The sequence below is a fragment of the Microcaecilia unicolor genome, chromosome 6, assembly GCF_901765095.1.
Source record: "Microcaecilia unicolor chromosome 6, aMicUni1.1, whole genome shotgun sequence".
Lineage (NCBI taxonomy): Eukaryota > Metazoa > Chordata > Amphibia > Gymnophiona > Siphonopidae > Microcaecilia > Microcaecilia unicolor.
The window spans coordinates 298,325,115-298,613,472 of record NC_044036.1 but is presented as its reverse complement, the minus strand read 5'-3'; the positions used below and the strand labels follow the sequence as shown (position 1 = coordinate 298,613,472).

Below are 288,358 nucleotides of genomic sequence, written 5' to 3'. Positions count from 1 at the left end.
AACTTTGTTTTGGAGCTCTTACTCCTGTGTTTTGGCTGGTCACTTGGACTTGTTTTCATCCACCCTGTGTTTGATTTTGCTTGCGTTACTATGGAAGGAGTGGACCCCCTTTCTCCTTTGTTTCCATGGGAAAAGGACTTTGACATTGTGGCCATTACGGAGACGTATTTCAATGAATCATGAATGGCACATTGTCATTCTTACCCAGAATCTATTTAGGGAAGAATAAAGATGGCAGAAAAGGGAGGTAATAATGCTCTATGTCATAAGTAATATTAACAAGAAAATAAAATCATAGAGAAGCAAAAACTGTACAAATAGAAATTCTAGCCATGCACTTTCAAAAATGTGGAAACCTCTGAAATTGCAGCAAAACACTATAATCACACTGTAAACTAAATCAACTGCATAAATCAATCATCAGTCACAAATAAAACAGTATTTCCCTGACTGCCAAGGGATCCCACATGGTCTCCATGTTATGTTGAAGAATTGTCTCAAGGGTTCAGAGCTGGCGCATCAGAACAAAAGGTTCTTGTCATTTCGTCAGCTGCAGGATGCTGCAATTTTTGAAAGCACATGGCCATAGTTTCTTTGTGTATAAAAATAAATTTAAAGCAGCTGAAATGCAGGGGGTGTGGGAAAAAGTGGAAACAATGAAGATTGTCTTAAAAAAGAGGAAATGGCACTTTCATCCCCACTGGTATAATCTGCAGACCTCACTCAAACAGATGAACTGGAGCGAGATCTCATAAAAGATATTGAAAGGATGAGAATGAAGGGAGATGTGGTGCTATTGTGAGACCTTAAATTGCAGGATGCAGAACTGGAAAGAATTAAAGAGCTTGTGGCTGCCTCATAAGAGGCTCTGCTCGGACAAATGGTGATGCAACTCACCAGGAAAGGGATAACGCCAGATCTGATATTCACAAATGAAGATAATAATTCTATAGCAATGCAGCTATATTATGGTGCCTGGAAGTACCTATGTGACACCTATGCTATCAAGAAAAATAGGTGACTATTTTTATAATACTAGCATAAGACTATGGAAGACTCTGGTGAGTTGGTCCAGAGGGCAACTATTAAAACGGTCAGTGGTCTTCATCATAAAGCGTATGGGGACAGACTTAAAGATCTCAATATGTATACTTTGGAAGAAAAGTGGGAGAGGGGAGATATGATAGAGACATTTAAATACCTACAGAGGTGAGTCTCTTTCAATTGAAAGGAAGAAAATGATGAAAAAGGATTGCAGATGGCCAGCAGATGTACGCAATGCAGTGGAGTTCATACCTCTCCATTCACAAATGCGACTTTTATGAACAACTTGAGTAAAGTGGTGTGGTCAGTGCCGTAGCGAGGGCGGCTGACACCCAGGGCGGGTCGCCGCTGCGCACCCCCCCCTCGGCGCGCATCCTCCCCCCCCGGAGCGCATTCTTACTTACTTTAGAAGCGAGGGGCGGGCAGGAGGGCTGATCCGCCCCCGAGTCCATGTCGCTGGGAGCTGCATCGGCTCCATTGGTTCCTTGCTTTCCCTGCCCCGGAACAGGAAGTAACCTGTTCCGGGGCAGAGGGAGCAAGGAACCAACGGAGACGACAACCCCCCCAGTGGCGTGCACCCGGGGCGGCCCCACCTTCCTACGCCACTGGGTGTGGTAGCCATGTTAACCCACTTTTAAAGGTAATAAATAGAAATAAATGAAATCATAGAACAACTTGCAAAACTGAAAGTGAAATTTGCCAGGGGATGAGACAGGATATTTCCCAAAATATCAAATGAGCTCAGAAAAGCTCTGGCTAATCCACTGAAGGATATATGTAACAAATCCTTAGCGAAGGTAGTGATTCCATGAGATTAGAGAAAGGCGGTTGTGGTCCCTCTTCATAGAAATGCTAATGAAACAAGAAGTGGGAATACTATAGGGCTAATAAGAATCTCTAAAAGGTAAAAGGGTGGAAACCAAGCACTGAGTGTGTCAGCTCAAAATACACTTAAGAAGGCAAAGGAGGGAAGGGGGTGAAGGTGGATGCAGCAGCAGTTAAAACACTAACCACCTTAATAGGCAGACTGGATGGGTCATTTTAGCCATCATCTGCTATGTTAAGGACGTCTGATTCAAAGTGTGCTTCTCCTTGTGTTCTTGGACAAGTCTTAGGAGTCCTTTTACTAAGCTACGGGAAAAAGGGCCCTGCGGTAGTGGCAGGGACCATTTTTCCCACACACCAGGGCCCTTTGTACCATGGCAGGTAAAAAGCCCCCCCCCCCCAAAAAAAAAATGGCCATGTGACAAGATAACTGTTACCCATTGATGTGGCGGTAAGGGTTCCTGCAGTAACCCGCAGTGATGCCTGATTACCGCTGAGTTAGTGCCGTGCTAGAGAAATATTTTGGCTGGCTTCCTGGAACTGCCACTGACAGCCAGATTGGGTCAGAGGTAGTTCAAATTTAGATTGTAGTAAGCCCACGTTGGGCTTACTGATGCTTTGTAAAAGGGTTCCCTTAACCTTTTGTCTCAGGTACAAACTTAGGAGCTCTTTTAGTAAACGATGCTAAGGCCTTAATGCGGAGTTAGTGTGTGAGAAACAGGGGCGTAGCTAGGTGGGGCCGGGGGGCATGGGCCCCCACAGATTTAGTCCTGGACCCCTCTACTTTCGACCCCCCCCCCCCGCTGACCCTCCCCTGCCACTTCTGATCTGCCGCCACCGCAAGGTACCTATGCTGGAGGGGGTCCCCAACCCCCTCCAGCCTTAGTCTTCTTCGGCGCCAGTCTCCGGCACATTCGCTGATCTGTGCTGTGAGTCCTGACATCCAGGACATCAGGACTCACAGCACAGATCAGCAAAAGTGCCAGAGGCTGGCGCTGAAGAAGACTAAGGTTGGCGGGGGTTAGGGACCCCCGCCGTTGAAGGAACCTTGCAGTGGCGGTGGCAGGGGGGTGTCGAAGGTGGCGAGGGAGGGTCAGGGTTGGCAGCGGAGGGGAGAGTCGGTGGCTGGGGAAGGTGGGCTAAATGTGCCCCCCACCTTAGGCTCTAGACCCCCCTCCCGCCGAGGTCTGGCTACGCCCCCGATGAGAACAGGCTAGTGTAAAATGCATGAAAGTATTCTGCAGTGTTTTGCCTGTTAGCGCATGGTAACCTGTGCGTTACTATTTTTAAAAAATATTTTGGTGAGGGGTGTGTCATGGACAGAGAGTGGGCGTTCTTGCATTATCCAGCTAGTGCATTATGATTATGTTTATTAAAAACTTGATCTGTTTTTCAATATGAAATCAAAGCGGTTTACAATTTTTAAAAGCAAAATGGAAAAAAAAAAGGAAAGGAACTACAAATCCAACAGGATTAGTGTGTACTATTTGGATAAAGCAGAGTTAAGATGAGATCAGCTAACACCTCCTTTAATACAAAGCAGTAAGTGCTCTCATGTTAATTTTTTGCAGGTCTTGCACACTGATGGGGCCATTAGCACATGACCTGAAAATATATTTTTTTAAACCTCTAAAAAAAAGTGTGTTAAATCTGGGCTTAATCTGCATTACAAGATGTTAAACCCAGATTTCACAGCACTGTAGTTCAAGAGCCTTCCAATGAAAGTGAAATAATTAGTGAATGTGAATGTAAACTAACCTTGAGTTACAACTGAAAAAGATGTGAGCTTAATCCAAATAAATATAATGCTCCCATCTAGTGTTGCATGCTTTATACTGAAATGCTGTATTGCCTTGGAAATCCCCATTCTACAGTGTGCACTGCAATTATACCCCTATAGATTAATACTGTAAGGTAATTCTTTATCTTGCTATATTTCTCTGCTTTTACTGGAACTGTTCTCTAATCTAACAGAGTAACTATTGTGAAAGCCACTCCATGCTTTACTGTGCTGCAGCTCTGCGGGCTCACAGGGTAATTCTGTATTTCAGCTCTCTAATGTCCAATTCAAAGGCATTAATTCTGCACCATAGCTCCCTATTTTGACTGTTAACTCTGCTTTACATGTGCATTTCATCCATGTCTTCTTCCTATGATATCTGCGTCATAAACAAGTGAGGCTCGTGTTCTGAGGTAATGTTTGTTCGGACCCAAACACCAGACATATTCTGAATAAAAGATTATTTTTTTCATTTTACCAGTCAATAGGTAGAGTATCTGATGCTTTCCATTTCTAGGCATTGTAAAACAAGGAGCCTGAAGAGAGAAAACACAGCTTATCCAGTGAAAAACCTGACAGAGACACAGAGAGAAAGAAAGAGGGGGGGTGGGGGGAGGGATTTGATATACTGTCTTTCTGTAGTTACAATCAAAGCGGTTTACATATTATATACAGGTTCTTATTTTGTACCTGGTGCAATGATGGGTTAAGTGACTTGCCCAGAGTCACAAGGAGCTGCAATGGGAATCAAATTCAGGTCTCCTGGTTCTCAAGCTGCTGCACTAACCATTAGGGAGGGAGGGACAGGAGGGGTAATACATTTTCCCAAATGGCATAGCACATCCTTCCTGTAGTTCTTCATTCTTCGCATACTGCATATCTGCTTAAGATTCTGCTAGTTCTATTTGGTCTCGCTTGATATTACACTTGCTGATGTTCTCTATCTATATTTTTGCAGGTTTTGGCAGTAGTCATTCCATCACTGTATTCCTAGCAGGATTGAGTAGCAGAGCATTAAGCTCCCTCACTCGCCCTTATTGTATGGGTAAATACATAGTAACATAGTAGATGACGGCAGAAAAAGACCCGCACGGTCCATCCAGTCTGCCCAACAAGATGAACTCATGTGTATACCTTACCTTGATTTGTACCTGTCTTTTTCAGGGCACAGACCATATAAGTCTCCCCAGCACTATCTCCTCCTCCCAACCACCAGCCCCGCCTCACACCACCGGCTCTGGCACAGACTGTATAAGTCTGCCCACCACTATCTTTGCATCCCCACCACCAACCCCTCTTCCCCCCACCGGCTCCACTACCCAATTTCGGCTAAGCTTCTGAGGATCCATTCCTTCTGCACAGGATTCCTTTATGTATATCCCACGCATGTTTGAATTCCGTTACCGTTTTCTTCTCCACCACCTCCCGCAGGAGGCATATGTAAATGCAAACTTGCAAACTTGTAAAATGGTCAAGAAGGCGTCATTCTCAACTGAAAACTCAGTCCCCATACTTGGATCCTGGCTAAAAAGAAGCCAAGAGCGATGCTCTAGTTTACTCACAATCTGAACAGAGAAAGCAGATCACCACACTGTGCTTTTTTTTAAGTGGTAGGTGCCATTACTGAGTACCATTACTATTCCTCTGCACTGCTGGGTGTAGGGACACTAGAGAACATCTTTGATAATGGATGCTTTTCCCTGAAACTCTAGGGGGAAGGGGGAGTGTAAATTCAGGGACTGGAACAAAAGATTACTTTTTATGCTGATGACATATGCTGGTATTTAAAGTGATAACCAATAAAATTTCTCCTGTGATTTCAGCAAGTTTGCATTTACATCTGCCTTCTCGATCCTTGAGGTCAGCATCTTCTAACCTGCTTGATGTTCCTTCTTTTAAAACTGTCTTTTTGGATAAATATAGCAACTTGATTTTCTATAATACAGGACCTAGACTGTGGAACTCCTTACCTACTCAGCTCTAAGCCTTACAAAATGTGGACAAATTCAAAAAGGTTTTAAAACTGTTTTGTCCTAGCAAGCGTTTGATATCCCCTGTCTGAATACAATTGACCCTGTTGTTTTATATTATAATTATGTGTGTGTTGTTCCCCGCTCAGGGTTGTAGATGTGCGGATTAAACTTTTTCTAAATAAATAAATAAATAAAATAAAAGTGCTCTTAGATCTATCATAGTTTGCTGTATCCCAGAGTTACTGAAGGTGCTGGCTAATTTTGGTTCTTTTTCAAACTACAGAGTAGTTAAGATAAGTCTGAGGTAAGTGGAAATCTTCCAATTTGCAAAGAGGCTACTGAGTGGACCAGTAAATGCCTTTGTACCTGAATATAACTCACCTGCAGAGGAATTCTGTGTAGGTCATCCAAAGGCGGACACTTAATTTTGCGTGTGGATCCATGAGCAAAGTAATTGGCTTAATTGATGATAACAATCAATAACTGGCATTAGCAAGCACTTAATTGGCGGTAATTAGGAGTTACACACTGATCTGCCTTATGCCCTATTCTACGACATGTGTGCCCAAAGGGGTTGTGGCCATGGCAGGGGCATGGGTGGGTCAGGGATGTAGCTAGAATTTAGACATGGTGTAATAGAATTTTATTGTGTTATAGAATACTTGCATTTGCACATCTAACTTTATTTATTTATTTGTTGCATTTGTATCCCACATTTTCCCACCTATTTGCAGGCTCAATGTGGCTTACAATGTTCCATCATGGCATTTGCCATTCCAGAGTAAAAGATACAATTGGTATTACATAAAGAACATGGATGTCATAATAGAATTAAGCAATCAGGTATAGAGAGACAACATTCTGAATATCAGGTAAGTGGTGGCACATTACAGTTCCTATTATAGATCATTGTGGTAAACTTTGTTGAAGAGATAAGTCTTCAGTGATTTACGAAAGTTGATTAGGTCGTAAATTGTTTTCAGGTTAAGTGGCAGTGCATTCCACATCTTCATGCTCATGTAGGAAAAGCTGGACGCATGTGTAAATCTATATTTTAGTCCTTTACAGCTGGGAAAGTGAAGATTCAGGAATGTGTGTGCTGATCTTTTAGCATTCCTGGGTGGCAAGTCAATAAGGTCTGACATGTAGGCCGGGGCATCTCCGTGAATGATTTTATGAACCAGAGTAAAATGTTCTTTAAGTGGAAGTCAGTGTAGCGTTTCTCTTAGGGGTTTGGCACTTTCGTATTTTGTTTTTCCAAATATGAGTCTGACTGCAGTATTTTGGGCTGTTTGAAGTTTCTTAATGAGTTGCTCTTTACAGCCAGCATAAAGTGCATTGCAGTAGTCTAGATGACTTAGCACCATTGATTGTACCAGGTTGCAAAAATATCCCTTGGGAAGAAAGGGAAACTAACTTCTGTTAGTTACATGTGAAAATTTACACCGGCCTTTGGCAGGCGTAAATGCTTGCATCCAAAGTTAGGCACGAAGGGGGAGATTCCATATAGGGCACCTAAAAAAATCAGCGCAGAAATCAAAGCCATCTAAGTGTATTCTATAAGCGGTGCCTACAGTTAGGCACGGTATATAGAATGTGCTCAGTTGGCATCCTAGTGCCTAAAACTATGTGCATCCATTTATACCAACGAAATCATGGTGTAATTCCATGTGCATAAATTTAGGCACACTGGGCAATATTCTATAACTATGCATGTAAATTTCAGAATGCCCCCCCAAAATGCCCATTTCCCCACCTATAACCACACCCCTCTTTGCCTGCACGTGTTAGAAGTTAGGTGCACTGCATTACAGAATGCACTTAATGAGTTGTGACCGTAAATTCTAATTAGTGCCAATTAGTGCTCATTATTGTTTGTTAAGAGCTGTTACCAACACCAATTACCTTGTTAAGCCAATTAAGTTATGTGTGTTGTTATAGAATATGCTTGGATTTTGGCGCAGATCTCTAGGCACACGATATAGAATCCAGGGGGAAATGCATGCTAAGCTAGTATTCTATAAAGGTCATTCCATGTCGAATTGCCTTTATATAATAACAGATTAGCACCAATCAAACTGGCACCTAACACTGGGCCATCTATACAGAATTCTCCCCATGAATCTACCACTGAAAATAAATAATAATTTGCCAAATTTTCAGCTTTACTATACGGCATCATTGTTTAAGCTTTGATTTCAAGAGGTGTTAGTATTAGCTACACCAGTTTTAAAAGGACCAGCCCTGATGCAGATCGCTCTGCTGCTGCCTGCAGCGCTTCCACATGGAGGTGAGAGGCGCTGTCAGGTCAGTGCAGGGGGCCCGATACAGAGGAGGGCGGGAACGGCAGCGGGGAGGGGGGAGGTTGGTGCGCGCGATGTTCGTTTCCAGGTGGCAGCGTCCGACAGTGACTCCGACTCCGTTTCCCTCTCTGTTCCGCCCTCTGACGTCATCACGTCTTGACGCGAGGGCGGGACAGAGAGGGAAGTCTCTACTGCGCATTTGCAGGTGAGTCGGTCACTTGTCATTTATATGTTTGATGTGTACACATACATGTGAATGATTATTCTAATAATTTACATGCATAATTGGTATGTAAATATAGTAGTGTCCACTTTGTAGAATTACACCCAGTACTCGAGGTGTGGTTGCGTCATGAAGCAATAAAGAAGCAGCGTGAAGTATATTTTATTCTGTATTCCTTTCCTAGTAATTCCTAACAATCTGTTTGCTTTTTTGGCTGTTGCTACACACAGAGCAGAATATTTTGATGTATGTCTACGAAGACTCCCAGATACTTTTCCTGAGTGCGACTCAATGTAGAACCTTATACCCTGTAGCTATAATTCGGCAGGAATAGATCTGAGGTGCTGAATGACTGCGAATGTGTAAGAAAGAATGTATGGACTTATCAGACATCATCAACTATATGGTTTACTGCAGCAATCATGTAGTTGGTGGTGGAATAATAGGTCAGTTATTTAATGGATATTCTCTGAGCTTTTGGGGGTGTTTATGCATATAATTGTACTTCATTTGGGTTGAGCTAAATTTTGTTCTAATAGCAGCTTTTAAATGCATGCACTGTTCTTTTATTGATAGAACAGCCAATCAGTTTCTTTCAACTCCAGGCAAGAGATTGGTCTCTTACATGGCTGGCAATGGAAGGAGAACTCCCAAACCTCTAACAATCTCTTCAAGAATAAAGGCTAATAAAAGCTTATTGGGTTAATAAACACTTCCAAGAGACTTGAAACACACTAAATTACAGTTTTTCTCAAGTGTTGTAAAAAGGATAATGCCTCAGTTTCGAAGCATAAAACTAGGGCTCACAATTTGCTTTAAAGTTAAACCTAAACGTTGTGGCACATAGATTTAGTGGAACACTCTGTCTCAGCGCTGATGACATCACAATGTTCCCTTCAGCTTTGTTTTTTCTTCTGTGGAAACAAACAATGACATTATCATCAAGTTACTGTTTGTTCTTCTTTTTGACTCTTTATAAAAGGAATGTCAAAACATTTTGCAGCAAGTGACATTTACAGATAACATGGCACGTGCCATGGCCACAAGCCAAGACAAAGCCAAGAGAAAAGGAAAAAGGTCAAATAAACCCTAGACCTCTCGACAACTCCGATAAGGACTCCAGACGGGTATATTTAATGTCTATTGCAATTTCTTTCCAGTCACAATAACTTTAAACTAGGACAGCTAGACTGATATTTTCATTATCAAAACATGAAAGAGCTATGCCCCTGCCTCCCTGTAGAGGCTAGATCCATCTTTAAGTTATCTACTTTAATCTTTCTTTTAGTATATGGTGAAGCACCAGACTATGGGGTCCTTTTACTAAGCTGCAGCAAAAGAATGGCCATGTGGCAAGTGAAGCACTTGCCTTGCACCCATTTCAGGGAGCAGCACTTACTGCCACCCATTGAGGTAGCAGTAAGGGCTCCCGTGCTAACCTGGCGGTAACCAGGCAGCACATGGCACTGCCGGAAATGGCATGTGCTGGGGATGGGAACTACCGCTGGGTTGCTGTGGTAGCCCGGTGTTACTTCTGGTTTAGCAAGCCGTAAGCCCACATTGGTCTTACCGCTGTTTAGTAAAAGACCTTCTTTATGAATAAATTGATTCTGTTACCTGATTGTAATAGACAAACAGCTAGATGCTTTCTAGAACTCCAATTTCCCAGACCTAAACATATCCCCCCCCCCCCCACCGATATTCAAAGCTATTTAGCCAACCAGACATGGCCGCTGACTGGTTAAATAGCATATTGGTGCTTAACCACTAAATTTCAGTGGGAGATAACCGGTTATCTCAACTGAATATTGCTAGTTAGGGCCTATCACTTAACCGGCTATATCACGCAACCTATCTGGTTAGGCTTTGATATTCAGCTCCTAATCGGATAAGTTTAGCAGTCAAATAGGACTGCATAAATAACTGTCCTATCATTAACCGCTAAAAATGTTAACTGGTTAGCGCTGAACATTGGCATAACCAGTTAAATTCTTACCGTTAAAAAACCCCTGGATAGTCAATGCCGATCACTAGAAATGGCTCGGCATTGAATATCCAGGTTTAACACTGGCTGCGGACAGCAAAAGCGCTGCTGGCAGAGCATCAGGCTAATAATACTTAAATCTGTGTTTTCGTAGATATTTCGATCCCAAGTAGCTAAATGGTGGAATGCGTTACTGGTGAAACTTAGAATGAGTTCTCATTATGGTTCTTTCCATAAATCTCCTAAAGCTTTTTTATTGTCGAGATATGTATTATCTATTGATTGAATATTTTTGATGGATTGTAATTCCTGATATTTGCAATTCCTGGGTATGCCCAGCTCTTAGACTGTAAACTGCATAGAGCTCGGTTAAGGATATTTATGGGATATAAGAAATGAGAAATGAATGAATGCATGAATGACTGCAGAACAAGTTCTAAATAACAAGCTTACCTCTCCTCCTATAAGTGGCAAAACGTCCATTAACCTCAATTTGGATTTTCAAGGAAAATATGAACATGCTCAAAACATCACCTAGTAAAGGCATGATAGAATTTCCTCGCAGGAAAGACTTATCAGAATAGGCTGAGAAGGGAAGTAAATACACTGTGTAGGTGCACTGGGAGTCCTAGCATGCATTCTGTTAAACATTTTAGTGGTACTTTTAAAAGGCTAAGGTACCACTGACACATGTAAATTGCAAGCTTACATATCTAAAGCACCATATATGTCTAGGTGGCGATTTCAGAGGTGGTGCTACTTAAACAAAAAAACGGTGTGATATGTTAGAGGTTCAGGAAAGGGGCATGTTCGGGGTATTCCTTGTGTTTGTACAATGTTCAGATATTTTACAATGCCGTACTTATACAAGGCATCAGATTTTAACTCTGGCATTTACACCTGCTCAAATTCACTCACAGTCCCCCAGAAACTTGTATTTTATGACCTGCCGCTTGGTGAGGTGTTTATTGAAGGAGATTTGCTTGCACTTGCTGTTCCCTGATTGTTACTCCCTCATATCCTTTGCCTCATCTATCCTTTTATTCTTTTCAGTCCTTTAAATCCCTTCTTCCCCTCCTCTCTCTTGCCGTCCTCGGTATCCCTCCTCTCCCCTTTCTCTGCCTGCTCTCACTCTAGCCCCGATGCTGAAAAGTAAACGCAGGCGCTAAAGTCCATTAGAGCCATACTAGCGCCCACATTTTTCTGCAGAATGTTCAGAGGGGTCTAGCGCGAGAAACAATGAGCACGCCAAGCACTAGCATAGATAGCATGCAAATGTAGACAAGCTCATGTAAATGAGGTCATTTTGTATTCCTCCCCAATTCTCAGAAAACAGCGCCCGAAACAAAACTGCCTTACCGCTGCAAAAAATAACGTCAGGTCGGAGCAGGCATTAGGGTGTTGGAAGAAAAGATTTCTCATGATTGTCATGCTTCTCTCATGATTCTTTCTGCAAAATCTGCCAGTTTTGATTGCTTTTGGAAGCAGAAGGAAACCCGTGCAAGCCCTTAAGCGCTGGTCATTAGAAACAGCAGACCCACGCAAAAACACACATTGTGTCTGTTTCCTGTGTCTAAATTTAAAATATTCATGCTAAAAAAAAAACTAAAATTGCCCAGTGAAAGCACACATTGGCAACTGTTTCCTATGTCTAAATATAAGTGTCCAAGCTAAAAACAAAATTATAAATGCTTATGTTTAGGCCGCAGAAACAGATGCCAGTGTGCGCTCCATGGTTTGGTTTTGATTTCCCAGCCTTTCCCAGCACTAGTTTTACATGTTTTTAATACATTCACTCACTTTTAATACATTTACTAGTTTTCCATACATACCCTATATATGTTTTTAATATATTTATGTATTTATTGTTACATTTGTATCCCACATTTTCCCATCTATTTGTTGGCTCAATGTGGCTTACATATTACCGGAGAGGCCTTTGCAGGCTCCGGTGTGAACAAATACAGGGTGATGTTGTGGTAAGATCAAGTTCATGTGGCACAGCCACATTAGGGAATCGGAGAATGGAAGAGTTGTGTTATGTCCATTACGTGCTTTAGTTTGGTTGTGTTGCAGAGATTAGGCATTTAAGTTGGATCGGTAGGGTATGCCTTTTTAAACAGGTTGGTTTTTAGCGATTTCCGGAAGTTTAGGTGGTCGTACGTCATTTTCAAGGCTTTTGGTAATGCGTTCCACAGTTGTGTGCTTATGTAGGAAAAACTAGATGCGTACGTTGTTTTGTATTTAAGTCCTTTGCAGCTTGGGTAGTGCAGATTTAGATAAGATCGTATTTTATATACTGTTTTCTCTTACAACATCTGTACCAATTATGCATTAATTGTTTGTTTAGGTTTTCAGTTGTATCACCCAATATTATTTAGTTATTTAATATAGTTTTATCTTAACTGTCGCTTTTACATGTGATTTATGTTTCTAGATGTTTTATTTGTTTTATACTTTTTTTAGATTTGTTTTTGACCCCTGATGTAGGCGTTGTGATATGCCGAAACACGGACCGTGTCGGGTCACTGAACATTTGCATCAATAAAAGTAGGTTTTTATTACATCTCCAGTACTGGAGTCATCCTTTTGATCAGCCTCTACTTTCTCCTGCTGGATTCTTTTGGCGTAGAGGTTTGTTTCCCTGTTTGTGTTCTGAGTTTTACCAGGCGCATGCGCACAAGAGCAGAGCTTACTATGGAACTCTTCTGTGCAAGCACCTAGCACAATCCTCCCAAGTCAAACCACAATGCTTCCGCCGAACTCCCTAATGCTCAATGCTATGAGCTCGCCTTTATTTGCATCTCATTAGTATTGGACATTAGGGCATTGTTCTTCTGCGCTGTTCTTGCTGTATTTTTATGGTGCTATTTGAATGGCATTGGAGTTTTCAGCATTGGGCCTCAGTGTTTGTCTATCTGCTCATATATCTGGACATAACAATTGACATAATGGGCTAAATCAAAAGTCCATCATGCCCGCTATACTGTTTCCAACAGCGGTCAATCCAGGTCAAAATGCCTGGTAGGATCCAAAAAATTAGATTGATTCCATGATGCTTATTTCCAGAGATAAACAGTGGTGTTTTTCAAGTCTACCTGGTTACTAACAGCTTATGGACTTTTCCTCCAGGAACTTGTCCAACCCTTTGTTAAACCCAGCTATAACAACTGCTTTTACCAATTTTCCAGCAATTAATTCTAGAGCTTAATTTCACATTAAGTGAAGAGGTGTGGTAGCCGTGTTAGTCCACTCTTAAAGGTATCAATAGAAATCAAACAAAATAAAACATGGAAAAGAAAATAAGATGATACCTTTTTTATTGGACATAACTTAATACATTTCTTGATTAGCTTTCGAAGGTTGCCCTTCTTCATCAGATCGGAAATAAGCAAATGTGTTAGTTGATAGTATATATAAGTGAAGCTTCAAAGCATTTCAATGACAGTCTAGCAAGGTGGGGGTGGGTAGCAGGTATGTATGGGTACATCAAAGCATTTCATTTCATTGATAGTCTAACATGGGTGTGGGTAGTTGAGAGGAGAGTGATAAACAGAGCAATACAACTTTATGGTTTATAATGGGCTAGAAAACCCAGATCCTTGTTAAGTCCTGTCTGTTGGGTGTCAAAATATTCAATCATTCTGACTTCAAAGGTCTTACGTTCCTGTATTGTTTTAAAGTTACCTTTCAGGATTCTTACTGTGAAATCACTGGTGCAGTGTTCTGGTCTTGTAAAGTGTTGGCCCACATTAAGAGACAAAATATTTTCCCTGATTTGTCCCCTGGTCTTTCTACTTTTTGAAAGAATAAACTACCAATTCAAATTTACCCATCCCATTCCACTCAGGATTTTATTGATCTCTATCACATCTTACCTCAGTCATCTCTTCTCCACACTGAGGAGCCCTAGACTCTTACTGTCCCCATATGATAGTCGTTCTATCCCCTTAATCATTTCGGTCACCCCTTTCTATACGTTTTCTAATTCTGCTGTGTCTTTTTTTGAGGGGCAATAACTAGAATTGCAGACAGTACTCAAGGTGTTGTCATACCATGGAAAGATACAGAGCCATTGAAATATTCTTTGCTTTGTTCTCTATTCCTTTCTTAATAATTAGTTTCTAACATTTGGTTTGCTTTTATGTCTGCCACTGCATACTGAGCAGAGGATTTCAATGTGTTGTCCTTGAAGATGCATAGATCCTTTTCTTGGATGGCGACTCCTAATGGGGAAACTGGTATCATACAGCTACAGTTTGAATCATTCTTTACTATGTGCATCACTTTGCACTTGTCCATCTTAAATTTTACCTGCCATGAGGATGCCCAGTTTCCAATCACGGTCCTTTCGCAATTTTTCACAACATCTTTTTCATTTAGCAACATCAAATACTATGTTGTCTGCAAATATGAATACCTCACTGCTTCCCAGGTCATTTAAAAATATGTTGTAAAGCCCAGCATCTTCAATAAATATTATTTGCCTTACCTGCCACTGCTTTGTGGTCTGTCTTACCTGGGTTCCGGGCACGCCCTCGCTCACGGTACTGCACCCCTCTTGAAACTACCCAGATTTGCCTCGTGCCTCAATTCACCCCATGATGCCTAATTCAAGAAAAATCTATCTCAATGATAAACCTTTTGCATAGAATGTAGACTCAGGTCACACAATTTGCCTGCCCCCCTGTGAACTCAGTATTCTACCTGAGACATAGCAAGCCAACCAGTCTGCCAGATAACTCTGCATAAGACCATGCAGTGCCCTGAATACCAATATAATAACTTTATACTGAACAGTAAATGTAATAGCCAGTGTAACTGGATCGGAGCTGGTGAAACAGGGTCAAATGTCCTCAATCCCTTAGCATATTTGGCTGCTATATTCTGCACCATTTGCAACTGATGTGCATCCCTGTGTGGCACCCCAAGAAAGCAGCATTACAATAAACAAGCCACGGTATTACTAGCACTCTGGTTCCCAATATGGGGTTCTGCTCAGAGAGATACAGCTATAACGGTGGATATGACAAAGAACCAAAAAAAGACCCCCTTACCATTCTGAAAATATTATCCTTCAGCTGAAAATTAAATCCAACCGAATCCCGACAGGGACCCTTAAAAGCCAAATCAGACCCATTTCCCACACAGAAGGGAAATTCTCTCATCTGATAGGATATCCACAACAACTCAGCAACATTCAGTTTCAGAAACTGTTTGCCAATTGGATGAGGCACAGCAATGGAAAGATTCCTTGATGATTTTAACTCAACAAATTTAGGATGCTTTTGTTACAGTAAGAAATTCTTTCCGCTCCTTCCTCTGTTTTAAAGGCTATGATTAAAGATTTGATTGGTCCCATGTCAGCATTAGTGAACAAGTCTCTTACAGAAGTTTTCCCTGATTCTTTAAGAAACGCTGCCATGAGGTCTTTGCTTATAAACGTCAGGCCACTTTCTTCTCTTCCTCTTTCAGCTAAGGTGTTTTGACAATTATAAGACTTTGTTAATCAAACATGAGATCTTGGATAACCATTAGTTTGGACTTCATCTACAGCATAATGCAGAGATCTTACAGATTTCTCTATTGGATTTCATTAGGATAGGCTTTAATAGAAGTCCTCAATATCTTTGGTGACATTCAATATTTTAGCTGCATTTGATTCTGTGAATCATGAGATTTTAATCAGAAGCATAAAAGTCACAGGTGTATCTAGTATTGTCTTTGCCTGGTTCAGTTCTTTCTTTGGCATTAAGGAAATTTTCAGTTGTGTATGAACTGGATTCGTTTTTCTTGGTATGATGCCCCTTTTGGGATGCTTCAGGGAATGCTATTCAATATTTTTTTGTGTATTTCCTCTGTAAATTATAGTCTTGTTTAAGACTTCAATACAGAATTTACCAAGGTGATATACAATTATCCTTCCTAATTGATAAATCTGTGATTGAATTTTTGATTCTTTGAGAACCATCAGTTCATGGATGAAGGCAAATAATCTACTGTTAAATATGGCTAAAACAAAGGTGTTATAAAATATTCAATTTAAAAAAAAAAAACACAGGTGTTAGCTTTATCTGGCTTTCCTTCTAATGATTCTCCCTTTCATTTTTCGATTGATGGTGTCAGTATTTCTATTTTACAAGAATTATGGAATTTGAGTGTTTTACTACCGCGGCTTAGTAAAAGTTCCTCTAAGTGCCACGTGACCTTTAGGTGTAAAATAGGATGTGCAGCATTTAGCATGTGCTGATATCCGTAAGTGCATGCTAGGCTTTAATAAAAGGCCCTCTTGGATTGGTGATTCAGAGTTTGGTTTAAAATGCTTCTTCCTGCTCGATTCTTAAAGCATTACAAGTTGCACAAAATGCAGCTGCTTGCCTAATTGTTGGCTGTTCTAAATATGATCATATTTCCCTAGTTTTAATTCAACTTAATCGATTTCCAGTAGAACAGAGAATTAAATACAAAATTCTCTTTCTTATATGTAAAGTTTCGAACAACAATGTTCCTGATGTCATTGCTGTAAGTTTGCATGTCTACCAACCACCTAGGCGCCTGAGGTCAGCTGCTAAAGATCTTTTTAGACATGCCATCTTTTCACTCCGTTAGATTTGATAGAGGTCCTCAATTTTCTACATAGCAAGACTGAAACTGTGGAATGCATGGCCATCAGATGTGAGAGCAATTCGGAGTCCTAACTTATTTAAAAAGTCTTTTTAAAATCATCTGTTTAAGCAGGCTTTTGGAAGCAATTGAGTTTGAGTACTATCTGGTGTGGCTTACTGATCACAGATTGTTTTCATGATGCTTTCAGGCTCAGACTGAGCAATATTTATTTTGGCAATTGCAGTGCCGTGGCGAGGGTGGCTGACACCCGGGGCGGGTCGCCGCTGCGCACCCCCCCCACCCCGGGTGCAGCACGGCTTCCCCCCCCCCCCCCCGGAGCACATTCTTACTTGATTTAGAAGCGAGGGGCGGGCGAGAGGGCCGATCCGCCCCCAAGTGCACGTCGCTGGGAGCTGCGTCGGCTCCGTTGGTTCCTTGCTCTCTCTGTTCCAGGGCAGAGAGAGCAGGGAACCGGCTGAGCCGACACCCACCCCAGCGGCGTGCACCCGGGGCGGACCGCCCCACCGTCCCCCCTTCCTACGCCACTGGGCAACTGTATGTTTCTTTTAATGTATGTTATTTTTTTGTTTATGTTCATGATTATGTACTTTCTATTGTGTTTGATTTGTTGAATGCCGCCAAGAATCATAGACTGTGTAGCCTATAAGTTTTTTAAATAAATAAATTTAAAAAAATAAAAAGCAAAACAAATGACATAATATATCCATGTTCTCTTCAAAACCAAGTCCACCTAAACCTGATCAAGGTGCATGGAGAGTGGAGGAGTGGCCTAATGGTTAGTTCAGTGGGCTTTGATCCTAGCAACTTGGGTTCTAGTCCCACTACATCTCCTTGTGATCTTGGGTAAGTCACTTAACCCTCCATTGCCCCAGGCACAAAAACTTAGATTATGAGCCCTCTAGGGACAGAGAACATATCTGTATACACTGCTGTGTACGTGTCAGGTTCTCAGGTTCAGAGCCCGCGGGGCTGGGCTCTGGAGCAAATGTGAGCCCTTGGGCTGCTGACGAGGAGCGACAGCAGCAGGCAAAACCCACCAACCAACACTGGGTAAGCACACCGGCAGGGACTGTAGGCACTGCCCAGCGAACCAGAACACATGGACTGGAATCCCCCGGACTGGAGGACACAGGACTGGAACACTGGACTGCAATCCCCAGGACTGGAACACACACCGGACCAGAACACACTGGACTGGAGCACACTGGACTGGTCCCCCGGACTGGAGGACACAGGACTGGAACACTGGACTGGAGCACACTGGACCGGTCCACACAGCTTCACCTGCACTTAGCTACTAAGCCCCCCAGGAGTTGAGCTCATGGGTTCGAGTAGCCGGCAGGACTTACTGGACGACACAGGGACCAGGACTAGAACAGGCTGTAACTGAAGTGCACCTAACTCCTAAAGTGGCCAAAAGTGTTCCTAAGCCCAGCACCAACAGAAAAGCTCCCAAGCCCTCCACTAACAGCAGTGCTCCCAACAGAAACTAACAGGGGTGCCCCCCACGCCCTACACTAACAGAAGTGCAGGGAAACCACAAGGGAAAAGGAAGGGAAGACAAATGCCAGACCTAACACTGGTACTTCCTAAGCACCAAGCTGCAGCAGCTAAACATGGGTTCTCACCCTGGTGCTTCCTAAGCACCCAGCTACAGCAGCTAAACACAGGTCACAAGGAAAGCGGGGAAAGCACAAGGAAACAAGCAGGAAAGCCAAATACCCAAACAACAAAGGGTGCTTCCTAAACACTTACTAACAAGGGTGCTCCCAGCACCAAACTCCAGCACTGCACTAACAGCAGTGCTACCCACTGTAACAAAAGGGAAAAACAGGGAAGACAAACACACAAGTCTCAAGTGCACACTGCACTAAACTAACCTGGACCTACAGCAAGTAGCCAGAAGCAAACGTTGCGAAGGCCCTGAAAGAAAGAACCCACTTCCTTATCAAGGCCCTCCCCGATGATGTCACACTCCCTAGACCCAGGCAACAGCACACTAACCCAGAGAACACACTGAAAACCATAGAGGCCCAACCCACACCAATGCAACACCGTAAAACACTTGAAGCCAGTACACCTAAAGAGAGTTAGAGCAACTCAGACTACCCACACAGGTGCAGTATAGTGAAACAATTAGAGCCCTGCTGCTGGAAGCTGCCAGCACAGAGAGACAGAGCCAGCTCAGAAAGGACAGACAAAGAAACAGAAGCCAGCTAAGAAGCTGACCCCCAGGAAAGAGGTAAGTTTGAGAGGGGTTCAAACCCCAATCATAACAGTACGTCTAGTAGTGCTATAGAAATGAGTAGTAGTTAGGGCATTCCATTATTTAGGCATAGCGTTATATAATGCTGGGGTTACGCACTCAATTTGCACAACCAGGTTTCAGCAGACATTAAGTCCTTATGCCCAAAGTTGGGTGCAGGAATCCATTTTAAACCCAATTCTACTAAGTGTTGAGCCCAGACTGCCCTTTATAAAATGGTGCTTATCGCCGTTTTTACCCAGTACCTAAATTTGAGCACCATTTATAGAATTACCCCCATATGGTATCTTATAAAATAGCAGATAGTGCATTTATGTGTGTAAGTGTCAGTTTTCTGTTCACTTATGTGCATAAGCCTTCTGTTGATCCCTCTCTCCCTCTTCATTACCGTCCTGTCTCAAACCTTTGTTTTACATCAAAAATAGTTGTGAAAGTGGTTTATTTGCAACTTAATCAGTTCATTGAAAAGGTACTTGCTCTACATCCTTGCCAATCAGGTTTGAGGGAAGCTTGTAGTACTGAAACTATCCTGGCCTCTTGTTCTCAGTGATATATACTCCTTTCTAGATAATTATGTCACTCTGGCTGTTTCTCTGGACTTATCTGCTGCATTTGATCTACTCAGTTATGCATTGCTCTTGGCTCAGTAACAAACCTTAGGAATTTCTCAGACAGTGCTAAACTGGTTTAAATCTTTTTTGTCAAACTGTTCTTTTCATGTTTGTCTGGATCATCAGCCTTCCTCAACTAGATCTCTGACATGCGGAGTGCCTCAAGGCTCTGTCCTCTCTCCTCTCCTGCTTAACGTTTTTATTATCCACTAGCCACAATCATTCAGAGTTATAGCATTCCTTTCCACACCTATGCAGATGATATATTATTAATTTAATGAACTGATCTTCTATTTTTAAACATGTCCTCTCTTCAGTGTTGTCTAGAAGCCATTTCTCAATAGCAGTCAGACCATCAGCTGGTATTGAATAGAGAGAAAACTGAGGCATGTTGGCTAACAGGTCATTTGCCACTGCCTTCTGCACCTCTTTCTTTGTTAGGAACATTAATTTTTTTTTGTACCCCGCGCTTTCCCATTCATGGCAGGCTCAATGCGGCTTACATGGGGCAATGGAGGGTTAAGTGACTTGCCCAGAGTCCCACTAGCAACATTCCATGTAGAAGTCGGCCCTTGCAGATCACCAATGTGGCCGCGCAGGCTTCTGCTTCTGTGAGTCTGACGTCCTGCACGTACGTGCAGGACGTCAGACTCACAGAAACAGAAGCCTGCGCAACCTTCTACATGGAATGTTGCTAGTGGAATAGCAACATTCCATGTAGAATCTCCAATAGTATCTATTTTATTTTTGTTACATTTGTACCCTGCACTTTCCCACTCATGGCAGGCTCAATGCGGCTTACATGGGGCAATGGAGGGTTAAGTGACTTGCCCAGAGTCCCACTAGCAACATTCCATGTAGAAGTCGGCCCTTGCAGATCACCAATGTGGCCGCGCAGGCTTCTGCTTCTGTGAGTCTGACGTCCTGCACGTACGTGCAGGACGTCAGACTCACAGAAACAGAAGCCTGCGCAGCCTTCTACATGGAATGTTGCTAGTGGAATAGCAACATTCCATGTAGAATCTCCAATAGTAGCAACATTCCATGTAGAATCTCCAATAGTATCTATTTTATTTTTGTTACATTTGTACCCTGCACTTTCCCACTCATGGCAGGCTCAATGCGGCTTACATGGGGCAATGGAGGGTTAAGTGACTTGCCCAGAGTCCCACTAGCAACATTCCATGTAGAAGTCGGCCCTTGCAGATCACCAATGTGGCCGCGCAGGCTTCTGCTTCTGTGAGTCTGACGTCCTGCACGTACGTGCAGGACGTCAGACTCACAGAAACAGAAGCCTGCGCAACCTTCTACATGGAATGTTGCTAGTGGAATAGCAACATTCCATGTAGAATCTCCAATAGTATCTATTTTATTTTTGTTACATTTGTACCCTGCACTTTCCCACTCATGGCAGGCTCAATGCGGCTTACATGGGGCAATGGAGGGTTAAGTGACTTGCCCAGAGTCCCACTAGCAACATTCCATGTAGAAGTCGGCCCTTGCAGATCACCAATGTGGCCGCGCAGGCTTCTGCTTCTGTGAGTCTGACGTCCTGCACGTACGTGCAGGACGTCAGACTCACAGAAACAGAAGCCTGCGCAGCCTTCTACATGGAATGTTGCTAGTGGAATAGCAACATTCCATGTAGAATCTCCAATAGTAGCAACATTCCATGTAGAATCTCCAATAGTATCTATTTTATTTTTGTTACATTTGTACCCTGCACTTTCCCACTCATGGCAGGCTCAATGCGGCTTACATGGGGCAATGGAGGGTTAAGTGACTTGCCCAGAGTCCCACTAGCAACATTCCATGTAGAAGTCGGCCCTTGCAGATCACCAATGTGGCCGCGCAGGCTTCTGCTTCTGTGAGTCTGACGTCCTGCACGTACGTGCAGGACGTCAGACTCACAGAAACAGAAGCCTGCGCAACCTTCTACATGGAATGTTGCTAGTGGAATAGCAACATTCCATGTAGAATCTCCAATAGTATCTATTTTATTTTTGTTACATTTGTACCCTGCACTTTCCCACTCATGGCAGGCTCAATGCGGCTTACATGGGGCAATGGAGGGTTAAGTGACTTGCCCAGAGTCCCACTAGCAACATTCCATGTAGAAGTCGGCCCTTGCAGATCACCAATGTGGCCGCGCAGGCTTCTGCTTCTGTGAGTCTGACGTCCTGCACGTACGTGCAGGACGTCAGACTCACAGAAACAGAAGCCTGCGCAGCCTTCTACATGGAATGTTGCTAGTGGAATAGCAACATTCCATGTAGAATCTCCAATAGTAGCAACATTCCATGTAGAATCTCCAATAGTATCTATTTTATTTTTGTTACATTTGTACCCTGCACTTTCCCACTCATGGCAGGCTCAATGCAGCTTACATGGGGCAATGGAGGGTTAAGTGACTTGCCCAGAGTCACAAGGAGCTGCCTGTGCCTGCAGTGGGAATCAAACCCAGTTTCCTAGGACCAAAGGCCACCACTCTAACCACTAGGCCACACTTGTCCCTAGTTTTCATTACCTGGACATTATTTTAGATTCTCACCTTTTCTTTGGAACCCCAGGTTTTGTCGTTATGTAAGACTGGACTTTTTCTTTTAAGACAAATTACGTGCAGTATGGCCTTTCTTTACCCACAATGCTTTTCTCTCATTGATTTTCGCTCTTTTCATAACTAGACTTGATTATTGTAACTGTATTTATCAAGTGATTTCAAAATCTGTGCTCACGCAACTTCAAACTCTTCAAAATATGGTTATTCATATTTTCTAGTCCACAAAAGCAGAATAAACATTTTCTAATATTTAAAAAGGCTTTTATTCTTGCCACTTTAAAACACAACCCAGCGTTGCCACGTTTTGCCTCTCTAGAGGCTGCATCAAGGATTATCAACTGTGTGGCGAAACATAGAAATATACATTTATTAAAAATTAATAATAACTAAACCATAAAATAAAATACTATCTCAAAATGGATATATACTGTATTAAAGATGAAATGTGGCCATGTGTATTCTGCTTTTGTGGGCTGTACTGTTCTTTCTACAGAACTTTTGTTTTCCTCTTCTGGATTTCGTCTTTTATGTCATCTTTCTAAGACAGATCATGTCACAGCATATTTAAAGGATCATCACTGGCTTCCAGTTAAGTTTCATGTTCAATTCAAATTGTATTTGTCTAGTCTAACTACCAAAGTAGCACAAACTTATGGGAATCACTCCGCTGGATTATAGATCATAACAACCAAAACACAGCGGGTATTATACATCAGTTGTGAAACAGTGGATTAATCACGGAGGGGGAGAGGACCTCAGACCAGTGACACCTTTTAAATCAATAAGATTATATCAGTGTAGTCACAAATATATAATCACTGGGGGAGGTTGGTAGAGGACCAGTGATTATATGTTTGTGACTACACTGATATAATCTTATTGGTCTAGTCTAACTACCCCATATTCTCCTGTACGAGTTTCGAGGTCATTAAGAGGACCTTTTACAAAGGCACACTGAAAAATGGCCTGCGGTAGTGTAGACACATGTTTTGGGCTCGCACAGAATCACTTTTTCAGCACACTTGTAAAAAATACCTTTTTTATTTTTGCCGAAAATGGACGTGCGGCAAAATGAAATTTGCCGCATGTCCATTTTTGGTCTGAGACTTTACCGCCAGTCATTGACCTAGTGGTAAGGTCTCACACGGTAACCGGGCAGTAATGGTCTACACGCATAAAATGCCGATTACCACCCGTGCGCCAGAAAATAAAAAATATTTTACGGCATGCATATCGGATGCGTGTTAAAAATGAAATTACCGCAAGGGCCACGCGGTAACCAAGCAGTAACTCAAAACTGACACACGTTGGGCGCATATAGGTGCCTACATAGCTTAGTAAAAGGGACCCTAAATGACCATTGCCTGGTGCTACCAAGAATCTGGTCAGCTCAGATGGACAGCACTCATAGTGCTTTTTTCTATGTTGCCTCATTACTATGGAATTCTAAGCGTTTGTCCCTGCAAAGTGAGATCTGTTTGAAAAAGTTTAAATCACTACTGAACACTTGGTTATTTGAACAAGCTTATTCAATCACAAACTCCTGAGTGCTGGAATGACTGGTTTTAGCTCCATTTTTATTGAACGTATATGTTTATTTTTGTTTAACCTTATTATGAATAATTTGTGTTTTTTCCTTTCATATATTGTAATTCTTTTCTTTTTCTATTTTATTGTTTGTGATTTTTAGAAGTGTAAACCGCTTTCCTTGCTTGCCAGTTAAAGCGGTATAGTAAGTTTCGAATAAATAACTGCATGCACCAGTGATAGAATTACCTTGTTTCCACAGGATAGGAGAAAGGCTCTGAAAGCATACATGACTAATTTGTCGAGATTAATAAGGACAAAAAGATCAAAGCATTTATTTATTGACTTTAAACATTTAAAAATTACTAGACAAATTCTTAGCTGCTAGTGGCAATATAGAATCATGGAGCGCACACTGGCATCTGTTTCTGCGGCCTAAACATAAGCATTCATAGTGCACTGGTCCCCCTGACATGCCAGGACACCAACCGGGCACCCTAGGGGGCACTGCAGTGGACTTCAGAAATGAGGCTGGCATAAAGGCTGGAAAAAATATTTTTAAAAACTTTTTGAGGGTGGGAGGGGGTTAGTGACCACTGGGGGAGTAAGGGGAGGTCATCCCTGATTCCCTCTGGTGGTCATCTGGTCATTTAGGGCATATTTTTGTGGCTTGGTCGTAAGAAAAAAAGGACCAGGTAAAGTTGCCCAAGTGTTCATCAGGGACACCCTTCTTTTTTCCATTATCAGTCGAGGACGCCCATGTGTTAGGCATGCCCCAGTCCCGCCTTCGCTTCACTCCCGTGAACTTTGGTCATCCCTGTGACGGAAAGAAGTTGAGGACACCCAAAATTGGCTTTCGATTATGCCAATTTGGGCGATCCTGTGAGAAGGATGCCCATCTTGCGATTTGTGTCGAAAGATGGGCATCCTTCTCTTTCGAAAATAAGCCTGTAATTGTATTCTGTAATACTCTGTGCCTAAATTTTAATACATACAGGCAAAAAGGGGTGTGGTTATGGGCAGGTAAATGGGTTTTCCATGGGTGTTCCAAAATTTACATGCAATTATAGAATAAGCCCCTCTGCTCCAGGATTTACTTGACATTTTCATTGGTGTAAATGGAGATGTGTAGTTTTAAGTGCTAGGATATCAACTAAGCATATTCTATACACTGTGCCTAAATCTAGGTGCAACTTACAGTGGTGGAAATATTTGATCCCTTGCTGATTTTGTAAGTTTGCCCACTGACTAAGACATGAGCAGCCCATAATTGAAGGGTAGGTTATTGGTAACAGTGAGAGATAGCACATCACAAATTAAATCCGGAAAATCACATTGTGGAAAGTATATGAATTTATTTGCATTCTGCAGATGGAAATAAGTATTTAATCCCTCTGGCAAACAAGACCTAATACTTGGTGGCAAAACCCTTGTTGGCAAGCACAGCGGTCAGACGTCTTCTGTAGTTGATGATGAGGTTTGCACACATGTCAGGAGGAATTTTGGTCCACTCCTCTTTGCAGATCATCTCTAAATCATTAAGAGTTCTGGGCTGTCGCTTGGCAACTCGCAGCTTCAGCTCCCTCCATAAGTTTTCAATGGGATTAAGGTCTGGTGACTGGCTAGGCCACTCCATGACCCTAATGTGCTTCTTCCTGAGCCACTCCTTTGTTGCCTTGGCTGTATGTTTTGGGTCATTGTCGTGCTGGAAGACCCAGCCACGACCCATTTTTAAGGCCCTGGCGGAGGGAAGGAGGTTGTCACTCAGAATTGTACGGTACATGGCCCCATCCATTCTCCCATTGATGCTGTGAAGTAGTCCTGTGCCCTTAGCAGAGAAACACCCCCAAAACATAACATTTCCACCTCCATGCTTGACAGTGGGGACGGTGTTCTTTGGGTCATAGGCAGCATTTCTCTTCCTCCAAACACGGCGAGTTGAGTTCATGCCAAAGAGCTCAATTTTTGTCTCATCTGACCACAGCACCTTCTCCCAATCACTCTCGGCATCATCCAGGTGTTCACTGGCAAACTTCAGACGGGCCGTCACATGTGCCTTCCGGAGCAGGGGGACCTTGCGGGCACTGCAGGATTGCAATCCGTTATGTCGTAATGTGTTACCAATGGTTTTCGTGGTGACAGTGGTCCCAGCTGCCTTGAGATCATTGACAAGTTCCCCCCTTGTAGTTGTAGGCTGATTTCTAACCTTCCTCATGATCAAGGATACCCCACGAGGTGAGATTTTGCGTGGAGCCCCAGATCTTTGTCGATTGACAGTCATTTTGTACTTCTTCCATTTTCTTACTATGGCACCAACAGTTGTTTCCTTCTCGCCCAGCGTCTTACTGATGGTTTTGTAGCCCATTCCAGCCTTGTGCAGGTGTATGATCTTGTCCCTGACATCCTTAGACAGCTCCTTGCTCTTGGCCATTTTGTAGAGGTTAGAGTCTGACTGATTCACTGAGTCTGTGGACAGGTGTCTTTCATACAGGTGACCATTGCCGACAGCTGTCTGTCATGCAGGTAACGAGTTGATTTGGAGCATCTACCTGGTCTGTAGGGGCCAGATCTCTTACTGGTTGGTGGGGGATCAAATACTTATTTCCCTCTGCAGAATGCAAATAAATTCATATACTTTCCACAATGTGATTTTCCGGATTTAATTTGTGATGTGCTATCTCTCACTGTTACCAATAACCTACCCTTCAATTATGGGCTGCTCATGTCTTTGTCAGTGGGCAAACTTACAAAATCAGCAAGGGATCAAATACTTATTTCCACCACTGTATAGAATATACTTAGGTGGAAAGGGAATTGGGACTTGATATACCACCTTTCTGAGGTTTTTGCAACTACAATCAAAGCAGTTTCCATATATTCAGGTACTTATTTTGTACCAGGGGCAATGGAGGGTTAAGTGACTTGCCCAGAGTCACAAGGAGCTGCAGTGGGAATTGAACTCAGTTCCCCAGGATCAAAGTCCACTGCACTAACCACTAGGCTACTCCTCCACTCATCATTTTCATGTGCCATATATAGAATCTGACCCTATGTGCTATTTGATAAAGAGCACTCAGCCTGGAATGAAAATGATCCCCAGCGGCTAACTCTCAGCACCATGTACTGAATCCAGCCCAAGGCGTGTACATTCAGGAGAGGGTATATTCAAGGGTAGAGCATGGGCAGCGTGGGTTGGATCCCAGTGACGCATGTAGCTTACAGAATACTGTCAGTTACGTGTATCCCTGTCACGTTTATGCCACCACTGTTATGCCAGGTCCATGGCTGGTGTATCTATAGGTGCATTAATATTTGGCATGCCGATACCAGATTATGCCAGTATTTTATAATGGCATCTGGTGCCTAGTGTAGAGGTTCAGTTGTATTGAATTGTCTCCTTTCTGTGTATTTTCACTTATATAAGAGATATATGAGTTTAAACTCAGCCCAGAAATAGGTCACCCATCTAGTTATTTATTTATTTCAGAACATTTATACCCCGCCTTTTGCCACAGTGTTGGAGCCCCAAAGCGGCTTACAATGAACTAATTAAAATAAAATAAATACATTAAGTTACATTCCAGTAAATAGAGCGGGAGAACAGGTAAGAAGGGGAAGGTAAAGGAGGCAAAGATGAACAGTGAAAGTCCCAGTGGGCCAAGGGAATGATGAAAATCCAGGATGACTCGAATAGATCCAGCAAGATGACAGGTAACAGGTGAAAAGAGTTTAAAAGTGGCCCGCAGAGATGTCACTAGGATGGACTTCGGTGAGGTGTTGAAGTTGTGGAAAAGGATGAGACTCTGTGGCTGCTGCAAATCCGACGCTGAAAAGGGTGAAAAGCAGGAAGCGATGAGAGCTGCCGAAACGGCTCAGTGGAAACAGCAGGCAGCAGTAGTAGGAGGTGAGAGCAGCTCCACAACTGACCACACCAGCGCCAAAGACGAAGGCAGCAGCATCCAGGCGTCACGGCTCTGCATGGCTCAACGGCCCAACTGCCACAATCAACGGTCGAAGGCAAACCGCCGCACAGCTGATCGCATCTAAAGAAAGCGGGCCCAGGATGCCAACGGGCCCGGCAGCAACATCGGCAAGAAATAGTGGCGCCAGGTCGCCTGAAGCAGAGGCCGCCACCGCCCCACAGCAACCGGAGCCGGCAAGGCAAGCCGAGACGCCCACCACACGAACGGCCCGAGCAGGCGGCCACAGCAACAGAGACACGGAAACAACAACAACCCGCCATCACGAGCAGCCAGACGCAGGAGGCTCCCAACAGGCTCTCCACGACACCCTCGACCAAGAGGGGCACAGGACCAGCGATGCCCTGCTGATCTGTGGCCAAACAACCACGGAAAACCCGGTGGCCCTGGGAGCCAACGAGAACACGTCCCTCTATGCGGCGGCAATCTTGTAGTTAAGCAGCCTGGGCTGAATTACCTTGAATTTTCCAGTCTTCTTTTACGTGCAATGTATTCTTTTCCATGTAGTGCTCCCCTCCCCTCCCCTCCCCCTGTACTTACACTGATTTACTAAAGTCTTGGCTGCCTTTCCAAAAGAAATGAAACAGGAGCAGCTTCCAGAGGCAGTTTCTTAGGAAGACATACCATTTGGAGATTGCAATATTGCATGTCAGCTAGCACATTTGCTTATTTCCGATCTGACGAAGAAGGGCAACCTTCGAAAGCTAATCAAGAAATGTATTAAGTTATGTCCAATAAAAAAGGTATCATCTTATTTTCTTTTCCATGTTTTATTTTGTTTGATTTCTATTGATAGCATTTCAAGGGGAAATTAGTCAATTGCATTTTGCCAAAAGTAATGTAACATGATTTTACCCAGTCTGGTGGTAGATGCCTTACTCTGTCCTTCCCCTACAACTCTTCAATCAAGAATTAACGTTAAAGCTATTGTTATTAGCTTAATCGGTGCCCAATGGAAAGGAGCTATTCTGAACTGCTGGTGGACTGCTAATTACAGGCACAGTGTAGACTGTTTCTTTTTGAATGACTGCACTGTTAGTACTTCAGTAAAATGTTGATGTTACCATGATGTTATTTCTAGAAATGTTTGTGCAGATAGTTATACAATTCAACATGCTCTGTATTAGCTCCTTGGAGCTCAGCTACTGCACTTTACATACAACAGGAGCGCTCAGGAGCACAGCCCGGCATGGGAACGGTTAAATAAAGATGAACTTAAATCTAAAGAGGAGAAACTGATCATTACAGCGCAGGACAGTGAACTTACGGACAAGATGGATCACAGCACAGATTTAAAATGATGAAATAGACAAATGTCTATTCTGTGTCATAGAACTGGAAACAGTTAAACTTCTCATAGTTGAGTCTGTCGTGCTGATGCCAGAAGGCTTGTAGATGGAAATGCACAATAAAATTGCATGTCTCATCCACTGGAAATCATGTGCACACTGGGGGGGAAGGTAGTATCTGTGATATGCCTAGTTTATAAAAGTACTTGAAACTATTTTTGTATTAATCATGTAAAAGTATTATAACCTAGTCAAATACAAAACTTTTAAAACTGTTCAATAATAAATCTGTCATATGGAAGCGGTTATACATACACTAGTAAAAGAGGCCCGTTTCTGGAGCAAATGAAACGGGCGCTAGCAAGGTTTTCCTCCCCAACACCCCCCCCCCCTTCTCCCTCCCTCCCTACAGACCCCTTCGTCATTCTGACGCCATTGCTCCACACCTCCTGAACGTACCGTACGCCATTGCTCTGCCCTCGGTGTGTGATGCCATTGCTCCGCCCTCAACATCATCTCATTTGACGCGAGGGCGGGGCCCCGAGACGGCAATTTCGGTGGCTTCACCACCACGAACCCTTCGAACCCGTTTTGATGACTGAAGTGACGTCAGTGTCCTCAGAACGTTGAGGGTGAGTTTTATTATATAAGATATACAGGGTCTCATAAAACTATACACCAGGGGCGTATCTGCGTGGGGCCACGGGGGCCTGGGCCCCTGCAGATTTTGCCCTGGACCTCCCTGCCGCCCTCACCTACCTTTGCTGGCGGGGACCCCAACCCCCGCCAGCCGAGGTCCGCTTCCTCCTGCCGCTGCCTTTAAAAATATTCCTTTGGCTGGCGGGGGATCCCAACCCCCCAACCCCCGCCAGCCGAGCCGAGGTCTTTTAAAGTTCTTTTTCGTCCTCCAGAGTCCGTGCTGTTCAAAGCTGCTCCTTTCGGAGTCTGACGTCTCTGCACGTTGTACGTGCAGGACGTCTCCTGCCACCTTGGGCTCTGCCCCCCCCCCCCCTCCTACTGAGGTCTGGCTACGCCCCTGCCTTTAACTAAGGCGTGATGAAAAATGGCCTGCACTGGTGTAGGCGTGTGTTTTGAACGTGCACAGGTCCATTTTTTAGCCCACCTGCAAAAAAGACCTCTTTTTGTGGCCGAAAATGGACGTGCGGCAAAATTAAAACCAGCGTACGTTCATTTTCAGCATGAGACCTTACCGCCACCCATTGACTTAGCGGTAAGGTCTCATGCATTAACTGGGCGGTAATTGTCAGAACACGTACACTGCCGATTACCGCCAGGTAAGTGCCATGCAGTTGGAAATTTCTACCGTGTATTTTGGACGCGAGTCAAAAATGGAATTACTGCCCGGGGCATGCGGTAGCCAGGCAGTAATTCCAATTTGACGCGCATTGTACACGCATAGGAGCCTATCCTGCTTATAATCGAACGAGAAAAACGCCCAAGTTCCGACCTAAATCGGGAGATGGACGTTTATCTCACAAAAACGAATAAAGCGGTATAATCGAAAGCCGATTTTTGGACGTTTTCAACTGCTCTCCGTCGCGGATGCGGACAAAGTTGATGGGGGCGTGTCAGAGGTGTGGCGAAGGCGGAACTGGGGCGTGGTTATCTGCCGAACAAAGATGGGCGCATTTCACCGATAATGGGAAAAAAGTATGCGTTTTTAGCTAGAATTTAGGACACTTTTCCTGGACCCTGTTTTTTCACAAATAAGGCCCCAAAAAGTGCCCTAAATGACCAGATGACCACTGGAGGGAATCGGGGATGACCTCCCCTGACTCCCCCAGTGGTCACTAACCCCCTCCCACCACAAAAAAATGATGTTTCACAAATTTTTATTTTCACCCTCAAATGTCATACCCAGCTCCCTGGCAGCAGTATGCAGGTCACTGGAGGAGTTGTTAGGGGGTGCAGTGGACTTCAGGCAGGTGGACCCAGGCCCATCCCCCCTACCTGTTACAATTGTGCTGCTTAATGCTTATTAGTCGTCCAACCCCCCCAAACCCACTGTACCCACATGTAGGTGCCCCCCTTCACCCCTTAGGGCTATAGTAATGGTGTAGACTTGTGGGCAGTGGGTTTTGAGGGGGATTTGGGGGGCTCAACACACAAGGGAAGGGTGCTATGCACCTGGGAGCTCTTTTACCTGTTTTTTTGGTTTTGTAAAAGTGCCCCCTAGGGTGCCCGGTTGATGTCCTGGCATGTGAGGGGGACCAGTGCACTACGAATCCTGGCCCCTCCCACGAATAAATGTCTTGGATTTATTCGTTTTTGAGCTGGGCGCTTTCATTTTCCATTATCGCTGAAAAACAAAAACGCCCAGCTCACACATTGTTGAATAAAACATGGGCGTCTATTTTTTCCCAAAATACGGTTTGGTCCGCCCCTTCACGGACCCGTTCTCGGAGATAAACGACCATGGAGATAGGCGTTTTCGTTCAATTATGCCCCTCTCTGCGCCTTAGTAAAAGGGCCCCTTATACCTATATTTATTCTAGATAGATGGGTGTGTGTATGACTGTGCAAAATAGAAAGGGCAGCTGCATTTCCTATTTGAGGACTACATATGTAGAACAATTTACCTGGATAGTTATATCTTGCTAGGAATTTAGTTCAGTTATGAGACTGCTGAAGACTTATTTGTTTCTTTTGGCATATCCGCTGGTCAGAAGTATAGCGTAGACATACTACCCCGGATATTCAGCTGGTGTCAGGCTGCACAGAGTCTGCCCAACAAGGCTACTGAGAGGGGGGGCAGGGGGGGAAAATTCCTTAGGGCCCGGCATCCAAGGGGAGCCTGTCCACGTTAACATTACTCTCCTGTTCCTGTGCGCGGCAGCGCCACAGATCAGAGTACTTCCTTCCTGCCACATCCAAACAGCCTCTATGGATGCAGCAGGAAGGAAGGAAGGACTCTACTCTGTGGCGCTGCTGCACACAGGAACAGGAGAGCAGTGATAGCGCCAGGCCCTGGGGAAGTTTGCTGTGCACAGGAGCAGGACAAGTAAGCAGGGCAGTGGCGGGGCGGACAGACCCGGAGAGGAGAGTGAGCCCGGGGTGGAGGTGATTGCCCCAGGCCCAGCTTTGTCTCTCGGTGGCCCTGCTGCCCAATGCCAGCGGTCAGACTGGATATTCAAAGCCAGGCGGTATCCAGTCAGCGGCATTGAATATTCAGCTTCACTTTTGACCATGGCAACTTAACCGGTTAAGTCTATATTCAGCGCTAACCGGTTAAATGCTTAGTAGTTTAAGATAGGCCTACTACTTATGTGGCCTGTTTTAACTGCTAAACATAGCTGGTTTGACCCTGTATATCTGCACTTAACTGGCTAACCAGCTCATTTTCGAAAGTGATCGCCGGCCATCTTCTGACACAGATCGGGAGATAGCCAGCGATCTCCTGAACCCGGCCAAATTGGTATAATCGAAGGCCGATTTTGGCCGGGTTCAACTGCTTTCTGTTGCGGAGCTGGCGAAACATCAAGGGGGTGTGTCAGTAGGGTAGTGAGGGTGGGACGGGGGCGTGCTCACGAGATGGCGGGCTTCGCCTGATAATGGAAAAAAAAGCCAGGCTTGACGAGCATTTCACCGGCTTTACTTGGTCCCTTTTTTTCATGACCAAGCTTCAAAAAGGGGCCCAACTGACCAAATGACCACTGGAGGGAATCGGGGATGACCTCCCCTTACTTCCCCAGTGGTCACCAACCCCCTCCCACCCAAAAAATACCTTTTTTTTGCCAGCCTCTATGCCAGCCTCAAATGTCATACCCAGCTCCCTTATAGCAGTATGCAAGTCCCTAGAGCAGTTTTTAGTGGGTGTAGTGCACTTCAGACAGGTGGACCCGGGCCCATCCCCCCCTACCTTTTACACTTGTGGTGGTAAATGGGAGCCCTTCAAAACCCACCCAAAACCCATTGTACCCACATGTAGGTGCCCCCCTTCACCCCTTAGGTCTATGGTAATGGTGTAGAGTTATGGGGAGTGGGTTTGGGGGGGGGGGATTTGGGGGGCTAAACAACCAAGGGAGGAGAGCTATGCACCTGGGAGCTATTTTTATTATTTTTTTAAATTTGTAGAAGTGCCCCCTAAGGTGCCTGGTTGGTGTCCTGGCATGTGAGGGGGGCCAGTGCACTACAAATACTGCTCCTCCCATGACCAAATGCCTTGGATTTCGCCGGGTTTGGCTGAAAACCGATGCCGGCCATCTCAAACCCGGCGAACTCTGACATTTGGCCAGGCCCAACCGTATTAGCAAAGAAAAAGATGGCCAGCCATCTTTTTCGAAAATACGGTTGGCTCCGCCCGCTTACGATGCCGTCCCTGAAGATGGCCGGCCAGTTATTTGGCCGGCGCCATTTGATTATGCCCCTCCACGTAGCACAATATAGTCAGTTGGAGGGGGGGGGGGGGAATCCTATATACAGTACCTAAAAAATCTGTGCATAAAACATTTTTGCCTAAGCGTATTCTATAAGTGGCACCTAGATTTAGGTGCATTATATAGAATTACACTTAGTTGATGTCCAGTGTCTAAAACTATGCACATCCATTTACACTAATGAAAACATGGTGTAAATCCCGGCATGTAGATTTAGGTGCACTGGGCCATATTCTATAAGTACATGCGTAAATTTCAGAACGCCTATGAAACACCCATTTCCCTGCCCATAACCATGCCCCTTTTTGGCTGCATGTGTTAGAAGTAGGGCACACTGTGTTACAGAATACGCTTAGCGAGTTGTGTGTGTGTAAATTCTAATTATTGCCGATTAGTGCTCATTATTGTTTGTTTAAGTGCTGTTATCAATGCTAATTGGCTTGTTAAGCCTATTAAGTTACATGTGCTATTACAGAATATGCTTGGATTTTGGCGCAGATCTTTAGGTGCGCTCTATAGAATTCAGGGGGTTAGCAATTATTCAGAGAGAGATAACCAGTTATCTCCCGCAGATGTGTTTCTTCTGGTGCTGCTGTCTAGGTCTCCTCTTTCTCTCTTTCTTTTTCAACAGAAGCTCTCAATTGTTTGAAAATGTTATTAGATATTTCTTTTCTTTGATCTGTGAAATTAGGGATCATAAATTTTCATCAGTCACTTTTCGAAGCCTTTCTTCTAGTTTTTGGTAGACTCGTGGTGAGTACCCTCTCAATTTAAATATAGGGTTTGTAGCATAAAGATAACAGTATATTGTCTGCTTTTTATCTGCAGAAGTCCACTTAATTGTAATTAATTTTCTTCATTTTTTCAGTAACTTCTGTGGTTTATCTCCTGCTTCAGTGGGTCCATGAACAAGTTCACCGGGTTCTTTATTTGCAGTATCTGAACTATCACTGCCACAGTCTCTAGCCCTAGAGTATGAACAACCTGTAGGGCTTGGGGGTGATTTATTATCTAGGGAAGCCCTACATCTCTCTCTTCAGGCTTCAGTTGTTATCTAGCAACAGTGGCGTACCAAAGGGGGGGGGGCGGTGGGGGCGGTCCGCCCTGGGTGCACGCCGCTGGGGAGGGTGCTGCGTGCCTGCTGGCTGAGTCCACTCGTTCTCTCCCTGCTGCTCCCTCTGCACGGAACAGGTTACTTCCTGTTCCAGGGCAGAGGGAGCAGCAGGGAACGAGCGGACTCGGAGCCGACATGTGCGCGGTAACCCCCCCAGCAGGTAAAAATGCACCGGGGGGGGGGGGGGGGGGTCGTGCTGCACCTGGGAGGGGGTGTAATTTCCCTGGGGGGGCCGCGCTGCCCCCCCCCGGGGGGGGCGCATTGGCGATCCGCCCCGGGTGTCAGCCAGCCTAGGAACGCCATTGTCTAGGAATGAAAGCACTGAGGTATTCCTTTATCTTAGTGTTTTCTTTTTTAGAAAAATGTGGCTTGCTTGAACTAATACAGAAACCATTTTACTAAATTGTAGTAAGTTGTTGCACTAACCACACCTTAAGTGTAAAATATAAGGACAATATAAGGAGTAGTCTAATGGTTAGTGCAGCGGGCTTTGATCCTGGTGACCTGGGTTTGATTCCCACTGCAGCTCCTTGTGACCTTGGGTAAGTCACTAACCCTCCATTGCCCCATGTACAAAAACTTAGATTGTGAGCCCTCTAGGGGCAGAGAAAGTACCTGCATATAATGTGTACAGTGCTGCATATGTCTAGTAGTGCTAAAGAAATTAGTAGTAGTAGCAATAAGTGCAAAAGCCTTTGTGGTAAATACAGGGGCATGTCCAGTATTTGCCACATGGGCCTCCATTCCATGCCACAACAGATAACGAAGGTGCTAAGAGATAGAACACAGGTCCCTGTGCAAAACCTTTTAAAAAGCTGCATTTACAATGGTACAACCTGACCCCCCCCCCCAGCACATAACCCTTCCCATCCAATCCCCCATCACTCCAATTTTTTAGGGGGGATTGTCTTTGAGGTTGGGGGGGGGGAATGTCTGCAGGGATTTATTGTCTAGGGGGGTACTCTTGGGACCATGGGCATTATCAGGGTGGGAGGGGTGCTGTCAGGCAGGAGGTCTTATTGGGGCAGGAGGAATCTTAGCCACAATATTACTTCTACAGCATCTTTAACAAGTAGCCGTGCTACTGGTAGCTTGGCTGCACTGAATGCCACCTCTTGAGGCAGCATTAAATGCAGCCACACTATCGGCAGTCATGACAGAAACCATGCGATAATGGTCATTTTCAGTCACACTTAAGCTTTGCCCCAGTCGTGACACCTCGCATTATAGAGCCTGACCAAACCCAGGGTCTTCAGTTTCTACCGAAATTGGCCACACGGTTTCAGCAGAAACTGAATCTGTACATAAATTTAAGAAAATACTGTATCAAAATACGAGGTCTAGAATGTTTTAATGAAAAGTCTTTATTGATTGAGCATATTAGAGAGTAGAACCTTGGGGATAATCTTATCCCTTCAGGTCACCTTGAGATGTGTGGACACAGGTTGCCCCCTGTGAGTAGTAGAGTGGAGGAGGGGCTCAATCTCTTAGCAGAGAAGGTATATGGCAGCCTTATCAAAGCAACATCTAGAGAAGCACTGTTCATCAGTAAGGTCTAGAAATTGTTTCCTGGGCCTGTATATCCTGTGTTAGGAATTTTCTGGTGACACTCTTCCTTGTGTGCCTCATGTAGTATGGCCTCCACAGCTCATATATTGTGGAAGCTCATAGCTCATGATTACCACCGCCAGTACTCAGTGTTCCCAACACCAATATCTAAACTCACACACAGAGCAGCACAGCACAGGTCAGTGAGGGGGGCACAAGAGGGTTGGGAGAGGGTGCACAGAGAGGCTTTGCAGGGAGCTAAGAGTCAGATTCTAGAAGAGATGGTACATAATGGGGATAATAAGGGTTAGACACTGACAGAAAAAGCCATCAGGTTCACAGACTCTCAAAACAGCTATCATCCAGTTAGCACCAACACAAGCAGTCATAAAGACACCATCACCAGTCAGTGGCGTACCGAGGGCAGGGAGGTGGGGACGGTCCGCCCCGGGTGCAAGCTGCTGGAGGGGTGCAGGGAGCAGCCGCATGGCTGGCGGCTCCACTTGTTCCCTGCTCTCTCTGCCCCGGAACAGGTTACTTCCTGTTCCAGGGCAGAGGGAGCAGGGAACCAGCGGAGCCGACAGTCGTGCGGCTGCTCCTAGCAGGTAAGAATGCACCCGGGGGAGGGCTTGGGTGTTATGCCGGGGGGGGGGGGGTGTCATGCTGCACCCAGGGGGATGCCACTACACCTGATGGAGGGGGGGGGGGGGTACGCAGCGGCGATCTGCCCCAGGTGGCAGCCAACCAAGCATCGTCACTGGGTGTCACCAGTATTTATTCATGTTTTATGGTAGGTGTAAATTATGATGTTTTCCTTTTATAGGCTGTATATCAACTTGCTACCTGGAATCATTGATGCTTGTTGATGATGCTACCCTGCCGCTACCATGTCCCTAGAATGCTACCACCTCACCTACAGCAATAAATGAAGATATTTCAACATCTTTGCTGCATACACGTCTTTTTCACAGCTGTTCTAAAATGGTGCTATGCATAACACTTTGATATGGATGTATCATTTACATTTGAAATTTGAATAACACTTCTAAAATGATTGCTTTAGCCATGACAGCTGTAGATGAAGAGACTGTTAATCATTTCATTGTAATAACTGAAAAATAAATAAAGTTGAACTAAAAAAAATTTAATACGTTTGTAAGACAAGATTTGCCTTTGCTGCGTTAACAGATTCTCACGCTTTCCTCCACTAACCCCTGGATTCTATACAGCGCGACTTAAGTTGCACACGCAAATCCAGTGGTATTCTGGATTTGCACGTGCAACTTAATTAGTTAACAAGTCAATCAGTGCTGATAATCGGTGCTTAACAAGCAACTATTGTCACAAGTTGGCATTAATTAGAATGTACACACAGAACTGTCTAAGCATGCTCTGTAACGTGATGCAAGTACATTCTAAGTCGCATAGTTGAAAAAGGGGCGTGGAATGTGCGGGTCATGGGCATTTCTAAAATCTATGTGCATTGTTATAAAATACACCTGGCCTACATCTAAATTAGGCGTTGGCATTTACACCAAGTTAGATTTGGCATAACTGCCGGTGACTAAATTTAGTTGCGCGGTCGAATGCTTGGCATAATTTAGGATTATTCTATAAAGTATGCCTAAATTTAGTATCGTTAGTGTCTCTTGCACTCAGATTCCTGCACTCTAGCCACCAGCACTCTCTTCCAGTAAGTCAGAGCATTGGATTGGAGGATGTTACTACATTTCATTCAGGGGTCACACAGGATTATCAAAATATAAGAATCCAGCTGGGTGAGGGGGTCTAAGTCAGTTTTGTATTTACAGCTACCAGCATTCCTGTACTGTGTTGATGACTGATACATGTAAACATCTCCAGTGTCATTCCCAGCTTCTGCCTGAAAGAGAAGGGGGAAGGGATTTTGGACTATCCTTTTGGCTTTTTCAGTGAATTATATGTAGGTACAGTATATATTTTCCTGTTCTCTGAAGGCTACAAGCTAAGCTTCAACCTGAGGCAATGGAGGTTGTGACTTGCCCAAGATTACAAAGAGTGCAATGGTTTTCCTGGTTTTCAGCCCACTACTCTAACCAATAGGCTACTATTCTACTCAGACCCTCTAATTTCTCCAGCAAGTTGACTTCAGGGATGACCTCACCCAGAGTGACTATGGCTGAACATGGGACCTGCATAACATCCATGAAAGGCTTCAGGATGTGACTCAGCTGCTTCATGTGTAACCAGTCCTGACATCCAGGAGATGATGCAAACCTATATTGGCTGCACAGACAACTCATGAAGGGGTATTTACTGTTCCCACAAGACAGCATTTATGTCTTAGAGACAAGCAGAAGTACTATCCTTTCCTTTCTTGCAATGTTCCCCTTCCCCGATAACTGGTGACTTCCACTATCCAGGGAATTATCCCTCCTGGTTTTATGATGTGATGACCTTTTCCTCTCTTGCCACTGGAGGCCTGGGAAATTGCATTTCTTGAGAAAGCAAGTCACATAATAAAGCATAAAGCCTTGGCTCTCAAACAACAAATCCTAGACTGAACTGCACAGGTGTGCATGCACTGACTGACTGGCCAGCCTTTCGCTGGTCAAATGATGTTTATTCTGCTTTTGATTGGCAATGGTAAATTTCACAGCTTGGACATTGCATAGGCAATATATGCCCATTTCTACTTGCACAGTTCCTTCTGTAGGTTGCTGTGTCCTTTCTGGTATTCTATGATATTAAAGCCATCAGCTCCTCAAAACTGTGCAAGCCTGGGCACTTGCAAGCTCTTTATACCTTTGCCTGAAACATAAATTTGACCCTGACTTGTCTAACCACTAAATCTTCACTGGAGGACTTTGCCAGTTTTTGGCTTTGTTAAGAGAACTCTAGTCAATGTTGTTCTCTACCTTTAATGTTGTTTGGTTTTCCTTGGGAGAGGAAGATCAGGAGAGGTGTTGAAAGATTTTTGTAAAGTGTTTTTATCATTTTAATAAAAACACTGGCAAAGCAAAGCCCAGTCACTCCCATCCATGTTCTTTCAGTTAATATATTAGACAAAACATCTGAGTGTAAAAATCTCAAAGGCTCCAGGTGGTAAATTGCCTGGACTGTGATTTTCAGGTCCTGAATAACAGCAGGATGGATCCTGTCTTGAAGCCTCTTGCTTTCTACTACTTTAAACAATCTGCCTGGCACAAACAAGAACATTGAAATACAGCATGCCACTGGGCACAGAACACAGAGCAGCGGTCCATGTATCTAACATTTTATGAAGCAGAGAATGGAAAGTTTCATAAACAGTTCTGGGGACTGGAATGCCTTGTGTTTTAGCATTGTTACATTCAATTTCTGAGGAGTGGTGAGTGCTCAGGGATTGGCACAAGAATACAGAGGCTTTTACCTCAAGAACTAATTTACTTATGGGCTTGCCAAGGGGATATAGAACCTTTTATCTCAGAGAGTGGATGGTTGGGGATTGACACACTGGGATGAAGAACATGTCATCTATAGAACTGAATGTATTGGGCATGGACAATATGATTTATGGTACTAGATCTTATGTAGTTTTTATTAGGAAAAGTTAATCATCTTTTTTTTTAAACTTTGAGACAACTTTCATTAGTGTATGAAATCATCCGGTAGATATTCAAAGCAATTTAAGCGGGCAAGAGAGGCTCCTGCCCACTTAAATCATGCTCTGTGGGCCTGCCACTGACATTCAGTGGCACTCATCTGGGATAGTGCTGGAGAATATTGGCTGTGACCAGCCATTTTTAAAGTGGGCCAGAGCAGGGCATTCCGAGGGCAGAGTCAGGAAAGAGCTGGCAGCTATGCAGATTCCAGCAATATTCTGTGCCTCCATATATTGAAGGCTGACCTCTACTGGTAGTACCTTGAGACTACTGCTAGAGCTTATGGCAGCCATTTTTGTACATGGAACCATTAAGGTCAGAAGCGAGTGGGGATCTAATCTGCCCAGACACTCCCAGTAGACCACCAGGAACTACCAAGGGTGGAGAGGAGCTGAACTGGTAAAGGGGGGTTTCAGGGGGATGATAACGAAACTGACAGAGGTGCTTATGCAGTTTCTAGCTGATATTCTCAGGCAGGACCCATATAAGTATCTTATTTGGGTCCTGACTAGGGTTACCATATGTCCAGATTTACCCAGACATGTCCTCTTTTTGAGGGCATGTCCGGGCAACTGGACGGGTTTTGCCAATCTGCCCGTTTGTCCAGAAATCCAGACAAACGGGCAGATTGTTAGCCTCCCCTCCCCTTACTTACTAGTGCCCTGGTGGTCTAGTGACCTCTTTTGCCTTCGGGACAAGAAAGAGCCCCTACTTTCCTGCCCGGAGTGCTGCCCTGCATGCATCCTTCCTGTTGCTGATCCTCGGAGCCAATTCAAAATGGCCGCCGAGAGTTGACATGACCTTGCGAGACTTCAACTCTCGGCAGCCATTTTGACTTGGCGCCGAGGATCAGCAACAGGAAGGATACATGCAGGGTAGCGCTCCGGGCAGGAAAGAGGAGGCTCTTTCCTGCCCCGAAGAGGTCACTAGACCATCAGGGCAGTAGTAAGGGAAGGGAAGGGGGGTGACAAGGAGGGGGGGCAACGTGGTATGCGACAGGTGGGAGGGGAAAATGTGACAGGGGGCGGGACAGGGTGTGAAAGGGGACGGGCAGGGTGTATGGGGGGTGGAGCATGTGTCCTCCTTTTTGGGGGACAAAATATGGTAACCCTAGTCCTGACTGAAAATCAGCCACAACCCGCATAAATGCAAGTGGCCAGCAGCAGTCCAGTCAGACCCAGATGTTCAGTGTTGGCATTGAATAATTGTGTCTAACTTAGTCAGCAATGGTCATTATTTAAAAACATGTTGACTGCCATTGACTGAACATTTTATTCTGTCAAAAAATGCTGTAAAAGAACATTGTCCATACAGTAGATTAACGGTTCAGTGAAAAAATTGTCTTCCCTTTTGTCTTTCACAAAAAAGGGGGAAGACACGGTGGGGCAGCTAGGGCAACTAGTGCCAGGTAAGTCAGCTGAAGTATGTAGATTAGGATATCCCCAAAACTTTAGTCAGCCAGCTGATTTTTTTTTATTTTATAAAATTTAGGTATTACACCAAGAAACACACTTAGTACAGAAGACAGGGTGAAATAAGAAATAATACACTCTGAAAAGAAGGAAATCAGAAAAAGAAAAGAAAAAAGTCAATACAAGAAAAATATAGAGAAAGTCACCCATAACAGTCCACAAAGAATGGGAGATCCAAGGCACAATTCCAAGAAATGACAAAATAACCATTACAGTATGCATGCACTGTTGAAAGCGCGAAATTCCTTCACATCAAGGTGTAGATGTTGCAGTAGGCAATCCAATGGTCCCTGAAGAGCTACTGCTCTTAGACAATAAAAAAGTAATTTAGATAAGCTGGCTCATAAAAAAATGTATCTGACTAACTTGATAACACATTTATATTGGAAACTCAACCAAAAAAGACCACCAAGTTGTAATACCCTGGATCTCATTTCAAAAAATAATTTTCGTCTTTTCTGAGTTGTATAGGCTATGCCTGGAAATACTCGAACTAAACAATTCGGAAGTGTTTCCTCTCTTTTTCTAAAGAATAGACACAACACCCAATCTCTATGAGGTGCAAGTACAAAGTTTATTATCAGTGTTGGTGGAACTGCATCTTGGTCTTCTCTTGTAATAATCTGAGTCACATTAAGTTCATCAAAGGAAACATCCATCCCTGGAGCAATATCTTGATCAGTAGATTTTTTAACCACTAATGGTGAATGAGACCCTTTTATGAAGTGGTGGTAGCTGTACCTCCGCATCAACATGCGCCAAATAGGCCCTACCGCTGGTCTCGCTCAGGAGCCCAGCAGTGGTTCCAGCTTCCGGCACGTGGTGATTAGAGTGCTAGAAAACACTTTTATATTTTCTAGCGCAGGGGGTGTGCCTAGCAGTAATCGGGCAGCAGTTACCACCAGGCTCCCCCAGGAAATGGTCATGCAGCAAGTGTTTAACTTACCGTACCCGCATGGCCATTTCCTTTTTTTTTTTTAAGCCTTTTTCTGGCGGCAGTAAAAGAGGGCCTTGATGTGTGACAAGTCCATGTGCCAATGCCACTGCAGGGCCCCAATATGGAGGATATGACTGCTCCGGTATTTTCATGATTTCAAAGAAAGAACGTTTAAGAGTTAACAGTGGAGCAACAGAAGAAACGTTAGGAATGTTCATGAACCATAAGGTTTTTCTACATAGTGAAATTTCCAAATTTTCAAGTCTACGATGAATCACCAAATTATCTTTAACTAATGCACCATGTGAATCAGAAGCAGTTTTAACCTCAAGTTTCACAGAACTTAAATCCTTTTTCATAATAGAAAATGACCCTTGATCCGCTGACAATTGAGACACCAAAAGTTCCAGCTTATGCGTAAAAGAGGTATCCAGTTTAGTCAAAGCCTCCCATATAACATCGAGTAATCAGTTTTGGTTCACCAGACAATGCCGGTTTATGCAGCTCCTCTAATAACTGTGCCCTATTCACTGATTTTCTTTGCTGCTCTTCAGGGGCCTCAGGTCCTTCTTTCCAGTGGAAACAGCTGACCCCATCATCAGCACTACTGCCATGGCTCTATCCTCTGCCGGTGCTATCGGGCAAGCAAACTCCATGGGGGGAAGTGTCACCGCTTCTGCTCCTTGCTCCACCACCAGCATAGCCGGGTTTTATGGCGAGTCCCTTGATTCCCGACTCACTGAGGTATTTGAGTTAAACAGGGGAGGCGGTTCTCCTTCCCCCATCTCTCCCTGTAATACCTTTGATCCGTATCCTCCACCGCTCACTGCAAAGTGATCCATTGAGCCCACAACTTAACTGCCTTTGCTGGGTAAGTATGAGTCTGACCCCTTCTCTTTCTCATTAGAAGAGAAAAGAATTTAAGAAAAATCTTCTTCCAATAAGCAGGTGTGGGTTAGAGCAGAGCATGTTACAGACATGCATCCACCATCTTGGATCATCTTGTTGGGAGTTTCCCTTTGAAAATCAGCTTGGTGGCCCTGCACTCTGTAAGGAGCCATTTTACTAAGCTGCAGTACCCATATACTAAAAAATAGATCTTATTTTTTAGCTCTGCGGATGGAGAGTAGGCGTGTTCCCTTATCTCTTATTTGTCCTGTTTGTCTGTCCTAATTAGATTGTAAGCTCTGTTGAGCAGGGACTGTCTCTTCATATTCAAGTGTACAGCACTGCATACATTTAGTAGCGCTATAGAAATGATAAGTAGTAAGTAGTAGTTCTGTACTAATCTGTTAGCACAGATACATTGCCGTGCCCCAATCAATTAGCACATGGTTAGCTCATGAGCCTTTAACACCTAAAAAACAATTATAGTCGAGGACTCATGCACCAATGGTCACTCTAATGGGAAAATTCGTGCATGGCCATTAATACTGGAAATAGAAAAATCAGCGATTTTACCCATGCAGAAAAATGGCTTTAGCGCATGGGAATGACCCACATAAGTACTTGCTATGGCCACTTTTTACCGCATCTTAGTAAAAGGGACTCTAATTGTTTCTGTCTGATGGGGCCATAATATAATTATCCTGTTACACATATTGAAAACTGGCAGTCTACACAGTGAAAAATACATATGCAGGCAGACATCCTGTGAGGTAAGTGAAGCATGAGGAAGGATTGTCAGGTTCTCAGGTTCAGAGCCCGCGGGACTGGGCTCTGGAGCAAACATGAGCCCTTGGGCTGCTGACGAGGAGCGACAGCAGCAGGCAAAACCCACCAACCAACACTGGGTAAACACACCGGCAGGAACTGCAGGCACTGCCCAGCGAACCGGAACACATGGACTGGAATCCCCCGGACTGGAGGACACAGGACTGGAACACTGGACTGCAATCCCCTGGACTGGAACACATACCGGACCGGAACACACTGGACTGGAGCACACTGGACTGGTCCCCCGGACTGGAGGACACAGGACTGGAACACGGGACTGGAGCACACTGGACTGGTCCACACAGCTTCACCTGCATTTAGCTACTAAGCCCCCCAGAAGTTGAGCTCCTGGGTTCGAGTAGCCGACAGGACTTACTGGATACCGGATGACATAGGGACCAGGACTGGAAACAGAAGTGCTCCTAAACCTAAACTGATCTACGTGCTCCCAATCCCTAAACTAGCAGGAGTGTTCCTAACAGTAAACTGACAAAAGGACTTCCTAAGCCCTATACTAAACAGGAGCTCCTAAGCCCTGCTCAAGAAAGGGCCTTCCTAAGCCCTAAACTAACAGAGCAGGGAACTAAACACAAAGCTAACACAGGTGCTACTAAGCACCAAGCTACAAGCAGAGCTTTACACTAATAAGCTAAACACAGAACTAACCAGCTACCTAAGCACTGCTCTAGCAAGCTAGATACAACTAACAAGGTGCTTCCTAAGCACTACTCTGGCAAGCAACCAGAAGAGCTCCTAGCACTAAAAGGGAAGACAGGGGAGCCACAAGGAAAAAGCAGTGAAGCTAACACATAAGCCAAAAGTGCTTCTAAAGCACCAAACACCAACAGCAAAGACTGCAATGCTCCCAATAGCACAAACACCAGAAGTACTTCTAACAGCAAACTCTGCAATGTTCCTAACAACACCAAACCCTGAAGTACTTCTATCAGCAACAGAGCTTCCAAAGCCCTACACACAGCAATGCTTCCAAAACCAAGAGGGAAAAGGCAGGGGAACCAAACACAGAAACACCAGTGCACACTGCACTAACACTAACCTGGACCTTAGCAAAAGCAAGCAGGGAAACTAGACACAAAGTCAGAAGTGCACACTGCACCACCCTACCTAAAGCAAATACCACCGTTGCAAAGGCCCTGAAGGAAACAACACCACTTCCTTATCAAGGCCCTCCCTGATGATGTCACACTCCCTAGCCCCAGGCAACAGCACACTGACCCAGAGAGGCCCAACCCACACCAATGCAACACTGTGAAGCACTTGAAGCCAGTACACCCAAAGACAGGTAGAGCAACTCAGGCAACACACACACAGGTGCAATATAGTGAAACAATTAGAGCCATGCTGCTGGAAGCTGCCAGCACAGAGAGACAGAGCCAGCTCAGAAAGGACAGAGAAAAGAAACAGAAGCCAGCTAAGAAGCTGACCCCAGGAAAGAGGTAAGTTTGAGAGGGGTTCAGACCCCAATCATAACAAGGATCCAGCAAAGCTTCTTCAATATTGATTGTTGCAATTGTCCGGGCTTTGCCATGTCTGACTAAGCGGAACCGATGTTTCAGCCATTGTGCTGTGGCTTTCTTCGGGGTATGCTGTGAGGTCTGCAGTTTGTCTTTATATATAGTGGGTTCTGAAAACTGATTTGCTGGGGTCTGAGTTGAGTGGTTTCCTCAGGAAAGAAGGAGATTTCAGTGGAAAATTGAGGCGAAAAAGTTCATTGGTCACAAATATGAATTTTGGCAGGAAAGTCCTTTGGTCATAAATTCAATATTGCTCTCATCTAGCTGAGTAAATTTACGGCCCTGAAAGGTGTTAGAAATTTGATTAAACACAAGCCATTTAAACTTGGCAAAAGTGTGTCCCCGTTTGATGCAATGAAGGACCAGTGAGGAATTTAAATACTGAGGAGCCCTTTTGCTAAAGGGTTGGTCCATGGCAACAGGCTTGCCGTGTGCTAATCTGGAAATACTACAGGAGCCAGGCATTAGTTCCCACCCCCAGTGTGTGCCATTTCCAGCGCTACAAAAATGTTTTCTATTTTTGTAGCACTGGTGCTAACCCAGTGGTAATCGGGCAGTGCTATGTGCTGCTCAGTTACCACTAGGTTAGCGTGGGAGCCCTTACCGCCACCTGAATGAGTGGTGGTAAATGCTCCCCCCCAAAATGGCCGTATGGCAAGTGGTTCCCTTACCACATGGCCATTTGTTTTCCAGAAAAAAAGACAGCCTTTTACCTGCTGCGTTAAAAGGGGGCCACAGTGCACATCATAAACACTCATTGATGCTAGCACAGGACCTCTTTTACCACACCTTAGTAAAAGTAAAAGGACCCCAAAGTCTCCCAGTTATCAAACCATTCCTTCCTTCTGCAGTGTCTTCACTCTGTTGGTATCTCAGGGACTGGACTCTCTTGGTTTTGCTGATCTGTTTCTGTAAGTCCTGACTCCTGATGTTCTGGATGCACGTCCTGCACGTTAGGTGCACGCAGGATGTCAGAATTCAGGACTCACAGAAACAGATCAGCGAAGGTGCCGGAGACCGGCACTGAAGAAGACTTCAGCTGGCAGGGGTTGGGGACCCCTGCCAGTAAAGGTTCCTGGTGGCAGCAGCAGGGGAAGGGTGGCGGCAGTGGTGGGAGGGGGATCGAAAGTGGCGGGGGAGGAGTGGTGGCGGGGGGGGGGGGGGGGGGGGTCAAAAGTAGAGCGGGCTAGGGCTAAATCTGTGGGGGCCCATGCCCCCGTGGCCCCACCTAGCTATGCCCCTGCTTCAGACCCCAAACTGATGCAGTCCTCCAATCCTCCTTTTTTTCTCTATACTGGATTGGGGCCATTAAGCATCTTCTCCCTACCTCTTGTATCCACACACTCATTCTCTGCTTGGTGATTTGCCACTCTCTGCTTTAAAAAGTGTCACACTGTCAGGAAGTCCGGAGTAGTGAGCCCTTGGGCCACTGCCGGGGACCGGCAGCAGCAGGTGAACCACCCAAACAAGAAACGAGGCTGAACACAGATAGGCTAGTACAAGCAGGACCGGAGCTAGCAAGATTGGAACTGAAGCTGTTGGTAGGCAAGGCTGGAATAAGCAGGACTGGAACAGGATTCAGGATTCTCGAACAGGCTTGGCTGGAACAGGATGCTAGAACGGACTTGGCTTAGCTGGAACCGAATGCTGGAACGGACTTGGCTTGGCTGGAACCGGATTCAGGATTCTCAAACAGGGTTCAGGATTCTCAAACAAGCTTGGCTGGAACAGGATTCAGGATTCTCAAACAAACAGGATTCAGGATTCTCACACAAGCTTGGCTGGAACAGGATTCAGGATTCTCAAACAAGCTTGGCTGGAACAGGATACAGGATTCTCAAACAAACAGGATTCAGGATTCTCACACAGGCTTGGGAACTGAAGCTGAAGACAAACAGGGCAGACACAAGCAGGATTAGAACTGAGGCTGAAGACAAACAGGGCAGACACAAGCAGGATTAGAGCTGAGGCTGAAGACAAACAGGGCAGACACAAGCAGGAAGGGAACTGAAGCTGAAGGCTTACAAGACAAGAACTAGCAGGGCAGGAACAGCAACAAACACACACAGACGAAAACTCAACGGAAGACCTCTGTTGCAAAGGCAAGTCTGAAAGTTCCCAGGTGCGTAATAAAGCCAATTACAGATGAGGTCACAGGTGAGGCTTGGCAGCAGGAACACCAGGGCAAGTCTGGAGTGCTGGAACACCAGGACTGGAATGAACTCTGGAACATGTCTGGGAAACAGGAAGAAGACAGTCTACAGCAGCCATAGGGCCTGGTCACCCGGAGGCGAGGTGAGTGTAGGCATGGGATATAGTCACAACCGTGACAAAAAGGTTGCAACTTGCCCAATTCACAGCCGCAAAATTTTTATACAACTGCCATTTCAACTGTGTGTTATAGCTGGAACACTGGCTTCCCATGTAGGCCAGAATAAAATACAGACTGTTGATCTTGGTCTACAAGGGTCACCTCCCATCAGCTCTTGATTACATTAATCTTTTTACCTCATATGTGTCTTCTCGCGCATTATGCTCCTCGCAGGCAGGTCTACTATATCTCCACTTCCCATCCTCCCTGCATCTGGATATATCCTGAGATAGTGCTTTTTATGATGTGGGTCCTAAATTCTTCAGTTCTCTCCTACAACACATTAGGTCAGAAATGGTCAGAAATCTCTTACAACAAGCTCAAAACACTTATCAAAGCATGGCTCTTCGAGAAAATTTTCACAGAACTTCTTAGTCCCCTCTTCTCCTGTCAGTAGATCCTTTTCCAATATACTGCCAGAATGGTAAATGTCTAAGTCTGGAATTCCAATTTCTAAGGCCTACTGTTTATATAGGCCTTTTAATCTGAACAGGTTTGCCCAGCACTAGTTCTTACTATAATGTTCCTGATCTGTGTATATGTTTTCTTTTTCTAAACTCTCCAAACCTTTGTTGTACAGACCAGTTTAGAATCACCACGAGAAAAATTATGAAACAATCATTTCTATTGACCAAGGGTTATCCTTTTTTCTGTTTAGTACAACTCTGTATTTAGAGGTCATTATTCTTTGCACTGCATCATATCTATGATAGAATATTTCATTTCTCTACACCAGTGGTTTGGCAGTTGCTGCTTTGTACCTTCATCAGCTATTTTCCTTTAATACTGTACACATGGTTTTAATTCTCATGTCCACATTGCAATCTGTCCTCTGTATTAGCTTTCACATCTTCATCCAAAATATATTTTCCAGGTAGTGTCTCCAAATTGGTTTGTTTTGTGCATACCATGACAGGAATGAACCTCCCTCTTAAATCAGGTTATGTTGGATCTGATCTCAATCTCTCAAATTTAGCTGTTCTTAATACTTGCAATTATGCCAAAGAGAGCTTCCTATTCTCTGTTTGGTGCATAGAATGTGCCAAAAGCAGAAGAGCAGAACAGAAGCAATGCAGCAAAAATGATAATTAATACATTGAGTAAGTAATAACTACAAAATATATTAATACAAATAAATAATAATATATCTAATAAAAATTATATATTTCTGCAATCAGGCGATTTACTTTCATGAAGATTTTTACATCTGCTGCTGGTTTGATGTAGTTTGTATTGATATTTTGTTATATTTTATGGCTGTCTTAATTGCTGTGTGTGTATTGTACTCTGTTTAGTACAGTTAAGCAGATTATAAATCCAATCAATAAATAAATAAAGATGAAATAAATATTTGCAATGTGATCATTATGAAACATCATGCAAATCAAAAATTAAATAGCTATATAGCATAGAATACATCATACTATAGAAAATTAAGAACCTGGTATAGCTGTGCTTTGGTATGAACCATGAATCAGGGAAAATTTTAAAACATACTTAAGCATGTGACGGAGAATTCTATAATCCCATTGCTCACATTCATACTCTCCATGCATACATAAATGTATAGAATGCTAGCGCTTTTGCATGTAACCCATGAAAGTGCCAGTAAAGGAGCTAACTTCATGTGCTCCTCTTTCAGCCAACCCAATTATCTGATTAATCATCCAGTCCCGCAACTGATTCCACTCACATTCTAGGTGTCCTATTGGACACCAACATTACATATCGACTGCAGACAGGACAAGTGGTTCGACTTATTCTTATTCGACTTCATCTCATCAGGTCAATACAAACCCTATTACAGCCCTCAGTCCTAAATATTCTTATTTTCTTGCTCATAATTTCCCAATTAGATTACTGTAATTCACTATACAAAGGTATTAGGACAAAAGATTTGTGAAGGCTTCAATTGGTAGAGAACACAGCTCTCCGTATTATCAATAAAGCGGGCAAATTTTATCACATCTCGCCCCTCTTGAAAACAGCCCATTGGCTTCCCATAACTCACAGGATCACTTATAAATTACTTCTACTAGGTTTAAACACTTGATCTTTGGGTGATCCCACATACCTCTCTCATCACCTTATACAATACTTACCCCCATGTATTCTCAGACCCTTAATCAAAACCAGCTCATAGTACCTAGCTACAAAGAATTAGTCTACACCAGAGCCTCGATTTTCTTCATACAAGGGCCCCACCTCTGGAACTCACTACCCTTACACCTGAGACTACAAACATCTTTACCTCAATTTAAATGGAGTTCTATCCCCTTTTCCTCACTCTCTGTCATGTGTTTATGCTCACCTTATTTTATCTTCTAAGAATAAATACTGTAAACCGCTTAGATGGCATGTCCATATGGCAGCATGTTTCTGTTACCAACAAGGAAGGATGCAACATCAGCACCAACAAGGAAGGATGCTGAAACCTTCCTTGTTTGTAATAGAAACATGCCAGCTTGTGTAGCATACGAATGTACACAAAGGAACTGTCAGAACGGAATAACCTTGCATCTTTTCCAGCACATTTGTATTTTTCAAGAATAAAGGTGCACATAGAAAAATGGATCATTGATATCCTTGGCATTAAATACCAATATCAGACCCCTGATGCAGGTGTTTCTTGCCAAAATATGGACCATATCAGGTCTGACCAATAAAGCATAGCTGAGATGCCCCTAACTTGAAGGCTCCTTGAACTTTCATGTGCTAATGTTGCCATTACTGCAAACTCAACGTAATGATCCAAAACAGATATGATTCACCACAAACAACTGTAGGACAACCTCAGTATCACAGTGAATCAGAGAGTGTTTGAATTCTGATTCACCGTGCTATTGAGGCCATTATTAAAAAAATTCACACATGAGCACTCATTGACATCTATTTTGAAGGCAAAAAGGGCTCATGGGATAACCCTGCACTAACCAGTTAGCTCACAGTAATGTAGCTGAGCTAACTGATTAGCCCAGGAATGCTCACTCTTTGTCTCCTGACATATCCTCTCCAAAAATAAATTACAAAAATTTATTAGCACCTGGATCATCACATGCTAATTTGGTAGTTACCACAGGACACATGAGTACATCCCATGGTGTGCCATTTTAAGCTGTGTTAGACAAGTGTTAGTGCTTAACCCAGCTTAGTAAAAGGGCCCCTTAGCAGGGGCGTAGCCAGACAACAGATTTTGGGTGGGCCTAGGCAAGAAATGGGTGGGCACCAAGTGTTTTTCTCAACCCCCACCAGAAAAATATCTGAGCTGGCGGGAAAACGCTTTTCCACCTTGGCAGTCTGCAGTAGGCATGCGCTGAAAACTGAGCATGCACAGGTGCCCGTTTTGTGGAGAGAAGCGTTTTAATTACTATCAGGGGGATGTCTTCAGCTGCTACTCTTGGGTGGGCCTGAGCCCTAAGTGGGTGGCCCTGCCCCACCCAGGCCCACCTGTGGCTATGTCACTGCCCCTTAGTGTGTAAATGCAAGGGGGTGGGACATAGATGAATGCTGTTAGTTATGTGCATCACTGTTGCATTTAGGCACTCACAGTTACATCGGATCTGCGGCTGGTTTAATTGTGGGCATGTAAATGTTAGGCATTCTGATTCTGGGTTACGCTAGTCTCCTATAATGGAACCTGGGCATCCAAGCTCCATTGTAGAATCTTGTAGGCACCTACTGTGAAGCATCGGGGTGCCTAAATATGCACAAATGAAGAATTGTTCCCTAAGGGCTATATTTACTAGTTCTAATACCATTCATATGCATTAGTGGTAAATAGCTCTTACTGCATCAAATGGGACCTGCTGTAAATAATGTCCAGTAACCCGGATACCAAAGCAGACACAAGATCCAGAAGAACCTTTATTCAAAAGGACCCGGCGTGGCCACGTTTTGCCAAACAGGCTTCATCAGGGTTATTGTAAAATACTAACAAATAAAACATATAGAAATGCTGTAATCATAAATAAAACAAAGCATAATAACATACATATCAAATAAAACCAAGCATAAAAATCACAACGCATGAAAAATCGACAGAATATATAAAAGAGAAGATGAGAAAAGTTATGAATTACCTGTAAGGCAGCTCAAGCGCATGACAACCTGCAGCAGTGAGGTATGAGAGCTCCGTCCTGCTGTACTGTAAAACATATATGAAACTCCCATTAAAGAGAGAAACCTTTCCTGCAATATTAACAGTAAAAGAATGGTAGCAGCTGTCTATTTCCCCTGTTAACTAAGATGCGCTAGCGTTTTTAGCGCGTGCATAAAATTAGCATGCGTTAACGTTTAGCACATGCTAAAAATTCTAGTGTGCCCTTAACGCTGCTTATTAAGCAGTGCTCTTTGTGTGAATAAGGCTGCCAAAGCATAAAAGCACAAGCAACATAATTTACCAGTGCAGTTGGAAACTTTGCTCAGATAAGTTGTCAGCCTGTGGAAATAACTTCTCAGTTCATTCATAAATACAAATGTGCTGGGGAAGCCAAATATAAGCACACCTTTAAGCTGATTGACAGCTGCTATTTGACTAAGGGGCACTTTTACTAAGGCGCGCTGAAAAATGGCCTGCGCCACTGGTGTAGGTGTATGTATTGGACCTGCGCAGGTCCATTTTCAGCATGCTTGCAAAAAAAAAGGCCCTCTTTTGCCGAAAATGAGCATGCAACAAAATAAAAATTAGTGCTTCTCCATTTTGGAAATCAACAAAGCAGATCAGTAGGAGATAAGCACAAATTTATTGAATGAAAACCAAATGATATAATGAGCTTTCTTCTGCTACTTATATACCCAACATTTGATTATAAAACAAATGTAATGTCTATTGGTCGATGAAGAGGTGGGTGTTTTAAACCTTGCAGTGTAAAGCAGGAACACCAACAAGTTACACCACTGAGACCATTAGATTGAACTACTTATATCTGTAGAAAGAAGTACAATTTTTGTTTGGGATTCTATAAATTACACATAAAAATGTGAGCCCAGATTCCGCCTATGTGGATTCTCATCTGTCAAATACACACTGTGTAATATAAGTACATATTTACAGAATCATACTGAGCAGTATGGACATATCTGAGCTGCATATTTACAGAATAGCACTTAAGCAGATTTTTGGTATTTATATATGCCTTTATTCTAATCATCAAAGTATGTAATCAGCATGTAAATGATAGTGCTCACTTTATAGAATTACCCCCCCCCCCCTCCCCCATGGCATGGATTTTCAAAAGGTTTAACTAATTAAGATTTAGCAATTAAATATTTTAAATAATTCAAATGCTTGCATTCCATCCTTTTCAGTTTTTTTAATTCTGGAAGCTAAAAAATACCCAGTTTTCAGTGTTAGCAGCAACTCTAATAATGTAACTGCCTATTACAGTATTTAAATGAAGTACATAGATTCAGGGCCATTATACATATTGTCAATAGTGGGGCTCTTTAAAAGTTCACACTTTATTTGGACTTTTAACCATTTATCACAGTGCAAACATTATAACATACAAAACAACATGCCAGATGGTGTTTTTTTTAATATATATTTATTATTATTATTTAAACAATTCTTAACAAGTCAAACACTTGAACAAGAAACATGGAGAGGTAAAAATATAAGTCAGCATAAGTCACAAGAAAGGTATTATTCCTCTCTAGACCACCATTTGAGGTCGTGTTCAAAGAAAACCTTAGGAGATGAGCTTAAAAAAAAAGACTCGCAATGCTTGACACGCAATCCCCGTCCAATAGCATATCATAATCTCAACTTATTGGATATTACCTGTCGCCACCCTTTTTAAATTGATAAAGGCATGCAATTGCTCTGGAAGAAAAAATACATATTTTAACCCTGTATATTTAACTACACATTTACATGGATAGTTAAGATAGAAAGATGCCCCTATTGCCAAAGTTTCCATTCTCAGGGCCAAAAAGGCCTTCCTCCTTTCTTGAGCTTGTTTTGTTACATGGGGAAATATCCAAATTTTCTTGCCATAAAACAAGGTTTGTAGTTTCCGAAAGGATAAGCGCTTCACTGCCTCTAGGTCTTGCTCGAATACAAATGAAACCAATAAAGTCGCTCTTTCGGACTCTTCAGATAAAGATGCTTCTAGTAAGTCAGATACATTCAATACATTTTTCTTATTTTCTTGAGGGTTCATTTCCAAAGACTCTTCCAAAACCTTTTTATTTGGTATATAATATATCCGATTTATCAGGGGAATAGATTCCGGGGTATAGTTCAATATTTCAAGCAAATATTTCTTAAAAGCTTCCAAAGGGGTAACTCTCAGGGATTTTGGAAAGTTCAAAAAACAAACGTTTAGTCTACAATTGTAGTTCTCAATCTGCTCGATTTTTCGATGTAATATCATTTTAACTTTTATCATTGTGGCTGAAACATCTTGTAACTTTTTAACATGTGCTTTAATTGTAACCATTTGAATATTAAATTCTGTCTTAATGCCTTCTAAAGAGTTAGATAAGGTATCAACAGTACTCACTAAGGCAGAAACTTCTGTTGTGGATTTGGCCACTGTAATATCCAATTGTTGGAGAGCTTCCCATATGCTCTCCAAAGTTACCATCTCTGACTTTTGTGTTAGAGCTACATGCTCGGTTGAGGCACAAACAGGCCTCAAGCCTCCATCGGGAACCACCTTCTCAGTACCTAGATCCAGAGGCTTACCCTCAACGCTTTCCGATTCAAAGGACCTCCGCTGGGATAAGCGTCCTTCAGGGAGAGGCGGTGGGTTGAGAACCGGGGGAGAGAGTGTAACATCCAGCCCTAAATCTCCACGGTCTCCTCCCTCTGGAGCGACAGCAGGGCTCCTCCTGGTATTTTGAACGGGGACTCTTGTGGCGAACCTCAATTGATTGCTGCTGTGGAGAGAAGGTTCTGGCCATCGAGGAACCAGCCTTAACCATCTCTCTATGTTTAGTATGAGGCATCAGGATTGAGGACAAGGTGTAATACAGAGTAATCAGCGAGAGAGCTCAGCCACAATCAACAGCGTGCGGCCTGCCAGATGGTGTTTACTCAAAAAGAAACAAGAAAGACCTCAGAAAGGCAGAGCCCAGAGGTGCAAATATAAAAACCAACAGAATATGCCAACATAAGGCTACAAAGAAAAATCGTAATGCACTGTGCAACGTAGGGAAAACACCCACAGAAAAATTATTAAGCAACAACCAACCACACTATGGGTGAACAGACTCACTGTGCCACTGTGATATTCTTAGATTAGGCTTGCTTGTCAGCAGAACTGAACTAAATGTATAACTTACCCAGAGAGCAGCTGAATATTGCTACTATCTGGATAATTCAAAAGCCTGCCCTCTTTCCATCTTAAATCTGGTCCCTTACTAGATGGATAGTATCAGGCCATTCATATGGATTTTCTGCATGATGCTATATACATAAAAGGGCAGAAAATCTGCAGAGAGGGAAGTTATATATTCCCTAGCAAGTGTTGAGTGCTTTGAATATAGGCCCACAATCCTGTAAGAGTCACTGAAATTGAAAATAGCGTATTGCATGCCTTAAAAGCATGATTTCACTTTAAGACCTTAGGTAGTTGAGAGGTAGTCTGTGTCTTGTTTGCCACAAGAAGGTTGTATGGCTGTTTATGTTCTTCTCCTAGAAGTCATGTGTTAGATAGATAACGTTTCCTTGGTTGTAGACCAACTGATATTTTCCCCTCTGTTTACTAAGCTGCACTAGCAGCTGCTGCGCGGTAACGCCGTCACAGCCCATTCAAAGTGAACAGGCTATGTTGGCATCAGTTGCACCACCAGCCGCTAGCACAGCATACTAAACATTTGTTGTATCAGTAGGGCATGTTTTATTTTTGTTACATTTGTACCCCGCGCTTTCCCACTCATGGCAGGTTCAATGCGGCTTACATGGGGCAATGAAGGGTTAAGTGACTTGCCCAGAGTCACAAGGAGCTGCCTGTGCCAGGAATTGAACTCAGTTCCTCAGTTCCCCAGGACCAAAGTCCACCACCCTAACCACTAGGCCACTCCTCCACTTATTAGTTTATTTATTGATTTATTTAGAACATTTATATCCCACATATTCCCAACATAGCAGGCATAGTTGCTACAAGAATACATGTTTAGATATGTCTTTGCTGCATTTTCCATGCTTCAATAAATCATTTTATTTTCTGCTTAGCCTTCTTATATTCCCAACCAATAGTGGGTACCTGAAATAGGCAAGGTAGAAACAATTTCCCTAGGCACTGTACAGTTCCTTAGTAACACTTTTGGTCAGGCATGCTATCAAATTCAGTAACGTAGCTGTTAATTGAACAGATAACCCATTCCATAAACTGCCCCTGAAAAAGACTGCAATCATGTCTTCATTATTTGAAAGTCATAAGGTGCCGACAATACAAAATGAAAAGCCTGACTCAAAGGACTGTTTATGAAAAATGCCAGCTAGTTTACCCTGCAAATGACTGTCTTGCTTTTCAAGTTAAGCGGTCCTTTTACATAGCGAATCCACTCGCCGACGCTACTGCAAGGCTCCTTTTACCACAGCTTGGTAAAAAGGGCCCTTATTATGAAATCAGATCCACAGTACCTCAAACTTAATCATCATGCCAAGTGAAAGCCAGTGTGTAAAGATTTCAGCAAGGAGCTAACACTGCCCCACTGTGCACTGTAAGTAAATAGCTTTGGCTGCCAGATTTTGGAGCCTTTGCAGTTTTCCCACTGTTTTTTTTTTATTTTTTCGGATGTTCCAAAATAAGCTGTTTTAGAACACAACTGGATACACCACTGTATGAACGTCCTGGGACCATAAAATTAATAGGAGCTGACCCACAAATTCCAATTTAAACCATTCTTTTTTAATACAAAACAGCCTGGACATCCAAATTCAGTAAAGAATTCAATATCATCATCAACCTTTTTACCTCACTAGGCACAATAAAAATAATAAATAAATAAATAAATAATAACAATAATAATAATGGAATGCAGGAATAACTGAGCCAAAGTATTTCTGTTTTTCCTGTATCAGCCTATAAAAACTGAGCCAAACATTCAAGGTCTGAAAACATTTCTCTAATTCCTGTCTCAGTGTGACCACCAAAGTTGCTACTTGGGGGGAAAATGGGATATTATCTGTATAAAGGTATGGCTTAAAGCCACAAGACCAAATCACTTCTGCAGTGATTCTGTGACTGCCTAAATTAAACTCATTAAGGGGGAAAGTTACCAATGTGGGCCAAACTTCCCCACTAAGTTTTCTACTAGTAAATTTAGGATGCTTTTCCATCAAAAGCCTGGCTAGTTATGTTTAGCTAAAATCTGTCTAAAGTTAACTAGGTAGACTTGTTTGTTTATCTTTCCTGATTAAAGGATTTTGAAAATGGGTCTAACGGGGAATTGGGTGTTTCATGGGCATTCGAAAATGTAGGCACTTAGTTATAGAATATGGCCCAGTGCACCAAAATCTACGTGCTGAGATTTACACCAGGTTTTTGTTGGTGTAAATGGATGTGCGCAGATATCTGCACTGAAATATCAACTAAGCATATTCTATAATCGGCAGCTAATATAGAATACGCTTAGTCATCACTGATTTCAACGCCAATTTTTTAGGCGCCATATATAGAATCTCCTCCTATATGTCTAAACGCTGCAAGGAATGACTCAGAATCAGACGTTTCTTCTCAGATGGTTCCTAGCCAGCAACTCCTTCACCCTCTGCTGAAAAAACAAAACCAAAACTGGTCCCAAAAAGTAAGGCAAAAGTTACAACTCTAATGTTTGATAGTTAAATTATCTTCTCCATCATGGGCTAACCTTGAGATCATGGTAGAAGTGAGAGTTCAGCCCTGAAACTATACCCAGGTAAGACCAGTCACATCTCAAGGGCTTCTGTCCTTTCCTGATTCCTTAGTAACTTAAAAGCTTGGTTACCACATGTTGTCCTCTTTTGGAGCTACAAATCTTTAAATAGAACCCTGATTACAGAAAGATAACCAAATAACAAAATGTGCTTACATATTTTTCAATGAAGGGAAAAGACCTCAGTGGTTCTCATACTTCCAATAAGGAACACATGGAAGAACTTCACGATCATACATCACCATCATTGGTCAAAAAAAACTCTTGAACCCTATAACCTAGGTGCTGATATTTACACATGTTCTCTCGGATTCTATATAAGGGCGAGTAGCGCACATTAAATTGTGTGCGTGGCCAATTTACACACAATTTACACACAATTGGCTCATTACGCAATTGAGTAACGAGCCAATCACTGATGTTAATTGACCAATAACCAATTATCATTACTAATTGGCAATAATTGGAATTTATGTGCACTTCTTTATAGGCGTAACCTAAAAAGAGTCACTCGTGTGTAGCTGAAAAGGGGGCATGGCCATGGGATGAGTGTGGGCATGTCAAGGGCATTAATCAAATTTATGCATCTTGTTATAAAATTTGGGGGAACATACTACATTTAGGCACAGATATTTACACCAGGTTTTCAGTGGCATCTAAATGTAGGTGCATTCCCTGGTCCTATGCGCTATTCTATACACCATGCCTAACTTTAGGTGTGTTATATAGAATAGCACTAGGTGTGTTAATCGGATGCCACTAGATTTTAGATGCCATTTACAAAACCTGGCCTGTTATGCATATACATTTTTAAAATACTAGTTTATATGTGTACACTTACATGGATAAATGTTAGCAGGCTGCTTAAGAGCTATTCTGCAACTAGCTGCTTAACTTACATAGCATGTATTTTCAAAGGGTCTTACACAGGGCGGAGCATGGGCAGGACATAGATGAGGCTCCCACTTACATAAATAACTTAAAGAACACTGTTGCACATAAGCACTCACATTTATGCCAGCTCTATGGCTGGCATCAGTTATCATGTCTAAATCTTAGGTGCCTTGATATCTAATTATGCTAGTCCTATATAATAATTCTCACCTCCAACGTTCTGACTTGACTGGGACCGTGGCTCATTCCGAGTTGGTCTGCTAGGCTCCGTAGATCAGGCTGACATCACCGTAGCCATTATGATGTCAACTTCAGAACCCGGGGGAAAAAAAACATGCCTCACAGCTGATCCATGTCCAGAGGAGGGTCGCTGGACATGGGTGGCTGGAAGGGGGGCAGGGGAGAGAGGAGGGTCGCTGGACATGGGTGGCTGCAGGGGGGCAGGGGAGAGAGGAGGGTCACTGGACATGTGTGGCTGGAGGGGGGACAGGAGAGAGAGGAGGGTCGCTGGACATGGGTGGCAGGAGGGGGGCAGGGGAGAGAGTAGGATCGCTGGACATAGGTGGCTGCAGTGGGCGCAGGGAGAGAGAAGGGTCGCTGGACATGGGTGGCTGCGGGGGGAGAGGAGGGTCGCTGGACATGGGTGGCTGCAGGGGAGCCGAGGAAAACCTTGCTAGCGCCCGTTTCATTTGTGTCAGAAATGGGCCTTTTTTACTAGTATTCAATAAAGGTACCTGGGCGATTACATAGAACACTACCTTCATGGGAAAGGAGGTAGTGTTCTATTGTGGATTAAAAACTAGTTAAAAGATAGAAAACAGAGAGTAGTGTTAAATGGTCAGTATTCTCAATGGAGAAGGGTAGCTAGTGGGGTTCCTCAGGGGTCTGTGCTGGGACCATTGCTTTTTAACATATTTATAATTGATTGATGGGAGTAACTAGTGAGGTAATTAAATTTGCTGATGACAAAAAGTTGTTCCAAGTTGTTAAATCACAAGAGGATTGTGAAAAATTACAAGAGGACCTTATGAGACTGGGAGACTTGGCATCCAAAGGGCAGATGACATTTAATGTGAGCAAGTGCAAAGTGATGCATGTGGGAGAAAGGAACCTGAACTATAGCTATGTAATGCAAGATTCTACATTAGGAGTCACTGACCAGAAAAGGGATCTAGGTTTTATCATTGATGATACATTGAAACCCTCTGCTCAGTGTGCGGCAGTGGCTAAGAAAGCAAATAGAATGTTAGGTATTATTAGGAAAGGAATGGAAAACAAAAATAAGGACATTATAATGTCTTTGTATTGCTCCATGGTGAGACTGCACATCGAATATTATGTGCAATTCTGGTCACTGCATCTCAAAAAAGATATAGTGGAATTAGAAAAGGTACAGAGAAGGATGACGAAAATGATAAAGCGGATGAGGCGACTTCCCTATGAAGAAAGGCTAAAGCAGCTAGGGCTCTTCAGCTTGGAGAAAAGAGGGGAGATATGATAGAGGTCTATAAAATAGTGAATGGAATGGAATGGGTAGACGTGAATCGCTTGTTTACTCTTTCCAAAAATACTAGGACTAGGGGGCATGCAATGAAGCTACAAAGTAGTAAATTTAAAATGAATTGGACAAAATATTTCTTTACTCAATGAGTAATTAAACTCTGGAATTCATTGCCAGAGAATCTAGTTAAAGTAGTTAGCTTACGGGGTTTAAAAAAGGTTTGGATAGCTTCGTAAAAGAAAAGTCCATAAGCCATTATTAAAATGAACTTGGGAAAAATCCACTGCTTATAAGCAGCATAAAATGTATTGTACTGTTTTGGGATCTTGTCATATACTTGTGACCTGGATTGGCCACTGTTGGAAACAGGATGCTGGGCTTGATGGACCTTCGGTCTATCCCAATATGGCAATACCTATGTACTTATGTATTTATTCCTTTTTACAGTACTGCTGGGTACACCAATGTGGGCATTACTAGGAGGGAAAATGCCAGGGCCAAAGGCTCAAAGGAGACGGCCCTGTTATTTTCAGCTGATCGTTTATTATCTCTTTACTATCTCTTCTCTCTTCTCCCTAGTTTCTCATAACCTTTAGCCAGTGCATTTCTTCTAGCAAAAAAGGTGCCAGTACTGAAATGCTAGGCCACCCTTCAGGGGTGGGGTGATCACTGAGAGACTCATCCCACAATAGCCAGGCCCTCTGCAACCAGTCACAGAATCTATGACAAAGCAGAATTGGTGTGTAGAGCCAGCCTGAGTTATTTCATTAAAACTTGGAGACAATGGGTCAATTTTAGTAGACAATGGAAAAGGTGGCGGTACTCAGCACCCCCCCAAGTAACCCCTCAAAAAAAGCCCTCTGCCTTTAGCTTTCCCCTACCACAGCACTCCATTTTTTTCTTTTCTCTTTTTGATTCATCACCTTAGTTGTCCAATCTTCTTTTTATGCTCTTCAGTGTATTCACTCAATGAGGTTCTTACTTACCCTCAATCACCTTAGGACATTTATTCTGGCCTTGGTCATAACACATATTAATTACTGCAATTCACTTTACAGTAATCTACTGCTCCCTACCCTGAAGAAACTTCAACTTGTCCAAATCACAGCCATAAAACTATTCTACAATGCCTGTTCCCGTGACCATGCCTCTCTGCTCCTGAAGGCGGAGCATTGGTTGCTAGTTTCTGTAAGATGCAAATTTAAAATACTCCATCTAGTCTTTATAGACCTACAGCCAGGAGCTTCCAATTATAGGGCTGACCTTCTAGTTCCTCTTCCTGGCAATCTCTTTGATCTTTGCCTCTACTGTCTCAGCTTTCTCTTGTCCAATCTCAGGATACTGTCTTTTCATACTTGGGCCCCTTCATATGGAATTCCCTCACCCTTGCACTAGACAAGAGCCAAACTATTCCCATTTTAACAAAAGGGATATAGTTGTAGCTTTTTGAGTAAACGTTTAACAGATCCCGGGAACAATGCCTCTTCCGTTTTCACATCTGACTTCCTGTACTGCTCCCCTTTCCTCTTTTTTTGTTTTCTTCCCCTTCTTCTGCCGTGTCTCTCATGTTATCTCCCATTATTTCTTCCCCCTCTTTATTTATTTTTTTCACTTGTATCTTTTTTCCACCCTGCTTTTAATTTACATATTGTAAACTGTGCAGTTATGCTCTTCTACCATGTGCAGAATATCAAGCATTGCTTAATGAATAAAAATAAACAAATAACATTCCTTTGTCTCCCACGTTTTGCACCTCCTCCCCTTATTGCTTAATCTCCACACCTTATTCATGATGCATATACCCCAGATTCTACATAAAGCATGGCAAATAGCGCACATTAAATTGTGCACACAGCCAATTTGCACATGCTACTCAATTGAGTAATGAGCCAATTAGTGATGATAAAAGGCCAATAACAATCAATTATCATCACTAATTGCCAATAATTGGAATTTAAGCGTGCTTTTTTTAGGTGTTTTCTAAAAAGAGGCATGCATAAATTCCAAAATGTGCAGCTAAAAAGGGGGCGTGGCCATGAGAGGAATGTAGGCATGTCAGAGGCATCAATCAAATTTATATGCATTGTTATAGAATTCGGGGGAATGTGTGCACATTTAGGTGTGGGTATTTGCACCAGGTTTCCATTGGCATAAATGGCCACGCCTAAATGTACATGTGGTCCTCCAGGCCTATGCGTTATTCTATAAACCGTATCTTACTGTAGACATGGTTTATTTAGTAAAGCATTACGTGCGTTGTTCCGATGCACCTACATTTTACATGCCATTTACTGAATCTAGCCCACAATGCTTACTTTTTGATGCTTATACATTGCTACCAACAGCCCTCCATTCCTCATTTCCCAGTGGATACCCTCCTGCCTTCTTCCATATGTCCTCTTGATCTGCCCCTTAAATTCTTCTCCAGCATTCTCTTTCCCCTTCTCCAGAATGTGACCCCTCTCTCATATACCCATTATTTGGCATTTGTCCTTTGCCTCATTCCTCCAGCATCTTACCTTTTCTTCTGTTACCTCATCTAGTATCACTTTGCTTCCTCTTTCAAGCATCTGCCTATACTCCCATCCTCATAATATACTCCCCACTGCTCCCTCTTCTTCCACAGCATCCTCTCTCCCTTTACTTATCCTCCCATCCCCAACATGTCTCCTGTTTTTTTCCCTTTTCCTCCACCCCCCCCCCCCCCCCCCACACACACACAGAATGTTATTTTTGCTGCTTTCTTTCTCTTTCTCTTTCTCAACAAGTGCAATGGTATGGAGAAGCCAAGCCTGTGCTGCTGCTTCTGTCTGCCTCTCACCATTTGTTTCAGCAGCACCATGAACATACTGATAAATTGCAGGCCACCACTTCCTTGATGCTGATCTCACTCATCTTGGTATCAGTATCATGAAGTGTTGGCCTGTGAGTTTTCAGTATAGGATATAGTGCCCATGATCTTGTGGATTCCTACCAGGTCACGGGCAACAAATGGTATGATGTGCTACAATCCAACTAATGGCAATAGCAGCAACCTTAGAGCAGTAGGAGATCAGATGAGTATTCAGCTCATAAGTCTTCCTTGTTGAGGCCTGTCTGCTGGTTACAAAATTAGAATATGGGTCAGCTTGGGGCTGGCTGGATTTTGGTGAAATGTTTCAGGCTAGTTTAGGAGACAAGGACAGTGGGGAAATGACCATGAACTCAAGAGACAGGGACAGAAGTCTTAAACTTCTCAAGTTGATTTTATTAATTGTAGACTCGACATAGTACTGTGTTTCGGCCACAGGCCTGCCTCAGGAGTCTACTGGGCACTCTTTGAAGTGTGGAAACTCAAGCGTATACTTGAAATGGTATGACTGATGGGTAACCTTCTAAACTGTATTTGAAGTAAAAACTCCAATGTACAGGTGTGTTGATAAACAGTTAGGTAACCTGGTCTTTAAAAAGACATTCTAGAAATAGCTAGTCAGTTGACCCAGTGTGCTAGTAGCATCAAAAATGGCAACAGGCTAGTTTAGACAGAATTCAATGTATCTTTGCATTGGATAGTCCAAATGAGACCAACTCCTTCCTACTTCCCTGAGTAAATCACACAATCTCCTTTCAGAGTTTGGAAGTGGCCTACATGAAGGCTTAACTAGCTTAGTGAAAACCCAGAAACAACATATCTTAAAAAAAACAGTCAGATTATCAAGATCAGCAGTAATCAAGACTCTAAAAAAGAGCAGTTAATCTAGATTTGATAAGAATAATCTCATTCTAATACAGTTGCCACATCTCAGTGTTGCATGTGTTAACAGTTCAAATCTTTTCAGGACCTTATGCTTTGATACTGGATGAAAGGAAACCTAACAAGTCAAGGAGAAGAAGCCGAGAAGAAGAAAACTGCTGAGCTCCCACTGTCATGTTTATCATAGAAATACAACACTACCATATTTGGAATAAATACTGCAATATTTGAATGCAACATGTGATTGGAATTTGTGTGTTATTATATTTTGAATAAATAGTCAAAGGATTGAATATTTCAGATAATATCATATTTATAAACAACAAGCACAGGATTTTGAGCCCTTTTAGGTTGTTTAGTTTTCTTTTTCTCTCTCTCTGTAATTTCCAGCCCTTGACGTAATTTTAACACTTGGGAGAGGCACAGACTGGAAAGGAGCTGGCAAGGGTAACAGGTAGAATACATGACAGAGGGAGATCGTTTAGACAATTGTGGAGGGTGGTGGGAGAGCAAGGCTCAGAGGACAGGTGGGGCATGGGAGAGTGGAAATGATGGTATTGGTTTGGAGAAAGGAAATTTGTGTGCGCATCTAGTCAAGGTTATAGAAGACCAGAGACGAAGAGTTTCTGTTTGAGCAGATTGGATGAGGCAGTTGGTCTTTTTCTGCTGTCATTTACTGTATTGTTATGCTATTATGTTTGATGAGAGCTGTTGTGGTGTGCTGGTGACTGTCCAGGGTGAAATGCATAAACAGCGTGTTCACTGGTGTCTTCTGTATAGTGAGGCCCACTGAAGGGTGCAGAGGATTCAGGTCTGTAAGATCTCTTAGTTTCATGTTTTTCTTTTCTGCCTAATCTGACACTGTAAACTGTGAAAAGTTCATCTCATCCTGTGCTAGGTCTCTCTGGCATGCTGTCATACTTTTTGGGAGGAAGGTATTTTCCTAACATTTTTCTCTTTTTTGATTTGCCCTGGGCACAGAAGTCTTTCCTTTGATCAAGGGCCTGTAAGAGTCTTCTCAGTGACTGAACTCCTTTGACGGTTGTCTTTGGTCAGTGAGGTTAACCTTGTAGTGTCTGTCATCCCCTTCCAATTGCACTGAACCCACCGTGGTCATTGGCACATCCCAAGAGTACAAGACATCGCCATACCAACATTACATGAGTTAGCTTAAAAAGTTTTAAAATGTACTTTTGCAGATACCATGAACTAGGAAAGAGGAGTAAGAAGGTTCATTTTGTAAAGCAGATTTATTTTTGTAACTTTTACTTATTGGGTTGTTTTTTTGTTTTTTTTAGTTTCTGTTGTTAGCCGATTACCACTGGGAATGTCCTCATGGTAGAAAATTATATTCTACCGCAGGAAACAGCATGTGCTAACTTTCGAAACTACCACAGGGCACCCACCCTATCCTGACAATAGTGCACGCTATCTGCGCATTAGCCCTACCGCAGCTTAGTAAAAGGGCACCTTAGAGAGATATTTTGTTTTACTTGGTTTTTCTTCAAGGAGGGTTGCCCTTGCACAATTGTCAAGGTCAAAAGACATCCTGATATCATTTGAGAAGCTGAGTTGTTCTGCTAAATGATCATCATAGGTGCTGTAAAGCTTTAATAAATCCAGTAGTTGTGAAGTTACTTGTGGATCATTAGTACTTGTAGAGTTAAGGTTAAATCCATGGTTCTGGAGGACTCAGTGGATTTGATGTTAAAACAAAAGTGAAGTGATGATAGGAAATCTCCCTGAAATATTCTTCTCTGGATCTGAATATTCAGAATGACAAATTGCCCATCTTCCTTCCTCTATGGAATGTAGTTTGCTACATTTTCGTGGTGAATTTGACGTAGTTGGTCAGTCTGAGGCTCATTTTATATGTACAAAGACACCTTATCCAAAAATGTGGGATACTATCAAATGTTTTTATAGTTAATCCATGGTTAGAAATAGATATAAATCAATACATAGAAAAGAAAATAAGATAATATCTTTTCATTGGACTAACAATACATCTTTTGATTAGCTTTCGAAGGTAACCCTTCTTCTGTTTGGAAATAAACATGGTTAGTGAAATATCATTTTTTCATACAGTTGGCCATGATGGCATAATTCAGTATTAACTATCTGTGGTTCCACATAAGTCCTTCATTGGCCTTTTGTTTTATTGCCAGAATGTTGGTAGAGTCGATAATCTATATATATAAAAGGCACTTTGAAGCCTCAAGCCGGAAACTTGAGGCGCACGAGATATCCGGTTTGGCCTGCAGGCTCCAGTCACTGTAGCTCCGCCCTCGCATCAAAACGCGATGATGTTGAGGGCGGGGCGGCCCTCGCGTCAAAACGCGATGACGTTGAGGGTGGGGCGGGCCTTGCAACCACGTCACTGAGGGACGAAGGGACGAAGAGGAGAGGTGTGCAACTCGGAACGGAGGCAAGGAGGGGGTGTCTGCAACTCAGGAGGGAGGGAGGGAGGGAGGACGGGGGGGATTACCCTGCTAGTGCCCGTTTCATTTTTGCCAGAAACGGCCATTTCTTACTAGTATCCTATAATCTATCAACTTTTACCCCCTGATTCTATAAATGGTGCCCAAAGATAGAAGTACATTTTTGTAAAAAAAATTTATCTATAACAATTTTCAAATTACATTCAAGACAAAACTCTTCTACATAAATAAAGCAATACCATAAGGATTACAAAAAAACAACCATATTAAAGGAAATAATGTTCTAAATTATACAGTCCATGACACTGTGAGGAAATGAGAAAATAAGAAAAACTGTGGAAAAATACCACAAAAGATAATGATCTTGTTTATGCACCAAGTAGCTTAGAAACTCCAACTACAAAACACATTAACAGACTTCAAACTGCAGCTCTGTTCAGAGAACTAGATATGACTCTTCTGCTGTTGATGAAAGCAGCTAACTGAGATGGATCAAAAAGACATACTTATCTGACTGATATTTGATTATACATTTACACGGGTACTTAAGGAAAAAGAGTGCTCCAATTTGGAGAACTCCAGGTTTCAACAAGAGAAAACTTTTCTTCCTTTTCTGGGTCTCCTTATATAGGTCAAGAAAAATCCTGAGCTATGAGCCCGGAAAGGGGCTATCCCTTTTCTTAAAGAACATGCGGAGTAGCCAGTCATGATCAGAGGCCAAAACTAAGGTTAATACCAAGCCCCCCGATATTCAAAACCATTTAACTGACCAGGAATGGCACCTGGCCGATTAAATGGCACTTAACCGGCTATCCAGTAATATTTAGCGGGGGATAGCTGGTTATCCTCCACTGAACATTCCTGGTTAGCTCCTAGAAGATAACCGGCTATGTCGTGTGAAACAGCCGGCTATTCCTGAATATTTAATTCATATCCGGCTATTGTAAGCAGCCACATTGGGCGGCTTAAATAGCTGGTATATCTTTAGCCAGTTTAAAGATAACAGGCTATCTTTGAATATCAACTTAGCTGGTTGACTTTAAACCGGCTAAAAATAAACCGAATATTCGATGCAGGTCACCGGAAATGGCCCGGCAGTGAATATCCAGGATGACCGCCAAACATGGGAGTTAGCTAGGCTCCCTTCTGCAGTCTGAATATTGGCCCCAAGGTGGTCAAGGATACTGATTTGGTTCCAAAAGTTTCCAGTATTTCAGAAATATTTAATACATCAACTTCAGGGACTTACTCCCCTTGTATAGAAAGTGTCTCTTTTTTTTTTTTTGCAAAGGGTAAATAATAATGTGAGATATTGGGGGTATAGACTCCTCTGTCACCTGTAAGATTTCTCTCATATATCTTTTAAACATGGCTCTTGGTAATGCCAATGGTAATTTAGGAAAATGTATTACCCGAATATTACACAGTCTAGTATGATTTTCTAAACTCTCAATCTTCCTCATAAAAATATTTTTATTCATAATAGAGGCATTAACCACCTGAAGTGATTTAAACTGACCAGCATGATCAATACATGTTTGCTCACCATGGGACACTTGCAGCTGTAAAGCGGTTAACGAGAAAGCATTAATCTGAATTAATTGCAACAATCTGTGTTCAGAGGGCCTTACCCAGCTCTACTACTGCAGTCCAGGGGCCTCCAGAGAGAAATTTCAGAAAGATTCACTGCCATAGGCACACTTCCCTCAGCAGCAGAAGCCCCATCTGTGTCCGATGCTGCAGTTCCACCTGACCCACTCCTGGAATCAGTTGACCAGGAATAGTAAACACTTCTTCCTGTGATGTTGACTCCATCCCTCCACAGGCTGAAGACTCTGGTATCTTACATCGAGCTCTAGTCTCTGAGGCCAGCGATGCATGCAGAAATAATTGTGGTGGTGGAGGGGGGATCCGTAAGTTGGAAGTCAAAGAGATATGAGACCTGAAATCTGGTAGCACACCTCCTGGTTGTGGCGTCAGCTCAACCGAGACATCACCAGCAATGTGTGGAGTTTGACGGAAATAAGAATCCATTGGGCCCACAATCAGAGAAGAAACTTGGGGCAAAGGGATAAACCCTCAGCCTTCCTTTCTTCTTAACCATAGTGGAGAGCAGAGCATCAAACTAAGCTACAGGCATCATCTTCACTCCTTCCCCATCCCGAACAAGATAGAAGTAGTATGACACATTCAATAGGTCTACGTTTCACTTCCATTCTCATTCTATCCTCCATTCCTCTGTTTTGCCATTATTTTATTTTCACTTTTATTTATATATGTTATTCATTTATATTTTTATTCAACCTTATTTATATGTTTTTTTTGTTCATATGTGTGCATTCTGTTTGTAACTTTTGTTCATGAGGACTCCTGACGAAGGCATGTTAGCCGAAACATGGACCCTGTTGAGCCCATCTTCAAACGCAAAAGTCTTTATAGTGTCTGCTTTGCCTCATATCTACAAGCAAGTGTTGCTGTATGTGCTTAATAAAGAATTTGGCCATTCATCCTGGTTTACCACGTTGGTCATTTTCACCCTTTTTTGTGTGCTCTTTCTGACCGCATGGGATTGTTTGGTTTTCCCCCTTTTTTTGTTTGGACTCCTATAATCTGTCAACATTTACCCCCTGATTCTATATATGGCGCCCAAAAATAGATGTACAATTCAGTGCGTGGTTATAGAATAGGGTCACTTGGAGGGGCATAATCGAACGGCGCCGGCCAAATCGATGGCCGGCCATCTTCAGGGCCGGCTCTGCGAGGGGGCGGAGCCAAGCGTATTTTTGAAATACGCTTGGCACTGGCCAAATCACTCGCCGGGTTTAGAGCAGGATCGCCAGGTTTACATGAGATGGCCGGCTTCGTTTTCCAGCCATAATGGAAACTGGGCCCAGCCATCTCAAATCCGGCGAAATGCAAGGCATTTGGTCATGGGAGGAGCCAGCATTTCTAGTGCACTGGTCCCCCTGACAAACCAGGACACCAACCGGCACTTCTAAATATTTTTTAAAAACCCAAAAATAGGTGCCAGGAGTATAGCTCCCTTACCTTGGGTGCTAAGCCCCCCAAATCCCCCCCAAACCCACTCCCAACAACTATACACAATTACCATAGACCTAAGGGGTGAAGGGGGCACCTAGATGTGGGTACAGTGGGTTTTGGGGGGGTTTGGAGGGCTCAATATTTATCACCACAAATGTAACAGGTGGGGGGGGGGGGGTGGGCCTGGGTCCACCTGCCTGAAGTGCACTGCACCCACTAAATACTGCTCCAGAGACCTGCATACTGCTGTCAGGGAGCTGGGTATGACATTTCAGGTTGGCATACAGGCAGGCAAAAAAATGTTTTTTTAATTTTGTGGGGGGTTCGGGAGGGGTTGGTGACCACTGGGGGAGTAAGGGGAGGTGATCCCCACTTCCCTCCAGTGGTCATCTGGTCAATTGGGACACTTTTTTGAGACTTGGTCCTAAAAATAAATGGACCAAGTCCAGCTGGCGAAATGCTCGTTCGAGCCGGCCATTTTTTTCCCATTATAAGGTGAAGCCGGCCATCTTGTACCCACGCCCCCGCCCCGCCCCTGTCCCACCTTCACTACCCTACCAACACGCCCCCTTGAAGGTTGGCCGGCGCCGCGACAAAAAAGCAGTTGGGGCTGTCTAAAATCGGCTTTCGATAATACCGATTTGACCGGGATCAGGAGATCGCCAGCGATCTCTCAGTTTGTGTCGGAAGATCGCCGGCAATCTCTTTCGAAAATGAGCTGGTTGGTGCACTTGGCTCAATTGGTGCTTAATAAGTGATAACTATCAGTAATTTGCCTTAACAGGGGCTAATTGGCACTAATTAGGAGTTATGTATGAAATTGATCTATGCCCTACAATCCACCTGATATTTAGCGCTATTTAACCAAAGAGAAGGGCTGCTGACCAGTTAAATAGTGTTTAGCTGGCTGTCCACCGATATTCAGTGGGGGATAACCAGCTATCCACTAACCGGGGATATTCAACCTGGTTTACAGCTCTTTTATTACTTCAGGCCAGGTTTAAGAAGACTTACACCAGTGACTTGAGGCCTATCTTTGAAAGGAAAACTTGGAGATCTAAGGCTTGTTCCTGAAACAGAATACTGGAAATACTGACTTTTCACAATCTGCTATTACCACTCTCAAATGTGACTGAGTAAAACAGTGAAAGCTTCTTGCTGTATGAGTTTCACTCTGGTGCTAACACTTCACTAAAAGAATCAGCATGGAAACAAGACCGTATCTGAATTCCAGTGCAAAACTTTGAGCCAGCTGTCGAGGTGAGCCATAATTCCTCTCTTTGGCAAGTCACACTATTTGCCTTCTCAGCTGAAGCCATGAAATGTGATTCTAGGCACTGCTAGTTTTATTTTTATTTCTTTTAAATGTTTGCAATTTTTGGCAATAAAGGTGGAAGTGCACCCAGTTGCTGCTTTTGCTTTAATAGCTCAGAACAATTGTGTTTTTAATAATAATATTGACCTCCTAGCATGCATTGATGTATAAAATCTAGTGTCACTCTTACATGCCAGCCTTTTAAAAAGCACTCATGGAGTTGGCACCCATCACTGATTGTATAAGTGCTTTTTATATTTTATATTGGACCTTTTAGTCCACCCATCTGAATGTCCAGCAAAATTCATGAGATTTTCTAGTATAGCTCTAAGACACTAGGAACCCTTACCAAGCCATGGTAAAATTTGCAGTTACTGTGACTTATGCAGAACTTTACCCTATGGTGGCTGCAAATTTAATGCAGCAGTTAGTTGCAGAAATGCGGGTGTTCTGAGAATTCCCCGCCCTAGCCATGCCCCTCCCATGCCACGCCCCCTTTGGAGTTACAGGCTATGAAATTTAGGGTCTCTTGCTATAGAATAGGATGTTGGGCGAATACGTGCATAGGGGGTGTAGTGCTTCAGTGTGCGAAGGAAATGCGGGACTTGGGGGTGATTGTGTCTGACAACCTTAAAGCTTTCAAACAGGTAGAAAAAGCGATGGCCAAAGCCAGAAGGATGCTTGGGTGCATAAAGAGAGGCATGACCAGCAGGAAAAGAGTCTCTGGTGAGCCCTCATTTAGAGTACTGCGTGCAGTTCTGGAGACTGCACCTACGGAAAGATATAAACAGGATGGAGTCAGTCCAGAGGGCGGCTACGAAATTAGTAAGCGGTCTTGAATGCAAAAATTATAGGGACAGGCTTATGAACCTCAACATGTATACGCTGGAAGAGAGGAGGGAGAGAGGAGACATGATAGAAACGTTTAAATATCTCAAGGGCATTTATGTACAGGAAGACAGCCTTTTCCAAATGAAGGAAAGATCTGGAATGAGGAGGGGGCATATGACAAAGTTAAGAGGGAATAGGCTTAGGAGAAACCTAAGGAAGTATTATTTCACAGAAAGGGTGGTGGAGGCGTAGAATGGTCTCCCGGTGGAGGTGGTGGAGTCGAGGACTGTTCCAGAATTTAAAAAGGCATGGGATAAGCATGTGGGATCGCTTAGGAACAGGTAGAATTGGGGGTTACAGAGGATGGGCAGACTGGATGGGTCCTGTTTCTATGTTTCTATATTTCTAACTCTGAATTACTGCCAGTTAAATTCTTGTTAATGCCAATTATTCACTGTTAGCTCCAGTTTAGCCAATTACTTTGCACATGGATCTGTGATCCACACACAAAATCAAGCGCCAAACTTTGGGTGACCGATACAGAATCTGGGGTTAATGTGTGGTTTAGTGCACAGGAACCCCTGGATTCTATAAACAGTGACTAAAGTTGGTTACGCAAATCAGCAAATGTAGCCGATTTGCATGTACATCTTAATTGTTTATCAAGCTAATCAGCAATGATAATTAGCCACTAACAAACAAGTATCGGCACTAATTAGAATTTATGCATGCAACTTTCTAAGCATATTCTGTAAAGTGGTGCACGTAAATTCTAATGCACTGATCACAAAAGGGGGCACGAACATGAGAGGGCCACAGGTCGGTCATAGGCATTCCCCAAAATTATGCACACTGTTATAGAATATGCCCAATCTGCACTTAAATTAGGCCCTGGCGTTTAAACCAGGTTTTAGTTAAAATTTTTAGTCACAGGGACAGGCTCTATACCTATTCTATAAACTATGCCTAACTTTAAGTGAGGTTATGTAGAAAGCATTAGTGTGGGGTTTTCGGCGCCAATTTTTATAGCTCCACTTATAAAATAGTCCTATGAGTTTAACGTGGTTCGGTAAAAGGGCCGCTAGAAGTGAACAGTCCTAGTCTAAATACTTGGGTAAAATATACTGAACACTTACCATTTAATTTTTGTCAGCATGTTGCTTTTCACTCCTATTTTTAGTGTGCAAAGAATTCACAGCTGGCCAGATGATAATCAATTAGCAATGAATCTTGCTAAGACTGAAATTGCAGTCTATGGTAGATCACCCTTTATTCCTCTTCTGCTTTCTTTAGATATTGATAAAATATTTATCAGAAGTTTAGGAGTCATTTTAGATTCCTCTCTTTTCATCAACCATAAGATTAAGGTGCGTATGTTAGACAAAAGGCCATAGGGCAGATCTGTGCATAACTCCTAATCATTGTGAATTAACATCAATTATTGATTGTTAATGACTCATTAACTTAATATTTTAAGCGCGGATCTATGATCCATGCCTAACTTTGGGTAACCTATGCAGAATCCGGGGGGGTAAAGCCAAAATGCTGGCTGCACATACACTAGAAGGACTTGCTTATCCACTCTTGACCTAGTTGAGATTATATTCATGCAACTTTCTGACTTCACGTGCAACTTTCTTTAGATTAGTCCCCTTATTTTCTAACTCCTTTTACGCTATCTTATCTGTCTATATTTTCCTCTATTGCTTACACTCTATGCAGTCTATTAAAATGTTTTATTGTGCATTGTGTTGACATTGTAAGTAGCATCCTACGCCACACTATGTAAACCACTTTCATTTATGCTCAATAAGTGCAGCATAACAAATGCGAATAAATAATAAACGATACTATCATTTTAATATTTTTACTATTGTAATTGGCTTTTGCCTATGTTCAACTTATTCTTGCTATACACTGTCTTGAGTGAATTTCTTCAAGAAGGTGGTAAATAAATCCTAATGAATGACTAAACTTCTGCAGATACAGTGGAGGCTCTTAATGCCTCCTCAAGAGAAAACATTATCAGCAGTCTTGACACTGTACAGAAGCTTACAATCTGCTAATTGCAAGTGCTGTCCATGACCTGTCTTCATCCATATCCTCCCACCCCAAGGATTATTACCGTCTTTACTGCTCTTAGTTTCAGTAACTGTTAGCCTAAGCCTGCTCTAGCCATTGCCACAGAGTAACCCCGGATTCTATATATGGCGTCAAAATTTGGTTGTGCTTCTGATATGTGCACATAACTTAATTGGCTAACGAGCTGTTGACCATCAATTTTTGGCTGCAAACAGCTATTTATTGATGTTAATTGGCACCAATTAGAACTTGTCCATGCATCTGGCTGCTCACTATTCTAAAATGTTGGGCGCCTAAATCCCAAATTGTACAACCCAAAATGGGGTGTGGCCATGGGAGGGGCATGGGCAAGTCAAGGGTATTTCTGAAAAGTTGTGCACAGTGTTACAGAATAATGGATCTCTGCACCCAACTTAGGTGCTGGGATGTACACCATGTTTCAGCAGGCATAAGTCTGGCATCCAGAATAGGGCGTGTGAATCTGCACTAATGACAAGATTCTATATATGGTGCCTGAGAAATAGGTGCCACAAATATTTCCACCTAGGCATATTCTGTAAACTGCACATAGATTTAGGCACAGTTTATAGAACATGCTTAGCCGGTATATAGAATAAAGAGCTGCACGGGAATGGGGTTAGCAGGAATTCTGCTGTTACCTTGGGGATCCCCTCCAGGTCTGTGGGGATCCCACAGGGATGGATTCAGGTCCATGGGTATCCTGCAGGGATGGACCCAGGTCTTGCAGAGTTCCCATGGGGATGGATCCAGATCCTGTGGGGTTCCCACGGAAGTGCAGGCAAGCCTTCCCCTCACCCCTCACCCCAAGCCTCAGGGCACCCTCCCTGAACATACTTCAATGCACCCTGGTGGTCTATTGGTCTTTTGGGGGCAGGAAAAATCCCCACTCTTTCCTGTCCTCTGCCACTGCTTCATCAAAATGGCTGCTGAAACTTCAAGCAGCGGCTTTACGAGACTTCCACCGAAGTCTTGTGAGGCCACCGCTTGAAGTCTCGGCAGCCATTTTAAAGTGTTGGCAGCAAGTGTATCAGAGGCAGTGGGCAGGCAGGAGTGGGGATCTTTCCTGCTCTCAAGAGACCATTAGACCAACAGGGTGCATTGAGGTACATTCGGGGAGGGCACCCTGACTCGGTGCTGGGGGGGGAGGGGTGGTGGATGGATGGATGGAATCACATGTGGGAGGGAGGATGGATGTAATGTGGGTGCAGGGAGAGAAGGTGGCTAGAAAAAAGATAGGTAAGGGGGATGTACATGGAGGGGAGAAGGGAAAAGGGGGAAATAGAGCATGTAGGATAAAAGGGGATGGAGAGGAGAGGAGAGGAGAGGGGGACATGCTGCTCATGGATGAGAGGGAAAGAAAAGGGGGACATGCTGCTCATAGATGTTTGCTTTTTTGAAAATGTACATCTTTTTAAAGTTTATATTTAGCAGAGTATGGAAAAAATGCATTCATATTACTTTTGCCAGTATATTCACTGCTTATAGAAACTGGATTTCTTTGGGGAGGTCAAGATGACTGTGTTGCAGGGTGTGATGGAGTGTGGTGGGGGTGAGCCTGGGTGGGCCAGGGGTAGGGATGGAGGAGATTACTTGTGGTGGGGATAGGCAAGGACAGGTTAGATTCCCGTAGGGACCGGCGGGAACAGGTTAGATTTCTGTCCCTGTGCAACTCTCTATTATAGAATATGCCTAGCATCCATGCCTGTTCCTAATTCTAGGTGTGTTTTTTTACGGTAAGTAAAACTTAGTGTAAATACCAGCACCTAAGTTAGGCACAGAGCAGGTGTATTCTATAACTATGCTCATAGAGTTTCAGAATGCCCACGGCCGCCCATTCCACGCTCCCTTTTTGGCAGCGCACATTAGAATTTATTTGCACAACTTTACAGAATACACTTAGTAAGTTGTGCGTGTAAATTCTAATTAATGCTAATAATGCTTGTTAAGTGGCAATTATCGGCACTGATTGACTTGTTAAGTAATTAAATTGTGTGCGTAAATTAAGAATACGACTGGATTTGTGCACACAATTTCAGTCAGACTATATAGAATCCAGGGGTAAGTGCTATTCTATCATGTCACAGTTGTGGCCTTGCCCTTATGTTCAGACCTACTGTTTCTCTGTGTCTGTGACCTCTCCAGTCTGCCTTTTTCCCTGTTCCCTGTCGTCCTTCCCTACACCCCTTCCCGTGCACTCCGCTCCATGGATAAATCCTTCTTATCTGTTCCCTTCTCCACTACTGCCAACTCCAGACTTCGCGCCTTCTGTCTCGCTGCACCCTACGCCTGGAATAAACTTCCTGAGCCCCTACGTCTTGCCCCATCCTTGGCCACCTTTAAATCTAGACTGAAAGCCCACCTCTTTAACATTGCTTTTGACTCGTAACCACTTATAACCACTCGCCTCCACCTACCCTCCTCTCTTCTTTCCCGTTCACATTAATTGATTTGATTTGATTACTTTATTTATTTTTTGTCTATTAGATTGTAAGCTCTTTGAGCAGGGACTGTCTTTCTTCTATGTTTGTGCAGCGCTGCGTATGCCTTGTAGCGCTATAGAAATGCTAAATAGTAGTAGTAGTAGTAGTTATAAGCCAAGCCTCGCTTTGGTCTCCTTGCTTCTGCTTCATTTCCTGTTGTTGTTCTTCCTGTTAGCCAAGCCTCGCTTTGGTCTCCCTGCTTCTGCTTCATTTCCTACTTGTGACATCATCAGCCTATTCCTTTAAGGACCCAGGGAGCTTTCCTATGTTGCCTTTGCAAGAGGTCTCTTAATCTTGTGTTACCTGTTTAGATTATTTCCCTACTTGGCTTTGTTCCTGAAGATCTGTTCTGTGTTTCTTTGAGTCTTGTGTTTCAATGCTTTGCTTTGTTTCCATCTGTTTGCTTTTGTACCTTGATCCTGAAAGCCTGGCTCTAGAGCCACACCCTGCCTTTGGTGTCTGTATCTGTTTGACTTCCCTTGGCTTCTGCTTTTAGTCTAGCCCTGCTTTTGACTCTTGCTATAGTTAAGCTCCGTGTTTAAGCCAATCTCTGTTTAGCCAAGATCTGTTCCTGTTTTCTGTTTTCCCTGTTCTGTTTCCTGTGTGTGTAGTTCTTGTCTGTTAATTTTGAGAGTCTGTAGAAGCCAGCATTGTCCCTAATTACCTCACTGCTATGCAGGTGTGTCTGCTGCCTCTCAATCTGCATGGCCTTTCCCTTCCAGCTGTGGATGCTGGTAAGCACATTGCTTCTTTGTTTGTTTGTTTGTCCTCCCTTAGTCTGCTTAATCCTTTGCCTGCTATGTTTGATTCCTGGCTCTTGAGCTCTATTTCTGCTAACTTCTGTTCCTGTTGTGTGTTTGAGCCAGGTTCTGCTCCTGCTCTATGTTTGAGCTAGTTCTGTCTCAGTTCCCTGCTAAGCTAAGTCCCTTTCAGTATCCTGTTCCAGTCAAGCCAAGCCCATTCCAGAATCCGGTTCCAGTCAAGCCAAGCCAAGCCCGTTCCAGAATCCAGTTCTAGCCAAGCCTGCTTGAGAATCCTGAATCCTGTTTGAGAATCCTGAATCCTGTTCCATCCAAGCCTGTTTGAGAATCCTGAATCCTGTTCCAGCCAAGCCTGTTTGAGAATCCTGTTTGAGAATCCTGAATCCTGTTCCAGCCAAGCTTGTTTGAGAATCCTGAATCCTGTTTGAGAATCCTGAATCCTGTCCCTGCCTTGTTTATTGTCTTGCTTCTGTTATTCTTGTTGCCTAGCTCCTGCCCTGTCTTGCCTGTCTAGTTGTGCTTTGTCTTGTCTCTTTCAGTCTAGTCCAGTCTGGATCCAGTCCTTGCCTTGTCCTTGTCTTGCCCTTTTCTGGACCCAGTTTTAATCTACTTCCGTGTTTTGCCTTGTCTTGCATTTCTGGGTCCCAGTCCCAGTTTTAATCCAGTTCAGAGTCTTGCCTTGTCCTATCTGGGTTCCCGTTCTGGCCCTTGTCTTCTTTTCCTTGCCTCGTCTGGATCCGGTTCTTGTGTTGTCCATTGTGTTTAGTTACCTCTGTCCTGCCTTGTTGAGTCTGTTAATTTATCCTAGTCCAGTCTGTTCTGATTCCTGTCTGTGCCAGCCCAGGTGATTTGTCTGCCAAAGCTCCAGCTTTGGTCCAAGGGCTCACAATTCCTGACAGTTGTGACATATCAAGAGTGCACCCTTATAGAATAACGCTTAGCACTGATCTTTTCCGGTGGCCATTTTTGAATGCTCTAAGCCCCATCCACAGGGATCAGTCCTGTCCCCATTACTGTTTAATCTATATGTCAGTCCCTTGGCACTTCTCATTCAAACAATGGGTATTAGTTTTTATTCTTATGCGGACGATTTTCTTCTTATTCATTATGTTAAACCATCTAATATGGATCTTACACCGCTACAAATTTGTCTGGATAAAGTGGCAGATTGGCTCACAACATATCAATTAGTATTAAATCCAGATAAGACTATAACATCTTGGATAGTAGGACAGGGCACATGTCCAGCAGTGGTACCTATGCTATTTGGCAAGAACATCCCTACAGTTAAATCTTTTAGATACCTTGGGGTTATAATTGATTCTGCTCTGACTTTCGAGGAACAAATATCTGACGTAGTGAAAAAATCTTTCTTCCATCTTAGGAGACTTCGGTCAGTTAGGAATTCAATTAGTAAGGATTCCCTTAAAACGTTGACATCTGCTTATATTACCTCACGCTTAGACTATTGTAATATCATATATTCAGGGATCACTCAAGCTAGCTTGAAGCGACTACAAAGAATACAGAATACTGCAGCACGTATGATTTGTAGGGCCCGGAGGGATGACAGAGTAACACCTTTGCTACATCAACTGCATTGGCTTCCGGTTGAAGCAAGAGTTAAATTTAAAGCCTTAGTTTTGACCCATAAGGCTTTTTATACACTAAATCCTGACTATCTGTCAAATCTAACTATTCCTTACACTGCCACACGAACCCTTAGATCCCTGACAGACAACAGGTTAGTGATTCCTCCTCTCACTAGGGCTAGATGGGAATCTACACGGAATTCGGCTTTTTTCTATTTGTCTCCCTCTCTTTGGAATGGCCTTCCAAAAGAGATCAGACTTGAGAAATCTTACTTTCATTTTCGGAAACTTTTGAAAACCTTCTACTTTATCGAGTATGTAGATCAGAATTTAGAATAATGGAAGAAAGGTTATAAATGGGCATCTGTAATATATACTAAGTCAAAACTGTATTATCTGTTTGTATAGATTATATTATGTATTTAATTTTGTATTTGCGGTGTTCTCCTGTGTACTAATCATGAGTTATATTGTTTTCATCTTATGTAGCTAGTTTGTGGGTTTGCTGTGCTTTCCTGTAATGACTGGAGTTCTAATGTTTGTCCAATTTGTACTTATTGTATTGCTTCTTTTTATAAATTGTAAACCGTTCTGTCTTGCAGTAGCAATAAGATACGGTATATAAATTGACGTAAATAAATAAATAAATAAATAAAAATAAATGCTAACTGCTTAGTGCACCTTAGTAAATAAACCCCGATTTGTTTGCTGTGGACCTCTTGGTGTGGGCAATCTATTTGATCCCTAATGCAGATCTGCATTAGATTCTTTTTTCTTTTTTTAAGTTATCAGAACAAATGTAAGAAGTATGTGCCATGTTTTGCAAGCTCAGTAAACTAATTTGTGAATTTAGTTCCAGCTGTTTCTATATCTCCATTGGGTGCTGCTCTCACTTTGTTTGTGTATTGCACAGTAAGCTTAGAAAGCTCTCTGCATCAGCAATTACAGATGTGAAGGAGTAAGCATATCAAACATGAGCTTCTCTTAGCTGACTAAATCCTTGCCTGAAATAATAAACACTTCCTGAGTGTACACAATTTTTAAACAGACCCTCTTTTGAAAGTTTCTGAATGGAGCATCAGGAGCAGTAAGACTATGAGTTCAGTTCAGCATTGCAAACTAAAGTCTACAGACTGGCAGGACATGGTGCCACTTCTATAACCAGTCACTGTAAGTAAGAACATAAGAGCAGCCCTAAGCTGGGAATTTACTTTTCAAGAGGCATTTTAAGGGGCGGAATGATGTTTTGTGAGCAGAAATTACTTTTTCTAAAACTGAAACTTACCTGCATATACAGTGCAGTCCGCTTAAGTGCAAGGGACTGGGACCAAAGAAATACATGCAGTTAACTGGATCGTGCACTTAACCGTTGTGACCCAAAGAAGCTTGACATCTGATAAACATATGTACAGTACTGTTTATTATACTACAGTATTCAGTCTCCGTTAACTGACATTATACACTCTCCGTTAACTGACGTTAGGCTTACTTGAAGTAATCAGTCATAGTCCTCTCTACACTCTTGTGTCTGTGAGTTCCATAGACTACATCTGCCAGACGGTAAAAATTGTCATAGCACTGACATCCATTGGCCTCCAGATAAGTCCGCACGGTGTTGACACTCTCCAGCGCTCTTGCAAAAGTGACAGGAGGTTGCTGAATTTCGTCAGCATGTGCCTCGCTGCTCATTTCACCATCTGTTTCATCATCAGCCATTGACTGCATGTAGGCGCATATCTCAACATCAGTGCTGTCGTCAACTGTTTGTAGATCGTAATTAACAGCTACGTAGTAATGAAACTCCTCTTCAATAACACCGGCTGGGATGTCAATAGCCTGTTCATCTGACGTGTTTGCAACAGCTGCATCTGTTTTGTCCCTCTCCACATCCTTAACAAAGCGTGTCCGCTTATAGCAGTTCACAATGGTTGCCTGTGTTACATGATTGCATATGTAGGGAATCCAACAGTGATAGAATATGAGCCAGTTCAACAGTACGTTTATCCTTGCCAGTCTGGTCATCCATAACGCTCATCAGACAATGTAGCACAAGAGCCCGATAATGTTGTTTGAAATTGACTATTATGCCCTGATCCATAGGTTGGATCAGAGAGATAGTGTTTGGTGGCAGGAAGACCACCTTGACGTTAGACAGCCTGACATCATCACTGTGTGCAGCACAATTATCACAAAGCAACAAAATCTGATGCTTTTGTGCCCGCATTCTAGTGTCTAACTTCTTTAGCCACTGCTTCCAAATTTCCCCAGTCATCCATGAATTTGCGTTAGCCTTGTATGACACAGGAAGTTACTTAACATTCTTGAAGCAATGGGGCTGTTTTCTCTTTCCAATAATGAGGGGTTCAAACTTCTCACTCCCATTCATATTGCAGCAAAGGAGGATCGTCAGTCGGTCCTTCGACATTTTACTTCCTGTAGTTTCGGCTTGTTTGAATGCACGTGTTCCATCAGGAATCGCTCGCTATTAGAGATCGTTTTCATCAGCATTGAAAATGTCACGAGGTGCAAACTCATTCAGGATGGTAGGAAGAACTGAAACAACCCAATTTTAAGCACCAAAGTGATCAGTGTCTTGTTTTTCACCATGCTGTTTCTTGAATTTTATGTTGTTCCTCTCCTTCCATCTTTCCAACCATCCAACAGTGGCTTTGAATTCAGTTAGTCCAAGACTTTCAGCTAGCTGATTAGCTTTCTCCATAAGCAGTGGACCACTGACAGAAAACTGTCTGCTCCTGACTTGAGAAAACCACCAAAGAAGAGCATCTTCTACATCCTCAGCTTTTCCCGCCCGTTTTCGTTTCCTGTGTGGATTTGTATTGTTTTGCCAGTCTTCCAGAAGCTGATCTTTCTGCTTCAAGATACGTGAAATTTGACTGGGTTTTGTCGCCATATTCTTTAGCAATAGATGCTTGACTTTGTTTGTATTCTAAGTTTTTAAGAACTTCTATTCGTTCAGCCAGTGTTAAAGTCTTACAGTTGCGCGACGACGACTCCAGTGTACAATCTAACAACATTCTTCCCTTATTCTGCCTGTGGCAGTTAGCCAACGAGATTTCAAATTTACTGCCCCTTTGTCGCATGCAAATCAGCTTCCATATTCCGTGTGTACGCTTATGTGGAGTCTTGCCTGCAGAGGAGCGGTCTTAAACCATGCATATAAGTGAATCTTGCACTTATCAGTGGCGTGCTAAACCGAAGTTTGTCCCCATAGAAATTGATGGTGCCAAAAATGGGAACAAAGTACGGCATGCAGTTAAACAGAGCATGCGCTTATCCGACGTGCACTTAAATGGAGTGCACTGTATTCTCATAGGCATAAGTTCAGCAGACCTGGAAGGAGACATTTCAAGAGGCAGTAGTGGGGTCAGATTTGGGTTTATGCACATACTTTATAAAACACAACTTATAATAATACCTATAAGCAAGATTTAAATCAACTTTCACTTAGCTTTTAAAGATGCATCAACTCTTCCATTCAATCTTTTCCATGGAAAGCTAAGTGAAAATCGATTTAAATCTTGCTTATAGGTATAGGAATAAAATCTTTTTGGGAGGTTTTTTAGCTAATGATGACTGCATGAACTCCCATAAGTATATGGCTTTGTAGCCAATAAGGAGTCAGTTGAAGCTTTTCCACCCATTTTTTAGAAAAATTAAAAGAAAAAATTGAGAAATTCAAATGAGAAAAATTTAAGAAATTGAAAACAATTGTTGAAATTATTGAAGATTCAATCGACGAATACAAAATTTAAAAGGGATAATTATATGTTGTGTTTGAGTGAAGTTATCCCCGAGAGTCCCCATTTATATATTTATAGAGCATACTTTATAAAATACACATGCCAAAGAGCAAGTATAAATGTGCGCATGTTTTTTCCATATATCATACATACTTTCACCTTAGCCTTTCTTACAAATGTATGTCAGATCTTCAGAAGGTGGAAACAGAAGAAGGAAGAAATCCTCATGTCTTCTGGGGAGTAGAATAGTGAGGAGATAATAGAAATCAGTACAGACACTGATGCACGGCAAATCGTTATTTTGTAGTAGGGTTGACTACAATGTAATTGTGTGACAACAATATGGGACAGTTTGACTCCTGGTACAGGCATCATCGCAGAAACACAGATGTGTCAAGTTCAGTCCCTTCTGCCATCAACATCTGTAGATGGGCAAGAACAGCTTGTGACTTTCTGTTGGTATCATTAAAACTTTTCAAGAATATAAGGCTCTTTGACTTTGTTTTTCTGGATCTTCAGGAGGTAACACAGACTTCCCTTCAAGCAAAGCCTAATTAGCCATAATTCCTTATGGATCCTCTTGTTTTTTATTTTGTTAATTGTCTTATATTTAATTGCAAGTACTGCAGTTGCTTATGTGGACATTAGGGGGTAAATTTTCTAAATAGCACCTAAAAAAACTGCTTAAGTGCTATTCTATAAGCTGCGCCTAAAGTTAGGCACGGTTGATAGAACAGCACTTAAGCACAGGGGTTGTGTGTAAATTTAGGCACATCCATTTGCACCAACAAAAATATGGTGCAAATACTCACGCTTAGTTTTGGCATGGATCCCTTTATTCTATAATTGTGCATGTAACCAAAACCATGTCCACAATTCACCCTGAACAGCTTATGACCCTCCCATTTCCTCGCCCCCTTTTTTGGGATATACGTAAAATTTAGGAGCAGATCACACCTCTAAATTCACATGCATACAAATTAATTGATTCCAATTAGTGCCAATAGTAGCTTGTTAAAAAGCCAACTATTGGCGCTATGTGGCTAATTATTCAATTAAGGTGTGCACCCAAATTTGTGCATGCATCTCAAAGTGCCCCTTATAGAATTAGGGGGTAGGGGCCGGATTCAGTAAATGGCTCCCAAAGTTATGTGTTTCCCAAGTCTGGTCCTGGAGTACCCCTTCCATTCAGGTTTTCAGGATATCCACAATTAATATGCGTGAACTTGATTTGCATACACTGCCTCCATTATACGCAAGCCTCTTTCATGCATATTCATTGTGGATATCCTGAAAACCTGACTGGCAAAGGGTACTCCAAGACCGGACTTGGGAAACACTGGTATAGATGTTGCTCTGGGTTGAGCACCCTTTATAGAAAAGTGCTTAGCATGGATTCCCATACCCGACTTTGGACACAAGGACTTATGACTGCTGAAACCTGGTGTAAATAGTGGTGTGCATCTCATGCCAGTCAGCTGCATGAATAACTATTCTATAACACTGCCCCAAATTTTGGGAATGCCCCTGACTCATCCATGCCCTTCCAATGGCCATGCCCCCTACTGAGTTACATGTGAAACAATGTAGATGCGCAGAGTTATAGAATACGGTATAGGCAGATCCATGTACAAGTCCAAACTAGGAACAGTTATTGTCAATAATTGATTGTTAATGCCTCATTAACTAATTAGTTTGTGCACGTATCTGGGATCTGCACCCAAACTAGGTTGACCTTTATAGAATCCAGTGGTAGCTTCTTAAGTCACAATGCAGGTTCCCTCCTGACATGACATCACGTTTCGCTCTGCTGCATCACAGTGAAGGTTCCTGATGAAACACAAAATCACTGATTAGTGTTTGACGTGGTCCAACCAGTTCAAATTTTCCACTTTTGCCACAGCTTCCTTCTTCTCAATCTACCACAGTGCTTCTCAATATTTTCCATGGCATAGTTTTCAAAGGGAACGTTCGCACATACTTTCACTTATAAGATCAGTAAGGGGCCCTTTTACTAAGGCACGCTGAAAAATGGCCTGCGGTAGTATAGACGTGTGTTTTGGGTGCATGTAGAATCATTTTTTCAGCGCACCTATAAAATATGCCTTTTTTACATTTTTGCCGAAAATGAACATGCGGCAAAATGAAAATTGCTGTGTGTCCATTTTGGGTCTGAGACCTTACAGCCAGCCATTGACCTAGCAGTCTCATGCAGTAACCAGTCGGTAATGGTCTACATGTGTAAAATGCCAATTACCACCCACATGCCAGAAAATAAAAATGTTTTCCAGCACGCGCTGCGGACGCACATCAAAAATGAAATTACCGCAAGGGTCACGCGGTAGCTTTTGGGGGCATCGACGGCCTGTCAGTCCGGGCCATTGCAGGCGCTCCCTCACTCCATGTAGACCTGTGCAACTGATATTAAATGCTGGTGCCAGATAGCTTACTGAGCAAAGAGGACTGCTTTTTATGTGGTGCTATCTTCCTGAGGATTAGAATATCAGCTTGGGAAAAATGTGCATCTCCTGCTTTTTTTTTTTTTTGCACAATACAGGAGGAAATGCATTGTATTTCTTTTCCCTGTTGCAGTGGTTCCCAAATCTGATCCTGGAGGAACCACAATGAATATTGATGAGAGTGAATATTCATTGTAAGTATCCTGAAAACCTGACTGGTTGGGGTGCCTCCAGGACCAGGTTGGGAACCACTGCAGTATTTATTTAGTTAGTTTTTGCTCACACCTTTTTCAGTAGTAGCTCAACCTGAGTTACATTCAGGTACTCTGGATATTTCTCTGTCTCAGGAGGGCTCACAATCTAAGTTTGTACTTGAGGTAATGGAGGGTTAAGTGACTTGCCCAAGATCACAAGGAGCAGCAGTGGGATTTGAACCAGCCACCTCTGTATGGCAAGACTGGTGCTCTAACCACTAGGCCACTCCTCCACTATAGGAGCATTCCATATAGAATCTCAAATAGTAGCAACATAATTTCAAATAGTACCAACATTCCATGTAGAATCTCAGATAATATCAACATTCCATATAGAATCTCAAATAGTAGCAACATTCCATGTAAAATCTCAGACAGTAGCAACAGAATCTCAAATAATTTATTTGGATTTTGCTCACACCTTATTCAGTAGTAGCTCAAGGTGAGTCACATTCAGGTATTCTGGATATTTCTCTGTCTCAGGAGGGCTCACAATCTAAGTTTGTACCTGAGGCAATGGAGGGTTAAGTGACTTGCCCAAGATCACAAGGAGCAGCAGTGGGATTTGAACTGGCCACCTCTGGATTACAAGACAGGTGCTCTAACCACTAGGCCACTCCTCTAAGTCTTGTATTACTTAGAATCCAGCTTTCTCTGTTTGGTGAGGGTTCACCTTGCTCTGCATGAATGATAGAGACGATGGATTCTACCAGCACATGAAGTTTCTGTAGCTTGTTCTAGTTTTCCCAATAATAGGTACAGTATATTGGTGCTCTAGGAACTGGTGTAATATTTACAATGCTGGCTTTTTCGTAGGGAAACTGCAGTTTGTCCAGGGAAAAGGGCTGTTATAGTAATTTTGCTATGTAGATTTTGAATGTCTTTTTTCGGGGCTTTGAGTTCAGAAAGTGTCTGGCAGTGGAAGGAGAAAGTGTTACTGTTCCTGGGGTGACATGCTGTATGTCCACAGAAATCTTTTTTTAAAAGGCTTTAATAAAAACATCACTATTACTGTCTGTAAATTTCAGTACTAAAAAAGAAAAACATGCATCATGAAATGTTCACATTTATTGGAAGAAATAGGAAAACCAAGAAACATTGATCCTAGAATATTAAAGTCATGCATGGGCACCGAGATTTTTTGCATTACGGAATATATTTCCCATCTACTTGGGAAGGAATTCTGAATATGACACAATGAATTAAGGATAATAGCATGATTCTCTAATCTCTCCACTGTGCTCCTGCGGTTAACCTGCTCCTGTTCTCCACTGATTGGCAGAAAATATATCTAATCTCCTGCTTCCTGATGTGCCTCTTTTGCCAGCTCACACCTGTCAAAATGATACCAAAACTATTCCTTTCCCAAGCAGAGCTGTGCCATGAAGTCTCAGTAAATCTCAACAAATGTAACACATCAGCTTTTATCTGACAGGTAGAGGAGGATATGTGGAGGGGGAGGGGCTGCTTTATCTTGCTATATGTCAATAAACTTGCACAATTCTGCTACCAGGAGAAAAAGTTCTTCTAAATCTCTCTAGGCACAGAAAAGCATGAAGGAATATTATTATTTACTACTGCTTATTAAATTTAAAAGGCTACTGGAAGTATACAGCAGTGAAGAGGGCTAAAGAGTGAAAACAGTGACTTAGCCACAGGTGGGATCGGGTGGGTCTGGGCCCACCAAAATTCTGGCATCCTTGTTATGGCGGGCAGGGATCTCCAAGGCCCGCCAGCTGAAAGAGGTCCTCTGGTAGCCAGAACAGCTCATTCTCCTACTTGCTGTAGCCAGTAGCCCTGTCCACATGTTGTTGCTGCTGTACCACCTCCCCCTTTCATGCTCGTTTTTCGCACATGAGTGAAAACCCAGCATGTGCAAGAGGGGAGAGGCCATAACAGTAGCAGTGTGTGAACTGTGCCACTGGCTGTAGCAGATAGGAGAATGACCTGTTCTGGCCACCAGAGGACCTCTTCCAGCTGGCGGGGCTCAGGGATCCCTGCCAGTTCAGGTATCTATTTGTTGGGGGGTCATTGGTGCAGGAGCAAGGGTGGGGCAGAAAGCACAGAGAGGGAAAGGAATTGTGTGCCCACCCACTTCAGGCTCAGGTCCTCCCAAAATATCATGTCTGGCTACACCTCTGAGTGAAACAATGCACAGAAGAGGTTGTACCACATCTGTCCATGCCATGTATCGTAGCAGTAGCCCCTTGGTAAAACCCTTGGGCATGGCCACCCACCATAAGAACATAAGAATAGCCATACTGGGTCAGACCAATGCTCCATCTAGCCCAGTGTCCTGTTTCCAGTGGTGGCCAATCCAGGTCACAAGTACCTGGCAAAAACCCAATTAGTAGCAGCATTCCATGCTACCAATCCTGGGGCAAGCAGTGTCTTCTCCCATGTCCATCTCAATAACAGACTATGGGCTTTTTCTCCAGGAACTTGTCCAAACCTTTTCTAAACCTAGTTAAGCTACACACTGTTACCACATCCTATTCTATTCTGGTGCTTATATTCCGCTTATATCTACGCAGGAATCAAAGCAGGTAACATAAAGCAGATACCAAGGTAGCTAATTCACCATAAGAAAAAAACATAGATCAAAGTTAAAATTCATTAATTAAAATAATAAAATTTACTAAAAAGAAAGGTCTTTAAATCCTTATGAAATTGAAAATAATTAGAAAAAGATCTAATTTGCAAAGGTACCATATTCTAAATCTTGCTGGACAGATAACAAAAAGAGATTACATGAAATTGCTTCAGTTTAATATTCTTAACCGATGGAAATACCAGTTTAAGTAAAGAATTAAAACAAGAACTAATTCTCATAGAGGGGAAAGTTAATAAATTAGTAAGAGATAATGAACAATTTTCCATAATCATTTTATATACTCAACATATCACCTTAAACTCTGCTCTAGCTTCAATAGGCAACCAATGTAGTTTATACAGTAAAGGAGATGCCCAATCAAACTTTTTACACTTAATTTTGCCACTTTGATTTGAAGAAGTTGGAGTTTATATAGAAATTTATGTGGTAATCCAGCATGTAGAGCACTACAATAATCAAACTGGGTCAAGATCAATGCCTGTATTCAGACCCGAAAATCCTCCTGGAAAAATAAAAACCTCACAGTTCTTAACTGACGTAATTTATTTTAAAAAAAGAAAAAAACCCTTCCTGCTCAACTTATTAACCTGATTTTCCATAGTCAGCTCAGAATCCAAAATAACCCCTAAAACCCTTGAAGAAACATCAAAAGAAAGTTCCTCACCTGATTTTAATTTTATAGGCTTAAGAATATCTGAAACCGAGGTACCAAAATACAACAATTTAGTTTTGATAGTATCTTATTTTCAGAAATTTAAAGAAGCCCATCTTTGTGTTCTCTCTGTACTATCCAAAATTAAACTATGATCTTGTTCATAACCAAAACCCAGAGTAATCAAAATAAAAATAGAATCCACACATGATAAAACCAAGTGTTGTGTTGATTCCAGAAAATCAGCCAAAGAAATCGTGAACAAATTAAAAAGAATTGGGGATAAGGAAGAACCCTGAGAAACTTCATAATTTGGGGTCCACAATTTGGAAAATTCATCATTCTTCTTCACAGTCTAACTTCGTTTGGTAAGAAGTCTTTTAATCCACTCCAAAACCTGCCCTGCAAAAGCAAGTTAACTCAATCTCTCCATAAACAAAGCACGATCTACTGTATCGAATGCCCCAGAAACATCAAATTGCAATAGAACAGAAGGATGCAATGAGTTCCAGAGCTTAACTATTCTTTAAGTGAAAAAATATTTCCTCCAATTCATTTTAAAAGTATTTCCATGTAATTCCATTGAGTGTTCCCTGTTTTATTGTATTTTTAAAAGAGTGAAAATTGATTCACTTTTACCTGTTCTACACCACTCAGGATTTTGTAAACCTCAATCATATCCCCCCTCAACTGTCTCTTTTCCAAGCTGAACAGCCCTAACCTCCTTAACCTTTCCTCATACGAGAGGAGTTCCATCCCCTTTATCGTTTTGGTAACTCTTCTTGAACCTTTTCTAATTCTGCTGTATCTTTTCTGAGATACAGCGACCAGAATGTAATGCAATACTCAAGGTGAGATCGCACCATGGAGCAATACAGAGGCATTATAATATTCTTGGTCTTATTTTGCATCCCTTTCCTAATAATTCCTAGCATCCTGCTTGCTTTTTTTGCCTCCACTGCACACTGGGCAGAAGATTTCAACAAACATATTGTCTACAACAGGGGTTCTAAACCCAGTCCTCAGGACACACCTAGCCTGTCGGGTTTTCAGGATACCCACAATGAATATGCATGAGATAGATTTGCATGACCTACATCCATTGTATGCAAATTTATCTCATACATATTCATTGTGTGTATCCCGAAAACCTAACTGGCTAGGTGTGTCCTGAGGACTGGGTTGAGAACCCCTGGTCTACAATAACACCTAGATCTTTTTCTTGAGTGCTGACTCCTAAGATGGACACTAGCATCAGGTAACTATGATTCAGATTGTATTCCCAATGTGCATTACTTTGCATTTGTCCATATTAATTTTCATCTGCCATTTGGATGCCTAGTCTCCCAGTTTCCTAAAGTCTTCCTGCAATTTTTGATAATCTGCATTTATTTGGACAACTTTGAATAGTTTTGTGTCATATACAAATTTAATCACCTCACTCATCATTCCGATTTTCAGGTTATTTATAAATATGTTAAATAGCACCGGTCCCAGTACATATCTCTGTGGCACGCCACTATTCATCAAATCCTAATCCACAAAAGAACATTGCCTCCTATCCCATGACTTTTTAGTTTTCTCAGGACGTAAGAAATGTGGAGGTGGATATTTACTGGGCTGCAAGGTCAAAACCCTTGAACAACTGGAGCACCACCCTCTCCCAGAATGAATTATTATACTTGGTAGCATTACAAGACACATCAACATCTAACACATTCAATTGTTCCTGTTACCAGTTTGGTACTGAATTCTCTGATCCCCATTGTGCCAGGTGGCATTTATTGGCAATGACAAATAAGTCATGAGGGAATCATACTTGTCTCCCAGCATGCCAAGACTACTTCCAGACTAGCTGGAGAAACAAGAGGTAATGGGGTCATGAATTTGATATACCGCCTTTCTGTGGTACATCCAAATTGGTTTACACATATTATAGGCAGGTATTTTCTCTTGTGGGCTCACAATCTAAGTTTTATACCTGGGGCAACAAAGGGTTAAGTGACTCTAAAAGGAATATTACCACTTCACTCATAGGTAGGGCATGCTGTGTTAGCCTATAAACTGGCACGTGTAGGTTTCCCACCTAGGAAGCTTCCGTCTGTACTCACTCTGTAATCCGGCCTACACATGGAAAGAATCATCAGTGCCCAGCCTTCTACAATCCCTCTCAGTACCTGAGAGGCAGTCTATGTGGGCTAGCAGACTTGTTCCTGGTGCTGGTGTGACTTGAATCAAGGAATGATCCAGTCACTTCTATTCTGCTGATATGACTGTGACAGACTGGCTGGAGCCTGGCTAGGAAGGTGAGAGTGATTGTCTCCTGGGGTCCTAGAATGCTTGAAATAGGAAAATTTGCATGTTTTGCATCTCATTAATATGTAAGCCACAGTGACCTAAATATCACTGTGGCAGGGCAAGACAAGCTACATTACAGCCCTTTAAGTCACATTAAAGGAGTGAATAACATGATTTAAGGATCTAAAGTAGCATGATAACTTCCCCCCCCCCCCCCCCCCCCCCTACTGAGCTCTGGCATTGCGGTCTCTTCAAGCGATGGTTTTGAGATAGATACAGAGTGTCACAACTCTCTATACTGTAAATGCATGCACAAAAATTACTGCTTTGAGCTAGTCTTTCCCTCCTGAAGTTGTACAGCATTGGATAAACTCTAATGCTGTTGCGCTTGTGAGCTCCTATGCCCAGCGAAGCACAGATGAAACAAACTCAGACCTGAGCTCCGCAAGGCGGCCGAACAATTCCGAGACTTCACCTGGAGCGACCCCTTCCTCCAGGGGGTTGAGCCCCCAGGGTCGATAGGACTTTGAGACTCCAGCCAAGAGAAGAGGCACACCAATAGCACTGTCGGAAGTCAGGCAGAGGTCCAGGCAGGCGGCAGATAAAGAGATGGTCAGGATACAGGCAATGGTCAAGGCAGGCAGCAAACAAAGAGATGGTCAGGATTCAGGCAATGGTCAGGGCAGGCAGCAAACAAAGAGATGGTCAGGATTCAGGCAATTGTCAGGGCAGGCAGCAAACAGAGAAATGGTCAGGATTCAGGCAATGGTGAAATTCACCAGACACAGGAAACCAGGAAACACCACGAACTCCACCGAAGTTGAAGCTGAAGCAAAATGCTGACTGTGTTCTACTCTTAAGAAGGCCTCTCATCAGAGGATCCCTGCCACAGCTGCCAGGCGAGAAATCTCATTGAGCACTCCCCATAAGAATAAGCTTCCCAAGATGGCTGCCTCTCAGGAACAGATACAGATGAACTTCCCAAGATGTCTGCCCCTCAGATGAACCTCTCAAGATGGCCGCCGCTAGGAGTAGCAAGGTAGGAGTGCAACAAATGCTGTACACTCTTTCTTTATCTGTTTGTGATTCCTTTCAATAATAACAGGATTTGGGGGTAACAGTCCTGCCAGGTTCTGGGGCAAACCCACAGACTCTCCTTCCACGGATTCTTCTTCTTCAGAGAAATCACTCCACTCTGACTTCCCCCTGTATCTGGCCTCCCTTCTAGCACCGTGTTGCCCATCTCATCACTTGGGTTACTCTACTGAACTTCTCTTAGCTCTTCCATTACTTTCCTGTGCTCATCTGGACTTAAAGCATCACTCAGCATTTTTTTTTCCTTGGCCCAAGCTTTATGGAGTTCGCTGCCATTTGCCTTAAATGCTCAACTTTCACATACAAAATTTTAAGGCTGGCCTAAAGGCCATTTTCTTTGCCCATGCCTTTTCATCAGAACAGTAGGCCATGGCTGATCTTGCTGCTTCAGATGTGCTCGTATGACTCTGTTCTTTGCTTTGACTATTGAAGAGCTTAATAATACTTGCTATTCTTTTAAGCTTATTTTCTCTGTCCTATTTTTACTATGACATTCTTTCCCTATTTCTGCTTTAGACTGTACACCTCTTTACCATGGTGACAATAAGGGCAGTATAACAAGTTTTTAACAAACAATAATAAGCAATATTTCAATGTACCTCCTCAGGTAGACCACCTCCACAGCGGGACTTCTTTCTCCTTAGTCCTATAAGATTGAGGGCCAAACCGCTGCTCCACTCCTTGAATAAATAGAGAGAAAAGTGGATAAACCTCTGTCACTTCACACTGGGTACCAACTAAAAAAAAAAGTCAAGGAAATCTTCACATTGGACAAAATTAAAGAAAGGCCCAAGGACCGAGACCCAAACACACTGCTCTTTAAACAGCACACCATACCACCATGCACTCACTAGGGGTCTCTCTGACTTATAGTAGGCTGCACCATTGCAGCCATCCCAGGAGATGGGATTCTGTAACCAAATGGTATATACCTCTTCTCTGAGTTGGTACGGTCCTGCACCTCAAATATTGTGTTCAATTCTGGTCACCGCATCTCAAAAAAGATGTGGTGGAATTAGAAAAGGTACAGAGAAGGGTGATGAAAATGATAAAGGGGACAGGACAACTTCCCTATGAGGAAAGGCTAAAGTGGCTAGGGCTCTTCAGCTTAAAGAAAAGACTGCTGAGGGGAGATATGATAGAAGTCTATAAAATAATGAGTGGAGTGGAACGGGTAGACGTGAATCGCTTGTTTACTCTTTCCAAAAATACTAGGATTAGGGGGCATGGAATGAAGCTACAAATTAGAAAATTTAAAATGAATGAGAGAAAATATTTCTTCACCCAATATGTAATTAAAATCTGGAATTTGTTGCAAGAGAATGTAGTAAAAGCACTTATCTTAGCAGGGTTTAAAAGGGTTTGGATGGCTTTCTAAAGGAAAAGTCCATAGACCATTATTAAAATGGACTTGAGGAAAATCCACTACTTATTTCTAGAATAAGCAGCATAAAATGTATTGTACTGATTTGGGATCTTGCAGGTACTTGTGACCTGGATTGGCCACTGCTGGAAACAGGATGCTGGGCTTGATGGACCTTCGGTCTGTCCCAGTATGTCAATACTTATGTACTTATACTGGGCTAGTGAGGGTCCTGCAAGGATCCTTACATTGGCCATACCTGGAAAAAATTGCCAATGTGCAGCATGGACTGTCTTTGTGGTCCCTTTCCTTTTCTTTCAAAGCAAGCAGGAAGAGAAAGAAAAAGAGTCACTGAGATGCCTATCAGCCTGAGTACAGTATGCGGGGTATGCCCGCTTACTCTGCTGAGGCCATGAATAGCGCACAACCTCTCTCTCCCAGCATCCTGTATTGCTTCCACTATTGCTATGCCAGGGGTGGGGGAGCAGACAGGACACAGTTGGCTTTCCCAGGTCTAGAACCTGAATATAGAACAGAATTTTCTGATGCAATGCATTGGCTGTTTTCATTACCAGAACAAAATTCCTTTAGGACTATCGTTATCTACAAGAATAAAAGCAGATTTCAACATACTACTCTGTAGTTCTTTCCAAAGAAACCCCAAGGAAGTGCCAATGATGTGATGCTTAACATAACATATTACCAGAAATGATTTTAAAAAATGACTGTGCTGTACAAGACACAACTCTTCTTACAAAACGAACTGCATTCCTTTCCTCTGTGTTTAAGATGGCATTGCTTGTTATCGTTGAACCAGGCAAAACAATGAAAAAGCAGCCCAAAGTCTGATTGGACAATCCAGCGGATAATGAGCCATCCTATTTCATCATGACATCATTCCAAACAATGCAAAAAAAAAAAAAGGGAAGAGTTTGGTTTGTGCTCCAAATGCTGTTTCCATTTGCTCTTAGTCAGTGCTGGATATGCAAAGAATTCTCACAGTCTTCCATGTTCTATTTTAAGCAAAGGACATTTTTAAAAATATAGAAAAAAAAACTTGACTAAGTTCAAATTTGTCCTCCCTATGGGACACTTTCAAAAACAAACAAAATCTAGGACCCTTTAAAGCCTTGAGAAGTTCAACATAACACTCCAGAAAGAAACTGTTGCAGAAGTGGAGAGACTTCTGCTCCATGACGCAATGGTCTCTGTTTAGCATTAATGTTATCTATTTGTTTTTCAACGGAAAGAAAAGTGACCCTTGCTCTTCCTCTAACTGCTTAAGGTGCACCAGTGGTCTTTGGAGATCCCCCGGCACTGACAAATTCAACTGGGAGACACTCAGAATAATGTCATTAATTTTACAACTAACTCCAGCTCACCAGAACAGGCTAAGCCAATCCTGTCTTTTATCCGCCTATATCTAAGGACTTCTAGTATCAGCCCCTCTTCAAAAAGCCCCTCTCAAAATTCATAGGTACAATAGGGTAAAACTAGGACTCTTTCTCTGATGACATTAGCCAGAGGCCAACCCAGAAGAGGGGGGAGTTATCAAGGTGCAGGTAGTAAATTAATAAAGCAGCTCGGGAGCATTGGGCCTTAAAACCAGGCCCAATGCTTTTGAGTCATATCTTAAAGGGGTTGTGTTGCTGTGCTTCCCAACTCCAATCAGAAGCCTCAACTCCCCTACCAATCCAAAGCCCCAAGCCCCCCCCCCCTACCAATCCAAAGCCCCAACCCTCTGATCAAAATTCTCACCCCCACCCCTGTGGTCCTACCGAAAAGTCCCTATAGTGGGTCCCTAGGCAGGAGTGATTCCCCAGCCACTCCTGCCCTTGCCTGTGCCTTCAGTCAAAATGGCACCCCTAGAGATAGTCTAGGTTATTTTACCATTCTACTGTGGCTTGTGGTGTACACCAGGTACATGCCACAAGCCACAGTATAGCACTTACATAATAATGAACAGCTTTACATGCATTTTTATGTTCTGATTCTCATTACTATTTACCTCACGGCAACTTAACTAACACAGCTTTAGGGCAAGACAATCTAGGTTAGAGCCCTTTAAGTTGCGTTAAGGGGCAAAAAATGTGGGTTATTGATAACTCCTCTTCCCCCCCCCCCCTGTTTCTTTTACGTGTTAAAGAACTGACTGTAGTCTTTCAAGAAATGTGGGGTGGAGGTCCGAGTTAAAGGCCAAATGCAGAGAGCAAAGCCTCCTGAGACTCTCCAAGTTTCATAACAGGGAGGAATATATCTAAAGTTCCCCACCAGGGCTTACATTAGAATGAATTTTATTTATTTATTTATTTATTTTATTGCATTTGTATCCCACATTTTCCCACCTCTTTGCGGGCTCAGTGTGGCTTACAATATAAGATGAATGATGGAAATACAATTCGTTACAACTTGGTTATGGATTACATTGTGAAGAGTTATGCGAGACAATCAAAGTGTCGTTAAGGAATATAGCAATGGAACAAAACTTTGAAACATAGGAAGGAGACAAAGGGAAGCTAACAGGGCAGTATTAAGATACGAAGACAGATGGTAGAAATAGTTCTGTGAGTCAAGGAATGAGTGAGGTGAGGTTACGGGGGATGAGAGTTTGGGAGTGGATGTATTGATGCATTAATGGACATTGGGTGTGGATTTTATGTGTTTTGGTTCTTTCCGTAGGTTTTTTCAAAAAGATGGGTCTTCAATAATTTGCGGAAGGAGGCTTGCTCGTAGATCATTCTCAGGTTGCGCGGCAGTGTATTCCAGAACTGCGTGCTCATGTGAGAAAAGGTTGACGCGTGTAGCGTCTTGGTGTTGCATGTACCTTTGTGCTATTTGTTTTTCTCATGGTGAGGCTTTTAAAAGTTTTAATACTGTTGAAGGCGGGAGCAGACTGACCATTGGACAACAAAGGAGTGCCTGAGGGCCCAAGCAGTAGGGGGCCCACTCTCTCCTAGCTTCCATCTAAATTAATGACTTTTAATAGGTGGTAAGGGGCCCATGGCCCTTATTGCCTGAGGGCCCAGAACACTCTTAGTCCATTCCTGGTTGAAGGTTATATCATAGTCGGATTGCTAGCAGTGCCATATTAAAAGCGTTAACCTGTTTTCCAATATTTTAAAAACATTTGTCCAATAGCAATTGAATTGGAAGCTGTTCATAGCAGGGGCATAGCTATGGAGGGGGAAGGGGGCTGGCGGGAATCACTAAACCCCACCAGATGACAATATCTCAGCTCCGCATGAGAAAGTTGCCCCTCTGCTCCACACTGTGTCACTCCCTCCCAAAGTACCTCTAAATCTCTGAAACTGCATGACCTATTGACTGTCATCAATGGGACATTCCACCCATGACGTTTCAGCATGTGTGTGATTATGGGTACTATGGGATGGAATGGAGTGGTGAGGTGGCAGAGGGAAAGCTTCCTAGCATAGTATCACATATAGCATAAAATTCAAAATCCTCTACTTAGTCTTCAAGATCCTCAGGTCCAGTCAGATATGTTGGCGCTGTTCCATACAGCTTTTACCCTGTCTTTTTGTGTACTCATGATGACTGTGCTGTTGGCCAACTGCAAGAAAACACTGAGTGGTCTATTCATGGATAATGAGGAAACATAGGGGACACTTAAAGATACGCAGTACTTGGGGCAATGGAGGGTTAAGTGACTTGCCCAGGGCCACAAGAAGTTGCAGTAGGAATTGAGTCCAGTTCCTCAGGTTCATTGCCCACTGCACTTACCATTAGGCTACTCCTCCTGGCTCCTCAAGTGGTTTGACATCTTGCTATCTTCCTACTGTAGAACACAAAGAAGTACCTTGTCCTATGACTGCAAGAGGACAAATGTATTTATTTATTTAATTAAGAATTTGTATCCCATGTTACCTAATATTGGGCCCCTTTTACCAAGCTGCGGCAAAAGAGGGCCTGCGCTGGCATTGGCCATGATTTTGATGCACGCCAAGGTCCACTTTTACTGCAGGAGTTAAAAGGCAGGTCTTTCTTTTTTGTAGCAAGTTAAAAAAACAAAATGGCAGTTAGGGCTTGTGGTTCTCACATTGTGGATAAAGCACAAGGAGCTGATAGAGGATTGCCCCAGGTTATTCAGTAAGGATGAGGTTGACTTCAATAATGTAAACAATGAACACTTTTAACAGCACTCTGGAAAAAAAATAGTAAGGCTGTACTGAGAGTGGACTAGCAACATAGCTGCCGAGTGGGGGCAGGGGGGGCAAAATTCTCTGGGCCCGGCTCAGGGATCTCTCTCTCTCTCTCTCTCTCTCTCTCTCTCTCTCTCTCCTGCTCCTGACGGGACCCAGGTAATCACATCCCACCAGGAGCAAGAGAGAGAAAACTCCAGCGCCAGGTTCCCCTTGCATCGCCTGCCTGGTAGCTGCTGGGCCCTCAGGCCGCACATGCTCAGTTCTGAGACTGAGAATGTGTGACCTGAGGAAAGCAGCTGCAGGTGCAGGAAATGCTGGGGAAAGGAAGGAGCTGCGCTGCCTGCAGCTGGCGGGGCCAGCTAAGGTACCTCGGGCAGGTGGGAGGGAGGGGGAGTGGCAGCGATGATGATTTTTTTTTTGGGGGGGGGGGGGCAGCGGTGGCGATGATGATTCTGTTCCGGGCCCAGCTCAGTCTCTCGGCAGCCCTGACTAGCAAGCAGGGTCACAGCAAGGTATGAGGCAAAGGGGTGAGTGCAGGCACTACCTTTGCCCATAGCAGGATGCTAAGCCTAGGAATGGGGGTGGATAGAAACTCCCCTCCACATTATAAACTGACTGCATGGATCAAGAAAGGCAAGGGATGGGGACAGGGAGTCAGGGAGTCACAAGGTTTTAGCTGCATTTTTGATGGAGCACGACAGAAAAAAACTGTATGTAAATGAGTGATCTACTGATTTTGTTTTGTTTTTCTTTTTCTTTATTGGTGTATGAAATTGTGTATGTTATTTTGTACTCCACCTTGAATGTGCAAGGTAGAGCGGAAAAAAATACTGGAATAAATAAAATAGAAGATGCCTTGGCAATACAGTAGAGTGGAGAGCCCATTTGTTCAATAGTGCTATAGAAATGATAATTAATAATAGTAGGAAGAGGAGAAGGACGAAGAAGAGTGATCGCTGGAGAAAGCCGCCAAATGGCAAAACTAGCCAAAGGGGCAGCCCCTTGCTCTCGGAAGATCTGAAGTCAAGGCTGCAGTATAGCACTGTCTTAGCTCACGTGGTGGTTTTTTACTGTAAGCCCAGAGAAAAAGCTATAGCTTTGCCTTTTAAGTCATTAAATTGCATAATATCATGACTTGTGTATTGCTGGTGGGCCTTGAGGTGGACAGACGAGCATGGAACGGGGAGACCTTCTGACCCCGTCAATATGATTAGCTTTTTTCTGTACTTTAGGAGTGGGCACTGTCTCTTGCAGTAGCCATCAGTCAATATCAACTCTTCTTGCCAGTTATCAGAGTTTTCATGACACAATCTGTGTGTGTGCTAATTCTTACTTTAATTATTTTAAAGCCTTTGTGACGGGTCTGGTTCAGTTCTCTAGTTAGGAGCACTTTAGATGGCTTCAGGCTATCTGCTGTGAGAAGACGTGATCTGGCATTATCAGGAAAGACAACCAGAGTGCAGAGATAGCAGAAACCACACAAGAGAATCAGTAAAGCAAGAAATAACATAAGACATCCTGTTTTAGAAAGGATGTGGAGAGGGGAATTCAGACAGAAGGCTTCGGGCAATGAATATCATTCCTTCACTTAGGGGGCCTTTTACAAAGGTGCGCTAGTGTTTTTAGCTCACGGTAAAAATCAGCTGGCGGTAAATGCTGAGACACCCATAGGAATATAATGGGCGTCTCAGCGTTTACCACCAGCTGAGTTTTACTGCTAGCTAAAAACACTAGCGTAGCTTTGTAAAAGACCCCCTAATTTCTTAAAGCACAGTATGATATAGATTCATAAATATATTCAGTTGTCTGTTGTGTGCCTCTCTGGCTTCCAGAGGTATAGCTACCATTGAGTAGTGAATCTGGCAAAAAAAAGCCCAGGGCCATCCAGTGGCTAGGAGCCACCTGCTTCCCAAACCAAGGTGCCCTCTATTCGGCATGTCTTTCTCTCTTCTCTTCTTTCCTCTCCCCCTCCCCTCCGCTGTCCTCCAAGCTCGTGGTGGATGGCTGGCAAAGACAGTGATGAAAACAGACTGCCTCCAGCTAGCCCCAGCAGAGCCTTTACTCTGCCACACCCAGCCTCTGCTGTAACTTCCTGTGTGCGGGATATGGCAGGAAGGCTCTGGCAAGGTCAGCGAGAGGCAGTCTGTTTTCATCACTGCCTCTACTGGCCACCCACTGTGAGCCTGGAGGACCACAGGAGAGAGCTAGAGAGTGATGCTATACCTGTAGGGGGGTGGAGATGGAGAGATGTGGGGCCTGCATGGGGGGGGGGGGGGGAGATAGAGTGATGCTGATCCTGCGTGGGAGAAGGGGGAGAGAAACTAGACCCAAGAGAGAGCGAATTCAAAAGTGGCTGTGTGCATTCCAGGGCACAGTCGGGTTAAGTGCCAATATTCAGCCCCTCACCCCATAAGTAAACCACTTAAATCAAGTCACATAAATAGCAGTCCTATCTTTAAGTGGTTTGGCTTATGGGGTGAGGGGCTGAATATTGATGGAACTGGTTATGTGCTAAGCGGCTCCAAAAAACAGAATTTCAATGTTGAAAGCCAAACAGGGCCTGGCACTGAATATCCGGGAATAACTTAGGCAGCAGTCGGCAAAACACTCACTGTCACCAGCTGAACATCGACCGGTTATTAATTTATTAATCATCTTCAGGAAATGTGCATCTCTGATATCTTGTATTTCAGTTTCTATTTCTATATGTATGACAGGTTTTCTATAATAGGTCTGGAGTGTGTTTGGTTTTTGAAGGATTTGTTTACTGGAGCTCTGAAGGGGTTTCTTAATTTTTCCATTAAGAGCTCACTCAGTCCTAGCTACGCCACTGCTGGCTTCCTCCTTTGGACTTATTGCTATTTTTTCCCTCTTTATCTGTTCTTATATACTTCATTTCTTCTATTTTTATTTTATGGGGAATAAATGGTAATGCTACTGATGGAAAAGATGGTTAGGATTTGCAGTTGTATTTTTTTTGGGGGGGGAGGGTTATGTTTATGAAGATGGAATATAAGAGTTGAATTGCTGTGTTTTTAGACATTCTTTTATATTGTTGTAAACCGCTTTGAACAACTATGGTCAGAAAAGTGGTATATGAAAGTTTTAAATATATAAAGGGATCGATGTTGAGCATGGTTTAAGAGGGCATGAGAGGCTCCTGCCCACTTAAATCATGCTGAGCTCGCCAGCTGCCAGTATTCAGCAGCATACTACCAGGCAAGGCTGCTGAATGTCAGCTTTGACCGACTAGATAAAATCTGGGCAGGTCCAAGGTGGTCCAGGAGTTGAGTTGGGGAAGAACTGGCACTTATGTGGGCATGGGGAATACCCAGTGCCAGTGCCCACCTAGCTAAGCAACCAGATGGGACTGCGCAAAAGGCTGTCCTATTCTTGATTGCTTAGCTATGCAAGGGCAAGTCCTGAATATTGTTCCAATTTCCAGATCATTTATAAATAGGTTAAATAGCACTGTTCCTAGTACAGATCCCTCCGGCACTCCACTATTCACCCTCCTTACCCTCTGTTTTCTGTCCAATAACCAATTCTTAATCCACAGAGGGATATTGCCTCCTATCCCATGAGTTTTTAATTTTCTTTGGAATATTTCATGAGGAATTTGTCAAAAGCTTTTTGAAAATCAAGGTACACTACATCAGCCAGCTCACCTTTATCCACATACTTATTCATACCTTCAAAGAAATTAAGCAAATTGGTGTGGCAAGACTTCCCTTTGCTGAGCCCATGCTGACTATGTCCCATTAAACCATGTTTGCCTATGTGTTTCTTAATTTTATTTATTTAATTTATTTATTGCATTTGTATCCCACATTTTCCCACCTATTTGCAGGCTCAATGTGGCTTACATAGTACCATGCTGGCGATCGCCAGTTCTAGTATGACAAATACAAAGTGATATTTATTTACTTATTTATTACATTTGTACCCCGCGCTTTCCCAAACATAGCAGGTTCAATGCAGCTTACATAGTAAATGATATCATGGTAAAGATCATGTGTGACAGACTCATTATGGAATAGGAAAGGAGAAGAGTTATGTTATGTCCATTTTGAGTGTTATATTTGTTGTGTTGCAGGGTTTAGGCATTTAAGTTGGATCATTAGGGTATGCCTTTTTGAACAGGTAAGTTTTCAGTGACTTCCGGAAGTTTAATAGGTCTTGCGTTGTTTTCACGGCGTTTGGTAGAGCGTTCCATAGTTGCGTGTTTATATAGGAGAAGCTGGATGCATAGGTGGGTTTGTATTTGAGACCTTTGCAACTTGGGTGGTGGAGATTTGGGTATGTGCATGTTGATCTCGTTGTATTTCTGGTTAGTAAGTCAATGAGGTCTGTCATATATCCTGGGGAATCGCCGTAGATGATTTTATGAACCAAAGTGCAGATTTTGAACGTAATACGTTTTTTGATTGGGAGCCAATGCAGTTTTTCTCGTAGGGGTTTGGCGTTTTCGAATCTCGTTTTTCCGAATATAAGCCTGGCTGCAGTGTTTTGAGCTGTTTGGAGTTTCTTTATGATTAGTTCTTTGCATCCCGAGTCGATTCCATTACAGTAGTCTAGGTGGCTTAGTACCATTGATTGTACCAAGTTGCGGAATATTTCCTTCGGGAAGAAAGGTTTTATTCTTTTGAGTTTCCACATTCAGTGGAACATTTTCTTTGTTGTAGATTTCGCTTGGCTTTCTAGTGTGAGGTTTCGATCGATTATAAGTCCGAGAATTTGCAGGCTGTCTGAAACAGGAAGGGTGTAGTCTGGGATGTTTAAATAGGTGGGTTTGTTCATGTTGTATTGGGATGAGAGGATGAGACAGTGTGTTTTATCTGCGTTAAGTTTTAGTTGGAATGCATCCGCCCATGAGTTCATGATTTTCAGGCTGAGTTTGATTTCATTGTTGATATCTGTTAGATTATGTTTGTAAGGGATGTATACCGTGACATCGTCTGCGTAGATGTAGGGGTTAAGGCCATGGTTGGCTAGGGATTTGGCTAGTGGGGTCATCATTAGGTTGAAGAGGATCGGTGATAGTGGTGATCCTTGGGGTACTCCACAGTCTGATTTCCATGGTGATGATATGTTCGAGTGCGATTTCACTTGATATGTTCTAGTGGTTAAGAATCCCTTAATCCAGCTTAGTACATTTCCGCCAATCCCAAAGTATTCTAGGATGTATAGTAGTATTTTGTGGTTTACCATGTCGAACACACTAGACATGTCGAATTGTAGGAGAAGTATGCTTTTGCCTTTTGCAATTTCTTGTTTGAATTTGGTTAGGAGAGTTACTAGTATTGTTTCGGTGCTGTGGTTGGAGCGAAATCCTGATTGTGATTTGTATAGTATCGAGAATTTGTTTAAGTAATCAGTGAGTTGTTTGGTTACCATGCTTTCTGTCAGTTTGACTACCAGTGGGATGGATGCGACTGGGCGGTAGTTGGTGATTTTGCTCATTTTTTTCTTTGTATCTTTTGGTATCGGGGTGAGTAGGATGTTGCCATTTTCCTTGGGGCAGAGTGGGATGTGAGGTGGGATGTGAGGTCTGTCATGAAACGTTGAGAAGCGGATTTTATTAGGTAATTGGGGCAGGTGTCCAATTTACAATGAGTTTTAGCGGACTTGTTGATCGCTTGGGTGATTGTTTCCGCTGTAAGGGGAGCAAAATTTGTCCAGATTCTGTCTGTTGGGTATTCACTCAATGAATTTTTCGAAGTTGGTGGTGTTCTGAGGTAACGTGTTGCGTAGGTTTACAATTTTTTCTTTGAAGTATTTAGCAAGTATGTCGGCTGATGGGGTGTCTGTTTTGGTTGTGGTGACCAGTGTGGTGTCTAGTAGTTTGTTCACGAGTTGATATAGTTTCTTCATGTCTTTGTAGTCTGCCCCTATTTTGGTTTTGTAGTATGTCCTTTTGGTTTGTCTTATTGCATATTTGTATTTTCTTTGTGTCTGTTTCCAAGATATATCACAATGAGCAACACATGTAACTGTACAACCTTAATACATCCAGCATTATCTTATAATGCCTTCTGCTCTTACACTATCATGTATTTCATCTTCATGTAACCCAAAAACACTCTGTAAAGCCAAATGTATACTCTCTTCTATTTCAGTATCCATGACGAATTGTAAGCCACGAATTGTAAGCCACATTGAGCCTGCAAAGAGGTGGGATAATGTGGGATACAAATGTAACAAATAAATGTGTTGAGTGTGTGCTCATTTTTTATTTTTTTCCACGCTCGTTCGAGCTTTCTAGTTTGTGTTTTAGTTTTCTCAGTGCTTCGTTGTACCATGGTATTGAGTTATGTCTACGTGAGGTTCATGTTTGTAGTGGTGCTACTTTGTCTAATATGCTTCTGCATCTTTTGTCCCAATCTAGGAGATAATATATCGAGTCCATTTGTGGTGTCCATTCGTTATTGTAGATCAGTTGCCAGAATGTTTCCAGGTCTGTTTGGCCTCTTGTGGTGTAGGTAAAGTGTTCTTGGTTTGAGCCCTTTTTTTCACCATTGTAGGGATGTTTAGTTTGTAATGGTCTGACCATGGTGTGCCTGTCCATTTAGTGCTTATTATTGTTAGGTTCTGGTCTGAGGACAGTTTGTGTATGATAAGGTCAAGTGTGTGTCCTTTGACATGGGTTGCTTGTAAGTGTGGCCATTTGAGGTCCCATTGTTGGAGGAATTCCTTGCATTCTCATGCATTGGCTGAGTTTGGGTCTTCTAGGTGAAGGTTGATGTCACCTAGTAAATAGTATGTTGGGGTTAGCTACACAGGTGTTTGATATAAAATCCATGAAGTGTTGTTGGGATTCGTGCCAGTTACCTGGTGGTCTATAAAACAGGACACAGTGTCACGTTCGTGACCGTTTCCTTGTCTGTGCTCACCTCACCCCCCTGGTGGCCAGAACTGGTGGCTGCTATGAACTGTCACCCGTTCCAGACTTCAGCCCCGTCCGGTCCGGATCTTCCAGGCTGCCAGACTTGCTTCTCTTGTTTGTGCCTGAACAGCACCCGTAGCTGCCTTGTGATTCCTGCAGCTGAACTTCAGCAGCTGATGGGCTTTATTAATCACCTGGAAATTTCTATGTTTGCCTTTGCATCATCTAAGTTACCTGGTTTGTTGGTGCTTTGTTGCACTTCTGCCTAGTCTGGTTTCTTGTTTGAGTTTCTTGTCCGGTTCTAGTTAGTCTGTATGTAGTTTAGCTTAGGCTTATTGCTTATTTCCTAGCCTTGTTTCTGGTCTGTATCCCTGGTCTAGTTTCTGTTTGTCTGTGTCTCTTTCTTAGTGGCTGCATGGCAGCTTTCAGTCCTGACTCTTTTCTGTCTGTGTTCTGGTTTAGTGGCTGCTCTGCAGCTTTCAGTCCTGTCTCTTGTCTGTCAGTATTTCTACCCTGTTTCAGTGGCTGCTTGTCAGCTTTCAGTTCCTGTCCTTTAGCTTGTCCCTCTCCTGCTTTGTGTAGTATTGTCTGTCTGTGAGTCCTAGCCCAGCTTCCTGCCTTGCTGCCCATGTATATTCCTTTCCCCTCTGACCCTTAGTCCCTGTTCAGTCTAGTTGGTATCCAGTTCCTGCCCTGTCCGGTAAGTCTTGCCGGCCGCCTGCACCCACAGTCTCAACTCCTGAGGAATAGCAGTCAAGTGCAGGTGAAGTCTAGCTGTTCCTGTCAGAGTTCTGCCTTGTCTCTGGTGTGGGGTGGTTTTGCCTGCCACTGCTGCTCCATGGCAGTGGCCCAAGGGCTCACGAACCTAGTTTCTGCCTTGAAAACCTGACAGAATGCAAAGGCCATGAGCTCGGCAAGATCATCCTTCCAGCTGGGTTTACAGTCCAAGACTGTTTTCTCTGTTGGCAATCTGGGTTCCAGCCCCGGTTTAGCTCCTAATTCCAGTTCGGATCCCAGGTTCAACCCGATTTTTGCTTTGGATCCGTTTATGACGCTCCATGACTACCGTGTTAAACTTTTGTCTGATCCAGCCCTGAAGAATACTCCTGAAGCTGCAGCAGAGAGAAAGCGTGTCTTGTTGCTTCGGGTCTTTGCGGCTGATCTTTTTAACTTCAGGAGGTGTGTTGTCTGGAAGTAAACCTGATATTCAGCCTGCTATCGACTTAGCTAAATGGGTAGCAGGCTGAATATTGCACTTGGCCTCAAGTATTCTGGGTGTGGTCAGAGCCTGGATAGATACTGCTGGCACTAAATACTGGGGCCTAATTCAAACACTTACCACTGCTGGCTGAATATTGACTAGAAAATAAATAAGCCAGATAACTGCCAATTCAGTTTCATACATTTATTTTCAAAGAAGAAGTTATATGTTTGACAGCCACTAAAAATATTATACCTTAGAAAGGCCAGTTATATATTAATATTCTTAATGGTCTGGAGCAGGCTGAATATGTACTAAAAGATATGTCTTGTGCAATGGTGTAACCAGGAATTTTTAACAGGAGGTGCATCTCTTGTGCTTCCCCCCCCCCCCCCCCCCCCAGTACCTTAAAATCACCTCTGATTCAGTCTTCACCCTGGCAGCAGCAGCGGCACTCATAGCTGCCTGCGGCCTGCACTGGGACTTTCTCTCTTAACCATCCCGCCCTTCACAAAACAGGAAGTTACATCAGAAGGGGCAGGACAATTCAGAGAGAAAATCCTGGTGCAGGCAGCAGGCAGCAGGCAGCTTATGAATGCCACTGCCGCTGCCCAGATGAGGACTGGAGTGGAGATTATTTTAATACACAGGTGGGGGGGGGGGGGGGGGGGTCTGACAGCAGGTGAGTACGCAACAAACACACCTTGAATAAATATGCCACTGGTCTTCTGTATAGTGACCATAAGGGACAGTCTTTGCTTTCACCCTGTTGCACATATGGACTCCTGATTCTGACTTCATCAAGAAAATGCTTGTAAGTGATGAAAGAAAACCAGGATAAAACCATCCCCCGTGGAAAATGAACCCTAGTAGGAATGTACATTCATTTGAAACTTTGCTCATGTTATCTGATGTTCTTTTTTTTAATTTTAAGAAGTTTTTTTTCAAATTCCAAGATACAAAAAGCAATGTAACAGATAGAATAGTCCAATAAGACATGAAACACATCTTGGATAAGCAAGCAAAAATGCGAAACACTTGCACTTCTATACATTTTTCAGTTTTTAAAGAATTAAGAGGGTCTTTTAGTAAGGCTCGCTCACGTTTTTGGTACACGCTGAAATTATGGGAGCACTAAACGTTAGAGAAGCCTATGCATTCCTATGGGCTTCTCTAACATTTAGCGTGCCCACAATTTTAACGTGCGCTAAAAATGTGAATGTGCCTTAGTAAAAGACGCCCTAAGCAAAGAAGCCCGCCCCCAACCCCCACCCAAATCCAAGGTACCATCTGAGAGGGAAAAATATAAAAAAAACAAGGTAACATAAAGAAACTACTCTTCAACCCCCCCCCCCCCCCCCAATGACAGGAATTAACCCCCTCTCCCAAAACGTTGGGGGGTATTTTGATATCTTATTAATAATGCTCACTCTTTTGAAATAATGTGCATCCTATTTGCAAAAAGTATGCACTATTTCCAAAAGGAGGGTGGCCAATGTAACGCCGATTTTTAAAAAAGGTTCCAGAGGAGATTTGGGAAATTATAGACTGGTGAGTTTGACGTCAGTGCCGGGCAAAATGGTAGAGACTATTATAAAGAACAAAATTACACAACATATTCAAAAGCATGGACTAATGAGACAAAGAGGGGCATAATCGAAAGGGATGCCCAAGTTTTGCTGAGGACGTCCTCGCAAAACGTCCCAGTGGAGGGGCAGGGAAACCCGTATTATCGAAACAAGATGGACGTCCATCTTTCGTTTTGATAATACGGTTGGGGATGCCCAAATCTTGAAATTTAGGTTGTCCCTAGACTTGGTCGTTTCTGATTTTTGGCGAAAATGGAAACCAAGAACGCCCATCTCAGAAACCACCAAATGCAAGCCCTTTGGTAATGGGAGGAGCCAGCATTCGTAGTGCACTGGTCCCCCTGACATGCCAGGACACCATAGGGGGCACTGCAGTGGACTTCACAAATTGCTCCCAGGTACATAGCTCCCTTACCTTCTGTGCTGAGCCCCCCCAAAACCCACTACCCACAACTGTACACCACTACCATAGCCCTTATGGGTGAAGGGGGGCACCTAGATGTGGGTACAGTGGGTTTTGGGTGGGTTTTGGAGGGCTCACATTTACCAGTACAAGTGTAACAGGTAGGGGGGGGGATGGGCCTGGGTCCGCCTGCCTGAAGTGCACTGCACCCACTAAAACTGCTCCAGGGACCTGCATACTGCTTGATGGACCTGAGTATGACATTTGAGGCTGGCATAGAGGCTGGAACAAAAGATTTTTAAAGATGTTTTTTGAGGGTGGGAGGGGGTTAGTGACCACTAGGGGAGTAAGGGGAGGTCATCCCCGATTCTCTCCTGTGGTCATCTGGTCAGTTTGGGTACCTTTTTGTGACTTGGTCGTAAGAAAAACAGGACCAGGTAAAGTCGTCCAAGTGCTAGTCAGGGACACCCTTTTATTTCCATTATGGGTCGAGGACGCCCATGTGTTAGGCACGCCCAAATCCCACCTTCGCTACACCTCCAACACACCCCTGTGAACTTTGGTCATCCCCGCGATGGAAAGCAGTTGGGGACGCTCAAAATCAGCTTTCAATTATGCCGATTTGGGCGATCCTATGAGAAGGATGCCCATTTTCCGATTTGTGTTGAAGATGGGCGTCCTTCTCTTTCAAAAATGAGCCTGAAAGTCAACATGGATTTAGTGAAGGGAAATCTTGCCTCACCAATCTACTACATTTCTTTGAAGGGGTGAACAAACATGTGGATAAAGGTGAGTCGGTTGATATTGTGTATCTGGATTTTCAGAAGGCATTTGACAAAGTACCACATGAAAGACTCCAGAGGAAATTTGAGAGTCATGGGATAGGAGGTAGTGTTCTATTGTGAATTAAAAACTGGTTAAAAGATAGAAAACAGACAGTAGAGTTAAATGGTCAGTATTCTCAATGGAGAAGGGCAGTTAGTGTGGTTCCCCAGGGGTCTGTGCTGGGACCACTGCTTTTTAACATATTTATAAATGACCTAGAGAGGGGAGTAACTAGTGAGGTAATTACATTTGCTGATGACACAAAGTTATTCAAAGTCGTTAAGTCGTGGGAGGATTGTGAAAAATTACAAGAGGACCTTACGAGACTGGGAGACTGGGCGTCTAAATGGCAGAAGACATTTAATGTGAGCAAGTGCAAAGTGATGCATGTGGGAAAGAGGAACCCGAATTATAGCTACGTCAGGCAAGGTTCCACGTTAGGAGTCACAGACCATGAAAGGGATCTAGGTGTCATCGTTGATGATACGTTGAAACCTTCTGCTCAGTGTGCTATGGCGGCTAAGAAAGCAAATAGAATGTTAGGTATTATTAGGAAAGGAATGAAAAACAAAAATGAGGACGCTATAATGCCTTTGTATCGCTCCATGGTGCAACCGCACCTTGAATATTGGGTTCAATTCTGGTCGCCGCATCTCAAAAAAAATATAGTGGAAGTAGAAAAGGTGCTGAGGAGGGTGACAAAAATGATAAAGGGGATGGGACGACTTCCCTATGAGGAAAGACTAAAGCGGCTAGGGCTCTTAAGCTTGGAGAAAAGGCGGTTGAGGGGAGATATGATAGAGGTCTATAAAATAATGAGTGGAGTTGAACGGGTAGATGTGAAGCGTCTGTTTACGCTTTCCAAACATACTAGGACTAGGGGGCATGTGATGAAGCTACAATGTAGTAAATTTATAATGAATCAGAGAAAATTTCTTCACTCAACATGTAATTAAACTCTGGAATTTGTTGCCAGAGATTGTGGAAAAGGCAATTAGCTTAGCGGAGTTTAAAAAAGGTTTGGACGGCTTCCTAAAGGAAAAGTCCATAGACCATTATTATTTGGACTTGGGGAAAATCCACTATTTCTGGGATAAGCAGTATAAAATGTTTTGTACTTTTTGTGGATCTTGCAGGTATTTGTGACCTGGATTGGCCACTGTTGGAAACAGGATGCTGGACTTGATGGACCTTTGGTCTGTCCCAGTATGGTAATATTTATGTACTTATGTACACGCATGTGCGAAGCAATGCGCAGGTGTGAATAGCCCACATATGTGAACACTATTGGGAAAGAGTGCATAATAAGTGTGCCCTCTTTGCACACCGTGGACTAGATTGAGTAAACAGCGCTCAAAAGCAGCATCAAACAAATCCTTGCAGAGCTCTATAACAATGGCACTCCAAGCTGGATGCCGTCTATAGAATAGCACTTAGAGATGATTTGAGCATAAGGATTTACACCAACTGAAACCTGAAATAAATCCTGGTGTGTAATTTAGGCGTAGATCCCCCGTATTCAGTAATACTGCATGCATCTTTAGTGAACGCCCATGACCCGCCCGTGCCCTTCCCAAGGCCACGCCCCCTTTGGAATTGCACACTATAAGATTCGCACGCAGATCTTTATATAATAGCACTTAGCAAGATGTGAGCGCATATCCAAATTACTGTCAATTAATAATTGATTGTTAGCACCCAATTATTGGCAGTAATTGGCTTATTAGCCAATTTAGTTGCACATGCATCTCAGGATAGTGTGCAATTTTGCATGTGGAAATTTGTACACGATTTATAGAATCCAGAGGATCGTGCCCTTTTTGCAAAAAGTACACATTCTAATGATACTTTTCCTATAATGAAAAAATAAGGGAACACCCCCCCCCCCCCCTTTTGAGGAAAACAGAAATTCCCAGAAATGACATGGGAAACTACACAGCACAAACATTAAACCCTAGCAATAATGCACTTCCATGGAACTACAAGATGAAAAATGTACTGTATATCATATGCCATCTAGCCTCAGCCTGGGTTGTACCTACAGCATAGAATCTTTTCCACTATCACTCCTCTCTCTGCTCCTATTATCATCCTACACTATTCCTAGTAACTGCACCTCACTCCATTCCTCTGAATCATCCTACTGTATTCTCGGCACCTCTTCCATCATCATGCCATAGCTCCATTGTACGCACTGCACGTCACACAGAAAACATCACCGTCAAGAATGCAATCTCCCTAATCTCTCCAGAGCCCCACTGTATATTTTATATGATTTCCTCACATCTGTCATGGAACAGAATCAGAGAACTCTTATCTATTTACTAAGAAGTAAATATTATACAGAAAAAATGATGGAGCTGAAAAGAAGCTTTCATAAAGTCTGGAAATGCCGTTGGTTGTGTTGTCTGATGCAGCTGTCTAAAGGAGGCCTCTGACTAGGGGATTCCTGGGACACAGCCATAACTCTCTGACATCTAGGGTACTCTAATAGCTATGATTTCTCAGGAGATCCTCTACCTTGACAACCATAGGAGCCGACTCTGTGGGTGCTTGAGCACCCCCAAATATTGAGATAATTCCTTGTATGTGTCCAGGAAGGGGTTATTTCCATTGGGCTAAGCACCCCCAATAATTTTGAAAAGTTGGCAACTATGTTGACAACAGATAGGTCTCCATACATTAGCTACTTAGAACATGTATATGAGTATATATCAGTGTATAAGAGCCTACGTTTTGAAAAACACCTTCCGCATCTTGGCCCAATGTTTTGTTCTATCCTAAATAGACTACTGTAATGCAGTCTATGCGGGATACGGGGAATACATCCTCAAAATGCTACAAACAATATAAAACACCTCTGCACGTCTGATCAGCGGCATATCCAGATACGACCATGCCACATCACTGCTGCAGTCCCTGCACTGGCTGCCCATAAAAGCGAGAGTAGCTTTCAAAATTTGTGCATTCGTATACCAGGTAGTCTATGGCACTGCACCCAGCTATATGATGTCATTAATAGAACTGCTGCTACCAAACCTCAAGAAGAAACTGAGGGATCCTTTTACAAAGGCGCACTGAAAAATGGCCTGCGGTAGTGTAGGCGCAGGTTTTGCCCATGCGCAGAATCATTTTTCAGCGCACTTGTAAAGAAGGCCTTTTTCCCCCCGAAAATGAACGTGCGGCAAAATCAATATTGCTGCACGTCCATGTTGGGTCTCAGACCATTCCGCCAGCCATAGACATAGCGGTAAAGAATTTGGGCGGTAAGGACCTATGTGCGTCAGATGCCACTTGGCGCACGTCTGCTACGCATGCCAGAAAATGACAAATATTTTTCAGATGCACTTATCGGATGCGCACCAAAAATGAAATTACCGCAAGAGCCACGCAGTAGTCAGGTGGCAAGTCCATTTTGGTGTGCGTTGGGTGCGTGTAGGCGCCTATGCAGCTTGGTAAAAGGGGCCCTGAGAGACTACCTAATTGTCCACTTCCCCAGCTGCAAAGGGGTAGTCTATAAATCGGCCCATACCTCCAACCTTCCATATAACACGGCCAAATGATGGAATGCACTGCGCAAAGACATACGACACGACACCACCTACGAAAGCTTTCATTAAAAAATAAAAACATTTTTATACAAGAACTTTCTGTTGATAGATGTGATTTAGAACAGTGCTGCAAAGCACACTCAATAATCAAAGCTTGATCAAGTACTCCACCCTCTCCCACCATGTACCCTTTCACTTCCTATGGGCTTCATTCCTATTACCAAACAGAGCAGTTTACCCTCCACTAGATTTCCCCTCTCCCCTTATTCCTGCAGCCACAATTCTATTGCTCATTGTCCTATCGTGCATCCTTAACCTGTATTGAATATCTGAGTTATTTTATGTACTGAGCTCCAATAAATAGAAACAGAATATGTATAGGGCCTCAGGGTGCAGCAAAAACAGCCCCCACTGTTAGCGCAGGGCCACTTTTACCACAGCTTAGTAAAAGTGCCTCTAAGTGTGCCCTTACAGAACAGTGCTTGGTTGCATTGCTGTCGCTTACATACATATGTGTATATTTACCTACAAAAGTACACAAGTAAAATTGCCCTTCTTATGATTGTGGCGACATCTTGACTATATTGTAGCCAGCTGATATTTGGCTGGTAGCGGTCAGCATTATTATGTCCGCCACTAGTTGACTTCCTGGATATTCAATGCCGGACCATGTCCACGCACTGGCATTGAATATCTGCTTGTATGTTGGCCACTGAAACCTATACAGTTAAGTGCAATATTCAGTCCTTAACTGCATAAGCTGAGCCTCTTAAAGATAGGACTGCTATTTATGTGGCCCAGTTTAAGTGGTTTATCTTATGTGGTCAATCACATAAGTGCCAACTCTGCCCCTGGAACGTCCGCAAGTTAGCCGGTTTTGGCTCAGGCACTAACAGCGAAAATTCAGCGGCGCTAGCTGGTTAAGCATTAACTGTCGTACAGCGCTTCTAGAGATCTGTGTGGAAATCCAGGTGTATTTATTTATTCTATAACAACGCACGTAACTTAATTGGTTTATCAAGCTAATCAGCGTTGATAACAGCACTTAACAAGCAATAATGAGCACTAATTGGCCATAATTAGAATTAATGTGCACAACTCGCTAAGCATCTTCTGTAATGAACTGCGCCTAAATTCTAAGGTGTCCAGTTCAAAATGGGTGTGGCTATGGGCAGGGAAATGGGTGTTTCATGAGTGTTCCAAAATTTACATGCATAGTTATAGAATATGGCCTACTGCGTGTAAATCTACACATGGGGATTTACGCCATGTTTTCGTTGGTGTAAATGGAAGCGCGTAGTTTTAGACACTGGGATATCAGCTAAGCATACTCTATATACCATGCCTAAATCTAGGCACTACCTATAGAATAAGCTTAGGCAGAAATGATATATGACGTACTATTAAAGACTTTGCCCCACTTGTGAAGGCTCCTGGTACTTCTTTTACTCTTTGGACTTTGTCTTGTGCATTGAACCCTCTCTGCTTTTTGTTTTGGATTCCGTATGAGGCCCAGGTGGGAGCAGAGGGGGACTGTTCCCAGTGGGACCACTGAAATATTGACCATCAGATGTCAAGTGGGGATTGGAGGTAGGAGGATGCCAGGTATAGATTGAAGGTCATAAGTGAGCACCGCCACACCTCAACTGACAGCAGCTGTACTAGCCGACTGCTCATAGCACAGGTGCACTTACCACCTCTTCTTGAGGTGGTGATAAGCACAATGTTATTGACAGTTGTGACAGTTAGTGCATGGTAATGATCCATGAGCTAGCTGTCACAGTCGGCCACTCCTCCACTCCAACCTAGCCATACCTACTCATGTATTAAGATATAATCTCCCCCCCACCCCCCCGATATTCAAAACTATTTAACCGGCCAGGAATGGCACCTGGCCAGTTAAATGGTACTTAGCTGGCTATCCGACAATATTCAGCGGTGAGAGCTAGATGTCTCCCACTGAATATCGCCAGTTAGCAGATAGTGGATAGCTGCTTCTATCAGTCGATACAATCAGCTATTTGCTGATTTTTAGTGAGAGTTGGCAGCCATATTTGGCCACTTGAAACCCTGAAATATCATTGACCAGTTTAAACATAACTGGCCAGTGTTATATATCGGTTTGGTCGGTTATGTTTAAACCGGCCAGAAATAGACCGGATATTCAATGCCGGTCACCGGAAATGGCCCAGCATTTAATATTGAGGCTGAGCGCTGACCACAGGAGGCAGGCTCAGCTCCTCCCATGGTCTGAATATCAGCCCCAATGTGCTTTTTTATTACCATGCTGGCAACTTTAATAGCATATTACACCTTAGCGTGGCCTGAGCTAATGACTATTGAGCAGTAAAAACTGCACAAGCTGCTTAACGCAACTTAGTAAAAGGTCCCTCCTGAGCCACCAGAACAAAAACTGAACAAAAGCAAAAATAACTTTTTACAATAACCAAAAAATGTTGGCATCACATCCTAGCCCCCAAATAAAGGGTGGGGAGATCCCAGAAAATGGGAGAAGATTTTTAAAAAATTACTCCAAAGCTATAAATGTGAAGAAAATTGACTCGCAGGCAGTGTTTAAATACAAAATATAGCTATAGTCCTTCAACACTAGACATTATATTTATCTAGGAGCTTATATGTAATCACTCTGTTTAGAATCCAGAAAGGGTCTGTTTTTTGGGACTCAGAAAACATAACTATGTCCCCCAAATCTTACTATACAGGATTAACGGAATATGCAAAAAAAAAAAAAAAAAAAACCCAGACAGCATTTTTTGCCGCAACCAAAGAAAAGCTTTAGGTCTATCTTGAGTCTGCTTACAGATATCCAGAAATATCCAAAGCCGCTGGCCAAAAACATAACTTATGTTGTCAAAAATAAAGTCTCATAACAGAATCTTTATCTGACTTGAACACAAATGTTACCAACAGAATCGCCCTCTCCTGGATGTCATCCACTGATGTTTCCAAAAACGCTGTTCAGTTTAAACTACATGGCTCAACCCCACCCTGGCTCACCATCCACTCTTCCTAATTCCCTTTTCCTCCAATAAAGAAGGTAGAATACCAAAATGGAGGGACTGCCCCTTCAGAAATCCCCAGAAATTTACACATGAACCTCTTAAAGAGCTCCTTGGAAGAAATGGAGGAAGACTGAGGGAAGTTCAGCATCCTTATATTCAACTTCATTTCATGTATTAATATTTATATACCGCCCTTATCCAGAGCAGTGCACAGATAAACATACTTAAGAAAAGAAAACATCAAGACAAAACTCAACACTTCAAAATACACATACTTGTACTATGCTGTGTCCTCCAGCTATCAAAGTTATTGTTTAAGCTACAACAGCAGATGCTGTTTCAGTAGCTTCTTAAGCAATCTGGAATTCTTTTGAGGGAAGGGAAATGGGACTTGATATACTGCCTTTTGGAGGTTTTTGCAACTACATTCCAAGCAGTTTACATATATTCAGGTACTTATTTTGTACCAGGGGCAATGGAGGGTTAGGTGACTTGCCCAGAGTCACAAGGAGCTGCAGTGGGAATTGAACTCAGTTCCCCAGGTTCAAAGTCCACTGCACTAACCAATAGGCTACTCCTCCTTCGGGCTGAAGGCAGTTTATTTCACATTGTCAGGCCTGCTATAGAAAAAGCTCTTCTCCTTGTGTTCTCCAAACAAGACAACAGAAAATGGGGGATCTCCAGCAGACAAGTATTATCTGACCGAAGTGCTCAATTTGGACATAAGTACATAAGTAATGCCATACTGGGAAAAGACCAAGGGTCCATCGAGCCCAGCATCCTGTCCACGACAGCGGCCAATCCAGGCCAAGGGCACCTGGCAAGCTTCCCAAACGTACAAACATTCTATACATGTTATTCCTGGAATTGTGGATTTTTCCCAAGTCCATTTAGTAGCGGTTTATGGACTTGTCCTTTAGGAAACCGTCCAACCCCTTTTTAAACTCTGCTAAGCTAACCGCCTTCACCACTTTCTCCGGCAACGAATTCCAGAGTTTAATTACACGTTGGGTGAAGAAAATTTTTCTCCGATTTGTTTTAAATTTACTACACTGTATTTTCTTCGCATGCCCCCTAGTCCTAGTATTTTTGGAAAGCGTGAACAGACGCTTCACATCCACCTGTTCCACTCCACTCATTATTTTATATACCTCTATCATGTCTCCCCTCAGCCGTCTCTTCTCCAAGCTGAATAGCCCTAGCCTCCTTAATCTTTCTTCATAGGGAAGTCGTCCCATCCCCGCTATCATTTTAGTCGCCCTTCTCTGCACCTTTTCCAATTCTACTATATCTTTCTTGAGATGCGGCAACCAGAATTGAACACAATACTCAAGGTGCGGTCGCACCATGGAGCGATACAATGGCATTATAACATCCTCACACCTGTTTTCCATACCTTTCCAAATAATACCCAACATTCTATTTGCTTTCCTAGCCGCAGCAGCACACTGAGCAGAAGGTTTCAGTGTATTATCGACGACGACACCCAGATCCCTTTCTTGGTCCGTAACTCCTAACGTGGAACCTTGCATGACGTAGCTATGATTCGGGTTCTTTTTCCCCACATGCATCACCTTGCACTTGCTCACATTAAACATCATCTGCCATTTAGCTGCCCAGTCTCCCAGTCTCGTAAGGTCCTCTTGTAATTTTTCACAATCCTGTCGCACTACACACTACACATGAATACAATCCAATAGGTATCGTGAGGAGTCATGATGCACACAACAATGAAGCATCATCAACAGCTTGAATGCTATTCTGTCCTGCATAGGTAACCAATTCAGTTACTTCCTTGTTATTCCTCGATATTCAGCATGGTTTTTAAGCATACAGGATAAGATCCTAGCTGCTTATATCAACATGCTGAGTGAGCTGACTGCCAATATTCAACGGCAATTAACTGGGCAGTATCACTGAATATTGTCTCATACTACCCAGATGAATCTGAGGAGTGCTGGGGTGGTCCGGAGACAGAATCAGGGAGCAGGGGTGGCCCAAGGCAGTTTGCTGCCTGAGGCAGGGATGAGATGGCACCTGTGGCACCACCACCACTACCTCCCCTCAGTCCAACATCCTTCCCCTCATACTCTCTCTCTCCCAGCGCCTTCTCCCCCACAGCCATGGTCTGATATCTACCCCCTTCCTTCCTCAACCCCCTTCCCAGAGTTTACCTTTTTTATTTGATTTCCAAAAGGCGGAGGCAGCGGCAGTGGTTCCCATATTCTGCCCTGCCCCTGCACCAGCTTCTTCTCTGTAATGTGGCCCGCCCCTGAAGAAACAGGAAGTTACATCCAGAGAGGTGGCTTCAGTACAGAGAAGAAGTCTGTGCTGGTGGCAGGGCAAAGTATGGAAATCAAAAACAGAAGGTAAACTCGGGGAAGGGGGTTAAGGAATGAAGGAGGGAGAAGCCAGACCATGGCTGGTGTCCATAAAGAGTGCCGCCTGAGGCCCCTGCCTCAGTTTGCCTAATGGTAGGGCTGCCACTGTCAGGGAGGAGCTGGAAGTTATGTGGACATGAGCTGTGGAGGGGCATTTTCGATATGACGTCTAGGTCCGACTGGACGTTTTTGCAAAAAAATTGTCCAAAATCTGAATAGGAAAGGTCATTTTCAAAAAAGAAAAACGTTTATCTTTTTTTTCGAAAATACTGTTTTGAACACGGTTTTGTGATTTGGACGTTTTGTTTTTTGGTCCATTTTTGAAAAAAAAAAATAGTTCAAGTAAAAAATGCACAAAATCAAGCCATTGGGATGTAGGAGGGGCCAGCATTTTTAGTAGACTGGTCCCCCAAATATCCTAGGAAAGCAATAGGGCACCCTAGGGGGCACTGCAGTGGACTTCATAAAATGCTCCCAGATACACATCTCACCATTGCTCCTTTATCTTGTCCGCTGAGCACCCCAAAACCCACCCAAAACCCACTACCCCCAACTGTACACCACTACCATAACCCTTTACGGGTGAAGGGAGCATCTATATGTGGGTACAGTGGGTTTCTGGTGAGTTTTGCAAGGCTGACAGTTTCTTCCACAAGTGTAACAGGTAGGGGGAGGTATGGGCCTGGGTACATCTGTCTGCAGTGCATTGCACCCACCACTAGACTATTCCAGGGACATGCATACTGTTCTAATGGACGTCAGTATAACATCTGAGGCTGGCATAGAGGTTGACAAGTAATGTTTTAAATCATATTTTTTTGGGGGGTGGAAGGGGGTTAGTGACCACTGGGTGAGTAAGCAGAGGTCATCCCCGATTCCCTCCAGTGGTCATCTGGTCATTTAGGAATAAGGCACTATTTTGTGCCTTATTCGTTATAAAAACAGGTCTAGCTCAAAACATCTTAGTTTTAGTCCTGGACGATTTTGTTTTGTTCCATTATGGTTGAAAATCATCCAAGTGTTAGGAATGCCCAGATCCCGCCCTTAACATGCTCCTGACACTCCCCCTTTTGATTTGAATGCACTTCAGATGGACTTCATGGAAAAACATCTAAAAATTGGTTTTGAAAATATAAGTTTGGACTTTTTGTGAGAGGAGTGGCCTAGTGGTTAGGGTGGTGGACCTGGTCCTGGGGAACTGAGTTCAATTCCCACTTCAGGCACAGGCAGCTCCGTGTGACTCTGGGCAAGTCACTTAACCATCCATTGCCCCAGGTACAAATAAGTACCTGTATACAATACATAAGCTGCATTAAGCCTGCCATGAGTGGGAAAGCACAGGGTACAAATGTAACAAAAAAAAAACCCACCCAAATGTAGATTTATGCCACTTTGGGGGCATTTTTCTCTTTTATAAATGCGCTCCATAGTCACTCAAGCCTCATCCAAATCACCCCCCCCCCCCCCCTTGAAATATGTATATCCTAATGGTGAGAGCAGTGGGCTGAGAACTAGGGAAACTGGGGTTCAAATCCCACTACAGCTTCTGTAATCCTAGCAAGTCACTTAACCTTCCTTTGCCTCAGATACAAACTTACATTTTAAGACCTCTGGAGACAGGAAAATACTGACTGTTTCTGGTTGGAGATCATCGTGAACTATAATTGAAAAAGGCCTGAGCTGAGTGTGAATTCTAGAAAGTAACATTCATGGATGAAAGTAATCTATATTTAGGCACTAAGGTTATAGAATGAGGGGGTAAATTTATAAGGCATTTCTGCAGAAATAGGCATTCATAGAAATAACCTGAGCTTATGTGCTTAGGTTTTGTATATCTCTGACCTGCACAGAGGGTGTACTTTGGGCATGTTTTACACTTAAGTGTCTATTTTCTAGGCACATTTTTTTAAACCCTGTAAAGTTGTGCAAGTCCCAAAGTCAATGCAGCTTTGTGCAAGAGATGAACATTGTTTATGCAGAGGCAAGACACGGGATGAGTCAGAAGGAGCCTCCAGCGCAGGCAGCAGCCAATGGTAATGTTTGTTTGCTGTTCTACACTGTTGCAATGGTTGACCACCTCCTTTGGGTCAAATAGGATGCTCTGAATATTGAAGTGGACCCAACTGCTTGATCCAAGGCTTGGGGAGCAGCTCGGGTCCAGTACCTGGCTCATGAATGCATTTCAACACTTTGGCTCCAAGACCATTTTTTAAGGAGTTCATTCTTCCCAAGTCTCTGGCATTTTTCTCTGACTCCCCATCCCCAATGGTGATGTCACAGTTTCTACAATGCATTGGGTAGCTGCGAGGCCCAGAAGCCTATAGGGCCAAGTGAGGACCCTGACTCTTGGTCTTGTCGGCCCCTGATCCTTTGCACAGGGGTTCCTTCTTTGGTGGCCACTCCACCTGGGTTTGGATACATTTTAGCTTTTGGAAGAAAGGCAAGGGTCACTCCTGCATCCAACGATGAAAGGAGGCAGCAATATGACAAAAGTAGCATTAGGGAGTGTGGTTAAAAGGCACCGTTTAGGGAATGACTCACAGAAATAAAGTTTCAAAGTGGCTTTAACTATCTTAAAAGAAGATTCCATTCCAATGTTCAAGGGCAAGCTGTTCTAAAGAGTTGGTGCAAGCACGGTAAAACCGGACTTCCTAGTGAGATCCATCCTGTCTGTTGGGATGGGATAACCAGAAGTTTTTGTTAGGAGGAATGGACTGACCTTATTAGTGAGAAGGATATTAAAAGAGTAGAAAGACATAGGGGAGACCAGCATAGTAAACCAGATGAGCAAAAGTCATTATCAGAGTTCAATAGGTTATCATGAGCCAATATCCAGTTAATAGTAGAAGGGTAATATGTAAGAAACTACTTCTTTCTTAGGAGTAATGTAACAGACAAATTCTGTATTAATTAGAGTCTTCTTAGTTTATTGGAAGTGAGTCCCTGGTAAAAAAACAATTGCAGTACTCCAATTTTGTTATGACACAGGCCAAGATCAAGATATGCAGTGAAGGGAGATCTAGAATAGAATAGAAAGAGTGTATGTGTTTCAGTGAGAAAGACACACTTCTGAAAGGTGGGTGAGATTTGAGGAAGAAAACTAAGGTCTTTATCAACTAAAATTCCCAGAATCTTCACACAATAGGGAGTTGAATACACTTAATAGAGGGCAGCTAGTGGGGGTGAATGAAGAGTACCAGGAAAAAAAAATTAGGGCCTCAACTTTATCTGTGTTTTAATTTATTTCGAATAAGCCAGTCTGAAATATTGTCTAGCTTTTAGAAAATAGTGGCTAGCGAATCAGAAGAGAAAGAATCAAAAGCATAGAGAAGTTGAATATCGTTGGCATGGATAATAAATGTAAAGCAAAAGTACTGAAGGAGTCAGGCATGGGGAGGCAAGATAAATATTGATGAGTATAGGGCCTGAAATAAAACTTTGAGGAACAGCAGAGGATAGCAACACTGGGAAGGAGAGCTTCTGGGACCATGAGATCCTGACTGTTCTCTTTTCAAGGCAGGATCTAAACCGATATATGAAGACCACAAAAACTTGTAAAAGAAGAGATTGATTGACCATCCACCTTATAATTGAAAGAGAAAAACGCCTAGATTTCGACCCAAATCGGGAGATAGACGTTTATCTCACAAAAACGAATAAATTGGTATAATCGAAAGCCGATTTTAGACGTTTTCAACTGCACTCCATCGCGGAAGCGTACAAAGTTGACGGGGGCGTGTCAGAGGCGTGACAAAGGTGGAACTGGGGCGTGGTTATCGGCCGAGGAGAGATGGGCGCCTTTCGCCGATAATGGAAAAAAAGTATGCGTTTGTAGCTAGAATTTAGGGCACTTTTCCTGGACCCTGTTTTTTCATGAATAAGGCCCCAAAAAGTGCCCTAAATGACCAGATTACCCCCAGAGGGAATCGGGGATGACCTCCCCTGACTCCCCCAGTGGTCACTAACCCCCTCCCACCACAAAAAATGATGTTTCACAACTTTTTATTTTCACCCTCAAATGTCATACCCACCTCCCTGGCAGCAGTATGCAGGTCCCTGGAGCAGTTGTTAGGGGGTGCAGTGGACTTCAGGCAGGTGGACCCAGGCCCATCCCCCCTACCTGTTACAATTGTGCTACTTAATGCTTAGTCGTCCAACCCCCCCCCCCCAAACCCACTGTACCCACATGTAGGTGCCCCCCTTCACCCCTTAGGGCTATAGTAATGGTGTAGACTTGTGGGCGGTGGGTTTTGAGGGGGATTTGGGGGGCTCAACACCCAAGGGAAGGGTGCTATGCACCTGGGAGCTCTTTTACCTTTTTTTTTGTTTTTGTAAAAGTGCCCCCTAGGGTGCCCGGTTGGTGTCCTGGCATGTGAGGGGGACCAGTGCACTACGACTCCTGGCCCCTCCCACGAACAAATGCCTTGGATTTATTCGTTTTTGAGCTGGGTGCTTTCATTTTCCATTATCACTGAAAAACAAAAACGCCCAGCTCACACATTGTCGAATAAAACATGGACGTCTATTTTTTTCGAAAATACGGTTCGGTCCGCCCCTTCACGGACCCGTTCTCGGAGATAAACGCCCATGGAGATAGACGTTTTCGTTCAATTATGCCCCTCCATATCTGCTGCTTTTTATAAGATTATCCTCCCTCTGTATTTCCATGGAAGGCAAGGAAATATTGGGTCTTCTCACCTTCAAATGATCAGAAGGGTCATTATTTTTATTCTGGCTCCAACACCATCATTGTGTTGCAGAAATGTGGAGAGACAGAAAAATACAGAGAAACTGGCCTGACATTAGTACTTTGGTTAAATATGTGCAGCCATCCATTTATGCTGCTTTTTGTGACGTGCAAAAGGGTAAAATCTGCTACTCCCAGTGCAGCAGACGCCTGCTACTGTGCTACATGGTCTGTGTTTTGGAAGCGGAAGTTGACATTCCTGAGGCAGTGAATTATTTTGACTGGGAAGAGAGAATCTGCTTAGTGTAAACGGACAGGCTGCACTTTCCTGAGGTCAGAGACAGGGGGAAGAAGGAATTATTGGTATTTCAGGAAACAGTAAATGAACATGTGAGAGATCCACAGCACTGATAAAATGTGGCAGCACAGAGACTGTTTTCGTGACTGGGAGTATATCCTCAGGTACATTCTAATTAGCACATTTTCATATCTGCCATGGTAAAGTCTGTTCTTACATCTTTCCTGTGGTCTCCCCACTCTCCTTCAGATAAAACTTTGCTCCCGTAACAAATACTATTTTGACTGATGGTGTATGAATTTATTTGTATGCATGTACAATGTCACTGTAAGGAGACAGCTACAGCAACAGTTCCCTAGTTACAGGAAATGGAGGCCTCACCATTAGATGACTAGGCACTCGCCTAGGGTGGCAGCTTCTTGGGGGGGGGGGGGGGGGGACAAAAAGCAGCTTCAGTCAAAATAAAACAATAAGTCCTGAGAGCCATACAAACTCAAAGAGCCATCAGCATGTGCTTTTAACTGCAAAACAAAATTTAGGGGCCCTTTTACTAAGGCCCGTAGGAGCCTATCCTGCTTATAATCGAAATAGAAAAACGCCTATATTGTGACCCAAATCGGGAGATAGACGTTTATCTCACAAAAACGAATAAAGCGGTATAATCGAAAGCCGAATTTGGACGTTTTCAACTGCACTCCGTCGCGGATGCGGACAAAGTTGATGGGGGCGTGTCGAAGGTGTGGTGAAGGCGGAACTGGGGCGTGGTTATCGGCCGATCAGAGATGGGCGCCTTTCGCTGATAATGGAAAAAAATATGCGTTTTTAGCGAGAATTTAGGGCACTTTTCCTGGACCCTGTTTTTCCACGAATAAGGCCCCAAAAAGTGCCCTAAATGACCAGATGACCACTGGAGGGAATCGGGGATGACCTCCCTGACTCCCCCAGTGGTCACAAACCCCCTCCCACCACAAAATATGCCGTTTCACAACTTTTTATGTCACCCTCAAATGTCATACCCACCTCCCTGGCAGCAGTATGCAGGTCACTGGAGCAGTTATTAGGGGGTGCAGTGGACTTCAGGCAGGTGGACCCAGGCCCATCCCCCCCCCCACCTGTTACACTTGTGCTGGTAAATGGGAGCCCTCCAAACCGCCCCCCAAACCCACTGTACCCACATGTAGGTGCCCCCCTTCACCCCTTAGGGCTATAGTAATGGTGTAGACTTGTGGGCAGTGGGTTTTGAGGGGGATTTGGGGGGCTCAACACCCAAGGGAAGGGTGCTATGCACCTGGGAGCTGTTTTACCTTGTTTTTTTTTTTTTGTAAAAGTGCCCCCTAGGGTGCCCTGTTGGTGTCCTGGCATGTGAGGGGGACCAGTGCACTACGAATCCTGGCCCCTCCCACGAATAAATGTCTTGGAGTTATTCGTTTTTGAGCTGGGCGCTTTCGGTTTCCATTATCGCTGAAAAACAAAAACACCCAGCTCAAAAAAAGATAAACATCCATGTTTTTCGAAAATACGCTTCGGTCCGCCCCTTCACGGACCCGTTCTCGGAGATAAACGCCCATGGAGATAGACGTTTCCGTTCGATTATGCCCCTTCACGCGCGTACAACGTGGGTGGTAATTCCATTTTTGATGTGTGTCTAAAACACGTGGTGGAAATTTTCAACCATGTGGCGCTTACCCAGCGGTAACCAGCAGTGTATGCACGCTGACGATTAACTGCCCGGTTAAAGCGTGAGACCTTACCGCTAAGTCAACGGGCGCGTTCTGGTTTTAATTTTGCTGCATAACCATTTTCAGCCACAAGAAAAAAAAGGCCCTTTTTGCAGGCTTGCTAAAAAATGGACCTGCGTGCATCCAAAACACGTGCCTACACCAGTGCAGGCCATTTTTCAGTGTGCCTTAGTAAAAGGGCCCCTTAACAGGTAAACATATGGGGCTAAATTCTATATATGGCACCGAAATAATTGTCACTGAAAAAGCCCTATTCTATCAACCACACTTAAAGTTAAGAGTGGTTTACAGAATAGCGCTTATGCCCAGAAATCGCACCTAACTTTAAGGGTGGCCATTTGCACCAACTGAAATGTGGTGCGAATGTACATACCAAATGACCCGACACGGCCGTGTTTCGGCCCAAAGGCCTGCCTCAGGGGTCTTTGTAACCTAAGTAAATGGAACAAATAAAACAAGTTATTAAAAAACATTAAAAATTATAATGGTCGTTATATTATATAATAAAGTGACACATAACAGTCAAAAGCTTAATGTACATCGTGAATGAATATGAAATTGTCAACAACATAATCTAGAGACGTGACTTAAATATTAAAAATTATTTGAGAAGTATGTTAAAATTATATTTAAAAAAATATATTAAAAAATATATTAAAAATATATAAAAATATATATTAAAAAATTTATATAAAAATTTTTTTATATAATTTTAACATACTTCTCAAATAATTTTTAATATTTAAGTCACGTTTCTAGATTATGTTGTTGACAATTTCATATTCATTCACGATGTACATTAAGCTTTTGACTGTTATGTGTCACTTTATTATATAATATAACGACCATTATAATTTTTAATGTTTTTTAATAACTTGTTTTATTTGTTCCATTGTTTTACTTAGGTTACAAAGACCCCTGAGGCAGGCCTTTGGGCCGAAACACGGCCGTGTCGGGTCATTTTTTATGTGAATAAACACATTTTTTGGTATCCTCATTCATTCTCTCACTTTTTTTGTTTCATATCTCACGGTTTCGTGAGGGTTTTTACCTCCTTTTTGTTTTGTCTTTGTTTTTGTTTGCGAATGTACATACCTACATTAGGTGCGTATCCCTGTTATTCTATAACTTTTATTCATACAAGGGTTACAATTGGCTTTAATTAGTCACACTGTATCATCTACACAATAAACCAACTAATTATATATACTCTAAACATATCACATTATATTAATCTTTTAATATTTATTGAGTAACATATCCTCATTCAACCACATCAAATCTCACAGGTCTCTTCATCCAAATCTTAAACCCGATTGATGTTTGGATGACGAATGAAAGGAGCAATTCATACCCTGAACGATCTCCATGTAAAATTACAAGCTGTGAAGATTTCACATCTGACAGTGTTTGAGATTTGAAGATTTCACAACTGATGGTGTTTGAAATTGAGAGAACAGCGGGACGTCTGTTTCTTCATTTTTTGCACACCGATTTTGTCATTTTGAACGTTGTGTTTTTCATCTTTTGAACTTTTGTTGACTGGACAGTGGATTATGTACCTGGGATACAAGTAAGGAGGACCAAGTGGAGTGACCTTTGTATGGCACTTATAGTGAACTATCAGGGACTAATTATATCCTGGGACAATTCTATGTAATTGAGTCTAGATGATTTTTTGTTTAAGATTTGGATGAAGAGACATGTGAGATTTGATGTGGTTGAATGAGGATATGTTACTCAATAAATAGTAAAAGATTAATATAATGTGATATGTTTAGAGTATATATAATTAGTTGGTTTATTGTGTTATTCTATAACAGCGCGTGTTAATATTAGGAACACCCCTGTTCCACCTATGACCCTTCCATTTCTATGCCCCCTTTTTTCAAATAATGCCAATTAGCATGTTATTTAATTAAACTGCACATGTAATTTTTGGTGAGTTTTACAGAATTAGGGGGGTGATATCCAATTATGCATTTTTTTTATTTTTATAAAATCATAATAGGTTGATCATGATTGTAGAGCTTATCAAAATCTGGAAGTGAAGGAGCTGACAGGCTACCTGAAAATAACTAAGGGGGCCGTAAAGCTAAAGGTTTGTTTAGGATGACACATGACTAAATTTAGTAGCGAGCAGTTGCGCCAATAAAACTTGGTGTTAATACTGACGCCTAAATTACATGCAGACCAGGTGTATTCTATAACCACATGCATACATTTTTGAAACACACATGACCCGCCCATTCCACGTCTATGGCCATATCCCCTTTTCAACTATGCAACCTAGAATTTACTCGCATCATGTTTAGAATATGCTTAGCCAGTTCTGTGCATAAATTCTTATTGATGCCAATTAGTGCCAATAATTTCTTGTTAAGTGGCAATTATCAGCATAGATTGGCTTGTTAACTAATTAAGTTGCACAAGCAAATCTAGAATATAACTGGATTTGCACGCACAACTTAAGTCATGCGGTATAGAATCCTGGGGATAATGGGGGATTAAGGAGAATGATGTTAAAATACCTTTGTATCACTCCATGGTGCGACCGTACCTCAAATACTGTGTTCAATTCTGGTCACCACATCTCAAAAAAAGATATAGTGGAATTAGAAAAGGTACAGAGATGGGCGACAAAAATGATAAAGGGGATGGGATGACTTCCCTATGAGGAAAGGCTAAAGCAGCTAGGGATCTTCAGCTTGGAGAAAAGACGGCTGAGGGGAGATATGATAGAGGTCTATAAAATAATGAGTGAAATGGAATGGGTAGACGTGAATCGCTTGTTTACTCTTTCCAAAAATACTAGGACTAGGGGGCACACAAAGAAGCTGCAAAGTAGTAAATTTAAAACAAATTGAAGAAAATATTTCTTCATTCAATGTATAATTAAAGTCTGGAATTCTTTCCCAAAGAATGTGATAAAAGCAGTTTGCTTAGCGGGGTTTAAAAAAAGGTTTGGATAGCTTCCTAAAAGAAAAGTCCATAAGCCATTATTAAGCAGCGCTTGGGAAAATTCACTGCTTATTTCTAGGGTAAGCAGCATAAAATGTATTGTGCTGTTTGAGGATCTTGCCAGGTACTTATGACCTGGGTTGGCCACTGTTGGAAACAGGATGCTGAGCTTGATGGACCTTTGGTCTGTTCCAGTATGGCAATACTTATGTTCTTATGTTCTTAGTCCTTCATGTAAAGCCCTGAGCAAAATAAGCACTTTTTAAATCATCTATGCATACCTCTGAGCTCATGCAAAACCTGATGAAGACATTTTTGTCCATGTACATTTTATATTTTAAATGGAAAATACAAATATAGGGGCCCTTTTAATAAGCTGTAGTAAGCACTAACACATGCTTACCACAGGTTAAAAACAGGTACTCTGTGGCACGCTCAGGCATCCTGCATTAGTTGTGGGATCTGTGCATGCTTCCCACGTGCTAAAAAATCCTTTATATTTTTTAGCACTGGGGCAGAGAGTAGACGTGCTCTGCACTAATGGTTAGCACAGCTACATCGCCACATGCTAACCAATCAGCACGTAGTTAGGTATCAGTAAGGGCTCACATGCCAACATGGCTATTAATAGGCAAAAAGAAAAATGGGCCCATTTTACCACCATGGGATAAGTGACTTCAGCACACGGGAAAGACCAACGCTGATAGCTCTGGACACTTTTTAGTGCAGCTTAGTAAAAGGGCCCCATAGCTTATGGCCTGCTCAAGCCACACTCAAATTATGCCCCTCAAAGGCTTTACATTGTGTGCATTTGTGATCTGCAGGTCAATATTTTTCTTTAATTTCTTGTGCTGTTTGTGGGATCTTGCATTTGGTTTGGGGGTTGATTGTTTCAGATGGATTATCATCAATAGTGAATCCTTAGCTCACAAGTGTGCCCTGTTGCTCAGTAGTGTAGCATCTTATACCACAGTGCACCCTGTTCTACAGTAGTGCACATTATTAAACGATGGGGCTAGCACAGAAGAACCCTGCAATTTGGTCTCTTCCCCATTGTTTCCATGTGGGAAAGGTCACTGACGTTTCAAGCAAATGTGGATCTCCACGTGTAAATAGCAGCTTTCTGAAATCACCATTTACAAGCATGTGCAAGCCACACATGTAAAATGCCACTATTTAAATGTGGAAGTGCTCTAAAATCACCACTATAGTCATTTTCAAAACAGTACAAACAACATGAATGTGCTTAGAACATTTACTCTGCCCTCAGCTAGACTTGTAATTTCACCTTGCGCTCAGAGTTGCAAAAAGGAAAGAGAATTTGACATTCTGGCTTTTTGTGGTTACAATCAAAGTGGGTTATATATTATTTGCAGGCACTTATTTTGTACCTGCAGCCAGGGCCGCCGAGAGAATAGGCCGGGCCTGGGGCAAGGCCGCCCACCCACCTCCGCCCCCCCCCCCCCCCCCCCCCCCCCGCTGCTGCAGTCCGCGGTCTCACCTGCCTACCTCCACGGCTCCGGGCCCCCTTAATTCAAAGCGGCAGTCGCAGATCGCGTGTCTTATGGCCTTCCCTCCCTGTGTCCCGCCCTCTGATGTAACTTCCGGTTTCCATGAGGGCGGGACACAGGGAGGGAAGGCCAGAAGAGACGCAATCTGGGATTGCCGCTTTGAATGAAAGGGGCCTGGAGCTGTGGAGGCAGGCAGGTGAGACCGGGGACTGCTGCACCAGCAGCCTGACCCCAGCGCCGGGCCCCCCTTGGAGGCCCGGGCCCAGGGAATTTTGCCCCCCCCCCTGCCCCCCCCCCCCTCTCAGCGGCCCTGCCTGCAGCAATAGAGGGATAAGTGACTTGCCCAGAGTCACAAGGAACTACAGTGTGCATCAAACCCAGTTTCCCTAGTTCTCAGGCCACTGCACTAACCATTAGGCTACTTCTCCTCTCAGTAACAAATTTAAAGTCCCAAAACAATCAGGTACACAAGTTCTGGAGTTGATAATGACATAATAAAAGCAAACCTATATAGTGGGAAAAGTATAATCAGGGCCATATATTATAATGAGACTAATGTATTTCTTTAATCAGGGCTGGGCTTAGGTACATAAATAGAGTCAATGTGATGTTTCTGATTTAGGCCAGGCCTGCAAACTCCATTTTTTTAAAAACAGAGAATGTGATCCTTTTTTTACTGCCAAACTGAGGGATCCTTTTACTAAGCTGCAGTAAAAGAGGGCCTGCGCTAACGTCAGTGTGTGTTTTTGATGTGCGCTGCAGCCCCCTTTTACCACAGTGGGTAAAAGGCTGTCTTTTTTCCCCCCCAACAAGAAATGGTAGTGTGGTAAGTGAACCACTTACCGCGTGGTCATTATGGGGGGAGTGCTTACCGCCACCCATTGAGGTGGCAGTAAGGGCTCCCACGCTAACCTGACAGTAACCTGCCCGATTACTGTCAGGTAAGCACCGGCGCTACAAAAATAGAAAATATTTTTGTAGTTCTAAAAATGGTGTGCACTGGGGATGAGAACTACTGCTGGGCTCCTGCAGTTGCCTGGCGGTAGTTCGAGATTGGCGAGCGGCAAGCCCATTGTCATGCATCAACCCTTTAGTAAAAGGGCCCCTCAATGAATAACTATAGACCATTAATTTTCCCGGTCTTGTATTTAGGATAAGCTGAGACTTAAAAGTAAGTTGGACTTAATTTTAGAAAGGAAAAGGTACTGGTGTGTATGAAGACCTAAATTGACTCTAGTACATGGCTCTAATTTCAGGGACTTGAGCTGCTCACCACATTAGAGGTCAGGAAGGAATTGATTTTATCATTACTGTAGAATTGGCTACAGATGCTGGGTGTTTTTCCACCTTTCCTTTATGAATAGAGAACTGTTATGCAATTGTATTCATTAGGACTCTAATCTCCTTCCAGCCTCACCAGCTTTATAAGTATATATTCATGATTCTTTATATTGGAAGCTTTCAATGTGGGAGATACGGAGGAGAGAGAGTAGAAGGAGGCCAGGAAATTAATTATGACCATTCCAAACTAAGTAATTACACCTGAATGTCTTATTAAATGCCATAAAAATTTTATAGTGAAAAAACCATAAGCACTCTATTAGAAAGTAGTATTTTTACATCTAGTTTAAAACAGAAATTCTGCAAGCATTCTACATAGGTAGAACATGTCTAAAAAACGCCACAGAACTTCTAGACATAGATTTTCCATTTGAATCTATGAAATGCAGAAAAGCTGCAGATCTTCCAGGAGGGTCTTTCTCCATTTCCAGATTCTTCAGAAAATTTTAACCGTTTTCACCTACTGTGTTCATTAGCTATTTTACCATTAAGGATGCAGGATGTCCAACAGATTTTCTCAAGAACCACTTTATTCAGAGATATGAGTGTATAATTGGTTAGTTTAGTTTAGTTATTTGAATTTATTAGCCTTTATGAAGAAATCCACCCAAGGCGGTGTACAGTAGATACAGTTTAACATCAAACTTACAATTTTAACAGCATAACAATAGTAAAATGTACAAGTATAAACATAAATACGATACATACAGCAAATTGAAACCTAATAATAGGACTACCATGAGACAAGATCAAAAATATACACATTTAACAGAGCTGAAATTCAAATAACAGAGATAGAATACGATGTAAGCATAATAAGACATAAGCATCGCCACACTGGGACAGACCAAAGGTCCATCTAGCCCAGCAGCCTGTCTCCGACAGTGGTCCATCCAAGTCACAATCACCCGACAAGATCCACGGAGCAAAGCATTTTGTACTGCTTGTTCCAGGAATAGTGGATTTTTCCCTACGTCCATTTAATAACATTCTATGGCCTTTTCCTTCAGGAAGCCATCCAAACCTTTCTTAAACTCTGCTAAGCTAACCACCTTAACCACATTCTCCGGCAACGAATTCCAGAGTCGAATTACACGCTGAGTAAAGAAAAATTTTCTCTTATTTGTTTTAAACTTACTGCACTCCAGCTTCATCGCATGCCCCCTTGTCCTAGTATTTTTGGAAAGCGTAAACAGACGCTCCACATCTATCTGTTCCACTCCACTCATTATTTTATATACCTCTATCATATCACCCCTCAGCCGCCTTTTCTCCAAGTTGAAGAGCCCCAGCCGCTTTAGCCTTTCCACATAGGAAAGTCGTTCCATCCCCTTAATCATCTTCGTCGCCCTTCTCTGCACCTTTTCTAATTCCACTATATCTTTTTTGAGGTGCGGCGACCAGAATTGAAGCACAACATACAGGTCTGATTCTCAAAATACACTAGCCTAAAATATCTGTTAGAACCATCAGCCAGGATCAGTGGCTACACTGTACAACTATCTCTACTCTAGGCATTCCTCTGTAAGGCCAGTCTCAGTCCCCTATCTTGGCATTTGTCTCTCCTTTTACCAATGTAACCATTAAAAATGTAGCAGAAGTGCTTTCAGCATTTATATAGACAAGCTATAATGGCCAACGTGAATTCTTAAGCCACACATTTAGAAGGATGCTGAATTTGGTATTTACCAGTCATTTGTGTAGTTTATTTATCCCAACTGACTCTGTACCATGCAGGGGCGTAGCTATGTGGGGCCATGGGGGCCTGGGCCCCCGTTGATTTGGCCCTGGACCCCCCTCCCGCCATCAACCCATCATAGCCGTCTGCTACCTTTGCTGGCGGGGGACCTCAACCCCGACCAGCCAAGGTCCTCTTCTTCCTTCGTTCTGTTTCTAAGTCTGATGTCCTGCATGTACAACGTGCAGGACGTCAGACTCAGAAACAGAACGAAGGAAGAGGGCCTTGGCTGGCGGGGGTTGGGGTCCCCCGCCAGCAAAGGTAGGTGATGGCGGGGAAGGGTTTGCAGCGGGAGGGGGGTCAAGGGGGTTGTCAGCAGGGGGGGTCAAAGTTGGTGGTGATGGTGGTGGCGGTGGCGGTGGCGACGGGGGGGGGGGTCGACAATGGCAGGGGCGTCGACGGCGCCGGAGTGGCTAAAATGTGCCCCCTCACCTTGGACTCTGGACCCCCCTCCCGCCGAAGTTGGCTACGCCCCTGGTACCATGCATCTTGTTCCCATCATATATCTGCACTTGGCCCCTTAGCTATATGGTAAATATACACGAACGACTGGTAAATGCCAAATTCAGCATCCTTCTAAATGTGTAGCTTAAGAATTCACATTGGCCATTATTGTAGAAAAGCATTAGTATCATAGCAATGATATTTGAATGTTCTAATTGTGTGCTTATTAGATATCCCATCACTGTTATGCTTACATCATATTATATCTGTGTTATTTGAATTTCACTGCTGTTAAATGTGTATATTTTTTTAATCCTGTTTCATGGTAGTCCTATTATTAGGTCTCAATTTGCTGCCTTCAAGTTTTCCTCTTTCATTCTGTCTCTGCCTTTACTTGTTCATTTTACTATTGTTATGCTATTAACAAAATTGTAAGTTTGATATTAAACTGTACCTACTATACACCGCCTTGAGTGAATCTCTTCATAAAGACGGTTAATAAATTCCAATAAATAAAATTTTTTAAAGATAAATAACCTCTTGCTCCACTGTCTATCCTTATGACCACCTAAGCTTCCAGAAATCACTAAAAACTTACCTGTTCAAAAAGGCATACACTACCGATCCAACTTAAATGCCTGAACCCTGCAACACAACGAAACCTAAGCTCGTACTGGACATAATCTAACTTTTCCTCCCTATGATTCCATAATGGGACTCTTACACATGAACTTCATTCTTGCACAACATCACTTTGTATCTGTTCATACCGGAATTGGCGATCGCCTTTACGGTACTATGTAAGCCACATTGAACCTGCAAATAGGTGGGAAAATGTGGGATACAAATGTAACAAATAAATAAATAATAAAGGGCATTTCTGCTGGTTCATACTAGCGCTCTGTCACTTTCAGGTAGGGTTGCCAACTAGATCCAGATTTGCCAGTCCTGGGCTTACCCCAATGCATGCAGGGACTTGTAGCCATGCTTTTCTTAGGGAATCCAATGGGGAAAAATCAGAACCACAACTCCCTGCATGCAATGGGGTAAGCCCTCATTTGATCAACCCTGTGGGACAAAGCGGGATCTAGTTGTTAACCCTACTTTCAGGGATCATTTTTTAAAAATTTTCCTCAGGAGCTTAGCCGAGATTGGGTGGCAGAGCTGGTGGTGGGAGGTGGGGCTGGTGGTTGGGAGGCGGGGATAGTGCTGGCCAGACTTATACAGTCTGTGCCAGAGCCGGTGGTGGGAGGCGGGGATAGTGCTGGCCAGACTTATACAGTCTGTGCCAGAGCCGGTGGTGGAAGGCGGGGATAGTGCTGGCCAGACTTGTACGGTCTGTGCCCTGAAAATGACAGTTACAAATCAAGGTAAGATATACACAAAAAGTAGCACATATGAGTTTGTTTTGTTGGGCAGACTGGATGGACCGTGCAGGTCTTTTTCTGCCGTCATCTACTACTATGTTACTTAGTTACCCATTCAGCTGTATTGATCAGAACAGAGGCTCTGGTGATTCTAGCCAGGAGTACTAGCTCTCAGCTCTTCTGCTGGTGGCCCAGAGGGGGCACAGCCTCTCAATCTGCCTCCTTGCTGAGTGTCCTCCAGAGCAACAGATACCTCTCACTGGCAGGGACAGTCTGGAAAGAGTTAAGGCTTGCTTTGTTGATGTTTCAGCCTGGACTGAAACCGCTGCGGATTGGCTGGGCTACTGCTGCTAGTAAGAGGGATCAGATATCAAATTTATGTCTTTAATGATAATCCCTACTAGACTATGACATCAGCGGGAGCCGGTGATACTGCTGATAGTAAACCCTGAGCGGAGGGAGGAGGGTCTTGCCGGCTGTACATTAATGACTTCAGCCCAGGAGAGGGCTGGGCAGTCGCTTCGTGTGCAGGGTCAGTGCTAGATGGATGCAAGGGCTTTCCAAGCCATCCAGGCACTGGCTAGCTCTGCTTGAATCCCTTCGCCCCCTTGGAGCTCGGGTCGGCTTTGACTAAGGGGCTTCCTTGGCACTGGAATTCTTTTCAGAAACTCACGATGACACTTCTGGGCTCCGAGCGTTCCTTGTCGATTCGGAGCAAGTTCAGATCAGGTAGGGCTGAGCAGCCGGCAGGACTCTCTCCCAGCCCTCCGCAGGTCCCGAGGGAAACCCCAAGGGTTCCCATCACTAGCCCGTGAGAAAAGTGCTACCAACTCTTCTTACGAGTTTGTTTATTGCTAGAGACTTTCCTAAGGTTTTTATTTTTCTTCCTGCAACTTTCTTTGCTTCCTTGAGGTTTGTAATTGTGGTGGGAATTAGCTTGATGACAAGACCCAGTCCCTCAGCTGATCTAATTAAGTTGGAAATGTTCCCTTCTGATGAGTCTCGTTAGTTACACGACCAGATCTGTATTTTCAGTATGGAATTACCCTACCAAGCAGAGCACTCACTGGCTGTAGAAAGATGGCTGTAAGTCAGGGTCATTCCAGTGGTCTCACAGGTGGGGGGGGGGGGGGGGGGAGAGAAGTGGCAGCTGCCCACCAAACCTTCGCACCTGGTAGAAATTGATGGAGGTGAGAGTAGCTCAACATGGGAAAGGATAGGTGACTCGCAGGGACTAGAGTCTTTCATTTGTATTTTTAAGTGTCTTGCAAAAGTTTAGTGGCGTATGCATAACGGAAAGCGTCAGTAAAGCAAGCTAAAATATAAACGTGTATGTTCACGTGAAGAGTACGAAAGTGTACTATGTTTATATGTACCATATCAGAACAGAGCCTGTGATTGGTTCTAACAGGGAATTATTTATTTTCCATTCATTTTGATATTCTATGGATTCCCAAAAAGTCCAATGGGGTTACGGTAAAATCAAAGTACAAGCATTCAAATAATGGGGAGTATAGGCATGTATGAATCTCTGTGTTGACAGGATCATGAGTAGGTAGTGTATACGATTTCTTTTCATAGGTGTTCATGCATGGACGTTTGTGCCTGTGTGTAGCTACGTGTCTGTAATGGGGTAAGGGTGTGTATATGTGTAACCATGCCTGTGCATAGTGTATACCATTTGTGTTTAAGAGTGAACTGAGAGGTCTGTATGTCTATAGATGTGTGTTTATAGGGGAATATATGAAAGTATACTGTGGGGCTTAATGTAAAAGCACTTAGACTTACAAAGTTATGTGGAAATTTGGAAGTTTGCTTTGAAAATATGCCTTGGTGTGTGAATTTGTGTGTGTGTCCAAACTATATATAGAGTACATCGTTTTGACACAGGTGAGAGGCAGATCTTAAAATGCTACTGTGATTATAATCTAGCATAATTCTATTATTATTCCATGTAACTAAATGCTATAGAATCAAATATTGCGTTTGTTCTATTAGTTTCCCCATAACTCAAATGAAGGGATCACAGATTTGGGACACAAGTGCAGGATCTAAAGGGGATTTCAAGCTGGTTTAAACTGCTGAATGGTCAATTAGAGAATGACTTTTTCAGTAAATAGAAAGTGAATGTCAAAACTGTGTATGGCTATCTAAATCCCCAGGTGTTTATTTACAAATGTCCAGGTATGTGTTGACAACTCTCCAGGTATATGTCTGGCCACAGCCCTGTTCTCATGACCCACTTCATGCTGACATTTCAGGGATTATGTCATATCCAGATCCAGGGGAAAGCAGATAAACTCATAATTGGTTTGGAAGAAATGTCATGTTTGCAGCCAACATAGCCCTCTGCTGCCCCCTATCTGCAGACAAGACTCTGGCTATTCTGGCATCAAAGCCTCTTAAACCCAAATCAATCTCTTTGCACAGAATACACAAATCTGTTTTCCTTCCCCTGATACAGAATTTTAAGATTTCACAACATATTTTCAGTGGTAGCTTTCTTGATGGCAGACATCATGGCCATATAGATTCCCATGCTTCCTCTGCCTTAGATTTATGGCTTTGCTGTCAAACTGTGCTGATTCCCACACTGTGAGTGCTGTTTCCTGCCACTTGGCTGCTGAAATATAAGAATTGTTTCTTAGACTATTTTGCAATTCTTGGATATCTTATTTATGGAGTGGAAATTGTCACAACCTGAATTTTCACATAATGTGCTGTCCTGGGCTTGATAGCTCCCCTGGGATTCTTCTCTTGGTTTGGGGGAAGGGCTTATAAGTGCATTGACAAATGTTGCCAGTGGGTGCTGTAGACAGGTTCCACCCTTGCCTTCCCTCATAGTTGGACTCTAAATAACAGGAGAGGAAGCAAGGGAAGAATTCCAGACATTAAATGGGATGGACTGGGCTAATTCAGAAGTTCCTTGGGGTTAAGCAAGGATGGAAGTGACTTTCGAAATGTCCTTGGAACTCTGTTGCAACTGATGTGTCTGGGTAGTCTATATCCTCTGAATTAGTTCTAGCTGGGCCTGGACCTGTACTTTGCTGATTTTGAGTTTCACTGCTCCTGTTCATGTGTCTTTTTTTTTTTCTTTTTCTTTTTCTTATCAGTCATTTCCAGGGCAATCAGAGGCATTTCTAGAGTTACTTTGGTGATTTCTCTTCTCATTGTAATAACACTAATGGATCTTCCCTCATAGAGTATGAGTAATGCATTGGAACTGGTCATCAAAGTGATGCTAAGTAGCCAAAGAAATGTATCTCATGGAGGAACATGGAGGCAATAAAGCTTTCTTCAGTGGGTATCAAACTAGCATATGTGCTGCTTGAGTGATAGAATATATAAATATATAGCCCACTCTATGATTACTATGAGTCAAGCAGCAAATGGAGATGTACGTCTAGCCCCGTCTTTGGCCGTTTTCAAATCCAGGCTAAAAGCCCACCTCTTTAATTCTGCTTTTGACTCCTAACCACTACTCGCCCTGTACCCTTTTATCCCCACCTCTTTAATTCCCTTACCTCTTAGTTGTTCTGTCTGTTTACCTGTCCTGTTTAGATTGTGAGCTCTTTGAGCAGGGACTGTCTTTTCATGTATGCCTTGTGCGCTGTGTATGCCTTGTAGCGCTGTAGTAGTAGTAGTGTTCTCAGTGATAAAAGAGATTCTCATCTCTCTTTTTAGCTGCTTCTGATCATTGGAGGACTTTCATTGTTATCACATTTCCAGTCAGGGGTAAGCTGCTAATGGATTTGATCTGAATGTATCGTTGCACGGCAGAACAGTGACACAATAGTGAACCTGGATTTTTAAATTCCTCATAAGTGATTTAAGTACCTGGCATTTCACTTATTTATAATCTTTTTATGATCTCCCTTGTCTTGGGTATTTCTTATAAGAAAATGACCAGGTTTGTTATTATGACATTTGTAGCCCACATTATCCTGAACAAGCTCAGGTTCAATGTGGCTTACATTCAAGAAAAAAAAACATAAAATAATCGGATAATTATAGCGTTTAACATAATAGGAATAATTGTGTATTTGTCATGAAGCTAGGCTAGAATATTGGTTATTTTGAAACAACATATAAGAGAGATGGCAACATTAGTTCACTGTCTTTTCATAAGATACCTACTTAATAGAAAAGCCTTTAATAATTTATGGAATCTCAGATATTCATCTAAGTACTTTAATTGCTTGGGTAGAGAATTCCAAAGTTAAGCCTGCAACAAGGATTGATTTATAAGAATGACATTTTGGGCCCTGTTTACTAAGCTATGCTGTAGGTATGCTAGTGTTTTTAGCGTATGTTGAAAATTAGCATGCGCTAACGCTAGAGACACCCATATATTCCTAAGGGGGTCTCTAGCATGCGCTAAAAATACTAGCGTACCTTAGTAAACAGGGTCGTGTGTGTGTGTTTTATTGACAGGTGTAGGAAATTCACCAGCATCTTAATTACTCTTTTAATCAGTTGAAAAAAAGAAAACAAACCTCTGAGCATAATTCATTCAAAAACTTTATCTTGAAAAGTATAAAAATATATAATTAGTTTATCTTAGAAATTCCAAAAGATTTCCACACCGTAAATGAGCTTGTGAGCTAGCAGTCCATCAGGCACCAGTAACAGATCACCGTAAGAATTATAGATGCCTTCTTTATAGAATTTACCCCCATAATTGTTATGCATTTGTATATGATGGACAAATTTTGAATGCCCCAGCTCTGCACATATAATTCTGTGATCCTCTGTCAAATGTGTGCACACTCCATGGTGTGCCACTCCACATACATTCATATAACTACCTAAAGACACATATTACACCATGGAGCCTATTTTCGAAGCTTATGGGCGTCCATGTGTTTGAAATGTCCAAATCCCGATTTTGCACAGGCAGAAAAGGGACATCCAATTGTGTAGTATGGCCAAATAGCAAGAGGGTGTGTTCTGGGTGGGGCTAGGGAGGGCCTAAAATCAGGACATCCAACAGTGATTACCGAATGGGAAGAAACATCCAAGCCTAAAAAGGAGGACATCCTAAGAGTTGGGAACTGTTTCAGTCACGCCCAGGGTACAAAACAGTGCTCTGATTGGGCAGCTGACCACTGGAGGGTTTAAGGCATGACCCCTCCTTAATCCGCCTCTCCCCTGAAAGTGAACCTGAAAGGGGATTGGAGGCTCTTTGACAGCTTCAGGTATTGTGGGCATTCTTAGCAAGGTAGGAAGGAAGTCTTGAGGAGTAGCCTAGGGGATAATGCAGTGAACCTTAAACCAAGGTACCTAGATTCCACTTTTAATTTTTTTTTAAAATTTATTATGAGCCCTCCAGAAACAGAAAAATACCTGCTGTACCTAAAAATATAAACCGCCTGAAGCCTATTGAAGAGGTGTACATTCAGGTACAGTATGTATTTTTCTGTTCATGGAGAGCTCACAATTACAGAATAAGAGTTAAAGTAGGATTTGAACCTGGGTCCCTTGTTCACTGTGCTGAGGGGCGGCCCAACCATTAAGCCACCTGAGGAGGGGGCCTCTAGGTGGCACTCTTTCAGGAGCAGCATCTCCCCCCTTCCTTCCTCCATCCCTTTCCCCTATTTTATCTTCTTTTTACATTTTTTAAAAGCCGGCGGCAGCAACGATTCCCATACACTGCCCTGGTTCCAGCACCCGCCTCTTCCCTTTACTGTGGCTGCCTGTCTGATGTAGCTTCCTGTTTCCTCAGAGGTGGCTGCAGTACAGAAGAGGCCAGTTCCAGCAGTGTATGGGAATTGCTGCCACCGCTGGCTTTTTGAAACAAAAAAAAAACATAAAAAAAGGTAAATGAAGGGAATGGGGTGGAGAAAGGAAGCGGGGAGATGCAGACCTGCCAAGTCTCGAGACTCCTGCTATGGTGAGCTATCTCCTACCAAAGTGGGAAACTCTCCTGCTGAGATGAGGAATCGTTTTTTCTTATTGCTGCTGCAGCTGCTTCTCCCAATGCAGCAGCGGCAGCAAAACAACAATGAAACAAATGTAAAAAAGCAAACGTGGAGCCGCAGCACTGCCTTCAGGCATGCACTGTGAGTTCTGCTCTTCCTCTGCCCCTGGAACTTGAAATTGACATTAGCGGGGGCACAGGACCAGCAGAGCCGACAGCACATGCCTGAAGGTTGCAGCCCTGCATTTGCTTTTTTTTTTTTTTTTTGTCTGGGCTGCTGCAGAGGCTGCATCTTGGAGTGAGACGGGATGAAAAGTTGAAGCCAATAGGTTAGTCTCCGTTTCTCCTTCAACAAAGTAAGCAAACAGTAACCTATGAGCTGCTGCATCCATGTTGTCATTCTTATATTGTTGGTAGCATTTTTTAAAAAATTTATCTCCCTTATATTTTCAAACATTGCTGGTTTATGCAGTATACAGATGTACACAGAGGAAGTATAATAAGGGAATAACTTTTCAAAGGCAAAGTAGTAATTTGTTAGAAAGTGTAATCAATGTGTCATTTGGAGGGGCTGGTTATAGGGACACCCTAGCACTGTTATATTTGTGCAGAGATATTTTTTTCTCAAGGTAAATAGTCTCTGAAACAAACATCATGTTATGAGAATCAGGTGTTCAACATTTAGAGTTTCTGTTTACTTATTTATGTCATTTATATCCCACATTAAACATGAACTGGGTTGAAATCTGGTAGCATTTAAAATCATTTTTTTCCTTATGCCTACATCAAAAGAAAAAGATGACATGAGGTAGAGTAGGCGGAACCAAGGCAGAGTGGGCGTGGCTGGGCCATGTACTAAAATTTCCTTTTCAAAAATCGGGACCCCCTTGGCAGCTCTGGAGATGCCAGAACTTGGTCTGGGGGGGGGGGGGGGTGCAGCATTTCAGCCTTGCCTCAGGCGGCATCTTGCCATGGGCTGCCCCTGACTATGTTAACCACTAAGCTACTCCTTCCTGCTTTATTAAGAAAGTTTCAGGTGGGACAATCATAGAGCCTGATATCCCCTTTCAGTTTTATTTTTGTCTATTCTACCATCTACTGCCGTATCTGAGATTTTTTTTCAAGAAGTGCAATATCTAGTATATTGCAATGGCGTAGCTACATGGGGCCATGGGGGCCTAGGCCTCCCCCCAAATTTGCTATGGGTCCCAGGTTTGGAGAAGCTTTCATCCAGCACTGGTCTCCGGTGCCATCGCATTGCCTGCCCTGCTTTCTCTTCCCCTCATGTCCAGCACGCTCCTTTTAGTGAAACTGGGCATGCTCAAAAGGAGTGTGGAGGACGTGAGGGGAAGAGAGAGCAGGGCAGGCAATGCGGCGGCACTGGAGACCGATGCTGGACGAAGGCTTCAGCTGGTGGGGGTTGGGTACCCCGCCAGCCAAGATGTACAGCAGCAACAGTGGGTGGGGAGTGGCGGGGTGGCAACAGTGTGGCAGACCAAAATGTGTCCCCCTACCTCAGGCTCTGGCCCCCTCCCACCTCGAGGTCTGGCTATGCCCCTGGTATATTGTGTTCAAGATGTCTATCTGTATCTTAAAATCTCACAAGATTTGACCTGCTCATGTTGTAAGAGTTTTTCAGTCATGTAATCCCATTTGTTTATGCTAACAGCGAAGCCATTTTTCCCGCCCAAATTCCAGTGTGTGGTCCTTGCAACTCTTATTATGGCTTTCCTCATATTCCATTTGGGTGTCTTTGTTTTACTACAGGCACTAATTGAGTGATCTACAGTTGTTTGAAATAAGTTTGATTTTGGCTTTGAAAATATTTGTTTACAGGACCTGCTGTTTAGCTGCCATGATAGTTCCCATGGCTTCTTTTTTTTTTTTTTCCAAGCATTTCAGATTTCAACCACTGCCATGTCAGATTCTGATCTGTTTTTCCTTCCATATCATGAAAATATTGACCATGAAGGGGTTTGTTTTGTGTGGTTGCAGCTTTGAATTGCTTCTTTCATGTATTTTTATTGTCTTCAGAAGCTGTTCCTTACAAACTTCCATATACTAGTAGGAGGATTTGATTTGATCTGATTATAATACTTTATATACTGTTAGCACAAAAGTATTAAAATGGTTTTAAAATGTAGAGTTGACAGGGCTGGTGTTAGACATTCAGAGGTCCAGGGCAGAAATCGAGGAAGGGGCCCAAAAGCTGGTCTTCAGGCTATGCCTCCGTTAGCTTGAGGCAGGTTTAGGGCCCAGGGCAACTGCCCTGTTTGCCACCCCCTAACGCAGGCCCTGTGTACAACAGGCTGTCCCTATTTCTTGAAGCTCACAAGTCTAATAAAGACAAACGGCAAAAAACACAAGCAAAACATATAGGAAGGAATTAAAATAGCAGGACCAGAAAGAAGGAGTGAGAACTTTTTGAGACATCTGAGCTAGAGCAGTGGGCAGAGCTCAAAAGTGAGTGAAGAACAACTAAAGGCAAGGACCTCCTACCCAATTAAGTGAATGAACATAAAAACATTTGCCCTAAAAACAGTCTTAAGAAATTCAGAGCATCATGTAGGAGGGACCTGTCACCAGCAGTTTAAGAGACACTGTGAATAGAAAGTCTTGACTCTTCTTTAATGGAGTATAACAGATGTGTGCAGAGCCTATTTCAAGAGAATGAATGAGAGATTTATAAATATCTATGTAGTTTTGTTGGTTTTAATCATGTATTTTATTATGACAGTTCTACCGTAAGCCACCGAGCACATTGGGATCGTGTGGGTTATAAATATTTTAAATAGATAGAAAACAGAAATTAGAATTGCAGTAAGTAAGAAGGTTATGAACTTAACTTTATCCAAATATTTAGCGGACCTTACATGCATAGGTTAGCTGCAATATATCTCCAGCTAAATTTATGTGCAAAAATGTAATCTCTTAATTTTAGGTCAACCTTTCGGTCTTGCTAGAATGAGGTGCATAATTTTTTTGTACCCAGCAGTGTTGTGTTCCTAAAGTTAAATTGTGCCCCCTGCCTTCAGACCCACCTCTTTTTGTGTATGCAATAATTTATGCATACATTTTATGTATACAAAATGTTACCTGCTGAGCAAGGAAAACATTTCAGTCCCAAGATTTGTGTGGGTAAATCCTAGCGCAATGTTCAAAAAGCTTAAGAATATTGACCTCTAGAACAATAGTACCAGCCCTCTCAGCTAGTGTAATTGTGCAGATTCCCTGTGAAAGCAGGATCTGGACCTGTTATTTATGTGGGTCAAGTTCACAGGGGAAAAGTAACGCAAAGATTTGAAAATCACATATCCATGTATTTATTTTACTGCCTGCTTAACCCTTCTCCCTCTCCTCAGCTCTAGAAAAGCCTCTTTACCCCACTGGTAAACAGCTGATTCACAGTGCATTGATTTTTACGCTCCATGAGGCTGGACAATTTTCAAGATCTCCTTTTACATGAGTGGAATGAAAATTGATCTAACAAATGCTATTTTAAGTTAAACTTGTACATCTTTCTTTTGTTTGAGTTTGTATGTGCTTGAAACGACATGTGAGACTGAACAGTTTTGTTCACTGATGCAGACTAAAAAGGCAGTGGGTCAGAAAAGCAACTGTTTGTTTTTCAGGCATGAAATGCAGAGCATGAAGTTGTATTTTCTTGGGGGCAATTTCTCTAAATGGGTTAGTTTTGTGCATATCATGACAGTAATGAACCTCAATCCTAAACCAGGGAATTATCTCAGTCTGTCAGTTTTACTTCTAACACTCGCCATAGTACTTGCATCATGCCAAAGCAAGCTTCCTTCTGAAGTTCAAAAGATGTAACATGTACTTCGGGAGTGCTCAGTGTTGGTCCTTGAGGTCTGCAACCCAGTCGGGTTTTCAGGATTTCCACAATGAATGTGCATGAGATCTATTTGCAAGCATTGCCATCACTGTATGCAAATAGATCTCATGCACATTCATTGTGGAAATCCTGAAAACCTGACTGGGTTGTGGACCTTGAGTACTAATACTGAACATTCTTGAAGTATAGGCAACTTTGAAAATTCTATTTAATAAAGCCTATGGCAGCCAATATGATGGGGGATTATCTCCGTGTTTTTCTGTCACATTTTCTTCTGTTCTGACAGCATTGTGTAGTACTTGAAGATCGCTCTCTCACTCTCTCCACTTGATGCACTGTCAAGGCTGTTCTCATGGTTTTTTCCAATACCCTGATGCCCAGTTTTCTTGCATCAGGCTTTTTAGCAGTTGGAATGGGAATGTCCCATGTGATCGTAAACTCTTGGTTTTCCATACTTCTCTCAGAATCATTCCAGTGCTTACCTGGAACAACAATGGATGAGACGTGCCATTATATTTTGCCACCCTGTATACAAACTTTCTCCTATTAGGACTTAGCCAGCTGATTTGTAGCCTGTTTCTAGCTCTTCCTTACAGAATCTACTTGTGTCAGAGTTCACAGTTAGCATAGGGGGGGAAAAAGCTGGGGAAAATCTTAACTGTAATCCATCATCCTGGGCTACAACTATCAGCCTTTCATGCTTTGATTTTCCATTAATCTTTCTGCAACCATTCATGTGTCCAGTTCTGATCGACCTATGGCTCCTGGACTAACGATTAGTATTTTCCACTGCTTGTCTGCAGGTGGACACACATGTGGGCAGAGTGTAGTGCACATTTAATCATATAAATTAATGAATACTATAATCTATATGGGAATTGCCTGCTAATTTTCTGTTTTCTGTTATTCCATGATGTCAATTCACTTTGCAAAATACATTTTAGTTTCTTTTATCTCAGTGATTTATGCTTGATTGTTGCTCCTTCCTCTACTCCTAGATATTTATATACATCTTCCTGTTCCTGTCTCTTTATCTGACAGGTGTTTAGATTTGAACTATGGCAATCATTTTGGAAATATACTGTTTTATAAGTGGGATTATCTCTTTGGTTCTTATTCTGTATGTGATCCACCTTGCGCCACTTGGTAAAGCAGAATAAAAATGTCAATATTAGATTAGATTATAAATCAGACCAATATTTTCGATTTTGCTCAACTTTTCCTTTATGGAAGGTTGCTTTAGCATATCTATCCAGGCCAAAAGTCATTTTGATGTCACAAAGAGCTTTTCACTGTACTGCAAGAAGTTGCTCCACTAATTGTTGGTTACTGGAACTACAGATGTTTAAATTTTATTTATTTATTTTAGTTACATTTGTACCCCGCGCTTTCCCACTCCTGACAGGCTCAATGCAGCTTACATGGGGCAATGGAGGGTTAAGTGACTTGCCCAGAGTCACAAGGAGCTGCCTGTGCCTGAAGTGGGAATCAAACTCAGTTCCTCAATTCCCCAGGACCAAAGTCCACCACCCTAACCACTAGGCCACTCCTCCACAATTGAATGTCCTTGGAATCTGTGTCCTTTGAACTTATGGCACTCTTTTTTCATACTCAGTACTATATAACTGGGTAAGGCGAGGCTTCTGCCCACTTGAGTAGCACTGACAGTTCATATCCAGATTTTCAGTGGCACGTAACTGCATATTGACCCAGAGGTATTCTGGCAGTCTATCTATGAGTCAGATTGGCCTGACCCGGTGGATTCGGATAGCTTCTTCATCAACTGGTATAATCGATACAGAAGTATTTTGGATACCATGGCGCCCCTCAGAATGCGTTCAACAAAAAGGAAAGTGGCTGCCCCATGGTTTAATGATGACCTCAGAGAACTCAAAACCAATAGCAGAAGACTCGAAAGGGCCTGGAGAAAGCACCAACAATCATCTACAAACAGAATTAGGAATAAATCTATAGCCCAAAGAGATGGAAACTACTTTGGTGAATTAAGTGCCATACAAAACAATAGGGGTGACAGGGAGCTTCTCTGGATCATGAACTTGATGTATTCAAACTTGATGTATCCGATCAATCTGGGGCTTTATTTTGTATATTTCAAGGCAATCTTGAAATAGTACTCCACATTTCTATATATTTTGTATATCAACAGCTTTTTAAAAAAATATTCAATCCCTACAAATCTGAGATTTTCTGTTTTTCCTAGCACTGGCCATGATGGCTTTGTTCAGCATTAGCTGGTCTTTGGTTCTATATGCTCTCCTCTTATTGCTTTTCTACTCTTTCCATGATGTTGTTGAGTTGATGTAACTGTATTCTGTTTACATATTGTAAGCAGATAAGTTATAGGTCTGTAATTTTTGGGAACATTTATATGCATTTCCTTTTGGAAGAAGTGTTTTTCCTCTTAGTAGCCACAGTGGTGTTTTTGGTCTGGCTGCATGACCAAATGATTGTAGGCCACGTCTTGGTGGAGTGATGTTAAATCTTAGAGCTTAAAATTGGTCACTCCATCTGGGCCAAGGTTCTTTTTAACTTGCTTTCCATCTGGGCCAAGGTTCTTTTTAACCTGCTTTCCAGTTCTTTTGTTAACTTAGGTCATTCCATATCTTTGATTTTTTTTTTTCCAAATTCTCCTGTATGCAGGGTAGCTATTTCTGCTTCTTGACTGTACTTTTGTATAAATTTCTCCAGAATGTTTCTCTTTCAGCTTTAGTTAATGGTACTAATAGTCTTCCCCCAGTTCCCTGCAGAACTGTATTGAGTTGTCTATAAACAGTTTATTTTGATATCTTTTCTGTTTTCTTTATATCTCTGCAGTTTTTGTGCTTCTGCTGCTACTTTCGAATTCTTATTGGCATGTATGAACTTAAGGTCTTCCTCCATTAATGCAGCATAATTCAGTTTCATGTTTTGTATCTTTGCCATTATCTTTGGTATGTAATCTACATATGGGGACCTTTTTGATCCTGGGTGAAGTACATGTTACCGCATGAAGGTACTCGTAAAGACTTGAGGAGAAAAATGTATTTTCTCCCTCTGAGATACACACACACCAAGTCACCAGCTACTGTTTCTGATTTTTATGTTGCACTCCCTTTTGACCCCTACTGCAGGACATCCTTATAGCAACTGTAGTGTTGGTTAAGAAAACACTCACCTTGTGTGTTCCAATTACCTGTACACTTCAAGCATGAATTGGATCCCAGCAGCAGAGGAGTGGGATATAGCCTGAGGCATTAATACTTTCTCTCCACATCCTAGAGGCTGGCCAGATCTGGAGGGATGAATTGGAGACAGATTTTCTCACGGTTCATACCCGATTCCCAACAATGCCATGATAATGGTCTTACTTTACACCCCTTGACGTACCTGTGAAGTCTCATGAAACAAGGGGGGTATGGGTATAAGATGGTGCCCTCAGATTTATGTGCTTGGTCCTCTCTGTTCTTCATTTGGTGCTCTAATTCGTTCAGTTAATGGGTTTGATTCCTATTTTGCTATCCCAGTGATATATTCTACAAGATGATATTATCTTTATTGGTTACCAACTATCACCAAAGGAATCCTTCTGGTTTTGCTCTTAGCGATTTGAGTTGCAATGATCCAAACATTGTGCCTTCTACTAAACATCATACTAAAAAGGCTCCAAAACCTTTTGTAATAAGTCCCACTGTCTAGCAATTTTACTTGTTCTTCCGAAACATGGCTACACGCAAAGGATGATCTTATTATTCTAGTTGTATGCCCACCTAATTATTCCGTTATTCATTTCCCTAGCGCTAAAAAAAAGGGAAGGTGGTTTAGCTATCATCTATAAATATTTATTTCAGGTAAAAATGATCTCCGAATTCCAATCTCCTAATCTGGAAATTGCTACTTGTTCTGTATCTTGTGATTTATTTATTTATAAGCCCTTTTACTAAGCCACGTAGGCGCCAATGCGCATCAATTTTGAGTTACCGCCCGGCTACCACGTGGCCCTTACAGTAATTTCATTTTTGATGTGCATCCACTACGCGTGCCGGAAAATATTTTTATTTTCTGGGGCGCGGGCAGTAATTGGCATTTTACACACACAGGCCATAACCGCCCAGTTACCGTGTGAGATCTTACCGCTAGGTCAATAACTGGCGGTAAGGTCTCAGACCCAAAATGGATGTGTGGCAATTTTCATTTTGCTGCACATCTATTTTCAGCAAAAATTTTAAAAAGGCATTTTTTACTGGTGCATTGAAAAATGAGTCTGCGTGTGCCCAAAACATGTCTGCACTACCGCAGGCCATTTTTCAGCGCACCATTATAAAAGGGCCCTTTGTTTATTTATTTATACCTATCTGCCTTTTTAATGTTATATCGTCCTCTAAATTCTTGGAACTTAGTTGAGGCTGATCTTAACGAATTTATCGCCTTACCAAATTAATCTCCAATGCATGTATTAATATCATTATGGTTGGAGATGTTAATTTACATCTTGAAAACATTACCAACCAATATACCAAGAATTTCCTAGAATTCCTTTAATGTTTGGCAATTCTTGCTTTTCTACGGAATGTCCTCTCATGTTAAAGGTCATCAATTATATATATTAGCAATGAAATTTACAGACCCAACTACTTTTTTCGTCTTAGATTTTCATTGGACCCCAGTACCTTGATTGGATCATAATAGTCTTTTTTTTTTTTTTTTTTTTTGCACTGGAAGAAAATTGTCATTCCAAATCTCGAAATTTGTTACATTCCTTTAAAAGTAGAGGTAAAATTGACATTTTAAAATTCTGGTCCAATGAGTCATTCAGTGTATTACTTACCTCAAACCCTTCCCTGAATTTCATTCAGGAATGGAATGATACTTGTAAAGCAGTCCTTTATGTTATTGGACCTGTGGCTGTCAAATCTCGTCCGAAAAGATTATCTTCATGGTTCAATGATAATCTTTTACACATGAAATGTAAATGCAGGAGACGGGAGAGAGTTTCGGCTAAGGACAAATCCACTGAACAATGGATCGCTTGGAAAAAGCTTTTGAAAATCTACAAAGGTATGATCTCCAAAGCGAACACCTCCTACTATTCCAAATTCATTGATGATACAGTAGTCAACCCGAGGAAACTTTATTCATTAGTTATTAGTCAAGTTTCCAATAAACTATTAACCAATTCAACTGATCCCACACCTACTGCCAACCAGTTGACTACTTATTTTAAACAGAAAATAGCTAAAATCAGACTAGAACTTAAAAATACCCCTTCATCTATAGACTTATTTTCTCTGTTTACATGATCCTTTACTACCTCATTCTCAAGCAGATAGAATCTGGTCCATTTTTCAATTGGATCAATCCAGGGGCGTAGCCAGACACCCAAGTTTGGGTGGGCCTGGACCCAAGGTGGGTGGGCAGAACTCCACCTTGTCCTACAAGTGATTTGGTTTCTCCCTCTCTTGCCTACATGCCATATGGTCTTTCAAACACCCCCTCTCCCCCGTATACCTTTTAAATAGCAGATTTTCACCGGCAGCAAACAGTTGTTGGGAGTTTTTGGCTGGTGGGGCTTGGGGTCCCTGCCAGCCACATTATAGGTGTGCTGCTACTTGGTGGGCCTGAACCTAAAGTGGGTGGGCCTGGGCCCACCCCAGCCCACCCTTGGCTACGCCACTGGATCAATCATTTGTACGCAAATACACAAATCACATTGTTTGCTTGACACATGCCCTTCTTGTCTCCTCAAGTCAGCTCCTGATTTATTCTTACATCATTTGCACTCAAATCTTTGTTGTCTCAAGGTTTCTTTCCCTCTGACAATGGCAATATTATTTTGACTCCTATACCTAAAAACACCCAAAGTTTAGTTCCCAACTATAGACCAGTAGCCTCAATTCCTCTTCTTTTTAAAGTAATGGAAGGACTTGTCATGCGCCAACTTTTGGAGTATCTCCGGCTTCATGCCATTTTACGTAGTTCACAATCTGGTTTTACGCCCTCTTAGTACAGAAACCATGCTTACCACCCTCTTGGCTAACTTTAGGAGAGAATTAAGTTTTGGCAACAAAATACTGATACTTCAATTTGATCTATCCAGTGCCTTTGATACTGTTGATCATAATATTCTTTTAAATACTCTTGACTATTACAGAATCTGTGGAGTTGTCCTGAAATGGTTTTCTGCCTTTTTAAGATCTAGGTCGTATCAAGTCGAACAATCTGGTGTAATTTCTTCCACTTGGCCTCCTGGCTGTGGGGTCCCCCATGGTTCCCCTCTTTCCCCCCATCTTGTTTAACGTTATGATGATAACTCTTGATCATCTTTTAGAAAAACATGGTCTTTCGACATACATACAGTATATGCTAATGATGTCACCATTTATATCCCATTCTCTAAGGCATTACTTGACATAACTCACGATTGGTCTAGGGATAAAACTTATGGAATCATGGGTTTTTAATTTCAAACTAAACTTTAACATGGATAAAATTAAGGAGACCTTTTACTAAGAAACGTAGGCGCCTATGCACATACAACATGCGTCAAATTAGAACTACCGTCTGGATACTGTGTGCCCCGGGCGGTAATTCTAATTTTGATGCACAGCAGAAAAGAATTTCTATTTTCTTCCAAATGGCGCTAACCGGGTCTCATGTGATAAGTCTCATTCACGCTGACTATTACCTCCCAGTTAACTAACTAACTAACAAACATTTCTAAAGCGCTACTAGGGTTATGCAGCGCTGTACAATTCAAACATTGAAAGGACAGTCCCTGCTCAAAGAGCTTACAATCTAAAAGACAAGAGAACAATCTAAAGACAAGTGAACAAGCTAGAGGACGAGTGAACAGTTAATCTGATAGGGTGGATGGATTGGGGCATTTTATATTTCTCGAGCGGTTAGGCGCCGAAGGCAGCATTGAAGAGGTGTGTCTTGAGCAGAGATTTGAAGATGGGTAGGGAGGGGGCTTGGCGTATGGGTAAAGGAAGATTGTTCCAGGCATAGGGTGAGGCAAGGCAGAATGCGCGGAGCCTGGAGTTGGCAGTGGTGGAGAAGGGTACTGAGAGAAGGGCTTTGTCCTGTGAGCGGAGGTTGCGGGCGGGAACATAGGGGGAGATGAGGGTGGAGAGGTAGTGAGGAGCCGCAGACTGAGTGCATTTGTAGGTAAGGAGGAGGAGCTTGAATTGTATGCGATATCTGATCGGAAGCCAATGAAGTGATTTAAGGAGAGGGGTAATATGAGTATATCGGTTTTGGCGGAATATAAGACGTGCAGCAGCGTTCTGAACGGATAGAAGGGGGGATAGATGGCCAAGTGGGAGGCCGGTGAGGAGTAAGTTGCAGTAATCAAGGCGAGAGGTAATGAGAGCATGGACGAGAGTTTTGGTGGTATGCTCAGAGAGGAAAGGGCGAATTTTGCTGATGTTGAAGAGGAAGAAGCGACAGGTCTTGGCAGTTTGTTGGATATGCGCAGAGAAGGAGAGGGAGGAGTCGAAGATGACTCCAAGTTTGCGGGCAGATGGGACGGGGAGGATGAGGGTGTTATCAACAGAGATAGAGAGTGGAGGAAGAGGAGATGTGGGTTTAGGTGGAAAGACAAGGAGCTCGGTCTTGGACATGTTCAGCTTCAGGTGGCGGTTGGACATCCATGCCGCAATGTCAGATAAACAGGCCAATACCTTGGCTTGAGTCTCCGCGGTAATGTCAGGTGTGGAGAGGTATAGCTGGGTGTCATCAGCATAAAGATGATACTGAAAACCATGAGACGAGATCAGCGAGCCCAGGGAAGAGGTGTAGATTGAGAAGAGAAGGGGTCCAAGGACAGATCCCTGGGGAACTCCAACAGATAGTGGGATGGGAGTGGAGGAGGATCCATGGGAGTGTACCCTGAAGGTGCGGTGGGAGAGATAAGAGGAGAACCAGGAGAGGACAGGGCCTTGGAACCCAAAAGAGGACAGCGTGGCAAGAAGTAAATCATGATTGACAGTGTCAAACGCGGCGGAAAGATCGAGGAGGATGAGGATGGAGTAGTGACCTCTGGATTTGGCCAGGAGCAGGTCATTGCAAACTTTAGAGAGTGCCGTTTCAGTCGAGTGCAGAGGGCGAAAACCGGATTGAAGTGGATCGAGGATGGCATGAGAGGAGAGAAAATCAAGGCAGCGGCTATGAACAGTGCGCTCAAGTATTTTGGAAAGGAAGGGTAAAAGAGAGATGGGGCGGTAGTTAGAGGGGCAGGTAGGGTCAAGTGAAGGTTTTTTGAGGAGAGGTGTGACAACGGCATGCTTGAAGGTGTCAGGGACAGTTGCAGTGGAGAGAGAGAGGTTGAGGATGCGACAGATGGCGGGGGTGACAGTGTGGGAGATGGTGTTGAGTAGGTTGATGGGGATGGGATCAGAGGAACAGGTGGTGCATTTCAAGGAGGAAAGAAGGCGGGAAGTTTCATCCTGGGTGATCTCAGGAAAAGAGGAGAAAGAGACCTGGGTAGGTTGGATGAGGGAGAGGGTTAAAGGGTGAAGAGGAGGTGGTGTCTTGGTCGTGAACTCAAGGTTGATCTTTTGCACTTTGTCGCGGAAATAGTCGGCCAGCGATTGAGGAGAGATAGAAGGGGGAGTAGGAGCGGGGGGCACTTTTAGGAGGGAGTTAAGGATGGTGAAGAGACGACGAGGGTTGGAGCTGAGAGGATTGGTCAATTGGGTGTAATAGTCCTGTTTTGCACGGAATAGGGAGGAGTGGAGAGAGGATAGCATGAATTTGTAGTGGAGGAAGTCTGAAAGGGTACGAGATTTCCTCCAGAGGCACTCAGCGGATCGGGTGCAGGAGCGAAGGTAACGGATGCAAGGAGTCAGCCAGGGCTGGGGATTGGTGCGTTTTGTGGGACGGGAGATCGAAGGTGCGAGGGTATCCAAAGCAGAGGAGAGAGCGGTATTGTAAGCGGAGACCGCTTTGTCGACAGTTGCGGAGGACGTGATGGAGGGGAGGAGATTAGAGATAGTAGATGATAAGGTGGAGGGGTCAATAGCCTGGAGGTTCCTGGAGGTGGTGGTTAAAGTTGGACGGGGTGGAGGGGGGGGGGGTGAAGAAGTGTGAATGTGATCAGGTGATGGTCGGAGAGAGGAAGAGCTGAGACGTGGAAATTGGAGGGTGAGCCAGAGGAGGAGAGGACGAGGTCAAGACAATGGCCGTCACGGTGAGTAGGGGTGGTGGAGCACAGCTGGAGGTTGAAGGAGGATGTTAGGGTGAGGAACTTAGAAGCATGGGGGTCGGATAGGTCATCAGCATGTACGTTAAAGTCTCCGAGAATGAGGGACGGAGATGAGGGGTCAAGAAAGACAGAGAGCCAAGCATCAAAGTCGGTAAGGAAGGAAGGGAAGGATTTATCAGGGGGGCGGTAAATGACTGCCACTCTGAGTGGTAGTGGGTAGAATAGCCGGATGGAATGGGCTTCAAAGGATGAGAAGCAGTGAGACTGCGGAAGGTTGAAGGGTTGGAAACTACAGGAGGGTGAGAGTAGTAGCCCAACGCCTCCGCCGCGGCCAACTGGGCGGGGCGTGTGGGAGAAGAGAGAGCCTCCATGGCAGAGGGCTGCAACTGAGGCAGAGTCTTCCGGGGAGATCCAGGTTTCGGTTAGGGCGAGCAGTTGAAGGGAGCGAGAGATAAAGAGATCGTGGGTGAGAGACAGTTTGTTGCAGACTGAGTGGGCATTCCACAAAGCGCATGAGAAGGGGAGGGAGGAGGGGGGAAGGAGGGGAATAGAGACGAGATTGGAGACGTCCCGGGATCGTTCGCAGGGATAGGACGGGGATAGGTGAGGGGGACCTGGATTAGGGTTAATGTCTCCTGCGGATAGCAGGAGGAGGAGCAAGAGAGTGCGGAGGAGGGTGGGGGAGGTCGGGCGACGAAGGCGACGAAGACGGGGTGTACTTAGGAGGAAAGGGGATGGGTTAATGGCAGGAAGGAGGTGCCGAAGGTTGAGAGCTAGGAAGGAGGAGGGGGACAAGAGGGATGGTGAGGTGAGGGATGGAGGTGAATAGGGTATTGCGGTGGCGGGCAGGGTGGGAGGGCAGCGGGTAGTTCTAATGGTAGACAGTGGGAGTGGGGGGGAAAGAAGATTAGGAAGGGACAGGGCAAGGAAGAGAACATGGACAGGGGCCATAGGTGGTGACTGAGGTGTAACAGGTGACTGTATAGTGAATGAGGTGTTAAGCAGTTAACAGGTGTTAATGGGTGCCTATGTAATGATTGAGGTGTTAAGCAGATAGATAGGGCTTGACGATAGGTTTTGGGTTGGCGATTAGGTAAGTCAATGGCTGATAAGCTAGCAGGCAGGTAGGTAAGTCAATGGCTGAGAGGCTCGTAAGCAGGCAGGCAGGTTACTTGATTTGTTAATAGGCAGATGGAATGGAGCAAGCCGGAACAAGCTGAAGCAAGCAGGAACAAGCCGGAGCAGGCAGGAACAGATGGACAGGCTGGAACAAGCAGGAACAGATGAACTGTGACAGGATGAGCAGATGGACAAGCTGGGATCAGGAAGACTGGAACGAGCTGGAACACGCTGGAGCAGAAGAATTAGAGTAGGCAAGGAGAGGCTGGGTCAGGCAGGCTGGAACACACTGGAGCCGAAGGACAGCAGGGGGAAGGCTGGATCGGCGGCTGGAACTAGCTGGATACGCTGGATCCGGTGGACTGGGGCAAGACGGAAGAAGCTGAATCAGGCGGACTAGAACACACTGGAGCCGATAGACTGGAAGGATCAGGCGGGCTGGAACAAGCTGGGCTCAGGAGAACTGGAACGAGCTGGAACACGCTGGCTGGATCAGGCGGGCTGGAACACGCTGGAGCCGATGGACTGGAACAGGCGGACTGGAACACGCTGGAGCCGATGGACTGGAGCAAGCATAAGACCTTACCGCTAAGTCAATGGGTGGTGGCAGCGGCAAGGTCTCGGGCCTAAAATGGACGCGCACCGATTTCTATTTTGCCGCACGTCCATTTTCTGCAAAAGAAAAGAGGCCTTTTTTACAGGCACACTGAAAATGGACATGCGCGCATCCAATACACACACCTACACCAGCGCAGGCCATTTTTTTGGAGCGCCTTCGTAAAAGGGCTCCTAAGTTCCTAATAATAGCTAACATAGTGCTGGGCAGACTTATACGGTCTGTGCCCTGAAGAACACAGGTACAAATCAAAGTAGGGTATACACAAAAAGTAGCACATATGAGTTATCTTTTTGGGCAGACTGGGTGGACCATGCAGGTCTTTTTCTGCCATCATCTACTATGTTACTATGTTATGTATGTTACTCACCATGCTGTGAATCTTAGTAACTTTACTGTTCACGCTTTCCAAAAATATTAGGACTAGGGGGCATGCGATGAAGCTACACTGTAGTAAATTTAAAACGAATCGTAGAAAATGTTTCTTCACTCAACGTGTAATTAAACTCTGGAATTCATTGCCAGAGAATGTGGTAAAGGCAGTTAGCTTAGCGGAGTTTAAAAAAGATTTGGACGGCTTCCTAAAGAAAAAGTCCATAGACCGTTATTAAATGGACTTGGGGAAAATCCACTATTTCTGGGATAAGGATTATAGAATGGGTTTTTTTGGTACTTTTTTGGGATCTTGCCAGGTATTTGTGACCTGGATTGGCCACTGTTGGAAACAGGATGCTGGGCTTAATGGACCTTTGGTCTTTCCCAGTATGGTAATACTTATGTACTTATGCTAGCATGTAACTGCAAAGGGGGCATTAATATGGCAAGGTCTTGGTTAAATGGAAGGAGACAGAGGGTAGTGGCTTGCTTGGAGGAAAGGGATGTTATCAGTGGTGTACCACAGGGGTCGGTCATTTACTTTTTCATCATTTTCCTGTCCTCTTTGGAAGTGTCATGTTGATTACACTACTCCTTTTCCATAGAATTCGAAAACCTTGTAATGGACATTTAAATTATGCATTCTCTTTGCTGTTTTGAGTATTGACCTGAAGATATAGACATATGATTGGAGTTAAGATTAGGGCAAAGGTAGGTCAAAATGTGCTTGTACAGACTTGAGACCATCTATCTTTTGCGCAACAAGGAAATCTGTACAAGCAGAAATTTGTAGAAAAGGCACTGTGGGAGTTTTTCCTCAGGGTCTTTATTTAAAGATTGGGAAAAGTCCCTCTGTGCATTTCACACAGATTTTTGCCACAGTAAACATGCTGTGAATTCAAATGTTCAGCTTTTTCCATGGTTCCTTAGATGGGTGAGAGGCATAAGAGAGCCTCCTCAGATACCATTACAGGATGGGAAAAGTACTAAGGGCTCCTTTCACTAAGGTGCGCTGAAAAATGGCCTGCGGGTTTTGGGCGTACGCAGAATCATTTTTCAGCGCACCTGTAAAAAAGGCCTTTTTAAAAAGTTTTTGCTGAAAATGGACGTGCGGCAAAATGAAAATTGCCGTGTGTCCATTTTGGGTCTGAGACGTTACCGCCAGCCATTGACCTAGCGGTAAAGTCTCATAACTGGGCAGTAATTACCTACACATGCCAAATGCCACTTGGAGTGTGTCCAATACCAGACGTGCCAAAAATAAAATTACCGCAAGAGCCATGTGGTGGCTGTGCAGTAACTCCATTTTGGCGCACATTGGGTGTGCATAGACACTTACACGGCTTAGTAAAAAGGCCCCTAAAGGAGGGAGGAAGACAGAGGCATCCCTGGTGCTTTTCTGTTTCCCCCCAACTGATGCCACTTTCTCATTCTGATTCAAGAAACGTTATTTCTATGCCAAAATTCACACATGTATTACCAAAATATTATGTAAACCCTCGCCTAGGGGTCTTTTTACTAAGCCATGGTAAAAAGTGGCCTGCGGTAGTGTGGGTGCATGTTTTTGGCACGCACCGGGCCAGTTTTCATCACATCTGCAAAAAAGGCTTTTTAAAATGGGACGGGAAAAGGGCATGCGGTAAAATTGAAACAAGCACGCGCCTAAAACCAGCCTGAGCCCTTAACGCTACCCATTGATCTAGTGGTGAGGGCTCTTGTATGGTGACTGGTTGGCATGCACCAATTGCTTATTACTTATGGAAATGCCGTGCTTAGGAGGAAATAAATCATCCAGGTATTACGGGCACAAAGCAAATCTGAAATTACTGCCAGGGGGCAAGGTAGCCTGGTGGTAGTCTCGTTTTGGCATGCACTACATGTGAGTAGAGTCTAACATGCCTTTGTAAAATCTGCTCTAAAACCCAGGTGGATTCTATAACAATACGTGTAACTTAATTGGCTTAAGCTAATTAGTGTTGATAATGGCACTTAACAAGCAATAATGAGTACTAATTGGCAATTTAGAATTTATGAGTACATCTCGCTAAGCATATTCTGTAATGCACTGTGCCTAACTTCTCATGCATGCAGACAAAGAGGAGTGTGGTTATGGGAGAGGAAATGGGCATTTTGTTGGTGTTCTGAAATTTACATGCGTAGTTATAGAATATGGCCCTCTGTGCCTAAATCTACGCTCCAGGATTTACACCATTGGTATAAATGGATGCGCATGGTTTTAGACACTGGGCAACACTTATAGAATACACTTAGGTGAAAATGTTTTCCGTGTGGATTTTTAGGTGCCAGATATAGAATCTTCCCCACCCCCTCCACCAAAGTAGGGAAGTTATCGAGGTGTGGTAACAGTTGTGACTTTTACCGCACCATTTTTTTTTTACCAAGGGAATCATTGGCACAGGATACCATGGTATCTCAATAACACTGCTTGTGAGCAACCTTGCAAACAGTATTATTCTACTGTCCCAGGGAGCATCGGTCCACATCTTAAAGGGGCAGTCTGTACTGTCAGTCCACTGATCAAGGCCCTCAACTTAAGCCCCCCTCCCAGTACCCCCACTCCCACAAAGAATCCTACTTAAGCCCCCAGAGCATTCCGCCCTCCCCCCATGGCCTACCATTGCACATCCCTGGTAGTCCAGTGGGTCATGGGGCAGCACCGTGTTCAAAATGACAAGAGTAGAGGCCACCAAGAAAAGGGCAGAGTGTGGATCTAGGCTAGGGGATGGAGGGGTTATTTCAGGTACACAGAATCATCCTTAAAGTGGGCTGAATTCCCTAAATATACCTACTCTGACATTTTATGCTCATTAGGGGAATCCTACAATTGAAATGCAGATGCTATTCCTAATTCAAATAACTCTCAAACTGTTTCTTAAAAATAAAATGGCCACATTTCTGCTACACAGTTCATAATGTATTGATGGTATGAAATTGTTAGTAATGCAGGAGACATGAGCCTGTCCAGTGGTACTGCTGAAGATATAGTGTAAAGGTCACAGGCTTGAGGGATCAACTTACTAGAAGCAGTTAACATTAAGGAACTAAGCTTTGGATTCCAGGACAGAGCCAAGGGCCTTTCATGGTTACCAAAAACACAGGAGAAACGTATTAATTGGTTGTTAGAGGGTCTGTGTGCAGTGCATAATCTAATTCTAGAACTTTAAGTGCAACTTATACAATAGCGCTTTTTTAGTACCAATATTTTTCGGCGCCTTTTATACTATGCCATACTTTGTATTGTTGTTTGAATATTTTTACTGCTGTAATTGTATATTGCTTACATACACTGCCTTGAGTGAATTCCTTCAAAAAAGTAATAGATAAATAGATAAAGATTGAATTCAGACCAGAATGTATAAGGACAATAGAATTGAGCTGAGACAAAGGGTGATAGGCTGTTCTTGGTTTAGTGCTTTAGTGGCAGACAATGAAAGGGAACTATAATGGAGAAAATGTAATGGTTATAGTTCTTTATGGACTTGCGCACCTGGTACATGGAAGGTAAAGTGCTGGAGAAAGGCACTGAAAGGAATGGAGGAGTGGCATACCAAGGGGGGGCGGTGGGGGCGGTCTGCCCCGGGTGCACGCTGCTGGGGGGTGCTGCGCGCCATCAGCTTCATTTGTTTCCATGCTCCCTCTGCTCCGGAACAGGTTACTTCCTGTTCCAGGGCAGAGGGAGCATGGAAATGAACGAAGCTGACCGGCGCGCAGCACCCCCCCAGCAGCATGCACCCGGGGGGGTTCTTTTGCCGGGGGAGTGTCCTTTCGCCGGGGGGGGGTAATCACACTGACCACCCTTCAACATCTTCTGTCCTTCTGTGACTGTTCTCTTGTGCTTGACTGCTTAAATATTTTAAATTTAAATGCTTTACTTTTTGTCTATTAGATTGTAAGCTCTTTGAGCAGGGACTGTCTTTCTTCTGTGTTTGTACAGCGCTGCGTACACTTTGTAGCGCTCTAGAAATGTTAAATAGTAGTAGTAGTAGTAGGGGGGGGGGAATCGCGCTGCACCGGGGGAGGGCACTGCACCCAGGGGACAGGGCGCATCGGCGATCTGCCCCGGGTGTCAGCCCCCCTAGGAACACCACTAGGTGGTGGACTTTGGTCCTGGGGAACTGAGGAACTGAGTTCGATTCCCACTTCAGGCACAGGCAGCTCCTTGTGACTTTGGGCAAGTCATTTAACCCTCCATTGCCCCATGTAAGCCGCATTGAGCCTGCCATGAGTGGGAAAGCGCGGGGTACAAATGTAACAAAAAATAAAAAATATACAAATTTATTCTTATATTTAAAGGGCTTTCCCCATCACGTTCCTAAATTTAACATACTGAGCAAGTTAAATGCCCTTCTCCGAGCTGCCATGGCGGCCCAATTTTTTAGGGTATGCTCTACCCACTGCCTCCTGGCTCCACCCCTTGCAAACCTCATCTCTGCGACTGCTGCACCAACAAGCCCCCGCCTCCTCCAGCAGAAGGAAAAGCCTTAATAAAACATCATCCCCTGCCGTCATAGGGGAGTAGCCAGACATCTCTTCCCCCCCCCCCCCCCCAGTGATTGGGGAGTCACTTCACTCCTCTGACCCCTCCCCCCAGTACCTTTAAATCCTTTAGGTCTTTGCTAGCAGCAACAACTCATTCCCCTTGCTCATGCCATCTCAGAGCCTTCCCTCAGATGCAACTTCCTGTTCACAGGACAGGAAGTTGCATCAGAAGCAAGGCTCGGAGCCAGCGCAAGCAAGGGGAATGAGTTGCTGCCTGTAAAGAATTAAAAGGATTTAAAGGTACCAGGGGGAATTGGGGGGAAGTGGAGTTAAGTGATCCCATGATCTCCTGGAGAGGAGAGATGCCGGAGTCTTAAGCTGGCCACTTTGCCACTGCTGGGTGGGCTACACAACTGCTCCCATAGGACCAGTCTCATGATAACAGCTGTCAGTTTTGCAGCTCGTATCACGAGACTGATCCCATAGGATATGACATGTTGTTAACGCATCTTCTCCTGCCAATTGTGGAGCAGGTTGCTAAGTTGGGAGTTCTAGGCTCCGCAGCAGGATTGCAGGGGATGACCTTCAAAAGCAAGAGTCTTCCATTGAATGAGGGAGGCTTGGCAGGTGTTCCTTCTTGCACTAACTGACTGAGTACTAGATTCAGTGAAAGATTTCTAGACCTTTCTTTTGACAGATCCTGGACATCTTGGAATAGTAATCTTAAGACGGGCAGTGTAAGGGTTGTTTCCTGACATTCTTCCTTTAACAGTTTTACAGTTACGACTTCAGCAGAGGAGAACAAGAGAGCACTTGGCAGACCAGGGCATCATGGCGCGTGAGTATTGCACAGAATGACTTTCTCTGTCCACATTTCTTCATCAGATACAGTTGTCACTGACTAGTTATTCTCTTTTCAATCCATTGTTACCTTCTAGAGGAACAGTGGGAGATATTTCACAAATACGAGTTCGGAGGCTTTGGTTATGTAGATGCAAGAACCAGCTTGAGCACGTTCTTTGCCACCATTAGTGACTAGAGGGTCTTTTTTACAAAGGTGCATTAGCATTTTTAGTACATGCAAAATGCTAGAGATGCCCATAGGAATATATGGCCGTCTCTAGCGTTTAGCGCATGCTTATTTTTAGCGCAAGCTAAAAACACTAGGGCGTCTTTGTAAAAGGGCCCTTCAATGTCTCTAACTGTCCTTAACGGAAAATGTATATCAAAGCTTGTTACTTTTCATCACTATCATAAACCAATTTAATTTTAGGCAGTGTAAGAGCCTACAGTGACAGTATATTAGGATTTGGGGTTTTTTTTTTTGCTTGCTTCTGTGTTCAGTGTTTGGCAGCAGTTTTGGTTGTGTCTAATGATGTAAGATGTAATGGTATCACTGCCAGTGAGCACATAATTGCTTTTAAATATCGGGCCCATTTTACTGGGTGATGGAAATCAGAACAAATAATCAAGGACTGGTGTTAAACATGCTGGGCAGAAATTTTGAAAGGGGACCCAAAATCCATCAGCAGGCTGCATCTCCTTCAGATTTAGGCAAACTTGGGGCCCCTTGTATCATAGGGCAGCTGCCCTCTATGCTAAATACACACAAAAGCAAAAAGAGTGGGAAATTATAGACACTGGAACACTTCCTCTTCTTCGAGATGTGTCCTCCCTGCTTCTAGTCCAGACTTTTTAGGAGACTCTGAGGGGCATAATCGAACGTCACCGGCGATCTATTTTGTCGGCGGCACAACAGCTGGCTGGAACCGTATTTTAGAAAAAGATGGCCGGCCATCTTTTTTTTTCAATAATATGGTTTAGCCCGGCCAAATGCCAGAGTTCGCCGGGTTTGAGAGGGCCGGTTTTGTTTTTCAGCGATAATGGAAAAAAATGCTGGCCCTCTCAAACCCGGCGAAATCCAAGGCATTTGGTCATGGGAGGAGCCAGCATTAGTAGTGCACTGGTCCCCCTGACATGCCAGGACAGCAAATGGGCACTCCAGGGGGCACTTCTAAAAATGTTTTAAAAATACACAAATAGCTTCCAGGTGCATAGCTCCCTTACCTTGTGTGCTGAGCCCCCCAGATCCCCCCCCACAACTCTACACCATTATCATAGCCCTTATGGGTAAAGGGGGGCACCTACATGTGGGTACAGTGGGTTTTGGGGGGGCTTGGAGGGCTCAACACGTAGCACCACAAGTGTAACAGGTAGGGGGGGGGGGGCGGACCTGGGTCTGCCTGCCTGAAGTGCACTGCACCCATTAAAAACTGCTCCAGGGACTTGCATACTGCTGTCAGGGAGCTGGATATGACATTTGAGGCTGGCATACAGGCTGGTAAAAAAAGGTTTTTATTTTTATTTTTTTAGTGTGGGATGGGGGTTGGTGACTACTGGGGGACTATGGGGAGGTCATCCCCCATTCCCTCCGGTGGTTATCTGGTCAGTTGGGGCACCTTTTTGAGGCTTGGTCGTGAAAATAAAAGGACCAAGTAAACCCGGTGAAATACTGCTTAACGCCGCTTTTTTTTTTCCATTATCTGCAAAAGCCGGCCACCTGGTAGCCATGCCCATGCCCGCCCATGTCCTGCCTTCGCTACGCCGCTGACATGCCCCCTTGAACTTTCGCCGGCACAGCGACAAGAAAGCGGCAATGGTGTCAAAAAAGCCGCTTTTGATTATACAGATTTCGCCACTTTTGAGAGATCGCCGGCCATCTCCCGATTTATGTCGGAAGATCGCCGGCGATCACTTTCGAAAATAAGCCTGTCTGTCTGTCAGGTCTCTTTCCACTACTCCTGGACTAGCAGACAACTCCCAGAACCTGCAAAACTGCACCAGAATTCTATCCTCGTACACTCACACAGGGCTCTTTGAACCCAATGGGTTTCCGAACAGATAATTTTGCAGTACTTATTTTCATTATACATCCAAGCTTTCCACCCTGTGCCATGTAAGGACTTTCCACAACCCAGGACTTCTTCCTTCAGGCCTTCCCCAGCCTGGATGCAGGAATGCACCCTCTCCTCATTTGTAGCAGGTTGCCTAAGTTAGGGGCCCTTTTACTAAACCATGTTAAATGGTACCATTTGCTTAATGTGAGGGAAAAAAGACTTGCTGCAAAATACAGTAATATTTCTGTAGTCCCGTGTTAAGTACTAATGGAAAAATTAGCATGGGACCTGGAAAAAAAAGCCCTATTTTTGGGCTGCATTAGAAATGGGCTTTGTGTATGGGAAGCTCCTGCATTAAAATGCTCTAAGCCATAAAAGCAGAAGAACATAAGCGTTGCCATACTGGTACAGATCGAAGGTCCATCAAGCCCAGTATCCTGTTTCCAACAGTGGCCAGTCAAAGGTCATAAGTACCTGACAAAATCCCAGAATAGTAAAACAGATGTTATGTTGCTTAACCTAGAAATAAGAAGTGGATTTTCCAAAGTCCATCTTAATAATGCCTTGAGGTGGCGGTAAAGGGCTCCCGCGCTAACCTGGCGGTAACTGGGAAGCAAGCGGTGCTGCCCAATTACTGCTGGCTAACTACCTACAAAAATATTTTTCAAATATTTCTGCTAGTGCCAGAAATGCTGCACGCTGGGGGTGGAATTACTATCGGCACCTGCATTGGGCCGGCAGTAGCTCCTAATTGGCGCACAGTAAGCCCACGGTGGGCATACCGCTGCTTAGTAAAAGGGCCTCTGAGTTAACACTGAAGCGCACATTAAGGGGTAATTCTGTACAGGTCATTTAAAGTTAGGCGCTAAGTGTGAATTCCACAACTGTAATTACTCTGGTAACTATCATTATCAGGGCTTTTTTTGAGGGGGTACTTGGGGGTACTGAGTATTGGCACCTTTTCCATTGTCTGTTAAAATTGACCCATGGACCCCAAGTTTTAATGAAAGAGCTCAGGCTCTACACACCAATTCTGTCTTGTCATAGATTCTGGGACTGGTTGCAGGGGGCCTGGCTATTATGGGTTGGGTCCTTCAATAATCACCCCATTCCTGAAGGGTGGCCTAGCATTTGAGTACTGGCACCGTTTTTGCTAGGAAAAACGCACTGATCATTATAGAATACTAGTGGAATCATGCCCGTTTCCTCAACAATGAAACGGGCCCTAGGAAGGCTGTCATGTAAGGTTTTTTTTTTTTCTTTTTTTTCTCTCTCCCCTGCCCTCCCCTCCATGTCCAGCGATTCTCTCCTTTACTATCCTCCATCCATGTCCATCAATTCGCCTCTGCTCTGCCCTTCCCTTTCTCTCCTCCCCTTGATTTGTACCTGAACGTTCTCTGGCTGGCTGGCGCTGGCTTCCGTTCCATTCGTAACATCTCCTGATGTCAGCCAGCCTCCAGCGTTCCATTCCCTCTCACTGTTCCGCCCTCTGACATCATTACGTCTTGACGCGAGGGCGGGACGGTGAGGGGGAATGGAACGCTGGAGGCTGGCCCGATGTCAGGCGATGTTTCAAACCCAGGCAGCCAGACATGGAACGTTGGAGGTGCAGATTATTATATAGGATTAGCATAAACTGTGCCCACTTTTGCCATGTCAAATGCTGGTCTAAATGCTCAGCCTAAATGCTGTCAGTTGCATGCGTAACTGACAATATTCTGTAACCGTAGTGCGCAAATGCTGGATGCATCCCTGCCCCTCCCACATCCTACACCCCCAGCAGTTATGCGCTATAGAATTTACATATGTAATGGCAAGTTAGTAGCAATTAGCACCAATTAACTCCAATTATCACCTGATTTATTAATTTCTGTAACTGGCAACTATTCTACAATCTGGAATGCACAGTTTTACCCGCTAGGCCTAAACTTTGTGCACACAAGATTATAGAATGAAGGAGTAAACCACTAGGACATTTGAGACCAGGGTCACACAGAGAAAATGAGCACTGAAGCTTGTTTTACATCTCCTCAGTATAGTTAGTTTCCTGAAATTTGTTTTTGTGACCAGTTAGGGCCTAGCTCTATATACCTCCAAGTCAAACCTTAGGGCTCTCTAGGCGTATGAAGCATTCATATACGCTAAGAGAAGAAGGTATAACTTCAGATCCCTGCTGTAACACAAAACTCACACACAACAGGTTATCACTATCAATTAATTAATCTAATGCTTGATTCCACTGTGAAACTGTATCCCAAATGCCTTTGGTGCTAAAGTGATAACTACACTGCTAATGAAGGAGTTAATACATGAATGGGCTCCTCCCCTCGGCCAGTTCATACCAAACGGTTTTTCATAGGCAGGATCAGTATTTTGGCAAAGCGAGTGTGTCTTCCTTTATATTTCAGCTTTGGGTAATCAGCTCCAGCAATGAGACACATGGGACAAAGGGAATAAAGAACAGATCGTGAGAAAAATGTCCTGGAAATAATGGATGGATGATGAGAGGAAATGCAGAGACAATGCATCTGACAAATGTCAGTACTGAGCAGACACTGATTGGGGCTTCTTATTATTTTTTTTCTTTTTTATTGTGCTTTGGGGCATAACCGCAAGAATGCATTGTTTTATTCTGACTGAAGGCTGCATGTGCTGTGGAAATCCTGTTTCTAACTTGGCTCCATTTGGTGGAGGGAATGACTGCAGAATTGCCAGAATCATCTGTTTATAAACACAGCTGGATTATGCACACGCGCTCCTAATTCTATATATAGCGCTTAACCTTGCACAAGTAAGATATGGGTATGTACCTAATTTACATGCACAATTGATTAACAAGCCAATTAGCGCCAATAATTGGGTACTAATAATTGGCACTAATGTGTATTAATTGAAATTTTGGGCGCACATCTTTAGGTGCCTGGATCCTCACGTAACTTTTATGCATGGATCTGAAAAGGGGGTATGGCCATGGGAGGGGCATGGGCAGATTGGGGCATTCCTGGAATTTACACACAGCTTTATAGAATAATAGAGATCTGTGTATAAGTTAGGCATGAGAATTGATGTAAACCCTTGTGCCTTAAACTGGGTGTGGATCCCGGTGATAAACGCTGTCCTATAAATGGTTCCCAATTCTCCGAGTGCCGTTTATAGAATAGCACTTAACACTAATTTTTATATGTGCCCAAATTTGGGTGCCATTTATAGACTTAAGTACATAAGTATTGCCATACTGGGAAAGACCAAAGGTCCATCGAGCCCAGCATTCTGTTTCCAACAGTGGCCAATCCAGGTCACAAATACCTGGCAAGATCCCAAAAATGTACAAAACATTTTACACTGCTTATCCCAGAAATAGTGGATTTTCCCCAAGTCCATTTAATAATGGTCTATGGACTTTTCCTTTAGGAAGCCGTCCAAACCTTTTTTAAACTCTGCTAAGCTAACCGCCTTTATCGCATTCTCTGGCAACGAATTCCAGAGTTTAATTACATGTTGAGTGACGAAAACGTTTCTCCGATTCGTTTTAAATTTACTACATTGTAGCTTCATCGCATGCCCCCTAGTCCTAGTATTTTTGGAAAGCGTGAACAGACTCTTCACATCTACCCATTCAACTCCACTCATTATTTTATAGACCTCTATCATATCTCCCCTCAGCCGCCTTTTCTCCAAGCTGAAGAGCCCTAGCCGCTTTAGCCTTTCCTTATAGGGAAGTCATCCTATCCCCTTTATCATTTTAGTCGCCCTTCTCTGCACCTTTTCTAATTCCACTATATCTTTTTTGAGATGCGACGACCAGAATTGAACACAATATACGAGGTGCGGTCACACCATGGAGTGATACAAAGACATTATAACATAGTAACATAGTAGATGACGGCAGAAAAAGGTCTGCCAATAACATCCAATAACTTCCTCATTTTTGTTTTCCATTCCTTTCCTAATAATACCTAGCATTCTATTTGCTTTCTTGAGGCCATAGGGGTTGTTTTACTAAGCTGCAGGGGAAAAAGGGCCCTGCAATACGTTTTTCCCATGCACAGGGGCCGCTTTTACCACAACGAGAAAAAGTCCCTTTAAAAAAGTCTCTTGGTGGCCCTGATGGTGATGGTGCACATTATTTCCTAGTCATGCACATGCTTTCCTAATAGTGCATGCTTTTTTCAGTGCATTATTTAGGAAATATATATGCTTCTGTAACTTGATTTAGAAAAAAAAGTTGATTAGCTATTATTGTGACCGTATCCCAGAGCTGCCAAATGACTCAGTTTAAGGAGACAGACTTGACTAGATGAGTTTCTTTTTAATTTTAAATCTGAAGCATTATGGTAGTTGTAGGCCCTGAATCTACCAATTTGAAACTAGTACCGCAGATAATTAGGATGGGGTTGTCAGAAATCCAGGATTCACCTTGATTGCCCTCATTGACTGGTGTCACTTGAGATCTCTCTGTGCTTTGGGGCCAGCCTAACCATTAGCAAAATAGGAGGATGCCTAGGGTGGCAGCTAGAGAGGGGCAACAATCAGCAACAGTCTAAGTTAAACAATGGATCCTGACAGCCTCACAAATTCAAAGAACCATCCAGTGGCATAGCCAAGGGTGGGCTTGGGTGGGCCCAAGCCCACCCAAGCAGCAGCACATCTATGATGTGGCTGGCAGGGATCCCCAAGCTCCACCAGCCGAAAATTCCCAACAACTATCCCGCCTGCATACCTTGTAAATAACAGATCTTCGTCTGCATTGAGCAGCAACTGATACTGCTCGCACCAACCCCACAGCCTTCCCTCTGATGTATTCCTGGAGCCTATGTGGAAACAGGAAGTTGCATCAGAGGGAATACTGTGGGGCCAACATGAGCTGTGTGTATTAGTTGCTGCTCGCTGCCGGTGAAAAGCTGCTATTTAAAAGGTATGCAGGGGAAGGGGGATGTTTGAGAGACCCTATGACATGCAGGCGAGAAAGGGAGAACAAATCACTTGTGGGACAAAGTGGAGTTCTTGGGCCCAGGCCCACCCAAAATTGGGTGTCTGGCTACGCCCCTGGAACCATCTGCACTTTCTTTGACCTGCAAGTAAATTGCTTTTGGAAATTGCTAGGAATGGGCATCCAGAAAGTTTGTATTTTGTTTCCAGGGTTTTTTTTTCTTCCATGTGTAAATGAATCTTAAGAGCATGCACTAAGCACACACAGTACATACTCTTCTTAAAGAGTGCACTCTTTCCTCATAGATGCACACACGTGAACCATATGTAAAAACAATACATCATGAAAGAGCGTGCATTATATGCAAATAGCATGCACTCTTAATGGAGAATGTGCATTGGGCTATATTCTATATATGGCACCACAAAATTCAGTGTCAAAAAGCGCTATTCATTAAGCTGCTCTTAAAGTTAGGCACGGATTATAGACTAGCACTTAGCCGGGGACTCGTACCTAACACCAACTGAAATGTGATGCAAATGTACATGCCTATCCTGATTATTTTATGACAACACACGTTATTTGTAGGAACGCCTCCGTTCCACCCATGAGCTTCCCATTTCCACACCCCCTTTTTCAGATTGTGCGTAAAAATTCAGTTAAATTTAATTAGTGCTAATTTGCTTATTTAAATTGCACATGCAAATTGAGCACACGCCCAAATTTAAACATGCAGTCTTTGGCAACTTTTACAGAATTGGGGGAGGATTATGTGCACACAGTGGGGAATTCCATTTCTGCTCACAATTTATAGGTGCCGGATAGCATTGGCACTAAACGGTATTCTTTAAAGGGCATGCACTCTTTAAAAAAATATTTCCTAGTGCTGCTTCCCACACCTAACTCTGGGCGTCAGACTTACGCCTGCTGAAACCTGGTGCCCAAGCTGGGTACAGAAACCCAATATCCCATAACACTGCACCAAATGTTTTGGAATGTCCTTGACCTGCCTAAGCCCCTCCCATGGCCATGCCCCTTTCTTGTTGCACACTATGGGGGCCCTTTTACTAAGTGGCAGTAAGCCCACCGTGGGCTTTACCACTGCCAGTCGAGCTACCGCTGGCCCAACGTAGGCACCGGCGGTAGTTCCACCCCCAGCACGTAGCATTTCTGGCACTAACATGTTACTCAGCGGTAGTCGGGCAGCACCGCATGCTACCTAGTTACTGCCGGGTTAGCGCAGGAGTCTTGAGGTGGCGGTAAGTGCTCCCCTCGCATGGCCACGCGGTAATAACAAGCTTGCCACGTGGCCATGTCTTTTTTTTTTTTAATATCCCACATGACAAACAGGGATGAAATAATACTATACATATGAATAAATAAAATGTGAAGATGGTGAATCTCAGTTATCTGAGCAATGACACACCCAGCTGGATGCATCATTGCTTAGATAACTGATGGGTTCTTTTACAAAGGTGTGCTGAAAAACGGCTTGGGTAATGTAGGCGCGGGTTTTGGGCACACGACGATCCATTTTTTTAGCGCACCTGTAAAAAAAGGCCATTTTAAAAATTTTTGCTGAAAATAGACGTGAGGCAAAATGAACATTGCCGCTCGTCCATTTTGGGTCTGAGACCTTACCGCCAGCCATTGACCTAGCAGTAAAGGCGCAGTAACCGGGCGGTAATGACTTTCACGCGCCAAATGCCACTCGGCGCACATCCGTAAATAAAAAATATATTTTTTTAGACGCATGGCAAAAATGAAATTACTGCAAGAGCCACGTGGTTGTTGGGCGGTAACTCTATTTTGATGCGCGTTGGGCACGCACAGACACACGGTTTATTAAAAAAGACCCCTGAAAGTCTCTATCTTCTTCACATTTATTTGTATAAGTAGAATTATTTCATCCCTGTTTTTCTGGTGGGATATTTTCTTTTTTGTTGTATTTTGTATATTCCTTTGTTTGGTTTTTGTGTTTTGAAAAAAATTTTTCAGCCTTTTTACCCGCTGAAGCAAAAATGGCCATACCACTAGCGCAGGGCCCTTTTTACCACACCCAGCCAGATGAGTGTGCAAATCCTAACTGGTGCCAATTAACATCAGTAATTGGTTGTTAGCATCTAATTATTGCTCGGTTAACAGCTCATTAGCCAATACATTTTGTGCGCATCTCTGAAGCACACCCAAATTTTCATTGCCATATATAGAATCCGGGGCATAGTGTGTGCTCTTATCAGCAGACGACATTTACATATAATGCAAAGTATAATACTTAAAAATATGATTCCATTTAGGCATTTTTCATAGGATTGTTGTGGGAAGTGGTGTTGAGATGGTCATGATTGTTGAGTTTAATTATCAAAAACTCAGGAGGGGAGGCATTAGGCTGAAGGTTCACCTAGGGTGCCTCATGCCCTTGTACTGGCTCTGCTGTGCTTTATGACCCTGATGCCTGCAGGGATTTTAAATATACCCCTCCCCCTCCTATTCATAACAATGGGAAAGGCTAAGGAGGAGGAGCCTTAAAATCTTTAAACATTACTATCCCTCAGGAATGAAATAATAAAAACTGAATAAAAATAGAACCTTAAGGACTTTGTTTACTTTAACTGCCAAATAAATTATCTAAAATGAAAAAAAAGTCTGAAGTATTCCTGACAAGTAGAATATTCCCAGGGTGCAGGGTGCTGGGCTGTAAGTAAGTCAGGTCAGGTTGCAGTTCTAAAACCATCTGATTACAGCACATTACTTCACAACTGGGGGTCAGCCTGCAGGATATTCCCAGACCCATAAAACTGGACATCTTGGTAAAGGAAAATACAAGAGATAAGCGTCAGCGTGAAGTAAATATTCTCTGCTAGGTCCAAAAAACTGAAGCTCACAAAGAAATGTAATTTCAGAGCAGGAAAATGTGACAAAGGCACACACACAAAAAAATTAATCCCAATTATCTTTGGTGTCATGGACCTGCTTTTTTTTTTTTTTTTTTTTTTTGTTACAGCCTATTGTGTAACTAGTGAATAGACCTGGGTGGCTTTATATTGGAGATACATTGCTAGTGTTTATTTCATATGTGATATAGTGTTTGAGTGGTGGAAGATAAAAGTGGTATAGAAATAGAATAAAACAGAACTTTCACATGCACTGTGATATTCAGAGTTGCCACCCGACCCGATTCAGTCCTGGCAGAGGTTCTGCCCCACTGCATCTATCGACTTCTCTTTCTGCTTTTCCTACAGAAATTGAAACTACAACCAATCCATTGATGTAGAAGGTCAAATCCAGAATCAAATCTGGTTGCCGCCCATGTGGTATGCGGTCTGTATTCATTGCACCATGTGAGCTCTAGAACGCTTTTTGGCACAGTTGATCTATTAAAAAAAACCCTTAACAGTAAATCCTGAGAGCATGAGACCAGCAAATGTGGCTTAAGAGTAAGGTCCATGCCTGTCAAGGTATGTGCAAAACAAACCACACTGGAAACCCTCACTTGCAAGAGAGAATCCAGTATTAGTGTTATTGCAGGGCTGACCCCTCAGCCAAGGAATCCACAATGAAAATGTGTGAGATTAGACTTGCATGTGTGGCAATTCTATAACCGGGCACCATAAATTTGGCGCCTAGATGCAGCGCTAGGGTTACCATATTTGGTCCCCCTAAAAAGAGGATACATGCCCCACCCCCATTACACCCCCACCCTGCCTCTGCCACGTATCACCCCACCCCTTTCACTCCCCACACCCCCCCTAAGGGTGTCCTATTCCCTCCCCTTACCTTACTCTATTGTCCTGGTGGTCTAGTGACCTCTTCGGGGCAGGAAAGAGCCCCCTTTTCCCTGCCTGGAGCGCTGCCCTGCATTCTCTCTCTTCCCCTTGCATTCTCTCTCTTCCCCTTGCAATGCCGACAGTCACGGCGCTGATTCAAAATGGCCACTGAAAGTTGAAGCGGCCTCTTACACTCATTTGAAGGCGATATCACTCTCACATTTTTGAGCCACTTTGCTCACTTATCAGAGCCTCAGCACCAGTGCGCTGATCTGATCACTGCTTACATGAGGGGCAAGCTTAGCAGAAAAAAAGCCATGTGGCCTAACTGGTAGGAAGAAATCTGAACACACTTTCCTGTATACTTTGCTCCCCCTATCCAGGGCCACTTTTACCAATGGGCAAAGGGTACAGCTGCCCCAGGCCCCAACCTATAAGGCACCCAGCTGCCCTGTTGCACAGTGGTAAATTATTCTGTTTTTCTTCTCACACGCCCCCCCCCCCCCCCCCCCCCCCCCCCCGTGAGTCCTCCATCTCTTCCTTCCACCCACCCTCTCCCATCTTTGCAGTACTTTGGCACCGGCAATTAACACAGTCAACTTCTGCTGGCATCGGTGCCTCTTCTCAGGTGTGTCCACCCTAGGTGGAAAACAGGAAGTTGCATCAAAATAGGCAGGATGCACCTAAGAAGAGGCCCTGATACCGGCAGAAGGTTGACTTGTCTTAAATGCTGGTGCCAAAGTACTACGGAGGTCTGCCGGGATGGGAGAGAGTGGGTGGAAGGAAGAGTGGGGTGTGGAGAAGAGGGAAAGAGAGGGTGACAGGTGCCAGACCACAGGAGCAGGCCATGGAGATATGTGACCTTGAGGTGGAGTTTGGATTGGGGAGCATGGTAAGAAACAAGAGAAGCTAAGCAAGGGAACAGAGAAGGGCATAGAAAATTAAATGCTGGGCAGGGAGGTACAGGGATGCAGAAGGTCAATTGGATGGACAGGTAGAGGGTACACAGAGGGATACTACTGGAAAGTGGGGGAGATGGGGATATAGGGGACAATGCAGGAAAAGTGATGAGATAGGGATACAGTGGTACAATGCTTTAAAGATGGGGAGATGAGGATACAGGGGACAAAGCTGGAAAAGGGGTGAGAGAGAAATATAAAGAAGCAATGCTGGAAAGGGGGGAGATAGTGGATGATGGATGCAATGCTGGAAAAGGAGAGAGATGAAGACATGGGGGTAATGCTGGAAACGGAGGGAGATGGGGACTCAAGGAAATAGGGACATGGGGTTAATGCTGGAAAAGGGGGAGATGGGGATGCGGGAGGTAATGCAGAGAGAAGAAATGTCAGATGGTCAGGACAGGGGCGTATCTGCGTGGGGCCACAGGGGCCTGGGCCCCTGCAGATTTCGCCCTGGCCCCCCTCCCCGCCGTCAACCCTCCCCCGCTGCTTACTTTTGCTGGCGGGGGGCCCCAACCCCCGCCAGCCGAGGTCCGACCCGAAGTCTTCATATTTCGTCTTCCTCTGACTCCTCCGTGGCCATGCTGTAAGTAACGCTGCTGATTCGTTGAATCCAGTTCGGAGTCTGATGTCGCAGCACGTTGCACGCGCGTACAATGTGCTGCGACATCAGACTCCGAACTGGATTCAACGAATCAGCAGCGTTACTTACAGCATGGCCACGGAGGAGTCAGAGGAAGACGAAATATGAAGACTGCGGGTCGGACCTCGGCTGGCGTGGGTTGGGGCCCCCCGCCAGCAAAGGTAAGCAGCGGAGGAGGGTTGACGGCGGGGGGGGGGGTGGAGAGTGGTGGCGGCGGGGAGGAGAGAGGCAAAAATGTGCCCCCCTCTCTGGCTCTGCCCCCCCCCCTACCGCCGGATTCCAGATACGCCCCTGGGTCGGGAGACCCTGCAAAGATAGAAGAAACAGAAAAGAGATGCTGAGACCAAAGGAAATGGAATAATAAGTTGTTGAAACAACAAAGGTAGAAAAAAAGTATATTTTGAATTTCATATTAATTGGAATATCTCTGAAACTTTGCAATTCCGTTTGTATATTTCTCTTGTTGGCTTTATATGCAGAGTCTGATTTCTTGAGGTTCCAATTCAGATTTTAGCGTTCATATTGCTAGTATTGATGTGTGGTTTGTTGTTTCACATTTGTTGAGGGTCTGTCTGTAATTTGTGCTTGTATTTTTCTGTGTAGAAATCTGTAGCAGTCTTGTCCTTTTTTTTTTCTTCACTAGGTGGTTTAGAGTTCTAGGGCTGCTGTTTCATGGATAAGTTTGTTCTTTTGAATCCTGGGAGTTAGTGCTGTTATGGTATCTGAGTGTGTTTTGTGCACAAGTTTGTAATAGTGTTTTGCATTGTGTGCTGGCCTTTCTGATATTTCATCAAAACATTAATATAATTTTAGTTTGTTATAACATGAGATGGGGGGTTAGAACACTTGGGTGGATATCTTATAGCAGACTTTTGAATGATCTGTTTTTAATTTTAAGGCACTGCCTCTCAAGGGTTTTTTTAATACAGTTGAATAGTTTCCATAGATATATATATGTGGTTTAGTGTTCAAAAGTGCTGGAAAGAATTGAGTTTAAAAGGTGTAACATGCCATGATACAGAAATCCATTTTTAGGTTCACTCGTTAGGAAGGCTGCTGGCTATTTTTTTTATTAAGACCACAATCCCTTCATCACTGGGCCAAATTTATACCCCAAATGTAACTCATTGGCCTTCAGTCTCACCTGTTGGGATGGGCCAACCTTGGTATCTCTGCACTCTGGTCCAGCATTTTTCCTCCCCTTCCCTTCTGCTCTAACAGTTTTCTCCCTTGCTCCCCCCTCCCCCTACAACCCCTGCCAGTCCCACTGCTTTAAGCAAAATAAATAAATATATATATAGTATAGAGCTGCTGTCTAGGTTGCAAAGCTGATGGCTCTGCTGGTCCTGCCTCTTCTTAAAAACGGGAAGTTCATGTCAGAAGAGGCAGAACCAGGGTTGCCAGGTGGAAATTTTTTTTCCCACCCAAACGAGCCCAAAACCCGCCCAATGTCAAACCCCGCCCCTGACACCCCCATCTCCGCCGTCATCAACCCCGCCCCTGCCGTCATCGGCCCCGCCTCCCCATTACTGGCCCCACCCCGAACGTCATCGGCCCTGCCCAGAATGTCACTAACCCCGCCCAAAGCGTCACTAGCCCCGCCCCTGCGGCCTGAAAAACCGCAAAAAAAACCCGCCGAAAGACCCCAAAACAAGCCCAAAAAACCGCAACCCGCCGCGGGCAAAATTTCCCGCGGCGGGTCGCAGAAAACTGCCCAATTGGGCGGGAAAACCGCCCACCTGGCAACACTGGGCAGAACCTGCAGAGTCATCAGCGTGACCTAGACAGCGGCTCCACACCTTTATACTGCATTTGTGTTCAGCAGGAAGTAGTTTGGTTGGCAGGGGGCCAAGAAAGTTGTGCCGCTGGCCCTGGGGAGGGGGCACTGATCTATAAAAGTTTGCCGAGGGCCCCATAGATGGTTAAAGCGGCCCTGCTCTTATCCTATCCCTTTTCATTTACTTACAAGCAGGGGCGTATCTGAACTGCGGCGGTAGGGGGGCCAGGGCCAGAGTGAGGGGGCACATTATAGCCCCCCCCCCCCGCCGCCATTGCCGATCCCCCTCCCCCCAGCCGCTGCCATTGCCAACCCTCCCCCTCCGTTGCTCGCCTACCTTCGCTGGCGGGGGACCCCAACCCCCGCCAGCCGAGGTCCGCATCCTCCTGCCGCTGCCGGCTGCCTTTAAAAGAATTCCGTCAGCTGGCGGGGGACCCCAACCCCCGCCAGCCAAGCCGAGGTCCTTTCATTTTTCCACTGAAGCTGGCGCCGAAAGTTTCTTTTGAGTCTGACGTCGCTGCACGTTGTACGTGCAGGACGTCAGACTCAGAAACAGAATGAAATGAAAGGACCTCGGCTTGGCTGGCGGGGGTTGGGGGTCCCCCGCCAGCTGACGGAATTCTTTTAAAGGCAGCCGGCAGCGGCAGGAGGACGCGGACCTCGGCTGGCGGGGGTTGGGGTCCCCCGCCAGCGAAGGTAGGCGAGCAACGGAGGGGAGGGTTGGCAGCGGTAGGGGGGTCCAGGGCGAAATCTGCGGGGGCCAGGCCCCTGAGGCCCCACGCAGATACGCCCCTGCTTACAAGTCCTCTGAAACCTAAGCCCACATTTTTAGCCTCTGACTGGAGGGCAGAGGATTTACTCTTTTTGTTTCCACTCTGTATCCTTTCAGATGCTCCCTATACCCGGGAATTCAGTGCCAGACCTCAAGACATGGCCCAGCATTGAATTTCCAGGTTTAATGCTCACAACAGTCAGCAAAATACTGATCGCTGCTAGGTGAATATCGAGCCCCATGTTTATAGCCAATTTATGGTATGAAAGCATCATAATAATCATTCACAATTAATGGGGGTTTTTTGGCTGGCATATAAAAGTAAATAAATCAGTACTCATGAAATAGAATATGAGTATAGTAGATCTGGAAGGGTCCTCAGGAGGACAGCTCACGTGTACATGAACCATATCAAATGTTTGGCTACGGTTGTCTTTAAAAAAAGTAGTTACAGCAGTGCCTGTTCCCCCTAAGTAACTCATTCTGGTGTTGATTCATCATTTGTTACAAGCCACTTTGTTAAAAGAATTTTTAAAGGCAGGGTGCCAGTATTCAAATAAATATTTTATCAAGTTGTCCTAATGCCTAACCCAAAATCTACCCTGCTTTTCAGTTTTCTATTCTGGGAAAGAACAGTCTGGAAGGAACAGAACTTTCTTCCTTTCAGCAGTGCTCAAAAGTTTTGTTTTGTTTTTTTTCCACCCCTAGTTATTTTGGTTGGAGTGAAAGGGGTTCAGTTTGTACTCGAGTACTCTCTGCTTCTGCTGTTTTTGTTGCTTTCTCTGAGACTCCTTCCTTCTGGTTCCTCATGAAACAGCTGGTCAATCCATTGGCTACATCACAGTGGTCACTTCCATACAGGAGTATAAGTAGTGCACAGTACATTAATTACAACTTGCTCCTCTAAGGGCCTTAAAATGAGAGTCACCCTTTTTTGATATGAGGAGGAGGGGAGGGGGTCAAGGAAGCAAAGCTTAATATTTAAAAACAGGGAAATATTACTTTACGGAAAGGACAGTGGATGCATGGAGCAACCTCCTAGTGGCGGTAGTAAAGACAATATTGTCTGAATTCAAGAAAGCATATAGGACTGGCATGTGGGATCTCTGAGGGGTGGAAGAGATAGTGGATGATGTGGATGGGCAGACTAGATGGGCCATATGGCCTTAATCTGCCGTTATTGTCTATGTTTCTATCTTTATGGGAAGGGTGATAAGGTGATCATGAATATTGCGTTGAATCATCAAAATCTTAGGGAGGACCACTAAAGTTTAATTGAGAGGGGGGCACAAGGCTGAACGAAATCACCTAATATTTGTTTATCTCCTTGGTTTTTTTTCCCCATTGCACATATGGTTGTTTAGACCTGGTGTTCTTAGGAAACTGGAAGTACAAATCTATTCATGCAATATGAGTAAAACAAGGACGGCATTCACCTTCTGTTATGATATGGTGCTTTCTGGGCACCTTAACTACTCCATTGCTACAGCTGACCACCACCTACTCCTTTCCTTTCCATTTCATTGAAATACCTCAACTGAGACTACTGTAAGACCCACAGACCACCATTATCCATAGGCCTGTCTGACTCACATTAGAGAGCTTAAGGTTTTGAGGGAGAAATAATCAAACTGTCTATCAATGCAAAAGCTGTTGGGTTTGCACCAGTAACCACATAAAAATTATTTTGCTTTCAAAAATTACTCGGACACTTGTGTCTGCTTTTATAAAGCAAAAACAATGCAGGTAGCTTGAGTAATTAAAACTATGCATTCTGTTTCCACCACTGTCCTATTCCTTCCCCTGGAAATGATTCAGAACACGGTGGACAAACTTACCTGTGTTGTAGAACAATTTGGGTAATTTAACCTGAACTGTGTATGAGAAATTTTGAAAGCGCTTTATTCTGTGGATAAAATGCTATTTTTACCTTCAGAAATAGTTTTGTGATGTGTCTTCTAAAGGAAATAGAAAGCTAGTGCTTCTGTTGCCCCATTGCATTTATGGAATTGTAGTTCCTACTTCCCTAAGAATGAAGAAATCCCAAAGGGAAAATCCAGGACCGGCTTGACCTAAAGTAATTTAGAAATCCTGTTGAGTTGGAGCAAGCATTCCACAAGTGACTCAGGAAAGTTCTGCTCTTTAAGCATCCCCTGACTGATTTTCCAACTAATCATCCTGCTTTTCCTGTGTTTGTGATTCTAGCACTGAAGAGTCCAGGGGCGTTCCACGAACAAAGGAAAAGTTTGGAGAGAGCTAAGGTAATTGCCACTAATATCTAAACCCCTTCCCAGAAACACACTTATAAACCTTCCATGGATGCTGAACAGAGCTAGGGACCCTTTCTAGGGCTACCATGGGGAGCCTGACTCCATTCTGGTTGCTCACATAGGAATGTGAACTTCTGGCTTTCTTAGATAAACTGGAAGGACCTGCCCGTAGATCCTTAGTGGCAAAACCAGGAGTGACTCTGTCTTTTTATGACATGGATTCATGTATTAACCCTAGCAGATTATTCTAGAAACACTGTTAAGTCCCACAGCTGCTAAGTTACCCTTTTCTAAAACAGGGGCGTATCTGGACATCAGCGGTAGGGGGGGCCAGAGCCGAGGTGAGGGGGCACATTTTAGCTATCCCCTGCCACCACCAGTCCCACCTCCAACAAGTTTGACCCCCCCCCCCCTCTCGACTCGTCCACCATCCATCGCCGTCTGTACCTTTGCTGGCAGGGGACCCAACCCCCGCCAGCTGAAGTCTTCTTCCTGCGTTTGGTTTCTTCTGAGTCTGACGTCCTGCTGCACGTACAACATGCAGGACATCAGACTCACAGAAACGGAACGAAGCCTTGCGATCTGCAGAAGAAACCAAACGCAGGAAGAAGACTTCGGCTGGCGGGGGTTGGGGTCCCCCGCCAGCAAAGGTACAGACGGCGACGGCGGGGGGGGGGGGGGTTGAGAGGGGCGTGGCAGGGGGGTCCAGGGCCAAATTTACGGGGGCCCAGGCCCCCATGGCTCCATAGCAGCTACACCCCTGTTCTAAAATGGAGACTTTTTAGCAAGTTCTGGTTTTCAACTTACATTTCAAAAGCAGTATTGAAGTGTTAATATTACCCATTGAAAGCAATGCAAATCCCGTAAAACATCAGGATAGGGTGGCCTGAAATCCAGACTGGTCTATAAACCTCCCTCTTGGAACTTGATAACTGGGTAGCCATCCCACAGAACATATATAGTATCAGACACCTGCAAAGCATTTGTGGCTGCTCCAGCATTACTCCCCTAGCCCCATCTTGACCAAGCATTCTGTCTCTCCCATTCTCCTTCTCCCTTCACTCTTTCTTCATTTCTCCCTTCCGGTACTTTCCCTCACCTCAAAGGCTCTCCCCTCTCTTCTCTGGCTATTCAGCAATTGCCTTCCTGCCCCTCCCCCAGCACACCTGATCCTGTCATAATGCTCCATTTATCATATCCCTGTCCCTCACCAATGGGTGCGCACTCTCCCCTCTAGCGACAGAGCCAATCTGCCCTACTGCTGTTATATACAAGGATACTGTATAAGGTACAATACTTGCTTCTATGGGAAAATTGGACTTATAGGTCTGTATCATAGGAATACTAGCAACCTGGAACGCTTCAGGTTTCTCCTGATGACTTGGACTTGTTCATTAGCTCTATTTAAAGGGAGACAGCAGGCTTCTGATATGCATCACCGTAAGGCAGGGGTTCTCAACCCAGTCCTCGGGACACGCCTAGTCAGTCAGGTTTTCAAGAAACCCACAATGAATATGCATGAGATAGATTTACATAAATTGAGATTAGTACATGCAAATTTATCTCATGCCTATTCATTGTGGGTATCCTGAAACCTGACTGGCTAGGTGTGTCCCAAGAACTGGATTGAGACCCCTGCCACCAAAGTGAAATAGGTCTAATCATATTGCTAATCTATATTTATTTTAGTTCTCTTCATTTGTTAGTAATATTCTTTGCATTAATTTTGAAAAACTGTAGTTTCATTAGTGGGATTGACTCCAGATTTTCAGGTTAATCCAGTCCTGGTTTTATCCTATTGCATGCAGGGATTTGTAGCTCTGATTTCTCTATTGGTGTTACTCAGGAAAACAAGACAAGTCATTGGCAGCAGCAGTGCAACACATAAATCGGCCACCCAATTTATCAGACTAGAATTATAGATAGTGGAATAATATCATCCTAGTATGCAATACAGTTTATTGCTTTTTACTTTTAACCCATTACCCTTCTTTTATTTATTTATTTATTGGGATTTGTTAACCACCTCTATGAAGAGATTCACCTAAGGCAGCCTCAGGAGTCAATATCAACTGTCTGACTTGATTAAAATATTCTTCCAAAATATAAAATGTGTCATAGTAACATAGTAGATGATGGCAGAAAAAGACCTGCACGGTCCATCCAGTCTGCCCAACAAGACAACTCATGTGTGCTACTTTTTGTGTATACCCTACTTTGATTTGTACCTATGCTCTTCAGGGCACAGACCGTATAAGTCTGCCCAGCACTATCCCTGCCTCCCAACCTCCAGCCCCACTTCCCACCACTGGCTCTGGCACAGACCGTATAAGTCTGCCCCGCACTATCCCCGCCTCCCAACCTCCAGCCCCGCCTCCCACTACCAGCTCTGCTATCCAGTCTCGGTTAAGCTTCTGAGGATGTCTCACTTGATTAAAATATTCTTTCAAAATACAAAAATGAATGCACCAAAGGAGCACACTGTATGTAATCTACCTTATCATAGTTTTCTTTTTTCCTTTTTCTACTTTGATTCCACACTGACAGCCAGCACTACAATAAGGTAGATTATATACAGTGTGTTCCTTTGGTGCATACATTTTTGTATTTTGGAACAATATTTTAATTGAGTGGGTTCAGGTCTATCACTGTATTGTTTAATAGAGTGATTCTCAACCCAGTCCTTGAGGCACACCTAGTCCCATCAGGTTTTCAGGATACCCACAATGAATACGCATGAGATAGATTAGCATGTACTGCCTCCATGATATGTAAATCTATCTCATGCATATTCATTGTGGGTATCCTGAAAACCTGATGGGACTAGGTGTGCCTCAAGGACTTGGGGGTGAGAAGCACTGGATTAATATATGCAGCTGCTGGTAGGATTTTGACTGATATATGCTGCTGCAGGATGGCTGTCACAGCCCCCTGTGCTAGTTTAAACTAAGAGCTGTCAGCACAATGATATCTGTGCCTTCCACTCTTCAGCAAACACTGAGATTCCTGGGGAAGCTGGAGAGTGTCCATGGCAGCACAATGTTATTCCCAGCACACCCCCGGTCCCCAAATGCCACTAATGCAATGCGTAGGAAGGTCAGATAAGATAACTAGGGCAGGATTTAGGAGGTGCTCATGCAGTTACCATAGGGAGAGAATCTCATCAGATCAAGCTAGTAAATGCCTTTTTCAGCAGAATAATCCACTCTCTTCCAGGTCTCAAAACATGCTAGATCTTGTTCCCCCATACCTTTCCTTGCTCTGATCCGGTTTCCCTCTCGCTGTTCATCCTAGCTTATATGGGCAGCTCTACCTGCTCTGTGGCTCTCTTAGGATATTGAACTCAGTCCAGGCAGGAACACAGCAGTGGGCTGTGATTCCACATCATTTTACTATCCTTGATGATACAAAAGCAAAGTCATTTTGAATGATAGCTGAGGCATTCATTTTGCTGTGTGATACAGCAAGATATAAAACATTTTTTAACTTTTTTTATTTATAGCAGTTTATAGTAACATACCAAGTATTTTACTTGTACAGAAAAGCATATTATGTTAAGAATATAATTCCAGCAATATCAATGAAAAAGGAAATATACATATAATCCTGTCATCAACAATATTGGAGACAAGAAGGCTAATGGGAGAAAAAGGGGTGGGGTGGAAACCAAAACAAAATTAAGAAGAAATTTGAAAGCTCAACTGGCAAGCCTGAGTTCAGTGACATATTTCATATAAAGTGCTTCTAATTATCCTCAACCTTTAGGAGTACCCAACAATGGGGTTGCTGCCTGCCTTGAAGAAACAAAAGAAGAGAAGACGTATACCTGGGATACTTGACCATACATTTATAAAGGAACCTCTGAGAAATGAGACTCCCAAAAGACATAAGACATTTTAAATGAAGAGTTGTTTCTAAAGCCAGTTGGGTTGTAATCATTGTAATGTTCTTGAAGTGAATGAAAGTGTTGCTTAAGAGTCTGAGTTCCAGTGTGCTTTCGCTGTTATGACATTGGCCTCGGGGAAGAGAGACTTTAACTAATGGCCTTGTACATGTTCTTGTGCTGTCAGGGTTTCAGGTAAGGTGAGCCCTTGTGCTGCTCCCAGAGCAGAAGTATAGGCCAGCAGGCATGACCTGTGTTCAAGGAAGAGCTGTCAATGACAATCCCGGTTCTTCACCTGTGGTGAATTCATTCCCCAGCGGTTGAGCTCCTGGGTGCTGGCGGCTGACAGTCCTTAAGGATGCCGGGCCAGGAAACCGGAACAGACTTGGCTTGGCTGGAGCTGACGGCTAGCAAGACAACGTCAGGGTCAGGCTTCAGGTCTGGGCAGGCGGCTTGCAGAGGTGATGTCGGGTTCAGACTTCAGGTCCGGGCAGGCAGCTTGCGGAGACGTCAGGTTCAGGCTTCAGGTCCGGGCAGGCGGCTAGCGGAGGCGACGTCAGGTTCAGGCTTCAGGTCCGGCCAGGCGGCTAGCGGAGGCGACGTCGGGTTCAGGCTTCAGGTTCAGGCTTCAGGTCCGGGCAGGCGGCTAGCAAGGTCAGAATCAGGTTCAGGAATGCACCAGCATTATCAGTCAGTGTAGCTGAGGCACTGAATCCCAGTCCAGTTCCTCCTTAAAAGGTGAGAGCATCTGATGTCAGCAGGATGTCCCACCCCGGAAGAGCTAGACAGAGGAGGAGGCGGCATAGTTAAAAGCCGCGGCAGCTGTCTGCACCACCGCATGGACCCTGGGAGCACTGCTCCGAGGGAGAAGGAGGAGTCGAGCATCACGGCTATGCAGGAGACAAAGCCAACCGTTGCGGCGGCTGCCCATGCTGTCAGCGGTGTGCTTCCTCAGTTTGAACTGAGGAAGGAGGAGGAGCTGAGCATTGCAGCGGGTGCCCTGACCGCTGCGCAGGACACTGAGCCAAACACCGAGACGGCCATGGTGAGTTATGACATGTGCAGTCATACCAGCACTCACAAATGAACATACAGGCACACCTGCCAAGTATCCACCACCTTCTCAGTGAAAAAATACTTCCTGACAATCCTGAGTCGGGCCTCCCTTCAACTTGTCCAATAACCAGTTCCCGTTCCTAATCCACCGAAGGACATTATTTCCTATCTCATGACTTTTTAAAAAATTTTCAGGAGTCTCTCATGAGAAATTTTGTCAAAAGCTTTATGAAAATCCTGATACACAACATAAGCTGACTCACCTTTATCCGCATGTTTGTGGTCGCCTTCAAAGAAATGAAGAAAATTGATGAGGCAAGACTTCCCTTGGCTGCATCTAAGCTGACTATATCCCATTAAACCACACTTGTCTATGTGTTCTGTAACTTTATGCTTTATAATAGTTTCCACTATTTCCCCAGCACTTATGTCAAGCTTACTGGCCTGTAATTTCCTGGATCACCCTTGGAACCCTTTTTTAAAATCGACATTACATTGGCCACCCTACATTCTTCAGGTATTACGGACGATTTTAATGACTGGTTACAGATCACTAACAACAGATCAGCAATTTCATGTTTAATGTTTAATGTTTCATGAGGTAGTTTTGAGGGGGTAAGCAAACATGTGGACAATGGGGAGCCGGTTGATATTGTATATCTGGATTTTCAGAAGGCGTTTGACAAAGTGCCGCACGAAAGACTCCTGAAGAAATTGCAGAGTCATGGAATCGGAGGTAGGGTATTATTATGGATTAAGAACTGGTTGAAAGATAGGAAGCAGAGAGTAGGATTGCGTGGACAGTATTCTCAGTGGAGGAGGGTAGTTAGTGGGGTCCCGCAGGGGTCTGTGCTGGGTCCGTTGCTTTTAATGTATTTATAAATGACCTAGAGATGGGAATAACTAGTGAGGTAATTAAATTCGCCGATGACACAAAATTATTCAGGGTCGTCAAGTCGCAGGAGGAATGTGAACGATTACAGGAGGACCTTGCGAGACTGGGAGATTGGGCGTGCAAGTGGCAGATGAAGTTCAATGTTGACAAGTGCAAAGTGATGCATGTGGGTAAGAGGAACCCGAATTATAGCTACGTCTTGCAAGGTTCCGCGTTAGGAGTTACGGATCAAGAAAGGGATCTGGGTGTCGTCGTCGATGATACGCTGAAACCTTCTGCTCAGTGTGCTGCTGCGGCTAGGAAAGCGAATAGAATGTTGGGTGTTATTAGGAAGGGTATGGAGTCCAGGTGTGCGGATGTTATAATGCCGTTGTATCGCTCCATGGTGCGACCGCACCTGGAGTATTGTGTTCAGTACTGGTCTCCGTATCTCAAAAAGATATAGTAGAATTGGAAAAGGTACAGCGAAGGGCGACGAAAATGATAGTGGGGATGGGACGACTTTCCTATGAAGAGAGGCTGAGAAGGCTAGGGCTTTTCAGCTTGGAGAAGAGACGGCTGAGGGGAGATATGATAGAAGTGTATAAAATAATGAGTGGAATGGATCGGGTGGATGTGAAGCGACTGTTCACGCTATCCAAAAATACTAGGACTAGAGGGCATGAGTTGAAGCTACAGTGTGGTAAATTTAAAACGAATCGGAGAAAATTTTTCTTCACCCAACGTGTAATTAGACTCTGGAATTCGTTGCCGGAGAACGTGGTACGGGCGGTTAGCTTGACGGAGTTTAAAAAGGGGTTAGATAGATTCCTAAAGGACAAGTCCATAGACCGCTATTAAATGGACTTGGAAAAATTCCGCATTTTTAGGTATAACTTGTCTGGAATGTTTTTACGTTTAGGGAGCGTGCCAGGTGCCCTTGACCTGGATTGGCCACTGTCAGTGACAGGATGCTGGGCTAGATGGACCTTTGGTCTTTCCCAGTATGGCACTACTTATGTACTTATGTACTTATGTACCTTCAGCACCCTGGGGTGTATGCCATCTGGTCCAGGTGATTTATCATTCTTTAACTTGTCAGTTTGGTTCAGTACATCTTTCAGGTTCACTGAGGTTCCTTTCATTTCCTCCGTATATCAAATCCCATTCTCGATATAGCTACCAATTCAACAGTACAAGGAATTCCCCTAATAGTTAACCTGTAGAAGCTGCAAACCTCCATTTAACAAGTGCAGTAAGTGCAGAACCTTAAAGGAGTTTAGTAAATCAGTCCTTCAATCTTCTTTTTAAGAAGAGACATTTACCTTCTTGTTATTCCCTTTGTGGTGCTCTTGATTGGTTAAACCACATGTCTCTCCTATTCAACATTGAGTTGGGCATTCAGTATAAGAGAGTCACATTACTGACCACAATCAAGCCGTTTTTAATTTAAAGTGAGTTATGATGTCATAAGTGAAAATAAACCATAGAATATAATTTGTTTTGTTAAAGAAGATAAATTGTTTCTGGTGTTTGTAATAATTCATCCTTTCTGTCAGACCTTGGGTAGTAAAGTGTTCAATGAATCTTTCATATCATGGCTAAATAATAGCTTGTCTTTCTACCACATTTTTCATCCCACAGTCCTAGCATAATTCTGTGTTTGTAAGTTGCCTGGTATTTATTGATACTGGCACTACACAGTGGCATAACGTAGATTCTAAACACCTACTGTACCTCCAGAGTCAAATGATCTCTTTCTAGCTGAATCTAGAGGGCGTTCTTTATCCTCATGGCTTCCAACACTGATAACTACCTTCACTTCTCAGCACATTTCACATTTGTTGAGCTGTCTCTCTTTGCCATTTTTATTGGTGTCTCCCTTTTCCAGTCTGCTGGAGTCTCCCAGTACTTGCCCTTTCGTTATGGTTATGCTCTACACATTGAATGACTTCTTTTGATTTTCAAATGCTTCACTTAAACTGATACAACAAACACAACCAGAAGAATGTACCTAATCTAAATATAATAATGAAGAGAGGAGCACCCTCAGAGATTTAAACACCCACGTGGTAGTCAATAAAGACCACTAACGGGTGAAACATTGCACTTCATTCATTGGGCCGCTCACTCACTGTAGTGGTTTATGTGCTATTTGTGCTCAGGGCAATTGTGTGCCCCATTATTGCTAGCCTTACAAACGCACTGCAAATGATCAACTTAGCCAGCATAAATAATAGAGAAACATGAAAAGCTTTCACTTCTCTTATGAACCCTGCACCGGTACAACCAAACACTAAGGGCTCCAATGATAGAATCACTCAATGATCATAGAGAAAAGACTGCTGTTCCCTGAAATATGACGATGTGCCCAACGCCATGGGTTTCAGACAAAACTTTCCTCAGGGACTTGGGCTGGCGGCAAATTCAAGTCCTAACCTAATGCTTACAATGGGGGGAATCTATAACTTACCTGCTTGGAGCTGTCCCTTTAAAAAACAAAAGAAGAAAAAAGGTGCCTACTTTATTCTGTATAGAACACCTAGGTAATATGCTAAGAATACACCCATACTCTAGGACTGATCACTACAGAACCTGCATAAATTAAAGGATTTGGTAATCTGTGGTGTAAATGAGTGCCCCACCCAAACATGTGAAAGCCCACCTTCAAACTATGGTGCCGTAGTTTTTAGGAGTCATTTTAAAGCCTTGTGTGTAGCCAGAATATTGCCATTCACACACTCATGTATGCACATATGCAGAGAAATAGTAGTTTACAGGTTACTGAAGTGCATTCTTGGCTCCTAAGTCTTACCAATCTCCTTAGAGAATTATCCCCTATGTGCTGAGGTAGTTCTCAGTGAACGGCAATTCTATGGAGGGGCACACCTATATTTAAACACCTAGAGGGGAATTTTAGAAATGGTGCTCAAAAATCGGTCTCAATTCTGTAAAGAGCATATTCTCTTATAGAATCTTGCTTAGCACCGTTTCCCACTCCTAACCTTTGGAGCCAGACTTGGAAAGTCATGGGATAGGAGGTAATGTGCTATTATGGATTAAAAACTAGTTAAAAGATAGAAAAAAGAGAGAAGGGTTAAATGGTCAAATGGTCAGTAGTCTCAATGGAGAAGGGTAGATAGTGGGGTTCCCCAGAGGTCTGTGCTGGGACTGCTGCTTTTTAACATATTTATAATTGATCTAGAGATGGGAATAACTAGTGAGGTAATTAAGTTTGCTGATGACACAAAGTTATTCAAAATTGTTAAATCACAAGAGGATTGTGAAAAAATTGCAAGAGGACCTTATGAGAATGGGAAACTGGACATCCAAATGGCGGATGATGTTTAAAGTGAGGAACTGCAAAGTGATGCACGTGGGAAAGAGGAACCCAAACTACAGCTATGTGATGAAAGGTTCCACATTAGGAGTCACCGACCAGGAAAAGGATCTAAGTGTCATCGTTAACGGTATGCTGAAACCTAAGAAAGCAAACAGAATGTTAGGAATTGTTAGGAAAGGATTGGAAAGCAAAATGAGAATGTTATAATGCCTTTGTATCACTCCATGGTGCAACCGCAACTTGAATACTGTGTGCAATTGAGGCAATATTCTGTAAGAACGCACATAACTTTCTAGAACACCTCTAACACACCCATGCCCCTCCCCTGACCACAGCTCCTTTTGAGTTACACACTATTAGAGTTCAGTGCCATGCCTTATAGAATAGTATACAGCTAGATGCACGTGCAAATTTTAATGGGTGCCAATTAACATCAATAACTGGTTGTTGGCATCCAATTATTCATAATTGGCTCATTAGCCAATTAATTTGGTTGCACATCTCAGGAATGCACTCAAATATTGACGCATCAATCTAGATGCCATATATAGAATCCATGGGCTAGAGGATGCCTAACTGGAGCCTATTCTATATAGCAAAGTAGATGCCTACTTTCCTTTATGGTGGAAAAATGACAAAGCAGATCGATATAAGACAAACAATAGTTTATTATTGTAAATCTAATGTACAGATGGGCTGATCTGTACATTAGATTTACAATAATAAACTATTGTTTGTCTTATATCGATCTGCTTTGCCATTTTTCCACCTTGGAGTTTGCAGATCGTCTGCCCTTTTGTTTTCTTGGCCTCCTACTTTCCTTTATAGCAGGGGTGTCCAACCTCGGTCCTCGAGGGCCACAATCTAGCCGGGTTTTCAGGATTTCCCATTGAATATGCATGAGATCTATTTCAATGCACTGCCTCCATTGTATGCAAATAGATCTCATGCATATTTATTGGGGAAATCCAACCTAGCGAAGGCCGAGGTTGGACCCCCCCCTTGCTTTATAGGATGCTAGTATAAGCGGGTATATACACGTATGTGTTTAGGCCCACAATGACCTCGCTTAGATTCGAGAGAGATATATGTAACTTATAGTATTTGTACATTACAGGTTCAATATGCAAAGCAATTTAATCATCCAGAAATGGCTCCTGGCAGTTAAATCACTTATGCAGGGCTATCCATTGATATTCAGCAGAAGTTGTCTGGTTAGCATTGCTGAATATCATCATACACCTCTAAACTCAAAGCTGGCTATTTTGTGGGTGGTCCACAGGCAGAGTCGGCATGTATGTGATTTAAGTACCGATATTCAGCACTTAACCACCTAAGTTTAGTGGTCATATTGGACTGCATATCTTTATGTGGTGTTGCTTATGCAGTTAAATGCTGAATATGGCACTAAAGTGGAGTGGAGGAGTGGCCTAGTGGTTAGAGCACCTGGTCTTGACATCCAGAGGTGGCCTGTTCAAATCCCCTGTGCAAGTCAGTTAACCCTCCATGGTCTCAGGTATAAACTTACATTGTGAGCCCTCCAGGGACATGGAAATACCCAGTGTACCTGAATGCAACTCACCTTGAGCTACTACTGAAAAAGGTGTGAGCAAAATCCAAATAAATAAATAAAATAAGAGATAGCAGGCTGCATAAACCCAGATATTCGATACTGGTGCCTGGAGCATGGCCTAGTGTGAATATCCAGGAATAGCACCAGCAACAGCTAAAATCCGTACACCACTGTCTGTCGAATATCAACCCCTTTGTGTGTAAGCATTCATCCGGCTCACATGCCACCTATGTGTTATGCAGAAATGACTAGCAGCTCCTTATAGAATTACTTCCATACTGACCTGTATATCTTTTCTTCATATATTGCAAAATATATATAAATCACTCTTTTCTATTCTTTTTTTTTTTTTTCTGCAGACTGAAAATTGTGACAAACACAAGATGAGGAACAGACCTGAGAGGTCTGACTTGGTCAACCTGCACATCTTACAAGGTAAGGCTAGTTCTGTGCTTGAGGATGAAGGCTATTGCCATTCCAAGAATGTTTTCATCTCATGGGCTAGAGTGACTGACCCTCAGTCCTTCCTTGTCCTGCTGTGTGACTGACATGTAGACATATCAACATGGTAATCCAGTTAGAGCATCTCCAGCTTCAACAAAGGGGAGCAGCCACGGAGACTACATTCTGGATAGATTGGTGAACCTCAGTTCACAGGAAGCCAATCATCCTATTGATTTTATTAAAGGGATCACAGACATAGCAGAAGTTGGAGTTTATAGTGTTCCCCAGTGTTGTAAGACTACCTCAGAACCATAACTGTTTTGCAGTTGAGTTTAGTAAAATGTTGGAGCTCCTCACTTCAGTCTCTGACTTATCTTTTGGAGAGACCTTCTGTGCCAGTGCATTGAAATCCCCCCCCCCCCCCCACACCCATGGAGAATCTGCTCCCTCGGAGAATAGTGTGTGTGCTGAGAGCAATAAAGGGTGGAGACTGGAAAGAAATACATTTTTTGTGGGTGCTCAAGACCAGGACACCCCCTCCTCTTACAAAAAAAGAAAAAATACAGTAATAAAATGTTGCTGATACTTTTAAACATGTCTCTAAACCTCTTAAAGAAGTGCTCGCAAGGGGATTAACCTTAGGCACACACTGCTTACTCCCACTCCCACCCCCCAGTCCTAGGAGTTTTCATTGGACTCCTGAAGGATTACATAGAGCCATAGAGTTTATGGAACAATGCAGTAGATATCTTACCCTTTCATTTTTAAGATGTCCAGGGAAGTCCAGTATAAGCAGGAGTTGCTTTCAATAATTGTATGAACATGAAGTGCCTGAGGGAAACATAATGGTGTGATCTTGTACAGGCTAAAAAAATATGGATTAAGTGGAGTAAGAAAGAAACTACAAATCTCAATAGAGGAGAAGTGGAATTCAGTTAGTGTTTCGTAATTATGCTCCTTAATTTCTGGTTATCTCTAGAAGAAGCTTATAATGCAAGCTTTGAGTGAATAGATCCAGGAAGACCACATGTTGTACAGACTCTAGATTCATACATAATACCAGTAAATGGGATACCTGAGAACTGATTCTTGTGATTCCTTCTAGACTCAGCTGCAGAAAGGTCCATTCAGACTGCTCAAATGAAGCTGAAAAGAGCCCGCCTTGCAGATGACTTGAATGAAAAAATTGCTCTCAGACCAGGTCCTTTGGAGCTGGTGGAGAAGAATATTATTCCCATTGATTCATCAGTGAAAGAAGCCATGAAAGGTAGTTCAAGAAAAGCTTGGTTTGATGATTTTCTTTTAGAAATATTTTGTACTGTAAATATTGATTGGCACAAATAACGTGTTATGTAGATAGGTGTTTCTCTTTTAATTTATTAGTCTTCAAAATTTGACGCCAAAAAAAAACATTTTCTGTATATATGGATAAGAAATGCAACAGATTACTCAGAATATGGACATTCAAAAATTTATAATTCTAGTTAATCTACCCATCTAATATAAGTGTGACACATAAAGTCTATGACTTCGTGCCTAGGACTGGCTGTAAAACAGAATATGGATAACAGTAACATAGTAGATGACGGCAGAAAAAGACCTGCATGGTCCATCCAGTCTGCCCAACAAGATAAACTCATATGTGTATACCTTACCTTGATTTGTACCTGCCTTTTTCAGGGCACAGACCATACAAGTCTGCCCAGCAGTATTTCCCGCCTCCCAACCACCAGTCCCGCCTCCCATCACTGGCTCTGGCACAGACCGTATAAGTCTGCCCTCCACTATCCTCGCCTCCCAACCACCAACCTCTCTTCCCCCACCTGCTCCGCCACCCAATTTTGGCCAAGCTTCTGAGGATCCATTCCTACTGCACAGGACTCCCCTATGCACATCCCACGCATGTCTGAACTCCGCCACCGCCCCCATCTCCACCACCTCCCGCAGGAGGGCACTCCAAGCATCCACCACCCTCTCTGTGAAAAAATACAAGAAATGCAACAGATTGCTCAGAATATGGACATTCAAATATTTATAATTCTAGTTTATTTATTTATTTATTTACAGCATTTATATCCCACAGTTTCCCACCCAGGGGTAGGCCCAATGTGGCTTACAACAAGTTACATAAAAACACACAACAAGTCAGAGTTCAAACAATCAATGTCTTAGAAGTAAGAAGGTGAAAGGGTAAAAGCGAGGTAGAGAAAAAGAGCAGTGGTGATTAATATGACACCGGGATAAAGATAGTTCAGAAGGTAGAGATGCCAGGCGGCATAGGCGTAGTTTGTCTGTTTCATTTGGGGGGGGGGGGGGGCAAAGGATGGGGCGGAGCATATTAGCATATTCATTTGCATATATATATACATATATATGCAAATGAATATGCTAATATGGAGGAAGGAAGGGAAAAAGAGCTGGCTTTTTTTGGGGAATAGCTAGCCAGCTCTTTCTCCCTTTCTTCCTTCCTTCCTTCCTTCTTTCTTTCCTCCTTACCCAGCACTCCCTCTTCCTTCTTCCTCTTCCCCTTTCTTGTTTCTATCCATCCCCTTCCCCATTCTATCCAGCGTCTCCCCCCCCCCCTCTCTCCCCCTTCGCATCAACGACAACATGGATCTGCTCACAGGTTTGCTTGCTGTGTTTGAGTGAACGGCGATGGCTGCGCGGGGCAGTGGAAGCAGAGACTTACCAAATGGCTTCCTTCCTTACTGTGGACTAGAAAGGAGCCAGCATTTCCATTCCAGTGGCGAACGGGCGGGCGGCCAAGCGAGCGGTGGTTGTAAAAGCAGCAAGCAGGCATGCTCGTCTCCGCTTCCCTGCCCTCTCTGCGTCCCGCCTTCCTCTGATGTCATTTACTTTCGGGCGGGACGCTGAGAGGGCAGGGAAGCGGATGGAGACGAGGGTGCCTGTTTGTTGCTTTTACTACTGGCGCCCCGCCCGCCATTTCGCCGAAGCAATTTCCGGTAAGTCGTCGTCGTTTGGGGGGGCACTGCCCCCCTCGTCCCCCCAGTCTATGCCCATGCCAGGCGGGAATTAATCTGCCCATCTAATATAAGTGTGACACATAAAGTCTATGACTTCGTGCCTAGGACTGGCTGTAAAACAGACTGAATAGAAAAATGACAATCTAAAGAACAGATCATATGCTATTTCTCTTTACCGACACACAGACAGGTTTTACATTAACAAGCTGCCAGGATGTGCTATTTCAGCCGAAAGATGAAAAAATAACCTGCCACAAAATGGTAGCCATTAGTGATTCTGACACACTTTTCAATCATAGTATGGAAAACTCTGAAATACCAGCACATTCTATCTGGCGGTTTATGTCCTGAAGCTAGGTCACAGACAGACTGACGGACATGATCTCCACATAGGTGTGGAGGAGTGGCCTAATGGTTAGTGCAGCAGGTTGCAGACCTGGGGAACTGGGTTCAATTCCTGCTGCTGCCTGATGGTCAGCAGTGAGTTAATTTTTAAAAATAGGCATTCTTCCTTTAATTCATAGGATTCCTAAAAAATAGTTAAGAGCTAAGGTTCTCAATAATAGTAAAAGCCCAAAGGGAGTCTGAAAAAGTTTATAATTCGGTATGGTAGTTTTAAAAAAATTGTTCCAAGGCCTGTATTTTATTAATCATCCTTTTCTAAGCAAGGTTAGATATCGCAGCATTTTCAATCCATGACTTTAAAAATACGCTGCCACTGAAATAATAGTGACTATGACAAAAATCAAATCTCCAAGGCAATAGAGTACCAGAAATACTTAACACACTAACAACATCAGCTATTTTCTTTTCATTTTATCACTCAATGAAGAAAGAAACTTGTTCCATATCATTAAAAATATACATAGAGCTATTTCATTCAATTCTACACTTCCAGTTCGATTCGGCAGAATTTTTTCCATACTTACATAGTAACATAGTAGATGACGGCAGAAAAAGACCTGCACGGTCCATCCAGTCTGCCCAAGAAGATAAATTCATATGTGCTACTTTTTTATTTGTACTGTCCTCTTCAGGGCACAGACCGTATAAGTCTGGCCAGCCCTATCCCCGCCTCCTACCCACCAACCCTGCCTCCCACCACCAGCTCTGGCACAGACTGTATAAGTCTGCCCAGCACTATCCTCGCCTCCCAACTACCAGTCCCGCCTCCCACCACCAGCTCTGGCACAGACTGTATAAGTCTGCCCAGCACTATCCTCGCCTCCCAACTACCAGTCCCGCCTCCCACCACCAGCTCTGGCACAGACCGCATAAGTCTGCCCAGCACTATCCCCGCCACCCAACCACCAGCCCCGGCACAGACCGTATAAGTCTGCCCAGCACTTGCTTACTTACATGTATAATGGATTCCCCTCTGTGAATAAACCTCTGAGGGGAACTGCCCTTGAACTGAGTATTCTGGAAGTGCACCTGTGACCCAATGAACACATCAAGGTAAAACAACACAGTTTGTATTATTTCAGAAAACAGGGTTTCAGTAAGAGAGCTGCACATAAAGGTTAACCACAGCCATGTACGAACGCCTATACACAATGCATACTGACTTTCACTGACATTCTGCCCTTATAAAAATAAATTATGAATAATAGAGTAAATTCTGTAAATGGCACCTAAAAAAATTGGCGCAGGAAAAACCCCACTTAAGCAGTATTCTATATGCTGCAACTAAAGTTCCGCATGGTTTCCTAGAATACACGCTTAAGCAGTCATATGTAAATTGAGGCGCTTCCATTTGCACCAATGAAAATGTGGTACAAATGCCTGCACCTAAATGTACGCTTGGAGCACCATTATTCTGTGATTATGCATGTAATTCAAAGCTATGCCCCTTTTTCCATGGATTTTGTTTCCTTGCAAAGCAATACACACAGCTTTGAAAATGCAAAATTAGGCATATTGTTGTGTTCACTTCTCTAAATCCCTCCCCTGAATCTACTTACTTTTCCAATAGGCAGTAAATGAAAACTAACAGACATAAATAAATATATGCAGCAGAAGCAGTTTAAACCCCAATGGATGTGGACAAGATAAACTGCTTAATATTAATTTCTATTATTCATTTATTTACTACATTTCAGGTCATTGGTCTGCTGCTCAGTGTGTTTGTATCGCTGTTAAACCAGGATCGCCTCTAAGAAGACTCAGGGGCCCTTTTACTAAGCTGCGTAAAAGCGTCTACACGCACCAAAATGGAGTTACTGCCTGACTACTGCATGGCTCTTGTGGTAATTTCATTTTTGGTGCATGTCCGATATGCGCGTCTGAAAAATATTTTTTATTTTTGGGCACGTGTAACAGAAGCACGCCAAGTGGCATTGGACGCATGTAGGTCATTACCACTCAGATTCTTTACCGCTAGGTCAATGGCTGGCGGTAAGGTCTCAGACCCAAAATGGGACACGTGGCAATTTTGATTTTGCCGCACATCCATTTTCGGCCAAAAAAGGCCTTTTTTTTTTACAGGCGAACTAAAAAATGGATTGGCGCGCACCCAAAACCTGCGACTACACTACCACAAGCCATTTTTCAGCGCACCTTAGTAAATGGACCCCTGAGTTTGAAACCGTTTGTTGCATAATCTATTATGCTTTTCTCTTCACACGATTGATATCTAACATCTAGTTCAGTGGTTCTCAAGCCAGTCCTGGAGTCCCCCTTTGGCCAATCTGGCTTTCCTGATAACTACAATAAATATGCATGAAAGAGCAACTCGATCTGTGTGTTCATCGTGGATATTCTGAAAGACAGACTAGCTAAGACGGATTCCAGGACCAGTTTATGGAACACTGATCTACTTTATATTTAATAAGAAAATGATGTGGGCAGTAATCAAATTGTACAGCAGATTCTACTGCACAGCATCAGACAGCTGTGAAACTTCTCTTGCCTTCTTTTTCTAATAGAAGTTCATAAGAGAGATTATTTAGGATGACCCTGATAATTCTGACCAAATGTTCTTTAACTGAATACGCAGGTCTAATTTTATATAAATGTTTTTCTTAGTGTGAGAAGGATTTTTTTAGTGGTATAAAAGACTGGAACTGTGGTCAGTGTAATAGTGGCTCTGATAACCTGGTACAGTCGGGATCATCCTCTCACGATTTTCATGGGAAGTCCCAGTAAATGCTGGTTTCATTAACATAGTTTCTTAAAATACTAAAGCCAGCGCTAGTTTTACCACATTCATTAGACTAAATTAGGGGCCCCTTTTACTAAGGCACGTAGACGCCTATGTATGTCCAAAGTGCGTCAATTAGGAACTATCGCCCGGCTTCCGTGTGCTCCGGGTGGTAATTCCATTTTTTACGCGCGTCCAATATGCGCTGCAGAAAATATATTTTTATTTTGTACCGCGTGGCGCTAACCGGGCGGTAATTGGCAATGTACACGCACTGATGATTACCTCCCGGTTAACGTGTGACACCTTATCACTAAGTCAATGGGTGGCGGTGAGGTCTCAGGCCCAAAATGGACACAAGCCAGTTTTTATTTTGCCGCACGTCCATTTTCGGCCAAAAAAAGAGACCGTTTTTGGAGGCGCGCTTAAAAGTGAACCTGCTTGCATCCAATGCAAGTGCCTACAACAGAGCAGGCCATTTTTGGCACACCTTAGTAAAAGGACCCTTTAATAATCAATTTCAGAGTCTGTATTACATAATTTAAATGCTGGGGTCCTTTTACTAAGCTGTGGGGGGAAAAGGGCCCTGCGGTAGCAGCAGGAGCCATTTTTCCCATGCACCAGGGCCCTTTTTACCATAGTGGGTAAAAATCCCCTAAAAAATGGCCATGGTGCGATAAGGGCTCCCGCGGTAACCAGGCAGCGCGCAGTGATGCCCAATTACTGCCAGGTTAGCACCACTCTATAGAAACAATTTTCTGGTACGCCTGAAATGGCGCACACTTGAACCGGAACTACCACCGACAGCCGTGTTGGGCCAGCGGTAGTTCTGAGTTAGCATGCGGTAAGCCTGAGTTGTGCTTACCGACACTTTGTAGAAGGGCCCCGCTGTGAATTCTTGTTTGCCGTGGTTACACATTTTATGTAATTTGTTGCATGTTAATCTCAGTTAGTATCAGCAGATAACTAAATGTCCGTGTGTGTTACGAGTTCTCTTTGTGTGTGGACCCCTTCCCCCAACCTTAGAATTTTTGAACAGCTGTGTCTCGCTGGTGTAAAGCTATATAATGAGGGTGGGAGAGGGGAATATTTAGACCACTGGCGTTTTCAGACTTGGAGAATGTGTATAACGGGGGCAAAGTTAGGAATTTTGCCTTTTGGAGGTGCCATGAGACTTGAACCCAGGCTAGATAGGATGTTTCCTACTACTACTACTACTATTTAGCATTTCTATAGCGCTGCAAGGCATACGCAGCGCTGCACAAACATAGAAGAAAGACAGTCCCTGCTCAAAGAGCTTACAATCTAATAGACAAAAAATAAATAAAGTAATCAAATCAATTAATGTGAATGGGAAGGAAGAGAGGAGGGTAGGTGGAGGCGAGTGGTTACAAGTGGTTACGAGTCAAAAGCAATGTTAAAGAGGTGGGCTTTCAGTCTCTAAGTTTCCTCTCTAAGTTATGTTCCTACCTATTTCTTTTGACCCGACACGGAACTGTGTTTCAGCAGGGCAAACCAGCCTGCCTCAGGGGTCGTAGAGACACTGATGGATATTGGAAATCGGTACAGTCAAATAACCTGGAGTGAGTACCATATATAAATGAAGACGGACGCTGCTCTCAGGGAATGGTTAGACAAAATAGTTCTGAAAAAGCCACAATGTGTCATGGAGTCTCAACAGGACGCCACATCAACAAGCTGTTGAAACTCCATTACCAGTGGCGTTCCTAGGCTGGCTGACATCCGGGGCGGATCGCTGATGTGCCCCCCCCCCCCCAGCGAAATTACCCCCCCCCCCCCCCGGTGCATCGCGACACACACACACACCCGGGTGCATTTTTACTTGTTGGGGGGGTGCCGCGTTCCTGTCGGCTCCGAGTCCGCTCATTCCCTGCTGCTCCATCTGCCCCAGAACAGGAAGTAACCTGTTCCGTGCAGAGGGAGCAGCAGGGAGGGAACGAGCGGACTCGGCCAACAGGCGCACGGCACCCCCCAGCGGCGTGCACCCGGGGCAGACCGCCCCCCCCCCTTGGTACGCCACTGTCCATGACACATTGTGGCTTTTTCAGCACCATTTTGTCTTACCATTCCCTTAGAGCAGCGTCCGTCTACATTTATATATGGTACTCACTCCAGGTTGTTTGACTGTACTGATTTCCAACATCCATCAGCATCTCTACAACCCCTGAGGCAGGCAGGTTTACCCTGCCGAAACACAGTCACGTGTCGGGTCCATACTGGTGGAAATAAAGGTTTTTCTTTTGGACAATTACCTGTGGGGGATTTTTTTTCGCATATACTCCCAGAGCTGCTACTCTTGTTGTCTCCTCTACTTTGTTTTATTGCCTTTGTGTTCCTGTAGAGGTGGTTTCCTGTTCTCCTTGCTTCGATTTCCTACCTATTTGTTTACTACTTTCCCAGTGACTGTCTGTAACTGGGGAAAGCTGTCTGCTCTTGTTATGACTGTTGTCAACACAGAATAATGCAAAGCACTAGAATCTCAATGATACTCTGGAACTGGAGGTCATTAGGATGTGCACACAGAATTCTACTGTATAGAAATCAAATATTCTTTTTGCATCATTTCCTCAAACGTGAAGCTAGCTGTGAGGTTTTTTTTTCCCCCTTGGTCACATTAGACTGTTTAAAGTAATTCCAGTTTAACTCTTAAGCTGCAGCTCAAAGTGCAACTGCCGTGCTATCTCTCAGGGTGCAACGCTACTTCTGGGTGGTGAGCTGCTGCATAGCTCAGGTCTGATATCAGGGGCTCTTTATATCCAGACCTTGTCATCACTCTTATCAATATGCTTGATGGGACAGGACCTAGGACATTTCTTTAAAAAAAAAAAAGTCACCAAGCAGCTACAATTTTGTTAGAGATTAGAGCAGAGACACAGGGTCCCAAAATAAAAGTATGCAGACCCTGGTATGATAGGGTGGGGGAGAGGGGGAGGACATGCATAGCATTCTTTAAGCTAATATTAAAACATAAGAGGCAGAAGAGCATAGAACAGTTACTTAGAAGCTTCCGGATTTTAGTTTACCACATTAACAAGTTTTTGGCTCGGCGGCAAGTTTTTCTTCATATTCTCTTTTAGACTTCCATATCAATGCTTTGCATATTGCTTGTCACTGCTTATGTTGCTTCTTATTTTCTTCATTCGGATCCTTTTTCCATTCTTTGAAGGATGCTTTTTTTTGTCATTGCAGTTGCTTTGCCTGCAAAGAGGTGGGAAAATGTGGGATACAAATGCAATAAAAATAAAATTAACTGGAATGTTTTGTTATGCTCATATTGCTCGTTTTACAAAATCACATTGGCTGCCTCTATAGTTCAGAATTAAATCTTAGGTGCTAATGTTGATTCATAAAGCTTTAAGTAAATGATGCCTCAGGTTTTACATGTCACAAGCAGCTGTAGCACGGAGGATTATTCAATGCTAAAAGGAGATTATATATGGACGTGTTCAGTTGGGCTTATATTGAAGACTGCGATAACCCCTGATGAAGGCTAGTGACAAAACTTGGCAGAGTAGGGTCATTCTTCAATAAAGGTCTGTGAACCCTCTGTTATTTCATTCTTTTCTGGACCACCTCTGCTGTTTTCCTTGGATTTGGCAACTGGAGATAAATCCTGCCTGCCTGCTCCCCTAGACCCCCATGGAGTTTTGCAGCCTCAGGTGAGGGGGTGCCATGGGAAGTTGAGTGAACTTCTTGACATGCGGGGTTCAGCCCTTTGGAGAGTTGGTATTATGGGACACTATTGGGGGGATGAGGGGGACATTTCCTTTAACAGATGCTTCTTTTTTTATATATGGCCGGAAGCATGGGGCCATGGCTTGGTGGCCCGATACGCCTAGGCTGACAGATTTAATACTGTTTGTGAGGTGGCTCTCCAGCAGTGTTTGTCCTTTACCACAGTAGTCGGCAATCTGTGGGTCAGAGATACTGCAGGTTGGTGAATCCTGTGGTAAATCAAAATCCAGTAAAAGCATGCCTATTAACACACCTTGGTAACTCCCCCCCTTAATGTTTAACATCTTTTAATATAGAGGAAGTAATGTGAAAATTTCTATTGGATGAGATGTGGAGGTATATGCTGAGAGCTTATGAATGCAATGAGATGTGATGGTGTAGCAGTGGTAGCAAGTTGAATGTAATGCGTTTTAATGATGTGGTTTTATGTTACTTGTTTTTACTAATATTTGTTCATAATTTTGTTTTAAAATATTAAGCATTAGGTATATTTAATCTTGTAAACCTGTTTTGTATAGTGGTGTATATAATATATAACACTAAAGAAATAAAATGAGATATTATCCTAATCTCGTAAGAAGATGGGGAAGGCATCACAGTATTTTTCTTGTATTCTGAATAATGTAAAAATCCACTGTTTCTTTACTGGCTTTCCTGTATATTGTTCTTTGTATTGTTTTAGAAAATTATTTCCATAAAATTTGTTATGTTGACGCCACTTTTGTGTTTCAGATTGTGATATGATGATTACATTCTGTAGAACTTTATAAATATTGGTGTCGATATTCAGTTGGCATCAGTCAATGTTTTTTTTTAAATACTGGCCACCGCCGGCTAAATTAGATACAGGTATTCAGTTACCACCCCTATCTAGATACCAGCACTGAATTTAAAGGTACTTAGCGGGAATTACCTGGGCACAATTGATATTCAGCAATGGCACCCAGATAGTTACCCAGTTAACTTAGGATAGCACATCACCTTCTACCACCTTCTGGTTACAAAAGATGGAAAACAATTCAATTACACATCTACAAATCCCAATCTCTCCAGCCTTGAAAGAATAATGCAGTGGGTCAGGTATATTGAATGCAGGCAAAGTCTACGTAGTGTGACCTTTCCAGTACCTGTTCTGAAATTTTTGTAGTAATCACTCCCCAACAAACTCATCCAACTTCTCCAATAGCTTCATAATCACTCGCAAATTCAAAATAGGATAACATTTTGTTGGAAATAACTTACTTTTTATTTTTGTTTCAATAAAGGTCTTTCAACTGATTATTTTAGGAATGAAGATACTACTTCAAAATAGAGAATATTTCACCATCACCAATATGACTGGACACCAAACTATGGGATCCTTATACTAAGCTGCAGCAAATGGGGGCCTGTGCTGGCATCGGTGCATGTTTTTGACGCATGCTGAGGCCTTCTTTTACCGCAGGTGGCGGTAAGGGCTCCCACGCTAAAAGCAATAACTGGGAAGCACATAGCGCTGCTCAATTACCGCCAAGTAAACACTGGCAAAATGGCGTATGCTGGGGGTGGGAACTACTGCCAGGCTGTTGCAGTAGCCTGCTGGTACTTCCGCTTTGGCAAGCGGTAAGCCTGGATTGCACTTACTGCCGCTTAGTAAAAGACCCCCCCCCCCCCCATGTAATATGTAAACCACTGTGATTGTACCACAGAAAGGCGGTATATCAAGAATCTATTAACATAAAAATAAAACTTCTTTTCAAACGCTCAGCAACCATGGTTATCCAATGTGCACTCAGTGGATTTCAGACCCCACCCCACCCCCGTACCCCAAAACTTTATCATCTAATAGTGGTATAAAAACAAAGAAGAAGCTTTCAAATACATCTTACTTCAGAAAGTCTTTTACAATCGGGAGTGGATATTCAAAACAAGGCTTCTGGCTGTTTTAACTGCCTGTCAAGGGCTGACTGGGCATTTTCAATGACACATAACCGGATAGTGCCCAAGCCAAAACTGGCTATTTTGGGGGTGTTCTGTGAGTGGAGTCAGCACTTAATTTCATAAATAGGACTTCATAAAACACAGCCCTATTTTTATGTGGTTAATCATAGCTGATTAAGCGCTGAGTGGAGGAGTGGCCTAGTGGTTAGGGTGGTGGACTTTGGTCCTGGGGAACTGAGGAACTGAGTTTGATTCCCACTTCAGGCACAGGCAGCTCCTTGTGACTCTGGGCAAGTCACTTAACCCTCCATTGCCCCAGGTACAAATAAGTACCTGTATACAATATGTAAGCCGCATTGAGCCTGCCATGAGTGGGAAAGCGCGGGGTACAAATGTAACAAAAAAAATATATTACACGTAGGGGCCCTCTTACGAAGCTGTTGTAAAAAGTGGCCTGTGCTAGTTTGGACATGTGAAATTGGCGAGTGCCAGGATGTCCGCGCTACCCTGGCAGTAGTGTCAATTTGGTGCAGACTACGCAGCTTAGTAAAAGAGCCCCTTAACTGGCTCCGTTTTTGCCAGCTCTGTATAAGTAGAAATTCAGTGCCAGAGCCTGGACATGCCTGGCATTAAATTTCTGGGTATAACAGCGGCAGTGGTCAGCTGAATATCGGGCCCTATCTGATCAAAGCCTGCCTAATCGACTCTGTCTTTTCCACAATGAAAGAGACTGACTCAGTGGAGGAGTTTCTTCTCCCACCACCACACTAACTTCACAAACCAACTCTCGGTACCTAAAAATTCTCTTGGATGACAGAGGAACCACATGGGATGTGATAAACACCCGCAATCCGTTTCCATCAGAAGGAATGAGTGAAAATCTATTTATTAGCCTACGTGGGGAAAGAAGCCACCAAAGTTTCAAAATAAGAGAAAAACTCCTTGAAACATCAGATCAGCAACTAAGGAGAAAGAAATACATAAAAAATCACTAGTAGATCAAAACCTAACTTAAAACTAAATATATACAACTGCTAATTACAGGACAGTGAACTACAGACAAGATGGTTCACAGCCACTAAAGGAAATAAATGGTAAAACTAGACAAGTGCAGACTCAACACTGAAAATTATTACACATCTTGTTACCAGATGTGGTGAGTTGATATCAGAAGACCAGTTTACAGAAAGGCACAATACGATAGCACATCTCATCCACTAAAAACACTGAACCGCATAACTCTGGGGTCATGAACTGACAGAATTGTAGAGCATGAACAATTTGTGATCACCTGGGACAATATTATTCCCACCTGTAAAAAGCCTAAAGCAAACAAAACAACCCTGAACACTGTCATAAAGGAAAAAAGCACAAGAATTACATTAGTAATCCATTGACTTCTATCTCCTAGTATCATTCATTATCCTTTCCTATAATGTTTTTGATCTCATGCATTACACCAATGGTCTCTAATTGTTCTCATATCTCACACTAACAAATTTGACCTTTGTATCACCTAGAATGTAAACCACACTGAACTCTGGAAAGGGGATATTAGCAGTACACAAGAATTGATTTGATTTGATTAACCCATTAGTGCCCAGCGTTCTCATATGGGAGCTTATTATGGGAACATTGGGCATTAATAGGTTAATAAAAATTTTCAATACTAGGTGGAATTCTACATTCTGTAGAGAAATTGGAGACCACAAGCCATGTGCATTGGAAGCAGACGCTGAGATGAACAAGAGTGAGATTCTGGCTACCTAATTTATAGAGGGAGAAAGGCACCTGTGCTACCTTTATAAAACAGATATTCCACAGAGATGCCCTTTTATACAATCACCCTCATAAAGTTGTTCCTGCCGTTTCTGTGTTCAGATTTGAAAGCATAAGTTATTAGAATAGCAGAAGATTAGCACTGCTATCTGTCTAACATTTGCCCCACCCCTCATATCCTGCCTCTTTTTGGACAGATAGCCATATAGCAATGTAATTGGCCAAAATGTATCTGTCTTTTAAGTTAGTGTCTTTGAATATTAACATACAATGAGGCTCATTTTCAAAGCACTTAGCCTCCCAAAGTTCCATAGAAACCTATGTAACTTAGCCTCCCAAACTGCTTTGAAAATATGCCTCATAGTAACATAGTAGATGACGGCAGAAAAAGACCTGCAGGATCCATTCAGTCTGCCCAACAAGATAAACTCATATGTGCTACTTTTTGTGTATACCTTACCTTGATTCACATCTGCCACCTTCAGGGCACAGACCGTAGAAGTCTTGCCCAGCACTAGCCCCGCTTCCCAACCACCAGCCCTGCCTCCCCCACCGACTCTGCCACCCAATCTCGGCTAAGCTTCTGAGGATCCATTCCTTCTGAACAGGATTTCTTTATGTTTATCCCATAAAGGATAAACAGTCCTTTATTGGTTTATGTTTATCCCATAAAGGATATTTGTCCCTGTAATTTAATTTCTTCTGTAAAGATATTTTTAAGTTGATGTTGCATGGTATATTCAATTATTTCAAGAAGGTTCACACACCAAAACAGAGGCGCATTGTTTACCACAGATCATGAACTAACTTTATAAAGTCTATTGGCTATGTCAATATAACAGAACAGGGGTTCTCAAGCCAGTCCTCAGGATACACCAAATCAGTCAGGGTTTTAGGATATCCACAATGAATATGTATGAGAGAGGTTTGCATGCAGTGGCTCCAATATATGCAAATCTCTCTCATGTGTATTCATTGTGGGTATCCTGAAAACCTGACTGGCTTGGTGTGTCCCGAGAACTGGATTGAGACCCCCCTGCCCTACATCACTGATATACCAACCCCCTACCCCCCCATACACACACAGACTTTTTTTTAATTGCCAACAGGGGGGAAAAGAGAGAGGGTTATTATAGTCTCCTATTGTCTTAAAATTCAGAACTAGAAGCAACTGATATGAACACATATAAGAAATGATTAGGTCAGATATGGTCTGCACAATTCCATGTGTATTGCCATAGGGCAGGCTTCCTATTGGCACATTCTGTTGCATGTGTCACTTCATTATCAAAGTGAACAGTTGTGTGATAAACAGCAGAAGCAGGACCTGACAGATCAAGCGTCCCAGCAGTGGGACTTGTTCCCTCACCTCTGCCTGCCCCACTGCACTGATTTTTTTTTTCCCTTTAGCACTGTGCTTATCGGTAGAGCTCTTGTGCATTAGACTCTCTGATGCAGCAAGCTTCCTACTGATTCTCTGAGGTGGATGAGAAGTTGCCTTTGTGTTTCAAGGATAGCTAAACATGTTTTATCAGGTTCCCATAGTTATTTTAGGAATCTACTTGTGATTAAACTGATAAAGGACCATGTTTACTAAAGCTGAGAGGGGATACGATAGAGGTCTATTAAATCCTGAGTGGTGTAGATCGGGTATAAGAGAATTGATTTTTTTTTTTTTACTCTTTCAAAAAGTACAAAGACTAGGGGACACTCAAGGAAGTTACATGGTAATAAATACCCTTAAAATGAATAGATGGAAATATTTTTTTCACTCAAAGAATAGGTAAGTCCTGGAACTTGTTACCAGAGGATATAGTTATAGCAGTGATCATATCTGGATTTAAAAAAAAATTGGGCAAGTTCCTGGAGGAAACGTCCATAGTCTGCAATTGAGAAAGACATGGGGGAAGCCGGTGCGTGCCCTGGGATTGTTTTAACAACAGCACTTAACAAGCAATAATGAGCACTAATTGGCAAAAATTAGAATTTACGTGCGTTCATTGCTAAGCGTATTCTGTAATGGACTGCGCCTAAATTCTAACTTGAACAGGCAAAAGGGAGCATGCATAGGTGCATGGAAATGGGCATTTTGTGGGTGTTCCAAAATCTACACGCGTTGTTATAAAATATGGGTCAGTACGCATAAATCTACATGCAGGGATTTGCACCAGCTTTTTGTTGGTGTAAATGGATGCACTTAGATTTAGTCACATGAATTAACCTAAGCGTAGCCTAAATACCATGCAAAGATTTATGCACAGTATTTAGACTACGCTTAGGTGTAAATGCCTAACACACGTTAATTTTAGGCACCATATATAAAATCAGGCCCTATGTGTGGAAGGATCATAGGCCCCCATAAAATCTTTGCATACAGGAAGGGCCAGAATGAATATTTTGGCACATATGGGCAGAGTTAGAGGTGAAAGAGCAGTATGAGAGGAATTCCCTGCAGCGTGGCATTTCTGTTCAGGTCAGGTATTTGGCGTGTTCAAAGTGTGGCACCTTATGCAATTACTTTTGTTGCCTAAATCCTGGTCTGAATTCAAGCAAAAAGAAAGAGGTGTGTGACAAAGATCTTGCCATCAACAATACCCAATCCTTTTTTTTTTTTTTTCAATATTGCACTGGGATTTGGTGTGAGGTTTTTTTGTTGTTGTTGTTGTTTTATTTTTTTGCATTCCTTTTATGTTTTTTACTTTGGAACAGAGGAATATAAGCAACCTTTCCTTTCATCTGTTTTCATGTTGCCTTTTTAATTTACTTTTTTTTTAATAATTTATATCCCACTGCATTCTCCAATCTAGGCAGGAGGTTCCAATAAAACATGCATAATGTCATATCAAAACACAAATTAATATTATATAAAATAAGCCAATATGATGACAATAAAATAAAAATAAAATACAATGGTAAATCAAACAAAATAAAATTAAAAACAGGCACAAAATACCAAAAATCAAACATACAATATATATTGCTGAATTTCACTTCCGTTTTGTATCTCTTGCCAGCAGAACAACAATTGAACAGTCATACAAATTCAGGATGGGCTCCTTATTATACTGGAAATGGCTGTTGAAATAAGTGAGCTTTCAGCTGCTTTTGAAAAATCAACAGAGTAAGAACTTGTAGATCTTATGGTAATAATTTCCATAATATGAGCCCAGTATTAAAAAAAAAAAAATACTCAGTCTCGGATGTCTGCCAAATGGAAATATTATACTGTGGGAACATCCAAAAGCAAATATGTCCTTCACCCATACTGAGGTATGGGGAGAAGTTCAATATTTGACATCTAGTGGAGAACTGAGCTAAGATCTGCTCTATCACTTATTACACATGTAAGTGGGGAAAACGTTTAAGCCATTTTCTCAAAAGACTAGACAGAGTGATCTTAAAGGACTGTGCTCAGTAGAATTTCTCTATACGATGATATCGTTTCTTCTGCCCTTTCAAAAGACTCCAGTTGACAGTAGTATTTTCTCAGGATAATTAGCCTTGTACTTATTATTTTAATTCTTGGGCACTGGCAAATCTAGGAACTTTTGCACTTTCACTCAAAACTGTTGATCTTTCAATATTTTTCCTGCATTGAAACTTATATCCAGCTATACCTGTTGTATGCTATCTTGGGTGAATCTTGTCATACAGGTAGTCAATAAATCCAGGAACACAAAGCTGAGTTTGTGAACATCAAGGAAAAGAATCTTCGAGTCACTCTGGAAAATATGCCGAAATCCTCAGAGGCCAATACTCAAAAATTAGCGCCAGTGGTATAAGGGGTTATTGCCGGACTTGCACACACGTTATACAGCAATGAACGCTCAGAGAGCTCAAGCGCCGGTAGTAACGTGCTTTAAAGATGGCCACAAACTGCATTTAGGGGTTCTTTTACAAAGGCGGGCCAAAACATGGCCTGCGGTTGCGTGGGCGTGTGTATTGGACACGCACTGGACCATTTCTCCACTGCATCTAGAAAAAGAGGGGGGTTTGGGAGCTGAGAAATGGACGTGCGGCAAAATGAAAACCAGCGCATGTCTATTTATGGCCTGAGCCATTAATGCCACCCATTGATTTAGCGGTAAGGGCTCATGCATTACCCTTGTGGTAAACCATCCAGTGCGCACCAACTGCTGATTACCACCCGAAACGCCCCCGCAGTAGAAAATAGAAAATTATTTTCTACCGTGTGTTTTTGGCGCACGCCAAATTTTGAATTACCCCCGGGGCATGTGGTAGCAGGGCAGTAATGCTGATTTGGCGCACGTTGGACATACATAGGCCCTTCTGGGCCTTTGTAAAATGGCCCCTTAATGTATTTAAATAGATGCTAATGAGGTCAGTAACTATTTCTTCTTAATGCTCAGATGGCAGTGCTGTAATGCCCAGAAGCAAATGACTGTCTATAATGCCAAAACTTACCGCAGCTCAGAGGTCACATAGAAGGTTTTGAGGACAGGATTTCTTGGCAAAATCTCACATTGAACTGCAGGTTTGTCTTATTTCACAAGCCGAAGGAAACCCGTGGAAGTTTAATGTGCAGATGGTGAGAAACGAACATGTGTGCATGTCCAAACTAAAAGTGAAAACACCCATTGGTGCCTGTTTTTCTGTGCTTAAATATGAGCCTTTCAAAAATGTAAGTGCAAATGATTTTTGAAAAACTCATATTTAAAGGCACAGAACAGTACCAATGTATGCTTACTCTTCCGGTACAAGAACCATGCTTACCATAAAACTTTTGTGCACATGCGCCAGGTACGTTCCTCCCCTTGCTTTCGGTTTAACAGTGTGATTATTCGTGCATAAAATTTGAATCTCATTCGCTTTGAGCATTGGTTAGCTGTTTTTCTGCACTGTTGTCATGCTATGGGGTTTGCGCTGTGGGCTTTAGCACAGGAACATTGAACATCTGCCTCTGTTGGGTGTACAGCGGTGGTAAAAAAAAACGGGCAAATAGAATGTTAGTAATTATTCAGAAAGAAAGGAATCAAGAACAAATCGGGGAATATCATATTGCTTCTGTATCAATCCATAATGCAATCTTACCCTGAGTACTGTGTGTTGCTCTGGTCAGTGGTGTAGCTAGGGTAGTTGACACCCGGGGCCGGTCATTTTTTAATACCCCCCCCAAATCCAGTACTAGGCATACCGAGAATACAAAACACTCACGACCTATAGAGCAATTTTACCATACCATAAGCAGTCGTTTCTACGAGTCACACAAGGAAAAGGAAAGCATCTTAAGCACTACAGTGAGCACTAGAACATCAATTCACCTATTGTAAAACGAAACCAGACAGAATAGTACAGATCGTCAATCCTGCACAGTCAATGCCAACTGAAAGCCATGTCTTTTTCACAAACACAGATACACCCTAATCCACTATAGAATAAGTAATCATAAACTTTCTATTTAGACAAAAATTAAACTGAACCCCTGATGCCAGACTCTGCATACAATGCAACACCACAGAAACAGAAAATGTCTCCTAGTACTGTGCAAAATATAAAGACAGCAGATGTAAATTTGAAAAAACTAACAATTACCAATCACCACTTTACAAATTAACAAATAGAAATAAAACAAATACAGAAAATAAAATAATACCATTTTATTGGACTAATACATTTAGCTTCCAGAGGCCAAAATCTCCTTCCTCAGGTCAATACAGTATAGTGCTGTTACAGTATCCTATCCTGATCTGAGGAAGGGGGTTTTGTTCTCTGAAAGTTAAGTCAAAATGTATTAAAATTAGTCCAATAAAAAGATTACCTTATTTACATGTTCTATTTATAAACATTTATTAACACAGCTAAAATACTATATCCTAAAGCAAAATAATAAAAATATATATTTACAGTTTGTTGTCTCTGGTTTCTGCTTTCCTCATCTTCTTTTCACCGTCTTCCTTCCATCCAGCATCTGTCTTCGCTCTCTCTCTGCCATCCAGTGTCTGCCCTCTCTAATGTCCCTTCCATCCACATCTGCCCTCTATTTCTACCCCTTCCATCCACCATCTGCCCTCTCTCTCTCCTTTCCCTCTAGCATTTGCCCTCTATCTCTGCCCCCTTCCATCCACTGTCTGCTCTTTCACTCCCTTCTATCCACTGTCTGCCCTTTCTCTCTGCTCCTTCGATTCACCATTTGCCCTCTCTCTTTCCCCCTCCCATCCATTCAGGGTCTGCCCTCCCTCTCACTCCCCATTCCATCCAGGATCTATCCCCCCTCTCTCACTGCCCCCTCTTTTCGGCTCCCAGTTCCCACCTGCGGCTGCCCCTAGTTCCAGATCCATTGATTCTCCCATCCACCCCTGCCCCAGGCATGACCCCATTCTCCCTCCTGCTCACTTTTCAGACCCCAGTTCCAGCTCCATGCCCCTTCTCCCATCTGTCTCCCACCCAGTCCCTTCTGCTATCCAAGTGCCCCCCACCCTCACCCCATCTGTCTCCCACCCAGTCCCTTCTGCCCATCCGAGTGCCCCCCCATCTGTCTCCCACCCAGTCCCTTCTGCCCATCCGAGTCCCCCTCACCCCATCTGTCTCCCACCCAGTCCCTTCTGCTATCCGAGTCCCCCCCCCACCTTCACCCCCATCTGTCCCCCACCCTCACCCTGCCTCGTCTTCTCCCTGCCACCCGGTCTTTAAAAATAAATTGCTGACGCGATAGCGAGCGCAGCACCTCGTGTGCAAGTAAAAGAAGCGGATCCGATCATCTCATTGGGCCTTCCTTCACTGTCCCGCCCTAGAGGAAATAGGAAGTTGCGTCAGAGGAGGGCGGGACAGTGAGGGAAGGCCCAATGAGATGATCGGATCCGCTTCTTTTACTTGCACACGAGGTGCTGCGCTCGCTATCGCTTCGGCAATTTATTTTTAAAGGGCTGGTGCGGGGGGGGGGCCAGGATGAAGAGCAGCGGGAGCGGCGGCGCCCCCACCGCCCCGCCCTTGCTACGCCACTGGCTCTGGTTGTCCTATCTCCTAAAAAGATATAGCAGAACTAGAAAAGGTTACAGATGAGCAACAAAAGCAATAAAAAGGATGAAGTGGCCCTGTCACGAAATGCCTAGCCACTCACCTGGGGCTAACCCTGCAGCCAGACCTGGAGGGTCTGTCCCCAGCACAGCTCAGGTCCGCCTGCACCTGCCGCTTATGCTCTACGCTAGCACCCAGTGGCGTAGCCACAGGTGGGCCTGGGTGGGCCGGGGCCCACCCACTTAGGGCTCAGGCCCACCCAACAGTAGCACACGTTTAGTGGTAGCTGGTGGGATCCCAAACTCGGTCAGCTGAAGACTTCTTCCTGATGGTAACGAAAATGCTACTCTCCATGATACCGGCACCTGCATATGTTCAGTTTTCAGCGCATGCATGCTACAGACTGCCAAGGTAGAAAGAAGTGCTTTCCCACCAGCTGAGATTTTTTGGGTAGTGGTTGGGGGGGGGGAAACAATTGGTGCCCACCCAGTTCTTCCCTAGGCCCACCCAAAACCTGTTGTCTGGCTACGCCCCTGCTAGCACCCTCCTCCCATCGACTGGGTCTTGCCTCCGGGCAAGTCTCCCACTCTTAGGTTATTCTCCGGTGATTTCTAAGTTACTGGGACCACAGTCTCAGGGGGTCCCACAGTTCCTAGAAAGCACCCACAGACCAAAACACAAACCACCAGGATTCTTAGTCAGTCCAAGACAGAAGAGTCAATAAACTAATCAGGTTTATTGTCAGAATAGAACAGTGAACCATATAAAAAGGTGGAAAAGAACAGGCAATAATAGATAACTGAAAATGGAACTATCAAAACATTTATCTATGACTTAAATAGTACCTGGGGAGTTAAGGAACAAGATATAGCTGCTCACAGGTTATAAAGTCTAACAGTTCACAGGGTCTCATGAAAAGAGAACCTTCTCTTTCCACTCCCTTATCTGTAACTAAAAAAATGTCTTCAAAGCTTAAGCTAACAGCTTTTGGCGGGAAGAAGAAACTGACAGTTCTGTAACAACTTTACAAACAACAGTCACCATCTGCTGGTTAAACAAAGGAAATGCGCTTCATAAACAATAGCTATACAATTTACAAGCAGGAAAATTCCCTGTTTCACCACAGGCCCCATGTGATAAAAGGCTAAACGGGTTAGGGCCAGTGTTGCCAGGTGGGCGGTTTTACCGCCCAATTGGGCGGTTTTCCGCGACCCGCCGCGGGAAATTTTTGCCCGCGGCGGGTTGCGGTTTTTTGGGCTGTTTTTGGGCTTCAGGGCGGTTTTTTCGGCCGCGGGGGGGCGGGGTTAGTGACGTTTTTTTGGGCGGGGTTAGTGACGTTTTGGGCGGGGTTAGTGACGTGGGAGGCGGGGCCGGTGACGTGGGAGGCGGGGCCGATGACGGGGAGGCGGGGCCGGTGACGTGGGAGGCGGGGCCGATGACGGGGAGGCGGGGCCGGTGACGGCGGGGGCTGGGTTGATGACGGCGGGGGCGGGGTGATGACGCGGGGGTGGGGGTGTTAGGGGCGGGGTTTGTGTTTGGGCGGGTTTTGGGCTGGTTTTGGGGCTGGATTGGGCTGGCAAAAAATTTTCCACCTGGCAACCCTGGTTAGGGCTCCTTAGCTTGGAGAAGAGATGACTCAGAGGGAACATGATAGAGGTTCAGAAACTAATAAGTGGGTAGAACTGATAAATAAGTAGCAGTTTTTTCTCCTTTTGAATAGTATTGATTAGTGAACAGTTCATGAAACTAGTGTAGTATATTTAAATAATTTGTCGAAATTATTTTTTCACTCTGTATTCAGTCAAGTTGTGGAATTTGTTGCATGGCTGAGTTTAAAACGTATTGGAGCGAATTCCTCAAGGAAAGATCCATATAAATTTATTTGGTAGGTAAAATAGGGGAAAGCTACCGCTCAATCTCTGCGAGTGAGCAACAAAGAATGGATCTATTCTTCGGGATGCTTGGGATCTGCTGGCACTTAGGGATCCAGATCAGCCACTGTCAGAGAATGATGGGGCTGGAAGAACTCTTGATCTGACCAGTACTATGCATCTTATGTTCTTAAGATCCATCTAATTCTAGGGATTCACAGCAAGCAGATTCAATGTAGATTCTTGCAAATTTGTGAATCTATGAGGAGAAACCTGCATTGAATATGCTCATATTTTCCCCAGATATGCTCAACAAATTTGGAAAATTCCTTCCGACCTGAATCAGGATGAAATCTATCTGGTTTGAAGTTGACCTTGAGTTTTTCATGCCACATTTGTCCCAGCATCATTTGCTGTAGTGTTTACTTTTTTAGCGACAATGTGCAGTTTCAGAATATTTGGTACAGATTAATTATGGTGTCAGAACAATTTTTGGGAGGTATACATTGTACATATAGAATAATAGTGTTCTATCTTCTCTCCCTTTCTAAGATAATGAAGTTAGCCTCTCCAAACCTGCTGACGCTTTCACCTTTGAGGAAGACAGCAGCAATGATGAGCTGTCCCCAGAGCAACCAAAAAGTGAAGAATCCCAGGGTTCTGCTGCAGCATCTCCACTGGAGACCAAAACCACAGAGGCAAATCTTTCTACTGAATCAGGGATATCTCAGGTAACAAAAAAATATGAAGAGAGCAACCCAAACATGCAAGCTATCAAAATACAGAAAGACAGAGAGCATTAGGGACACCCCAATAACAAACCACCCCAATACTAGGCTCCTGGCAATCAGCAAATTTAAAGGTATTGACTGCCATGGTCTAAATTTAAAACTGGATGAAGGTTTGCTGGGAATAACTCACTTAAACCAGGGTTTCTTTGTTTTTTTCAATAAAGGTCTGATTTGTTTTAGAAATAAAGATTCCACTTCTGAATAGAGAATCATTCACCATCACCAATATAACTGGACACAAAACTATGAAATACATAATTTGCTTTGATTGTATCACAGAAAGGCTGTATATCAAGAATCTAATAACATAAACTTAAACATAAATCTGACCTGGATATTCAGTACCAGTCTTAATCCGGGCACTAGCATTAGATTTCCAGGTTATAAGTATTCAGACCAGTTCCTGGATGACTGGTTGGATAAAGTTTGGACAGCCTTTTTGCTGTCCTAATTTCGTCCATTTACTAACTCAGTAAATCACAGTTCTACCCTGACTCCACCCCCTGATAGTGCTGCAGTGGTCAGAACACACGTTTAGCACACTAGCCAGTTAAATGCCACTGAACAGGTGTGCTGGGGGTGGCCAGCAGGACTTAACCACGTTGGCTGGCCTGCTACCTCATTGGAGTGAGATGCTGAGGGCTTGGTTTGGGAAAGGGATTACCTTTTTTTCGGTAGCTTTCCTGCCATTGCTACTTGTACAGTCAGATGGAGTCCCCAGCCTAGGATCAGCACCCTAAACTCAACTGAAAAGGGTGTTTCTGCAAGTAATGCAGCATGCCACTATTGGAAAAATAGCCCCTCAGCTTTCCTTCCTACAGTAACTGCATTCTCTATGCCAGAAGTTCTAAAGCACTTTAAAATGCCACCACACTTCTTTTAGGCTTTAGGAGATTTTTCTCTCCACTTCCTTGGAGGTGACTGCTGTAATTGTAGATGCGCCTTCTGCTGCTGTATCTGAGGCTGAGGATGGATTAGAGGATGAAAGGTCAGGGGTATCTTTCCCACTCTCCACTATCTGCTCTACCTGTGGGGTACTCTTGGCCATTTCCAATTTCCTCACCTTTTAGTATCAGGGGCGTAGCCATGGGTGGGCCTGGGTGGGCCCAGGCCCACCCAGTTTTGGTTCAGGCCCACCCAGCAGTGGAGGCAGCGGAGCGGAGGGAGCAGGCTGAGCTCCGTTCCCGCATCTGCCTCCCTCACTCTCACGGCAGTGCTTCCCAAACGCTGCCCACCGCTACCACGATCGCGGGATTTACCTCCCTCCTCTCAGCACTCAGCAGCAGCGGTAGCGAATCATACACGCTGCCTCCTTCTAACCCGGAAGCGGACACTTCCGGGTTAGAAGGAGGCAGCGTGTATGATTCGCTACCGCTGCTGCTGAGTGCTGAGACGGAGGGAGGTAAATCCCGCGATCGTGGTAGCGGTGGGCAGCGTTTGGGAAGCGCTGCCGTGAGAGTGAGGGAGGCAGATGCGGGAACGGAGCTCAGCCTGCACTGTAAAGTTTTTTGGGGGGGAGAAGAGGGCTCCAGGCGGCCAGGTGGAATCGGAGGACATGGATGGGAGCGGGAGGGGCGAGAGGAGAATCGCTGATGGCTGGAGGGAGGGGACAGGGGAGAAAAGAGAATTGCTGGTATAGATGGATAGAGGGGGGCAGGGGCAAGAACAGAATTGCTGGGTATGGCTGGATAGGGGCAGGGCAGAGAGGAGACTTGCTGGGGATGGATGAATGGAGGGGGGCAGGGGAGAGAGAAGAGAATTGCTGGGGATGGATGGATGGAGGGGACAAGGGGAGAGAGAAGAGAATTGCTGGGGATGGATGGATAGAGGGGGGCAGGGGAGAGAAAAGAATTGCTAGGTATGGATGGCTGGAGGGGAGAGGAGAGTTGCTGGACATGCGTGGATGGAGGGGAGGAAAGAGGAGATAGGAAGGTTGCTGGACATGGGTGTATGAAGGGGAGGGCAGAGGAGAGGAGGGTTGCTGGACATGGATGGAGGGAAAGACAGGGGAGAGGAGGGTTGCTGGACATGGATGGAAGAGAGGGAAGGGAGAGAGAAGAAATGCTGGACATGGATGGAGAGGATGGAAGAGTGAGGAAGGAGATGAGGGAAAAGGCAGAGAGGAGAAAAAGTGCACATGGATGAAGAAAATAGGCAGAAGCTGGATCCACTGGACAGTCAAGTCTGCGGAGGACCCAGCTTTTACTTATGGATATAGAGCAAGAAATGAAGAGGAAAGGAGGAAAGTAAAGAAATAAATGGAAATGAATCCCTGGAAACGGAGTTAAGAGGACAGATAGCAGCAGAATCGGATACTGGGCCAGCATGATCAGAAAAACAGTCACCAGACAACAAAGGTAGAAAAAAATCATTTTATTTTCATTATAGTGTTTGGAATATGTCCACTTTGAGAATCAGGTGCTCAACATTAAAAGTTTATATTTATTTACTTATTTATGGCATTTTATCCCACATTAAACATGAATTAAATTGGAACCTGGGATCATTTCATTTTTTTTTCCTGGAGAGAGTAATGCATTGCCCCCCCCCCCCCCCCAGGCTCTCTCCCCGGCTATAGCCAGCTCTGCAATTTTGAGGAGAGGTGCACAGGTAGATGGGGGGAGGGGGGGGAGGGGGGCGCAGAGGTGGACCGGGGAGAGAGCCTGTTGTTAAACATTTACCAGCACACCACTGTCTAGTGCTCACCCATCCAACCTGTTGGCTCACCCAAAAATTGACTTCTGGCTACGCCACTGTTTAGTATGCTACCAACAAGATCTTCCAGACCCTCTGCATCTATGAAACTTTCTATATCTGATTTCTTCTGGTGAAAATCCCTCATATGAGGCTTCATCAGATTCTGTATCTGCTAAAACCAGCTCCATACACTCTCAGCAAAGAATAGTGTGTGCTTCTGTGTTCTGTTGGCCTTTCCTGCCACTGGTCTCTGCCTACCCATCCTCCATGGTCACTCCATTCTTTTGCTTCTCTGAAGATGGTAGCTGGCAACCGCTCTTTCACAGTTACAGTGGAAGCTGCAGCATTGGTATTGTTCTCTTAAATAAGTCTTTCAGACTGAATGGATGGTAGACTACAGTGGGTCATACTTGCAGACCTCCTTCTTTCTTCTGTTTTTGACGAGTGCCAGTGCTGACCCTAGATTTGTGAGCTGCCTTCCCCCTTCTGCTTCTACCATCCTTCAAACACATTACCCTTCCTAAGTATTATAATTCAGTTGAACTGGATTTTAAACGTCATGGAATAGGGACTCTCTCTCTCTTTTGTGTCTTTACAATGATGTGTAACCCGGTAGTGCTTTGGAAATAAGTGTTGTTGTTGTTGTTGTTAGTAGTGTTAGTACTAGGTATTCTTTTTATGTGGAATCAGAAGGTAAAATGTTTTTACAAAACACTTCTCTTTGCTTCTGGATCAGATATACTGATGGCTCTCTCAGTTCTCTCTCTCTCTCTCTCTCTCTCTCTCTCTCTCTCACTCTTCCTCTCACTGTTAGGTTGATAAGAGTTTTACCTTGTAGTCACCAGCTAGAAACCCTGCAAAAGTTGTAAAAACACACTTTTTTTGTTTGTTTGTTTGTTTGTTTGTTTGTGATCCAGATCTCTCTCTGTCTGTGTGCTCTCTCGGGGGAATTTTTGTTTATCTTTTGATACCTTCTCTACTTCTACAAAGGAAATATTTTGCTGAAGAAGCAAGGGCAGGATCTCTTCTATCTACGAAAACCTAATGTAAAATGGTGTCCTACTCTGATCCCGTGATGTTTATTCCTGGCAAGCTGCTGACATCATCACCCATGGCTTGTTTGACTCTTTGTAAAAGAGTTTCATCGTGATTGGCTGAAGTGCTTCATACCCCCCCCCCCCCCCCTCAGAGTGGCTGCAATGTGTCAGTGCTCACAGCTGCACCTTTGGTAAAACTTAATGATACAGGTGGCAATTCAGTTAAAATTGCAGTCCCATTCATTCAGTTCAGCAAAGGCAAAAAACCAAAAATTCCCCCATTTGTCAAATTTTCACATTCTTACAAAAACAAATGCATTTCCTTAACAGCCATTAACCACTACCATTTGCCACTTCTTTGTTGGAACTTAAATTCTTTCTATTCTGTGATCACAAATTTAGTATATTGCTTTGCAAAATAAATAGTAAAACAATTTTATGGAACAATAGCACCAAGTAGTAAATGAAAAATATCTTTTTCAAACATATATATTCCAGTGTCCAGCCCCAGAGTCCTGAACCTGGAGTAGAGCTCTCCCTCTGAGCTGCACTGCCCTTCTAGAACACACACAGGCAACCACAGGGAGGAAATGAGCAATTAGATTGGCCCCCAGTGACTTTACAGAAGAGCAGGGTGTCCTGCATAGCCTCCCGAGCAATTGTTAACCTAGACTAGACAGCTCCTTGGCTCTGCTCCACAATCCCTCATTCCTGAGTCTTTGTTACACTCTGTACTTGGCATTGGGCATCACAGTTTTCCAAGCACTTATGGCAGCAAGCCAAAAAAATGATCTGCCGTGGTTGTGGAAGTATCTGGGGTTTATAAGATTCCACGGGTCCCGTCTGCTGGTAAAGAAGGGACAGCTGATCCTATCAGCAGGCAGTCCAACAGACAAAGGATTTATGTTTGGAAATTAGTTTAACATTTCCCAATAGATTTCTAGGAAATCAGTTTTTCTTCAAGTGCATGTTTGTGTTATGAAAGCTGTGAAGGACTTTCTACCTCCTACTAACTTCGCTCCACACTGTGGAAAAGGAAGCACAGATCAAGTTTCAAATCTATTAATATTTTCTATACCACCCATCGCACCATCTGGGTGGTTTACAATATAATCAATGTTAATATATGATAGAAGAAAAGAAAATACATCTTCAAGAGTTAAGTAGAGAAGTAAAAGAAAACAGTTGTCATGTTCCAAAACCCGGTGCCACTTCCCCCCGCCCCCCCCCCCCCCCCATCACAGCCACTGGAAAAAAAATTAGGTAGTGTAAGTCTTAGCAAAGAGAAGCATTTTCAGATGTGATTTAAACTTCTCAAAAGATTTTAAGAGACCAAGGGGTCCTTTTACTAAGCAGCGGGAAAAAGGGCTCTGCAGTAGCAGCAGGGGCCATTTTTCCCATGTGCCAGGGCCCTTTTACCACAGCGGTTAATAGCCCCAAAAAAGCCATGGGATAAGATAAGCCTTACCATGTGGCCATGCGGGGAAGCATTTATCGCCACCCCATTGAGGGTTTACCGCTGGGTTAGCGTCGCACTAGAGAAAAAAAGTTTTCTGAAGCATCGGAAATGGTGTGCGCTCCAGCCAGATTTACCGCTGGCAGCTGCGTTGGGCCAGCTGTAGTTCCGTTTTAGCGTGCGGTAAGCCCGCGTTGGGCTTACCGCCGCTTTGTAAAAGACCTCCTAACCGAGCATCATCTAGATAGCCTTTGTTCAGCAGAAACTTGTCTCACAACCACAGAGCTTTTGTATTTGGGCTTTTCATACCTTTGTGTTAATCATGTTGGTAAAAGAGGACGTCTGGGTCTTATTTTTGCTGAAAGGCTGGATATTCATTGTTACAATTTGCAATCTTTTTCAGAGAAAACATTTTTATTTCTGTTTGAATATTCCTTTGCCTATAAATTTTCTGTTACTATATAACCCTCTTCCACTTACATTAAGATTAATAACCACTGCTGATCTACAACACCTGATCACTTGCCTTGCATTGAACTCAGCTCATCCGGTCATTCTAGGAGACATTAATACTGATCCAAATGCCCCTTATTGTATGGATTTTTTTTTTTTTACATCAACCAGATTTAAGTCTAACTCAATACATTGATAAACCAACTCATCCTGCTGGCCCATGTACTTGATTTGTTCATATCAGATTCTGCAATATCATTGTTTCAGGTTACTTATCACTCATTGCCATGGACTGATCTTTCACTCATTGAGCTTTCCCTTAAATGTTCTTCTACCATCAACGTTCTAGGACAATGGACAAGGTATTACAAGATATTAGTAATTTGACTCTTTCCTTCTTACCGTGAAGCCTCTTACAGACCCTCCCAATAAGTAGAATGATTCCTTGAAGTGTATCCTTGATAAATTGGGCCCAATTAACAACTTCTACTACTCAGTCTGTTTGTAGAGACCCATGGTTTAATGCCAGTCTTTTTCTACTGAAGCACCAGTTGACTGTGCTTGAACATAAGTGGAGAAAAGATCCACAAGAGAATTATCTTCTTGTATATAAAATTCAGGCTGCTTTCTACACACACACAAAAAAAAAGCTATTTTAATTACAAAAAAGGATTTAGTTTTCAGCATTGACAGCGAAAGCACCAAATTCAGATACTTTGTTCTTACCTTGAGGATTTCTGGAAGTGGTCTGATTTCTTTCAGTAGGGTGCTGATGTGACTCATGGAGGCATATTTTTAAAGCACTTAGAGGGTCTTTTACTAAGGCGTGCTCACGTTTTTGGCGCGCACTAAAATTGGGTATGCGCTAAACGTTAGAGATGCCCATAGGAATGCATTGGCATCTCTAACGTTTAGCATGCGCCAAAAACATGAGCAGGCCTTAGTAAAAGACCAATTTGACTGTTATGTGAGTAACCCATGGACATATCCTAACTCTTCCTTTCCCTCTCTAAGTTCTCCCCAACTGTCTTTACCATACATGTATCTCACTCTACCATAATATCACCTTGATATTAATCGCCACTTGTATTTGTTCATACCGGAAATTGTTAACGCCGATTACGTACCATGTAAGCCACATTGAGCCTGTAAAAAGGTGGGAAAATGTGGGATACAAATGCAACAAATAAATAAAACCTTGTTAAGTGCTTTGAAAATGAGCCCCTTATAATTTGTATACTGTGGTTACAAATTGTTTTCCAAACCTCTGCCATATCTTTTCTTTTGCTACCAGCTAGGTGACAGGAAGACGTTTTAGGTTTAATGATATATCGGGTGTAATTTTCACTGCTGCTGCTGTTATTGTCTCTCTCCTCTATCAGGTTTCACATTACATATAAAAGACTCCCTTGGCTGTTCGAGGTTTTTAATTTGGCATTGTAACCTATTAGAGTTAAAATTATTTATTATCACTGTATGTGATCAGAGCCCACCCTCCTACTGTCGCTGCCTTTTTTACATCATCTCTGCAGGAGGAAGTCAGAAATCCTGCAGCAGAGCCGTTGGTTCACCAGGTGACTCACATAAATTACTATGAACTCTGGCTGCTGAAAATGTTGCAGGCCTTGAGGAGATGTTCTTAGCATCCGAGATTTATAAACACATAAGAATTGCCATACTGGGTCAGACCAAAGGTCCCCCGCCATCCTGTTTCTAATAGTGACCCATCCAGGCAGAATCCCAAAAAGCAGCAAGATTACACGCTACTGACCCCCAGGAATTACTGGGTGACTTCCCCCAGTTCTACCTTAATAGCAGTTTATGGAATTTATCTCTAGGAATTTGTCCAGACCTTTTCTAAACACAGCTATGCAAACTGCTTTTACCACATCCTCTGGCAACAAGTTTCAGTGCTTAACTATTTTCTCCTATTTGTTTTAAAGGTAATAATACTATAGAATTTCATGGCGTGTCCCCTAGTCTTTACACTTTTTGAAAGAATAAACAGTCATTACCCTTTCCACTCCACTAAGGATTTTGTAGACCTCAATCATAGCTCCCCTCAGCCGCCTCTGCTCCAAACTGAAGAGCCCTAACCTCTAGCTTTTCATTGTATGAGAGTCATTCAATCCCCTTTACCATTTTGGTCAACTTTCTTATACCTTTTCTAATTCTTCTGAATCTTTTTTTTTTTTTTTAAGGTGCCATCAATACATGGAAATATATATGTGGGCTTCCAAGATGGTATTTTTAAACAACGTCCATGCCCGATGTAAATTGTTAATCTTTGTAGCTGCTCCTTTTAGCTTAATTCATTATATTGTCCCTTTTGAAATGTATTTATTTATTTATTTATTTATTTATATCCTGCATTATCCCAAACAAGTTCGGATTCAATGTGGCTAACAATAAACATTTGCAGAAAGTACAATACTTAGCATACATAGTAATAATACAATACACAAACTTCACTACTGTTGAATAACAAGAGCAGGGTTTCAAGCAAGCCTGAGAGCTAACAATTACAAGTGTGAGTAAGGGATTTACTAAATAAAAATGCTTTCAACAGCTTACAAAGTAAGAGGTAATTGGTAATGTATCTTAATGGATTAGGCAGAGAATTCCATATCTTCGTACCTTGATAGGTAAAACCTGCATTATGAATAGATTTATAATGAAGCTTCTTGCAACTTGGGTAATGAAGAATAAGATAGAACTGCCTTTATGAAATGCTTTTCCTACATCTAGAGACTATTGAGTTTTACATGTAGCATGATAATAAACTATATAAAATTTGATAAGTACACAAAATTTAAAGGTAATATGGGAATTTATTGGAAACCAATATAATTTAGGTAGGAGAAGGGGATGCCTTGGTATAACAATGAACTCTACAAACAAGATGGGCAGCGGTGTGCTGATTGAAGTTTCTTAACTAAGGAGTACTTTAAACCTGAGTAAACAGCATTACAGTAATCAAATTTAGAGAGTATTAGTGTTTAGACCAAAGAATGGAAGATTGAATTTGTAAAGAAAGGTCTCAATCACTTCAGTCTCCACAATGTATTAAAGATACTGGATATCACCTTAGACACCTGAGGTTCAAATGGCATATAGTGGTCAATAGTTATACCTAAGATTTTCACAGTGGTAATTAATGAGTAAGTCATATTATCTATAGTGAAGTTCCTAATAGCCATAGCAATAGGGATTAGCCAGGATTAAGAACTTGGTTTTGTCTTTGTTTAGTTTTAATTTGACATCAGCAGCACAGGATTCCATCAGATCCAAACCATGTTTGATAATAGGCAAGATTTCAACTATATTGTTTGTAAATGGTAAAATCATCGGGAAACATAAAGGTATTAAAACCTCTGGATTCCAGTAAACTACCTAGTGGAGCCATCATTAAATTGAACAGAATGGGAGAAAGAGGGGACCCCTGGGGATCACCACAAACAGAGGACCAAAGTTGAAGACATAAGACCACTGAACCATGACAGGACTATGCTGTAGATGACAAAATGATCCATCAAACTAAGTAAAATACAACGGTCAACTTAAATGCTAACACAATAGATTTCCTTAGTGTTCAGTTATTAACTTAAATCTGTTCAGCTTATGGTCCCTATTACCAAGTAGACCCAAGACTGTTTCCCCTCATACAGAGTCCTGCGTTCCTCAGGGTACACACAGCAGGCACTAGAAACATATACTGAGTAAAACTGCTCTTTAGATAAGTTCTCTCTCCTTCATCATTAGGCATGCAGTGAGGTTAACCAGAGTAGGACTACATCTTCCGAATCTGACCAAAAAGTATTCAGAATGCTCCACATCAGCTAGGAAAAAGAAAAGGAAGCCAGGGAAATTAACACAGTACTAGAAATAGATCTAACACAGCAGAGAAGTTGTACTGACAGACTGTGTGCTGCTTGTGATATGAATCATTGCTTTGCTAATAAGAAATCACTCTGGTTTCAGAATCATTCCCAGGGCTCTGAAAAGGATGCAGATGAATCAGAATATGGTCTAAATAATCAGAGCTCAAAAGAGACCAATGGACACTTGTCTCCTTCCATTCCTGTCCCACCAGCAGTGAAGGTATGACATAAACCTCTCGATGCAAAATCTTTGAGGCATCTTCTAACTGTGTGATGTCAGCAGCTCTGCAGTTAGGAAGGGCAGACAGTGGAGTCTTGGAATGTTCTTTCTTTATGTCCTTAAAATTGATTTTCTTTCCCCTCCCACCTCTGCAGTACAGTACAGGGAATTGGAAGACCGTGCACTGCTCTTGTATGTTTCCAGTACAGAACTGGCTCGTTCTTTCCAAATATATAAAGGGGTCAACATTCAAAAGGGTTTATGCAGGTCACTTCTGAGTTAACTACGTAAATCCTTTTCATTTAAACTGGGACCTAACTAAAGAATTTTTGGCCAAACAACTTCCCATTGAGTCAAAAGTTTTCAGTCCACAGAGAGAGGGATTGGAGGCATTGGTGGGCAGCTCTGCAACTTAACCAAATAGCAGTGGAAAACTTCCATTATCCATTTAAGGACGACAACATAAATAGTTCTCCTAACATAAACAGGTAACTTATTTGTTTAAGTTTATGAAAATACATAGAGAGAACATACCATCAAATCACAACGGTGTATATTTAAAACAAATAGGAGAAAATATTTTTTCACTGAAGTATAGTTAAACTTTGGAACTCATTGTCAGAGGATATGGTAAAAGCAGTTGGCATAGCAGCGATTAAAAAAAGGTTGGACAAATTCCTGGAGGTAAAGTCCATAAACTGTTATTATGATGGAACCTGGGGAAAGCTACTGTTTATCCCTGGGGATAGGTAGAATGGGATCTTGCTACTTTTTGGGATTCTGTCAGTTGTGACTGGATTGGCCACTGTTGGAATCAGGATGTGGGGCTTGGCTCTAATAAGGCAACAGTTTTCATTCTTAAGTTCTTATCTGCTGTGCAGTTACAAAATGTTCTCTGTGTTAACTGAATAGTTAAAAAATGAAACAAATGCTCTCCACAGCTCACACTGATGTGTTCTAGTTACTGTGGGGCCAATATTCAGACCGTGGGAGTTGGCCCTGCTAACTCCCTAACTCCCGCAGTCAGCGCTAAACCTGGATATTCAGTGCCAGGCTATTTCCGGTGACCGGCATTGAATATCTGGTTTATTTTTGGTGGGTTTGAACATAACCAGATAAATATCAATAAATATCAATATTTAAACCGGCCAAAGATATCCCATGTATTCCCACGGCCAAATATATCCGCTAAAGTGGGGCTGAAAATTGGCGGTTAGCTGGTTATGTAGCTCTATATAACCGGATAGCCGCTAATTTGAATTTCTCTCTGGCGTCTATCAGTAACCAATGCAGTCTTAGAAAAAATGGTGTTATTTTGTCCAACTTATGAAAAGAATATATTAGTCCAATAGCTATATTTGGACTGTTTGTAATTTCTTGAATACTAACAGAACATCCAGAAAATATGATATTGAAATAGTCCATTTGCGATAACAACAAAGATTGTACAACCAAATAGGTTATTAGCTCAAGATATTTCCTAATTATTCTTAGCTTCCTCAATAGCATGATGGGCTGTTTTATTATTGACTTGAATATCCAATGGACAACTATTTGCATCCCTAAAATCTGAGAGGAAGAAGTCAAATTGGTATGAATCATCATCTGTGTTAAATACGGTAGCAAATTACTCCAAATGTTATCAGATGTACCCGCCAACAAAAAATGTATTTTCTCCCTATTTAACATCAGCCTTTATGTTGTCACCCAGGTATTGATCAAATCCATATAATTTTGTTAATCTTTTCCAAAGGGGGGGTGGGATGGGACTTGATATACTGCCTTTCTGAGGTTTTTTGCAACTACATTCAAAGCGGTTTACATATATTCAGGTACTTATTTTGTACCAGTATCATTTTCTTCTAATTCTGTTCCATGACTTCATCAGCACGTTATTGAAGTTTAATAATGCTACTACTACTGATCATTTCTATAGTGCTACTAGACGTACGCAGCGCTGTACACATTATATGCAAGTCCCTTGAGGGCTCACAAGCTTAAGTTTTTCTACCTGGGACAATGGAGAATTAAGGGGCACTTTTACAAAGGCGCACCAAAAAGTGTGGGCACGTGTTTTTGGCGCATGCCAGACCTTTATTGTACCGCATCTGGAATAAAGGGAATTTTCTTTTAATGGGCCGGAAAATGGACATGTGGCAAAATGAAAACTGGTGCGTGTCCATTTTTGGCCTGAGACCTTACTGCCACCCATTGACTTAGCGGTAAGGTCTCGACCCTGGCAGTAAGCATGCATCATGCACCAACTGCCGTTACTGCCAGGGTAGGTGCCGGCGGTAGAAAATAGAAAATATTTTCTATCATTTGTTATCAGTGCATGCCAAATTTGAAATTACCACCCGGGGCACACGGTAGCTGGGTGGTAATGATGATTTGGCCTTACATGCCTTTGAAAAAGGGCCCCTAAGTGACTTGCCCAAGGTCACAAGGAACTGTAGTGAGAATTGAACCCCGGTCACCAAGATCAAAGCCTGCTGCACTAACCGTTAGGCTACTCCTTAAAGGGTTGTGCTAATGGTGGGCATTAAGTGTCACACGGAGTGGAGGAGTGGCCTAGTGGTTAGAGCACCGGTCTTGCAATCCAGAGGTGGCCAGTTCAAATCCCACTGCTGCTCCTTGTGATCGTGGGCAAGTCACTTAACTCTGTATTACCTCAGGTACAAACTTAAATCATTGTGAGCCCTCCTGGGACAGAGAAATATCCAGAGTACCTGAATGTAACTCACCTTGACCTACTAATGAAAAAGGTGTGAGCAAAATCCAATAAATAAAATAAAAATATTGAGCACCTAACACAAGAGTTCATATGGGGGGGTGGGGAGTGTGTCTTGTGGTTAAAGCAGATGTCATTAATGTATGTTAACTTCTAATATGACAGATAATGCAGAAGGGTTAAGTACATCTCAAGAGGTGTAGTTAACTGCATCTCATACATTAGCGACACTACTTTTAAAACAAAGTAGCAATCATTGACCCCCATTAGTGGCAGAATCATCATCTCTCGAATTCTGGGATTCACAGAGATTTTGCAGCTATCTCTAATTAATTTTTTTTGTCTGTAATATACATTAATTTCAAAACCTTAGTGCCATTCAGTAAACTGCTTTGTTGGTTATCTAAAAGGCAGTACAGAAAAGCTCGATGAGCATAAACAATTTAGTAACAAAGTAGATGGCGGCAGATAAAGACCAGTGTGGTCCATCAAGTCTGCCTAAGATAAACTCATTATATATGGTATGAAGTGATTTTATATATATATATATATATATATATATATACACATACACCATATGTAATGAGTTTATTATACGCAGACTTGATGGACCACACTGGTCCATCATATATATATATATATATATATATATATATATATATAATAATAATACACACACACCTGATCTTGATTTATCCTTGCTTTTTTTTAGGGCATAGACTGTAGAAGTCTGGCCGGCACTTTCATTGTTCTAAAATTTCCCAAATTGTTGTCATAGCCCCTCAATCATGGCACAGACCTGTAGAAGTCTGCCCAGCGCTGGCTTTCCTACCTAATCTCCCCTAAGCTTCTTTGGATCTGATCCTTCTAAAGAGGATTCCTTTGTGTTTGTCCCACGCTTTTTTGAATTCCATTACAGTTTTCATCTCTACCATCTCCCACGGGAGGGCATTCCAAGTATCTACCACCCTGTCAGTGAAAAAAACTTCAATTCATGCCCTCTAGTTCTACCACCTTCCCATCTCTGGGAAAAGGTTTGTTTGCAAATTAATACCTTTCAAATATTTGAACATCTGTATCATATCACCCCTGTTTCTCCTTTCCTCCAGTGTATACATGTTTAGGTCAGCAAGTCTCTCAATGTACATCTTGCTACGTAAACCCCCTACCATTTTCTTCGCTTCACTGAACCGCTTCAAGTCTTTCAACATCTTTAGCAAGATAAGGCCTCCAAAACTGAACACAATACTCTAAGTGGGGCCTCAACAGCGACTTCTACAGGGACATCAACACCTCGTTTCTTCTGCTAGTTATACCCCTCTGTATGCAGGCTAGCATCCTTCTGGCCGCAGCCACTGCCTTGTCGCACTGTTTCATCACCTTGAGATCTTCAGACACCATCATCTGAAGGTCCCTCTCCTGATCCGAGCTTACCAATCTCTCCCCTCCTATCCAGTACATCTCTGTACCCCAAGTGCATCACTCTGTACTTCATGGCATTAAATTTCAACTGCCAGACCCTTGACCATTCTTCAAGCGTTTGGCGATCTCTTCTCATGGTTTCTACTCCCTCCATGATATTCACTCTTATTGGCTATCTTCATGTCCGCAAAAAGGCAAACTTTTTCATTCTAAATCTTTAGCAATGGCTCGCATAAATATATAAATAGAATCGGCCCCAGCACCAACCCTTGAGGCACTCCACTACTCACCTTCCTTTCCTCAAAGCCAATTCCATTTACCACCACCCTCTGCCGCCTGTCGGTCAACCAAGAATGCCGTCTCTGTAGCTGAAAATCATGTTGTGGAATTGCGCATGTGTGTGTAGCTTGTGTAAGGGTGGGGAATTTTCATATTTTACCCAGGTAACTGGATAAATGACTTCTGAAAATTACCCTCTCTGTTACATTCTCCCATAATTCCTTTCCTCTGTGTTCTAGTCAAAATCATCTGCTGATGGCAAGAATCGCCACAAAAAACCCAAGGACACCAAGCCAAAGGTGAAAAAGTTGAAGTATCACCAATACATTCCACCAGATCAGAAGGCAGAGAAGTCTCCTCCTCCCATGGATTCAGCCTATGCCAGACTCCTGCAGCAACAGCAGCTCTTCCTGCAGCTGCAGATCCTTAGCCAGCAGCAACAGCAGCATCACTTCAGCTATGCAGGAATTCACTCCTCACAGCTCAAGTAAGTATGGCGATAACAGTATATGCATATCAGAGCAGGAAGGATGGCATTTAGACTACAAAACGCATTGTGCATCAGCCAATTACCAGCATTTAGTAACTTGGAAGATTAGTTAGTTAGGTGCCTTTTTACTAAGCCACGTTGACGCCGACGTACCACAACACATGTCAATTTGGAGTTGCCGCCCAGCTACCACGTGGCCGGGCGGTAATTTCATTTTTTTTTTGCACGTTCGCTATGCGCATTGGAAAATATTTTATTTTCCAGTGTGCGGTGAAAACCAGGCGGCAATCGGCATTGCACACACGTTGACGATTATTGCCTGGTTAACGTGTGAGACCTTACCGTTAAGTGAATGGGTGGCAGTAAGGTCTCAGACCCAAAATGGACACGCCAATTTTTATTTTGCTACATGTCCATTTTCCGGTCAAAAAAAGAGCCATTTTTACAGGTGCGCTGAAAAATGGATCGGCGTACGTCCAAAACACGTGCCTACACTACCGCAGGCCATTTTTCAGTGCACCTTAGTAAAGGACCCCTTAGTTGTATGTTTTTGTTTGTGTGGATTTCTTTACTAACAACCAAAACAGCAGCAAGTTGCATAAATAGAGAACAAATCGCAGACGTGCAAATGATAGGGAGAAAAAAAAAGACCTCTGTAACTGTGTTGAAAGACCTCACCTCAGTCTTTCTGCATTTGGTTCCTTTTTCTTTCATTCATCAACTTTTAAAAAAAAATCCAACTCTTTTACATGTGTTTTTTCTATTGCGTGACCATTGTTAACACCATCATTATAAAACTTCATTTCTTATATCTTTATCTTTGCAATACTACTTGATATTTGTAAGCTAGCGCCTTCCTGAAGCAAAAACAATCACTTAATCTTTCGGCACGGTTACTGAGGTCTCTTTTACCTACTCCCTATCATCTGCATGTGTGTGATGTGTTCTCTATTTATTAAACTTGGTGCTGTTTTGGTTGTTGTTGTTGTTGACTTCATAGTTTTAGCACTGGATGTCACTTTTATTTAGTTTTAGATTCCTTACCTCCTTGTTAAAGAATTCACCCAGGACAGATAAAAGCCACTGGCCCATCTACTTTCCCCAGTTCTTCTTGTCCACACTTGTGTCCCAGCTTCCAATGATATCAGCTTGAGGATCCTTTTACTGAGGTGTGCTAAAAATGGCCTGCGGTAGTGTAGGTTTATGTTTTGGCCGCGCGCAGAATCATGGACGTTCGGCAAAATAAAAATTGGCGCGCGCGTCCATTTTGGGTATGAGACCTTACCGCCAATTCTGTAAAAAATGAAATTACCGCCCGGGCCAACACGGTAGCTGGGCGGTAACTCAAAATTGACACGTGTGGGCACACGCAAGCGCTTACGCTGCTTAGTAAAAGGGCCCCTGACTTCTTGTATGATTAGAGGTGCTTATCTAAGTCCAATTTTGTTGTCCTCCTCTTTGGTTCTCTACCTTTTCACTGCTGCTTTTTAGCTCCCATTACTTCCCTCACCCATAACTGTCTTGTCTGTCTGTATTATTTGGATTGTAAGCTCTTTTGAGCAGGGGCTGTCTCTTTGTATCAGGTGTTCAGCGCTGCATGGTCTGGTAGCGCTATACAAATGCTAATAATAATAATCCTATATAAAAACACCCTCAACGTTCTGAGGACACTGATGTCACTGACAGGTCCTCCGGGCATTCCTTCCGGTTCGAAGGGTTCGTGGTGGTGAAGCCACCGAAATCACTGTGTTGGGGCCACGCCCTCGCGTCAAATGTGATGACGTTGAGGGTGGAGCAATGACGTCAGTGACTTCACAACCAACGAATCAGCAGATTGAAGGTGGCATGCGTTGACGAGGTCCGCAACAATGGCGGTGAGTGCCTTCACAACGCCGAAGGGGTGAGTAGGGAGGGAGGGGGTGAGGGAGCAAAACCGTGCTAGCGCCCGTTTCCTTTGCGCCAGAAACGGGCATGTTTTACTAGTAAAAATAAACATACACGTTCACATATTTCAAAGTGTACTCAGCCTCTCCCTTTGGTGTAGCTAAGACTGAATGGGCCCCAGGCAGAAAAATTAAGATGAGCAGATGGACACCATCTTCCCAAGGTAGTGAGGACAGGGGAGGAAGAGGCAAACCTTCAGAGCTCCAGTAACTAATCCCTGCAAAAACCAAACACATTCCAGACCTATATAGAAAACCTGTCATGATAAAGCAGCACTAATGTCCAGAGGTCAATATTCCATCCTCATTTTCTTGATCTTTCCGCTGCTTTTGACACTGTCGATCACAGCATACTTCTCGATACCCTGTCCTCACTTGGATTCCAGGGCTCTGTCCTTTCCTGGTTCTCTTCCTACCTCTTCCTCCGCACCTTTAGTGTTCACTCTGGTGGATCCTCTTCTACTTCTATCCCTCTGCCTGTCGGCGTACCTCAGGGTTCTGTTCTTGGTCCCCTCCTCTTTTCTATCTACACTTCTTCCCTTGGTTCATTAATCTCATCCCATGGCTTTCCTACCATCTCTATGCTGATGACTCCCAAATCTACCTTTCTACCCCTGATATCTCACCTTGCATCCAAACCAAAGTTTCAGCGTGCTTGTCTGACATTGCTGCCTGGATGACTCAACGCCACCTGAAATTAAATATGACCAAAACCGAGCTTCTATTTTCCCCCCCTAACCCACCTCCCGCTCCCCCCGTTTCTATTTCTGTTGATGGCTCTCTCATTTCCCTGTCTCCTCAGCTCGAAACCTTGGGGTCATCTTTGACTCTTCTCTCTCCTTTTCTGCTCATATCCAGCAGACCGCCAAGACCTGTCGTTTTTCTTTACAACATCCGTAAAATCCGCCCCTTTCTTTCGAGCACTCTACCAAAACCCTCATCACACCCTTGTCACCTCTCGTTTAGACTACTGCAATCTGCTTCTTGCTGGCCTCCCACTTAGTCACCTCTCCCCTCCAGTCGGTTCAAACTCTGGCCCGTCTCATCTTCCGCCAGGGTCGCTTTACTCATACTACCCCTCTCTCAAGACCCTTCACTGGCTCCCTATCCGTTTTCGCATCCTGTTCAAACTTCTTCTACTAACCTATAAATGTATTCACTCTGCTGCTCAGTATCTCTACACTGTCCTTCCCTACACCCCTTCCCGTGCACTCCGCTCCATGGATAAATCCTTCTTATCTGTTCCCTTTTCCACTACTGCCAACTCCAGACTTCGCGCCTTCTGTCTCGCTGCACCCTACGCCTGGAATAAACTTCCTGAGCCCTACGTCTTGCCCCATCCTTGGCCACCTTTAAATCTAGACTGAAAGCCCACCTCTTTAACATTGCTTTTGACTCGTAACCACTTCTAACACTCGCCTCCACCTACCCTCCTCTCTTCCTTCCCGTTCACATTAATTGATTTGTTTGCTTACTTTATTTATTTTTTGTCTATTAGATTGTAAGCTCTTTAAGCAGGGACTGTCTTTCTTCTAGTTGTGCAGCGCTGCGTATGCCTTGTAGCGCTTAAAAATGCTAAATAGTAGTAGTAGTAGTAGACTCCAGGACTCAAATAGCAATTCTTCCTTTAAAAGGCAGGTCTTTAAATAACATATACTTCCTGCTGGAAAACCAGAATAAATCAGACTGCTACAGATCCCCACACCGAAACTAAAGACTAGCAGAATACGTTCAGAATACAGATTAAAACCTCAAATTCAGAATAAGCAACCTCTAACTAGCAATAGGAACCTCCGAGAAGTCTCAATGCAAGGCAATGTTAGAGAAACAGAAATGTATTTCCTTCTGCACTGTGTAACTATCAGGGTTGCACTTGCACATTTCAAAAGCTGACATACTCCAGACAGCTGAAAATAAAATGTATTCTCCTTTTGTTGTCTGTACATTTTATATTACTAATCTGCTCTGGTCCCGACCTCACCATGTGATTTTTCTTGTGCCATTTTCATCTAAGTTCTTTACGTGATCTTGTTTTATTTCTTTTTTTCTCCTGTCTTCCTTTCGTCTCTACAGCTGTCTGACATTGATGGTTCTTGTAATCGTATTTTTCTGTTCTGTGCACCTCCACTCCACACTTAGATTACCCTCATTCTCCCTTTCTCTCATCCTCTACTCCTCAGTTTCTTTTTTTCCTATCGCAACTACCTATTTATTTATTTTTATTTACTATTTCTGCATTTGTACCCCACATTTTCCAATCTAGCTGTCAGTTCAATGTGGTTACAATTACTTCGGATAGACAGTTATATGCTTCTTGGAGTAGTCAAGAGCTTAGTTCATGATCTGTTAGTGGTCAAGCATACTAGGTGTGTTGGTGGTTGTTGAAGCCGACTGTGGGGTTCGTTGAAGAAAAACTTTCTGAAGAAGTGAGCTTTCAGATGCTTGCGGAAGGTTGTGTAGTCATTCGTGCATTTTAGTGCTTTTGATATTGTGTTCCAGATCTTGGGGCAGATGTATGTAAAGCTGGTTGAGTATAAGGATTTGTATTTTAGTCCTTAGCACTTAGGAAAGTGTAGCGTGATGTAGTATCTTGCTTCCTTGATTGCATTACTTATAGCTAATTCAAGTAGGTTTGACATGTAGTCTCGGCAGACATTTTAAAGAAGCTGCAGCAGAGTGGGACCAGTGAAACGGGCAGGAAAGAGTGGGGATCATTCCTGCCCCCAAGAGGCCACTAGAGCATCAGGATGCATTGAGGTACATTCGGGGAGGGCACCCTGACTCAAAGCTGGAGTGGAGGGGAGGGGAGGTGGATAGAGTCATGGGAGGGAGGGGGCTGTAAAAGGGGTGGATGGAGTGTGGGTGACAATTGCCCTGGGCCCCCATACCATAGGAGGCCCCAAACCTGCCTCAAGCTAAAAGAGGCATAGGCTGAAGACCAGCTTTTGGGCTCCCTCCCTGGTTTCGGCCTAGGCCCCTGAATGTCTAACATCAGCCTGAGGGGGGACATAGAGCACATGGAGGACACTGCTCATGGACAGGAGCGAAAGGAAAGGTGGGGGGGGGGACATGCTGCTCCTGGATGTTTGCTTGTTTGAAAATGTACATCTTTTTAAATTTTGTATTCAGCAGAGTATGAAAGAAAATGCATTTATCTTACTTTTACCAGTATTTTTACTGTTTATAGAATCTGACTTTCTTGGGGGGGGGGGGGGGGTTGAAGGTGACTGTGCGGTGAGGGCAGGACTGGGTGGGCCAAGGGTGGGGATGGATGAGATTTACTTGTGGTGGGGAGGGTTAGATTCCCATGGGGACAGGCAGAGACAGGTTAGATTTTTGTCCCCACGCAACACTGTACTGAACATGCCTACGTGCAGGTCCCATTAAAAGTATGTGTCACCTTGTCACTGTGTATACAAATCCTTGGGGTAATTTTATAAAAGCCCTTTCATGTGTGAACAAACCTTTAGAAAATTATCCCAGGCTGTATTACATCTAGCATTATAAGCATAATTCTTGTAATTTTTATTTAAAGGCACTTATAATGTGTCACCAAATGTATAATTTGCCTTTTGAAAATTTACCTCACCGTCTTTGATACTCTGCAGCTTTTGGAAATCCATCCCTTTGTGTAAGTATATCTGTTTGTAGCCACTCAACAGTTGGTTTTACTGTGCTCAGAGGAAGGCAAATATCTTTTTATAGTTCACCGTTGTTGAAACCTTTTCTTTTCATAACATTTAAAATGCAAAAACACATTGCACTGTGGGTCATTTGAATAGTTCAGCATGGAGAAAAGCCCTAGGAGCAGATCTTTATCATAGTATTTTAAGTAGAGCTTATTTGTGTGGGAAACAACTCTGGGGCAGGTCAGGGATGTGAATATCACTCATTCCCTCAACCAGCTTTTTACACTGGGGCCCTATCGCTTCATCAATCAATGCAATTCTCATGATGTTTGTGCTGAAAGATTCAAAAAGTTAAATTATGACAGTTATTATGTTTCATCAGATAGTTCCATATTACAAATGCAAACATTCTAAGCAGTTTAAATTTACTGTATTTTTTTCTGACTATCCTCCTCTGTACAGCATCTCTTTACTCCTTCCCATCCAATACTCAGAAAACCATCTTGCTTAGTCCATCACCTTTCCGTTAATTACTCATCCACAAAACCTTTTTCTTACTACTTTCTTTGCAGTGGAGGCGGAGTCTACTGGACAACCAGGGAACCTGTTTCTAATCCCACTGTTCTCCTTGTGATCTTGGGCAAGTCACAATAACCTCCATTGCTTCAGATAGAGAATGACACGGGGCGGGGACCCGCAGTAACCGGGGATGGGGACGGGGACAGAGCCTGCAGGGACAGATCTCACAGGGATGGGGCAGGGATGGGGACAGAGCCCGTGAAGACGGGGACAAACTTTGTCCCCATGTCACTTTCTACTTTGAAACCTTTTAATGAACTGGACTGTTATTATGTTTGATTGATGCAGATGAAATTTTTATTTTTTTGGAAAAACAAGCAAACATGCTGGCCGCAGCTAGCAAATTTGCATGGGGGGATCATGTACATCCTGCTACCAGTACATCGTCTAAGAAGACAATTTCTATTGCAGGAGGGACTGTGGAAGACAGCTAGACTGAATCCTGAGATTGTTGATGACTTCATTCATCCGCAGATTAAAAAATCATAACAGTCCTTCATAGGGCATATTTTCCCCGCTAGAGCATACAGAACAGGTTTTTTTGTACCCCTGGACATTTTAACAGGGTGGATTAGGATTCCTTGGAGTAGTAGAAGTCAGCTATTGTTGGGGTTGGAAGGGTAGAGGGGGGTGGTGGTCAGAGGGTTTATTATAGCTGCTCGTTGTTGTTATTGTTTTCTATTTGTAATTTATACACAACAGTTACACAGCATATTGTTTCTTTTATGCTTTAACAAAAAGATTTAAATATAATCATAAGTGTTCGAGGCTTCTGTAAATGAGAACAGAGGTGATGGGATGGGGACGGGAACAGGGCCTGCGGGGATGGGAAAAAGATGGAGATGGGGCCTGCAGGGACGAGGTAGGGGACAGAGACAGAACCAAGGTGACGGGACAGGGACAAATTACCTGTGTCATTCTCTACTTCCGATACAAAATTAGATTGTGAGCCCTCCAGGGACAGGGAAATACCTCAATGTAACTCACCTTGAGCTATACTGGGGGGGGGGGGGGGGGAAGAAAATCCAATAAATCTACTTCTTATCATAAATTCACCAATTTATTTCTTTTAGTCATTCCTATACAATTCTGAGCAAAAAAAAAATCAAACAAGATGCTATCCTTACTTCTTCCTTATAGGAAACCATCAGGTACAGGTTCTTCTACTGCACAACCTTCTAAGAACAATTGCCTACCCCTCCACCCTATCTCTGAAATTATTAGTGCTACTGCTGACTAAGGCCTCTCAGTCTATGGAGACCATCCAATTCCCTTTTTGCAGTGATAGAATTCCCAGAATTATGAGATTCATCTCCCCCCCACCACCCCCCCCCACCCCCCACCCCCCCCCCCCCCCCCCCCCCCCCCCCCCCCCCCCCCCCCCACCCCCCCCACCCCCCCCCCCCCCCCACCCCCACCCCCCCCCCACCCCCCCCCCCCCCCCCCTTTACCAGATTTTCTCTTACTTTTATCCTGCTCTGTGTCTGAGAAGATCAGTCTGGGCAACTTCAGCTTCCCTTGCTGGTTAGGATTGTAGGATAAGTCTTATCCAAGACTGTCCTTCTCTCCTATCAGTACTATTATGTCAATCACTTTCCTTTGCTAGGACTTGAGTGTATCACCTCCTATATTGTGCCCGAGTTCAGCAATTTTAGAGACTTCACTAGATGTAATGCACTACTATAAAGCTTCCTCTTTTTAAGCAGAACATATTTCACACCTTCCCTTCTAAGAACCCCATTCTCTAATCTGCATTAATGGAAGGATAAAACAAATCCCTCTTCCTCTCATTAAACCTTCCTCATAGGAGTTTTCAGTCTTGAACTATGTGCCATGCATAGCATGACTCATAGGGCCAAATGACTCATTTTGTCTCTGATGTTAAAAGATATTCATGTTGCCATGTAGCACTCATCCATCTGGAAACTGCCACAAGCTTCAGAGCCTTTTCCAACAGTAAAATTTAAAAGAATGATGAATGATGCATGATGCCAGGACACAAATACAAACAGTCATGTTTCTACATTTTCCAGGCAGCCAAGTGGCCAAGCTGTCAAGAGTTCTGACTCTTCATCTTCCACGGTCAGCAGCAGCCCTTCTTTGTCCCCTGTGAAGAGCACTTTCTCAGGACAAGGCAGTATGGCTTCCCTCAAACCAGACCCTCTGCCATCCAATCTGATGACCTGAAAGTAAGTTTGGAATATGTACTTTTGACTTATGAAAACCCCTCAATTATAGGGAAGCTCATATGGTAATTAGCAACTGCAAATAAATAAGACTGCAGAATGACTGTGATATATAATAAGCAATAACTTCTATCAGCATCATGGAAGTTAGCGCCATGCCCATAAGAAATTGAAGTGCATTGTATGAAGGTTTGAAATAACATGAATCCCCTCTTCAAAGAAACTTACTGCTTCTGTATTGTAGTAAAAACTGTCCTGGATGTTTTCATTCTTTCTCTCTTTTCCTTAATGAAGTGTTAAAGATTGTCATGGGAAACCCTTGTCATGCTATAAAGGAGATAAGGCCTTCACTTTATAAACTGGTATGGGATCCCTATGTGTCCTGAGAGAACTTTTCCATGTTATTATAAGGGACTTCAACCCCTTTATCAATTGCCCCAAATTCCCCTATGTATCTTGGGAAAGCACTTTCATTTATACCAAAGATGCATTATGGGAGAAATAATGATTTTAAAATGTTGACAATGTGACACAATCCGTTATGGTACTTGGAATTATGACCTAGGAGTAGCCCACAAAATCTTCTGCTTCACTTTCAACGGAACGTGAGTCCCCAGTGGAGCCAATGCCCCCTATAAGTATGCCACTCTGACTAATGGTTCACCAAAACCACCCACCCGACCCCTAGCAGCCCTATCATGAGAATCAAAAATGTTTTGCTGACCCCAACCCACATCAGGCTCCAAATCAAAAGACAAACTAGAAGATGACTCCCACACACCCCCACAGGTCCCTCCTCAATATCCCTGTGCTTGCACTGCTCAGCATCCAAATGTTTAACTTCTCAACACAAATTGCACTAGATTCTGTAAATGGCGCCCCCCCCCCAAAAAAAAAAAATGAGCACTGATTGCTATTCTATAAACAGCGCTCTGAGTTGGGCACCATTTATAGAATAGTGTGTAGCACTGGGATCCACACCCTACTTTGGGCATGAGGATTTACACCAACTGAAACCAGTGAGCACATTACCATTACTGAACCTGCTCCCCCGGATGAGCTACACCACTGAAACCTGGTATAAATCTTTGCATGTAAATTAGGCACAGATCCTCTGAATTCTGTTATACTGTGCGCATCTTAAGTGAACATTCCTGACCTACCCATGCTCCTTCCATGGCCACACCCCCTATTCAGTTGCATGCTGAAAGATTGTTGGATTATTTGTAGTAAATAATTCGCAGATTTTATACACACAGCTTCAGCTTTAGAAATGTAATTTCTTTTCTCATCTCTCTCACATACCCCCCAGAATAATTCACTGCTGAGTCACTTTAAAGTTGAAGTAACAAAACATCTGTTTACTCACAGTTTGTAGTTAGATTATATTCAGACAGGCTATATATACATAATACTATACATTTGGATTATCAGCTCTTTCCATGTGCTTAGATGGTAATGGATGCTCACACCATAGATCCTCAGCTTAGGAGAGATCATGAGCTCCATGTGCAGTGCCTAACCACACCCACAGGAAGTTGCATGGCTGTGACCTCTCTAGGAAATTCACATCAGAGGTCACAGAGTAATCACAGAGAAAAAACATTGCTGACAGACAATGCATGTAAAATACAATACATTATTCCAACAAACCCCTTCTCATGCATAACTGTCATGCAATTATTAATTCATACAAAGTCCAAGCTTTATTCGCAGATTCTCAAAACGTTCTCTGGGTAACGGTTTGTTCATGATGTCAGCTGTCATCTCACTGGTGTGACAATAGTCTAGGCTGATGACCCCTTCTTTTGCCAGCTCTTGCACGTTGTGGTATTTCGTTGCGATGTGCTTGGTGCGTGGCTGAACCTTGTCATTCTGTGACAGTCTGATGCAGCTCTGATTATCTTCCATTATCTGGATTGGTCTCTGTTCAGCTATTCCAAATCCAGCAAAAGTTTTTCAATCCACATCAGTTCTCTGCATGCTTCTGATACAGCCACATATTCAGCTTCTGTAGAAGACAGACTCACAATACTTTGTTTATGACTGGCCCATGAAATTTGTACATTTCCATACATAAAAACATATCCACTTGTGGATTTATAATCAGAATGATCCCCTGCCCAATCTGAATCACAGTAACATATTAGTTTTGGATTACTATTGGCTGAAATCTTTAATTTACAATCAATGGTACCTTTTAAATACCTTACCATCCTTTTACTGCAGTCCAATCTGATTTGGTAGGTGAGCTGACCCTTCTGCTCAAAATTCCTACTGCATTTGCTATATCAGCCCTGTATGTGGTAGTCAGATATAAAAGCTTACCTATGGCTGATCTATATTGGATGTTATCTGGTAAAGGTTCTCTTACTGTTTATCCTTCAGAAATCAGTGATCATGGGAGTGCTTACAACTTGGGCATCTTGCATACCTAAACTTTCAATAAGCTCATTTATTTTCTGCTTCTGGCTTAGAAGATAAGAACCATCATTTTGTTTCTCAATTTCTATACCAAGATAGTATGACACATTACCAAGTTCTTTTATCTCAACATTCAGGTTTAAATATTTTACAATGTCCTTGTACTCTTGCTCACTTTCGCTTGCAATGAGCAGATCATCAACAAAAGCTAAAATGTATGCATATTGTCCATTTCTGCACCTAGTGTACAAGCATTTATCTGCTTCACCTTGCTTAAATCCTAATTTGTCAATATTTCATGCAATTTGTCATTCCAACATTTTTGCACTTTGCTTTAATCCATAAAGACCTTTGTTTAATTTACATACTAGCTGTCTTTGTTTTGTATTTATGAAACCTGTTGGCTGTTCCATGTACAAGTCTTCAGTTATATCTCCATGAAGAAATGCTGTTTTCACATCAATGTGGTTGACTTGCATGCCTTTTGAGACTGCAATGCTCAGAAGTGTTCTAATTGTCGTGTGTTTCACTACAGGTGCAAACACTTCATCAAAATCTTCTCCATATTTTTGAAGATATCCCTTTGCGACTAATCTGGCTTTATACCTTTCCATTTTTCCTTGTGCATTCCTTTTTAACTTGAATACCCATTTGCATCCTATAGCTTTCTTGCCAGGAGGTAATTTTGTAAGAATCCAAGTCTTATTTTTATTCAATGCATCAATTTCTTCTTGTGCAGCTTTACGCCATTCAGCAGCTTCTTCTGCTGGCATTTTCTCAATCTCATCCCATGTTAAGGGCTCTTGAGCTTCTGCTGACTTTGTTAGGTAAGACAGTCTTGGGGGTGGAACACCTTTGTTTTCCCTGGATGAGCGTCTGACAACAGGTTGGTCCGACCTTTCCGCATCCTCTAAATCTGAGAGTCCTTCTCCAATTGATTCCCCTTCTCCAACTGTACTGTCTCCTGCAATGATCCTTTCTGTGTCTGCTTCCTCTGCCTGTTCCTCATTAGATACAGATGAGTTGCTTTCAGACATCTGCCTTGGTATGGCATTTATATACACTGGCATGTCTATTATGGTTCTAGTTTCATATTCTGGATTGATAAGGCTCATCTGGGATAATCCAGCCTTTATCAACCCTTTTGTTTTCATCAAAATATGTAACATGTCTTATGCCAACAATGCCAGTTTTCAGATTCAAAATTCTATATCCTTTGTGTCCTGGAGCATAGCCAACTAAAATGCCCCTTTCTGTTGTGGAATTCAGCTTATGCCTTCTTTGCTTTGGTACATGAGCATATGCTGTACTTCCAAATGTTCTTATGTGTGACAGGTTTGGCTTCCTACCATGCCATGTCTCATGTGGTGTGCGCTCAGCGCCTTTAGTTGGCATTCTGTTTTGTAGGTACACTGCTGTGAGAATGGCTTCCCCCCATAGTCTTTTAGGGAGATTGCTATCTGACAGCATACATCTGGTCATTTCCACAAGTGACCTAAATTTTCTCTCTGCAACAGAATTTTGCTCTGGTGTATAAGCTACTGTTGTGATATGCTGAATGCCTTCTTGTTCTAGAAATGTGCACATGCTTTGTGAAGTGAACTCACCACCATTGTCGGTCTGAAGAACCTTTGGTTTTCTTTCAAATTTATTGCTCACCATGGCTACGTATTTCTTCAGCATGTCTGTGACTTGACTTTTTTCTTTCAGCAAATAGGCCACACAATATCTAGAGAAATATCCAAGAATATTAGCACAAATCTGTTATTCCCAATGATGGGATATTAAACGGTCCACATAAGTCACTGTGTATTAAGTCCAGTACTTTATTACTCCTATTTCCTGTGTATGCAGGAAATGAGGGTCTTACTCCTTTTTGAGTAACACAGTCTATGCATTTCTCCATTTTACCAGCATCTGCACTTATCTGAATGCCTGTGGCAAGTTGCTTACTGTAAAGATCCTGGATCACCTTAAAATCACGATGTCCCAGGCGGCGGTGCCAGATTTCCAGACTACATTACCATCATTCTTCCTTACTTGCGCCAGATGTGAGGCTTCACCTGAAATGCTCAGTTTATAAACATCATTATGCATAAAAGCTTCAGCATACACTTCATCATTTTTAGAGATTGTGCACTTACTGTTTTCAAAATGAATCGCAAATCCCTTCTTATCTAATGTAGATACACTAAGCATATTGCAAACTGCTTGGGGAATATACAAGACATCACTTACAGGAATTTCTTTAACTTCATTAGACACTTTGCATTTTAAGAATCCAATGCCTTTTGCTTGGATCTGAGTAGTCCCTGCATTTGCAGTATGAAGAACGCCTTCTTCTGGACTCATTTCCTGAAAGAAATCCTTACAATTGGTTAAATGGCATGTGCTCCCCGAATCCAAAATCCAAGTACTTTCATTTGAATTATTATTTACCATAGTCAAAGATTTTTCTACCATTAGAAAGCCCTTATGTTTATCATTGTCTTTCATACATTTTCTGCTTGGAAAGTTCTTTTGTTCCATTGGCTTAGGTGAGCTAGAGGGGGTGTTTTGTGTTTCCTTACACCATTTAGATACATGTCCCTCCTTTCCACATGAATAGCAAATCAGCTTGCCCTTGGGTGGAGTTTTCCCATAGCTCCGCCTTCCTCTGTTCTTTGCCAAGAAATTTGTTTCATTTCTCTCTGACTTGCTTTGAGAACACATCTCCTCAGAATCATTAATTATGCATTCCTGCCTCAGTTTTGATGCTGCCTGTTCAAAAGATTGCCCTTCAATGGCTTCATTTACAGACCTAGTGAGGTAAAAAGAAATGCTCTTTTCAATGCATCACACATGGGAATTCCAGAAAGTTCTAACTTTTGAAATGAAGACATAAGATGCATAATGTGATCATTACATTTACTTTTATCCCTTAATTTGGTCTCATTTAACTCTGCTAACCAAATTGGTTGCTGTTTTGCATATGTAGTTGCATACATAGTTCTCAGTTTATATAAAATTTCGTTTGCTGTATCTTTTGCTTCCAGCAGTATGGCTTGTTTCTCTGAGAGAGCTTCCAAAAACATGCTCTTCACATAATAGTTTGCATTGTCCCATTCAGCCATATTTTCAGCTGTTCTGTTTTGGTCTAAACATATACTTAATTTCTTTGCTTGAAGGAGACATCTGAATCTTAGCTTCCATTGCTGATAATTATATTCAGTTAATTTAGGCACCTTGAGAGAGTAGAAAATGGTGAATTTCCTCCCTCAGCCATTTCTTAGCCTTCTGTCTGCTGTTTAGTGTGTGGGGGGAGAGAGAGACAGACTGAATCTTTCTTTTAAAACTTAAGAGAAAAATTTGGCTTTTTCACTGCCTGGTAATATTTCTCCCTTTTTCAATTCCTGGGCTGGGCCCATACCCTTTTGTTGGATTATTTGTAGTAAATAATTAGCAGATTTTATACACACAGCTTCAGCTTTAGAAATGTTAATTTCTTTTCTTCATCTCTCTCACATACACCCCAGAATAATTCACTGCTGAGTCACTTTAAAGTTGAAGTAACAAAACATCTGTTTACTCACAGTTTGTAGTTAGATTATATTCAGACAGGCTTATATATACATAATACTATACATTTGGATTATCAGCTCTTTCCATGTGCTTAGATGGTAATGGATGCTCACACCATAGATCCTCAGCTTAGGAGAGATCATGAGTTCCATGTGCAGTGCCTAACCACACCCACAGGAAGTTGCATGGCTGTGACCTCTCTAGGAAATTCACATCAGAGGTCACAGAGTAATCACAGAGAAAAAACATTGCTGACAGACAATGCATGTAAAATACAATACATTATTCCAACAAGATTTACACGTGCATCATTGTAGCACCTAGCAAGATGCGTGCGTAAATCCAAATTGTGCTAATTAGCGCCAATAATTGATAGTACCCAATTATTGGCACTAATTGGATTTTTACTCTAATTGCGTGCATAAATTGCGCAAGTAACTTTGAACACCATATATAGAATCCAGGGATCAACATGTAAACTTTTGACTGCTTACACAAACTCTTCCCATCCTTGCTCTTCTCTCTTGTCCCCATCTCTCCCGTTGGCACTGCTCAAAAACACTTTATTAGCAGAATCAAAACACTGACTCATTGAGGACTCAGGATTCAAATCAGCAGCCAAGTCATCCACCTGAACCCAAGTGCTTCCCACCGTCACTGTCTTCTGACCGGACCGAGCACCAGATCCAGTTCTAGTAGGCTTAGCCAATTTCTTTGTAAGCAGATTAATGGATTTTGATGACTATCCCACACCACCCTTCCCATCTCATCTTGCCCCCTTTGACCCAAGAATTTCCCCAAACGCCCTTATTCTTCCACTACCCAGCTCAAGGCCCCACACCCTCTTCCACCAAGCCCCTAGATTTCTTTGCCCCCCTCTTACCAATCCCTGACAAATCCTTTGCTCCACACTCAGACTGAATCCACCCATAATTTGGACCCATAATTTAACATCACCAAAATCCTCTCTCCCCCAAAACAACAAAAAACCCCAGAAACTATACCAACCCACCCTAATCATCCACCCCACAGAAAACCTCACTACAACCACCACCCAAATTACCAGAATCACTAGTTCTCACTCACCAAGTTAAACAAATAAAACAGTAAACATATATATTGTCCACATTCAAAGAAAGACATATGATTCCCCAACTTCAAAGAGACAGGCACTAAGACCCTACAAACACCAAGTGAAGAAAAACTCCCTACCCCAGCTACAAAATACAGGATGATGCAAACTCAGCCTGATACAAACCAAGCCCCAGCAGCTGCAGCCACCCCTCAGAAAAAAACACAACAACCAAGCTTCCTCCCCCACCCCCCTCCCACACACACAAAAAAAAGCCACTTTTCTGCAGCTGGCACAACACAGCCCATTGATACTGCACAACTGAAACCTTGCACAAACAAATAAAAACAACCCCATGGTAAGTGAAACCACTCACAAAACCACCTGCCCAACACCACGCAATAGCCACTGGCTGAGAGGAATGGGGAACTTCCTCATTCCTGCCCTAAGTCTTCCCTGTCTCCCATATGTGAGCCATTAACAGCAAGGGTGGGGGGGTTGGGGTTCCGTTCAGCTCCATTATTCAGCCCCCAATGATGTCCAGGTCTTCCATATGTGTGTCCGACATCCAATTATTCCATTGGTTACTTTCTTGACACAAATAAATTTGAATTGTAATGAACCCATGCCCGCCACTCCAAGCCATCAGTTACAATTTTTAAAATTTGTTTGGTTTAGGATTTTTTTCCATAATATTTATTTCAAGAATATGATATAGATAGTCTGAACAGCTATATATGTGAAAAAGAAACATTTATAGGGCATTAAGACCTTGTGTTTCAACCAATCAAATTAATGATCTTTGTTTACAATTAAGCAATGAATTATTGCAGGGTTGACAATGTATCAGGATGTAAACATAATGATTGTAACTCCATGACAAGCTGGTATCCAGTGTACACCCTGAAGCATCTTATTGGGATTCTGAAATATTACTTAAAATTAAAAAGTAATAGTTTTATGTATTGTTTTATTCTTGAATCCTAATGCATTTTTCATAGATACAGAGCAATACAATATATTTGTATGATGAAGCACTGAAAAGGGAGGAAAGAATGATGCAGAAGGCTGTGAATGGCAAGTCTCTGATAAGAGCCAGATGGAAAAAGAGTCAGGACAGAGGCTATATATGGCACCTCTGTGATGAGGGCCAGATGGGAAGTCATAGATGAAAGACCTTACAGAAGAGAGTAAACAAAGCAAAGCTATGTTTACAGTGTTTTAATTGCTTCACTGTTTAATTTTTAGGTTTCAGAGTTGAGACAGCAACTGAGAATAAGAGGTCTACCCGTGTCTGGCACAAAAACAGCTTTAATGGAACGTCTACGTTCATTCCAGGACTGCAGCAGCAGCAGCAACAATGCAGTACCAGCTTTCGGAGAAATAACTACAGTCACCTTTCCAGTCACGCCAAGCAACACTCTGTCTAGTTATCAGTCACCATCCTCATCAAGTGTGCTCTCCAATGGTTTCTATCAGTTTGGAAGCACTAGCTCCACCCCACCTATTTCTCCAGCATCTTCAGACCTCTCGGTGAGTGGTTCTCTGCCTGATACTTTCAGTGATGGACCAATGTCTTCTCCCCAGTTTGGCCTCCAGCCTTCTCCTGCATACCTCAGTGCAGATGACAGCTTAATGGGAAGCATGAATGGGGGAAGTTTCCAATCAGATCTTGAGTGCATTGATGCTGAGAAAGATAAGATGCTGGTAGAGAAGCAAAAGGTTATTAATGAACTGACTTGGAAGCTTCAGCAAGAACAGAGGCAGGTAGAAGAGCTGAAGATGCAACTACAGAAGCGGAAAAGAACCAGCTGCCCTGAGGACAAGCATCTGGCTTTCTTTGGAGTTCCCATTAAACAGGAGAATGCAGTGTCCAGCTGCCCATTTGCATCAAAGCACATGCCAATTAAACCAGGAAATAGCAACTCTACAGAAAAAATAAACTCATGTGGGGCATCACTGGTCCCTCAAAAGGCTAACAGCCATTGTATAGAGTCAGCAGGTCAAAATCCTATTATATCTTCTACGTTTCTTAGTCCTCAGTGCTCTCCTCAGCACTCTCCACTTGAAACTGCAAGTAGCCCCCAGCACATCAGCCTGCCTCCTTCGCCCAATCATCCTTATCTTCTGTCAGTGTCTCCAGGATCTCAAGGAGATGGCTACAGTGTTTCCTCACACACCAACAGCAGACTTCACACAGCACAGGTAAAAGTGAAAAGAGGCAGCACCTCTGAGGGACTAGATATCATGTGTGAATGCCTATTTTCATGCACTTGCATGACAAGAATAATTTCAAAGCTAATTACTTGGGTAAATAATTGTTTACGCAGGTAAAACGACCCAACTGAAAATTACTCTCTTCAAGTCTGGCAAAAAATATGCACATGAGTTTCTACGCGCACATATATTTAGCCGTGGGAAAAAGAGGCATTTCCATGGGCATGGAGAAAGACAGTGTGGGGTTGGTTCTATTAGTGGGCACTTCCAATTAGGTGCCCCAGTAACCCATAGTGACAGCTTATTCTATTATGGCACCTGGGTATCCAGATTCCCTTATAGAATACTAGTGTAACCAGGTATCAGCATGCCTTTAGATTTAATCGCCCACAGTTATACCAGCCATAGACCTGGGATAACTGCACATGCCACACCAAAAAAGAGAAGAACAAACCTCCACAATACTTAGCACAAACAAAAAAAACAGTGGCGATGACCAGTGACCAGTCATGCAGAACTGATTTTATTAGCTTCAAAGGTGACTCGACATGGGCCATGTTTCAGCTATATGGCCTGCATCAGGTGTATGAAATCATCTAGAATTATGCTATTAACAACCGTAGTACACCGGTAAATGCAAATATACTGAATATGTAATGAATGCTTAACAATTCAAAAGTCAATGATCTCAAAGGTCAACTGCACTCTGCATCCGCGTGATCACTTATAGCGAAAATTGAAACCAAAAGGAGGCTATATAGCCAAAACATGACCCGTGTCAAGTCATTGCTGAAGCTAATAAAGTCAACTCTGCACGACTGGTCACTGGTCATCTCCACTGGTTATTTTTTTCTTGTCTGTTGCCCACATGCGACAAGGAAGTGTGTAACTTGCATTTAAAAATCAAATTTCTGAAGTCGTGCAAAAAGATTTCTTGGATTTTTCTTCACTTCACACCTTACTCCACGAATTCGTTATATCGCGACTTGATTAATACAATTTATGCGGGTCTACCCCAGTCTCAACTCCATCGTTTCTGCAAAACTTAGCTGTCCATCTATTGTTCAAGGCTCGGCGATTTGACTCTGTTACTCCGCTGTTAGCAAAAGTGCACTGAGTCCCCCCTTTTTTTACCATGTACAATTTTAAAGTCTTCCTCCTTCTCACTCATAAAACTCTCCACACCAACAATCCCCCTTACCTTGCATCCCTCCTCATCCCTTACACGCCCTCCTGCACCCTTTGCCCCTTGGATGCTAATCGTTTAGTAGTCCCGGCCCCCAAACAAGCGCACTACGAGTCGACCTGTCACTCTATATTCTTTTTCTTAGCGGCATAGTCTACCTTCTGACGTTAGGTCTAAGCAATCTTTGGCCAAAATTTAAGACCCAAGTTAAAATCCTTTTTCTTTCATGCTGCATTTGGTTTTCTCTCTCCCTAGGTGTAGATTCTAAGACACAGTAGTTTTACTTTTTCTCACCCTTCCCCGCTACCCTCTCTCTTTCCCTTTTAAGTATGATTGGTTTTATTCTTTCTAAATTTTGTTTGGAGTTTCCTTTCTGTGCTTGTATTTTGTATTTTAAACTGTATACCGCCTTGACCTTCTATAGGAGAAGGGAGTTTATCAAAACTCTAGCATAACTTTTTGTGTTAAGCAGCAGCACCTCCCATGCCCCACCCATGTGAACAGTTCCCTCCCCCTTATACATTTATGCACAATGCCATTTATGCATGCCCTTATAAAACAGCACTTAGGTGTTTTGTTGCCACGAGAGCTCATAATTATACATTTGCCCACAAAAGTGCCAGTATTCTGTGCACTTGTGCTTAAGTGGCACGTGAATGCGAGTGCCCAGTTCCGGAATTGCCTTTCCGTACATGCAATTTTTCACGTGGCTGTATGTCCTCCTGCCCTTCCACCGCCCACACACATAATGGGTGCAAAGTACATGGAAGCTTTCAACATGCACTTTGCACTTGATAATTTTGAAAGAGAAGTAACACGGATAGTTTGATTTGAATATCTGTGTAAAGCATGTGCATTAAACCATGGGGGGGTATTTTGGGGCCGATATGCAGCTGGTGGCGGGCAGTGCAGCTAAAGCCCACTGCCGGCGCTGAACCTAGAAATTCAATGCCATGCCGTATCTGGCAATCAGCGTTGAATTTTGGGGTTCATTTTTGGTCGCCAGAACTTAACCAGTTAAGCCAATATTCAGCACTAACCGATTAAGTTCCCAGCAGTTAAAGATAGGACTGCTGTTTACGCAGTCCTATCTAACTGCTAAACCCAGCGCTGAATGTCAGTGCTAACTGGCTATATCGAATGATATAGCCGATTAGCCGCTATGGAGAAGATTCTAACTATGGCACCTAAAAAATCCATGTGGAAAACATTGCCGACTAAGCATATTCTATAAGCGGCACTTAGATTTAGGTGCGGTATATAGAATACGCTTAGTTGATATCCCAGCACCTAAAACTACGTACCTCCATTTACACCAATGAAAACATGGCGTAAATCCCGGCGCACATATTTATTTATTTATTTATTGCACTTGTATCCCACATTTTCCCACCTATTTGCAGGCTCAATGTGGCTTACAAAGACCTGTTATGGCATCGCCATTCCAGAGTAAAAGATACAATTGGTGTTACAAAGAGATCAAGGATGACAAAAAAGAACAAAGAAGACATTCAGAATAAGGGTGGCGTGGTGATGTGTTATAGTTAAGCTATGGATTCTCGTGGTAGGCTTTGTTGAAGAGAGAGGTTTTCAGAGATTTGCGAAAGTTAGTTATTTCGTTAATTGTTTTCAAGTTAGTTGGTAGTGCATTCCACAGCTGCGTGCTCATATAGGAAAAGCTGGTCGCATGTGTTAGTCTGTATTTTAATCCTTTACAGCTGGGGAAGTGTAGATTAAGAAATGTGCGGGCAGATCTTTTAGCATTTCTGGGTGGCAGGTCCACGAGGTCTAGCATGTAGGTCGGGGCATCTCCTTAAATGATTTTATGAACAATCGGGCAGATCTTGAACGCGATACATTCTTTGAGTGGGAGCCAGTGTAATTTCTCTCTTAGGGGTTTTGCACTTTCATATTTTGTTTTTCCAAATATGAGTCTGGCTGCGGTATTCTGGGCTGTTTGAAGTTTCTTGATGGTCTGTTCTTTACATCCAGCGTAGAGTGCATTGCAATAGTCCAGGTGACTTAATACCATTGACTGTACTAGGTTACGAAAAATGACCCTTGGGAAGAAAGGTTTTACTCTTTTGAGTTTCCACACATTTACACACATTGGGCCATATTCTATAACTATGAGCGTAAATTTCAGAACACGCATGGAATGCTCTTTTTTCCCAACGCTAACCACACCCCGTTTTGCCTGTGCATGCTAGAAGTAGGTGCACTGCTTTACAGAATACACTTAGTGAGCTCTGCATGTAAATTCTAATTATTACCAATTAGTGCTCATTATTGCTTATGTGCTGTTATCAACGCTAATTAGCTTGTTAAGCCAATTAAGTTACATGCATTGTTATAGAATACACCTGGATTTCAGTGCAGATCTCTAGGTGCACTGTATAGAATCTGGGGGTATGCGCTAACCGCGAATCTTCAGCTGAGATAACCAGCTATCTCCCGCTGAATATTTGTAGTTAGCCAGTTAAACGTAATTTAAGCAATCAGCGGCCGTTGCTGACCGTTTAAATAGCACTGAATATTGGGAAGGAGAGAGAGTCTATGTGGTCTGTTTGAAAATTGTCTCCCAGATAGCAAAGGCGGTGGTTATTATTTCTATACTTTTTTCTCAGTGATCATGAATTGCTTGATTCATTCATTCATATACCTTAAATTGGTGGAGTTAACTTCCCCTGGCAGTATCGACCTGTTAACATATGAACCGATGCTCCCAGGCAGCCACATAAGAACATAAAAAAAGCCTGCTGAGTCGGACCAAGTTCCATCGAGCCCTGTATCCTCGCTGCAAGAGTGGCCAATCTCAAGTGCACAGTATGTTTTAAATAAATACATTCCAGAAAGGTGACTGATTTCTCTCTCTTACTCGTAGCTTATTCCCAGGAATGAACAATAGGCTCTCCTAACTCTATCTAGCTAATAATTCTTTTATTGATATTTGCTCCAGGAATTTGTCCAAACCTCTTTTGAACCCCCACTACGTTAGTTGCTTTAACCATATCCTCCAGCAACAAATTCCTCAGCTTATGTGCTGCGTGAAAAAAAAAATCTCAGATTTGTTTTCAATCTGCCGGTCATTAGACTTATAAAGATTCCTCTTGTTTTTGTGTTGTTTAATAGGTTAAACAATCGTCCTGTGTTTAAGCATTCCACCCGCTCCTGATTTTATATATTTTTCCATCTTGGTTGCCTTTTCTCCATGCTGAAGAGCCTTAACATGTTAAGCCTATTGCACTAGGGACCTACATAGAGACATAATGATATTCTCAGTTTTGTAATTCATTCCTGTTTGAATAATCGGTATCATGCTATCTGCTATTTCACCTTATTGTCCACCATGATGCCAAAATCTTTTTCTTGGGTTATAACTACAAACACAGAATCCAGAATTTGTACCTGTAGTTGGAATGATTTTTTTTAAATGTGCATCACCTTGCAGTTGTCCACATTACATTTCATCTGTCATTTAGATGCTCCATTCCCTCATGTTACAAGTTAAACATTACCTATATTCCAAAGCGAGGATGAACTAATCCAGCTGACTACAAATATCAAATACAATCCTCAATAAATATTCAAGTCTGTGAAGTAAATCTATAGATTTAAACAAAGTGAAAAGTGGGTGGAAAAAGCCTCAAGGAGCTCCAGGTAGAACACCTTCGAAGCTAATAACGCTTCATCATTGGCAAAAAAAAAACCACACATACTACAATTTACATAAGTGCAAAAGTATCACCTTTCACTTCTTATAATATTTTTTAAGAAAGTGAAATACACTTATCTAGCCTTCTCCAACAGAACAAAGCAGTCCCCAGACCAACGTTGGCCAGCATTTCACATTGCTGTATCAATGTCGGGACTTCTACAAATAAAGAGAAAGGCATAATAAATGTGAAGAACAAAAAATATACACAGACTTCAAATAACAGAATACATGCGTATTATCTTGCGCCAAAACGCTTAGTGTAAGGCCGAGTCCCAGCAGCTAAGCGTTTTGCCTAACCTGGGAGGGCTTACAATCTTTGCTTAAGTGGATTCAACTGCTCTGAAATTGCAATTGAGTCTATTGAGATCATTGCCAATAAATCATTGTTAGACAGTAGATTACTAGAGAATTTAAAAACAGCAGCAGTTAGACCTCTTTTGAAAAATACAGCTTCTGATCCTAATTTAGTAGAATATTATAAGTCGATTTCTTCTCTGCCCTATCTTGCTAAAATTATTGAAAAGTTAGTTCTGATCAATTGCTACAATTTTTGGAGAAGAACAATGTGCTAAACCTGCATCAGTTTGGTTTTATAAAGAATTCTAATTTCTTTGCTGGATACAGTAAAGACAGGATTTGATAGAGGTAGTCAGTATTTGCTTATCATTTTGAATGTATCAGTGGCATTCAACATAGTTAAATCATCAGATTTTAATAAATCAATTTGAGATCTATTGAGTTGAGCAGTCAAGTGTTAAATTGATTTCAGCCCTTTTTTTTTTTTTTTTTACAAAATAGAAAATTCTGTGTAATGAAGGTTGCAATGAAATCCACTGAGATATGCTGCTATGCGCAGGTTCCGCAAGGAAGTGCTGAATCTGCTGTTTTTATTTAACATCCTTCTGTTGCCCTCTCTGTGGACCTGTTGAATTGCTTTAGACTTAAAATACAAATTATATGCCAATGATATTCAGTTTTTGATTCAGATTGAAAAAGGAGTAGAACCAACTTTTAATAATCTTTCTTTATGCTTGAATGCAATTCAGCAGTGGATGAAAGGTGATCGATTGAAGCTGAACATGAAAAAAAACCACAAATTTTTCTGTTGTCAAGTTATCCTTCTGAGGATATCCCTGAGTGTTTTAAGATGGGTGACGTTTAAATTCCTATCTATTCTCAAAATCTTGGAGTTATATTGGGCTCCTCACTGAGCATGAAATTTAAGGTTCTGAAAATCATTTAAGTAGTGTTTTCTAAATTAAGACAAGTTCATGGACTTAAGAGCTACTTACTACTTCCAACTTCTGAACTGTGATTCAAAGTTTGGTTATTTAATAGGTTATTAGTGGGACCACCAAAGAATATTTTAAGGGTCCTACAGGTTACACATAATTCTGTAGCTACAGTGCTTTCAGGTTGCTCATATTACAATCGTATTTCACCAATATTGCAACAATTGCACTGGCTACCCATTGAACGATGGACTAAGTATAAGGTCTTATTGCTGGTGTTTAAAGCTATTACTAATTCTGTTTTGCCATTAATTCCACCATGTTAAGAAATTATAAACCATCTAGTACTTTGAGATCTTCACAAATTTTGTTAGAAATTTCCTCTTTTCGAGATCTGAGATTGGAAGAATATCACAAAATAACCTTTAGGTTGATTGGTCCATCTTTGTGGAATTATTTACGTGTGTCTTTAAGAGCAACTTAGAGAATGTCTACTTTTAAGAAAGAGCTTGACTTTTTTTGTTTCCACAAATGCATACGACAGAATGAAAGAAGCTTGGGCATCGATTTGTTTTCAAAAAGGCATACCCTAACAATCCAACCTAAATGCCTTTACCTCGCAACATAACAATATAGAAGTTCGTACTGGACATAACCCAACTTTTCCTCCTTATGACCCCCAATGTGTTTATCACACTTGATCATTACTTTACCATAACCCCACTTTGTATTTGTTCATACTGGTATTGGCAATCGCCTCTACTGTACTATGTAAGCCACATTGAGCCTGCAAATAGGTGGGAAAATGTGGGATACAAATGTATCAAATAAATATAAAAAAAAAAAAGCTTTTTTTTAATTTGAAAATGTTGAATATGTTGTTTTTGTGTTATGTTTTTATCTTATATATGATTGAAATGTAGAGGGGGCCAGGGCTTAATCTGTGGGGACCCATGCCCCCGTGTCCCCACCTAGATATGCCCCTGACTGCTCCTGTCTGCCAGCATGGTTTTTGGCAAGATTTTGCCTCCCCAAGCCTGTAATACCAGGCACCTGTACAGAGAACATAATGTCCAGCCAAATATTGGCCATTTAAGAGAAGGAGGGGTGAGGAGCATTTTAGAGACTATGCCAAAAATTATCCTACCAATATATTCAGCCAGTGGTGGTCAGCATTTTTGAAAGCACTGACTGCTGCAGGCTAAATTAGATCAGGACATTCAGTGTCGGGCTTAATCCAAGTACTGGGTCTTCAGATGTGCCAAGAAATTATCCAAGTATCACTGATATTTAGATAACTAACTGGGTATAATTAGGACAACATTTTATGGTGGAACTCATTGCCAGAGAAAGTGGTAAAAGCAGTTAATGTGGTTAGATTTAAAAAAAAAAACCATTTTGGACAAATTTCTGGAGGAGGAAAAGTATATAAATCATTGCTTATCCCTGGGATCAGTAGTATGGAATCTGGCTACTTTTTGGGACTTTACCTGACTGGCTACTGTTGGAAATAGGATACTGGGCTAGATACACCATTGGTCAGACCAGTAAGGCAACTCTTATGTTCTTTTGTTAATGATGCTATTTAAACAGGCTGTTGTGATTGACACTATATTACCGTCTCTATTTCCTCTCTTACTAAGTTTAATAGGCTAATCCTCTAAACTCAGGGAACTATACCTGTGTCTTCAGACTCCCTGTATGACGTCCTTTCTTCCCCAGAGCTACAATTCAGAATCGACTCCCTTTTCCCATCCACCAAATACCTCTCCCACTTCTCTGAAGTACCAGTTAAATAATTAACACTCCCTTCCCTGGACCTGCCAAATACCCTCTTCTTCCCCAATGCCCGAACTGGTGATTAGTACCCCCAGATCTACTGCATACTCCTTTTTTCCCCAATTCTCCTCCCCTCCTTCCCTCCCCAATAACTAGGACACTGGGGAAGAAAAGAGTATGCGGAGGTGATTTTCAATTGGACTCCAAGTAGGTTTAAAGACCAAAAGGGAAATTTCTCAGGATTAAGTGTATTGCCGTTCTAAAATATGAAATATAGGTATACCTTGAAAGGTATACTTTACATTTATTACATGAACTACATATGTAAATCAGCTTTTTATTTATGTAAATAGTGCTTAATCGTTCTAAAATCATCTCCGAAGTGCCTAGAAACAGAGGGAGATTTTGTCACTTACTGAGGGAAAAACAGAAATTACTTTTTTATTTTTTGTATGAGTAGTAGTAAAAGGAAATATCCTAGTTCAGCCCAGCCAGCAGTTTCAAAGATTATCTTCAGCCAAAGCAATGGCTTTACATTTATAAGCTGATGCATTTCTTGATTATTCTTTCAATCTGCCTGAAAAATCACAGATCTACCCAAAAGTACGGACATGTTTAATACATTTTTATTCCCCTGATCAGTAACCTCTTTTTCTTTATTTTGCTCGCTTCTCGGTTTCTTTTATCTGTTTTCTTTATTTTTGCTTTATTCTCGTATTTTCATCTTACTTTCATTTTTAAATATTTTCATTTGTTTTTTTAAATGATTTTCCTTTTCTTTTATATCCACTTCTGATTTCTCTGTTTTCCTCTCTGAAACAATCTGTTTTTCATGCTTTCTTCTAGATGCTGCTTTACTTACTACTTATCATTTCTGTAGCACTACTAGTTCTATGTAGCACTATATACAAATTATAAGGGAAGGGGGATTTGATTGTGGTTACAATCAATGTGGTTTAAATATTAGATGCAGAAATGTTTTGAAGTATATTATTTCAGTACTATGAAATATTAAATATTTTGAGGATTTTTTTTTCTTTTTTGGACTAATGAATGCCTTTTGTTCAGTTTTCAATAAGGCTTTATCTGAGGTCCTTTTCTCCTCTTTCTGATATTTTTCAGTTTAGAGTTGTTGCTGCGCTCAAGTGATTTTCAGTTTATGTGCAAGGTGTTTTGTGATTGTTTTGTGAATAACATTTTTGTTATACCTCTTTTTGGATTTACTGGTGATTTGTAAAATTACCCATTGTTCTGTCCTTACAAAGTATTACTTGGACTAGGCTTGACAGTCAGTTAAACTAGAGTATAAAACATCACTATAAGAAGACTCGGAACTTTTGAACGAAAATCTTCTTTAATGCATTAATTAAACAATGAAAACATAACTTACAGTTCAGATATGCTGGACAACAGTTTTTGCCTTGCAAACTAGGAGTCTGTTCTCAACCAGTTCTCTCTCCATGCAAAAGAGACTGGGAAGTTTCAGTACCCTGAGTAGTAATGCTGTTTATACTTTTACACTGGTGAAATCTTGATGGACACAATGACTTGAAGGGATCATGCAACAAAAATACAACATAAGCCATTTCAATTCATAAAGGAAGCATGCTGCAGACTAATCTTTACAGACCCGATGGGGCGAGAAGGGGGGGCTACTTGCCCAGCATGCTTAGAAAACAAGACAAACCATTAGAAAGAACTCCATAACGCAGGAATCTGGACATGTGCTCTGAAAGAGCCTATTATAGGGAACTACAAGACTACAGGGACTTGCAGTCCTATTATACAACCCCATCATCTACCTCTATGTAAATGGGGACAGACATTCCCCGCCTGGTACTGGTAGATACCACTATTTAATTTTCCAAACTATCAACATTATAAGCATGCAAAGTCCATTAATAAAGCTGGATCTTGAAGGTTGACAACTCCTTGCTTGTCTCAAGTTCTCTTTCGATGAGGTGATTTTTCTCTTGCAGTCTCACAGGAGCTGAAATGAGAGACAGACAACACAAACAACAGAAAAGAGAGAAAAAGTCTCTGAGGCTCTGGGGTGGACAATGGTCCACAGAGTTCATGTCTCTTCATGAAGTAAGAGAAGTACCACTTAAGTGACTGGTCGGAGGAAGGTCTTCACCGTCACTTGCTTCATGGTCTTAATTTCCAGCTTTCAGACTTTTCCCATTTTTACTTGGAAAGGTTTTACTGATGAGCCCCAAAGGCCAACTGTTGCACTGTGCTTGGTTGTCCTTTAGCAGTCATCTTTTTGTAGATTAGTCCTGCCACTTATTTTGATACTGCAGAGAAGGATAGTATGCTCTCTTCCAGTGTTTCCTGAAGATGTCTGTGAGGTTTTGAACCTGCTTCCATTGATGCTTGTAGATGTTGCTACGTTTGAACTCTTCTAGTAGGGTAGGAATGGCATTAGTCTATTGCATCAAAAGCATAGCTGGTGTTAAAATCAGTGATGACTCTGGATCTGAAGACAAAGGTACTAGGGGTCTGGTATTTATGATAGCCGTGACCTCTGCAAGAAAGGTTGTTAGAGCTTCGTATGTTAGTCGAATATTCTCACTTACTGAGAGAGACTTTGTACAGATGTACCAGTGGTGACAAAGGCTGTATCTTTCATCAGCTAACTGATGAAATGAAGATGCAATATGGATAAGGTGCACTATGGTTCTTCCGAGCATTATCCAACTTGAGAAATGAGAGAAACAATGAGCTCCCAAGTTGCTTTCAGGCACAATGTTAGTAGCAAGAATGGTTATCTTTGGACGGATCTCTGTGTCAGTTAGAGTCTATAAGCTCAAAAGAGTTCTTCATAACTGGGGACATGTGGCCAGGCTTTAGAAGGAAATCTGATCCTGATAACCACATGGTTTCCATTAAATGGGATGTTGGCACAGTCTGCTGGATTTTGGTTAGTTGGCACTTAATACCACTGTTCTGGTCATGTTGACTTCCGTATACGCTCAACTCTGTTGCTGATGTACATGTAAAATCTCCTGGTTTGGATATAGATGTAGCCCAGGACAACTCTACTGTCAGTGTAAAAATTAATTGTTTCTATTTGAATGTCCATTTCACTTAGCATCATCTCTGTTATCTCTACTACCAGCACTGCTCCACACAATTATGATTGGGTAGTGGTGCTAACTTGGATTTGCCAAAGATGAATTCCACATGAGAATATGAGATAGCCCTCCTGCAGCTGTAGCTTTCAAGTAGGCCACTGAAGCTATGGCTTTTTCAGAAACATCGACAAGATGCAGATCTCTTTCTGACAGGCAATTCTGAGTTTTGCAGGGATGTAAATGCATGGGATGTGCAGTTGTTAAAGAGTCTTTAGAGAATCTTCCCATTTCTCCCATTCTTATCGCATTTCTGGAGGCCATGTGACATTCCACACATGAGTATTTTGTGAAAGCTCCCTCAGCAGGGATCTTTCTTTAAATGGTTACTGGAGCCACAAACCCCAGTAGATCATACAGACTATTTACTGTGGCAAGACACCTCTGTGTAGATATGGTTTCTCTTGGGTGGAGACTTGAAAGATTAAAATGTCTCTTTTTAGGTTCCAATGTAATCCAAGGCTTCTCTGAAGCAGAGGAGTGTCTGCTCTTAGATCTAAATCCTTTAAGTTTTTGGTATGATCCTCTGCATAAAATGCTCTCATTATTTCTGGACTGTCAGAGGTGATTTTGTGAAGTCTTAGATTGGCCTCTGCCAGCATCACTTGTGTTCTCTTTAACAACCAATGGGTTCACCTATGGTAAGTAAAGACTTAAAACAATCATCAAAGTAAATAAAGCATCTGGCATCCATGCCATACTCTTTCTCCTTCTTGGGCTGACCTTCTAAGCCCATAGGTTGCCACTGCAGGTGATGGACTGTTATCAAAGCAATAGAACATTTGCTGGATATCTGCTGTGATGGGTACCTTTCTGAAGCAAATCAAGATTCCGAATAAGCTGTTGATCATGTCAGGCCCAGAAAGCAGGACATTGTTGAGTGAGATTTCTTGAGATTAAGCACTGTAATCGAACACAATTCTGATCTGGCCTTGTTTTTGTAGGTGATGCACACCAAAGTTACTAACATTTTTCATTGTCTTTTAACGGCAGCTCTGCATGGCCATTATCCAGCATGTTTTGCATGAATGTTATAAAGTGGTATTTATTTTGTCTCTGGTTTCCTTCTTAGAGTCTTCTGCAATGCAGTGAGTTGAGAGAGAGAGCTTTTATTAGGGAGCCATAATCTAGGGATCAAGAATGGTAAAGGAGCTATCCAACTGTTTGACTCATCTTTGGAGTATTTTCTATCCATGATTCTCAAGAACTCTGTCTTCTACTGAAATAATTGGTTTTTCATTATCCTTGGTGACTCGGAACACAAAATTCCAAATTTTCTCCCAAATCTGGTTGCAAGGTGTTCTGACAGATAGTTGAGCCAGAGCCTAGTTCTTCCCAGCTGAAAACCTCCTTTACATGCAGATGGCTACGACAAGGCTTGAACAAGGTGGTGCACCTGTTCTCCAAGACACATGTTTTGCATACATGCACCCTTGGTCTCCTCAGTCTGTTAAGGCAGATGTCACTTGCTATCACTAAGGTGAGTTGGAAGGCATATGGAGCATCAGGTGGACCTGCACGTGACTCATGAACTCTGATCAATGTTGGTACATCTTTTTCCAATAATTGTAAGATTCTCTGCATTTGGGTCCAAAGGTTGCAGATACTCAAATATAGGTTGCAAATGAGAATGGTGTTGCGAAACCTTTGGTGTGGGAATTTCCTCCCTGTTATAAGATATCTGATTATATGCAATGAGAGTTGGTAGATGTGTCTTGTTACTGCCATTCATCACTCCTATTCTGTAGCATAGCTAGGGCGGGGTGGTAGGCGCGGTCTGCTCCGGGTGCCAGCAGCAAGAGGGTGTGTGGAGCAGGTGTGTGGCTGATAGCTCTGTTGGTCCCCTGCCCCGGAACAGGAAGTTGATGTCAGAGGGGGCAGGGGATCAGCAGAGACAATAGCCATGCGCTTGCTCCGTGCACCCCCTTGCTTGAAGAAGGAAGGTGTGCTCCACCTGGGGTTGTGTGCACTGCCTAAGATGTCATATAAGGTAGATACACCACTGCTCCTAACATGTATTCACTTGCTCTTCTCCCTGACCTCTTTGTCATCCCCTGTACAGATCTTGAGGTTGTAGGGATAGCGATCTCCCTGGATGTCAAATAAGCCAAAGAATTCTCTCCTTGCCAGGGATTGGTTACTCTGCTCATCTATGATGACATAACATCTTTACTGCCTTTTGTGATTGCTCTTTTGAGTATTCTTCAATTACACATATCTTGGTGCGTGACCTTCTCCACACACTTGTGTACATTTTGGAGTAACATTCAGTGGTGATGCTTGCTCTGCCTCCTTCTCCTCACTGTAGCTTAACTCTCAGGCTGGGGTTCCTGGAAAAGTAGACTTACTCTTGTCAGGCTGCAAGACACTGTCACACTCCATACATTTGATGGCTGCTTTACAGTCTTTAGCCATAGACTTGGATGAAGAGTAACAAATTCTGTACTTTTTCAACAATTCTTTATATTCTCTCAAGGGTTTCTCCCTAAATCCCCAACAATTCTTGAGAGGATGAGGTTTCTTATGTATAAGACATTGTCGGTCTGGATCATCTACTTTCTCTGTAGTAGGAGGACGATCAGTCAGTGGGTTTGTCGCAGGCGACATATGTATAGCTATAGGCTTCCTGGTGTTGCCGTTCTTCTTGATCGCCTTTTCATTCAGGAAGTAGCCTGTCTTGCTTGGTTTAGATACATTAAACATAAAAATGGGATAATTTCTCCTCTTTGCCAAATCTTAGAGAGAAATGGCCATCGTTAGGCACAAAATATAAAGAGGACAACCAAGGGATGTTCCTCCCTTCACAGTCATAAAGTTTATCCAAGATTTGGCAAGATAGAGAGAAATGGCCATAAACAAGATAGAGAGAAATGGCCATCGTTAGGCACAAAATATAAAGAGGACAACCAAGGGATGTTCCTCCCTTCACAGTCATAAAGTTTATCCATCTTGTTTATGCCCCAAGCTATATCCAAGTAGCACAGTCCTGGGAGGTTTGGATCAGCTTTGATTGTTTCCATTTCCTGGAGATCTCCTAATTCTTGAAACTTGTCATTATCTTTACTTGTAACCTTTTGTAAATAACTTATTCTCTTTATCAGTGCTTTTTGAATAGCTTCTGGGCTGCTATAGTGCTGTACAAGTTTCTCCCAAGACTTTAGGGGGGTCATGCAAATATGCATTCTTTAATCTCTTTACACATTTGGCTGACTCTGTTTCCAACGATTTTATCATCAAATTCATTTCTTGCTTTGGGGGTGAGCTTCATAATTACTATGGCATCCTTAGTAGATTTCCATCCTCTATACTTTTCGGGGCAGTCATTAGACTGGGTAAGGTCCATGTTCACCATCTTTTTGCAAGCCATATATCTTGCTAGATCTTCTCTCTGAAGTTTCTAGTATGATGGCAGTAGGTATCTGTGACTGGCTGGCTGCTGCAATTTGTCTGGAGTCAGGTGTGGAGTGTGGTTGATCAGGTGCTTCTTGCTTATTCGCAGGATACTTAGTTGATGCTCTCCCTGGGTGCAACTTCTGAACCTTTATTTGAGGCCATTTCCTGTGTGGTATCATTGTCTGTGATTGAAATGTAGTGTTTCCCTTGGTGCACTTTCCTGGAGCGAGAGCCAGTGGTAGCACATCTGTATGAATGCGAGCATGTGGATCACTGTGGTGGCAGTTTGCCTCCATGATGTGCTTATCTTAGGCATGCTTCTTTCAGGAAAGCTAGAATCTGATGTGGAGAAACATACTCTCTCTAAATCTGTGCACTTTCATGTCTGTGGTATGAGCCTTCACATAGGCTGCAATTCATTTCTCACTATCTTCTAAGGCAATGTGGCTAAGCTGGCTCTTCCTGCCATCCTGCCTTGTGGCTTCAAGGTGGTGGATTCTTCTTTTTCTTGCTGGAGCACCTCCAAGACAGTGTCCAACTCCTCCTTCCTACATTCAGAGGCAGCAGCAGAAGCATCAGCTGCTACTTTCTTTTCCTCCTCTTCTAGTCTAAGATTTTGTTTCAATTTTTATGGCTGCTTCTTACTGACTATAAACACATGACTTAGCGGCCTTCGCCTTAGCTCAAACCTGGATGGCTACTGAACTAGTTACAGACTGACTGGAATGGCTGGTTCTGTGTGATTTTAGAGATCTGGAATTTCTGGAACTATGCTTAGAGCTTCCAGAGTATTGGGACTCATTCTCCCCTGCAGGATCTTTGTGAGGTTCTATGTCTTTAATTGCCTCTGTCACCATGGCCTGGCATGTGAAATCTGTAGCTTGCTGTCTCTCTCTCTCTCTGGGCCAAACTATCTTCTATGCCTTTCTTGCTTAGGAACTGGAAATTTTCTTCTGACTTTTGCTGGTACTACTTATAGATTGACTCTAATTGCTCTATATGGAGGCTATCAGCTTTGAATTTTTTTGAAACCACACTTATCTCCTGCCCTACTTTGAGCCACAGTCTTTCCAGGAGATGGAGGTACCTGTGTACTTCTGCTTTATAATTTTCTCTGACCTTTTCTGTAAGCTTGTGTGTTCTCTTTAAACTAGTAGGCTGTCTATTCTCACCTATGTTCCTAGCATCATCTACCTTGGCTTGAGCATTTTGTTCAGTCTGCTCAGTTACTTCACTCTCTGACACAATAGAATCTGCCATTGCTTTGCACTGGTGAAAAATAATGTGGTAACCACGTTAGTCCACTTTTAAAGGTAATAAACAGAAATAAAACAAAAACATAGAAAAGAAAACAAGAAACTTTTTTTATTGGACTAACAATACATTTTTTGATTACCTTTCGAAGGTAATCCTTCTTTAGATCATAAATAAGGAAATATTGATAAATATCAGTATATACAAGTGAAGCACAAAAGCATTCCAATGACAGTCTCACAGGAAGAGGGTGGGGTGGGTTAGGTGTGAGACTGTCATTGCTTTTGTGCTTCATTTATATATACTGATATTTATCAACATTTGCTTATTTCTGATCTGAAGAAGGATTACCTTCGAAAGCTAATAAAAAATGTATTATGTATTAATTTTTGTTTCTATGTTTTTGTTTTATTTCTATTTATTACACTGGTAAAAATAAATCCCTTTTCTCACTTTTTTCCTTTGCAGCTAGTATGCCTTGGCTCTCTGCTAATTGATTCTTTGCTGTCAGCTAAAGCAAAATGGGGGAGGTATAGTAGCTGAATCCTTGGTTAACATACACAACCTGGCTTGGTTAATTGTGTATGCAGTTTTGAGCCCTCTGTGCATAGGAAACTGACTCCTAAAAGTCTGAAGCAGCAGGTATGAGGGTTACAGATTTTCTGCTTGTGAATTTTGTTAAGAATTGTTACAGGCTTTGTAATTCTCAGTTATTTACACAGTAACTGTAGCTTGCACTGTGAATAGAACACTGAACTTAACTCTACACAAGTTTTGATTGCACTTAAACTGATTGCATTCCTCTGTCACCACACATTTGATGCTTTGAGTAAATGCAATGAGACTTTATTAAACTAAAGTTCACTGAAGAATCCTAAGATTTCACTTTTCTGTCCTTGAAAAGTATTACTTAGGCTTGACAGTCAGTTAAACCAGAGTATAGAACATCACTATAGAAGACTCAGAACTTTTGAACCAAAATCTTCTTTAATGCAGTAATTAAACAAGGAAAACTTAACTTGCTGTTCAGATGTACTAGGCAAGAGTTTTTGCCTTGCAAATTAGGAGTCTGTTGTCAACCAGCTCTCTCTCCATGCAAAAGAGACTGAGAGATTTCAGCAGTACCCTGAGTAGTAATGTTGTTTGTACTTTCACTGGTGAAATCTTCATATTCACAATGGCCTGAAGGGATCATGCAGCAAAAACACAACATAGGCAGTTTCTGTTAACAGAGGAAACATGCTGCAGCCTAACTTTTACAGACTCGATGGAGAGAGAAGGGTGGCTACTTGCCCAGCATGCTTAGAGAACAAGGCAAACCAATAGTAAGAGCCCCATAAGAAACAAGAAGCTGAACATGTGTTCCGAAAGAGTTGACTTGTAGTCCTATTACACAACTGTACCACCTGCCTCCATGTAAATGGGGGAAGAACATCCATCCCATATGGAATCTAACATCTTGTAGCTCTAATTTGGGTTATTTTTCTCTATGTCCATCACTTTGCACTTGTCTGTATTAAAGTGTATCTGCCTTTTGTATATTCCAAGGTCCTCCTGCAATTTCTCATAATTTGAATTCAATTTAACAACTTTGAATCATTTTGTGTCAATTTGTAAATTTGATCACTCATTCTTCCCATTTTCAGATAAGTTTCACATACGTTAGAGCGATATTCCTAATACAGATCCCTCTGGCACTCCACTATTCACCATCTTTCATCAAGAAAATTAACTTTTTAGCCCAACTCTGTTTTCTATCTTTCAACCAATTTCCAGTGCACAACAGGACATTGCATCCTGTCCCATGACTTTAATTTCCTCGGGAGTTTCTCATGAGAGTCTTTGACAAGAGTTTTCTGAAATATTCATACACTGTATCTACTGGCTCAGGTGGCAGAAAACATGCTGGTACATAGTGCCTATTAATAGATATTAGAGTGTTGTGAAGGATCTTCAGAATTTATGCATCCTGGCTGCTAAACTCAGTTTTTCAGGCAGTCAGGTGCAACTCCTCATTGATCCTTTGGTGTATATATTTTATTTTATTTTTTTAGTAGTTATCAGTGGCATTCCTAGCCTGGAAGGCACCCGGGGTGGATTGCCAATGTGCCCCCCCCCCCCCCCCCCGCCTGCAAAATGACACTTCCCCCCCCCCTCCGGCAAAATGACACCCCCTTCCAGGTGCACGCCGCTGGGGGGGGGTGCCACGGTGCGCGCCTGTGGGCTCCGACTTCGCTAACTTCGCTCGTTCGCTGCAGCTCCCTCTGCCCCGGAACAGGAAGTAACCTGTTCCGGGGCAGAGGGAGCTGCAGCGAACAAGCGAAGTTAGCGAAGTTGGAGCCCACAGGCGCGCGCCGCGGTACCCCCCCAGCAGCGTGCACCTGGGGCGGACCGCCCCCACTGCCCCCCCTTGGTACGCCACTGGTACTTATTTTCTTTGAACCAGTTTTCTACTTTTAGTGCTCAATTCTTCAGCAGTCTCATATTTCACTTCAAAACTCATTTCTTGTTTATCCCAAACTAGTATTAGGCATAATCAGCTACTTAACTGGCAACAAAGTGCAAAACATCAGGAACCTCAACCGACTTGGCCAGGTTTCACGACTTTGTCAGGGCGGAGGTTCTTTTTCACTCTCCTGTTTCCGTCGTCTTGTTTAACAAAATGGCTGCGCCTGGAAGGTTTATGCTAATCCCCGCACTTCCTTAAATAACATTGTCCAGATCTAGGTGATTTATCGGGTACATAGTGCCAGCACCTACTGCCTGAAAAAAAAAATAGCATTTAATATCAATGAAAAGACCTGACTGCACTTCTTACTGCTAAACTCTTCTTCCAATTTAAAAAGATTTTACTGTGTGAAAATAATTTTTAAAACCAACTCACTTTGAGCAAGATCCAATAAACTTGTACCGGAAGTTAAATCCTTCCTGATTTCACTACTGGTTGTATGGTGAAAACGTTCTGCTCAAGTTCTATTCATTCTTTTTGTTTCGCAGAGCACTGTAGTACCAAGTGGGAGCCCTGGCTGCTTTTCATCAAGCCAACCCAGCAGGCAGGCACCCTTCCTCGGTAACCATCCTGAGAATAAACAGAGTCACAGAGATGCCTCCTCGCCAAAGAGTCCAAACATGCATCAAAAGGTGGGTTACATAACATTAGTCCATTTCCTCCTAACTCTGAGAGTCTACAGCCTTCAGGCGAGAAGGGTCCGTATCCAGACTATAGTACATCAGAAGCACAATTTAATAAGGTTCACTAGGCTAGTGTTTCCCAAGTCTGTTATGGAGTACCCTCTTGCCAGTCAATGAATATGCATGAGATGTGTTTGCATACACTGCCTCCATTGTATGCAAATCTCTTTTCATGCATATCCTGAAAACCTGACTGGAAAGGGGGTACACCAGGACCAACTTGAGAAACACTGCTGTAGGCTTAGAAGAGATTTTGCTTTAATTAGAAACAAAACAGGAAATGTTAGCATAATTTCACATTTTGTTTATTCATTTTTAAAATACAGTAATATAAAACATTTTAATAAGATTCTAAGAGGTCCTTTTACTAAGCTGTGGTTAAAAAAAACAAGTGGCATTAGCGCCCTTATGCGGATACTTCCCACGCGCTAAGTCCATTTTTACGGCAGCTGGAAAATGGCTGATTCCTATTTTTTCTGTTAACGGCCATAGGCTAATGTTTCCATTAGTACACAATCATTAAAAAGAAATACTGCAGGAGCTCTTACCGATATCAGTTTTGTAAACAGTAAGGGTTAATGTGGTAATCCTGCGTTAAACAGCGCGTGATAATGCAGCCACACTAACTGATTAGCCTGCAGCAACACCTGCTCCTTGCCCCCAAACACACTCCCTTCAACAAAAATTTAAAAATATTTTCTACTGCCTGGGTAGCACATGCAGATTTGGAACTTACTGCAGGATGCCTGAGTGCGTCCCATGGTAAGCTATCTTAAGATGCAGTAATCACGCATTAGTGCTTACCGCAGCTTTGTAAAAGGACCTCTTAGTACTTAATTAACTTTTTTTTTAACACTGGAAATTTGGCTCCTGAGTAAGAGGTGAAATAAAGGGGCCCTTTTACTAAGCCTCGTAAGCGTCTACGCGTACACAATGTGCGCCAGAATAGAGTTACCACCCGAGTACCGCGTGGCTCTTGTGGTACTATCATTTTTGGTGCACGTTATGACCCAAGTTCAAGTTACATCTTTATATGCACTTTTGGTTGCTTTATCCATGCTTAGAAGCACATCTAATAATTTGTGACGTTGCATTTTTAACATATATTCTTGTAATTTTTAAATGTATGTGTTTGTGTTAAAATTAGGATAGTAACACAAATTTTATTCCATATGTACTTTGTCATATTATAATATTAATTTGTTATCTTCATCATATTTCATTTAAGCGCATTAAAACATAGTTATATTTTATCCACATATTTATATATATTTTATTATGGTTTTTATATCTATGTATATGAGTGTTATTTATCTGTGTATCACTTTGTACTGAATTTGCTTTTAATCTCTAATTTTTTATTTTTATTGCATATATGCATTTTTATAGACTCCTGATGCAGGCCTAACGGCCGAAACACAACGCTATGTCGAGTCTTCATACCTCAATAAACTTCTTTACCAACAAACATCTTCCAGTCTTTGGTATCCTTGGTCGCCCTCCCACTTTTATTGTTGTATTGTTGTTTACCGTGGGGCGTTTTTGAGTTCTCCGTCTTCCGGCGGATTTCTTCTCGCACGCCCATTTCACACATCTGAAAAATATTTATTTTCGGGCACTCATAATGGACGCGCACCAAGTGGCATTTGGCAGGCGTAGGTCATTACCGCCAGGTTACTGCATGAGCCTTTACCGCTAGGTCAATGGCTGGCGGTAAGGTCTCAGACCCAAAATGAGCGCGTGGCTATTTTCATTTTGCCGCACATCCATTTTCGGCAAAAAAAGGCCTTTTTTACAGGCATGCTAAAAAATGGATCGGCATGCACCCAAAACATGCGCCTACACTACCGCAAGCCATTTTTCAGCAGGCAGGACCCCAAGGTTAGCTTATATTTCTGGGGTTAGCGTTAAGTCTATGGAGCTGAGCCAGGCGTAAAGGGAGCAATTTTCAAGGGCATCTCTGCATTTAAAATAGGTATGTGCATGTAAAAATGCCTTCTTTGAAAACTGCTCATGTTAAACACACATTCTTATGTATGTAAAAAAAAAACAATTACATTTCTAAGTAACGCAGCTATTGTAGCTGTTTGAAGTTTAGCATTGGACACTGTACATACACAGCTGCAGTTCTAAAAGCATTCAAGATTTGTTTTTCTCTCACTGACACCCTGGATCATAGTAGATGAGAAGCAGTTATCACTAAGACCCTTGACACAGGCAGGTTGCCGAAACACGGACCATATCGTGTCTTTTAATAAAGACACATCTCGGTGCCAAACTGTTGTTGGAGGCCCATTGTGCTTTTTTTTACCTGTTGGTGTAATGTAATGTTAAACAGATTTGCTTAGGTTAAGTGGGCTAGAAGGTGCCTATTTTAAAACTATTTTGGCACCTATTTCTCTTTACAAAATACTAACATAAATCCTGCAGAGATTGCAGCATCTACATTGCAGGAGTGGATATTACGCCTGCTCAAAAGTGTATATTGCAAAACTGCCTTTATAGAATTACCCCAATAGTGCCACTACAAGCATGTCTTTATGTGCGAATAGGAAAGCTGTTCCTCTGGGCGGGGCTGGGGTAGGGTTGGCATCCTGGAAACCCTCCCTCTGGGTCACAGTTACTACTCAGTCAAAGAATTGTGGTCATTGTCAGCAAAAAAAAAAAAAAAGGCAATTTATGTAACCCCACTTATGTAACCTTATTTCATTCCTCATTGACACCCAGACTACAGACAAATCAACCCCACTCCAATCCATCTCCCTTTTCAGTCATCCAAGACTACCAGCTTGTGTTTTGACACAGCAGAAGTAGTACGAGTTTGGAATAGAGAGGATGAGCTAATGGCAGTTATCTTAGCGGGGTTTAAAAAAAGATTTGGATGGCTTCCTAAAGGAAAAGTCCATAGATCGTTATTAAAATGGACGTGGGGAAAATCCACTGCATATTTCTGGGATAAGCAGCATAAATTGTTTTGTACTTTTTTGGGATCTTGCCAGGTATTTGTGACCTGGATTGGCCACTGTTGGAGACAGGATACTGGTCTTGATGAACCTTTGGTCTGTCCCAGTATGGCAATACTTATGTACTTATGGTGCAAAAGTATGAGAGAGAACTTACTTGTGCACTTCTTCTAATGAGGAAATTTGAGCAGTTTTCACAACCTGGAAGAGTCTAGATCATAGCTATTTCTTGTTATTGCACGGGTTAAGGTAAGCAAAGGGGAGAGAGAGAGTGAGTAGATGCAGGAGAATGCAAGTGGGCAGGAGAAAGTGAAAAGCAAGCAAGGTGTGAGAGGAGAGTGACTCCCTCTGCTGTTTGCTTATCTTGAAATGTTTTATGTTTTATTATATTTGATATACCACTTTATATTTTCAGAACAAAGCGGTTTACAATCTAATAAAAATTGTGTTGTGCAAGATGCAAAATTTCCCAGGTATGGCGATGTGTGCCACAGCAACCATTCCATTTTTTTTTATTATTACGTCACATTTTATATCCCTGTGACCTATCAGCATGGATGTAGAGGTCATGATTTTCCAAATGAAACTTCATATTTGAAAATCAGTGCAATGGTAACTCTCTAGGTTCTCAGTATAGTGTTCCTAGGGTGATGTGTAGATTTAGGATATCACAGTGAATGGTGCACATTGCATAGCTGAACTTGTAATGTTTTCATATCTCTCTACAGATAGCTGGTTCACACTCCTCTTCTCAGGCAGGTCCAAAGTTTTCAATTTCATCTTCAAGCTTCTGTAACTCCAACTCAGCTCGTTCAAAGATAAAGCAGCCCCCATCATATGAGGACGCTGTGAAGCAGGTAAATATCTTATTTTTTTTTTCTCTTACCTTCTGCTGAATTTTTAGGACAAAGTATGACATGCTCTGAACCTGGAGTAACTTTTTGTTCATAAAAATCAGTGAACGTGTGCTGACTCTGCCCTTGCTTCACTCATCCTCCAGGTCTGGGAATGCGTATGAGCGCATCCTGCAGTCTTTTGCCTTTTATCGTTCAGTAAGCACATGATAGTGCATACTGCTGCTTACTAAAAGGACCCCATAGAGATTAACCATTTCATACAATTATTTTTTAAACTCATTTCTTTATATATATTTTTTAATTATTAAAAACAAATTTGGCAAATATCTTATGCTAACCTAGATCCCAAAGCTCCTAGTAGATAATGATTTTTTACTGGACCACACATTCTCAATGGTAAAAAGGACTTGAATACATCATAGGATTTCTTCTGAATCATAGCCCAATATTCTTTTTTTTTTTCTTACTTGGCTATGACCTCTTCTATCTTTTTTGTAGAAAAACAATGGGGTTTTTTCCTCACAGCTTCCCATTACATTTCTTTCTTGTTCCTTTCTGCCATCATTATGATTGAATGTTTCTCCATTCCGTTCTTTGCTAGTTTGCTCTTTGTTCAAAATGTTTGTACTGTTTCATTCTACTACTACTAAGAAAGCAAATAGACTGTTAGGTATTATTAGGAAAGGAATGGAAATGAAAAAACAAAAATGAGGACATTATAATACCTTTGTATTGTTTCATGGTGCACACCTTGAATACTGTGTGCAATTCTGGTCACCGCATCTCAAAAAAATATATAGTGGAATTAGAAAAGGTACAGAGAAGGGCGATGAAAATGATAAAAGGGTTGTAATTAAACTCTAGAATTTGTTGCCAGAGAATGTGATAAAGGCAGTTAGCTTAGCAGGGTTTAAAAAAAGGTTTTGATAATTTCCTAAAAGAAAAGTCCAAAAATCTACTGCTTATTTCTAGGATATCTGTCAAAAAATGGATGGCAATGTTCCACCTATATAGAGTAGATCATACATAACCAACTAGTGATAGAACATAAAGTACTCTGTGCTATGTAATTTCTAATTTGTGAAAGGGAAGTCTCATATGGTCACTTTTTATCACCGGAATGGTGAGCCTGTACTTTGTGACTATTTATAATCATCGACTGCCCCCAGCCTCCCATAGTGCAAAAAACATTAAGGGCACAGCTCTGGACACTTTTTTGAATGATAATTTTGCACTACGGGAGGCTGGGGGCAGTCGATGATTATAAATAGTCACAAAGTACAGGCTCACCATTCCGGTGATAAGAAGTGCCTAAGTGACCGTATCAGACTTCCCCTTCACAAATTAGAAATTACATAGCACAGAGTACTTTATGTTCTATCACTAGTTGGTTGTGTATTTCTAGGATAAGCAGCATAAAATGTATTGTACTGTTTTGGGATATTGCCAGGTATGTGTAACTTGAATTGGATTGGAAACAGGATGCTGGGCTTGATGGATCTTCGGTCTGTCCCAGTAATTGTTTTTTCTTCCATACTTTTCTTCTTCTCACACTTTCTCACTCTTTCTGTTCTATCTGTCCCATAATCTTATTTATTTTTGCACTTCTTTTCCATCATTTTTTTCATATCTTTTCCTCTTTTTGAGTGATGTCTCCTGAAGGAAAAGGCCATAGAATGTTATTAAATAGACGTAGGGAAAAATCCAATATTCCTGGGACAAACAGTACAAAATGCTTTGCTCCATGGATCTTGTCGGGTGATCGTGACCTGGATTGGCCACTGTCGGAGACAGGGTGCTGGGCTAGATGGACCTTTGGTCTGTCCCAGTGTGGCGATGCTTATGTCTTATGTCCTTACACATTTCCTTGCTTTTCTACCTTTTTTTCTTGCCTCTCTCTCCCTTCTTTCCATTTGTTGGGCTTTAGTGTCAAGAGAGATATGACAAAAATATATAACAATATATCTATAAACCTACCTGCTTTTATAAACATAGAATCACTAAAACAAATTCAAACTCAGCTGCTTTCTTGATGGTCCCTGAGCTCAATCAGAGACACTTAGCTCTGTCCTTTCAGAGCTGGTGCCTGAGTCATTTCACAGAGAGAAAACAGCTCAGATCATCAGATCAGAATTTGTTGCTCACCCCCCAAATTATCTCATGGACTTTCAAATCTATCCTTTTCACTGCTGATGCCCACATTGTTTAGAGTATACCTAATCCCAATGCCTTTACTAATGGTTCTTGATCTTTCAGAGAAAGAAACATAAACCCCTCAGTTTATTAAAGGTCATATGCAACTCTGAATAGAAACATCTGTGCTGTATATACTCTTATAAAGTTCCAGTTCTCAATGTGCCAGTGATACATAGCACAAACTCACAGTGCGAATAGTTCAAGAGATAACGTCACATAAAAATATGTTGAAATTCTGAGTAACAAAAAAGAAGTTGATGGAGTAAAGTATAGAGAGGACACCCCAAATAACTACAAGTGTTTCCTTCTAGATATTTTGATCTACAGTGTTTAAACTTATCAAGTTCCTTGATCCAAGTCTGTGTGACCTTTAGTGGGTCACATGACCCCGTGTGAACTTCAGCACACATTACTTGCCCTAATGTGTTTGAACTGGGCCTAGGGTTGAACTGCATTAATGTTAAAAAATTATCATTGGCGGTCAGTGGAGAAGTGGCCTAGTGGCTAAAGCACTGGTCTTGCAATCCAGAGGTGGCTGGTTCAAATCCCACTGCTGCTCCTTGTGATCTTGAGCAAGTCACTTAACCCTCCATCAGGTACAAACTTAGATTGTGAGCCCTCCAGGGACAGAGAAATATCCAATGTATCTGAATGTAACTCACCTTCAGCTACTTCTGAAAAAAGTGTGAGCAAAATCCAAATAAATAAATAAAAATCATACTGTAATTCACTGAGCAATACACACAACTCTTAATGCTCTTTTTTTGTCATTCCTCCTGCAGCAGATCAATAGGAGCCAGCAGATGGATGAACTCCTGGATATACTCATTGAGAGTGGAGGTATGGAGCATGCAAAAGATTATTCTTGAGAGAAATTTATGTCAGAATATGTGGACCCTGGTGCTGTAGCACAGGGATCCTACATGGATCACAGCTGGCCGGGCTTGGGTAATACTCGCAGAGCCAAAGAGGGAGAAAGATGGCTGCCACTGCTTTGATGGCCCTAGCAATGCTGAAGGCGCACATCTTCATTTTCTAAGCCGGCAAGGGTTCTCTGAGCTGCTAGGCATGCTATCTAGGGATAGAGGGAACAGCTGAGACCACTGTGAGGAAAAGAGGGAAAAGATACCACCTCCCCCCCCCCCCCCCCAAACAAAAAGAAATGATAGCTTGGGTTTCCGTTTTGTACTCCACAGTTAAACTTGAATATTTTTGTTAAGGGTCACAAGATTTTTGAGGTTCCGTACAGTTAGTTTTAGTACTTTATAATCTGTTGGGGTTCAGAGAACTAAGTAGTATTACTACCAATACTAGTACTTCTGTAGCACTACTAGACGTACACAGCACTGTACACAAAACACAAGTCTTTGCTTGACAGACAGACAAGACGAATAAGGGACCAAAGAGTTATATATTATGGGAGCAGTTAAAACGAACATGGGTAGTGAATAGGGGGTTAAGGGTTAAAAGCAGCCTAAAAAAGTGGTCTTTTAGCCTAGATTTGAATAGCACCAGAGGCAGAGCAAGATGTACTGACTCAGGAAGTCTATTCCAGGCATACAGCGCAACAAGATAAAGGAACAGAGTCTGGAGTTGGCAGTGGAGGAGAAGGGTAGAGATAAGGGTGACTTACCAGATGAACTGAGTTCTGGGGAGGGGTGTAGGGAGAGATAAGAGAGGAGAGATACTGAGCAGCTACAGAGTGAATGCACTTGTAGGTCAGTATATGGAAACAGATAGGGAGCCAATGAAAGTGATTTGAAGAGAGCATTAAAAGCAGTCCAATTTTGTAAGTCTTTTCTGTAGGTAAAGCAGCTTTCTATGTGCAAAAATATGTCTTGTAAAACTGTCTAGGCTATAGACATGTAAGCGTATGTGAAGATAGCCTACCTGCACATATTTCTACCTGGAATAAGAACAGGAATTCCTGAGGTCAGATTCTGGGCAAAGTAATGACTTTTGCATTTACAGTAAGGTGTAATCAGGGCCTTCAAGAGAGTGAGTGAATCCCCAGCCCTGTCACCATAGGCACCCCATCTAAGAGGCTTGGGGAGGCTAAGCTTCCCCATCCCCAACTGCAACCTTCCCCACTCATACAGCTATTGCTGCCTTACAGTTTTTGTTTTGGGGGGGGGGGGGGGTTGCACTACAGAATCTGGAAGATGTACCAAACCCCTTTTCTATGTGTGCTGCTGCTAGCTCTTCCGATTCCACCCTTCCGAAACAATTTACATCAGAGGAGGGCCAGCAGAGCTAGCAGAAGCATGTAGAGTGCAAGAGTCCTCCTTCTTTTTCTACCACAAACTCAGAAAGACAGTGGGCCTGGCAGTGATGGCAGCAGGAGGACTGGTGGGAGGGAGAAAAGAGAAGATGCTGCGTGTTAGATGTTAGTGAAAGACTGGGGAATTGGGAGGGTCAGAGTGAAGGAAAGAGATGAGAAAACTGTTGGATACTGAAGGTGGATAGTAAGAATGAATGAAATTTAAGTGGAGAAAAAGGCAAAAAATGGAAGAAAGCTGAAAAGAAAATAATCAGTCAGAGACGGTATAGTGGAAGAGGTGAAGAAAACATGAAGAGAGAGAAATAAAAAATGGATGGAGAAGACAGGAAGGCAGTAACAGGGACCTACATGAATAGAAAAATGATTTGTTTTGTTAATTTAGGGTAAGTAGTTGCTAGCCATGTTAATCCTCTTTAAGGATGAAAAAAAAATAAAACAGATAATGGGGGGGAAAAGGTGATATCTTTTTATTTGACTAAATATATATTTTTTACTAACTTCTGGAGGCCAAGATCTTCTTCCCCAGGTCAGTATAATATCTTTAACTGAAGGCGGTTTTGGCCTCCTAAAGCTAGTCAAAAATGTATTAAGTTATTCCACTTTATTTTTTAGTGAGTGGAATATATACGGTTTTGAAATTTACATCTGCTCTTTTTATATTTTGTATAGTACATAAGTACATAAGTACATAAGTAGTGCCATACTGGGAAAGACCAAAGGTCCATCTAGCCCAGCATCCTGTCACCGACAGTGGCCAATCCAGGTCAAGGGCACCTGGCACGCTCCCCAAACGTAAAAACATTCCAGACAAGTTATACCTAAAAATGCGGAATTTTTCCAAGTCCATTTAATAGCGGTCTATGGACTTGTCCTTTAGGAATCTATCTAACCCCTTTTTAAACTCCGTCAAGCTAACCGCCCGTACCACGTTCTCCGGCAACGAATTCCAGAGTCTAATTACACGTTGGGTGAAGAAAAATTTTCTCCGATTCGTTTTAAATTTACCACACTGTAGCTTCAACTCATGCCCTCTAGTCCTAGTATTTTTGGATAGCGTGAACAGTCGCTTCACATCCACCCGATCCATTCCACTCATTATTTTATACACTTCTATCATATCTCCCCTCAGCCGTCTCTTCTCCAAGCTGAAAAGCCCTAGCCTTCTCAGCCTCTCTTCATAGGAAAGTCGTCCCATCCCCACTATCATTTTCGTCGCCCTTCGCTGTACCTTTTCCAATTCTACTATATCTTTTTTGAGATACGGAGACCAGTACTGAACACAATACTCCAGGTGCGGTCGCACCATGGAGCGATACAACGGCATTATAACATCCGCACACCTGGACTCCATACCCTTCCTAATAACACCCAACATTCTATTCGCTTTCCTAGCCGCAGCAGCACACTGAGCAGAAGGTTTCAGCGTATCATCGACGACGACACCCAGATCCCTTTCTTGATCCGTAACTCCTAACGCGGAACCTTGCAAGACGTAGCTATAATTCGGGTTCCTCTTACCCACATGCATCACTTTGCACTTGTCAACATTGAACTTCATCTGCCACTTGCACGCCCATTCTCCCAGTCTCGCAAGGTCCTCCTGTAATCGTTCACATTCCTCCTGTGACTTGACGACCCTGAATAATTTTGTGACATCGGTGAATTTAATTACCTCACTAGTTATTCCCATCTCTAGGTCATTTATAAATACATTAAAAAGCAACGGACCCAGCACAGACCCCTGCGGGACCCCACTAACTACCCTCCTCCACTGAGAATACTGGCCACGCAATCCTACTCTCTGCTTCCTATCTTTCAACCAGTTCTTAATCCATAATAATACCCTACCTCCGATTCCATGACTCTGCAATTTCTTCAGGAGTCTTTCGTGCGGCACTTTGTCAAACGCCTTCTGAAAATCCAGATATACAATATCAACCGGCTCCCCATTGTCCACATGTTTGCTTACCCCCTCAAAAAAATGCATTAGATTGGTGAGGCAAGACTTCCCTTCACTAAATCCGTGCTGACTTTGTCTCATCAGTCCATGTTTTTGTATATGCTCTGCAATTTTATTCTTAATAATAGCCTCCTAGTACAGGGGTCATGCATCTCTGCTTCCATTTCTTTGGTGATGCACCAAGTCTGGCTTCTTGGGGTTTCAGTTTAATTTTTGTCTGCATATTTCTATTTTTGATTTGTGGTTACTTTCTTTCTATACTTGGTTAGGGTCTGTTATTCATCTGCCTGGTTAAATCGCTATGAATATTGGCCCTAATGTTTTTAAATTGTTTTCTCACCCAGTGAGGCAGAGGATTGTGTTTGGTATATACTTTACTTTCTTTTATATAAAGTCTGGGAAAGTGGTTAACAAATGACTTAATATAAATAAAATGATTAAACATACTATGTAACTTATACTAACCAATACACATGAAGAGAGTTTTTAACTAAACTTTATGCCTCTATTTTATAAACAGAAATGCCAGCCAATGCTAAAGAAGAGCGTTCTTGCACCCCCAAAGTACCTCAGATAACTGTGTCTCCCAGCAATGCAAGCTCCTCAGGACCTTTTGACCACTGTCCAAGCAAGAATGACACTCATCTTGAAGTCTTACTAAATTCCCAAAGTCCTCTAGGAAGGGCTAGTGACATGACACTTCTTAAAATTGGAGGCAGTGAACCTCATTTTGAAGGCATGATGGATGCATTTTCTAGCAAATCAGAGGAGCTTCTGCCCTCAAGAGAGATTTTAGACACTGCTCTTCCTCCAGTGGAGACTCAGCTATGCCCCCCCTCGTCAGAAGGTGGAGCTCTGCCCCACTTGAGTTTCACAGAGTCTCCATGGGAAACCATGGAATGGCTGGATCTGACACCCCCAAGTTCAGCCACTGGCTTTGGATCTCTCACCAGCACTGGCCCAAGCATCTTTAATACGGATTTCTTGGATGTTACTGATCTCAGTTTAAACACAGCCATGGATCTCCATCTCGAGCAATGGTAAGAGGGATGTTAATGCAACTATCAAAAAACTGTAGCAGAAGAAACAGTTACAAATGTGGTTTTAACTACAGAGCAAAGAGCTCTCTCAAGCAGTGCCACTTAACTTGACCATACTGCAGCCCGACAAGGGGTGATAAACAGTTCAGTGCTTTATCAAATTGTGATTAAACAAACTTAAACTATAGATTATTTTTTTGAATTGTTCACCAAGATGTCGTCATACAATCTGACATGGTTAATTCTTCTTTGTTGTTTTTCATAAGTCCTAACTGGCAACCAGTCTTCCCTTGTGTTCATTATTATAGCTGGGCACTCGCCCATGCTATTTTTGAATTCGGTTCCACCAAGCTCTTGGCTGATAGGCTGCGTGTTTCCTGTAGGAGGCAAACGGAATAAGCACTGAGAAGGCCTGCACCCTTTCTATACTGACCACCCTGCCTCCAGTGGGAGTGAGGAGACCTGATGTATGCAACATTCTGTTTCTTAAATTAGGTTTTTCTATAGGTATCTGCAGTCTGGTCAGATGTGTAGATCAGGTCATGATGGCCCTCTATATTATCCATATGCCACATCTGTGAAATTAGAGGAAGCATCACTTCAAAGAGTTAGTCTATGAAATATATACCGTATTTTTTGGATTATAAGACGCACCGGACCATAAGACGCACCTAGGTTTTAGAGGAGGGAAATAGGAAAAAATTTTTTTTCCTTTTTCCCAACTCTAAAACCTAGGTGCTCCGGTGCGTCTTGTCCGAATCCCTCCCTCCCTCCGAGTTCGGGATCGCCCTCCCCCCGGCCCTGTCACCACTTCTCCCTACTCACGTGATCTTCCCTGGTGGTCTAGTGACGTCGGGGCAGGAAAGAGCCCCCTCTTTCCTGCCCAGCGCGCTGCTCTCCATCCTCCTGTATGCATTGCTGCCTGACGGTCTCGGTGAGATTCAAAATGGCCGCCGAGAAGTGAAGTCTCGGCGGCCATTTTGAATCTCGCCGAGACCGTCAGGCTGCATACAGGAGGATGGAGAGCAGCGCGCTGGGCAGGAAAGAGGAGGCTCTTTCCTGCCCCGACGTCACTAGACCACCAGGGAAGATTGCGTGAGTAGGGAGAAGTCTACCTTCGGACTATAAGACGCACCCCCCATTTTCCTCCCAAATTTTGGGGGAAAAAAGTGCGTCTTATAGTCCGAAAAATATGGTACTTAAGGTCACTGGGATATTAACACCTGATAGTAGTGGATGAATATAAGATTTTGGGTGATAGGAGACCTATCACAAGTGGATCCACCTGTGACCACCACTAGCAAAATTCATCCATGTTAGAGGCCCTGGAGTAGTCGTATTCCAGTTCCTTAGGGCCAGATTCTATATGTGGCACCTAGAAAATTCACACAGAAAACATTTCCACCTAAGTGTATTCTACTAAGTGGCACCTAAATTTAGGTGTACTATATAGAATCTGCTTAGTTATATCCCAGCGCCTAAAACTATGCTCCTCCATTTACACCAACGAAAACATGGCATAAATCCCTGTGTGTAGATTTAGGCACAGAGGGCCATATTCTATAACAACATGCGTGAATTTTGAAATGCCCACGAAATGCCCATTTCCCTGCCCATAACCACACCCCCTTTTTGCCTGCACGTATTAAAATTTAGACGCAGTGCATTACAGAAACGCTTAGGGAGTTGTGATGTAAATTCTAATTATTGCCAATCAGTGCTCACTATTGCTTGTTAAGTACTGTTAACAATGCTGATTGGCATGTTAAGCTAATTAAGTTACGCATGTTGGTACAGAATATGCTTGAATTTCAGCACAGATCTCTACTACTACTAATCATTTCTATAGCGCTATTATACATACGCAACGCTGTACACATTATATACAGGTACTTTCTCTGTCCCTAGGGGGCTCACAATCTTAAGTTTTTATTGTACCTGGGGCAATGGAGGGTTAAGTGACTTGCCCAAGGTCACAAGGAGCTGCAGTAGGAATCGAACCCAGGTCACCAGGATCAAAGCCCGCTGCACTAACCATTAGGCTACTCCTCCTCTAGGCACATTATATAGAATCCAGGGGTTAATGAACACTTCATGATGTTCTGTGGTCTGAGTGAAGTCATTGATAGTAGAGGAAGTTTGTCGAACATTGTAGTATATATTATAGGGATGGGCACCCAGAACATTTTCATGTTTTCATTTAGAAATTTTTTTTTTGTTTCCAACAACTGTCCAACAACTCTACTTAGAGTCCGCATGATGAACACAAATCGCACCCTCTTTGCATGTCGTGCGCATTCTTTCCCAATAGGTTGTGCATACACAATAGCTTGCAGGTCTGCACTCTTTAAGAAGAAGCCGTACTATTACCGGTGGATGACATTCATTTCAAATGACAGCCCATCCCTAACAAACTATGCATACGTGTGTTCTTATTCCAATGTGATTGTGCCTTCATTGGCTTGCGTGTGTTTTAAAGTGCCCTTAAAAATTTTGGACAAACTTGATTTAATGTGTACTAATGTATGAATTAATGCACATCTCCTCTGCATTCTATACAAGTCACCCAAAGTGCGCATAAACTAATTAATGAGCCATTAACCATCAATAATTGGTGTTTGGCACTCAATTTGGGTTTACACACGGATCTGCGCTGTTCTATAAAATGTGTGCCTAGATTTTATACCAAAACAAGTAGAGAGGGTGATACAGCATACACAAGAAGTATACAAACAAAAAAAGCAACACTGGGCCTTCAAGACTGAGACAACAGGAGTCCTTTATTAACAGGTGACCCGACACGGGCCGTGTTTCGGCATTAAACAACGTGTGCCTCAGGGGTCAGGGTTTGATCATGCACTATGCAAAATGTGTAAGTCCAAAGCCTCAAGAGATGAACAGGTTCTTCAAAAATGAGCGTGTCTGTCGAAAATTACAGCCGTGATGTTAATATAAAGCTTGTGTTGGGTCACCTGTTAATAAAGGACTCCTGTTGTCTCAGTCTTGAAGGCCCAGTGTTGCTAGATTTTATACCATGCAAAAAGGGGGGAGTGGCTATGGGAGGGGCATGGGTGAGTCAGGGGCATTCCCATCTGCCATTAGTTGCGCACCAGTATTTACACCAGGTGTAATTGCCCCGCCCAAAGTTAGGTGCAAAATCTGTGCTACGCTAGTATTCTGTACAGACCACCCTTTGCGCCATACTGGTTTAGCACGGATCTGCCCAGTCTAACTTTAGGTGCCAGTTATAGAATCCCCCCCAACCCCCAGCGAGATTATTTCCACATATTAAAAAGTTCTAACATGGTTTAAAAAAAATTATTAACACAAATGTGACAAACAGACCTCCACATTTATACATTTTTTTCAGAGCAAGTGTAACTTTCAGTGTATTTTCTTAAAGCACATAGATATTTATACTCGTCTGATAAAATAAGCTAACTGGGCATCTTTTCTAAGTGTTTCTTAGGCATCTTGTTATAAAATTACCCCCCACATGTGCACACATGTATTTTATGAAATACATCACAAAGCTGTCCAAACAACTCTGTAGGCTGTACCCTGCTGTGCGCCTACATTTAAGCATGAATAACACAGGGGTCCTTTTACAAAGGCGTACTGAAAGATGGCCTGTGGTAGTGTAGGCGCAGGTTTGGGGCGCCCGAAGAATCATTTTTCAGTGCACCTGTAAAAAAGGCCTTTTTTTGCCAAAAAGGGATGAGAGGAAAAATCAAAATTGCCGCTCATCCATTTTGGGTCTGAGACCTTACCGCCAGCCATAGACCTAGCAGTAAGGAATTTGGGCGGTAATAACCTACACGCATCAGATGCCACTTGGCGCGTGTCCGCTATGCACGCCAGAAAATAAAAAAATATTTTTCGGACACGTGCCAAAAACGAAATTACCGCAAGAGCTACGTGGTAGTCGGGTGGTAACTTCATTTTGGCATGCATTGGGTGCTTCAAACCAGGACATCATGTGCCTGCTATTTCTGTGCCTCTTGCTCAAGTTAGCTCATGGAAAAATGTGTGTACGTTCAAAACTTTAATATAGGAATGCATTTTCCCATGCCTCATGGAATGCTCATAGTGTGTGCAGGCCAAAAACTTTTAGGGTTTTTGTTTTGGTGTTGGTTTGGGGGTTTTTTTTTTTTTTTTAGTTTCTCATGCTGTTTAAGGGATTTTTTCATTTGTTTTTTTTTTATTGTTTTTATTTTGAGAGCAATTTATCAAAAGTGTACCCTATGGTGCAATAGTGTGTCCTATTATACAAAAGTGGCCATTATTCTTCAATTGTATGTCTATTGTTTAATAGTGTACACAAAAAAAGAAAATCATGTAAACAACATGAAAAACTAAACAAAGGAGACATTTGTGGCCTACACCCCCCCCCCCCCCCCCTACAAAATTCAGGCATTTCAGATTTTTTTCCATCAGTTCATTTTGGGCTAAAAACAATATGAAAAGACATAGAAGATGCTGTTGACCTTTCCCAAGTCCATTCAAACAAATTCATATTTCTAGCATTTTAAATCAGATACGATAACCACTGTTACCACATCCTCCGGCAAAGAGTGCCAGAGCTTAACTATTCGTTGAGTGAAAAAATATTTCCTCCTATTTGTTTTAACAGTATTTCCATGTAACTTCCTCGAGTGTCCCCTAGTCATTTTACTTTTGGAACAAGTAAAAAAAAATCAATTTACTACTTCTCGTTCTACACCACTGAGAATTTTGTAGACCTCAATCATATCTCCCCTCATCAGTCTCTTTTCCAAGCTGATGAGCCCTAACCTCTTTGCCCTTTCCTCATACGAGGAATATATGGGTGTCTCTAGCATTTAATGCATGCTTATTTTTAGTGCATGCCTTAGTAAGGACCCCTAAGTGATCTCCCCTATCTGATGATCCAACTCTACTCATTTATAGATATCAAGCTGCTTCATATGCTCTAGAATTTGAGTGGGATGATAATTTTTGATTACTACCAAGTATTTTCTATCTCACTGTTTGGGATCTTTTTGGATAAATATGGTTAAATACGATATGATCCCATCTCTAATTTTTTTTTTTTAAAGGCTAGCAAATGCACATTCCTACTCCATGACCAGTGAATTGCCCCATAGGATGATTATCAAAGTAGCCATTATTTCATGTATTCTGAAAGACCAAGGCTTGTACTTACGCACAAGAGCCATTCCATATCTGCTGAAATAAGTGAACATATTTAATTTATTACTATATGCCTGCAAATAAAGACTAGCATAGCCATATTCGTAGGCTGTGAAGGCTCATAGGTGCATATTTTCTAACTATTTTATAAAGATATATGCACACGTGTTCTTTGTAAAACTACCACATCATAAATCGGGTGTACACTTTTACACATGCTCTAAAGAATGTCCAAATAGCATACACAGAAAATCTTTCAACTTCACGCAAACTCAGCTGCCAGGAATGCCTATGATTATACCTATGTAAAAGTATACACTACTTGTCATTTTTACAGATACTTTCTGTGTATGAACAAAACTGCTTGTCTACTTTTGAAAATTTTAAAGGATGCATGTACATCCAAACATTGCCTCAGTGCCACTCTGGGGAAGCTTTCCCCTACAATAGGTAAATCTTTTACCCACGTATAGACTAAGCAATTTTAGTAAAGCCCATTTCCCTGGGTAATCACTGTCTTACCATTGTAAATGACTTTGGAAATCCCCCCCCCCCCCCCCCCCCCCCACCACCACCTCCTCCTAATATTAGCCATCCCTTGCAGCTTTAAAAATCTGCTACCCAACACTCCAGATGGAGATTTTTTTTGCCTATTGCTCCTCTCTGTTCTGGAATTTATGAATGGTTTTGATACAGACTACAAACCTTCTGTATAATACACAACTCTATAATAAAAGACTCACAAGGAAAATAATGGCAGACCTGGACTATAAGCTACCATTTTAATTTGTCCAGGGCAAATTGATATATTTCAAAGGTGGAGTCTTAGATTCTCCTTTTCACTGCTTACCAGAGCAAATTGGTTGATTTCAAAGGACAGATGTGCAGAACTGAGCAACTATAATGTAGGATTCTTATCTCTCCTTTCCTATCTTTGATTTATCATTTCTGTTACTGACCAGTTATCTTATAATGTAAAACTCACAGTGGTAGGTTTGTGATAAGATGCACAGGATTAGATGGTTTCTTGTAGGCGAAGGGCCCTACAGATTTCTTTTAGCCAGGTATTTACAGGATTATTTTATAAAGATATTTTGCATATAACTTTTATAAAAATACTTTTACATGTATAACCCCTGGGGTAAATGTGGTGCCAAAAAGACATGTAATTTATGTGACCTGGGTGCAAAAATGTTCAGGGACAGAGTTGGGTGGAGAGCAGATACATACACACTTTACACACGTTGGACCAAATTCTATAAACTACGCCTTAAAATTTGGCACCAAAAAAAACACACACTTAGAGTGATTCTATAAACTATGCCTAAAGTTAGTCATAGTTTATAGAATATGTTTAGCGGCCATTTTTGCAATTAAAATTTAGTGCCTTTTTGTGCAATGAGCACTAGGGTGTATATCAGTGCCTTTCTAGTGTTATCGGTGCAAAGTGCATACCTTGGATAAATCAAGGTCCTTTCAATGTTAGCAGTGCAAAGACAAGACCTTGGATCAATCAGTGCCTTTTCAGTATGATCAGTCTGCTTTTTGTTTTTTGTGTGCCTTTTCAGCATTGCTAGTGTACCACATGTGCCTTTGATACCTGTTGTACCTAACCCACCCTGAGTTTAGGTTTGGAAAGGCATGTAATTACTATCAATCTAAAACAACAAAGAGTCCAGTTGGTGTTTCGTTACCTGTTCAGAGTGCTCTGTCTCCCTTTGGGAAATCAGGGCTTGAGGTTTTTTAGGGACCCTTTTACTAAGTTGCGTTAGATGTTAATGGAGCTTAAAATGGTGTACTATGGGATGCACTCGGGCATCCTGTGGTAACTACAAAATCTGTGTGCAGTGCAATAACCACATGCTAAAAAAAATATTTTTTGAGAGAACATGTCGGGGACTAAACAGTCGGCACAGAAATGGGTAGCAGTAAGTCCTCACATGGTACTTTTTTTTTTTATAGTCACCCACTAATGGGGCCCCTGGGAAGAAGACAGAGACCTGGCAATTTAAGCTAAGTTTATTACTTTGATAGCATTAAGCTGCTTTACGGAGGTTTTTGCCGATGATGATGAAGTCCTGCTCCTGTAAGACATTTTAGAAGTCTAGGAACTTCTTGAGGCTTTTCCTCCAGTAACATTCTATGTGTTGAGTTTAGTAAGAGAACCCCATATACCGATTGAACATTAGAACATGGCCATTACTACAAAAAAAAATAGAAAATCAGCCATTTTACACCTGCAGTAAACTTAGCACACAGGAAATACCTGCATATCAGGTGCACTAAGAGACACTTTTTACCGCAGCTTAGTAAAAGGATCCCTTAGTGACCTTTCTAGAACCAGCCAATATGCTGATAAAGACCCCAAAAGCTATGTAGTCTTCCAAATTCTTCTTCTTACAGGAGCACCACATGCCTTGCTCAGTCTCTGACATTCCAGCTGTAAAAATGATTTATGGCTAAACTCTGTGTACTATATGGAGCTGAATGATAACTTCCCTGCAATATACTCCGAGGACTGCTACTTCCAAGCCATCGCAAAACAACGGACAACAATGTTTACATTTCAGACAATGTATTTTTGGTTTGTTTTGTTTTGCAAAAGTAAATATTGCTAAAACAAATATTTTTAAAGAAATTTACTGACTGTATTTAATATATGTGTTACTGGAAATGGTACACAGATATATTTTTGAGATTTTGATAGAGCATCATTATGGAAACAGGTACAAAATAAGAAATGTAAAATAGATCTCTGCCCTTGTGCCCACTGTCACAAGCGTGTTTGTGAGAGTGTGTGAAAGGGTCTGTATATAATGTTGTGTTTGTGTCTGCACTCCTTGTGCTCTGTATATACCTACAGCTTGTGGAACTGCCTTTGGCATTTTGAGAATTTTATGGTGATGTTTTATAAAGACATTTGTATTAAAGCTTTCCTTTGCTGCATGCTGTATAAAGAGTGTAGAAGTAGATTTTTAATACAATTTTGATTCACTATTTTTTTTTCTGTTGTATAAATATTCACAGTGGTCTGTTAAGTTTAGTAAAACATGTCACCGTTTCCTTCTGTTCTTATGTTTTATTGTGAAAATGATTTCTCTATAAAGCATTCCATGCAAATGTGTTTGGTTGCTTCCGAATCCAAAATACTTTAAAGAGGTTTTTAGGTTTGAAAATCAAATGTTTTCTTGCTGTTTTATTCCGGCTTAGAAATGTTCCTGTATTTAATTTTTGATAAATTGGGTGTCCTAACCACCAAAGATAGAAGCATTTTCTAAAAGCTGAAATGTCAGTACTTATAGGGTTTGTCAGCCTAGTTTTTGGAATTAGCTGGACAAAACCCATGATTTCTTATCCTCCCCTTCTCTTTCCACAAACACTACTACTACTACTACTTATCATTTCCCAGTGCTGTACACTTGAACAGTCCTTGCTCGACAGAGCTTACAATCTAATTAGGACGGACAAACAAGAGATAAGGGAATATTAAAGTGAGGATGATAAAATAAGGATTCTGAACAAGTGAATAAGGGTTAGGAGTTAAAAGCAGCAGGTCTAAATTTATCTAGAAACTTTTAATAGGATATATTCTGTAGCAAACGTATCCAGATAATTCTGCTGAACCTGCGGCTAAAGTTCTCAAGGTAACTTTATCCACATAGCACTGCCTTTGCCAGCTTTCCACGTTTTGTGAGTATGGAACATGGCCGAGTTTTAACTTGTAATAGTTCAAAAACACCCCACAATCCTTGGTGTAAATTATATATCTAATACAAAAACCAAAGATCAATGCTGTATGGAACAGGCTAACAGCAGAAATTCCAATCTTTTTAAAAAAAAACTTTTACCACAGCACTCATGATATAGATTATAGCTTTTATACAATTTTTTTGAAAGAGTACCCTCAGAAAAGTCCACCTATTTTAAGGCAATATCATTAGTTTTGCCCGGTGGCATAGCACATCTTTCATAGGGCTAACTCTTAATCATGAGTGTAAGTGCTATTGCCTGAATCAAAAAGTGCTCACAAATTATTTAGTGTTCAAAAATGAAAAACGTGCACTTATCTTTCAACGATTTTTTCAAGAAATACTCCACTTGCTTGTGGCACTCCTGTGTGCTGATGGTGTTTCCTTGCAGTGCTGAGATCACAATACTATAAGCCTTTATCTACTTCAATAGATTCTCCTGTTTCTAATAGGAATGTGCTGTCTTTTGCGACCAGATACAAACTAAGGGGACATTTTACTAAGGCACGTAGGTGCCTACTCACGTCCAATGCGTGCCCAATTGGAACTACTGCCCGGCTACCGCGTGCCCTGGGTGGTAATTCCATTTTTTATGGACATCCAAAACACTCGGTAGAAAATATTTTCTATTTTCTACCATGTGGTGCTTAACCGGTGGTAATCAGCAGTTTCACATGCTGGCCACTTACCACTAAGTCAATGGGTGGTGGTAAGGTCTCAGGCCAAAAATGAATGCCCGCTGGTTTTAATTTTGCCACACCTCCATTTTCAGCCACAAAAAAAATGCCTTTGATCCAGGCGCGCTCAAAAAATGACCTGCGCACGTCCAAAACACATGCCTACACCAGCGCAGGCCACGTTTAGGTGCATCTTCCTAAAAGGGCCCCTAAATAAGAAAAGTAGAGCTAAAGAAAACCCAGGCCAAAAATAGTACAACTCTCCACTGATGAATATTTACGCCTTTATGGTATCGGTGAAACATATGTCCATTGCTCACTATCAATCGTTGGCTTCAAAAACATTCCCCCTCCTCCCCTTTTTTTAAAAATAAGATATAAAATTCATTCCCGTATGAAAATCTTCTTGGTAGTTTGTATGTGCAAAATACTATGGTGCTTCTTTTAGAAGCTGCATTCATGTTTTTGTTCTTTTACCATCATTATTGTCAACTTTAGGTGTATATCACAAAGTCAAAAAATATCTTAGCAGTTTGCAGAATAATGAAAGAAGGACAGCAAGTAGAGTTACAATGAATGTTCCACAAGCTGCTAGATTATCTTAATCTTAAGAGAAAGAGAGGAAACAGTTGGAAAGGGGTGAGAAACACAAAACCCAATGGCATAACAAGAAAGTAACAAAGCCACCTGCTGGCTGACCACACACTAGGCCTCGACTCAGATGAATTACACCAGGTGAAAGGCTTGCCTGAAGTAATGGGTTTCCAGTGCTGTTCAAAATGTGCAAAAGTCTCTGAATGGATATATAGTGGCAATCCATTCCACAGTGCAAGTACCATGACTTGAGATACATCTTCCGCACCCTGGTACAGTCAATGGTAATAAGTCATCTGGACTACTGCAACACACTGTATGCTGGCTGCAAAGAACAGACTATCCAAAAACTCCAAACTGCCCAAAATACTGCCGCCAGACTCATATTTGGAAAAACCAAATATGAAAGTGCAATACCCTTAAGAGAGAAACTTCACTGGCTCCCACTTAAGGAATGCATTGCGTTCAAGGTCTGCACAATTGTACACAAAATCATTCATGCAGACGCCCCAATCTATATGCTAAACCTCGTGGACCTACCTCCCAGAAAGCCCACAAGATAATCCCGCAAATTTCTCAACCTGCACTTCCCCAGCTGTAAAGGTCTAAAATACAAGCTGATGCATGCTACTACCTTCTCTTACATGAGCACGCAGCTATGGAATGCACTACCTACAGACCTGAAAACAATCGACGAAATAGCTATCTTTCGCAAATCTCTGAAAACATATTTCTTTAACAAAGCCTACAATGAGAACCGATAACCTCACTAATCCACCTCAGCAACCCAATCAGTTTGAAAGCCCACCTTACACATCTATTTTATTTATTTATTTATTTTATTGCTTTTGTATCCCACATTTTCCCACCTATTTGCGGGCTCAGTGTGGCTTACAATTCATTGTGATTAATGGAAGTATAATTTGTTACAATAAGATTTTTCTGGGTTACATTGTGAAGAGTTAAGAGAAGACGAAGTCAATTCAGAATAGCATTTGGGATATTTCAATCTACCCTAATCACTCCCTTCACTCTTCCCTCGCTTAAGCTCTGCACAACATCAACTGTATCTAATATCCTGTAATGACAACGTTAACAAAACTATGTAAGCCACTTTGAGCCTGCAAATAGGTGGGAAAATGTGGGATACAAATGCAATAAATAATAATAATAATAAAACAAGAACCACAAAAACTATCCAAAAGCATCTGCATGGGAGTTGGAACCTCATCACCCCAGACCCCCTTATCTTACCAACTGCTCCCTTACAAAACACCCTCCACCACCTCCTATTCCAACTAAACACACATCTACAAACTCCTTCCTCCCAAACCACTAAGAGAAATCCACACAAAACCCCATCGTCCCACATCCAACCATCCCATACTGACAAACATCCCAATGTCTGGGGAAACCCCAGAAGAAAATAGAAAAAAAAAAAAAAAACTAACTCCAAATGCCCTGTGAACAAACACCCCCCCCCCCCCCCCAAATCCTTAAAAACAAACAAACCCCCAAACAACCCATAACAAAAGACATCTACTATAAAGCCTCAAATCCACATATTTTACTGTTGTTAGAACCCTTATTGCTCCCTGGAGCCCCATGAGAGTATTTTTCTGTGAGTCACAGTTGTCCAAAAAGGAAAAAAATATTTATATACACTGGAGTTAGACGTAGAGCTCAAGGATCTTTGATCGCCATGGTCTGTACCACCTAACAAGCTAAAGCATAACTGGGTCAAGAAGGTACTGCTGAGGCCATATCTGTAGTGAAGATCCATGAGACTGCAGTGTTCCAGATGCTATGTGCTGCTTGATGAAGGCCTTGATGAAAACCTCAATCTCACCTTGTCATGAAATTCACAATTTTGCACAGCTTGAGAAATATTGTAATGATAAAAAGTTTATTACCCCCCCCCCCCCCTTTGAAAACATAAATCACAATGTTTATGGGCCTGCTGTAGGAGAGATTCATAGTGCTGAAAATTCAAAACTTTAAATAAGATACTATGTGGGCGATCAGTCACACGAGACCGTTGAGCAGGTATTCTGTGTACATTCAGTCACAAGCTCAGATGGCAATGAGATATCAGAAAAAACAATTGTGAAACCAAGCTCATCCACTGTTCCTGTTTCCAGGCCTACTGGGACTGGATCTTCAAGTTGGGTCAATGCTTTTTCAAAGTATCTGTGGTGCTCATGGCCTCCCGCTACAACTCTCCAATGATATCTTCAGCGGTGGACAAACATTTCGTGTGTTCAATATGCCCCACAGCATCCTGTAGTTTCGAGGCCAACGAGCTCACTGCCATCTGTATAGCAGTAAGGTTAGTAGATAAGATAAAAAGTGCATTATTGTTCTGTATCTCTGCAACAATGTGTCCAGTGCAACTGTCCATTGGAACAGGCTCTAAGTAAGTTCCGTTAGTGTTATCAAGGCACTCTGCAAATTGACTCCCTGCTGCCATCAGAGTGCAGCATGCATTCCACCACCGATGGCAGTCGAGATCCCCGGTTTGCCTTAGACACTGTAGATGTTAGTTTGGAGGTGCGCTTACTCTATTTTACTCATGGCATAGGTAAGGGTACATAAATCTAAGTGTTCAAGTAGACAAAAACTGCAGAGAGTAATCCACCATTAATAACTTCCGGGCCCAGGAGCACAACAAGGTTAAGAAGCATACCATCTGGTCCATCTCAGCATCTGAATTACCACCGTCCCTCTTGGTCTCTCTTCCCTTTCCCTTTTCCTTCTTACCCTGTTCCTTCTCTCCTGTCTAATGTAATTGTAATTGATTCACCTGTGCATTGTAAGCCACTTTGAGTCTGCTTCATGTGGAAAAAAGTGGAGTGTAAATGTTCATAAATAAATAAATAAACCTCCCTCTAAATGCTGTTGGGAGGAGCAAAGCGATTGTAAAGGAACATAGGGGAGCAGGAAGTTGAGAAGTAATAGGGGAAGACCAGTAAGAATGGCCCTAGGGGCTAGGAGGAGGATATTGAACGGAATACAAAATGTAAATGGAAGCTAATGTTCCTTGAAAAACCACAGAGGAAAGCCCTCTTCCTATGATGTCTGTCTTTAAGTTTGGCTTGATTGTCTGCTATAGCACATTTTTTTTTGCACTGGATCATATACAGTATATTCATAGAGAACAAGTTTAGCTGTGCTGTGATCTGTGGTGGTATAACTTGCATTGGGGTTTGTGCCATTCTGTTCTGTTTGGAGTTTACTCCTTCCAAGTTTTTGTTTCACTTGGGGGGGGGGGGGGAGATTTGTTTTAGTAATTAATCCTCCAGAAATAGGGGTTGAAGAGCTTCCACTTTGCTTAGGTTCTCTAGTTCTGGATTATATATTACTACAAGCAGTACAGCTTCCGTGGTTTTCCTTTCCTTGTATTATCCTAACTTTGCTATACTTCTCTTTGTAGAAGTGGTACATTGTACTCCACCAGCTGTTCAACATTAGCCTGCATCAAGTTTTTCTAGTTCGCTGGCACAGTATGCAGCACCAGTGTTATCTCCATGGGGGCTGTGTTGCGGGGGAGGATAGAGTCCTTTAATGCTGCAGACTTCAAGATTACAGCCTGAAAAGTCAGCGGGAAATCGAAGTGGAAGATTTCTTTGATTCTCTGCCAGACTTTATACCAACAATCACATACAAACGAACAGGCAAATACCATATATTCCAAAGTGCCCAACTAGGTGGGGCAAAACCAGTATCCCCTCAGTTGGCTCAGGGCTGCTTTGTATAACTTTCCCAATTTTATCCTTTTTTTTTTTTAATAATTCCTAACATACAATTTGGTGGGTTTTTTTCTTTTAGCATTGTCATGCACAGACCTGAACCATGTGTGCAATAAAATAAAGGGATTAGAGCATGCTGACAGAGTGAGTGGCTTTGAGTAAGGGACCACAGTTGTTAGAGGGCACCTATGCTCATGATCCCACATAGTCATCACTGACCTACAATTTGTTTTGGTACAGTTTCTGATGTGTCTGGAAAAATTGGCTCTCGCCATTTATCAGATACAGGGTCTTTGAACTGTGCCCTAAATCTTACTTCTAGGTATCTCTCAGATAATCCTCCCTTCTAGGAACTATGAGCAGGGCCAGTCTTAGCAAGTACGGGGCCCTGTGCAGATCAATTTGGTGGGGCCCCATCCTAGCCCCCGCCCCAACCCTAGCCCTGCCCCATTGATAAGCAAAAATAATATAGATATATGCAATATAATAAAAATGAAATGAAAAGATATACAATAAAATAAAGTGATGTGTAAAATATAATGTACAATATAAAAACATATAGACCACCAAGGTATTAAAATTATTTTAAAATATATACCACAACTCTCTGACTCAAGAAGACTCCGACTCTGTCTGTCACTCTGTCTCTGACTGGCTGTGACTGGAAGCTCAAGCTGGAACTGGAACTCTCTCAACTCTCTCTGCCCGTCCCGCGCAGCCCGCCCTTGAAGAAGGAAGTTGTTGCGGGCCATCAGTGGCACACCAGGACTGTCTGTCACTCAGGAGGACCAAGCAGGACAGATCTACTGTTCTGCTGCAGTCTGCGGCGCTCACGCACGCAGCACGCATCGCGACCATCACACCACGTGGCCTGGGGGGGTCAGAGGTGCGGACTCACTCAGGAGGAGAGGTACGGTCCGAAGCGGTGACTGGGCAAGCAGGGCCAGGGAGCGCTGCAGCCCGGCTGCTGCAAGTCTCTGGCAGGCAGCCGGCTCACGTGCAGCAGAGCAGTCTGGCTGGGTCTGGGTTGCGGGTGGTTGGCAGCGGACTGTGAGCGTTGGTGCGGGAGCGGGATGGAGCGGAGGAGGCAGAGTT

The 288,358-nt window shown here is 42.8% G+C and overlaps 1 protein-coding gene across 1 annotated transcript; it reads left to right on the top strand.

Moving 5' to 3' along the window:
* The first annotated feature begins 133,373 nt into the window (after positions 1-133,373).
* On the top strand, positions 133,374-274,004 carry MYOCD (myocardin). The gene is given in 16 exon segments (XM_030207977.1): positions 133,374-133,598; positions 136,554-136,604; positions 159,227-159,292; positions 176,405-176,460; positions 187,558-187,633; positions 188,748-188,909; positions 210,622-210,800; positions 220,485-220,604; positions 225,276-225,523; positions 233,711-233,850; positions 233,853-233,866; positions 242,169-243,125; positions 261,831-261,974; positions 265,717-265,845; positions 268,824-268,881; positions 272,803-274,004. Coding segments are annotated over 16 exon segments (2,979 nt in total). The 5' UTR covers positions 133,374-133,543; the 3' UTR covers positions 273,327-274,004.
* Positions 274,005-288,358: the final 14,354 nt, after the last annotated feature.